This window comes from Ipomoea nil, unplaced genomic scaffold (genome assembly GCF_001879475.1).
Source record: "Ipomoea nil cultivar Tokyo-kokei standard unplaced genomic scaffold, Asagao_1.1 scaffold1509, whole genome shotgun sequence".
Taxonomy (NCBI): domain Eukaryota; kingdom Viridiplantae; phylum Streptophyta; class Magnoliopsida; order Solanales; family Convolvulaceae; genus Ipomoea; species Ipomoea nil.
The window spans coordinates 2857163-3073474 of NW_017617937.1; the positions used below are offsets into that span (position 1 = coordinate 2857163).

The 216312-nt window shown below is 36.6% G+C and overlaps 25 protein-coding genes, 3 long non-coding RNA genes, 1 other non-coding gene and 2 pseudogenes across 45 annotated transcripts in view; 15 read left to right on the forward strand and 16 right to left on the reverse strand.

Annotated features, from left to right (window-relative positions):
- The first annotated feature begins 7314 nt into the window (after window positions 1–7314).
- Window positions 7315–10478, forward strand: LOC109189116 (metal-nicotianamine transporter YSL3-like). Of its 3 annotated transcripts, none has more exons than XM_019339858.1 (8): window positions 7315–7553; window positions 7634–8001; window positions 8095–8267; window positions 8352–8449; window positions 8538–8672; window positions 8759–8948; window positions 9086–9200; window positions 9289–10478. In XM_019339858.1, exons 2-8 carry the CDS (start codon window positions 7641–7643, stop codon window positions 10224–10226), a joined length of 2010 nt encoding a protein of 669 aa, XP_019195403.1. In that variant the 5' UTR covers window positions 7315–7553; window positions 7634–7640; the 3' UTR covers window positions 10227–10478. The 3 variants fall into 3 exon arrangements, with proteins under 3 accessions (XP_019195403.1, XP_019195402.1, XP_019195404.1); XM_019339857.1 differs by having other exon boundaries at window positions 7316–7542; window positions 7636–8001; XM_019339859.1 differs by having other exon boundaries at window positions 7318–7542; window positions 7636–8001; window positions 9292–10478.
- Window positions 10479–12184: 1706 nt separating this feature from the next.
- Window positions 12185–12757, reverse strand: LOC109188842. Its single transcript, XM_019339478.1, has one exon. The coding sequence runs from the start codon at window positions 12755–12757 to the stop codon at window positions 12185–12187; it is 573 nt and encodes a 190-aa protein (XP_019195023.1).
- Window positions 12758–13835: 1078 nt separating this feature from the next.
- LOC109189258 (ubiquitin-60S ribosomal protein L40) lies at window positions 13836–15537 on the forward strand. Its single transcript, XM_019340069.1, has 5 exons — window positions 13836–14083; window positions 14182–14268; window positions 14364–14466; window positions 15157–15223; window positions 15337–15537. The coding sequence occupies exons 1-5, from the start codon at window positions 13981–13983 to the stop codon at window positions 15361–15363; spliced, it is 387 nt and encodes a 128-aa protein (XP_019195614.1). The 5' UTR covers window positions 13836–13980; the 3' UTR covers window positions 15364–15537.
- Window positions 15538–17475: 1938 nt separating this feature from the next.
- On the reverse strand, window positions 17476–18821 carry LOC109189257 (homeobox-leucine zipper protein ATHB-12-like). Its single transcript, XM_019340068.1, has 3 exons — window positions 18685–18821; window positions 18298–18654; window positions 17476–18176 (listed from the first exon to the last, which is right to left on the reverse strand). The coding sequence occupies exons 2-3, from the start codon at window positions 18652–18654 to the stop codon at window positions 17850–17852; spliced, it is 684 nt and encodes a 227-aa protein (XP_019195613.1). The 5' UTR covers window positions 18685–18821; the 3' UTR covers window positions 17476–17849.
- A 15990-nt stretch (window positions 18822–34811) lies between these two features.
- On the forward strand, window positions 34812–38061 carry LOC109188945. Of its 2 annotated transcripts, XR_002055519.1 has the most exons (3): window positions 34812–35565; window positions 36018–36121; window positions 37835–38061. It is a non-coding gene; the product is annotated as an uncharacterized LOC109188945 (long non-coding RNA). The 2 variants fall into 2 exon arrangements; XR_002055518.1 differs by having other exon boundaries at window positions 34828–36121.
- A 1022-nt stretch (window positions 38062–39083) lies between these two features.
- LOC109188935 (LEAF RUST 10 DISEASE-RESISTANCE LOCUS RECEPTOR-LIKE PROTEIN KINASE-like 2.1) lies at window positions 39084–41694 on the reverse strand. The gene is made up of 4 exons (XM_019339593.1): window positions 40854–41694; window positions 40717–40752; window positions 40362–40400; window positions 39084–40260 (listed from the first exon to the last, which is right to left on the reverse strand). Exons 1-4 carry the CDS (start codon window positions 41635–41637, stop codon window positions 39113–39115), a joined length of 2007 nt encoding a protein of 668 aa, XP_019195138.1. The 5' UTR covers window positions 41638–41694; the 3' UTR covers window positions 39084–39112.
- A 473-nt stretch (window positions 41695–42167) lies between these two features.
- On the forward strand, window positions 42168–55154 carry LOC109188938 (rust resistance kinase Lr10-like). The gene is made up of 2 exons (XM_019339596.1): window positions 42168–43056; window positions 53894–55154. The coding sequence occupies exons 1-2, from the start codon at window positions 42342–42344 to the stop codon at window positions 54952–54954; spliced, it is 1776 nt and encodes a 591-aa protein (XP_019195141.1). The 5' UTR covers window positions 42168–42341; the 3' UTR covers window positions 54955–55154.
- Window positions 55155–55240: 86 nt separating this feature from the next.
- Window positions 55241–83493, reverse strand: LOC109188934 (LEAF RUST 10 DISEASE-RESISTANCE LOCUS RECEPTOR-LIKE PROTEIN KINASE-like 2.1). Of its 2 annotated transcripts, XM_019339590.1 has the most exons (6): window positions 83030–83493; window positions 77815–77821; window positions 63493–63935; window positions 63234–63266; window positions 61964–63130; window positions 55241–55265 (listed from the first exon to the last, which is right to left on the reverse strand). In XM_019339590.1, exons 1-5 carry the CDS (start codon window positions 83409–83411, stop codon window positions 61968–61970), a joined length of 2028 nt encoding a protein of 675 aa, XP_019195135.1. In that variant the 5' UTR covers window positions 83412–83493; the 3' UTR covers window positions 55241–55265; window positions 61964–61967. The 2 variants fall into 2 exon arrangements, with proteins under 2 accessions (XP_019195135.1, XP_019195136.1); XM_019339591.1 differs by lacking the exons at window positions 77815–77821; window positions 83030–83493 and adding an exon at window positions 78329–78758 and having other exon boundaries at window positions 55242–55265; window positions 63493–63946.
- LOC109188843 (LEAF RUST 10 DISEASE-RESISTANCE LOCUS RECEPTOR-LIKE PROTEIN KINASE-like 2.4) lies at window positions 55272–57736 on the reverse strand. The gene is made up of 4 exons (XM_019339479.1): window positions 57686–57736; window positions 56802–57651; window positions 56550–56585; window positions 55272–56434 (listed from the first exon to the last, which is right to left on the reverse strand). The coding sequence occupies exons 2-4, from the start codon at window positions 57619–57621 to the stop codon at window positions 55272–55274; spliced, it is 2019 nt and encodes a 672-aa protein (XP_019195024.1). The 5' UTR covers window positions 57622–57651; window positions 57686–57736.
- LOC109188943 (RING-H2 finger protein ATL22-like) lies at window positions 58927–59945 on the forward strand. Its single transcript, XM_019339600.1, has 2 exons — window positions 58927–59783; window positions 59873–59945. Exon 1 carries the CDS (start codon window positions 58944–58946, stop codon window positions 59655–59657), a length of 714 nt encoding a protein of 237 aa, XP_019195145.1. The 5' UTR covers window positions 58927–58943; the 3' UTR covers window positions 59658–59783; window positions 59873–59945.
- On the forward strand, window positions 59867–60936 carry LOC109188844 (rust resistance kinase Lr10-like). Its single transcript, XM_019339480.1, has 2 exons — window positions 59867–59872; window positions 59926–60936. The coding sequence occupies exons 1-2, from the start codon at window positions 59867–59869 to the stop codon at window positions 60934–60936; spliced, it is 1017 nt and encodes a 338-aa protein (XP_019195025.1).
- On the forward strand, window positions 74225–125247 carry LOC109188936 (rust resistance kinase Lr10-like). 2 transcript variants are annotated; one of them, XM_019339594.1, is made up of 6 exons: window positions 74225–74300; window positions 98092–98787; window positions 98914–98946; window positions 99071–100192; window positions 119314–119322; window positions 125110–125247. In XM_019339594.1, the coding sequence occupies exons 1-4, from the start codon at window positions 74279–74281 to the stop codon at window positions 100162–100164; spliced, it is 1845 nt and encodes a 614-aa protein (XP_019195139.1). In that variant the 5' UTR covers window positions 74225–74278; the 3' UTR covers window positions 100165–100192; window positions 119314–119322; window positions 125110–125247. The 2 variants fall into 2 exon arrangements, with proteins under 2 accessions (XP_019195139.1, XP_019195140.1); XM_019339595.1 differs by lacking the exons at window positions 119314–119322; window positions 125110–125247 and having other exon boundaries at window positions 98923–98946; window positions 99071–100243.
- LOC109188939 (rust resistance kinase Lr10-like) lies at window positions 74264–76344 on the forward strand. The gene is made up of 2 exons (XM_019339597.1): window positions 74264–74990; window positions 75149–76344. Exons 1-2 carry the CDS (start codon window positions 74279–74281, stop codon window positions 76201–76203), a joined length of 1767 nt encoding a protein of 588 aa, XP_019195142.1. The 5' UTR covers window positions 74264–74278; the 3' UTR covers window positions 76204–76344.
- Window positions 80888–82419, reverse strand: LOC109188942 (LEAF RUST 10 DISEASE-RESISTANCE LOCUS RECEPTOR-LIKE PROTEIN KINASE-like 2.5). The gene is made up of 2 exons (XM_019339599.1): window positions 82267–82419; window positions 80888–82166 (listed from the first exon to the last, which is right to left on the reverse strand). Exons 1-2 carry the CDS (start codon window positions 82277–82279, stop codon window positions 81004–81006), a joined length of 1176 nt encoding a protein of 391 aa, XP_019195144.1. The 5' UTR covers window positions 82280–82419; the 3' UTR covers window positions 80888–81003.
- On the reverse strand, window positions 103146–105390 carry LOC109188940 (rust resistance kinase Lr10-like). Its single transcript, XM_019339598.1, has 4 exons — window positions 104846–105390; window positions 104687–104725; window positions 104575–104595; window positions 103146–104483 (listed from the first exon to the last, which is right to left on the reverse strand). Exons 1-4 carry the CDS (start codon window positions 105156–105158, stop codon window positions 103339–103341), a joined length of 1518 nt encoding a protein of 505 aa, XP_019195143.1. The 5' UTR covers window positions 105159–105390; the 3' UTR covers window positions 103146–103338.
- Window positions 107755–109082, reverse strand: LOC109188944 (annotated as a pseudogene).
- Window positions 109352–110331, reverse strand: LOC109188845. Its single transcript, XM_019339481.1, has one exon. It carries the CDS (start codon window positions 110279–110281, stop codon window positions 109352–109354), a length of 930 nt encoding a protein of 309 aa, XP_019195026.1. The 5' UTR covers window positions 110282–110331.
- Window positions 112848–115390, reverse strand: LOC109188933 (LEAF RUST 10 DISEASE-RESISTANCE LOCUS RECEPTOR-LIKE PROTEIN KINASE-like 2.1). Its single transcript, XM_019339589.1, has 3 exons — window positions 114468–115390; window positions 114203–114238; window positions 112848–114096 (listed from the first exon to the last, which is right to left on the reverse strand). Exons 1-3 carry the CDS (start codon window positions 115309–115311, stop codon window positions 112928–112930), a joined length of 2049 nt encoding a protein of 682 aa, XP_019195134.1. The 5' UTR covers window positions 115312–115390; the 3' UTR covers window positions 112848–112927.
- Window positions 122902–125184, forward strand: LOC109188937 (annotated as a pseudogene).
- A 13275-nt stretch (window positions 125248–138522) lies between the features above and the next one.
- LOC109188888 lies at window positions 138523–140542 on the forward strand. Of its 3 annotated transcripts, none has more exons than XR_002055509.1 (3): window positions 138523–139504; window positions 139673–139870; window positions 139968–140526. XR_002055509.1 is itself a non-coding variant. In XM_019339535.1 (3 exons), the coding sequence occupies exons 1-3, from the start codon at window positions 138950–138952 to the stop codon at window positions 139739–139741; spliced, it is 516 nt and encodes a 171-aa protein (XP_019195080.1). In that variant the 5' UTR covers window positions 138523–138949; the 3' UTR covers window positions 139742–140542. The 3 variants fall into 3 exon arrangements, 2 of the variants coding, with proteins under 2 accessions (XP_019195080.1, XP_019195079.1); XM_019339535.1 differs by having other exon boundaries at window positions 138523–139191; window positions 139300–139504; window positions 139673–140542; XM_019339534.1 differs by having other exon boundaries at window positions 139673–140542.
- A 5379-nt stretch (window positions 140543–145921) lies between these two features.
- On the reverse strand, window positions 145922–146980 carry LOC109188846 (scarecrow-like protein 11). The gene has a single exon (XM_019339482.1). The coding sequence runs from the start codon at window positions 146978–146980 to the stop codon at window positions 145922–145924; it is 1059 nt and encodes a 352-aa protein (XP_019195027.1).
- A 471-nt stretch (window positions 146981–147451) lies between these two features.
- On the reverse strand, window positions 147452–150520 carry LOC109189186 (CDPK-related kinase 4-like). 4 transcript variants are annotated; one of them, XR_002055558.1, is made up of 4 exons: window positions 149218–150520; window positions 148390–148611; window positions 147962–148204; window positions 147452–147880 (listed from the first exon to the last, which is right to left on the reverse strand). XR_002055558.1 is itself a non-coding variant. In XM_019339972.1 (2 exons), exons 1-2 carry the CDS (start codon window positions 148184–148186, stop codon window positions 147821–147823), a joined length of 285 nt encoding a protein of 94 aa, XP_019195517.1. In that variant the 5' UTR covers window positions 148187–148204; the 3' UTR covers window positions 147478–147820. The 4 variants fall into 4 exon arrangements, 1 of the variants encoding a protein (XP_019195517.1); XR_002055556.1 differs by having other exon boundaries at window positions 148390–148606; window positions 149218–150519; XR_002055557.1 differs by having other exon boundaries at window positions 148321–148606; window positions 149218–150519.
- Window positions 150521–163445: 12925 nt separating this feature from the next.
- LOC109189189 lies at window positions 163446–169491 on the forward strand. 4 transcript variants are annotated; one of them, XR_002055559.1, is made up of 3 exons: window positions 163446–163765; window positions 166575–166819; window positions 167845–169491. It is a non-coding gene; the product is annotated as an uncharacterized LOC109189189 (long non-coding RNA). The 4 variants fall into 4 exon arrangements; XR_002055560.1 differs by having other exon boundaries at window positions 166582–166819; XR_002055562.1 differs by having other exon boundaries at window positions 166681–166819.
- On the reverse strand, window positions 165194–166568 carry LOC109189187. Its single transcript, XM_019339973.1, has 2 exons — window positions 166234–166568; window positions 165194–166161 (listed from the first exon to the last, which is right to left on the reverse strand). The coding sequence occupies exons 1-2, from the start codon at window positions 166432–166434 to the stop codon at window positions 165979–165981; spliced, it is 384 nt and encodes a 127-aa protein (XP_019195518.1). The 5' UTR covers window positions 166435–166568; the 3' UTR covers window positions 165194–165978.
- A 14509-nt stretch (window positions 169492–184000) lies between the features above and the next one.
- On the reverse strand, window positions 184001–188876 carry LOC109188910 (CDPK-related kinase 6-like). The gene is made up of 11 exons (XM_019339561.1): window positions 188159–188876; window positions 187251–187381; window positions 186526–186567; window positions 186328–186436; window positions 186094–186172; window positions 185574–185870; window positions 185369–185478; window positions 185171–185275; window positions 184987–185049; window positions 184486–184653; window positions 184001–184407 (listed from the first exon to the last, which is right to left on the reverse strand). The coding sequence occupies exons 1-11, from the start codon at window positions 188723–188725 to the stop codon at window positions 184270–184272; spliced, it is 1809 nt and encodes a 602-aa protein (XP_019195106.1). The 5' UTR covers window positions 188726–188876; the 3' UTR covers window positions 184001–184269.
- Window positions 188877–190350: 1474 nt separating this feature from the next.
- On the forward strand, window positions 190351–201460 carry LOC109188915. Its single transcript, XR_002055513.1, has 3 exons — window positions 190351–190364; window positions 193106–193109; window positions 201372–201460. It is a non-coding gene; the product is annotated as an uncharacterized LOC109188915 (long non-coding RNA).
- On the forward strand, window positions 194087–194167 carry TRNAL-AAG. The gene has a single exon. It is a non-coding gene; the product is annotated as a tRNA-Leu (tRNA).
- Window positions 194664–197196, reverse strand: LOC109188911 (protein IQ-DOMAIN 14-like). The gene is made up of 5 exons (XM_019339562.1): window positions 196833–197196; window positions 196429–196743; window positions 196115–196351; window positions 195959–196027; window positions 194664–195441 (listed from the first exon to the last, which is right to left on the reverse strand). The coding sequence occupies exons 1-5, from the start codon at window positions 196965–196967 to the stop codon at window positions 194824–194826; spliced, it is 1374 nt and encodes a 457-aa protein (XP_019195107.1). The 5' UTR covers window positions 196968–197196; the 3' UTR covers window positions 194664–194823.
- Window positions 200224–203053, reverse strand: LOC109188912 (phosphatidylcholine transfer protein-like). 3 transcript variants are annotated; one of them, XM_019339564.1, is made up of 6 exons: window positions 202518–203053; window positions 202274–202469; window positions 201663–201825; window positions 201384–201560; window positions 201220–201303; window positions 200224–201129 (listed from the first exon to the last, which is right to left on the reverse strand). In XM_019339564.1, exons 1-6 carry the CDS (start codon window positions 202543–202545, stop codon window positions 200584–200586), a joined length of 1194 nt encoding a protein of 397 aa, XP_019195109.1. In that variant the 5' UTR covers window positions 202546–203053; the 3' UTR covers window positions 200224–200583. The 3 variants fall into 3 exon arrangements, with proteins under 3 accessions (XP_019195109.1, XP_019195110.1, XP_019195108.1); XM_019339565.1 differs by lacking the exon at window positions 202274–202469 and having other exon boundaries at window positions 202712–203053; XM_019339563.1 differs by having other exon boundaries at window positions 202274–203053.
- Window positions 203054–206299: 3246 nt separating this feature from the next.
- LOC109188906 (subtilisin-like protease SBT3.6) lies at window positions 206300–209527 on the forward strand. Of its 2 annotated transcripts, XM_019339557.1 has the most exons (10): window positions 206300–206440; window positions 206535–206626; window positions 206704–206801; window positions 206899–207054; window positions 207145–207815; window positions 207920–207978; window positions 208064–208324; window positions 208423–208537; window positions 208634–208829; window positions 208938–209527. In XM_019339557.1, the coding sequence occupies exons 1-10, from the start codon at window positions 206336–206338 to the stop codon at window positions 209486–209488; spliced, it is 2304 nt and encodes a 767-aa protein (XP_019195102.1). In that variant the 5' UTR covers window positions 206300–206335; the 3' UTR covers window positions 209489–209527. The 2 variants fall into 2 exon arrangements, with proteins under 2 accessions (XP_019195102.1, XP_019195103.1); XM_019339558.1 differs by lacking the exon at window positions 208064–208324.
- A 4424-nt stretch (window positions 209528–213951) lies between these two features.
- The window catches only part of LOC109188905 (subtilisin-like protease SBT3.9), a 3454-nt gene continuing 1093 nt past the window's right edge, over window positions 213952–216312 (forward strand). Inside the window, exons 1-8 of the mRNA XM_019339556.1 lie at window positions 213952–214119; window positions 214211–214302; window positions 214414–214511; window positions 214627–214782; window positions 214869–215539; window positions 215628–215689; window positions 215799–216059; window positions 216149–216263. Coding sequence (XP_019195101.1) covers window positions 214015–214119; window positions 214211–214302; window positions 214414–214511; window positions 214627–214782; window positions 214869–215539; window positions 215628–215689; window positions 215799–216059; window positions 216149–216263 — 1560 coding nt within the window. The 5' untranslated portion in view covers window positions 213952–214014. The remainder of the gene's footprint in view (window positions 214120–214210; window positions 214303–214413; window positions 214512–214626; window positions 214783–214868; window positions 215540–215627; window positions 215690–215798; window positions 216060–216148; window positions 216264–216312) is intronic.

Sequence of the window (216312 nt, forward strand, 5' to 3'; positions counted from 1 at the left end):
TTTAGACTATGGCCCTGTTTGGTAAAATGGTTGTTAACTGATTGTGTTAGTTAGAGGGTATAAATAGTTGATAGCATTAGCTGATTCTAGAAAAGTGTTTGACAATTAGCTGTTAGGTATAATTTCTTTTCTCAAAAAGCTAATTGAAAAAGTTGTTTGGAGTAACTTTTTGAATTTTAGTCTTTTGGAATTGTAAAAAACTAATTAACTAAACATTTATATTAATATTTTAACTAAATCAAACAATTAATAGTGATCAAATAAGCTAAAATTGACCTATAAGCCAATTTTTAACCAAATAGGACTTATAACTAAATTTAGTATCAATATCACAATAGTAAAAGTATAGAATGTCATATAGTTATATTAATTGACAACATAAATTAAAAGTGGAGGTTAGTGAAACTCTACGGAGTAAACTATAAACTCTATGAAGAATACAAGTGTACATATGTTGAATGCCAACCCATCAGCCAAGAGATACAAGTAATGAAGTGCAATCGTTATGCGTTGGACCCGTGTCCAGTATGTTTGATGGACACGGGTAACAGTGCCTATCTTCTTCTTTCTTTCTTCTTTTTTTTTTTTTTTTTTTTTTTTTTTTTTTTTTTTTAAATTTCAGACTGCTTCGTTATATGAGTATATGTTCATAATTTTATTACTATATGTTAATAACTGTACATTCATAACTCCATAATTGTACATTCATAATTTTCGAAGCTCTATGTTCATAATTTTAGAGCTCTATGTTCATAATTTTATCACTATATGTTCATAATTGTAAGTTCATAATGTTAGAGCTCTTTGTTCATAATTCGATCAATAACTGTACATTCATAATTCCATACTGTAGATTCATAATCTCATAACTGTAGATTCATAACTCCACAACTGTACATTCATAACTCCATAACTGTACATTCATAATCTTCGAAGCTCTATATTCACAATTTTAAAGCTCCATGGTCATAATTTTATCACTATATATGTTCATAATTGTAAGTTCATAATGTTAGGGCTCCGTGTTCATAATTTCGTAATTGCATAATTGTATATTCATAACGGCATAACTGTACATTCATAACGGCATAACTGTACATTCATAATCCAAAAAAAATAACGCCGTTAACGGCAAAACGCGCGCAATTTTTTTTTTTTAAACTAAATGACGCGTTTTTTTTTTAAAAAACAACGTCGTTTTGGGCCCGTGTCCACAATTCAATGTGGACACGGGTCCAGAGCATAATTTGCCAATGAAGTGAGTACAAGATTATCATTCCCCAGTAACAGGCCCAAACCAACAACTCATCGCAGCCCACGACCAGGGGTGTAACAATTACAACAATCGAAGTTCACATAGCTTTGAATACATTATTGACATTTCATCTTCACAATCCAAATAAGACTAGGCTTGGGATAGTGATACCATTTCAAACTACAAATGTTTTTAATATTTTTTTAATCATTTTAATATTCAACTCAATATTGTTTTTCTAAACACAAACAAATTTATTAATATAATATAGTTTGAATTTGCGGAGAGTTTGTGGGCAGAAATTGAGAGGTTAAAAATGATTCACAATTTTCTTATCCGTTATTATGTTACATTTGATACTTACCACTGCTCTAAGCAATTCCAAACTCGATCAGCTTTCTCAAACAAATTTCAATCTTATATATACTTCATTTGCGAGCTGAGAGCGGTGACAATATAATTGAGCTAATACACGTGCCAGAAGCAAACATGATAATACGATATATATACACACATCCAAAATTTGTGCTTCTACGTGTTGAGACCACAATACATAAATAATTGATGATATTTAATACTAACTTACCAAGCATGCACTGCACTGCACGTACTTGCAATAATATCTTTCACAGTTAGTGATTAAATGTGAATTTTTATTTTAATGTTTTTATTTCTACAGTCAAGAAGTTAGGTGTGTTTGGTTCATGTTATATCAAATAACTAAGGTTATATTTGTTTGAGATTATTAAGATTTACATGTTTGATTCAAGTTATACAATTTTCTCCATGAATGTAATATAATCTACCTGGACTCTACATAAGGCTTTTAGCTATTACAAAAGAATGTGATCGAGATACTATCTCATTTCTTAGGTATTTTCACATTCCTTGTCTTATTGTTAATTTTGTCATTTTAATCCATTGCCTTAGTTAATTATTGTTTTTTGTAATCTTCTGCACTATTACTTTGTTAATTCTTAAGGGATGTTTGGTTTAAGCACTGTTGCAAAAATTGGTCTAGGCGTCTGCCTAGATCTTGCCTAGGCACTAGATGCTCCTAGATCGTGGCGACTTCTCCTCTAGGCGCCTGCCAAGCGCCTAACTTGACCGACTTGGCCGTCTAGGCAGCCGCCTAGCGTCTAATTAACCGAGTTAACTAGTTTATTTCAATCGAATCATCAACCCGATCAATTTGGCCTTGTTAATTGTTTTTTATTTTATATATATATATATATATATATAATCGAGACGAAGGTCCCTTATTCTCCAGGGAGATTTGCCTGTAGATGAGGGAGGGGAAGGGGGAGGGGGTTAATTTTAAATATTTATTATTATTTTTTAAAAAATATTTTTAAATTTGGGATTAATTACATTTTTTTTATGGTCTAATTACTGTTTGGTATGTAGTTAGATAATCTATTTGACTCTTATTAAAAAAAAATGACAATCTCACATTTTCTTAAATCAAAATATCATTTGATTTACGAAAGCTTCAAATTGTATCCATAAGCGGCAAAGAACTACAAGGAGATAAACCATCATAGATTATCTATAGTTGAGTGGACGGACTCATCTATTCTTAACCAAATGCCAAGGGTTCGATCTCTAGGTTTAGCCATGGAATATCCTAAAAGAAATGCTTATAATTTAACGAGAAAATTAATCATTGTATTCGACGTAAGTGGAAATCTTGGGTACCTCCAAAAAAATTATTAAATTGAAATCTTGAAGGATGATGACGAATTTTTGAGCGGTGCTTGATGTTGCAGAGAAATTTAATATTCTAGTTTGTGTTGGCCTGGGAAAGAAAAACATATCATTTCATGATTGATTCACTTTTAGTTGACAGCATAATTAAAGTCGTCGTCTATCTCATATCCATTGAGGTGAACCAAACATGGTGGATTTCAGCATATGTGCAAAACGTTACTTGCAGAACCAAACATGGTGGTTTCAGCATATGTGCAAAACGTTACTTGCAGAACTGAAACTTATTCCACAAACACTATCTCTGATCTATACCCATCACACGCCACCAAAATCTGACTGCATCTAAAAAGTGTGAACAAAAGTATTCCATTAATTATTATGCAATAATTTGGAAGATACGATATCGCGTAAGCCTTTCTCAATCTCATAAAGATTGCTCAATTCTTTATGCTTAAACTTATATTCTGCTTTACAAAAATGACAACCGTTTTGATAGAACATTATTCTCGTACTGAGTTCGACACCTTCACCCGTCACACACGATCTTGAGAATTACATTTTCTGTAGGTTGTAGACTATTACACAAAAGCGGGTTGCATACCCTTGAATAGTGGTTGAATTACCCAAAAACAGAATATATATTTAATGAAATAGAAAATATCTCTAAAGTCACAACACATAATTATTTATCTAGTATTCTTCAAATAATGACGATGAATTTTACACGTTATTCAAAAAAAATAAAAAATAAAAAATAAAAAATTCTCTAGCTTGATGCTTTGGTGTCAAACATGATTTCAATAATTTATTGATTATATATCTTTTTTTTTAAATAAAATATTGTTAGTATTATTTTTAATAATATCAAATATATCCAAATAAATATATAACTATATCTTATACTTTCTGCAATGATATCAATCAATAACATATATAGAAAATCCTTATTATTTCATACAAACAAATAAGGTAAGATTGATATTTTTTAGGAAATACTATCTAGCTTGTAGTCATCATCATTTTCTTCTCTAGGAAAAGGAGAAAACAGAAAGTACCAAGCAGCCACATCATCGTTAATATTCCCTCAATAACATTTTATGTATTCAGTTAGATTAACTATAATTGATTTCACGAGGACTATGGGGGTCTAATGGTACTCGGATTAGACTTTCATTTGAAAGGTTATGAGTTTGATTCTTTGTGTTTCAGTAGATTGAGAAAGTATATGAACAAATACTACAATGTAATAGGACCAGTAACATTAAAGAAAAAAAAAACTATAATTGATTTAAATTATTTATAATAATTTTTTATATGTATTAATTTAAGGAAAGTTTATGGTGCCCATTTTACACTAAATATAACTCAAAATACATATATAATTGTACCAAGTATTATAAAAATATACATGTGACAATCCCAATTAAATTAGTCGGACAATTAGTTTGATAATTACAAGATTTTAATTTTGCACTTTCAGGTAGCGACTCTATAAATCAAATAAAAAATCAAAACTATTATAACAACACAATTCCCTATGCAAATTAACATATATTATTCCTCATTAAGAGATAAAAATTTTATTAAAAACCCTTTATAAAGATGTTCCCTAATTATATTAGGAGGTTATAAAAATTGTCATTCTCTATAAATATAACATTTATAACTATATTATTTAAAATATTCCTTAAATAAGAATGTGAAACTTTTTTTTTTTTTTACTGCTACTGACTCTATTACAATGCAGTATTTGTTCAAGAATGTGAAACTTATATCTAAAGTATTATAAGAACACATTCTCAATGCAAATTTACATAATATTATTCCTCATTAATAAATAAAATTTTTATTACAACCGCTTTAATTTTGATGGGGCCGTGGGACTCGGGAGCCATTTTATTAGAAAAGTTTTGGTCCGAGTCTAATTTATTGGAAAAGTCTTGGTCCAAGAGGAGTGGTAGAGAAGAATGGTGGCTCAATTAGTTGTAGAGGGGTGTGAAAGGAAGCAAAATATCACTCTGTAATAAATAAAAAGTTTAGTTAATTCCATCTTGGTTATACACTTATAGGTTACAGTCAACTTTTAGTCGTTTTTATTATAATATTTCATTTTAGTCATAGTATTATTGTGGTATGACAATTTTTTGTCATTCGGTCGACAACAAAATCGTTGAAATGCCATCAAATACAAGGGCATTTCAATTATTTTTATTTATACGAAGTGGGTTATCCACTATATTTTTATATTTTTTTTTTTGAAAAAATCTATAGTTGAAGATTGAGATGTCATTGTATTTAACGTCATTTAAACTCTTTTGTTGACAGAGAATAAAAAATAATCATACTACATTAATATTATGACTAAATAGAGATGTTCTAAAAAATAAAGATTACAAGTAGACCTCTGACACGATGACACCTATAAATCTAGAACCAAAACTTCAAAAGTAAAATTAACTATGAAAGTTTTATTAAAAACCCTTTACAAAGATGTCGTCATAATAATTATATTAGGAGATATAAATATTGTCATTGGTTTCCAAAAAAAAAAAAAAACTGTCATTCTCTATAACTGCATTATTTAAATTATTTCTTAAATAAGAATTTGAAACCTAATTCAATATAAAATTGTCTTGTTCTCATAAAATTTACGTTGTTTTTGTTATGAATAAAAAATCACACAATAAAAACAATAACTTTTGTTTGTCTAACAACATTTTTTCTAGGCCAATCAACTAAGATTACACATAAAGGTTAATCATGTATGTGCTTCAGGTATAACCTAAAAGGACTTTGGGTAAAATTCACATTGTAATCTTAGATGGCTTAATTCGATTAGGGTTTTAATTCTGCACGACAACAAAGCTAAGGTAGATGTATTATAAGGTTTAAACCTGAAACCGCGATTTCATCCAATATATTAACAATTCTAAATTTGTGTGTCTCATAATATTTTGAGAGCAAAGCAAGTAACCGTTTGATACACTGTAATTTGGTGGTAGAGGAATTGAAATTTAATGAACATGGTGAATTACATTGTTTGGTTGGAGGGAATTGCAATTCCTTCTAATGGATGTGAGAAAGGAAAAATAGATGAAATGACACTACTATCTTTGGTTATTATTACTATTATTATTATATAAGGGTATTTTAGTCTTTATATTACTTATTTCCTTCTCAATTTCAATAATTTTATTTTTCTCTACCAAACAACGTAATTTGAATTCATACTTTATTCTATCTTATTCTTTTCATATTAAATTACAATTTTTTTTCCTCATAAATCATAATCATTATTTCCCACCAAACGCTCTGTGAAAGTTTTATTAAAAAACCTTTACAAAATGTCGTCATAATAATTATATTAGGAGGTTATAAAAACTGTCATTCTCTATAACTGCATTCTTATTTAAATTATTTCTTAAATAAGAAATTGAAACCTAATTCAATATAAAATTGTCTTGTTCTCATAAAATTCAAAAGGGCTAAGAAAAGTAAGAAAACCTGAAATGGAAATAGTATTTAATAGGGCACTAAATGTTGCAGTAAGTGAGAACAAAAGAAAACAAAAGTGAAGGAAATAAAAATAAAATTTGGGACCACCAAATGGAAATGGCACTTGTAAATTGTAATGTACTCTTTACATTCCATTTTATGTGTCAGGTTCAATTAACGAGACGTAATTAAAATTAGAAGGTTATGAGTTCGAGCTTCAGTGGAGACGTTATTGGTTTTTTTGTGTTTCAGTAGAGGAAGTATATGAACAGATACTACATTGTAATAGAGCTTGTAACGTTCAAAAAAAAGTTTAGAATTAGTATATAAAATTTATATATTTAAAAATTTCATTAAAAATTAAAAATATATTAAACACAAAAAATTAAATTTAAAAATTATAAGAAAAAAAAAAAAAAGCAAAAAACAAAGAAAGGAGTGAAGCAGTGAGTGAATCTGATGATTAATATGTGATCCAGAAAGGAGTAGTAATCTCAAAGGCGCTATGTTGACATCACATGACACCCCCACAACACAAATGCTGCCACTGCAAAAAGGCAGACTGCTTTTTTGAAGCTCGGATTTTGGGGGTGGGGGTAGTACATCGTTATCTGGGAATTTATGTACTGCATTCCATTATTGACTGGCGAGAGGGAGAAATGGGGTCAACGCTGAGGGACATTTATTGATTCATAGCCCACCAGCTGTAACGAAGAGAATTTGTTGCCGTTAATGTTGTGGTTTGGTTCTGGACGTATGTAGTACACATACCTTTTGAGGATGTTCTTTCCTTTTGTACTACCCATGCAGTGTAGTACTAGTACATGGGGTGGGTGGGTTGGTTGAATTCACATTCACACAATCTTAACACCATCTTCTCCTCATCAATGGGTAGGTCATAGGTTAGGAGCAGAGACTTTTCTCCCTTTAAATTTGGATTTTCTGCCCTGGAGTGTTTGGTCCCCAATTCTTTGAAAGTTCCTTTCTGGGCTCTCTGGGATTTATCAGTTTAATAGGTCCCAGAGTTTAATGGTTTGAGTTCACAATAAAAATCTCTGCTTTTCTCCATTTACTTTATCCAAATTCCCCACAGGTAAGATTCTTGATTCTTTTATGATTGTTACTGTTTGAATTCTGTGTATATAATTAAAGGGGGGCTTAATTTGAGTGTAGACTAAAGATGAACGCGGCGGACAGGGAAGATGGGGCAGTGCTGGGAATGGAGATTGAAGGGGAAGAGAGGGGGAAACAAACGGAGGATCTGAAGAGGATTCCTCCATGGAAGAAGCAGATAACAGTTCGAGGGGTGATCGCAAGCGCCTTGATTGGGATGATTTACAGTGTGATAGTGACGAAGCTGAATCTCACAACTGGGCTTGTCCCAAATCTCAATGTCTCGGCTGCACTTCTTGCCTATGTGTTGATACAGTTTTGGTGTAAGCTTCTTCAAAAGGCTAATATTGTTTCAACACCATTCACCAAGCAGGAGAACACTGTTATTCAGACCTGTGCTGTTGCCTGCTATAGCATTGCTGTGGGAGGTTAGCAAATTTTTTAATTTTTTTTTTAAATTTCCCAGGTGTTTTTGGTGGTGTTAATGTTGTCAATTAAGTTCAAATTCTGTGTTAATTAAGGTGGTTTTGGATCTTATCTGCTGGGATTGAACAAGAGAACATATGAGCAGGCTGGGGTGGATACACAGGGAAATGTTCCAGGGAGTCATAAGGAACCAAGGCTTAATTGGATCATTCCGTTCTTATTTGTTTCGACTTTTGTTGGCTTATTAGCCTTGGTTCCACTCAGAAAGGTGAATGTTTTTAATTGAACTGCACAACTCCAAACAGGAAAATAACATAGGATATATCTTAGTAATGTTTCTGTTGTTTTGCAGATAATGATAATAGACTATAAGTTAGCTTATCCTAGTGGAACTGCTACTGCTGTTCTAATCAATGGGTTTCATACGCCTAAGGGGGACAACGAGGCTAAGTATGTATAACCACTATTGAAAAATGAAAATTATTGCCTTGTGGAAATGAGTTTTATGCGAAATCCGAACTTTTGTTGGGATTTTCAGGAAACAGGTTCGTGGGTTCGTGAAATTCTTCTCCTTCAGTTTCTTATGGAGTTTCTTTCAGTGGTTTTATAGTGGTGGAGCTCAATGCGGATTTTCCCACTTCCCCACCCTTGGGTTGCAGGCCTTGAAACACTCGTGTGTACTTCTCCTTATATATGTTATTGGTAAGATTTATGTATTCATCGGATCATTGCTGATTTTGAAGAATCGAAGTTTTGCAGGTTTTATTTCGACTTCAGCATGACGTATGTAGGAGCAGGAATGATTTGTTCTCATCTCGTGAATTTGTCTTTGCTCGTTGGAGCCATTGCTTCTTGGGGAATAATGTGGCCGCTGATTGGTGAACGCAAAGGTTCTTGGTTCCCTGCAACTCTACCACAAGACAGCATGAAGAGTCTGAATGGTTATAAGGTCAGTGGAAAATAATAATCTGACAAAATTCTTTGTTTTAATACCTCCAATGGTCCTTCGAGTATTGTGATGCTTTTTCCAGCAAACGTCATCCTCCGAGAGTATAAAAAAGTGACCACCCGTTTTCTTATATTCAGGTTTTTATTTCTATTGCTCTCATCCTGGGAGATGGCCTCTACAATTTCCTCAGGACATTATTTTACACCAGTAGAAGAATATTTGCTGCAATGAACAAGAAGAATTCTAGAACCTGTAAGTTAATCCTTGAAATCTTGTCACACTTAATCACTGTCTTTTTGGTATTTAAATGAATCTAAATGATAAGACATTTCTGTGGCAGCAGTTCCAGAAACCAAGGATGAGCCACTTGACAATCTTCAACGAAACGAATTCTTCATCAGAGAGAGCATTCCCTTATGGGCAGCTTGCGTAGGGTACCTTTTTTTCGTTGTTATTGCCACAGTCATAATCCCAATCATGTTCCCCGAATTGAAGTGGTATTTTGTTCTCGTGGCCTATGTTCTTGCACCTGCTCTGAGCTTCTGCAATGCTTATGGAGCTGGTCTAACCGACATGAATATGGCATATAATTATGGAAAAGTGGCACTCTTTATATTAGCTGCTTTGTCCGGGGAAGAAAATGGTGTAGTTGCTGGACTAGTTGGATGTGGGCTCATAAAGACCATTGTTTCAATCTCGTCTGATCTGATGCACGATTTCAAGACGGGCCATCTTACGCTAACCTCCCCTCGATCGATGCTCCTTAGCCAAGCGGTTGGAACTGCCATGGGTTGTATAGTGGCTCCTCTCTCGTTCTTCCTCTTCTACAAGACATTTGACGTGGGGAACCCGGATGGGGAGTACAAAGCTCCTTACGCTATTATATATAGAAACATGGCCATCCTAGCCGTTGAAGGCTTCTCTACGCTTCCCCAGCATTGCTTGCAGCTCTGTTATGGGTTCTTCGTCTTTGCCATGGTTGCCAACCTGCTGAAAGACTTATCCCCAAAGAACGTCGGGAAATGGATCCCCCTCCCGATGGCTATGGCTGTTCCTTTTCTCGTTGGGGCTTCTTTCGCAATTGATATGTGTATGGGTAGTCTCGTTGTGTACACATGGCACAGGCTCAACCGCAAGAAGGCGACTCTGATGGTCCCTGCAGTTGCATCGGGTCTGATCTGTGGCGATGGATTGTGGATCCTCCCACAGTCGATACTCGCATTGGCCAAAGTCAAAGCTCCAATCTGCATGACCTTTTTGCCTGCAAAGGCATCCTAAAAGTTTAAAAGGTTGGCATTGCCAGACACTACAATTAGGCTTTTGGAAGAATGTCTAGTTAGAAAAGATAGAGGTGAGCCTAATTAGAGATGTAGACAGAATGCAATAATGATAAAAAGTTTACAAAAGCAGCTATTGAAGATCATTTATAATGTGCAATTGGTCAACTTTTAGTGCATAATAAAGTGGCCAAAGAGTAATGGTTGTAATATGCTTATAGATAATAATCAAGACCATAAATTTCACTTTCTCCTCCCCTCTCTTCTCTTGGAGATGCACTGTTGAAAACAAATGGATTAGCCTCCTTGTTGTACATCATAAGTTCTGCTTAGCATGCCAAACAACACTTTGAGAATTGTTGACAAGAGATACACATGCTAAAATTTAGTCAGCATGAAGCAATCAGACTGTTAACTTGGTAACCCTAAGGTTACAAGTTTGACATCTACCGGGAGCAGCTTATTGACCTTCTTGGTTTGAGCTGGTCAACTATGGACAACCTAGGCTGATTTACCTCAAAGTTGGTCGACTATTAACTTGATAACCCCAAGGTTACAAGTTTGATATCCAGCGGGAGCGGCTTAATTGACCTTCTTGATTTGAGCTGGTCAACTATAGACAACCTAGGCTGGTTTATCCCAAAGTTGGTCAGACTATTAACTTGATAACCCCAAGGTTACAAGTTTGACATCCAGCGGGAGCGGCTTAATTGACATTCTTAGTTTGAGCTGGTCAGCTATAGACAATCTAGGCTGATTTACCTTGTTGTGGTCCGTTGTTAGTTAGGATTACAAGGCGGAATCCTTGTTGCTGCAAGTTTCCTTATCACTCAAAAAATAATTAGTAAGCACACAAAAAAAGCAGCCATCACAGTTGGAACCAGCACCTATGCCCCAGGAATCTATCATACTCACCTTACAAAGTGCACTGCAATCATGATCATTGCTCAATTCTAGTTCCCAAATCTTATTCAGGAACAGGAATGAGTTTGTGGGCACTGACGTTTCAGATTCTCAGAGTTCCAGGAACATGACCCACACTAAATCATGACAACAATGATCTTCTATGCCCTACAAGCTTTGTTTCAAGACATGAGTGCTGCATCCTCCTCATAAATAGATGCTTCCTTCTTCAATCATTTGAACAAAGACTTCAACTCCACCCTCATAATAAGCTTTATGATTCAGAAAGATCCAACTCTGCATTCTACTCAAAAGCAAAGAACAAAGGGAATAACATGCTTTTCACACTACTGGAAATTATAGAATTTTCGACCACATAAAAGTGATCTTAAATCAAGTCGAAAGCAAAAAGTGGTCGAAAATAGCAATAAAGATTTTTCCAGATACCAAAAGTGGTCAGAACAAGGCTTTCGACTTAATTTAATATCACTTTCAGGTGGTCGGAAATTCCATAATTTCCAGCAGTGTCAGAAAGCATTTGATCAAACATTAGCTAATCCATTATCTCTAGAATAGGAATCTTGTGAAATTGCCTGCTCCACGGACAGCTCAATTGGTTCTTGACTGGTAGATTATGAACAAGACACATGATCGAGCCCTGACAGTCACATTGTGAGAGTTACATCTAATGTGGTGGGCACATACATGATCCTCCCACTACCCCTTCCCAGTTCGAGATCCTGTGGAGCTGGGTGAGCGGGTTGGGGCGAGGGAATTTCGCTTTTGTGGGCAAAGAATCTTGTAAAATTGCAGTGCAAAAGAAATGGCACAAGCATTACTCACAAGAATACCAAAAGATACAAAAATACAGACTTCAATTTCATTGATAAAATCATTTGTTTACAAGTCGGAAGGTAATGCGACGACATCAATCACCAGCATGGCAGCAGGAGTGCTAATATGCTAATTCATGAATTTATTCGTTGATGAACTAATAATTACAATTGCAAAAACGATGATAATTGGATTTTTTTTTTTGGTTTTGTTTTTAGGGTGTCAATCAAGAAAACCTGTTTGCTGAAACACAGCATTGCGAACACGACGCAAGTCTCTTCCTTTGAGAGTCCGTCCTACGCCTTCGAAGACGGAGAGTGTCACGTGCGCCCTGGCGACGATCACGTGAGGGGGCACCATCTCGTCCTCGTCGAGCTGGAAATCCGTCTCATCCAGCTCCTCAAACGCATCGAATCCGCCCTTCTTATGCTTGGGCCAGGCGGGCACGTTGACCGGAGCGGATTGGTAGAATTTGGAGACGCCGCCGTTGGGATTCGGTTTGGAGTTGACCTGAGGGATTATCCTGGCGGTAGAGGCGCCGGAGACGGTAGGGTTTAGAGTGGATTTGCGGCGGACGAGGTGGTTGTCGTCGTTGAGGGCGGCGGAGAGGCCGGAAATCGCTGACTTGAAGTGGTTGCGGGAGCGATTTAGGTGCGTCGGAGGGGAAGGAGAGGTGGCGTAGGGGGAAGAGTCCGAAGAAGAGGACCAAAAGAGGTCGCCTTCGTCGATCTCGAGGTGGTCGGAGTCAGGTGGTTTCAGAATTCCGAGGAAGCGGAGGGACGGTTGTGACGCCATGGGAGTTGACATCATGAACCGTGTCATACTAAATTTTCTTTCATTTTATTCTTTTGTTTTGTTTTGTTTTTTTTTTTTTTTTTTTAATTCCATTTTATGAAAATCGTTGAAATATAAATTGAAAATACTGAGACCAAAAAACAAACTCCTTTTTTTTTTTTCCAGTACTTTATATTACGACCATAATTTTTACCATGCATTATACTTTGCGATTAAATTAATTAATTAAAATAAGTTTAACTAACATTTTAGTTCTTTCTCTTAAGTTGATGAGGAGGGCGAGAGGTAATCATAATTATCTCTTTTTGTTGAGATGGCAATAATAGATATTCTAATTTGTTGATATTAGCATTCTTTTGTATTCCGTATGTTATATTGACAAATGAAATAAGTTAATTGTATAATTTTTATTGGATTTGAAAATTCGCGTAAACAAGTTTATCAATAAACACAATAATGTTAAACACAAACACGACTTGTTAAGGTTAATGGATTAGAGTTCAGTTTTTGACTATACAAATTTATTTTACTAGTGGCCCAATTGTAAAAACTTAATAAATTTATCAACATTTTTCCCTTAAAAAAAGAATTTCTTGTTAATGCACAAAGATTTCTCAACCCTTATTCTACCAATCCATATTCCTCTACCCACCAAAGTAATTTGGAAAAATATTTCTATCACTAAGTATAGATCAAAAGATGATAGTGATAATGATAGTGATAGTGATAGTGATAGTGATATATGTGTGAAGAATATATGTATTTACATTTGAAAATACTTTTTAATAATTTTCAAATTTTTTTTTATAGGTTATTGTTTAGAGATATATTTTGTATTCATTGTCTTTTTTTAATCCAACACTATATTCAAAGTAAATTGGATACTACCAATGCCTTAATAGTCTAGTCTTGTAATATAAGTTTGAAATCTTAAAAGCGTTACACAAATTGAAATAAAAATTAAAAATTTTCATAAAAATATTAATTAAAAAAAGTGCAAGAGAACCTAGTGCAGTTTCTTGTACAGAGTAATTGTTTTCCAAAATTTGATTGAAAATAAAATCAGAACTGGGAAACAAAATTTGATTGTGAAGCACGGCGTCGTTTTTCGCTTAGGGACAGACCTTCAAGGCTTCAAGCTACAACTCCTAAACCCTAATCGCAGCTCAAACAGAGTAGACGACGGCAGCTGGCTACGGGCTTGGCGTTGCGAGTTGATAAAGATGCAGATCTTCGTTAAAACCCTTACGGGGAAGACCATAACTCTCGAGGTCGAATCGAGCGACACCATAGACAATGTTAAGGCCAAGATTCAAGACAAAGAAGGTAGGGTTCATATATTGAATTGCTGAAATTTTAAGCTTTTGTTTCTCAATTTTCCATTTTATGATTTCGTTGCCGTTCTCATTTTGTGACCTGTTTAGGTATTCCCCCGGACCAGCAGCGCTTGATCTTTGCCGGGAAGCAGCTCGAAGATGGGCGTACGCTTGCGGATTACAATATCCAAAAGGGTTAGTCACAAAGTTCAATTTGAAAAATCTCTTATTTTTCCCTGGCCTGTATGATCATAGCTTAGGTATATGTGTTCATTTGTTTTGATGGGCAGAGTCGACTTTGCATCTGGTTCTAAGGCTTCGCGGTGGGATCATCGAACCATCTCTTATGGCTTTAGCCCGCAAATATAACCAGGACAAGATGATTTGCCGCAAGTAAGTTCTTTCAGCTGCATTTCAGATTTCACCCTTAATACATTTCAGCTACACATTTACTTTGTAAAGTACATTTTTTAAGCTCTGCTCATAAACAAAAAATCATGAGTTTGTTTGAGTCTTAGATATGACTGTATACAATTTTGCATGAGAGGAAGTAATTCAATTTATTTTAACATGTCTACAAAACTTGGTTCATATTAGTTCTTCAATTTTTAATTTTTAAATAGTATTAATTCCTTACAAATAATTTGTGATGTTTTTAATATCTAACAAGATTATTGATCATAAAAGGGTTGACTACTTCACTGTACTTGGATTTTGTACTGCACCCTTCATTGCCTTGTTTTACTTACATTTCAACTCCCTAAGAACTCAATTTAGGAATCTTTTTCATAGACTGTATTTCTGTAACATTATTGATGCACATTCTGGTAGTAGTGAACGACTTGTCTCTTTCCTTAATAGCTTTGGATGATTAGAAAGTGCAGTTCTAAGTATGAATTTGTTTATAGTTTCTGATCCAAATACTGATAGCCAGTAGATATTGTGGTTCTAATTAGGAATTTTATTTCTAATGTTTGATCCAAATAGTTTTGCACATTAGTCAGGCAGTGCCCTTTGGTCTTTGAGCATATTTAAGAGGTATCGGACTTTGTGTTTCTCGTGCATAACTAGTTCTTTTGGCAGATGCTATGCCCGTTTACACCCCCGTGCAGTCAACTGCAGGAAGAAGAAGTGTGGCCATAGCAATCAGGTAGAGCGATAGTTATTGCTTAATTTGTTTCTCGGTATACATTGCTGGCAGCATTGCGAACCAGGTTCTAATAGGCTTCTCACTGATTCTTGCCATTTTGTTTGTTATTATAGTTGAGGCCAAAGAAGAAGATCAAGTAAAGTGGTGGCTGGCTTGTTTGTCTCAATTGCTTGGTTACAAGACAGTGTTTAAGATATTGATTGTATCATTGTAAGACATTCGTTGCAATTTTGAGTTTGACAATGTTGAGTTTTTTGAAATACAAAATTTGCAAAGATCTTAGCCTTTTTCCTGCTTACTAGTCTCTTTTTTTTAAATATAAATTCTAAGTTTGATGCAAATAATAATTTTATTTCACAATAATATAGCATAGAACACCTATTACATTTAATTTCTAGAATTACTATATTGTTTCCACGAATGTTTAATCAATACATTACGAAGGGCATAATGAGCTTTTTATCTTTTATTTGTCTATGTTGAGCAAGAAATTCTTGTGCATTATGATGCACGATGTCATTTCCCTCCAACTTTGTATGTCTACTACTTGCTTATCACGTTCATTCTCAATGATCATATCGTGCATTATGATGCATGATGTAACTATATCATGCAATACGCATTTATCCCAAAAACATGTCGGTCCCTTGACTGTTGCAAATCGTGATTGTAGAACCCCAAATGCACGTTCTACCTCTTTTCTACATGTTTCTTGCATTGTTGCACATAAATCTTCCTTTTGCCCTCGAGGGTCATGAATAGTTTGTACAAGGGTTGACCATTTCGAATATATACCATCAGCAGGGCCGTATTTTAAATTTTGGTGGCCCTGTTCTAGTAAATAAATGTGGCCCTACCAAAATCACAATTTTTAAAATTAATACATGTAAGTTTCGAACCTTTGACTTTAAAGTTAAAATACAACAAATACACATTTTTACCATCTCTTCATAGAACCTTTTAAATTTAATTGAAAACTTTTAATTTTTATTTATAAACTAGCTAGGTAAAAATTAAGCATTGGACCTCTAAACTTTGGGGCCCCTCTAAAGTTGGGGGCCCTGTGCGGTAGCCCAGCTTGCACAGCCTAAAATCCGGCCCTGACCATCAGCTAAATACTATCCGGTATTGTACTCTTGCCCTTGAATAACATAATGAGCTGGAGGTGCTATTTCTCTTGCCCTTGAATAACATAATGAGCTGGAGGTGCTATACCGTTTGCTAGATTTGCAAACAAATGAGATGACTCCAACACATTAATGTCATTATCTGACCCAGAATAATAGTTGGTTCTTAACTATGCCCAGGATATTGTCTCGCCCAAGCTGTTGGACAATATTTTCAAGTCCAATTCATACAATCTAAACTCCCAAGCATCCCTGGAAAACCATGTCTCTCACCAATTTGAAGCAACCTTGCAACATCATTTGCATCTGGTGCTCTTAGATAACGCTCTCCAAAGACCTCAACAATTGCTCGACAGAATCTTTTCAAACTTTCTTGCAGGTGATTCTCTCATTTGAATGTATTCATCTGTTGCATCTGCTGCTACTCCATAAGCCAATATTTGAAATGCGGCCATTATTTTTTGTAAAAGTAGATAAGCCTAGTTTACCGATTCTATCTCTCCGTTGCACAAAGTAGTTGTCATGACCTTCAACAGCATTTGCAATTCGTAAGAACAAATTTTGACTCATTCCAAAATTTTCTACGAAACATTATTTCATTATATTTTGGATTTTCTGAAAAATAATCCACTCGTAATCTTCGGTCAGCATCTGCACGATCACGGTGAATCACTCTATGCCCAGAAACTGAAGTGGTTAAATTAGATCACAATAATTTAACTTTTCAAGGATTAACTGATTAACATAGCGTTAGATAGAGATGGCCTTCCTCTTATAAAGCATCAATCAATCTTGTTTAAAAGACTTCTCAAATTCATACAGGAATCTGCTTCTGAACACCAAATGTAGAGTTTAATAGCCCAAATCACTCCTGAGAGTTAATAGCACAATTGTGCTGGACGGGCCATTCAAATCAAACCCAACAATAATGTTCTAGACAGACCCTTCAAATCAAGCAAAGGCCAACTTGAAAATGTTAAAAAGGTGAGTTGACGGCTGTGGGATTTGAACCCACGCCCTTTCGACAAGAGTCTAAATCTGGCGCCTTAGACCACTCGGCCAAACCCTCATATGTGTAAAATTTGTTTGTTTAATTTATATGTTCATGAAACAGGAATTTAGAAGTTGCAGGAATTACATTTGATGTTTACTTCTGTCTCAATATGTTTATGAGCTACACACTGCACCTATATCAACTTATCATCCATACCCTATATATTAAAAGGAAAAAAGCAGTAAATATTAAGCTATTGTACATAAATTATTCATGTTGGCTGGAAACTGGCCTGGTAGCCGCCCTTCTTTGCCTCCTTTTTTCAGACCATTTTGACTTTAGAGTGAAAAAAAACAAACAAACAAAGAAACAAACCTGTTGTTCACTGTCAAATTAAACGTATATAAAATGAAGGACTGAGATCCATTTTGATTGTTGGAAGGACTGTTACGTTGTGGGCTTAAAATGTTATCTTTGATGTTGAGAAGAATTGAAGATCAGACATTCAAATATCCCACAATTTTGAAGTCCCACATGAGTGGCAAAAGGCATCGCCTAAGCCGATGCAGCACCAGTTTTCCTGTGAGGATAAAGGACTGTCTCCTCCTAATCCTCCCAGGTTCAAGAACTCTGCCTCTTCTTCTTGCTGTTCAAGGTATTCATTTATTCCCAGCTCGTTTGCATCCTCGCCCCTCTTGATCTCAGGGTTTTCTTTGGTTCCAAAGTTTGCATCTTTACTGTCTGAATCCCTGAACACCTTACTGCCCTTTGAATCTTGGATTTTTCTGTGCCCAGCGGGCTTGTTTTCTACCTCAGAACGTAGCTTTTCCAACTGTTTGGGAATGATAAGAAGATTTTCATAGCTTCTGTTAGTCAGATTTATGGTGACTGATGGTTAAAGAGATGTCAAGAAGAAAAGGGCAACCCAGCTAACAATAACATTATATATATACCTGCATAAGCAGAGACTGGTTTTCATTCTTCAGGTAATCAAACTGCACATTTAGGTTGTCAAATTTGGCTTTAAGCTCTCTGTAATCTTGCTCTATCTGCTTTGCCTTCCATCTGGCCCTTTTGTTCTGGAACCATATTCCTACCTGGCGAGGCTGCAGCCCTAAATCTCTTGCCAGCTGCAGCTTCTTATGTGCCTCGAGCTTCGTTTCTAACGTAAACATGGATTCCAGTAACTTCACTTGTTCATGGCTGAACCTCTTGCAGTTTTCACCCTTCTTTTTGCTTGAGGGCTGCTGGCACCTCACAGGCTCATGATCTTCTGGTCCTGGATATTGATGATGATCTCCGCCCTCCATGGTTTTGTCGAGCCAGTTCTGTACTACTATTGCAGGATTATTTCCCCTTCCAATATGATCTTCCAGTGGGTGGATAAATGACTACTGATGTTATGGGTTGCTCTTGCTTTAGTTGTTGGATTTGTGGGCATCTTCTTATATATGTCGTCACCCATGCAAGAAGCTAAGTATCACTACCTGTCACGGGGTTAGCTCAATTGGTTCGACGAGTCTTGCTCCATTGAAGTGTGAGGATTTTACGGGATTATTGGGAGACCTTGACCGATCAAATGTGAGCGTAAAATGTATATGCAAAGGGTGAGAATCTGTAGACTGACAGGGCGACTCACTATATATTTACCTCCTCCCCAGCGACTTTTGGACATGAATTATGAGAAATTAGGATTAGTTTAACCTAAGTTGGAGAAAATCAATATATCAAAACAAAAGAAGATTTGCACTAGAAAATCATACTTATTCTTACTCTAAATCTTAATGGATGAGTGAATTACAAGATGCATTTGGATGTTAGGTTCCCAGGCAGTTGTGATCTGTAGCTGCCAGCAAATTAAAGTGAAGTGTTATGTGGACCCAGTAGCCATTAATATCGTGTAGGAATGGTATTTTCCACCCTTTCATATTTGGACATCTGACATATCTGAATCTCTGGTATGGTATGGTATTTTCTACCCTTTCATATTTGGACATCTTTATCATTGATAGTTTCCAAGCAGGAATTATCATTTTGGCTGTCTTTTCTATGATGGACACGAATTGAGTGAAAATGGGAGATTATCTCACAAACAGGTCAAAAAGTTGTGGGCGTACATACATACTTTATAGTGCCAAAGCCATCAGAAAGTGAAAGTTATTTCCTTCTCCTTAAAGGTCTTGGACACTTAGGTTGGAATTCAAATCAAATCTAATCACTCCACTGTATGCTTTGCTCTGTTCTTGTAGATTGTAAGGTATAAGTTATAACCTTCCCATTCAAGCACAATCTAGAATAAAATATTTCAACACGTAATATAGAATCGCTTAGTTTAATTGACGAGTAAGTTAATTCCTTTTAAAAAAATAAATCCTTCATTATTAATAGATGAAACTATGCCAATCAGTATGCTCTTTCAAGTAGTAGTCACAGTTCAATTCTGATTTTGATATAGTTGTTCATGGTTTATGAGTAATTGGAACAAAAAATGGAACTTTATAGAGAATGTTCAGTTCTGATTCCGTGAATGGAATACTGATTGTACAGTTCAGATTAAAGTTTGGTTTGCATCTTGTGTGGTTCTGTTCAATGTGATCAATTCGAATAATAGGCCTGTAGTCATGCCTAGTTTTTATAGAAATAGAATGAACGATGCATTTCACCAATAAACAAAGGAGGCTTAAATAGCCAAGAGTACAAACAGAACCACCTAAGTCTATGAGTTGTTAAAAGACTCATTCTATTCCTACAACCTAGGAGGAACTAGTCTATACCACAGACTAATCATATTATGTCTTCTTACGCCCCGCAAGATGGTTGATCCATCAGAGACACCCAACTTAGAGCGAAAGCCTTCATAAGGACGACGTGGTAAAGACTTGGTAAGCACATCAACGATTTGATCTTGTGTGCGGATGTAACGAACACGTAGGGCCCCATTGTCAACAAGGTCACGGACAAAGAAAAAATTCAACGCGAGGTGCTTCATCCGGGAATGATATACGGGGTTTTTGCACACATAAGTCGCCCCCATGTTATCACAATATAACATCGGCATAGTGGAGAGCCGGATACCCAGATCAAGCAGCAAGTTCTGCAACCAAATGACTTCAGCGGCCACATTCGCCAGGGTACGATATTTAGCTTCGGTAGACGACCGCGCAATAGCTTTCTGACGAACCGAACGCCAAGAAATAACGTTAGCACCTAAATATACAGCATACCCTGTCGTTGACAGTTCCCCATCATGGATTCCACCCCAACTTGCATCTGAAAAAGGCAGTGAGAGTCAGACTCGACCCGCGACGCAAAAACAGGCCATGGCACACGGTGCCATTGAGATAGCGGAGCACACGTTTCACCCCTTGCCAGTGGACCGAAGTTGGGGCATTCAAGAACTGTGACAGACGGTTGATAATGAAGCTAACATCCGGTCTAGTGATAGAGAGGTATTGCAAAAGGCCCACAGCATGGCAGTATAGACCGCCATCCGCCAAGCCCGAACCATCATCACTATGTAGCTCAATAGCAAACCCCGGGGTGGAAATTGATTTAGCATCCTGCATGTGAAATTCTTTAAGAATGCCCGTAATATACTGAGCTTGAGAGAGAAAAATATACCCGCAGGAGTGGGAACTAGCTCAACACCAAGAAAATGCCGCAAAGGGCCGAGATCCTTGAGATAAAATCGAGCTGCCAAGGATTCAACAAATTGACTCAAGAACCCGGGAGAATTCCCTGTCAATATTATATCATCCACGTACACCATAAAATATGCCATAATATCATCAGATTGATAAATAAAGAGAGAATAACATGCCCGAGATTTCCTTAATCCAAAAGAAATTAAGAATGACGATAATGCCATATACCAGGGCCGGGGCCTATTTAATGCCGTAAATGGCCTTTTTCAAACGACACACATGATTTGGTCGTAGTGGGCAATTTATATCGTGCACCACGGCGCACATAGCAATGTGCGCCCTGGCACAAAACGCGCGCATTTCATGCTGACGTCATACTGACATCACTCCGTCCATCCGAACAGACCAAACCTCATTATGTGTATTCAGTTAAAATTTTATGTGTATTGTGTTATGAATTTATGTGTATTCAGTTAAGAGTTTATGTGTATTATGTTAACCAAACCCATTATGTGTATCCAGTTAAAAGTTTATGTGTATTGTGTTATGAGTTTATGTGTATTATGTATTATGTTAGATTATGTGTATTCTGTTATGAGTTTATGTATGTGCATTCGAAACATGGGATTTTTTTTAACAACTTAACAAAAAGACGTCGTTTTGGGAGGCAAGGGGCACACAGTGCTATGTGCGCCCTGGTGCACGGTATAACGATTGGTCCTAGTGAATCACAAAACCACCTAAGTCTATGAGTGGTTAACAGACTCATTCTATTCCTACAACCTAGGAGGAACTAGTCTATACCACAGACTAATCATATTATGCCTTCTTAGTTTTAGGATAGGATGAGGATATTTAATTTGTTGACAAATGGATTTTAATTTTTTCCATGGATAATATATAATTTGTGGGTGACGTCCAATTTCCATGATGAACATTAGTTTGAATGAAAGAATAATTTTCTTTTGAAATCAAACATAGCTACATTTGGTATTTGAGCAGAAAGAAAGAAAGAGGTGTGTGGGTGAACTTATTAAGGTGGCATTGCGCCATTGAAGAAGCAGGCGAGGCCACATCAAAACAAGGAAATGTGATTGACAAGTTTAGTACTCAATTAAGCACAGGTCTGAGGTGTCCCTTACGTGCATGGATTGAGCTGCTCTATCCATCTTTTCATAGCCCTCAAAGTCCAAACTGGATGGGCCACTACATGGCTTATTCCTTGTTGGTTACCTGCCTTTGGATAACCCCATCTTTCATCAACTTCCATTTTACTTTCTCTTTTGTTTACCTTAACTTTTTACCTTTTGGTTTGCCTTACGTTTCAGGACAGATGTTCTGGGTTTGGTTTGTTTTGCTTTTTGTGAATTGTGATGACCACTTTAATGGCTTGTGCGTATTGCAAACCTGCTGGCCTGTGCTTTATGATACCTCCTAATATATACGATGTCCCGAGTCTAGGAAACCGGTGCGCCAACCATGCACTACACAACACATGTTTCGTAACGCTTGAGACTTGCATTGCCATCGTGGATTCGTGGGTGGGTAGGAGTCGTGTTTATAAATAAAATGGATTATGATGTATTTGATCTAGTTCAATCAAGGCCAAAAAGTTAATTGGTGACTCTATAACATTATAATTTTTTTTCTCCTTAAGTTTATTTATTTATATATTCATTCTAGTACTACATTATTCCAAAGGCTGTGCTCACTGCGTACAAGAAACCCCCCTCACTTTGAGAGGTTGCTCCCAACAGCCGTTAGTGAGACTCGATCCCTGGTCATTCTTCCAAAATTTCACTTCTGTGACCAGTTGAGCTGTCCATGCGGGTCATTCTAATACTATATTGTTTGCCTGTTTGGGTGTTTGAATCTCACCGGATGAGACTAATTTAACGAGTTTTAAATGTTTAGTTGGACCCCATTTAGGGGTAGTTCTCACAAAGAATATACTATTGTTTGGTTTGTTGAAGGAATAGACTAAAAATATTATTACAATGTTTGGTTTGTTTAAGGAATATAAATAGAATATTTTTAAAAGACATAAATACCCCTATATAATCAAAATGATATTATTCTCTAGCAACTATAGTATTATAACAAAAAAAAAAAAAAATCATGATGTGTAAATTGTGATCGAATAAAATATTCATAAAGTCAAATCGTCCACCCCGCCCGACCAAACTAAGCCAGGACTCTTTGGTCGCCGATGTAGGGCTAAGGCTACCTGATGAGGAGCCAAAAGGGGTATGACAGTGGACCTGGGAGTGGTCTGTTGGCCTACCTCTAGTGCCAAAACGGGTATGACGATTGTATGGACCATATTTCATTATTTTGTATGTTATAAAATAATGTACATTTAGTACAAAAATAATGTACTTTTAGTATATTAAAAATATACTTTGTATTAAGAGAAATTACATTATTTGAATACTAGCATTCAAAAAAAAAAAAAAAAACATTATTTGAATACTAAAAATATATTACTTTTTTACAATGTACTTTTAGTATATTAAAAATGTATTTTCTTTTATGGTCCATACAACACTATATGGACCATGGTCCATACAACACTATATGGACCATGGTCCACACAATAATTTGCCTAAAATCACAAGATGGGCTGAAAAGGTAAAATTAATTATTATTATTCTTGTTATGAAGGGGCAATAGTTATGCTGTGCAACCGAATGTACCATGCGCATGGTGCATACGATGCAAAACGACGTCGTTTTGACTAAAAACGCGCGTTCCACTTTAAAAAAAAAAAAATTCAGGTTCGATTCTCGGCAATAGCATTATTATTTTTTTTTTTGGTAGAGGGAAGGGGCCAAGGCCCCAAGGGAACTAAATAACACGTCTCGTAGCTACGCCATTCGCATCGCGATCCAGGATGTGGGTGAGCCCGTCGGGAGGATGGGGAAGGATAGTCACCCCCCACGGAGAACTTTGTCCCAAGTTAGCTAGAAAATCCGCACACTGGTTGCCTTCTCGGAGAGTGTGAACAATGTCAAAGACTGGGAAGAACCGCATAAGCGTTTTACAATCAGAAATAAGCGTGTCCGCCTCCGGAGAAGAACTAGTATCTCCCTTTAGAACTTGCACCACTGCCAAAGAGTCCACTTCTGCCAACAAAGAGTGTAGACCAAGATCTTTTGCGAGGCAAAGACCTTGCCGGAGACCCCATAACTCCGCAACGAAGCTATCTGTAATACCAATTTTAGTAGTGAAACCCGTGATCCATCTACCCTGGTGATCGCGTAGGACGCCCCCCGCGCTAGCGACGCCAGTGGAGGAACGTTTCGCCCCATCTGTATTCAGTTTCACTATCCCCGGTTGTGGTGGTAGCCAGTGAACCCATGTTTGCTTAGCTACCAACGGGCCATTGAATTTCCTTAGGGCGCATTGGTATCCTTCCGCTTCTGCTTTCGCTGAGTTGAGAATGTCCAAAGCGGACGCCCAAAGGTTGTTGAAGATAGCTGTATTCCTAGCCTTCCAAATATGCCACAAGATGAAGGGGAAGAGATGCCGCCAGGTGTCATTAGCAGCACCTTGGAGACCATCCGTACAGGCCAACCTCATCCAGTTGAAGAGAGGAAGGTGGTTGATGGTGTTGAACCCAGGTGGAGAAGCAGCAAGGCGCCAACAGTCGATCGTCCTTTCACACTGTCTAAAAAGGTGGTCAAGAGACTCTTCACCAGTGCCACAAATCGGGCAGATTCCGTCTACTGCGAGGCCACGCCTTACCCGTTCGCTGTTCACTAGGAGACCATCCTTAGCAATCTTCCACATGAAAATTTTTATCTTCTCCGGACACTTGGTGCGCCATAGCCAATCATAGGAGTCTGACTCGTCCCCTGTACCTGAAATAAAGGAAAAAGCAGAACTAACAGTGACAATGCCAGTACCTGAGTGAGGCCAAAAGATTCTGTCGTAAGAGCCGCTTGAGACGGGGATGGGGATAGCGCGAATGCAGTCCACCATAGAAGCCGGTAGAAGTGGTTCTAATTCAGCCACCTTCCAATCGTTGCTGTCTGAGATGAAGTGACTAACTGTTTTATGATAATCAGCGTCAGGTATGGGGAGGGGAATAAGAGAGGAAAGTTCTTTATCTCCCATCCACCGGTCATGCCAAAAGCTAATAGAGGAACCAGTGCCAATTTTCCAACGCACCCCATCTTTAAGAATTTGTCTGCCTTTCAAGATGCTACGCCAGCCCCAAGAGGGATTGCCAGTGTTGGAGGCAGTCCAGAAGTCCCCATTTTTAATATACTTCTCACGAATGACTTTAACCCAAAGTTTGCTTTGATTGGTCGAGACTTGCCAGGCCAATTTGGTGAGAAACGCCATGTTGAAATCAATAGCTCTACGAATACCAAGGCCCCCAGCGTCCCGGGGTTTACAGATCTCACCCCAGTTGACTGTGTGGATTTTCCTCGTGTCTTCGGCATGTCCCGAGAGAAAATTCCTGCAAAGCTTGTCAATATCCTTAGTAGTACTTACCGGGATGGCCAAAGATTGCATGGTGTACGTTGGGACCGTGGCAAGAGAAGTTTGGACCAACGTTCTCCTACCCGCCATACTTAGCGCACTTGCTTTCCACATTGATAGCTTATTCCTCATTTTATCGATGACGGAAGAGAAAGTGTGTTTAGAGACACGCTTATGAAGCATGGGAATACCCAGATAAGTGCCTAGATGATCTCCCACTGGAATACCCGTCTTTTCGCCGATCCTTCTTTTTATACCTGCAGAAGTGTTTGGAGAGCAGAAGATAAGGGATTTAGAGTAATTTACCTTGAGGCCAGAGACCTCACTAAACCTGTCAAGACAGTTCATAACTGCCTCAACTTGGCTATCCGAAGCTTCTCCAAAGAGCAGCAAGTCATCCGCAAAGAAAAGATGAGAGAGACCAATCCCTCCACGGGTCACATGTAACGGCTTCCAAATTTTTGCAGTTACCATGTCCTGAATATCGTAAGCCAGACGCTCCATGATGAGATTAAATAAGTAGGGGGCAAGCGGATCACCTTGACGGATGCCCCGCCCCGGTGTGAAGGACGGAAGCCGGCCACCGTTCCAAAGAATGGAGATATCACTCTCACGTAAAGCAAAAAGAATTAGGTTGATAAGATTTCTCGGGAATCCAAACTTCTCTAATGTGTCCTCAAGGAAACCCCAATCCACGCTATCATAAGCTTTATGCAGGTCAACTTTGACAATCATGAGACCTTTTTTTCCCTGTTTCTTGTTCATGGAATGAATAACTTCCTGGGTGAGAACCACGTTGTCTAGCGTCGAGCGTCCAGGTAAGAAACTATTCTGATGAGGGCCGATGATCCTGCACATAATAGGTCTCATCCTATTTACCAACGTTTTGGAAATAATTTTGAAAGCCACATTTAGCAGAGTAATCGGTCTAAAATCCGCAGCCGATTCGGGAGCTTCTTTCTTAGGTATAAGAGACACGAATGCCTGCAAAAGAGATTTATGAACTTCTCCGGAAATAAAAGCATGATTGACCATAGTCGTAAGGGCCAGTCCCACGTCTTCCCAGAAGTGTTGATAGAAGGCTGCCGGAATCCCATCGGGCCCCGGACTACCAAACTTTTTTATGCCAAACACCGCTTTCTTAACTTCTTCAGTGGAGGCTCTTCGTGTAAGGCTAAGAAACTCAATTCTGGATAATTTCTTGTCCTCAGCAATTGGTGCTAAATCAAGAGACTTGTCACGCTCACACCTGCAAAAAAGGGACGAAAAGAAACTGGTAATATGGTTAGACAAAATAGACGGGTCATCAGTCCAATCACCTTGGATCTTAAGGAACCGAACACGGTTTTTATTTCTTTTAATCAGGGCCGAGGAGTGATAAAACTTGGTATTCCTATCACCATCCCTAATCCAGTCCACTCTAGCTTTTTGGAACCAAAAGGTCTCCTCCTGATCAAGGACGTCGTTGAGCTCTGTTTTAAGATTTCTCTCCAGAGTTTGCAAATAATTGGAAGTATTGTAGTTGGTAGCAAGTTGAATCCCTTGAATCCTGTTTTGGAGTAATCTTTTTCTATAAAAAATATTCCCGAACACCTCTCTATTCCAACGAATACTGTCCTTAGTGACTACGTCGATAATGGTCTCAATATTATGGTTGTCGTGAGAGGTGGCCTTTTTCCAGATTTCACCATAATCATTTCTTGATAACCAGGCAGCTTCAAAGCGAATCGGACGGACATCACTATCAGGTGGCGATCCGGCTTGTTCAATGAATGATATGGGACTGTGATCTGAGTGAAGTCTCGGAAGGATCCTAACTTTGCCTTCAGGGAAAGCTTGCTGGGCATAAAAGTTCCATAACACTCTGTCTAGTCTCCTCATTTGAATGACTCTGTTCCCCGCGAAACGGTACCAGGTGAAATTAGAACCCGAAAATCCCGGATCTAACAAGCCACACTGACTGTATGCATCCACAAACTTCTGGAGCCCGCAATTGCTAACCGATTCACTACCCCATTGTTCACTGACAGCTGCAATATCATTAAAGTCACCCAGAACGATCCAGGGACACCGTAAAGAGGCGCCAAAGGATTTACAGTCCTCCCAAAACCTGTGCTTAGCCAAAGTATTAGGTCTAACATAACTGAAAGTAATAAAAACCTCCTCCGGCCTTTGCTTAATCTTAGCATGAATGGCCTGGGAGGTAAAACCAACCACCTCAAGGTCAATGTGACCTTGTTTCCAAAACAAAAGCAACCCACCAGCAAACCCAAGGGGGTCGACAATAAAATGTTTATTATAGCCCAACGAGCAAGCTAACTGGATCATTTTATCGGCCTTAGGGGAGCGAATCTCAAGGAGGCAAAGGGCGTCTGCCTTAGACGTGTTCAGCAGCTCTTTGACATGCAACCTAGCCCGTCTATTGGCAATACCCCTACAGTTCCATGAGATGACCTTCATTGGGAAGGCTCAGAGGGTGGGGAAGTTTGGCAACCGCCTTCCCCCGGCGTGATACTCAAAGAAGCGATCTCACCCGCAAGCGGAATGGACCCCATAACTCCCATCACCGTAGTGGTGGAGGAACTGCCAAAGTGGAACGTAGAGAGATGGTCTGTCGAATCCAAGCCAGCTCCTGGATCCCACGCCACCGTATTAGCCACCCAAGCTGCACCATCGCGTCCTCCACCTCGCCCTCTACCACCGACAGCAACCCGTGATCCACCTCTGCTCCGAGGGGGGCCATTTGAGGCTGAACGGGCAGCCGGAAAAATGGGAGCAGGAGGGTTCTGAGATGGCGGATGTGGTGAGAAAGAGTGGGGCTGATGGGGAGGTTGGGAGGAAGGAGAAGAAGACTTACCTTTGGAACTACCACTGTGTTCCTTACCCTGTTTCTGCTGTGGAGGTTTCTGAGGTGTGGTTCTCGGTATAGGTTCGCCATCTGACTCTTCCAAGTTTGCTAATTCTGCAAACTTATTAACATCACGACGTACCGTCCCCTGAGTTTGGTTGTTTTGACGGTTGTACGTCTTTTTCTGTTGAGATTTATTTTTTCTCGTAACAATCATCTCAGGCCCATATTTTGGGTTGGCAATCAAAGGTGTCGCTTGGGGGATATTGCATGGGGTTGACTGCTGAGCATCTCCTTCTTTCTCAGCTACAGGAGTTTCATTCAAATCCATCTCACAACCTGCCACTGGTTTCTCTTTATTAATTGGGCAATTTTTATCACGATGACCGATCATCCCGCAAGTGAAACAAACAACGTGCAGACTTTCATATTCAATGCATTGGACTTGATCTTCTACCCACACTTCTTTAACCAACGGCTTGTCAAGGTCGACTTCCACTGCTGCGCGAGCATAACACCCCTTAACCACCGCCGATGTTGTACGATCCAGTCGAAGAGGTTTGCCAACCCCCTCGAGGACACTTTTGATGATATCGTCTCGGAAATATTCTACTGCCAGACGGGGTAAACGTACCCACACAGCCATCTTCGAGATCTTAGCCGTAGCGGGATCGAATTTCGGTTGCCATCTCTGGGTAACCAGATAATTGTCAAAGATTTTCCAAGGACCATCCAAAAGGACGTGTAAGTAGTCCGTACGATTAGTGAACCTCGCCACAAAGCAGCCATACCCGATATCTATCAGATCAACTCTTTCTTTCACACCCCAAAGTTGAGGGAGTCTGTGGCTCAAAACGTTGAAATTAACCGACTTACCCAAATACTTGATGATGAGAGACATTTTCCATTGTTGACAAAGCTCTTTTCGAACCTGCATGGGAATACGCACTCTCGGCCTTCCATCCAACAGGTCCTGTTCCGTAACTACCACGTCGGGGTCGACGATCGGATCGGTGAACGCCCATTCCGTGGCCTCAGAACCCTGTGTATCGCCTCCTGTGAAAGGGAGTTGGGAAGAAACAGTATCCGCGAACGACCGCTTGGTGGAACGGGATTTCTTGTTCGTATGTTCGAACTCTTCAGCATCCACCATTGCCTCTTCCGACGGAGGCTCGGAAGCCTCAGTCGGCACCGGCATGGCTCACCGGCCGCCGCGAAACGCCGCGCAACGGCTAGAACTGGGAGGGAAAATTTTCCTTAGAAAAGGTGGTCGCCAGAAGGAAAGAATCTGCTTCTATCTCATTTCTACTTTTAGTTTTTGATTCAATAGTATTAGCATTATTATGGATATATAGTTATGAATTTCTGGATATATAGTTATAAATTTGTGGATATATAGTTATGAATTTATGGATATTTAGTTCATTCATTGTAGATATTTGCTTCATTCATTCACTGTGGATATATAATTATGAATTTATGGATATATAGTTATGAATTTCTGGATATATAGTTATGAATTTATGGATATTTAGTTCATTCATTGTGGATATTTAGTTCAATTATTGTGGATATTTAGTTCATTCATTGTGGATTTTTACTTCATTCATTCATTGTGGATTTTTACTTCATTCGTTCATTCATTGTGGATTTTTACTTCATTCATTCACTGTGGATATATAGTTATGAATTTCTGGATATATAGTTATGAATTTCTGGATATATAAAAATGCTATTGCCGGGAATCGAACCTAATTTTTTCTTTAAGTGGGACGCGCGTTTTTTTAACAAAAACGGCGCCGTTTTGCAACCGTATGCACCTTGCAAGGTGCATTTGGTTGCACAGCATAATTTGCGATGAAGGGGTGCATAGATTTAAAAAGAATAAGTTAATAGTCCTTTAAAGACACATGCAAGTTGGGCCAACTGAAAACCTTTGGGTGATTTAAATTAGCGTTCGTTTGATTTAAAATTCGTTAGTCAATCACCTCACGGGTAAATTATTGTGCGGACCATAGTTCAAAATTACGTCGTTGAATTTTATGCGTTAAAATAATGTACTTTATGAGTTATAATAATGTACATTATGTATTAAAATAATAAAACTTTTGATATAAAATAATATATTTTATGAATTAGAATAATTTACATTATAAATTATAAAAATGTATATTGCAACGGGTTGCGTAAAAATAAAAAATAAAAAAATTACACAAAACGATGTCATTTTTGGACCGTGGTCCACACAGTTGTGTGGACCACGATCCATGCAATAACTGTTGCACCTCACGTTCTTGCTATGTTACCTAAATTGGGATGGTAATTTTGATCTAATAGGTGGATTTTTTGTCATCTTACATCCACACGCTTACCTGTCAAGTTTAACTTATTTTACAAAAAATAAAGTCTACTATAATTATGCTGTAGGTGAAGCCACCCACGTTATTGTTAAGTTCAATAGACAACATTGTAATTACTAATCCAATTGTCTAAACAACTAAGCTGGATTAACTTAATTATTTAGAAAGTGCTACTAGCTCTATTACAATATAATATCTATTCATATACTTTTTTTCTCAACTTACTGAAACACAAAGAGCCAATAACGCCTCCATTGAGACTTGAACTCACAACCTTTCAATTAGAAGTCCAACCCGGATACCATTAGACCACATAAGCTTCACTGAGGTTTAAACTCATAACCTTCCACTGAGGCTCGATCAATTTACACAATTATTTGTTTCTCTATAAATGTGCAGATTTTGACACTAAACTAATGATCACTTTAATTTTAAACTTCTCTTACCAACTAATTCGATTGAAATAATTCTCTAATTAATAAATGAAATTAAATAAAAATATCCTTATATTATACCCTCCACACCATTTTCGTTTTAGTCAAAAAGAAGTCTTTAGTCTTCACCTAATTCTAATGTAAGGATCTCCCTCATCATTCCAACGGCATCAGTCAAAGTTTGGAGAGGAATAAATGGAATGCCCGATGTTACGTTTTTCTTTTTAATATATTTTTTAGTAAATCTTGTGTGAGACGGTCATGTGAAATGTATAATATATTTTTTTTTTGGATTAAAATATAATATTTAACTATGGACTCATAAAAAGTATTAAATTTTAACTAACAAATGTTACACATTTCACATGAGACAATTTCACACAAAATTTACTTTTTCTTTTTATACCAAACTATTTAAATTTCTTTGTTTGATTAATAAATAAACTTTTTTAATACGCGACGTGATTGACTATGTTGAGTATATAAAATTTAAAAATAATGTTATTTTCTCTTTTAAAATTTATATCTTTATGAGGCAATAAAATTTTATTTATTTATTTATTGATCTATCGTGAATTAGCCAACTTATCTTGCGTTTAGACAGAAATTTACCTATTAATCAAATATTGTCACTTAAGGAGATGGTTAGTTGGATGTGAAATTATGAAGGAAATACAACATTACTCACATATAAAATATAAATATGTAATTCAATTATTAACTTAAATTTTTAATTGAAACGCGCACTTTCCTCGGATAAAAATAATATGTCGTTTAAGTGTTACTTTTTATTCATTAAAAGGTATATACAGTTCATTCATATGACAAATGCATGCTAAATACAGATGTACAATTTAACTATCAATTTACGCTTTAATTAAATAATACTTTTTAACCTAAAAAAAAAAAACTTTTCTACGAACTAATGCATTGAAGGTGGACGCCACGGGGAAGACGAGTCCGATAGAATCCTAAACAGACAAAAAGCTACGTCCCGTAGGCCATAGAAAGAAAGCTAACTTTTCTTTTCAACAACTCTCACTTTTTTATTTTCTTTTCTTGGCTCAAATCCCAATTCACAAAACCGCGTCGTGCAATTAAAGCTGTGAATCATTCTTCCCAATTCATATTCTCCATATATAAAATGTTTAAAGATAAAAATAAAATAAAATTCTATTATATAAATAAAAAGGGACAGAGAGTATATGTATTCATTTTACATGAATTTTTATATATTCATGTTATTTGTAATTTTTGTTTGAAAAATAAAAATTTTAAAATATGGTTATATGCATATTTGGATTTAAAAAAAAAATAAAGAATTGATCGAAAATGAGAGAAGTAAAAAATTTTAAAAAAGACATAGAATTGAAGCAAACATTGCCTTTGAGTTTTACTAGCTAGTCATATCAAACAAATTTTTTTTAAAGGAATTCCCCAAAAATGCAATAATTTTAAAATTTTATTGTTAAAATAAAGTATTTTTAAACTTGAATAATAATTCATGTGGTAAGTTAATTTGATTATTCTCATTATTAGTTCATGATACAAGCAGACTGCACATAGATATTGCAGTTAATTCACAAAATTTATTTGAGACTACAATTTATTAATTTATCAATATCAAATCTAAGTTTTTTTTTTAATAATTATGTCTGAATAACGTAAAATTTAAAACTCATCGTTAAATCGATCAAGTAATAACGTAACCAACACGCTAACAAGTAACAACTACTATAATCAACTTTTCTCATGTTTTAAGTTTTTATTTTAGATCAATGATGTTAAATTGTTAATATACTATTAATTATTGTGGGTCATGAAAAATATTAAATTAAACAAAAAAAGGGTAGAAATTAGCGATGACTTTTGAAACGTAAAAGAAAAAAAAGATGTTGAATTCCCACGACTTTAATTATTAGTTTATTATAAAGTTTGAACATGAATAGAATGCGTACAAATTGGGGAAATTGAGGTGATATCTTTCTCCATCTCGTTTATATATGTTCACGTGTATTAATATTATTGTTGATTTTTTCCTGAATACTATTGACTCTATTACACTTTTTCAACTTACTAATAGTCAATGTCTTACACTAAAGTTTAAAACTGAAATATCTCATCTGAGGGCCACAGCTATATCGCTCGACCACTCTAAGAAAAGAATAACACTTTTCTTTTAGAGGATGAGTTAATATTATGGACTCATTAAGACTCAACCAACTCAATGATAGATCAAGTGACTTATTAGCCCATACAGATTGCCAAATTGGTCTAAGATGATGGATTCCACTCAAATCTACACTTACACAATAATAGTAATTTTTTTATTTTATCCTTCTAGCCTCTACCTATAAAAGAGAATAAAGACAAACAAATTGGAGAACTTCAATTCACTCCACCATTTAGCCACCTCATCTAAAATATATATTCTCCATAATCTCTCCAAGAAAATAACCCCTTAGCCCTTATTTTTTTGTTCCCTACTTCATCTCCTTCATGGGCATGGGGTTGAGTTAATGACTCCCCATCAAAGGCTAATCATAATTATTGCACAAGCATGTACTATTAACTATTACATCAAATACTAGAATCCTTGGCTCAACTTAGATAAAAAAAAAACATCTAGGCTCTGTTTGGTAAAATAGTTAGCCTATTAGTCAATTTTGACTTATTTGACCATAATTATATATTTGACTTGGTTAAACAATCAATATAAATGTTTGATTAATTAGTTTTTTTGTAACAACTTATTGCTCCAAAATACTAAAATTTAAAAAGATACTCAAAATAACTTTTTCGATAAGCTTTTTGAAAAAGTCATTTTGTATGTAATCAGCTAAGAGCATCATCACTAGGGATTTTTATTGTGACTTTTGAAGAGTTTTTGTAAGTGTGATTAGGAAAGATAATATGGAAAGGAAGAGAAAAAAGGAAAAAATACAATAAAGTAAATTTGATTTCAAAAAAAAAAAAAAAAGAAGAAGAAGAAGCTAAACAATGTCATAAACGCGCCCACTCCATGCGCCCGTTAGGCGCATTTTGTGCCTCTCACATGTGTTTGACGAGATGTCCTTTTTCTGCTTGGGTCCCACTTTTTTGCAAAATCTTGGGTCTTTGACAGAGGAGTTCAAACCCTCTCTCTCTTCCTTCCCTCTTTTTTAAGGTCACAAAAAACTCCTCAAAAACTGTGATAAATTTGTTAATGGGATGCCCTAACAACTAATATATCAAACACTTTTCTGCTATCAGCTATGCTATCAACTAGTCAAATCCACTAACCCAATCAGCTAACCGCCATTACCAAACACCCTCGTAATTTTTTCATTTCCATTTGTTTTCTACGTTAAAATCATGTCTTAATATCAAAAGGCGTTATATTGGTTTAATGGATGATACACCAACTCACTTAAGACTTGCTTCCAATAACAAAATGGGGTTCAATTTCTACATACCGTGAACATTGTAGATTGACTTGATTTATTTTTTCATGGGCTGGGAGATAAGTTCATAAAATCCGAGATATAATCATGGGAAAAGAAAAGAAATCATGTCTTAATTAATTTCTTTACATTATCAATCAATCTTGATGTATATATAACACAAAAAAGAAACAACATAAGGAAAAGGGAGAGGGAGAGTGCATAGAATAAGTAAAGTGGGGCAGGTGTGTAGATAGCATAGGTAGTGTGTGACTCCGTGTCCTACATTTATATATCTTCTACGACTATACAGCTGGTTAGCAGATATATGAAGAAGCAGGCAGCCCCCACCACCTATCTCTCCCCAAAACCTTCCATTCCGTTATATCTTTAATTTCTCACCCGAAAGAATCAAATAATCATTGTGTTCATCATATCATAATGCTCCTGATCCATATATATGATTCCCATTCCACTCAAATTTTTTATCACCTCAATCCGAGGCTGATATTCCGGGAATAAAGACAGTTTCTTTATGATGCCGGCCATGGCCGCCACTCATCTGAGATCGATCGAATTGAACCCATATGGGAAGCTTCATCTTTGAGGGGAATGTTGTCTGGCTCGAAGCCGCCATTAATCGTATCGTATCTCCTTCGATCCATCTTTAATGGTGTCTTCGGACCAGGCTTCATTCCCCTCAATCACTCCTTCCACCGATTTCATCACTGCCTGCTAGCCAGCTTCTTTAATTTACTTTAAATTAAAGGAGATTCTTGAATTGATTTGGGTTATATGATCTGAAGTAAGTCTTGCCCACAGTTTAATTTCATGTGAATTATTGAAGAGTTTGTTTTGTATTTTGCAGGGAGCTGAGGAATATGAATTGGCATAATGATGAAGGGCTTTGACCCTACCTTTCTGTTCTTCTTCTTTGTTGTTGAGGTTGAAGACAATAAATTGATGATTATATTGCTGGGTTCTAGCACGTATAGTACGCACAACCGCAGTAGAAATTAATGGTGAATTTCTAATTTACTTTTGGCCCATGTTCATCATCATGGCTGTGTGATTTCTGTGTCTTTAATTCCTACTACATCAATTGAACTTTTTGAGTCTAGACTGCTTCATCATCATCATCATATCATATGATTGAGTAAATTAGGGCTTCTTTTCCCCTCATCATTGCAGCAACCTTCTTCAATTCTTCTTCTACATGCAACCATATTTCTAGGGTTTTGTCTCTCCATATACACAAACAGTACCAGTAAAATAGTAGGTGTTAATGAGTTCAGACGGACAACTTAATTGATTCTTGAATGGTAGATTGTGAAGTGAAAATCAAGAATTAATGAGCAAAGTTGGATCTTTTTGCTTAATTTCCTTTTCTGGAGTTTTCTTTTTTCCTTGTCTTTTTCCCTAATCCAAGATTCCTTTTTTAGTTTCAATTTCTGCAATAATTCCTTATTTACAGCAATATATACGGAGTATTAAACACGTGATTGGTGGGTGTTGATTAATCCATGGCCGTAAAGATATGATCTTTGGGTAGTCAAATGTATGATATCCTGAGCTAAGGTACGTATTGCTTCTGCTTTATTGTTATTCTTTTCGATCTGTCAGATCACATTTTTTGTCCTTTTTTTGTTGTTCCTTCCAGTCTGATCTACTCCTAAAATATGCCTTTTACATTTATTCTGAATGAATGTTGCAGCACTAATCTATATTCTCCTCAATCTATATTCTTATCATTAATTTTTTTTTATTTTTTTATTTTTGGGTTGACATATATTGAGTGTTTGGTATATATGCGGTGTTTGGTAAATAGCTGTTAGTTGATTAGATTAGTGAGTTTGATTAGTTTATAGCATTATCTGATGGTAGAAAATGTTTTGGTAAATTAGTTGTTAGTTAATAACTGATTATATGTAAAATCATTTTTTTTTCAAAAAGCTGATCGAAAGCAACTTTTTAAATTTTAACCTTTTGAAGTAATAAACTGTTACAAAAAACTAATTAATCAAATACTCATATTGAGTGTTTAACCAAGTCAAACATCTAATAGTGGTTTTTTTTTTTTTTTTTTTTACAACATCTAATAGTGGTTAAACAAGTTAAAATTGATTGATAGGTTAATTATGTTACCAAACCAGGTCATAATATAACTACCGCTAATTTCTCAGTTTGTCCAATATATATTGTCATGATTTTTTTTTTTTTTGAAGGGAAAACACACTAAACTTCTTTAATCAAATGTTCAATACAGTAAGGGACAGTAGACAACCAAATAATAGGACCAGATTGACAAGTAGCGGCTTTAGCCAAAGCCTGAGGCAGCTTACTCGTTGATCTACGGGCGAACTAGACGGACACTATTCAAAGTGTCTTTTAAGAGAACAACATTCACCTAACACACCCCTGCATATGAGAAATTAGGCGATCTTATCATTGAGCAGGGTACAAACCGTTTGACAGTCCAAATAAATTAATATATTCCCCCATCCTCTCTCCGCAGTCCACGAGAGAACTTCCTTAATAGCCATAACTTTCGCCAAGTGAGGGCCATTCATACAACTAACCGAACCAAACCATTCTTTGCTGCCACAAATCTCCCATTTTGTTCTTGCGCCACCACCCCATAGAAGGCACGATTTGTCTCGGGGAAGACTGAGGCATCAACATGGACTACCTTCCCACCTTCCGAAGCCGGAGGAACTGTCACTTGAGCTCCCAGATGATTATCCTGCACAACCAAGGGGGTCGAAATACACTGTCAATCTCGAAATAAATTCTCAGCTATAGCTTTCGTTCCCCTGCCAAGGCTTACATTTTCTCAAAATGTAAAGTTATTATATTTTTCCTTATAAGTAACAAATACTTTATTCTTCTTCCAACAAATACTTTATTCTTGATTAGTATTACATTTGAGAGGAAATTTCAATTTTAGTCCTATGGCTATAGGAGTCTTATTAATTTCAGTCCCTGACTTTTAAAAGTATCAATTTAGTATCTTGACTATGTAATTTTTGTCAATTTTGGCCACTCCAGCCAAATTGTCGGTCAAATTTCACCGAAAATTTTTAATTGGTCAAATAATGATGAGGGTATTTTAGTCATTTTACTCAATTCTTTCCTCTTACATTTGAAAATATAAATATGACATTTGCGCATATAAGTATGGCATTTACATGTTAATCTAATATGATCTGACCTGTTTTATGAATAAAAATTCGAGAAACGATATAACACAAGTGTGACTCATTAATTTTAAATATGATTTGGACTAGACAGGGAGTGTAATAAGATTCTTTACGCAACACTTTGCCTACAAAAAACTAACACACAAAGAATACGTAGACGTCCACTTAGCTTGCCGGTTTCTGCATGACCAAATCAGTCATGGAACGTGTTTGGGAGTTGAGATCATTGGGAACAACGCGGAAGTTACGTACTGCACACAAAAGCTGACTGCCACAAACATATCTGAAGTTGACAACAGCTAAGCCTATCAAACTCCAAAGCCTCCATACCACTTAGTCAGTACACTTCACCCCTATAATAGAAAATAGAAATAAAAATATATAATACATTATTTTTATTTTCTACTCAACTTTTATTTTCAATCTTAAATTCATAATTTAAACATTTTTTTTTGGAGATTTATATGATGAAAATAATATATTATTGATTGTTACATCAAAAGGTAAAAGTGAAAAAGTAAAATTTGAGAGTATGTTGATAGAAGTCTAATAGAAATATTTTTCTTTTGCATGCTCAAAAGAATTTTTTTTTTTTTTTAAATTTTTATTTTTTTGGCCATTAGTTGGTTAGACTGCGCATATATGTCTCAAGTGTCACCCGATGTTGCACATTTAGTCCCACTACTCGGGCTATGGCTCAACCATGAATCATAATTGAAGCAAAGCAAAGTGGTAAAGCTAAAAGCCCGCAACCACATCAGTGATTTTTGGATGAGTTTTTACAGAAGAAAAAAATTAGTGGTGGTTTTTGGACTGATTGGGGGGCCGGGGTTACTGCATAGAGTGCGTGTGGCACATTGCAAGCGCAGCTAGACACGTAAATTTGTTTTTATTTATTTATTTTACTTTAATTTTGTTGTCAGAATTTTTTTTCCCTTTATTTTCTTCCTCTCTCTTACCTCTCTCCCCTACATGTCAATGCAAAAATCACCCCAAAAAAAAAAAAAAACTACTTGTATGGTTGAGATTGCTAGGATGCATGTAGTACGAACCTGGGAAGGGAGGGCATTTGTTTAATTTCAATTTTGCTAAAAAAGGCAAGTGTTAGTTCAAGAAAAGTGACTTTCCAAACTTCAAAAATTGCCATTTTCATGAAACACATTTTCAATTCCGCCAGCTGATTGAACCATACAGAACTGCTCCCACCTCTCATCTGACGTTGTACCTATGTCTGCTAGACTTGTCGTCTCTTGAAATCTGCGGCCTTAAGTTTTAAAGAGAATATTAAAGAAAAGTAAGTACCATTGGCTATTAATATAATCATATCATCAACTGGTTAATACACAGTGCCCCATAGTTACGTTTCAAATTAATCCACAATTATATCTAAGGCTTGGGAACTTGCATAATCTGTCAAAAATGATGTGTATTCATAGGAATCTGATATGGAACTCGAATATTGATCCATTTCTATAATTGGTTCAGAAAGGAAAGTGTTGTCAGGTGGCATTTGCAGCAGCTCAAGATCGCCTTCAAGCATTTCGACCACCCTACTCATTGAGGGCCTTTGAGTTGGGCTGGTTTGGATGCACCAAAGCCCAACTATGGTCATCTTCTTTGTAATTCTCTTCTCATCCTCATCTTCTTCTCCCAGCTCAATTGCCTTGCCCTTGTTGATATCACTGTAAATCCAAGATGGGAAATATTTACTTGACTCGTTTTGTTCGGTAACCGGGTTTTCCTTCAGGCCTAGCATTTCCATCAGTAGCATTCCGAAGCTATACACATCAGCCTTGTGGGAAATGGCTCCAATCCTTCTGGTGATCAATTCGGGCGCCACATACCCAATTGTTCCACGGGCTGCAGTTAGCGTGACTATGCTTTTATCAGTCGGGAAGAGTTTAGCGAGACCAAAATCAGAGATTTTTGGAACGAAATTCTCATCTAAAAGTATATTGTGCGGCTTGATGTCGAAATGCAAAATTTGGATGTCACAGCCTCGGTGCAAGTACTCAATCCCACGGGCTACTCCCACGGCAATCTCAAACTTCCTTTGCCAATTCAACAAACTCGCATTAACTCCTCGATTAATGTACTTGTCAAGGGATCCATTAGGCATGAAGTCATACACCAGAGCACGCTTATAATTCTCCGCACAATACCCGACAAGTTGAACAACATTGACATGATGAATCCTTCCCATGGAACCAACTTCATTGATGAAATCTTGGCCGTTAGAATTGGGCTTGCTTATTACCTTCACTGCAACATCGCGGCCGCTTCGAAGTTTACCTTTGTAAACACAACCGAAGCCCCCTTCTCCCAGCTTCTCCTTGAAGCCTTTGGTCATATTCTTGATGTGTCTGTAGGAGTACCTAATGGGCGATAGATTATTCTCAGCCCTGAGGAAATTCTCGATTGCATCGAACACTGACAGGTGCCTTCTTTGCAGTTTGATAATTAGGAACACAATAACACATGGAATTCCAATTATAATCCTTACAACAATATTGATCCCTGCAATCCAACGCACAGAGATGATATATACATATATATAGTCTGATTTCTGTATAACAGTAAGAGGTTTAATTTGTACGTAACTAGAACAAGAAGCTTACCTCCCAAAACGGCAGCTACACCTATAAGTATACCCACACCTACAAAATATTCCAAAAATTTTTAGTTACAGAACTATACTACACAGTTTAGAAAATAGCTTGTAACTCTTTAAAGGAGATTGAGTTCTTGCTACAAAAGGCAAAATCTCTCCCCCGAAGATTCTACACCCCAGCCTGACAGAATTGTAGATGAGTAAATCAGGGTGACTTAATAACTCATTAGGTGGAGACATTCCCATAAGAGGGTGAAGCTCCCATGCACACTGGGATTGACTCATCATGTGTTTTTACCCACAATCTGTCACATACCCAGAAACTAACTGAACTACAAATGCGGTAAAGATTGAGTACTTACCCTTCAGAAGATGGAATGTCATTCCCGAGGAGCTTTCTACAATAAGATCATTATGGGGATTCAATTAAGTTAGATACAAGAAAGATATGCAGTTGAGGGAGGAATGGAGGATGAGTTACTTTTCATTATATTCTTACCGGCCAAGCAGGTAACCACATTTAAAGCTCCTACTTCACACTTTCCTTTCCCGCATGGCTCACAAAGAACTGCCCGGAACCAGGATAGCTCAAATCCATACATCATAGCATCATGGATATCCAAAAGACTAACATTATTCTGCACCCCATTTTCTTGAATTTGCCACGAAGTCTGGGTTATGAGATCAACCCGGCATGAAACTCTTAAATCTGATGCCATAAGGGGGCCTAGCTTAGCATAAGCGAAGCCTCCAGAGGAGTAGAATGGAGCATTATTCCCACCACTGCTCCTATTAGAACAGTCATTAGCTGTTATTTCTACAAAAGCGGAAGAATTCATTGGGAAAGGACAGCTGAAGAAAACAATTGGCACTGTAATTTCAAGAAAAGTTTTGTTCTGAAAAAGTTCGATGACATATGTATTGCTGCCACCACCAAAACTGTACCGGCCTAAAGCATATTGGGGAAACGAACACATATTGCTTTCTTGTACGCCAGGATCGACCACACGGATAGTGTAGTTGTCGTAATTGATGGATTGGACATAATATTTCTGGGAATTTAAAGTTAACACTGTTCGGTTTTGTTCACTGCAGGTTAACTCGTAATCCGGGTGGCCACAATCTTCTGGATTTGTATTTAGTCGAAAAGGGTAGCTAATATTGTCGATGCTCCCGCAGGAAGAAGGGTTGCATTGGCTGTTGGAGAACCATGAGAATTGGATAACAAGTATGCTTATCAGGCATGCAATGACTAGAGGTTTTGATTTGGCTGCTGCAACCATTTTGTTAGTTGAGCGGTGATTGGTTTGGGAAGATGATGACTTCTTAAAAAGATAAAGATGTTCTTTCAATAAATCCAATTATTATTTCTAGGCGTTGACCAGTCTATTTAGAGGGCTATCTGTAGCGTGTCTAGTTGCCTATCCACGGTTTGGCAAATTGGCACTGTTGTATAGTTGCATTTGTTTACATAAAGTATTTCATCGTTCACATGTGATGATAAGAAAAAGTGATCCTGCACGAGCAATTTAATTATTCCGCACAATAATTGTCTCTAAGTCTTAATTATTTATTAGTTGTTAGGTCAAACTTCTTATCATTGTCAACAAATGTCCAACTTTATTTCTTTATATACCGTCACATTTTGAAGAGACCTGCGCTGGACTTAATCTTTTAGGGCCTCTACCCAACAATCCCTACCAACAATTGTTGGACTTGATTATTCTCCGACTTTTGCCCAACAGTTATGTGCTTCTTGAGGACGCCAAAAACTGATCCTCCACCTAATAGCTAGCTGAGTCAACTTGATTTATCCCAAAACTATCTGTTGGGTCTAGGTGTGGAGCTTGAACATGAGGGAATTGTGGGCAAGAAAAGTCATCATATCCATACGTGTTGACTTTGAACACTTTAGCACTTATGCGTGGCGGCAGCCATTGTAATAATGAAGGATCAGAGCGAGTGATGATGTGAGTATTGCTCAGAGATGGCAAACTTCTTCTTCTTCTTCTTCATCATTGTACTACTACTTCCATTGCTTGTTCTGGGGATTGAGGATTGCGAGGAGAGCAGGTGCAGAAAAGGCGGCCCAAGAATCCGTTTCCCTTTCAAGCTCAAACACGAACATGCCCAGCACTGTGGGTATCCCGGATTCGAGTTATCCTGTGACAACAATGGCAACACTGTGATGGACCTCCCGCATGCAGTGCAATTACACGTTGATCGGATTGACTACGTTTCCCAACAGATATTCCTGTCTGATACTCATGCCTGTGTTTCCGGCAAGATGCTATTAAACCTTAATTTATCACAAACTCCATTCCAGTATTCCAGTCCCGCCCCAATGTTGTTTGAGTACTCCCTGTTCAACTGCTCTGATGATGCATCAAAGTATCCTGAGAATTTCTATGATCAGATCATTTCGTGTCTTGGTGTTCCTGGTCACCAAGTACACGCCTTTTATTCTTTTGAGTCCATCGATTATTTCCCTTCCCCATCTTGCATAAAATTCCATGAAACTACAGTGCCCTTTCAGAGGGAAACTCTTAGTATGAGTACTCTTCAACTTAATTGGTCAAGACCATCCTGTTCACATTGTGAGACACAGGGCTATATTTGTAGCTTAAACAACACCCTAGCAGCAGAAGTTCAATGCCTTAACAGACCCAAGAAAACAGGATCCAAAAACCCAATTATTGCAGGTAATGAATGCTCTAATCTTAATTTATTTATAAGCTTATGATGTGACTCCTCTTACACTTAAGCTGTCAGGTTTGATCATGTGTCCTTACCTACAATTTGCCACCAGGAATCAACTGAGCTACCTGTGCGGGTGGCTACTGATTTCTTGGGACTAGAAGTAATATGCCATTCTGATTTGTTGTCTGAAACATATATGCAGGTTCCATTTTAGGATTCTTTCTGGTGGCAATTGTCACCATTGGCGCCTACCAGTTTTACACCAGAGGCAAAATGCATAAAGAGAACCAGAAGAGAGTTGAGAAATTTTTGGAAGATTACAGAGCTGTGAGGCCGACAAGATATAGCTTTGCAGATATCAAGAAAATCACCAATCAGTTGAGTGAAAGACTGGGAGAAGGAGGTTACGGAATTGTGTACAAAGGGAGGGTTTCCAGTGAAATTCTTGTTGCAGTCAAAGTGCTGAATGATTCCAAGGGGAATGGAGAGGAGTTCATCAATGAAGTCGGGATAATAGGAAAGATCCACCATGTTAACGTGGTTCGTTTGGTAGGGTATTGCGCTGATGGATTTAGACGGGCACTTGTGTACGAGTACTTGCCAAATGAATCCCTGGAGAAATACATATTTTCAACAGAGTCAAAGAATGTAGCCCTGAGTTGGAAGAAGATTCAAGAAATAGCTCTTGGTATAGCTAAAGGGATCGAGTATCTTCATCAAGGTTGTGACCAACAAATCCTTCATTTCGACATTAAACCCAGCAACATCCTACTAGATCACAACATGAATCCCAAGATTTGTGATTTTGGACTCGCAAAACTGTGCTCCAAAGAGAAAAGTGCTGTCACCATGACGGCTGCCAGGGGAACCATGGGATACATTGCACCAGAAGTGGTGTCAAGGAATTTTGGCAAAGTGTCTCACAAGTCCGACGTTTATAGCTTTGGCATGTTGCTTTTGGAAATGGTTGGAGGAAGGAAGAATTTCAATGCTAAAGAGGGAACTGACACTAGCCAGCAGGAGGGTAGTTTTCCAGAATGGGTGTACAACCATTTGAACAGAGGAGGAGAGCTGCAAATCCGTATTGAGGAAGATGATGATGAAGCAATCGCGAAAAAACTAGCGATCAATGAAAGTGGTGGTTCAAATGCTGGAAAGAGAGGGAGATGACTTGGTGCTGCCCTCTAGCCCTTTTGCAGGCTCTCAAATGTGAATCACCACAATAGTGATCTATGTCCTTCTGCCTCTTAGACAGCTTTTTTACAAGAATGAGTTGTAATGCCAAAATCTCAATTTGAATGGATTCCATCTGGTTTAACACAGAATATTACTAACACAGTTACGTCGAATTTGATTTGGACAACACATGTAATTTTATTATATATATCTTACAATATGTAATTGAGGTAGTAGTAAGTTGAACAGAACAGCAAAGTGATAATAATGGGACCATCTAATTGCACACCGCGCTAGAGTGATTACATACCCCTTTAATCCACAATTATACCTATGCTGTTGGAATTAGCAGAATTGGGCAAAAATGCTATGGATTCAGATGATTCTGGCATGGAAGTCTGTTCTTGATCCACTTCCATAATTGGCTCCGAAAGGAAAGTATCATCAGATGGCATTTGCAGCAACTCAACATCTCCTTCAAGCATTTCAACCACCCTACTCATTGAAGGCCTCGGAATTGGACTGGTTTGGATGCACCAAAGCCCAACTATGGTCATCTTCTTTGTAATTCTCTTCTCATCCTCATCTAATTCTCCCATCTCAATTCCCTTGCCCTTGTTGATATCATTGTAAATCCAAGACGGGAAGTATTGACTTGACTCATCTTGCCCGGTAATTGGGACTTTCTTTAGGCCTAGCATTTCCATTAGTAACATTCCAAAGCTGTAAACATCGACTTTGTGTGAAATGGCTCCAATGCTTCTGTTGATCAACTCTGGTGCCACATACCCAATTGTTCCACGGGCGGCAGTAAGGGTGACAATGCTTTTATCGGTGGGAAACAGTTTTGCAAGACCAAAATCAGAGATTTTTGGAATGAAATCCTGGTCTAAAAGGATATTGTGCGGTTTAATGTCAAAATGTAGAATTTGAATGTCGCAACCTCGGTGCAAGTAATCAATCCCACGAGCTACACCCACAGCAATCTCAAACTTTCTTTTCCAATTCAACAAACTTGCATCGGGTCCCTGATTAATGTACTTGTCAAGGGATCCGTTACACATGAAATCGTAAACAAGAGCACGCTTAGAATTCTGTGCACAATATCCAACAAGTCGAACAATGTTGACATGATGAATCCTTCCCATGGAAGCAACCTCATTGATGAAATCTTGGCCGTTAGACTTGGGCTTGCTTATTATCTTCACTGCAACATCGCGGCCGCTTCGAAGTTTGGCTTTGTAAACAGAACCATAGCCCCCTTCTCCCAGCTTCTCCTTGAAGGCCTTGGTCATATTCTTGATGTGTGTGTAAGAGTACCTAATGGGCAACATATTGTTGTCGGTGCTGAGGAAATTCTCGATTGCATCGAACACTGATAGATGCCTTCTGCGGAATTTGATAATTAGAAACGCAATTGCGCATGGAACTCCAATTACAATCTTTGTTCCGAAGATTATTCCCCCAAGTAGGATCACAGCTTCAAAATATTACAATTTTTTATTAAAGTAATTATACTAAAAAGAGTGGTGGATTAGTTATAATTATATTTACAAAGCAGTTCGTAAATTAAACTCGTGAGAAGAGATTGAGTTCTTACCCACAATAAGGTGCCGTATTATGGTATATCGGAATAAACCTTCAATAATATTGTGATGGAAATGGAATGGAGTTAGAGACACATAAATGTAATGCGACGAAACTTCAAACAAAAAACTACTAACATGAAAAATACAATCATAACTGAATATTGTACGTATTATTTATAATATAGAAGTGAGGAAAAGTTACTTCTCAAGTTAGCAATCTAGCTATCAAACATAATCTAGTGGACAAATTAAGATTATATTTCCAGTAAAGACAAGTCACCTCTCATTCTTACCTATCCAGCAGCTATACCCAGTTTTCGTGAGATTAAGTTTACACCATTTACTCAGGATATCCCGGACCCATAATAGCTCAAATCCATACACCAAAGCATCATGGATTTCCAAAAGGCTAACATTCTCAGACACATTTTTTTGAATTCGCAAGGAAGTCGTCATAGTTATGAGCTCAACCCGGCATGAAATTCTTAAATCCGATGCATTGAGAGAGCCTACCTTAACATAAGCGTAGCCCCCAGCCCCAGAAGAGTCACTGCTTTTATTCCAACACTCTTTACTGGTTTCTACCAAAGCTGAAGACTTCATTGGGAACGGACACCTCAAGAAAATAATTGGCACATATGTTGTGTATGCGATTTCATATGGATAACTATGGTATCCAGACAAACTGTACTTAGGCAAAGCTTGTTGGGGAAAGGAGCAGATGTTGTTTTGTTGTACACCAGGATCAACCACACGGATAGTGTGGTTGTTGTAATTGATGGCTCGAACAAAGTATTTCTGGGAATGTATAGTTACCACTGTTTGGTTTTGTTCACAGGTTAACTGGTAATGAGGATTGCCACAATGTTGTGGATCAGTATTTAGTCGAAAAGGGTAGCTAATATTGTGGATGCTCCCGCAAGAAGAAGGGTTGCACTGGCTACTGGAATGCCATGGAAGTTGGATACAAAGTATGCATATCATCACGCATGAGATGACAAGTTTTTTTGATCTGAACGGAAGCATTTTGTTGGGGTGGTCTGGTTTAGGAAGACGAAGACTTGTTTAGGTATTTACCAGATAAGATCATATCCTCTTTAAACCCAATTCTATATTTTAATTCACTGAATTTCGTCATTTGCAGTGGTTGATGTTTACTAATTCTACATATATACATGCCCATTAATTCTCATATTGATCGAGGAATAAAATAATAACAAGAGTTTACTTTTGCACAGTTGATGTTACTAATTTGATTTATTAATTCTTACATTGTGAACTAAACTAATAAGAAGCATGGATTTACATACTTTCCGTTGGCTGTTGCAGCAAGTAATTCAAACTAGTTGCCTATCCACGTTTTGGAAAATTGGCACTACCATTTCTTTCATAAAGTATTTCATCTTTCACATCGATAAGAAAACTCACCATATTGCCCACTACGAATATCCTTCATCTCACTAGTTGTCTCACTTAAATTTTCATGGGTAATTCTGGAATCATCTGTTGGGAATTGACAAATTTGAACTTACACATTTGACATTTTGCTAATTTAAATACCGAAAACCTAGGTGACGATTAGATTGTGTGTATTAATATATTTGATACCGTTTCTAAACCATGTAATACTTGACAATGCTATACTTATCGTTATTGAGTATGAATTTCTTAATGTATATATTTTGCAATCAACCAACATGGTTGGCGTGGTGGTTCAACACCTTGTTCCTTAAGCATGAGGTTGGGGGTTTGATCGTCACCCATGTGAATGGAGCAAATCATTTGGCTAGTCTCTTACCACTTAGTGTGTTGACCGTTAGGACGGAGGATTACAATCTTTTGACTAGGAGAAAATAATCACTGGGCTGGAGGGATACCTTTGGGCAACAAAAAAATATATATTTTGCAATTATATTATTGAAGTACTATATTATAGGTTTAATACATGTATGAGAAAATAATTACTAGGCATATTTTAAAAAAAAAAAAATTTAAAAATTTAGCGACGGATAAAAATCGTAACAAATTCGTAACTAAATACCATCTAACAATAAAGAATGACAATGAAATAGCGACGAAAATATCCATCACTAAATTTAGCGACAGATATTTCCATATCTAAGCGGTAGCAAAATGGCATCCACGGCAAACAACATATACAAACTAGCGATGAAATATTCCGTCGCTAAATTTAGCGACAAAAATTTATGTTGCTATTCCGTTGTAAATTTTGTCATTTAAATCGTTGTGGGAGGAAAATAGCGATGGTTTTTTTTTTTAGTTTAGCGACAAAAAAATTCATTGCCAAATTTAGCGACGGACCGAAGCCGTCGCTATTTACTTTAGCATCGGATTTTTCTCTTTCTACAGACGGAAAATTTCGACACTATTTCTGGGTTTTTTTTTTAAATATATTTTTTATTTTTATTTTTTGTTGCTGTAGTGGGGATCATGTGATGAATTAATATGGATCATGGAAGGAAGATGCTACTCAATGCCATGCTGGTAATCAGTGGCGGACCCAGGAATTTTTGTCAGCGGGGGCAAAATATTAAAGTAAAATAGATAATTAGAAAAAAAAAAATGAAACACTTAAAAAGTATACCATAAATAATATTGGATGTAAGAATATTATAAAATACATAAAAACATTATATTTTTATTCATAACAAAATATGAACATAATCAATTTGATAAAATAATTTGAGTAAAAGATCCATTATAAATTACACATCTCATCTCATTATTAATATATAAATAAAGATTATATTATTGTGTTGAAGCAATATGCACTTTTAATAATAGTGAAAATGTGAAATAATGAGAAAAGATAGTGTTAATAGTGAAAGAATAAGAAAAGGAAATGTTGAAAATAGATGAAGGAGATTTGAACCCTGGCCTGCGTCCAAGCCACCAACTGGGCTAAGCCACATTCTATTAACATTTCTCTATTTTTTAATACTTATACTTAAACGTCTACTATATATACACATATACATACAAGGGTTATATAAGGGGTGGGGGTGGGGTGAGTGGGGACAGCTGACCCCACTGCCCCCACTGTAGGTCCGCCCCTGCTGGTAACAGGGTTGTTACACCATGGCGTGCTGTTTTTTTTTTTTTTTTTTTTCATAAAATTATGCGTTTTGGTATGTGCGTTTCGTGATACAGGCATTTTGGTTTGTGTGTTACTAGTTTCGTGCGTGTGCGAAACATATCCAAAAGAAAATAAAAATATAGAAATATAATTTGAGTATCGGCGTTTGAATTTCGAGTAGATAATCAGTGCGTAGTAGATATAGTATTGGGCTTTTTTTTTTTAATTGTGGGGAATTTTACAGTGGTGTGTGCGCGGATGTGGAATGGCATGTGCGATTTTCTGTAACAAGAGGTGTACACCATGGCCCACACCATTCCACACCCACGCACACACCACCGTAACATTCTCCATAATTTAAAATTTTAGATGTACAAAATAGAATTAATTATTATTATTGATAGGGTCCCTAATAATTTAAAAGAGTTAATTCCAGCAATGGTCCTCCGACTATATTGATTTTCCACAATCAGTCCTCGACTTTTAATTTGGACAATTTAAGTCCCTTGACTTTCGAATTCTTTCCAATATTGGTCCTTCCGTTAGATGAATGTTAAGTTGACGTTAAATGAAGGGGTAATGTAGTCATTTCACCTGTTTAGTGTATAATTACTCCTATTTCTCTCTTCCTTCCTACCAGTTCCTTTCACCAATGCTGTTACCTGCACATCTTCAAACATTTTTGGTCAGATTATTAAGATTCCTCGCAACAGTAAAAATAGACATGGTAGTTACAATGCTTCCCAAAAAGACACAAGCAAAAGTGTGATGATATTACATACAAGAGCTTTTTGTTTAGGTGTAGAGCGGCAACATATAACAGATGCACATTGCAATGCAAGCTCCAAAATGATCTCTTCAGATCGTCTCTGAGAGTAAACGAGATCGCATTCCCATCGATAATCAAACCAAATGATTATGAAATTCCTGATTTAATTTGATCTAATCCCTTAGTTACTTGTGCTATTACGCTTGTTGAACCCTATGAAGGTTAAGCATCGTAAAGATAAATGTTTAGGATTTAATTTGATATGAAAACAAATCCAAGATGTGTACCTCTTTATCCTTTTGGTCTTGAGTTTCCATGCACTTGCATGTACGTAGAAAATCCAGAGTAATTTTAATCAGCTTCATACCTGGCCTCAGTAAATCTAAGCATACCTACAAGACCAGTTAAGACCCATATCTTAATCCCAGCATCCGCAAGCTTGTCAATGCATTCAGGGACCTACACTAGAAGAACAACCAATCAGTCCATCATTGAAGGATAGAAAAATATCAACACAATAAGACATGATGATCACCATAATTACTGCATGTATATGTGCAACGCAAAACATAAGACAGAACTCTAACTCTCCCTGATGAATTTATGAATTACTCTGTAATTAAGGATAACAAGAAGGAAGTTTGATTATAACCCCTTTTTGAAGTTTATCCTCAATAGCTGTGGCTCCAAGGAGAATTAAGTCCCTTTCAATTTTATCAGCAGCAGCATCCATTAAAGAATCTCTATCAATTTCAGAGTCCTGAGCCTTCAATAACTCTTCTTCCCATGATTTGAATTCTTCTTCACCAAGCTCACGGTATGCAATAACTAAAGTTCGTAGTCCTGCTTCAGCGAATTGTTTAATATGTTCCTTTGTTTTATCTTCAAATTTCTGTCCATTTCCAGCGTATACAAGGAAGGGAAGCAAGTGAATGGACCACTTTACCCCTTCATTTAACGTCAACTTAACATCCATCCGATGGAAGGACCAACATTGGAAAGAATTCAAAAGTCAAGGGACTTAAATTGTCCAAATTAAAAGTCGAGGACTAATTATGAAAAATTAATATAGTTAGAGGACCATTGCTGGAATTAACTCTAATTTAAAATATCAATTTCCATTCATAATCTCCCTAATATAATGCTTAAGATTCCAATTGAATTATATCCATAATTAAACATATATCTACAATTACTATTTAATCCTTTTGATTTCAATATATCCTTAATTACTTTCACAATCTCTTATAATCTCAACCATTCATGGAAAATGAATCAATGGATATCATGAGATCTCATGATCTCATCTAGTATAGGGGTTGCACTAGATTCGAAGCCTATATATATATATATATATATATAGGTTTAAGTTCCGGTGCGGGTGAAGGTTTCCCGTGCGATTGTGTGAGTGATTAATGTGTGAGTTTTGTACTTAGTGTGCTTGAGTATTGTGCTTAAGGTGCATGAGGTTTGTGCTTAATGTGCGTGAGTGTGTACTTAATGTGAGTTGTGGGAGTTGTTGAAACTTTAAAGTGCATGAGTTTTGTGCTTAATGTGCGAGAGTTTTGTGCTTAAGGTGCGTGAGTCTTATGCTTAAAATGCGTGAGTCTTGTGCTTAAAATGCGTGAGTTTTGTACTTAATGTGAGTTGTTGTTAAAACTTAAGGTGCGTGTGTTTTGGGGCATAATGTGCGTGAGTTTTGTGCTTAAGATGCGTGAGGGTTGTGCTTAACGTGCCTGACTTTTGTACTTAACGTGCGTGGAGTTGTATTCTGAATGTGTTTTGTTTGTGTGCTTAATGTGCGTGTGTTGTGTGCTTAATGTGCGTCAGTTTAATGCTTAATGTGCTTCTAACCGCACAATCGCATGAGAAGCCCCAAATGCATCTAATCCCTTCCCTATATATATATATATATATATATATATATATATATATATATATATATATATATATATATATATATATATGATCTACCATCTCATAATAAAATAGTAATACTGTTACGAATATACTTCATCTCACTAGTTGTCTCACTTAAATTTTTAGGGGTAATTTTCGAATCATCTGTTGGGAGTTGACAAATTTGAACTTACAAATTTGACATTCTGCTAGTTCAAATGCTGAAAACCTAGGTGACGATTAGATTGTGTGTATTAATATATTTGGTATTGTTTCTAACAATGTAATACTTGACAATTGACAATGCTATACTTTTGTTATTGTTATGGAATATGAATTTCTTAATGTAATATATTTTGCAATTATATTATTGAACTACTATATTATAGGTTTAATACATGTGTGAGATAATAATTACTAGGCATATATATATATATATATATATATATATATATATATATATATATATATATATATATATATATATATATATATATATATTTTTTTTTTTTTTAATTTTAAAAAAATTTAGCAACGTACAAAAATCGTAACAAATTCGTAACTAAATACCTTCTAACAATAAAGAATGACAACGAAATAGCGACGAAAATATTCATTGCTAAATTTAGCGACGGATATTTCCATCCCTAAGCGGTAGCAAAATGGCATCCATTATAAATTGCATCGTTATTCCGTTTTTATAAATTTTGTCTTTCAAATCGTCGCGGAGAAAAAAATAGCGATGAATTTTTTAATTTAGTGACAAAAAATATCCGTTGCTAATATTAGCGACGGAATTAGAATTCGTCGCAACACTTTAACAACGGACCGAATCCGTTGCTATTTACTTTAGCATCTGATTTTTCCCTTTATAGCAAGGGAAAATTCAGTCATTATTTCCGGGTTTTTAAAAACCCTATTTTAAAGTAGTAAGGTGCTAATCTTTTAACCCAATTGTATATTTCAATTCACTGAATTTCGTCATTTGCAGCGGTTAAAGTTTACTAATTCTACATACATACCCATTAATTCTCATATTGAAGACTAAAATAATAACAAGAGTTTACTTTTGCACAGTTGATGTTACTAATTTGATTTATTAATTCTTACATTGTGAACTAAACTTATAAGAAGCATGCATTTACATACTTTCCATTGGCTGTTGCAGCAAGTAATTCAAACTAGTTGCCTATCCACGGTTTGGAAAATTGAATTGGCACTACCATTTCTTTCACATGATGATAAGAAAACTCATCATATTGCCCACACAACTCAATTGATTCTTGTGTGATAAATTATTGGCAAGGACATAGATTTGAGCCCCGCAGTGTGAGATGGTCAACTTCTTCTTCTTCTTCTCATTTCGTCTCTTTATCACACTATTACTTCCATTGCTTGTCGTGGGGTTTGACGATTGTGAGGAGACCCGGTGCAGGAGTAGCGGTCCAGGAATCCATTTCCCTTTCAAGCTTAAACATGAGCAGGCGGCACAGCACTGTGGGTATCCGGGATTCGAGTTATCCTGTGATAACAATGGCAACACTATGATGGAGCTGCCGCAATCGATGCAATTACAGGTTGATCAGATTGACTACGCATCCCAGCAGATCTTCCTATCTGACCCTGATGGTTGTCTTTCCGGCAAGATGCTATTACACCTTAATTTATCTCTATCTCCATTCCAATTTTCCAGCTCCTCACCCAGGGACGACTACTCCCTATTCAACTGTTCTTCATCCAATGATTCTGGTGACACAATTGATGATGGCTCGATTTCCTGTCTTGGTGTTCCTGCTCACCAAATATATGCCATTCCCTCCTCACACTCGATTGATGACTTCCTGTCATCATCTTGTGTAAAGTTTCGTGAAACTACGTTCCAGTATCCTTTCCATGGTACTCTTCAACTTATTTGGTTAAGTCCATTTTGCGCGAAATGTGAGGTACAAGGCAAAAATTGTAGGTTAAAGAACCATAAAAACATCACACCGGAAGTTCAATGCCTTAGCAGACCAAAGAAGACAGGTAGATGCTGTGTTACGTTATTGTTGATTTCTTTTATATCATCATTTGAAGTCACGGTAGCAATGAAGCATATATTGGCAACCTCTAAATTTATTCCCCCAAATTTATAACAGATGCACCAGGATCCAAAAGCCCAATTATTATTGCAGGTGATGATGATACTATACTCTTCCAAATATATTAATTTATTATTCACTCTGATTATATTATATTGCCTGGGGCTGGGAATTGACATAATATTATATATGCCATTTTGATTTGTTTTCTGCATCATATATATGCAGGTGCCATTTTGGGCTTCTTTCTGTTGGCATTTGTCAGCTTTGGCGCCTACCAGTTTTACACCACCGGTAAAACACAAAAACGGAACCAGAAAAGAGTTGAGAAATTTTTAGAAGATTACAGAGCTGTGAGGCCAACAAGATATAGCTTTGCTGATATCAAGAAAATCACCAATCAGTTGAGTGAAAGACTGGGGGAAGGAGGTTACGGAACTGTGTACAAAGGGAAGGTTTCCAGTGAAATTCTTGTTGCAGTCAAAGTGCTGAATGATTCCAATGGGAATGGAGAAGAGTTCATCAATGAAGTCGGGATAATAGGAAAGATCCACCATGTTAACGTGGTTCGTTTGGTAGGGTATTGCGCTGATGGATTTAGACGGGCACTTGTGTACGAGTACTTGCCAAATGAATCCTTGGAGAAATACATATTTTCAACAGAGTCAAAGAATGTAGCCCTGAGTTGGAAGAAGATTCAAGAAATAGCTCTTGGTATAGCTAAAGGGATCGAGTATCTTCATCAAGGTTGTGACCAGCAAATCCTTCATTTCGACATTAAACCCAGCAACATCCTGCTAGATCACAACATGAATCCCAAAATTTGCGATTTTGGATTGGCAAAACTGTGCTCCAAAGAGAAAAGTGCTGTCACCATGACGGCTGCCAGGGGAACCATGGGTTACATTGCACCAGAAGTGGTGTCAAGGAATTTTGGCAAAGTGTCTCACAAGTCCGACGTTTATAGCTTTGGCATGTTGCTTCTGGAAATGGTTGGAGGAAGGAAGAATTTCAATGCTAAAGAGGGAAGTGACACCAGCCAGCAGGAGCAGGAGGGTAGTTTTCCAGAATGGGTGTACAATCACTTGAACAGAGGAGGAGAGCTGCAAATCCGTATCGAGGAGGATGATGATGAAGCAATCGCGAAAAAACTAGCAATCATAGCTCTATGGTGCATCCAGTGGCAACCTGTGGACCGGCCATCAATGAAAGTGGTGGTTCAAATGCTGGAAAGAGAGGGAGATGACTTGGTGCTGCCCTTTAGCCCTTTTGCAGGCTCTCAAATGTGAATCACCACCACAATAATGATCTATGTCCTTCTGCCTCTTTTTTACAAGAATGAGTTGAAAGACAAAAATCCCAATTTGAATGGATTCCATCTGGTTTAACACAGAATATTACTAACACAGTTACGTCGAATTTTATTTGGACAACACATGTAATAACATATGATTACCATATTTTTGAAAATTTATTATATCTATCTTACCATAAGGTCAACATAATATGTAAGGTAGTAGTAAGTTGAACAGAGCAGCAAAGTGATAATAATGGGGCCATCTAATTGGCTAATTGCACACCGCGCTTAAGTGATTACATACTCCCTTTAATCGACAATTATACCTATGCTGTTGGAACTAGCAGAATTGGGCAAAAATGATATGGATCCAGATGATTCTGGCATGGAACTCTGTTCTTGATCCACTTCCATAATTGGCTCCGAAAGAAAAGTATCAGTTGGCATTTGCAGCAGCTCAACATCTCCTTCAAGCATTTCAACTACCCTACTCATTGAAGGCCTCGGAATTGGATTGGTTTGGATGCACCAAAGTCCGACAATGGTCATCTTCTTTGTAATTCTCTTCTCGTCCTCATCCAATTCTCCCATGTCAATTGCCTTGCCCTTGTTGATATCATTGTAAATCCAAGACGGGAAGTATTGACTCGACTCATCTTGCCCATTAACTGGGATTTTCTTTAGACCTAATATTTCCATCAGTAGCATTCCGAAGCTATAAACATCGGCCTTGTGTGAAATGGCTCCAATGCTTCTATTGATCAACTCTGGCGCCACATACCCAATTGTCCCACGGGCTGCAGTAAGCGTTACAATGCTTTTATCGGTAGGAAATAGTTTTGCGAGGCCAAAATCAGAGATTTTTGGAATGAAATTCTCATCTAAAAGTATATTATGCGGTTTGATGTCAAAATGTAGAATTTGGATGTCACAGCCTCGATGCAAGTAATCAATCCCACGAGCTACTCCCACTGCAATTTCAAACTTCCTTTGCCAATTCAACAAACTTGCATCAGGTCCTTGATTAATGTATTTGTCAAGGGATCCACTAGACATAAAGTCGTAGACAAGAGCACGTTTAGAATTCTGTGCACAATATCCAACAAGTCGAACAATGTTAACATGATGAATCCTTCCCATAGAAGCAACTTCATTGATGAAATCTTGGCCGTTCGACTTGGGCTTGCTTATTATCTTCACTGCAACGTCGCGGCCACTTCGAAGTTGTCCTTTGTAAACAGAACCAAAGCCCCCTTCTCCCAGCTTCTCCTTGAAGGCTTTGGTCATATTCTTGATGTGCCTGTAGGAGTAGCTTATGGGCAACAGATTGTTGTCGGCGCTGAGGAAATTTTCGATTGGTTGGAACACTGATAGATGCCTTCTGCGGAATTTGATAATTAGAAACACAAGGGCGCATGGAACTCCAATTATAATCTTTGGTGAAGAGATTATAGCCGCAAGCATGAGGAAATCTGCCAAATATTAGAAATGGCATTAACGAAATTATAGTAAAAAGAGTGTTAGTGTAGTGTTATATTTACAGAGCAGAGCAGTTGGTAAACTGGTGACAAGAGATTGAGTTCTTACTCATAAAATAAAACCATATTTTCGCCCCTAATGTACCTGCATACAACAATATTGTGATGGGAAAGAAGTTAGAGACATGATCTGCAAAAACTACTACAATGGATCTAATTAATTAATGACTCATTAACATGAAACATAATGAAATAATAATCAGGACAGAATTGAACAACATAATAATAAATTAAATTATATATTGAACTGATGTTTCCTGCAGCTAGCTAGCATCCAAGATAAGTAACTTTTCATTCTTACCATAGATGTATGGGTAGCAACTAATCTCATTTTTGAAGTCAAGGTAACACCCTCTACTCCCGCAATTCTGTTGACAAATAGCCGGGAACCAGGATACCTCAAATCCATACATCAAAGCATCATGGGTTTCCAAAAGACTACTACTTACATTCTTCTCTTGAATTCGCAAGGAAGAAGTCATAGTTATGAGCTCAACCCGGCATGAAATTCTTAAATCCGATGCATCAAGGGGGCCTATCTTAGCATAAGCATAGCTCCCAAAAGAGTCGTCACTGCTTTTATTATTCCAACACTCTTTAGTGATTTCTACAAAAGCAGAAGACTTCATTGGGAACTGACACCTCAAGAAAATAACTGGCGTGGTAATTAAGGAAAACTCCATTCTTGAATCCGGTGTCATCTTGGCACGTTTGATGCTATATGGATATGGGTATCCAACAAAACTGTACTGAGCTAATGCATATCGGGGAAAGGAGCACAAATTGTTTTGTTGTATACCAGGATCAACCGCACGGATGGTGTAGTTATTGTAATTGATGGATTGGACATAGTATTTCTGGGACTTTAAAGTTAACACTGTTCGGTTTTGTTCACAGGTTAACTCGTATTCGGGATTGCCACAATTTTCAGGATCGGTATTTAGCCGAAAAGGGGAGCTAATATTGTTGATGCTCCCGCAGGAAGAAGGGTTGCAGTGGGTGGTATTGGAATGCCTTGAGAAATGGATAACAAGTATGCATACGACGGAGGAGACGACAAGTATACATATGAGGAATGGTATGAGAGTTATTAGGTATTTTGATCTCAAGGCAATAAGCATTTTTATTTGTTGAGGGGATGGGATCGGAGGTTCGATCGATTTAGGAAAGGAAGACGAACGATTGAACGAAGGCCGGCTTAGTTGTTTTTCCCCGGCCAGATAATTAATTATTAAGATATATGCATGCTTAGCCGTTTTCAGTAATCAATTCATTTTAACTAGTAGACATGCATGTGGAGTCAAATATGTAGTCCGTAACAGGTATAGTCAATGACGCTTGTTGCCCAATCGTTATATCGTGCACATGTGCGCCATGTCCAAAATGACGTTATTTTTATATTAAGATTTTATGTGTATAATATTAAGAGTTTATGTGTATTATGTTAAGAGTTTACATGTATTTTGTTAAGAATTTATGTGTATTATGTATTATGTTATGAGTTTATGTATATTTTGTTATGAGTTTATGTACATTCAAAACAGGATTTTTTTAAAAGTTAACGATAGAAACGGAAAATGAAATTTCAAAAAAAAAAAAAAAAACATATACAAAACGACATCATTTTGATCAGGGCGCAAAATGCACGATATAATTTGCCGTCACATCCATGCCTCCTTATTGAGGAAACTTCACAGAAATTTCCACAATCCTTGTAACACCCTCCTTTGACTAGAATAATTTTCCATCATCTCATTGTTATTCACTAAATTTAAGTGGCAAAAAAAAAAAAAGAGTAAATACCCAAAATGGTCCCCCGACTATAACTAAATTTATAAACTGGGACTCGACTTTCAATTTCAATCAATTAAGTCCTTATCTTTACAATTTTGACACGATTTGGTCCTCCATCTATTTGACCGTTTGTTGACCGTGATCGACGATCTCCAGAAGAACCTTCAGCTCTAGTCGGAGCAAGTGGAGGCCTCCAAGATAGCGTTGCACCGGTTCGGAAACACGTCGTCTTCTTCGCTCTGGTACAAACTCATCAACTACATTGAATCTAAAGGGAGGATGAAGAAAGGCGACCGGATTTGGTAGATTGCTTTCGGCAGTGTATTCGAATGTAACAGTGCGGTCTGGAAATGCAACCGGAACCTTAAAAAATCGATGATGGACCATGAAATTACATATATATCCTCAAAAATCACAGTCAACAAACGGTCAAATAGACAGAGGACTAAATTGTGTTAAAATTACAAAGTTAAGGACTTAATTGGTTGAAATTGAAAGTCAAGAACTAATTTGTGAATTTAGCTATAGTTGAAGGACCATTTTGGGTATTTACTAAAAAAAAAAAGAAAAAAGAAAAGAAGTTAATAGGACCTGTTCTTAGACGGCAAATTATAATGCAAGGTGGACCCTTACCAATGAATCCTTAGAGATGCAGAAGCTCATCATCTTCTTCACAGTGTTACTTCCATTGCTTGCTGCGGGATTTGATGACTGCCCGGAGACCAGGTGCAGAAAACACGGCCCCCCTATCCGTTTCCCTTTCAAGCTCAAACATATTCATGCCCAACACTGTGGCTATCCCGGATTTGAGTTATTCTGTGATGATAGTGGCAACACCGTGATGGAGTTGCCCCATGCACTCAAATTACACGTTCAAATGATTCACTATGAGTCCCAGCACATCTTGCTATTTGATCCTCATGGTTGTCTTTTCGGCAAGACACTATTATACCTTAATTTATCTCAATCTCCATTCCAATATTCCAGCGCAACACTCACCAATTACTCCCTCTTCAACTGTTCTGCATCCAATAATCCTGAAAATTTTGATGTTGATCAAGGGTTAATTTCCTGTATTGGTGTTCCTGGTCACTCAATATTTGCCATTCCTTCCTATCAGTCCATCGATGAATTCCCTTCCCCATCTTGCCTAAAGTTTCGTGAAACTACAATCCATTATCGGATATATCCTTCTGAGGATACTCTTCAACTTAGTTGGTTAAGTCCATTTTGTTCGACATGTGAGGTACAAGGAAAAAATTGTGGGTTGAAGAACCATAATAACATCACACTGGGAGTTCAATGCCTTGGCACAACAAAGAGAGCTGGTAGGTACTCTGTTACGTTCGTTATTGATTGTTGATTTCTTTCATTTGAAATAACAGATCGATTGAGATACAGTATGTAACAATGTAGCAGAGCACCCTCTAACTTTATTTTCCCAAATTTATAACAGATCCACCAGGATCCAAAAACCCAATTATTGCAGGTCATCATACTATACTCTTCCAATTATTTTATTGTTATGTTTATTCAGTCTCATTATATATATTCCCCAACATATATACATATATGCAGGTGCCATTTTGGGCTTCTTTCTGTTGGCATTTGTCAGCTTTGGCGCCTACCAGTTTTACACCACCGGTAAAACGCAAAAACAGAACCAGAAAAGAGTTGAAAAGTTTTTGGAGGATTACAGAGCTATCAGGCCAACAAGATATGGCTTTGCTGATATCAAGAAAATCACTAATCACTTTAGTGAGAGACTGGGAGAAGGAGGTTATGGAATTGTGTACAAAGGGAAGCTTTCCAGTGAAATTCACGTCGCAGTCAAAGTGCTGAATGATTCAAAGGGGAACGGAGAGGAGTTCATCAATGAAGTCGGGATAATAGGAAAGATTCACCATGTTAACGTGGTTCGTTTGGTTGGCTTCTGCGCCGATGGATTTAGACGAGCACTGGTGTACGAGTACTTGCCAAATGAATCCTTGGAGAAATACATATTTTCAACAGGTGGCTCTAAGAATGTTGCCCTGGGTTGGAAGAAGATTCAAGAAATAGCTCTTGGTATAGCTAAAGGGATCGAGTATCTTCATCAAGGTTGTGACCAGCAAATCCTTCATTTCGACATTAAACCCAGCAACATCCTGCTAGATCACAACATGAATCCCAAGATTTGTGATTTTGGACTCGCAAAACTGTGCTCCAAAGAGAAAAGTGCTGTCACCATGACGGCTGCCAGGGGAACCATGGGTTACATTGCACCAGAAGTGGTGTCAAGGAATTTTGGCAAAGTGTCTCACAAGTCCGACGTTTATAGCTTTGGCATGTTGCTTCTGGAAATGGTTGGGAGAAGGAAGAATTTCAATGCTAAAGAGGGAACTGACACTAGCCAGCAGGAGCAGGAGGGTAGTTTTCCAGAATGGGTGTACAACCACTTGAACAGAGGAGGAGAGCTGCAAATCCGTATCGAGGAGGATGATGATGAAGCAATCGCGAAAAAACTAGCGATCATAGCTCTATGGTGCATCCAGTGGCAACCTGTGGATCGACCATCAATGAAAGCGGTGGTTCAAATGCTGGAAAGAGAGGGAGATGACTTGGTGCTGCCCTCTAGCCCTTTTGCAGGCTCTCAAATGTGAATCACCACAATCAGTGGCAGACTCAGAAAAATAGTTGAGTGGAGGCGAAGTTCAAATAATAAAAATAGTTTATAAGTCTGTAACAAAATGTCAAGCATCAAGATCTTCTAAATTAGGGACAGATTCATAAACTTTTTTCAGTGGGGTGGCGAAACATTAAAACAAAAGAGATGACTTAAAAAAAATGAAGCACTTAAGAAGTTAACCATAAATATTATTAGATATGAACGAAAAATAAAACACATCAAAACTTTATAAAATATTTATAACAAAATAGGAAACATAATTAATTTGATAAAATAATTCTAATACAAAACACATTATAAATTACACATTTCATTATTAATATAAAAGTATATATAACCATTATTTTGTATTTTGAAAGCCTCACCAAGTGCATTTCATTAATAATTAATATAAAAGTATATATAACCATTATTTTGTTTTTTGAAAGCCTCACCAAGTCATCATTATTATTCAAATAGCCACAAAAATTGCATTCACGTCACTATGCCATAACACAAATTCAAACCCTTGACATTCCAGGACCAAATACAGGCGCTCAACCATCTGATCTAACCTATTTGTTGTTAACATTTGCTGTTTTCTTTTACTTATACTATACCTTGAACTATATATACATATATACATACAAGGTTATATATGGGGTGGGGGTGGGGGTGGGGTGAGTGGGGGCAGCTGCCCCCACTGTAGGTCCGCCACGGACCACAATGATGATCTATATCCTTCTGGCTCTTGGACAGCTTTTTTACGAGAATGAGTCGTAAGATCAAAATCACAATTTGATTGAATTCATCTGGTTTAACACTGAATATTGAACACAGTAGAATTTGAATTGGACAACACATGTAGTAACATATGCTTACCATATTTTTAAAAATTTATTATGTATATCTTACAATAAGGTCAACATAATATGTAATTAAGGTAGTAGTAAGTTGAACTGAGCAGCAAAGTGGTAATAATGGCGCATGTAATTGCACACCGTGCTAAAGTGATTAGATACCCCTTTAATCCACAATTATACCTATGTTGTTGGAACTAGCAGAATTGGGCAAAAATGCTATGGATTCAGATGATTCTGGCATGGAACTGTGTTCTTGATCCACTTCCATAATTGGCTCCGAAAAGAATGTATCAGTTGGCATTTGCAGCAGCTCAACATCTCCTTCAAGCATTTCAACCACACTTCTCATCGAAGGCCTCGGAATTGGACTGGTTTGGATGCACCAAAGCCCAACTATGGTCATCTTCTTTGTAATTCTCTTCTCATCCTCATCTTCTTCTCCCATCTCAATTGCCTTGCCCTTGTTGATATCATTGTAAATCCAAGATGGGAAGTATTTACTTGACTCGTCTTGTTCAGTAACCGGTGTTTTCTTTAAGCCTAGCATTTCCATGAGTAGCATTCCGAAGCTATATACATCAGCCTTATGAGAAATAGCTCCAATGCTTCTATTGATCAGCTCTGGCGCCACATATCCAATTGTTCCACGAGCAGCAGTAAGCGTTACAACGGTTTTATCGGTAGGAAATAGTTTCGCGAGACCAAAATCAGAAATTTTTGGAATGATATTCTCATCTAGAAGTATATTGTGCGGTTTGATGTCAAAATGTAGAATTTGGATGTCACAGCCTCGGTGCAAGTAATCAATCCCACGAGCTACTCCCACTGCAATTTCAAACTTCCTTTGCCAATTCAACAAACTTGCATCAGCTCCCTCGTTAATGTATTTGTCAAGGGATCCATTAGACATGAAGTCATATACAAGAGCACGCTTAGAATTCTGTGCACAATATCCAACAAGTCTAACAATGTTGACATGATGAATCCTTCCCATGGAAGCAACTTCATTGATGAAATCTTGGCCGTTAGAGTTGGGCTTGCTTATTATCTTCACTGCAACATCACGGCCACTTCGAAGTTTGCCTTTGTAAACAGAACCGAAGCCCCCTTCTCCGAGCTTCTCCTTTAAGGCTTTGGTCATATTCTTGATGTGTTTGTAGGAGTAGCTGATGGGCAACAGATTGTTGTCGGCGCTGAGGAAACTTTCAATTGGTTCGAACACTGATAGATGCCTTCTGCGGAATTTGATAATTAGAAACACAAGTGCGCATGGAACTCCAATTATAATCTTTGGTGCAGAGATTATAGCCTCATATATGCCCACAGCTGCAAAATATTACAAATGCCATTAACAAAATATATAAAGAGAGTGGTGGTGTTATATTTACAGAGCAGTTGGTAAATTTGTGACAAGAGGTTGAGTTCTTACCCTGAAGACAAAACCATATGTTCTGTAATATACCTACATACAACAATATTGTGATGGGAAAGAATTATAAGTTAGAGACATGATCTGCAAAAACTACTAAAATGAAACTAATTAATGACCCATCAACATTAAACATAATGAAATAATAATCAGGACAGAACAACATATTAATAAATTAAATTATATGATGATCGATTGGATCTCTGTTTCCTGCTGCGGGCATGCAATGAATTCAAGATAAGTCACTTTTCATTCTTACCATAGAAGTATCCGTAGCAGCTAATCTCATTTGTGAAGTCAAGGTAACACCCTGTACTCCCGCAATGCTGTTGACAAATAGCCGGGAACCAGGATAGCTCAAATCCATACATCAAAGCATCATAGATTTCCAATAGACTTCTACTTACATTCTTATTCTCTTGAATTCGCAAAGATGAAGTCATAGTTATGAGCTCAACCCGGCATGAAATTCTTAAATCCGATGCATTGAGAGAGCCTAGCTTAGCATAAGCATAAGCATAGCCCCCAGCCCCGGAAGAGTCTTTAGTACTGCTTTTATTCCAACACTCTCTACTGGTTTCTACAAAAGCAGAAGACTTCACTGGGAACGGACACCTCAAGAAAATAATTGGTACAGTAATTAAAGTTGAGTCTTGCCAGCCATATGGTGTCTTGTCAGGTGTGGCGATGCCATATGGATAACTGTGACTATATCTTAAAAAAGTGTAGTGAGCTGAAGCATATCGTGGAAAGGAGCAGATGTTGTTTTGTTGTACACCAGGATCAACCACACGGACAGTGTAGTTTCCGTAATTGATGGATTGGACATAGTGTTAGATATATTAAATATAATATATTTAATGTAATGTATATTAAATATAATATAATATATCTATAATATATATTAAATATAATATATCAATATATTATATTTATATATTGAGAGAGAAGAGAGAGGAATGAATAATGTTATTTGAAGGGATGATTGACAAATGAATACAAACCACATATTTATACTAAATGAAAGCTACTAATCAGGAAGCTAATGCTCCATGTACTAATGCTATAATTTAGGCCACTCTTCACATACAATGCATGACCCACACCCATTACTTTCATTATTTTCAACAAATTAACTAATTATTAATTACTTGCTTGGTTTAATAATTATAATAATAATATTATTATAACATTGCCTCCTTTAAACCAAGTTGGATATATTGGTCATTCCAATTTCCTTCTTCAATTTGAGAAATGTCTCTATCTTCAGCGGCTTCGTAAAGATATCTGCAACTTGACATTCACTTGAACAATACTCAATGTTGATTTGCTTTTCAGCAACCAACTCTCTGATTTTGTGATACTTGATATCAATGTGTTTGCTGCGACCATGAAAGACTGGATTTTTGGACAACGATATTGCTGATTTGTTGTCACAAAAAATAGTTGTAGGCGCTTCTTGGTTGTGTTGTAGAAATTCCAAAATTCTCCTCAGCCAAACTGCTTGAGTAGCACAGTTTGCTGCTGCAATATATTCTGCTTCTGCGGTTGAAAGTGCTACAATCTGTTGCTTCTTTGAAGACCAAGAAAATATGGCCGAACCAAGATAGAAGGCATACCCTGACGTGCTTCTTCTAGTCTCAACATCTCCAGCCCAATCACTGTCTGTGTACCCAACAAGTTCCACAGTTTCATTAGTAGAGTAAAAAATTCTATCATTACTTGTACCTTTGACATATCTCAGAATTCGCTTTGCTGCAGCCCAATGTGATTCTTTTGGTTCCTCCATGAATCTGCTAAGAATTCCAACTCCAAAAGAAATATCTGGCCTTGTTGCCACCAGATACCTCAAACTCCCAATTAAGCTTTTATAAGATGTAACGTTCACATTCTTACCACACTCATCTTTGGACACCTTTAACTTTTCAGCTAACGGAGTCGAAACTGGTTTGGAGTTTTCCATTTTGAACTTTTTCAAAATATCAGCAGCATACTTCTTCTGTGAAATAAAGATTCCACCATCCATCTGAATAACCTCAAGGCCAAGAAAGTAAGACATAAGGCCCATATCGGTCATTTCAAACCTCTTAATGAGTGCCTCCCTGAATTCTGAGATTAGCTTCAAGTTGTTTTCAGTAAAAACCAGATCATCAACATACAGACAGATTAAAACAATATCACCAGAATCCATGCATTTGACATACAAAGTGTGTTCATGAGGACATCTCACAAAACCACTTTCAACAAAATATGAGTCAATGCAACCATACCACGCCCTAGGCGCTTGCTTTAAGCCATACAAGGCTTTTCTCAACCTGTACACTTTATTTTCCTTAACCATTCGAACTGTATCAAGTCTACTTACAGGAGCAAAAACCTCAAAATAATCAATACCTGGTTTCTGCTTGTAACCCTTTGCTACTAACCGTGCCTTAAAACGGTCAATTTCTCCATTTGACTTGTACTTCGTTATGTAAACCCACTTCACTCCAATTGGCTTCTTTCCAGGAGGTAAATCTGTTAACTCCCAGGTACCATTCTTTTCAATGGCACGGATCTCCTCATCCATCGCCTTAAGCCAATGAGTTTCTGTAGCAGCCTCCTCAAAAGTTAAAGGATCACAATCTGCAAAGAGAGCAAATTGAACAATTTCTTCATCAGACAGGTCATTATCATGACCCAAAACATAATCTTGCAAGCGAGCTGGTAAGTGGCGCTCGCGCTGAGATCGTCGAACTGACGACTCTGGCTGTGAAGGAGACTGGATATTATCTGGAATCGGTTGCTCTTCAACAATATTTTCAACAGCAGGAATAACAATTGAACTTTCATCTTTAGCTAACCAATCCCAGGCACCATATTCATCAAAAGTGACATCACGACTTATAACAACCTTTTTAGTTTCAGGATTGTACAGTTTATAAGCCTTTGAAGCGTCACTATAACCAATGAATATGCACTTCTCACCTTTATCATCCAACTTCTTTCTCAATGGATCCGGCACGTGGGCATATGCCAAACATCCAAAAACCTTGAGATACTTGATAGAGGGTTTTCTCCCACTCCAAGCTTCTTCGGGCGTCTTATCACGGACACTCTTAGTTGGACACCTATTCAACACATAGACAGCACAAGCAACAGCTTCTGCCCAAAAAGGTTTAGGCAGATCCTTGGATTTCAACATGCACCTTACCATATCCATGATAGACCTATTCTTCCTCTCAGCCACTCCATTTTGTTGTGGAGTGTATCTAGCTGTCATTTGGTGCTGAATACCCTTTTCTTTCAGAAAATTATCACAAGCAATATATTCTGTACCTCTATCAGTTCTCAAGATTTTAACTTCATAACCACTTTGCTTTTCAACAAAAGCCTTAAATTGTTTGAAAACATCACATGCTTCAGACTTTTGCTTCAGAAAGTAAACCCATGTTTTCCTACTGAAATCATCAATGAAAGTAATAAAGTACTTACAACCTCCATATGAGGGAACCTCCAACGAACACAGGTCTGAGTGAACAATCTCCAACTGTTTTGTGGCTCTCCTTGACTTGCCCACGGGAAAGGGATCTCTATGCTTCTTCCCAATCACACAAATCTCACAGATACGATTAGGGACATTCACAACAGGTAAATCAGAAACAAGTTCCTTTCTCGCAAGATAGTTTAACCCAGAAAAATGAAAATGCCCAAACCGCATATGCCATAACCAATTATCATCACAAACTTCAGAATTAAAGCAAGCAAGGAGAGTATGCTTAATTTTCAAAGGAAATAGTCGATTTTGGGACATATTTACCTTTGCAATCAAAACTCCTTTAGCATCTGCAATGGTACAACACCCCTGAGCAATATGTATCTTATATCATTTTTCTGACAACTGACCCATACTCAACAAATTTTGGTGTAGTTCAGGAACATAGAACACATCGGATATAAAATTGTGAGTACCATCCTTCAACTGAATAGAGATTTTACCTTTTCCCAAAATTGGCACCTTTGACTTATTGCCAAACGTTACTTCAGACCGGACTGATTCATCTAGTTCGGAAAACAATTCTTTCTTCCCACACATATGGTTACTACACCCAGTATCCAAGAACCATATGTTCTTATCTGTAGAAAAACTATCGCTGGCCAAAAGTAAAGTTTCAGAACTCTCACCAGACTTTTCAGCAATGTTTGCTTGATTTCCACGATTGTTGTCCTCATTATACCAACAATCTGCAATCTTGTGCCCATACTTGCCACAATTGTAGCAATGAAATGGAAATTTACCTTGTTTGGTATTACCTCTACCTCTTCCTTGGTTGGAGTTACCACGTCCTCCTCCTTGGTTGAAGTTACCACGACCTCTTCCACTAGAACCTCCTCTTCCTCTTCCACGACCTCTACCAGATCCTCCACCTCTTTGATTAGTGCCAGTCACATTAAGGGTGACTTGACTCTTCAAAGCTTCTTCTGCTAGTGGTTCCGATTTTGACGCAATCCTGTCAATATGACTTTCTACCATACCTTTCAGCTCTGCAATTGATAAGAGCTCGGTTTTGTGTGACTCTGTTATTGAAGCCACCACATGGTCATACTTCATCGGCATAGTTCGAAGAACTTTTTCAACCACTGCACCATCTTCAATCGTATCTCCATATAGTCTCATCTTATTCACCATATCAATAAGACGAGTGAAATACGCATCTACTGTTTCTGTAGAGGTCATCTCACAATTATCGTACAACCTTCTCAACGACTGCAACTTAGACTTCTGCGCCCGATCGACTCCTTTGTGTGACACCTTTAAGATGTCCCAAGCTTGTTTTGCTGTTTGAGCACGAGCTAATTGCCCAAAAATGGAATAATGAACACCTTGGTGAATCTGACCCAAGGCCAATTTATCTCGCCGTATAGCGCCTGCATTAGCTCCTTCGGGTAGACCGGGATCAACAAAGCTCCAAAGATTTTGAGCTTGCAAATGTGTGGACATCATAATTTGCCAATAATTGTAATCGAGGTTCCCGTCCAATTTGGGACCCGACCATACAATATTGAAATTTGTTGCCATATTTCACTACGGAAAATATTTCGGGGTTGAAAGGTTGACTGGCTTTGATACCAAATGTTAGATATATTAAATATAATATATTTAATATAATGTATATTAAATATAATATAATATATCTATAATATATATTAAATATAATATATCAATATATTATATTTATATATTGAGAGAGAAGAGAGAGGAATGAATAATGTTATTTGAAGGGATGATTGACAAATGAATACAAACCACATATTTATACTAAATGAAAGCTACTAATCAGGAAGCTAATGCTCCATGTACTAATGCTATAATTTAGGCCACTCTTCACATACAATGCATGACCCACACCCATTACTTTCATTATTTTCAACAAATTAACTAATTATTAATTACTTGCTTGGTTTAATAATTATAATAATAATATTATTATAACACATAGTATTTCTGGGACTTTAAAGTTAACAATGTTCGGTTTTCTTCACAGGTTAACTGGTAATCGGGATTGCCACAATGTTGTGGATCAGTATTTAGTCGAAAAGGGAAGCTAATATTGTGTATGGTCCCGCAGGAAGAAGGGTTGCAGTACTGCTGGCTGTTGGAAAGCAATGAGAAATAATGGAGTATGCATATGAGAATTAGGTATTTTGATCTGATGAAGGCAAGCATTTTGTTGAGGCGAGGGGTGGTTTGGTTTAGGAAGAAGAACTGATCTGAAGAAGGAGGCTTACTACTTGGTTATTTTCCCAGAAAAGATAATAAGATGCTCTTTTAATCAATCCTATTATTGTCAGTTGACTGAAATCGATAAGAAAAGTCCAGTTTTTGCCTCGGAAAACTTTGCCACTTCCTACTTCAATTCATACGTAATAATTAATGAATTTCATCGTTTACTTTGCACTACATTGATGACTAAAAGAATACTCCGTAAGAAAAGTCTACTTTTTTTTTTTTTTTGGGTAGAAAAAAAGTCTACTTTCACATGCAATTGATGTTACTAATTGGACCAATTAATTCTAATTTAATTTAATTTCAACAACAAAAATACTACTTGACTCCAAAAATCTCTCTCCCAATTTTTACTCCACTAATAAGGCGTTTGGTTGGAGAGGGGGACTTACATGAGAAAGGAATTGCAATTTCATAGGAGATGAATTACTGGAAATAAAGTGAAAATTTAAATTCGAGTGTTTGGTTTACAGGAATAGAATTACTGGAAATTTCAATTCCAATGTTTGGTATACATGAGAATTGAAAGGGAATAAATAGTATAAAGTCAAAAATGTCCATTGTTGTTGTTAGGCATTAATTTTTGGTTAAAAAGGAAGGGGTAATTTTGACCCATCGCTAATGATCTTGTGGTCTTGTCTAGTGGCCTGATGTGACTCTCTCAAATGGGATTAATTGAACTATTTTTGCAGGTAAGCGCGGAGCATTTGGGAGAGGGAATATTTGTAATTGATTTTGATAATATAGAAGGAGATGTATAGACACTTTAATCCACAATTATACGAATGTTGTGGGCATTAGTAGAGGTAGCCAAAATTTTCATGCTTAATACGTAACGTTGCATTTAACCTCATGTTTCACGTCATCAAGGTAACACAAATTGAAAAAGCACGTGAGTCTTGAATGCAAGATTTTGAATGCAAGACTGCCCATACCGTCCGCCACCACGATTCTGGCCACGACCCGGAGAAGTATACAAGGCCGTGTGCGACGCCGTTCCATCCGCCGTCGGGTAATCATCCACGAGGATGAACTCGTGGGCCTGCAAAAAATCCGAGAGGTGAGAAAGAGTCACAGGATTTCCGGACGCGGTGAGAGATGCTGCTAGCGACTTGAGCTCCATCTCAACTAAAAGCCTAAGCTAACGTGTGCGGTGGGTTCCAAGCAAGACGTGGACCGTAGTCGCTTATGGGTGGCGCTGAGATTCGGCTATATGCTCAACACGCCCCCTCACGTGTGCGGTGGGTTCCAAGCAACAAGTGGACCGTAGTCTCTTATGGGTGGCGCTGAGATTCGGCTATATGTTCAACCATGACCTTTGGTCTGGCTCTGATACCCTCACGTGTGCGGTGGGTTCCAAGCAACACGTGGACCGTAGTCGCTTATAGGTGGCGCTGAGATTCGGCTATATGCTCAACAATGACCTTTGGTCTGGCTCTGATACCAAATTGAAGCATGTTACACATTAATGGCTATATGCTCAACACGCCCCCTCACGTGTGCTGTGGCGCTGAGATTCGGCTATATGCTCAACCATGACCTTTGGTCTGGCTCTGATACCAAATTGAAGCATGTTGCACGTTAATGGTTATATGCTCAACACGCCCCCTCACGTGTGCGGTGGGTTCCAAGAAACACGTGGACCGTAGTCGCTTATGGGTGGCGCTGGGATTTGAACCCATGACCTTTGGTCTGGCTCTGATACCAGATTAGAGAAGGTAAATTGATCATTAACTGAATAATAGGAAATACAGAGTTATATCCTATAACAAAGACTATCCTATGCCTGAGTAATAGCATCTAACTATAACTACTGTAGACTATTCTATTACCACATAAATACAACCATAGACTATACAAATAATAATATGGAAATAATAGCTATACTAATAGTACAAAACATAATGGTCTTCGAAAAACAATATTCTTCAAATCACATCACCTTTCTAATATCAGATCATCCTATTGAAAAAAAATGATTAAAAAAATAATTAAGAAAAAGGAAAAAAAATCACAAACCAGTAATCATACCACTCAACGCTGCCCAATTGCTTCTTCAATACTAATAGACTGAAGTCTATTCTTAAATTGCTGCCACTCAAACAAAAAATCCAACCATTTTAGTTCAATTTGATCAGCATCGAAAAAATTGGCAAGAAATATTTTATCTCCTCCTATCTCTATATAAACATCATGTGGAGTATCTGTAGCACTTGTTATCACATCTGGATCGGTCTCATTATAGGCGTGCATCGCAAATTCCATTAGGTGATAGAATTGGGAATCAATGGTAACATATCAAAATCAATGGTAACATCGCAAATTCCATTAGCTGCTATTACTGCTTTCAATTTGTTCACTTTCTGTATCTGCAGCAAACGTGATAGCTAGCAATATGTAGATAAATTCTGCAGAATAACATTGGATAGCATTAACATTTGAAAACAATTAGGTAAACAAATAAGATAAAAAATGTTAATTACTAAGTATTTCCATCTCAAACACTTTGTGGTGTGTGTATCATGCGTGCGTCGTCCATGCGTGGTTCGTGCATTATGTGATATCAGAGAAAAGAAATTTATGGTATCAGAGCGATATATATATATCAGAGAAAAAATGTTCATGAAAAAAAATTCATGGTATCATCAACTTGTGCAGTGTAGTCTTTGTTAGAATTTACTTGGAGGAAGAGTTTGGATCACGTAATCATTTCAATCTTATTTGTTTTCAATGCATTCGAAAAGTGAGAGGCAACATAATTGTTTCCAATATGTTATGTTAATTTTTATCATGTTATTCTGCAGGATTTATCTACATACTATTAGTTGCCATGTTGGCGGCAGAAAATGGAAAGATAAGCGATAATGACGGCGATGATGACAGTGCCAACGACGGTAACAATGATAGTGCAGCGATGCCAACAATGACAGTGGCAGTGATGGTAACAATGACAATAGTGGCGCCAGCACTGCCAGCACCAATGTTAGAGATATATTCCGTTGGTCATAAGACCATCGGATGGAGGTGAAGATCGACTAATAAATAATATCTATGTTGGAACTAATACGGGGTATACTTCCCTGGCAGACGACCTTTGGCACATGGCACCAGTGCCTCAGAAGTCAGAACTACTGCCCCAACATATTATAGCCCTAGAACAACTACCCCAACATATTATGGCCTTGGAATGATTACAGGGTCAACTATATGGGAGTGGTTAATATTCAAGAGGTAGCCATGAACCCATGTATGCATGGAAGTGTCGGAACTCTATGGGATTAACTTATGGAGGACTTAGAGATAGCAGTTTCCAAAGAACCACGACTGGAGATTAACAGATTTCCGACCACCCAAAAGTGGTCGGAAATAGCCTAAATCCGGTCGAAAACACTGTTTCTAATTCCGACCACTCGATAAACCCTCGTCGCTAATTCCGACCACTCGATAAAGTGGTCGGAAATAGCGACCACGTTTATAAAATGGTCGGGAAAAAACGACCCGCACAACAATTGGCCAAATTCTACATTTCCGACCACCCGTGGTCGGAAACATTCACCCATTAATTATTATTATAGTGTGGCACTTTCCTACCACCGGAAATTATTTAAGTAAAAAGAAAAAAAAACATTTCGTTGCTGTAAAATTTAATACAAATTATCCTCAAATAAGCAACTACAAATTTAATACAATAGTTTAATGACATATTTACTCCAGTTTATTCAACTTATTGTCAATTATATAATAAAAAGAAAGAGCTCAAAGCTTCAAAAACATCTTACAAGTTCTAGGCAGGTTGGTTCTGACTATTTCTAATGCCTAGAGTCGACTTCAAACTCGATTTCATCCTCAGCATCGGATACATTACACACCAACATCAAATCCTTATAGCCAATTGCCTGACAAACATAGAGTTGTCTTTATTACAATTTGCTACTGTACAAACAGTTAAATCAAAATCTCTTTCAATCATAGGATTCAACTACTATTGTAGCAAGCAAGAATTAAATCAATGGTTTCTTAAATTTCAAAAGATAATCATGAGAAATATAACATAACAATACTAAATTGCAACCACATCAACACGGGGATGTGAAGCTGAAGTTATACTGCATGATTAAGAGACTTGCAATCTCCAATTCATTGATTGAGATGTCTTAGTACTTACGATGTGAAGTACTATATCATTAAATATATGGTGTACCATTAAATGGAGCTTCACAATGATAAATTAATCTTTTAATTTTATTTTGCATTTGGAAATATACGTCATTTTTTATCCGCGACTACAAATTAGTAAAATCCCATTCCTACCTCCACATAAATTTCTTCTCAGAAAACCTGCAAATTTTACTCCATCTTGTACTTCCCTTATAAAATGACTTCCATCTTGTCCATCTCCAGGCAAGGAAGAAGTTTGCTAACTGAATCATCAAGGAGAGCAATGCAGCACTGAGTCTCACTACAAAATCACAGAAAGTCAAAGTAATCAGGGGCAAAGAAACTGTTATAATTAGGGTGAGGGGGAGGAAAAGAGGCATAAATATTGAGTAGGAAAAAAAAATCTTTTACATGATTAAAACTTCTTGCTTTTGACATAAAGAAAAGTCAGATTTCATTACATTACATACTAATAATTGAATCAATTGTAGCTTGTATGTAACAGGACTACTAACCCAAGCAAACATATCAAATAAAAATAAAGAACAAAGGAAGAGGAAATGGAGGGAGGGATTGAAGGAAAGAGTTCTTACACTTATCTTCTTTTAACATTTATATTAACAATAAGGAATCAATTTAGGATGACAACATGGAAATATAAATGCCAACATTTGGAAAACCAGTATAATTTATTCCAATATTCTGCTTTCTCAAGGACTACAATTAGTATAGAAACATTGAGATGTAACAGTTTCTATCTTGTTGTGGCAAGAAATGCAAGCCTCATATCTAACAACATGAACACTCATGATTATTAAAAACAAACAAAAAAAAAAAAACACACACAAACACACACAAAACCTTTCATTTTAGCTAAGCCCAGAATCAGCAGACATCTGAAATCAATAATTTATTGAAAATTGCTTATGATATTCATTCTTGGATCCCAATAGATGAAGCAGTGAAAGAGTTAGAAGACAACCGTTACCTGTTCTGGCTTGGATATACTTAAAATTTGATGTCCATACGCGTTGACTTTGAACACTTTGGCACTTATGCGCGGGCGGCAGCCATTGTAATAATGAAGGACCATAGCGAGTGATGTGAGTATTGCTCAGAGATGGCAAACTTCTTCTTCATCTTCATCATTGTACTACTACTTCCATTCCTTGTTCTGGGGATTGAGGATTGCGAGGAGAGCAGGTGCAGAAAAGGCGGCCCGAGAATCCGTTTCCCTTTCAAGCTCAAACACGAGCATGCGCAGCACTGTGGGTATCCCGGATTCGAGTTATCATGTGACAACAATGGCAACACTGTGATGGAGCTCCCGCATGCAGTGCAATTACACGTTGATCGGATTGACTACGTTTCCCAACACATCTTCCTGTCTGATCCTCATGCCTGTGTTTCCGGCAAGATGCTATTAAACCTTAATTTATCTCAAACTCCATTCCAGTATTCCAACCCCGCCCCAATGTTTTTTGAGTACTCCCTGTTCAACTGTTCTGATGATGCATCAAAGTATCCTGAGAATTTCTATGATCAGATCATTTCGTGTCTTGGTGTTCCTGGTCACCAAGTACACGCCTTTTATTCTTTTGAGTCCATCGATTATTTCCCTTCCCCATCTTGCATAAAATTCCATGAAACTACAGTGCCCTTTCAGAGGGAAACTCTTAGTATGAGTACTCTTCAACTTAATTGGTCAAGACCATCCTGTTCACATTGTGAGACACTGGGCTATATTTGTAGCTTAAACAACACCCTAGCAGCAGAAGTTCAATGCCTTAACAGACCCAATAAGACAGGATTCAAAAACCCAATTATTGCAGGTAATGCTCTAATCATAATTTATTTATAAGATCATGTGTCCTTACCTACAATTTGCCACCAGGAATCAACTGAGCTATCTGTACGGGTGGCTTCTGATTTCTTGGGACTAGAAGTAATATGCCATTCTGATTTTGTTGTCTGAAACCTATATATGCAGGTTCCATTTTAGGATTCTTTCTGGTGGCAATTGTCACCTTTGGCGCCTACCAGTTTTACACCAGAGGCAAAATGCATAAAGAGAACCAGAAAAGAGTTGAGAAATTTTTGGAAGATTACAAAGCTGTGAGGCCAACAAGATATAGCTTTGCTGATATCAAGAAAATCACCAATCAGTTGAGTGAAAGACTGGGAGAAGGAGGTTACGGAACTGTGTACAAAGGGAAGGTTTCCAGTGAAATTCTTGTTGCAGTCAAAGTGCTGAATGATTCCAAGGGGAATGGAGAGGAGTTCATCAATGAAGTTGGGATAATAGGGAAGATCTACCATGTTAACGTGGTTCGTTTTGTAGGGTATTGCGCTGATGGATTTAGACGGGCACTTGTGTACGAGTACTTGCCAAATGAATCCCTGGAGAAATACATATTTTCAACAGAGTCAAAGAATGTAGCCATGAGTTGGAAGAAGATTCAAGAAATAGCTCTTGGTATAGCTAAAGGGATCGAGTATCTTCATCAAGGTTGTGACCAGCAAATCCTTCATTTCGACATTAAACCCAGCAACATCCTGCTAGATCACAACATGAATCCCAAGATTTGTGATTTTGGACTCGCAAAACTGTGCTCCAAAGAGAAAAGTGCTGTCACCATGACGGCTGCCAGGGGAACCATGGGTTACATTGCACCAGAAGTGGTGTCAAGGAATTTTGGCAAAGTGTCTCACAAGTCCGACGTTTATAGCTTTGGCATGTTGCTTCTGGAAATGGTTAGAGGAACGAAGAATTTCAATGCTAAAGAGGGAACTGACACTAGCCAGCAGGAGGGTAGTTTTCCAGAATGGGTGTACAATCACTTGAACAGAGGAGGAGAGCTGCAAATCCGTATCGAGGAGGATGATGATGAAGCAATCGCGAAAAAACTAGCGATCATAGCTCTATGGTGCATCCAGTGGCAACCTGTGGATCGGCCATCAATGAAAGTGGTGGTTCAAATGCTGGAAAGAGAGGGAGATGACTTGGTGCTGCCCTCTAGCCCTTTTGCAGGCTCTCAAATGTGAATCACCACCACAATAATGATCTTTGTCCTTCTGCCTCTTTTTTACAAGAATGAGTTGTAAGACCAAAATCTCAATTTGAATGGATTCCATCTGGTTTAACACAGAATATTACTAACACAGTTACGTCGAATTTGATTTGGAAACACATGTAATTTTATTATATATATTTTACAATATGTAATTGAGGTAGTAGTAAGTTGAACAGAACAGCAAAGTGATAATAATGGGACCATCTAATTACACACCGCGCCAGAGTGATTACATACGCCTTAATCCACAATTATACCTATGCTGTTGGAACTAGCAGAATTGGGCAAAAATGCTATGGATTCAGATGATTCTGACATGGAACTCTGTTCTTGATGCACTTCCATAATTGGCTCCGAAAGGAAAGTATCAGTTGGCATTTGCAGCAGCTCAACATCTCCTTCAAGCATTTCAACCACTCTACTCATTGAAGGCCTCGGAATTGGACTCATTTGGATGCACCAAAGCCCAACTATGGTCATCTTCTTTGTAATTCTCTTCTCATCCTCATCTTCTTCTCCCATCTCAATTGCCTTGCCCTTGTTGATATCATTGTAAATCCAAGATGGAAAGTATTTACTCGACTCATCTTGTTCAGTAACCGGTGTTCTATTTAAGCCTAGCATTTCCATGAGTAGCATTCCAAAGCTATATACATCAGCCTTATGAGAAATAGCTCCAATTCTTCTATTGACCAACTCTGGCGCCACATACCCAATTGTTCCACGAGCAGCAGTCAATGTGACAATGCTTTTATCGGTAGGAAACAATTTTGCAAGGCCAAAATCAGAGATTTTTGGAATGAAGTTCTCATCCAAGAGGATATTATGTGGTTTAATATCAAAATGCAGGATTTGGATGTCACAGCCTCGGTGTAAGTATTCAATCCCACGAGCTACTCCCACTACAATCTCAAACTTTCTTTGCCAATTCAATAAACTTGCATAAGCTCCTTGGTTAATATACTTGTCAAGGGATCCATTAGGCATGAAATCATACACAAGAGCATGCTTGGAATTTTCTGCACAATATCCGACAAGTCGAACAATATTGACATGATGAATCCTTCCCATGGAACCAACTTCATTGATGAAATCTTGACCGTTGGACTTGGGCTTGCTCATTATCTTCACTGCAACATCGCTGCCACTTCGAAGTTTGCCTTTGTAAACAGTACCATAGCCCCCTTCTCCCAACTTCTCCTTGAAGCCCTTTGTCATATTCTTAATGTGTCTGTAAGAATACCTAATGGGCGAGAGATTACTATCGGTGCTGAGGAAATTCTCGATTGCATCAAACACCGATAAGTGCCTTGTTCGTACTTTGATAATTAGAATAACGATTACACTTGGAATTCCGATTACAATCTTTGGTCCAAAGTACATCCCCAAAAGTATGACCAGGCCTGCAAAATACCACAATTTTTATTGACATAATTATACTAAAAGCATGCAGTTGGTAAACTCGCGAGAAGAGATTGAGTTCTTACCCCAAACAATGATCGCTATTTTCATAACTACACCCATACCTACAATAATATTGCCATGGGAATGAAATTAGAGATGTGATCAGAAGATAAGTTACCTTTCATATATATAAGTGATGCCCTCCCCAGTCCCCATTGACATGAAAAATAATAGAGTAATTACAATTAATTCTTACCAGAGTAGTAGTTGCTCCAGCAGCGAATCTCATTTGTCTCGTCAAGGCCACACAGCGGTACAAACAAGCAGTGATCACAAAGAGCCTGGAACCAGTATAGCTCAAATCCATACATCAAAGCATCATGGATTTCCAAAAGACTTGTTACATTTTCTTGAATTCGCCACGAAGTCATTGTTATCAGCTCAACCTGGCATGAAATTCTTAAATCCGATGCATTAAGAGGTCCCACCTTAGCATAAGCGTAGCCTCCAGATGAGTGGTACAATCCACTGCTTTTATTGTTAGAACAGTCTTTTGTTGTTTCTACAAAAGTAGCAGAAGGAGAAGACTTCACTGGGAAAGGACAGCTGAAGAAAATAATTGGCACAGTAATTAAAGGCACGTCTTCCCATCTATACAATGTCCGGGCGATGGCATATGGCTTCAAGTATCCAGAAAAATTGTACCGAGCTAAAGCATATCTTGGAAAGGAGCAGATGTTGTTATGTTGTACACCAGGATCAACCACACGGATAGTGAAGTTGTTGTAATTGATGGATTGGACATAGTATTTCTGGGACTCTAAAGTTAACACTGCTCGGTTTTGTTCACAGGTTAACTCGTAATCGGGATTGCCACAATTTTGAGGATCGGTATTTAGGCGAAAAGGGTAGCTAATATTGTGGATGCTCCCGCAGGAAGACGGGTTGCAGGACTGGCGGCTATATGGGAATTGGATAACAAGTAGGCATATCAGGAATGCTATGACAAGCTGTTTTGATCTGATGATGGCCAACATTTTGTTGAGGAAGATGAAGGCTTATTATTCTCGATCTTCTAATCCAAATGCTTTCAGTAGAACAGGCTCATATCATATAGATAAGTCCACTTGTGGACTCAAACTACCTTGTATTAATTAATAACTAAAATAATATTAAAAGAGGTAATTTTTTATTTTTTATTTTTTATTTTATCATAGATTTACTTTTAGGTTTTTTTCGTAACATCTCCAAATGGTTATATTATTATTATTATTATTATTATTATTGTGGTATAATTAATTTTTTTTTTTGTCTTCCGTTAACAAATCTGTTTAAATGACAGTTAAATATCGAAACATTCCAGTCTTTTTAATACAAAATGAGTTAACTCGCTATATTTTATTTATTTATTATTATTTAAAAAAAAAATTCTTACTCTCAGCTAGAGTCCCCTGTCTTATTCAATTGCAATTTGTGCCTTGACAAAGCCTCCACAATCTAAGCATAAGAGTAGTGGAATGACACATAAATTTATGATCAAAAAAAGAAATTAACATTTAAAAATGAATAAACTAAAATGCCATCAAATTTAATGTCATTTAAATAGATTTGTTGACCAAGGACAAAAATGATCACGCCACAATAATACTAACTAAGACTAATAGGGAATGTTTTGAAAAAAAAAAAAAAGAAAAAAGACTAAAAGTAGAATATAATTTACAAATCTAGGACCGAAAATAGAATTAACTCTATTAAAAATTTGCAAGTTTGGTGTGTTACTAATTGAATCCATAAAATCTTACATTGTGTACTAAATAAGAGTAGGTCTTCTCACGTGAGAGTGTAATACTTTTTAGTTAAAATGTAATACTTTTTTATGAGTTCATAAAAAATTATTACAATTTAACTAAAAAAATATTCTGCATTTAATATGAGACGATTCTATACAAAATTTAATCCTAAAAGAATTGTTTCACAATCAGTTAATGTTACTAATTTGTTTCTTTCCATACTTTCAAATTTTCAATATAGTTTTGCACAATCAAAATTAGAGATCAACTTTTTTTTTTTTTTTTTTTTTTTTTTGGGAACGAAACTCTAGGTTAGCTGTGATTAAAAAAAAAAAAAAAAAATCTAAGTTAGCTTATGGACCTAGATCGATAAGAAAAGTCCACTCGTTGCCTTTGAAAACTTTGGCAATTCACACTTCATATTTCATATTTAGGGTGTCTTTGGTTGAGAGGTTTAACTCTAAGGAATGTGTATTAAAGTGATTGATATTGTTTGGTTGATAAGTTTTTAGAATAATATTGTGGATTTCATATACCCCTTAATTAAAAAATTCATACCCAAATAAAATAAGGGTATCATCCCTTTCATTCCATTATTCCTTCTCATCTCCTTTGATTAGTGTTTTTAGATTGTTGTTGTTTTTTTATTTTGTTTTGTTTTTGTTTATATTGGTGTTTTGGATGTCTTTATATTAGTATCAATTGTCTTGATTTTGTGTTCTTGTATTTTTAAAATCTTTATTCTCATTATTGAATCATACCTAACCAAACAGCATTATTGATAATCATTCACATTCCACCCTACTACTAAACAGGCAAAATACGTTCACTACAACCCATTACCATTACCAAGTATTTGATACTAATTCTGATTTCGATTCCCATGTGTGACCCAAAAGACACCCTTAATGAATTTCATCGTTTGGACATGTATGGTAGTTGATGTTACTAATTTAATCAATCAATTTTTTTTTTTTTTCATATCCTAACAACTAAACTTAGTGGTGGAGCTAAAAATAATAATGATGAGTAGGGACAAAGAATTCAAACACTTTTAAACATGATAAAAAAAAATGTGGTAGGAGTGGGAGTTTGATGTTACTAATTTGTTTCCTTCCATACTTCCAAAATTTCCATACAAAAACCTCATTAGGCACACAATTCCTTCAATATCATTCAGATGATAAGAAAAGCCCACATGTGGACTGAAATAGTCAATAAGTGATATCTTCAATTCAGATATATCGTTCTTTAGGAGGATGCGTGAAGGGAAGTCAAATAAAATACAAGTTGTTCATCAAAAAAAAAAAAAGGAATACAAGTTAAACCCAAAATATTTCAAATAATTACGATTTAGTTCTCATAATTTGGCAAATAGATACCATATTTTTGAATTTGAATTGGACAACACATGTAGTAATATATGATTACCATATTTTTGAAAATTTATTATATCTTACAATAAGGTCAACATAATATGTAATTAAGGTAGTAGTAAGTAAGTTGAACAGAGCAGCAAAGTGATAATAATGGGACCATCTAATTACACACCGCGCTAAAGTCATTACATACCCCCTTTAATCCACAATTATACCTATGCTGTTGGAATTAGAAGAATTGGGCAAAAATGCTATGGATTCTGATGATTCTGGCATGGAAGTCTGTTCTTGATCCACTTCCATAATTGGCTCCGAAAGGAAGGTATCAGTTGGCATTTGCAGCAGCTCAACATCTCCTTCAAGCATTTCAACCACTCTACTCATTGAAGGCCTCGGAATTGGACTGGTTTGGATGCACCAAAGCCCAACTATGGTCATCTTCTTTGTAATTCTCTTCTCATCCTCATCTAATTCTCCCATCTCAATTGCCTTGCCCTTGTTGATATCATTGTAAATCCAAGACGGGAAGTATTGACTCGACTCATCTTGTCCGGTAATTGGGATTTTCCTTAGGCCTAGCATTTCCATCAAAAGCATTCCGAAGCTATAAACATCGGCCTTGTGTGAAATGGCTCCAATGCTTCTGTTGATCAACTCTGGCGCCACATACCCAATTGTTCCACGGGCAGCCGTAAGCATTACAATGGTTTTATTGGTAGGAAATAGTTTCGCGAGACCAAAATCAGAGATTTTTGGAATGAAATTCTCATCTAGAAGTATATTGTGGGGTTTGATGTCAAAATGTAGAATTTGAATGTCACAGCCTCGGTGCAAGTAATCAATCCCACGAGCTACACCCACAGCAATCTCAAACTTTCTTTTCCAATTCAACAAACTTGCATCAGGTCCCTGATTAATGTACTTGTCAAGGGATCCATTACACATGAAATCGTAAACAAGAGCACGCTTAGAATTCTGTGCACAATATCCAATGAGTCGAACAATGTTGACATGATGAATCCTTCCCATGGAAGCAACTTCATTGATGAAATCTTGGCCGTTAGACTTGGGCTTGCTTATTATCTTCACTGCAACATCGCGGCCGCTTCGAAGTTTGGCTTTGTAAACAGAACCATAGCCCCCTTCTCCCAGCTTCTCCTTGAAGGCCTTGGTCATATTCTTGATGTGTGTGTAAGAGTAGCTGATGGGCAACAGATTATTCTCAGCGCTGAGGAAATTCTCGATTGCATGGAACACTGATAAATGCCTTCTGCGGAATTTGATAATTAGAAACACAATTGCGTATGGAACTCCAATTATAATCTTTAATACAGTGATTATCCCCGCAAGTCCGGCCACAACTGCAAAATATTACAAATTTTATTAAAGTAATTATACTAAAAAGAGTGGTGCTGTAGTTATATTTACAGAGCAGTTTGTGAGAAGAGATTGAGTTCTTACTCCCAAGAGCCATCCGTAAAAAACCTACAATAATATTGTGATGGGAATGGAGTTAGAGATGGAGATCGAAGATGTAGAAGTGAGGAAAATTTACTTCTCAAGTTAGCAATCATACATGATCGATCTAGTAGAAAATGGAAACTAAAGACAAATAATTAAGATGATTATATTCCAATAAATTATATATATATATATATATATGCATGTGATCTAGTCAAGACTCAAGACAAGTCATCTATCATATCATTCTTACCGTAGTTGTTCCAGCAGGTAATCTCATTTGTTGCGTCATCAAGATCACATTCTCTACTCCAGCACTGCTGATCACAAACAGCCTGGAACCAGGATAGCTCAAACCCATGAGTCAAAGCATCATGGATTTCCAATAGACTAATATTAATCTGAGTAGACACATTATTTTCTTGAATTCGCCAGGAAGTCATAGTTATGAGCTCAACCCTGCATGAAATTCTTAAATCCGATGCATTAAGAGTGCCTAACTTAGCATAAGCGTGGCCTGCAGAAGGATAGAATGGAGCAGTATTATTCCTACCACTACTGCTTTTATTATTCCAACACTCTTTAGTCATTTCTACAAAAGTGGAAGACTTCATTGGGAAGGGACACCTCAAGAAAATAATTGGCACAGTAATAAAAGGAATTGGAGGCAACTTTTCCCAGGAATCTTCTGTCCTCTTGGCACGTGATATGCTATATGGATTACCACTCTGGTATCTGAAAAACCTGTACTTTTTCGGAGTTGCAAAACTGTACCGAGCTATAGCATATCGGGGAAAGGAGCACATATTATTGGTTTCTTGTACATCAGGATCAACCACACGGATAGTGTAGTTGTGGTAATTGATGGACTGAACATAGTATTTCTGGGAATAATGTAAAGTTAACACTGTTCGGTTTTGTTCACAGGTTAACTCGTAATCGGGATTGCCACAATGTTTTGGATGGGTATTTAGTCGAAAAGGGGAGCTAATATTGTGGATGCTCCCGCAGGAAGAAGGATTGCAGTGGGTGGTATTGGAATGGCTTGAGAAATGGATAACAAATATGCATATGACAAGGCCTGAGATGACAAGTAGTGATATGAGGAACGGTATGAGAAGGTATTTTGATCTGAAGGCCACCATTTTGTTGAGGCTAGTATAGGGGTGGGGTGGTTTGGTTTAGGAAGAAGCTAGCTCAAGCTTATTTAGTTATTTGCCAATTATATAAGATATAAGATGTTCTTTTAATCCGGTCAATTGTTTTGAGTGGCCGGACTAGTGGGTAAGAAAAGTCCACTTTCACAAATGTATTATCTTTGAAAAACTTCACATAATAAATTTCAACCAAATAACTTTAGGACTCCTAAGGCACGTTAGAATTCATTCTCCATCTCTCTATATTATTAAGAATATTATCAAATATACATCATTTGGATTCTTTGTATTCTTAAATACCCTACTAGTCATCCATCACTTTATCCTTATTAAACATACTTCTTCAAACTATCTGTTATGGAAGACTCAACTTGTTCCTTTTTCTGTGGTTAAAATGGATACGTTGAAGGCACATTTCTATGTCTGACTTCATTTATTATGACACCGCATGAGTGTCATATTATAACCACGCTCTGAATGAGTGATCCATTGTAACTGCGCTCTGAATGGGTGTTCCGTTGTAGCTGTTCTGGATGAGTGTTCCGTTGTAGCTACGCTTTGGATGGTGTTCCGTTGTATCTGCGCTCTGAATGAGTGTTCCATTGTAGATGTGCTTCGAATAAGTTTTCTGTTGTAGCTACAATCTAGATGAGTGTTCCGTTGTAGTTGCACTTTAGATGAGTGCTTCGTTGTAGCAGGCGATCCTGCGATACAAAATTTGGTCCATCAAGATTTTTTATTTATTCGTGACAAAGTAACATATAAAAGGAATACATCTCTTTATCATGTTATTCCAAAACTAATATCATCATCATCTTTACGTACGTTCACGCGGTTGATGTTACGAATTGAACCCATTGTTACGGTGTGGACGGAATAGAAGTCCATTTGCATGTGGAATGTGGACTGAAATAATGTGCGTGTTATGTGTAGAAAGTGATCCAAACTCTAAGCGTCGTTACCGACTTATACGTAGACGACATTAACAATTGAATGACCAAAGCAACTACATACTGTCATGTGCTGTAAGATCATCACTAACGTAACGTACGAGTCCGTCCTTGGAGATGCAGGTCATCTTCGATCTTCTTCTATTACTTACATTGCTTGCTGCAGAACAGACGGCCCGTTTCCCTATCATGCTCAAACATGTACCCGCACACAGGGGCGGAGCTAGAAAATTTTGTGCGTGAGGCGAAGTTTAAATAACAAAATATCAAACAGTAAGGTTAAAATACAAAATACATTATAAATTACAATAGAATATTTTTGATATATTACACGATAATTAGAGTCGAAGCCAAAAATATATATACTTAAGTGGGGTGACAATGTGAAAATATTTATGACAACATATGAAACATAATAAATTAGATAAAATAATTTGGATAATACTATATTCATAAATACGTTTTAAATTAATTTTTTAGTTAGATCAACTTTAAGTTTTTCTAAATTAATTCGAATACAATGAAATCCACTGTTACAAAAATCGCGCCTAGGCGCCGATTAATCGGCGTCCGGTCAGGCGCTCTAGGCGCCCGCCTAGGCGTTCTAGGCGCCCGCCTAGGCGTTCTAGGCGCCCTAGGGCGGTCCCCAGACGCCTAGAGGGCGCCTAGCGATTTTTTCAACATTATTGAAGTCTAATATAAACTTGTATATTACATTAATTGAATGATTCATCAAAAGTAACTAAAAGAATATTGAATTTGTTAATTAAATGATTTATAAAAGTAGACTAAAAAAATATTTATCTTGGGAAGGAATGAAAGAGATAAATTAAACATCTTAACTTGGTGATATCCAGCCCTTAGATCTAGTTTGGTGAAAATCCTGGCATTGGCCAACTCAGAGAACAAATCCTCAACTAAGGGGATTGGGGTTATGCAATTTATTTAGAATATATGAGTTTAATGTTTAATTTTATGCACATTGTATTGATTGTAAGCATTAAGATGTTGGTTTTGCTCCTTGAGGTCCTTGATTTTAATATGAGCAATCTACATGGATGAGCTTCTTGTCTTTGACTAGTAGTATAAATGTATAATTGCATCAGGCTCTGATATAGGCATCTTTTGCAACCTTTTCTCTTCTTACATATCTTTCAACTTTACAAATATCTTCGGGTTTCTGTAATTGTCATCTCACTTCTTCAAATGCGGTTAGTTAAGCCTGTGCATCTAGATAGAAGTTCTAGATGTGGCATAGCACCCCTTGACTTTGTTAGTTTCCGCTGAAATTTTGTATGTTAATGGATAGTTGTTACCTTAATTTCTTTTTTGCATGTACATCTCTAATTTTTATTAATTAAATTAATAAACTTATATGAATATAAATTTTTTTATTAAACAAAATTTTATAATAGTATTACTAATATTTTTAAAACGAATTAACCATCTATATTTAGTACTGTATTAGGAACAGAATAAATAAAAAAACAGTGCAGGAAAAGTAAATTATATTGAACCAGAATATATTCACGCACCTTCAGAGAATCACTCCTACGTCTGCGGGGCCACACACAGGTGAAATCCAAATCCATTAGATCAAGTGATTTTGATTAGTAAGTTGTGTGGCAAGATTTGGGGTACGATCATCAACTCAGGGATTGTTTGTTGAAGATAAAAGAAAAATGTTTTTAATGAGATTTGAACCTATGACTATATGCTTTCTTAACATAAAAAAATAAAAATAAAAATTCAACTAACTAAGCTACTTAACATAAATAAATAAATATATATATATATATATATATATATATATATATATATATATATATATATATATATATATATATATATATATATATATATTAAAAGGTTCCCGTGCAGATGTGCGGTGGATTAATGTGCGTGAGATTTGTACTCAATGTGCGTGAGTGTTGTGCTTAGTGTGCTTGAGATTTGTACTTAATGTGCGTGGATGTGTAAAATGCAGCAGAAAATATTGATGTCAGCTTCTTCCCATCCCAGTAGCCATTGCCCCCTGATGATGATGATGCGGAGGCGAGCTATGGTGGTTAAGAATTATGGGAATAATACAACATAAATCCACATTTAGCTGCTGTGCAAATTTTATTGTGCGTGCGTCATCTATATAAACATTCAACTGCACTGAAGGTACCTTATAATCCAGAATCTATGGCCAAATTGAAGGAAGAAGTAACAAGAAGCTTGGGCGTTAATGTGCGTGAGTTTCTGTTCTACTTCCTTCTGAGCTCGTAATTCTGAAATACTCACGCATATTAAGCACAAATCTCACGCACATTAAACACAATACTCAGGCACATTAAGTACAAAACTCACGCATATTAACATGACGCACATTAAGTACAAATCTCAAGCCCATTAAGTATTAACCTCACGCATATTAATCCACCGCACATCCACACCGGAAGCCACAAATGCACCTGATCCCTTATATATATATATATATATATATATATATATATATATATATATATATATATATATATATATATATATATATATAGATTAACAATCGTATAGGAACTCATTGTTAGATAAGAACATGAGAACTAATCTAAGCCGTTCATTTAAACCAATCTAAGGTGTATGTTTTTTTTGTTTTTAAAGTTTTGTTTTTACGGTAGAATGGGGTTGATTTGGGCGGCTAGGGGTAGTATGGTCAATGTACGTGGGCGCGTGTAGGTCTTCTCCTATATTTGTGCTTTTTTTTTTTCGCTTTCTCGCTGAAGCTCCCCGCGTAGTAGGCTGTTGCTTATTTTCGAAATTCGAACGAGTTGTCTTGGTCGATCGAAGTCCCCGACGTCTTCCTTTCCGATCGCAGCTTCCTCTGAGATGGCCGACACCGGTGGTCGGAACCCTAAGCGCCCACGGCAGTCGACGAGGTTAACCTCTACTCCAGGTCGGTTTTCTCCTTTTTTTTTTTTTTTTTTTTTTTTTTTAATATACGATTGTTAATCTATATATATATGTATGTATATATATATATATATATATATATATATATATATATATATATATATATATATATATATATATATGAGTTGTGTAGTTGTTTGATGCTAGTGTGGGTTTTTTCTAGTTTGATTTTGGTGGTTTTTCGAAGCCGGGGGTAATAGTTGTCTGGGGGTTTCAGGGCTGCCGTTTATTTATTTGCGTGCTGTCTGATTTGCTGCTTTGCGTATTTCGGATTAATAGGGCCTTTTTATTTGTGCCTGCAAGAGCTTAGAGAGGTTTTAGGTCTGAGTTCGTATAATTAATGAGTTTGAATTCCAGTTGTTGAGTTCAAATGATGGTTCTGTGTAAATTTTTTATGGTAGTATTTGGATAGTGAACACTAGGATTAGTTTATGTGGCGTAATAGGTTAACAGTAATACAAGCTAAAGACATTAGTGAATGGTTGTCAGTATTTGGTATATGGTGGGTGCACATTTGGTCGTTTGTTTGTGCCATATTGGTTTAGTGGGATTAGTTGATTAGTTTCTGGGTGCTGCATTTTTTATTTCCTTATAATTTTTTTGATATGGACTTCGCGTTTCTAATTGCGTGATTTTTTGTTCTTGTTTGGTGTAATGCATTGTGTAGGTGCTCAACCTCAGGGTGAGGGTGGATTGCCGCAAGGGGGTCGTGGTACAAATGCCCGAGGTGGTGGTGCTATGGGGGCACGGGCATTCCTTCGAAGGCTGGAGGCTGAACCTGATTATGAGTTGACTCCAGAGGAGGAGGCCCGCTTTCCAAGCATGACAACTAGGTGTTCTGCTAGGGTCCTTGTCGAGGGCTGTCAGAAGCTAGGGAGACGGCAACGCCGGGCTGTTTGTGAGTTGGGATTTGGGAAGTTGTTGGACTTGCAGATTATGGAGACGCCCGGTAGGTTGGGACGGTGGTTGTTGCAGAATTTTGATCCAACAACGATGACGTTAGGATTGGGCAATGGGGTTTCAGTGAAAATCTATGAAGAGGATGTGGAGGCTATACTTGGGCTACCTAGGGGTGAGGTGGAGATCACGAAGCGAGGCAATAATGATGTTAGTGACTTCTTGCTTGCTTGGAGGGGTCAGTTTTCTGCATCGTCGTATGCTATTACACCCACGCGGATATCTGATGCGATGAGATTGTTAGGCGCGGGGTGTGAGTGGTTCCAGTGGAATTTCACGACGTTGATGGTTAGCACGTTGATACGGGGTATGCACAATGGGTATGCCTACCAGATGATCTTGGATGATTGTGAGGAGGTTGGTAGGATTAAGAATCTGAATTGGTGTAAGTTTCTGTTGGATAGTTTGGTAGAGACGCGTGAACAGTGGTTGGTAAATACGAAGCAGCGTTTCATTGGGCCTATCTTGTTCTTGACGGTAATAATAACTTTGTTTCCATTTGCTTATTGTTTGGTTTTTGCGCTAGCGTGTTTGTTTTGATGTGTGTTCCTTTTTGTTGTGCAGATGTTTTATGTGGATCGTGTTGTGTGGATACATAGGGCTGTACCTAGAGCTTCTCCAGCCTTTATTGGTTGGGCGAGCAAGATGCTCCGTGAGCGGGAGTTTGCTGAGATACGTGGTGGTGGGTTTGGGTTGGGGACTTTGGTGTCACGGTTCTGTGCGGTTCCACTACCTGGCGAGCCTGGTGATGATGTTAGGAGGGAGGGTGATGGCGTTGAAGTTGGTGCGTCTGTTGGTTCTGTAGAGGATGATCAGGGCAAGGTATCTTATCTCTCTAGCTATTGCATTTTTTCCTGGTTTCTTTGTTTGGGCTGTTTATTGGTATGTGCACATGGTGGGGTAAGATGGCACACCCTGGTATGTGCGATGGTACTGGGGTTGGCACTGGGGTGCACAACCCGCCTTCTGATTGGCTCATGTTTCATTTTGTGGTTTGGGTATGGGGAGGGGGGTGTTGTGTGTTTGTGCTGGGGTTTGTTTGATAATGATATTCTCTTATGTGTTGTAACCTTTGACTGATCGGGTTATTGAGAAGGCAAGGGGTGCGGCATGCGCTCTATTAGAGTTGATTCGGGTGATTCAGGAGGCTGGTGGATCTGATTCTAGTGTACGGACGGATAGCCTCATCCAGGTCATGAGCGCGTCGCTTTTGATGTTAGGGAGGGGCTTACAAATGTCTGGTCCAGGTGGGGATTCTCAGGAGTCTACACAGTCGTTGTTCACGCTGACTCAGGATGCTTTTTGGGCTAACCCGGATAATGTGCGTGCACTTGGAGAGATTGAGCGTGTCATTCAGGAGCGTAATGCTATGTTGGACATGCCATCTTTTAGCCTCGGGTTGTCTCAGGATTGGCCTTCGCAGCGGTGGGATGATGTTGTGGATGTGGCGCGCGAGTATGATGATGCTGCCACAGTTGTTGATGTCACTCGAGTTGATCCGCCGGTTGTCCTTGAGAGTGATGTTGATCCACCTGTTGTCCGTGATCGGGATGTAAGTATGCTTGTCTACAAGCGTAAAAAATTTAGGAAGGCTGTAGTCTAGGCTAGCACTCTTGGACTCTTGGGTGTTTTTGGGTTTTGTGCGATGCTGTCGTTGTGGTTGTAGTACAGACATTGTGTATTGACGGCAGCTTGTTTTTTTTTTTTTTGTTATGGGACTGCGTTGTATTAGGTGGTTTGGTAAGTATGATGATGTCTTAGGTTGCGTTGTTATTTATTCCTTTAGGGTGTCACATTATGTAAACTCTAGAAAGATATGCACGTCAGTTGTACGGTTTTGGTTGGTTAATTTGCCTTTTCGGTATTGCTGTATAGTGGCACACGCAGTTAAACCTATGTGCACATCTGTATCTTTCATATTCTCCGCGTAACCATCTCTGTTTCTTTAGTCGTATGGGTTGTGGGTGCGGTTGTTTGTTTGTTTGTTTGTTTTTTTTTTTTTTTTTTTCCATTTTTGGTTGCACGTACAGATTTTTGGGGAGGTCTTACTATCACGCATGCACAGTCTTTGCTACGCAGGTGCACACTGCGTTTTGGTGAATTTTGCGTTTAATTGTTGAATTGGTTTTTTTTTTCTTTTTTTTTTTTTTGCAGTCTTTGTTGAACATGCCAGTGCAAACCCCCACTGTGCCCACACATTTTGGTGGGCAGGTATCTGAACCTCTAGATGGCAATGCAATTGTTGAGGATGGATGCCGAATTGGTTGTGGGCTGCAGTGTGTGACCCCTCTCCAGGTATTGGTCCTTCTTTAATTGTCAGTGTATTGTTTATGTTATGTTGGTTTTTTGTTGATAAATTTGTGTTCGTAGCCGGGTATGCTGCGAAGTGGGTTGGTGTTGGGTGCGCCTGTAAAGGTGAAGCGTCCTCGTGGAGTTGGGGTTGTAGTTCGAGATGGTGGTACGAGTTTGATGTCTAGGTATTTGCCAACTCCCCTCGGGGACCATGTGTTTTACAATTGGGTCCTGGGCCACCCACATGCTAATATGTAAGCCTCTCGTTTCTCCGATTTTTAGGTAGTTGATGGTGTTTGTTGTGTTTAAATTAATGTTGTGTTTCTGTTTCAATTTAGTCATGAGGAACTATTCAACTTCAATGGGTGGGCTGCGACACGTGAGGATATGTTGTCATTGGCAGTTGGGTCTCAGTTGCGGGTGGCTGTAATTGATGTCTGGTGTTGCATTCTGAACGTTAGAGAGATTTATAGGCCCGAGGGTTCTCCTCGGAGGCTTTTTGCTGGGATTCAAACCACAGTATCTTCCCTTTTGTCCCTTTTGCCTTTTGTGTTAAATATAATGTAGTTAGCTATGTGTTTTAGAATTTTACTGTGTTCTTGTCCATTTCTGTAGCTCAATACAGTGGTGGAATGAACTCAGTCGCGTGCACGCCGGTTAGATTGGTTCTCCGAGAGGATGGAGATGGGACTGAAGATGTCTCCTCATGAGTCGTGGCAAGGGGTTGACATGGTATTCAAAACTGTTGGTTTAAGTTTTTGTATTTGATGCTCATTTGGCGTTTTATAAGCGGTCTTTGGTTGTTATGGTTGTTTGTTTCGTATGTTTCATGTGTGCAGTTTATTTTCCCGATTTTACAAAGTGGGCACTACTATGTTATTAGTGTGGACATGGTGCGGAAACGAATTGACATAATTGACAATTCCTCGGTTAGCATGACTAATGTGGACAAGTATGGTGGGGCTCCTGAGGTGTTGGTATGTGGTTTTTAATCATTTGTTTTTTTTCACCCACGGTTGTCTGTATGTTTATTATGTTGGGTGGTTATCCTGCTGTTCTGTCCAATACGGGTCACTCATATTTTCGTAAGTGCACACCTGTATCGTATGATTGCTGCTCGGACAGTATGGCACGCCCGTGTCTACCTGGGTGCACACTTGTATTGACCATATTGGTGGTTTATTCATATTATTAATTTAACCTCGTTTCGTTGTGGTCTTTTTGTTGTTGCAGCAAGATTTGTTGTCTGTGTTCCTTGATGATGAGGTTGATTTGCGATATGGTGCTGCTGTAAGGAGGATTACCCCGAGAAGGATGCAGATGCGGTGGCGTGATGCTCGTAACAAAGTGGATTGTGGGGTATTTGCAATGCGACATATGGAGTCTTTTTTGGGCAAATCGGTGAATGCATGGGATTGTGGTCTACAGAAGGGTGATACTCGGGGTCTTGAGTTGTTGAGGATGTCTTATATGCGGCAAATTTTGGCGAATGAGATTAATGTTCACCATTCGAAGAACATTCGTAGTGTAGTCCAATACCATGATGCAATCGAACAAAGATAGTTTATGCTTTATGTTTCTTAGCAATGAGTTGGTTAGTAGTTTAGTTTAGTTCCCTTGGTTATGTTCGGTGAATATGTTTTTTGTTACCGTGGCCTATTTTAATATATATTGGTTTTCTGCGTCTATTTTTCTGTTACGAGTGTTGGTTGATTTTGCCGATACATGATGGCACACAAATTGGTAACCCAGTGCACATGAGCTTGAGTGCACCATCCGTGCTATGACACTAGTCAGAACACTTCATGCTTGTGCAAAACATACTGGCACATTCGGTTGAATGTGCGGGCACATAGGGTGTGGCTACAAGTATATAGCACGGTATGGCACACTAGTTTGGTATCCGGTGCACACAAGACGGAATTAACAATCCTTGGTGGTTGCATTTGGCAGGGTGGCACACACACGTATTCCCGTGTGCACACTATTATCTCTGTTCCTTGATAAGCGTATCAGCATCAGGCATGTGGATATGAGTGGTAGTTGTTTGGGCCAGTCCGACCGATCGCTCTGGCACACGTAGTTTTGTTCAAGAGCACCACAACTTTAGGTTTGGCCTTAACTGCCGTTTTGGAAAGGTGTGACCAGAATGGCACGTACTGTTGAATGTGCGGGCACATAGGGTGTGGCTACAAGTATACAGCACGTTATGGCACACTAGTTTGGTATCCAGTGCACACAAGACACTATTAACAATCCTTGGTGGTTGCATTTGGCAGGGTGGCACACACACGTATTCCCGTGTGCACACTATTATCTCTGTTCCTTGATAAGCGTATCTGCATCAGGCATGTGGATATGAGTGGTAGTTGTTTTGGCCAGTTCGACCGATCACTCTGGCACACGTAGTTTTGTTCAAGAGCACCACAACTTTAGGTTTGGCCTTAACTGCCGTTTTGGAACGGTGTGACCAGAATGGCACGTACTGTTGAATGTGCGGGCACATAGGCTGTGGCTACAAGTATATAGCACGTTATGGCACACTAGTTTGGTATCCAGTGCAAACAAGACAGTATTAACAATCCTTGGTGGTTGCATTTGGCAGGGTGGCACACACACGTATTCCCGTGTGCACACTATTATCTCTGTTCCTTGATAAGCGTATCAGCATCAGGCATGTGGATATGAGTGGTAGTTGTTTGGGCCAGTCCGACCGATCACTCTGGCACACGTAGTTTTGTTCAAGAGCACCACAACTTTAGGGTTGGCCTTAACTGCCGTTTTGGAAAGGTGTGACCAGAATGGCACGTACTGTTGAATGTGCGGGCACATAGGGTGTGGCTACAAGTATACAGCACGTTATGGCACACTAGTTTGGTATCCAGTGCACACAAGACAGTATTGGCAGTCCTTGGTGGTTGCATTTGGCAGGGTGGCACACACACGTATTCCTGTGTGCACACTATTATCTCTGTTCCTTGATAAGCGTATCAGCATCAGGCATGTGGATATGAGTGGTAGTTGTTTTGGCCAGTCCGACCGATCACTCTGGCACACGTAGTTTTGTTCAAGAGCACCACATCTTTAGGTTTGGCCTTAACTGCCGTTTTGGATCGGTGTGACCAGAATGGCACGTACTGTTGAATGTGCGGGCACATAGGGTGTGGCTACAATAATACCGCACGTTATGGCACACAATTTTGGTAGCCAGTGCACACAAGACAGTATTAACAATGCTTGGTGGTTGCATTTGGCAGGGTGGCACACACACGTATTCTCGTGTGCACACTATTATCTCTGTTTACCCAGTGCACACGAGCTTGAGTGCATATTCTGTTTAATCGTTTTACTTGGTCCGCACTAGCTAGTTTAAGACAGAATGAATTAATCGATTCACGTGAACACATATTGCTATGATAAATGGAGTCGGTAGCTAGTTATCTGTACACAAATACATCATTAAAGAATGTGAAGAAAATAATTGGCAGTACATCAGTCAGGCACACGATCCTAGTCTCAAGTGCACAGTTCGGTTTTCCTATTTGTGACCTGTGGTCTTCGTCCGTAACTCGCAGTTGCGACTATCATGGTGTCCGTATGTGTTGCATGTCCGACACTTCCTTACCCCCTTGGCTGCTAGTGTTGATGCAATCTCCTTTGTTGACTTGAAACGCTTACCGGAACCCTTGTTTTTAGCGATTGCAGGGGGTGGACCTTGATGTTTGGTGATGAGGTGGACCCACAGATGCTCCGTATGATATCGCTTTTTGATGCTCTAGGTTCGTCCTGGGGTATGCTTTCTGCTGATTTCTCTCTGTGTGCTTTTAGTAGGTGTGCCAGCTCAGATATTTTGTCGTTATTACCGTATGCATACCCAACACACTTGAAGAACTCGTCAAATACGGTTCCCATTCCTGCAGCCCCGTCCACGTGTTCGGTCGAACCATTCTGGTTGGTGTTTGCGTAGATCTGCGTGTGATTCCAGCATGTGTTGCGTGACCATCGTGGTAAGATATACTGGCTCGGTATTCGGTCCAGATTTGCAGCCTTGAATGCCAAGAACACATGTTTGCACTGTATCCCAATCCTATGGAACATCTTGCATGTGCACTGTACTGTTGTGTTTGTAGAATTGTACTCCGCTGAATATGTCGACTTGTTTATGTCCTCTATATCAAATTTGATGGTGCATCCTTCATTTGTTTTCTTAACAACTTGGGATGAGAAGCATGCGTCGACTATTTCTTTTTGGACATCGTAAAACACTTCGACGGTGTACGTTGTGGCGGCTTGACGCTCTAGTAATAATGGTGTTTTCAGCTCTGGGAATTTTCCGTCACATTCTGCGTTTAGTTGCAATTGGTAGTGGCGCTGTTTGTATATTGCTTTCTCAAACTTTGTGAAGAACTCTGTTAAACTTAGATGGGGGGAAGTGCATTTGCTGAATACGCTATTCTCCGACTCTGACCTCGATGTTGTTCTGAGTAAGCCTCCCATGAACACGTCTTTGAAGAATACTGGTATACATTGTGTACGTATCTCGTACAAGTGGTTAAACCATTTGTGCTCAACTAGATTATAATCCTTCATGACTCTTTGCCAGGCTGTTTCAAATTCTTCAATTGTTTGCAACTCATTCCAAACCACGTTGTTTAAGCTTGTTAGGAATCCATCACTCTTAGCTAATGTTGGCCCTACCTTCTCGCAAACCTTTGTCATGATGTGCCACATGCAGTATCTGTGGCGAGTTGTATCAAATACTCTGGCTATTGCAGCTTTCATTGCAGGGTCTTGGTCGGTAACTGTGCATGTTGGAACTTTACCCATTGCGTTTTTGAAGTGTTCGAGCAGCCAGGTGTAGGAGTCCACATCTTCTCGAGCGATTAGTCCTGCTGCAAATGTCACGCTCTTCTTGTGGTGGTCAACCCCGGTGAATGGCACAAACACCAACTTGTACCTACAGCCAACAAATCAAGGGGTGGGAGAATTTTAGTAGTTAGTTATTTGTATTTGTAGGATTAAACCACAAAGCAGAAAATTCTAGGGATGTGCACACATTGTCCTACACAAAGGCATATCATGTTAATCTGTTTTTTGTTACATGGGAGGCACACACTGAGTGCCTGCTGGGCACACACGTGCCCGGTAGCCTTCTGTTGCTGTGGTGTTTTCAAGTAGGGTATTCGGCAATCCTGTGCCCATTAGGCACTTGCAGGGTGCATCTAAGCACACTGGTTTAGTGTATGCACCAATATCTACAATGGTGCACACAGAAACCACCACGGTGGCACATACATACACATTCTTTTTTGCGTATCAGCATAAATTAGAGCATTCAGGTGGCGAAGATAGTGGGGGTTACCTGTTTGTACCGTATGTGGCGTCGAATGACATAGTATCACCGAATAGGTTGAAATTGTGGCGTGCCTGAGGATCCGCCCAAAATATTCGGCACAGTTGGTCTAGCTCGTCAACATCGTGGGCGAAATAGAAGTCAGGTGGCGCGTTTTTCTTCTCCGTATACTTATCAATCACTAGTTGGGCATCTGTGTCTTCTATATATGCCATTATATCTCGTTTGAAATTACCAAAATCTGTTATTGTAGCTCCAACATTCTCAAAACCTCCTACCATCTCTTCGTATAGTGTAAAGCTCTTGCACGACCCGATGTTTGCGTTTGAGCAGTTGATGATGAAATTTTGGTGGCCAAGGTCAAGTTTTCGATTTGCCTTCATGAATGGTCTAGAAATGGGTGTGCATAATGAATGGGTGTGGCGTTCCTCGATTGAGTTTACCTCAAAACTATCACCATCTAATCGCTTGAATACTATTTTTGCATTGCACCCCACTCTGTTTGTGACACGGCGCCTTTTAGTTGTGTTCTTGTGATCAGTTGTCAGTATGCCTACGCCATCCCCATCGCCCGTAGGAAGTTTGAAGCCTGCACGTGAGCACAACACATACTTCCATGTGATGTTTCCATGCGGGTCCCTTTTCTCGGATGCACGACGCACGTCAAATCCAGTACTTTTTGCGTAAGTATGGTAAAACTGAAATGCAGCTTCCAAACTACTAAACACTTGACCCGCGAAAGGCTTCTTTGTGGCTTCACACTCTGGAGTCCAGTACTTCGTTGTGCCAGGAGAGATGTTGATAACACAGCCTGTTGAGCAGTGTTCATTTGTAGAGCAATGAAAAGTTATTAATACAGAATGTTGGAAACCGATATCTTTGGTTTGTGCCATTATGCACCCCTATTGTGGGGTATTGACCAGTTTGGCACATTCGCTAACACGTAGAGGCACACACGCCGCATCTGTAGCAGATATTTGGGTTTCATCCCTAATTGGCACGTATATGATCACATATGTGCACACATGCTATTCTGTAATTACGAGCGTAGGGTACATACAATGCCCCGGAATTGTACAGTAAAATTAGTCGGCACACAGCAGGGGGTGGTGTTTCCGTCTGTGCACTTTAGTGCCGCAGGGTGTGCCGTTCCACTCATCTGCCGGCTTGCATAACAGAATTCAGCAGTTCAAGTTCTATTTAATTCAACAATCGGATGACAAACACCGTAATGGGGTTTCAGGGGACTTACTTTCGTTGTTGTTTGTTGCCGCCATTGTTTCCGGTGTGTTTCTTGGTCGTTTCACGTTGTTTGCCGGGCTTGGATGCAGTCGCCGTAATTCGCAGGGTTGCGTTGGAATGGGTGTGGACAGCGTGTAATTGGAGGCCGGATGTATTGCTGTATTAGAGTCCCAGTATATTCCTTCTTGTTGGCCTAAATTCTAGGGATCTAATCGGCGTGATTATTTAATTCAAAATTATTAGGGTGCTAAAATTACTCTTAAAACCTTTTCTATTCTTTATATTAATAATTAATTGACTTAGATCCAAAGGCTGGGATGGGTTCTTATGTTCTCACCTATTAAGTGGTTCCTACATGAAGGCCACCCATATATATATATATATATATATATATATATATATATATATATATATATATATATATATATATATATATATATGCACCTACATACGTGCACTGTTTTTCTTTTTTTTTAGTTAGTCGCCTAGGCCGTCTAGGCGCTACTCTACCGCCCGACTAGCGCCTAGCGCCTATTACAACCATGTGAAAAATATATTACTTTTACATTAAAATGTAAAAGTATTACATTTTCCTACAAAATTATTATATTTTCCCTAAGTAATAAACATTTTATTTCTGTAATAATATTACATTTTTTAGTATAAATATTACATTTTATTTTGACCCGTCTTTACTTCTTTGAGACGTGTCACCCAATTGATGTTACTAATTTGTTTTCCATCCATAATCAAAATTTCCGTGAGATGATAAGAAAAGTCCAGTTGCGGACTGAAATACAGAAATAGTCATCCATCCAAACGCGTTGCCTTTGAACACTTAAGCAATTATAAACAATTGAATGAGCAAAGCAATCAGTCATCACTAACGATTACTCCATAGAGATGCGGCTCATCATCATCTTCTTCTCATTTCGTCTCTTTATTATTATCACACTATTATTTCCATTGGTTGTTGTGGGGTTTGATGACTGCGGGGAGAGCAGGTGCAGAAAAGGCGGTCCAAAAATCCATTTCCCTTTCAAGCTAATTAAAGATGGCGATGAGGATGCGGAGCACTGTGGGTATCCTGGATTCGAGTTATCCTGTGATAACAATGGCAACACTGTGATGGAGCTGCCGCATGAGGTGCAATTACAGGTTGATGAGATTGACTACGCGTCCCAGCAGATCTTCCTATCTGACCCTGCTGGTTGTCTTTCCGGCAAGATGCTATTATACCTTAATTTATCTCTATCTCCATTCCAATATTCTAGCACATCATCCTCCGATTATTACTCCCTATTCAACTGTTCTGCATCCATTGATTCTGATGAAGCTATTTATGGTTGGTTAATTTCCTGTGTTGGTGTTCCTGGTCACCAAGTATATGCCTTAGATTCCTCAGTTTCACTCGATGAATTCCCGTCCCCATCTTGCGTAAAGTTTCGTGAAACTACATTCCATTATCCGAGATATCCTTTTGAGAATACTCTTCAACTTAATTGGCTAAGTCCATTTTGTTCCACATGTGAGATACAAGGCAAAAATTGTGGGTTAAAGAACCATAATAACATCACACTGGGAGTTCAATGCCTTGGCACACCAAAGAAAGCTGGTAGGTACTCTGTTCTGTTATGTTCGTTATTGATTGTTGATTTCTTTCATATCATCATTTGAAATAATAGTATGTAACAATGAAGCAGAGCGCCCTCTAACTTTATTTCCCCCAAATTTATAACAGATCCACCAGGATCCAAAAACCCAATTGTTGCAGGTCATCATACTATACTCTTCCAATTATTTTATTGTTATGTTTATTCAGTCTCATTATATATATTCCCCAGGAATAGATATAATATGTCATTCTGATTTGTTTTCTCCAACATATATATATGCAGGTGCCATTTTGGGCTTCTTTCTGTTGGCATTTGTCAGCTTTGGCGTCTACCAGTTTTACACCACCGGTAAAACACAAAAACAGAACCAGAAAAGAGTTGAGAAATTTTTGGAAGATTACAGAGCTATCAGGCCAACAAGATATAGCTTTGCTGATATCAAGAAAATCACTAATCACTTTAGTGAGAGACTGGGAGAAGGAGGTTATGGAATTGTGTACAAAGGGAAGCTTTCCAGTGAAATTCATGTTGCAGTCAAAGTGCTGAATGATTCCAAGGGGAATGGAGAGGAGTTCATCAATGAAGTTGGGATAATAGGAAAGATCCACCATGTTAACGTCGTTCGTTTGGTTGGCTTCTGCGCAGATGGATTTAGACGAGCACTGGTGTACGAGTACTTACCAAATGAATCCTTGGAGAAATACATATTTTCAACAGGTGGCTCAAAGAATGTTGCCCTGGGTTGGAAAAAGATTCAAGAAATAGCCCTGGGTATAGCCAAAGGAATTGAATATCTCCATCAAGGTTGCGACCAACAAATTCTTCATTTTGATATCAAACCCCACAACATCATCCTAGACCACAACATGAACCCCAAGATATGCGATTTTGGACTTGCAAAACTGTGCTCCAAAGAGAAAAGTGCTGTCACCATGACCGCTGCCAGGGGAACCATGGGTTACATTGCACCCGAAGTTGTGTCTAGGAACTTTGGCAAAGTTTCTCACAAGTCAGATGTCTATAGCTTCGGCATGTTGCTTCTGGAAATGGTGGGTGGAAGGAAGAACTTCAATGGTAACAAAGGGACTAATGACAGCCAAGATAGTTTTCCAGATTGGGTGTACAATCACTTAAACAAAGGAGGAGAGTTGCAAATCAGAATCGAGGAGGAGGATGATGAAATGATAGTGAAAAAACTGGCGATAATAGCTTTATGGTGCATCCAATGGCAACCGGTAGACCGGCCTCCAATGAAACAGGTCGTTCAAATGCTAGAAAAAGATGGACACGACTTGGTGTTACCCTCCAGCCCTTTTGTTGCAACAAATGTGACTGATGTCCCTCCTGTTCTAGCCGAGACTTTTTACATAAATTAGTTTTAAGTCCAAAATTAATTAATAATTTGTAAAAAAATTTGTAATAAAATAACTAAGTGTATTACACCTTACATGACATTTGTTATTTCATGAATTGTTAAGTAGCTAATTAAGTAGTTAAGATTTAACTGTTAAGGAGATCATGACTTCTATAAATAATGGAGGGTGTAGCAATGCTTTTATTATTATTATTATTATTATTATTATTATTATTATTATTATTATTTTGGACAAGGAGAGGGAATAACCCGGCTTAACAACTACTGAGCAATGGTGTTGCCAGTTTTCCTAAACGGCGCTCCACGGTAGGATCTGGCGCCCATCCTATCTTCCCACATCACCTCCTCGACCACCGGAGGCTTGTCGTCCAGAAACTGAGCCCCCATATCGTGAGAGAGGGCAATCGCAACAAGACGGTCAGCTACCCTATTTTGCTCGCGAACCACATGATTGAAGACCACACCGTGAAATTGACGGCTTTCACGAGCACACCGCCAGGCCGCCCTCCACAGTCTACAACAAGCTAACAGCCATAGCGCCAGTCCGCACTTCAAGTTGCCGTCCCCGGCTCCCTGTCGCTCGTCGTAGATTCATAGGCTTCGCTTTGTAGCTTGCAGTCTTACACTCTTGCATCTCGCATATCTTGCAGGTATGTATATGCTATTTTGTTGTATTACTTGTATAGTTGTATACAGAGTAGTCAGATTATGGAGTACATATATGACAATATGAGCATGACTAAATGAGTTAATGCTTAATGATAGTATGAGAGTATGAGCATGGCTTAATGTAACTTGTATAGTTAGTGACAGTATCCTGATTAGTCAGATTAATTCAATATTAGTGCTTGTTTGGATTGGATCATTTGGATTTCGGACTTTGTAATTTCTATTCAAGTATTCTACTACTAATAATTAATGCTTGTTTAAATTGGATTATTTGGATAATTTGATGTGTTTAGTCTCATTAAACTACAACTTTAGCTTATTATTATTGTTGTTGTTGTTATTTTTAATTTAGCAGAAGTTTTACTGGTCTATAGGCTACTTTGAGAGTTTTGCATAAAATGTCTTATTGCATAAGCAAATTGAAACAATAAGTCCAAATCTGAAAAGCTAAGAAAAGTAGAGCTTTTGATTAACTAATTGACCTTAATTATGAAATGATCATTTTATCCTTACCATTCCTAACATTTATATCTCTCTTGTTGTTGTTCAACTACCTTGCCCCTTTTTCTTTTTGTTTTCCTAACGACAATATTAATATTTTTACTCCGTATTTCTTTTTTATTTCACTTACCCTTTTGGTAGTAGTAGTACCTTTATAGGTCATTTTATATTTTGATATACAAAATCAACTAAAATAAACAACTAATTTACCAAATATTTTTTTTACAACTAACTAAAATACTATAGTCAAACCAACTAACACAATCAACTATTAGCTAACTTAATCATCTATTGAACTATCAATCATTTCTCAAACACCCCTTAAGTAATCCAAAGGCATAGCCTTAGCTAGACATCAACTTTTGAATGACCAAAACAATTCGACTGCTATGCGATGGACCCAAGTCCACCTTGCAAGGTGGATCTGAATCAAAATACACAATTTATAAATTGAATGTTCACAATTTACATACTTAATATTCAAAATTCAAATTGTGAAGATTCAATATGTAAATTGTGAATATTTAGTATATAAAAATTGTGAACATTCAATATCTAAATTATTTATTTTTAGATTCGTGAACCCGAGTTCGCAGAATAATTTGACAAAGGCACTGCTGTGGGCCGGAGGCATCCTCAATGTACTTGTCTCTGGTATCCCAATCGTTATATCGTAGACCAGGTCCACGGTAAAAATTGCCCTGGTATCCACGGCTGACGGCTCGAAGAATTGTGGAATTTTGTGTATACAATACAAATTTCCTCAAGGAGACTTGGCGCATTAATTAATGATATAGACAGGTCCATAGTATTTATCTTCATTGCATCTTATTTTTTCTCTCTTCAATATTATTTGTATTTAGGATTAGTTTGGAAATTTCGCTGAAAGTGATTTTCTCAAATTTTTAACATTTGGCTATCAATTAAAAAGTAATCGGAATTCTCTCTTCAATATTATTTGTATTTAGGATTAGTTTGGAAATTTCTCTGAAAGTGATTTTCTCAAATTTTTAACATTTGGCTATCAATTAAAAAGTACTCATTCCAATTAGCTATTTTAATTAAAAAAAATATTTTCTAAGATCTTATTTAGAAAATATTTTTTAAATTCTTACCTCACGTTCAATTTTCTCTCTCCCTCTCCCCCTTTGAGTGATGTCAAATAAACGGGTTTCCTTGTCATATGTTTAGTTATTATTTAAATAGAAATAGAATTGGGGTGCGCTAAGCAATAAAAATCTTGACCGTATCATAGCTTAAAGCCTCAAAACATTAAAAAAAAAAAAAAATCTTCAATTTCTTTAGTTTATGCTTATTACATTTATAGATGACTCATTAAAATATGAATTAAGTTAAACAAGACCAAACAATAAAAATCTTAGCTTGACCCAAACCAAACAATTAAATTACAAAAAATATTTATGTTAATAGAAGTTGTTTTAAGGCAGTAGAGTGAGATTGTAAGAAAAGTTGACTCGTGGACTTGAGTCATCCAAACGCGTTGCCTTTGACACCAACATTTGAATTATCAAAGCGACTGTTGTGGTCCGGGAGGCATCAGGATAAGTAATTGAACCCATTCTTAAGTTATGGACTAAATAAGGAAAAAAAATTGTATTTGCAAATAATCCTTTGAGTCCTGCTTTGTTTGTCACATTGGTAGGTTAAATTTCTGTCATGCTCATGTTTTGGTTAAGGCGGTAGGTGCTGATTCGATTTGTACCTATTGAGACTTTATTTTTTCGGTCTTTTTGATCACTTTGCTGAGTTAATTTATTTCAACTTTTTCCTATAAAAAAAATAGAATGACAATGAATCAGGAGTGACATATGTATTGCTTACCCAATTAATATAGTGAAACATTGTCACATTGCCACATTGCCACATAGTGCAATATGATCGATCAACATAAGACGTGGGGGCCGGGTACGGTACGTAATTGAAGACAATGCCACAGCGTATATATAAATATAAAAGATAGCATCTAATTACATACACAATTACTTTAATCCACAATTATACGAATGTTGTGGGCATTAGCAGAGTTGGCCAAAAATTGTATGGATTCAGATGATTCTGGCATGGAACTCTGTTCATTATCTACTTCCATAACTCCCTCCGTAATGAAAGCGTCCGTTGGCATTTGCAGCAGCTCAACGTCTCCTTCAAGCATTTCAACCACTCTACTCATTGAAGGCCGCGCAATTGGGCTTGTTTGGATGCACCAAAGCCCAACTATGGTCATCTTCTCTGTAATTCTCTTCTCATTCTCATCTTCTTCTCCCATCTCAATTATCTTGCCCTTGTTGATGTCATTGTAAATCCAAGACGGGAAATATTGACTCGACTCGTCTTGCTTACTAATTGGTGTTCTCTTTAGGCCTAGCATTTCCATTAATAGCATTCCAAAGCTATATACATCAGCCTTGTGAGAAATGGCCCCGATGCTTCTGTTGACCAACTCTGGTGCTACATACCCAATTGTTCCACGGGCTGCTGTAAGCGTGACACTACTTTTATCAACAGGAAAATGTTTTGCAAGACCAAAATCAGAGATTTTTGGAACGAAATTATCATCCAAAAGAATATTGTGAGGCTTGATGTCAAAGTGCAAAATTTGAATGTTGCAGCCCCGGTGTAAGTACTCAATCCCACGGGCTACTCCCACTGCAATCTCAAACTTTTTTTGCCAATTCAACAAACAGGCATTAGCTCCTTGGTTAACATACCTGTCAAGAGATCCATTAGACATGAAATCATACACAAGAGCACACTTGGAGTTTTGTGCACAATATCCGACAAGTCGAACAATGTTAACATGATGAATCCTTCCCATGGATCCAACTTCATTGATAAAATCTTGGCCATTAGACTTTGACTTGCTTATTATCTTCACCGCAACATAGCTGCCGCTTCGAAGTTTACCTTTGTAAACAGAACCATAGCCCCCTTCACCTAACTTCTCCTTGAAGCCCTTTGTCATATTCTTAATATGTCTGTAAGAGTATCTTATGGGCAAGAGATTAAAATCGGCGCTGAGGAAATTCTCTATTGCATCAAACACCGACAGGTGCCTTTTTCGCAATTTGATGATTAGAATTACAATTACACTTGGAATTCCGATTACAATCTTTGGTCCAAAGATTATCACTGCAATCCAACGTGTAGAGATTGATGATAGTATGTCTATAATATAAGTTTAATTTGTATAGGAAAATAGAACTAGAGGCTAGAGACTTACATCCCAGATGTTTGGCCACACCTGCAAAATATATAGTATTATAAATTTTCATTAACGATTATACAAAAAAGACTGGTACTGGCATATTTAAAGATCAAGATTGAATTCTTACCCCCAAGACCATCCATGATTTCGTGTAATGTACGAGCACCTATAATAATAATAATGATAATGTAATGGAAATCAAGTAAATTCGAGACAATTAAGCTGATTGGGTGTTCTGAATCTTCAATTAGTAATTTTACTAAAATAAATTTTCATGCTTACGTACCGTTGCATTTAACCTCATGTTTCACGTCATCAAGGTAACACAAATGTCTAAACAGACAAGAGTCGTAACAAACAGCGTTGAACCAGAATAGCTCAAATCCATACATCAAAGCATCATGGATTTCCAATAGACTGCTACTTACATTCTTCTCTTGAATTCGCAAGGAAGTCATAGTCATGAGCTCAACCCGGCATGAAATTCTTAAATCTGATGCATTAAGACGGCCTACCTTAGCATAAGTGTAGACCCCGGAACCACTGCTTTTATTATTCCAACACTCTTTAGTGGTTTCCACTAAAGCAGAAGACTTCATTGGGAACTGACACCTCAAGAAAATAATCGGCACATATGTTGCGGTTGCGATGTCATATGGAGAACGGTATCCAAAAAAACTGTACTGAGCTAAATCGAATTTGGGGAAGGAGCATATGTTGTTTTCTTGTACATTGGGATCAACCACACGGATAGTGTAGTTGCTGTAATTGATGGATTGAACATAGTATTTCTGGGAATTTAAAGTTAACACTGTTCGGTTGTGTTCACAGGTTAACTGGTAATCCAGATATCCACAAATTATTGGATCGCCATTTAGTCGAAAAGGGAAGGTAATATTGTTGATGTTCCCACAAGAACGGGTGCACTCGTTATTGGTAAACCAATGGGATTGGATAACAAGTATGCTTAGGACGCATGAGATGACAAGTATGCATACGAGGAATAGTGTGATAAGGTATTTTGATCTGAAGCCAAACATTTTGTTAAGGGGTGCTTTGATTTAGCAATGGATCGGATTGGATTGGAAGATGAAGGCTTATTTAATTAGTTTACAAGATATATAAGAATAGGAATATAGGATGCTCTTTTAGTTCAATTATTTTCAGTTGACTGAGATTGATATATAAGAAAACTCCACTTGTGGACTCAAATGTGCTATCCATTGATTTATTGGAAAGCATACTCAATTGTTACTTGAAAGTGTAAATCCTTGTGTGAAGAACATAAATCAACATAACAAGCTGATTACGGCCTCAAATTAAGAAGACCAATACACAATTATTATCTAAAATTAAACTTAAAATTTTGTGACTAACCAATCAACCATGGATGAGTGTACATTAATTTGAATCAAACTTTGTATTTTGATATGAATATTCATCGGTAAATATGTGCGACACATCATCACATCTTTTCCGTGATATTTATTTGACTCAATCAACTCCCCACTTGATTTTATGTATGTTGTTAAGAAAACTTATTTGGCACATAAAGACAAAATTTCCAAATGCATGGAAAGGTCAGTAAGCTCACGTCCACACCTCGCAGAGGAAATACAGACAAGTTTTCACAATCCTTGTGCTCCATCTTTATAAGCATGCTTCTTTGACTAGAATATAATGGAAAAGGTCTTTCTTTCTTTATGATATATGTATAATTTCCATCATTTTGCATTGAGTATATATATATATTCTCATTCTAACATATATCTATCTCACAAGTTTTCTTCTAACTAAAACAATAATCATAATAAGTAATATACTAATTTAATATTTCACAAATTTAATTATAACAGGTAAGAGAGAAGGATATATGTATTTCAGTATTTGTAAAGAGGAAAAATCAGCTCACCTCACTTTTTTTTTTTTTATTACAGGGAAGGGATACCCAAATATACTATTACATCCCACATAAGGGGCATATCGGATACCAGTGGACCACAAGCCACTTGATCAGCTCACCTCACTTTGAGCACAAAGATTCCTTTTTATAGTTAGCAAATTGACCGTCTCACGGCCGATTTTCATCTATGAAATGTGTTGGTCGGTTTTCTCATAATAAGTCTTACACATTTCCTCATAAATATTATAATTTTTCTCATAAATAACTTTTCAATCCCTAATATATTACTTTTTAATTTAAAAGTATTATATTTTTTAATAAAAATGTCACAGTTTTCTTCATAAGTGTTATATTTTCTCTCATAAGTAACAATTAATCAATTTATCCATTTTTTTTTTAAAAAAAAAAACAAATATCATGGCAGTTACTAGTTGGCAACCACCCTGACGCGTAAGTTAACTTACTTGACCCTCTTCGTTTTCTTTCTTTCTTTTTAAAAATTAGAGCCCAAAAATTTACCAGATGAACATGTTTTTTTTCTCTCCTCAACATATGTAAAAATTCCTCAAAAACATAACAAAAACTCACAATGGGTTGCTCAAAAGGAGTATATTTTATATTTCAAATGAATATAACTATAAAAAGGAAAAATGGTCAAATATGCCCTTCAACTATAGGTCAAAATGCAATTAGCCTCTTAAACTAAAAAAAAAATTCTATATTAGACACTTTTAACTTTTTATTTTTATACAATTAAGTTAATTAACCGGTTACTTCAAAGTAATCAGTAAATTTTTTTAATTAAAAAATTAATTAAAATAAAAAACATATTTTTAATTCAGATAAATTAATTAAATTAAAAAAATGCATCTGGACGAACTTGGTCACGAATAATGTATTTAGAAAAATGATTATTTCTCTCCAATTTTTTACACCTTATTTCTCAATGATATTACTAATTTAAAATTGGTCCACTAGATTAAAAAGGTTGAATAGTCAAAACATTTTGGAATAAAAGCCAAATTAAATAGACCACACCAATGTAATGAGAGGGAGAAGACTTGCTGCTGCCCTTTTGCAGACTCTCAAATGTGAATGACCTCAATGATCTATGTCCTTCTGGCTCTTAGACAGCTTGTTTTACAAGAATGAGTTGTAAGACCAAAATCTCATTTTGATTGAATTCATCTGGTTTAACGCTGAATATTGAACACACTTTTTGAAACTTTCTTAATTAACATTGAATTTGAATTCGACAACACATGTAGTAACATATGATTACCAAGCATATATTTGAAAATTTATTATATCTATCTTACAATAAGGTCCACATAATATGTAATTAAGGTAGTAGTAAGTCGAACAAAACAACAAAATGATAATAATGGGGCCATCTAATTGCACACCGCGCTAAAGTCATTACATAAGTCATACCCCCTTTAATCCACAATTATACCTATGCTGTTGGAATTAGCAGAATTGGGCAAAAATGCTATGGATTCTGATGATTCTGGCATGGAAGTCTGTTCTTGATCCACTTCCATAATTGGCTCCGAAAGGAAGGTATCAGTTGGAATTTGCAGCAGCTCAACATCTCCTTCAAGCATTTCAACCACCTTACTCATTGAAGGTCTCGGAATTGGACTGGTTTGGATGCACCAAAGCCCAACTATGGTCATCTTCTTTGTAATTCTCTTCTCATCCTCATCTAATTCTCCCATCTCAATTGCCTTGCCCTTATTGATATCATTGTAAATCCAAGACGGGAAGTATTGACTCGACTCATCTTGCTCGGTAACTGGGATGTTCTTTAGGCCTAACATTTCCATCAGTAACATTCCGAAGCTATAAACATCAGCCTTGTGTGAAATGGCTCCAATGCTTCTGTTGATCAACTCTGGCGCCACATACCCAATTGTTCCACGGGCAGCCATAAGCGTTACAATGGTTTTATCGGTAGGAAATAGTTTCGCGAGACCAAAATCAGAGATTTTTGGAATGAAATTCTCATCTAGAAGTATATTGTGAGGTTTGATGTCAAAATGTAGAATTTGAATGTCACAGCCTCGTTGCAAGTAATCAATCCCATGAGCTACTCCTAGTGCAATTTCAAACTTCCTTTGCCAATTCAACAAACTTGCATCAGCTTCCTGATTAATGTATTTGTTAAGAGATCCATTTGACATAAAATCGTAGACAAGAGCACGCTTTGAATTCTGTGCACAATATCCAACAAGTCGAACAATGTTGACATGATGAATTCTTCCCATGGAAGCAACTTCATTGATGAAATCTTGGCCATTAGAGTTGGGCTTGCTTATTATCTTCACTGCAACATCGCGGCCACTTCGAAGTTTACCTTTGTAAACAGAACCGAAGCCCCCTTCTGGCCTTCTCCCAGCTTCTCTCTAAGGCCCTTGGTCATACTCTTGATGTGTTTGTAAGAGTAGCTGATGGGCAACAGATTATTCTCAGCGCTGAGGAAATTCTCAATTGCATCGAACACTGATAAATGCCTTTTGCGGAATTTGATAATTAGAAACAGAATTGCGCATGGAACTCCAATAATAATCTTTAATACAGAGATTAGCCACGCAAGTTTGGCCACAACTGCAAAATATTACAAATTTTATTAAAGTAATTATACTAAAAAGAGTGGTGCAGTTATATTTACAGAGCAGAGTTCGTGAGAAGAGATTGAGTTCTTACTCTCAAGAGCCATCCGTAACAAACCTACAATAATATTGTGATGGGAATGGAGTTAGAGATCGAGAAGATGTAGAAGCTAAGTGAGGAAAATTTACTTCTCAATCTAGTAGAAAATGGAAACTAAAGACAAATAATTAAGATTATATTCCAATAAATTATATATGTATGCATGTGATCTAGCTAGTACAAGTCACCTATCATATAATTCTTACCGTAGTTGTGCCAGCAGGTAATCTCATTTGTGGTGTCATCAAGTCCACATGCATTACTCCACCAGCAATTTTGATCACAAAGAGCCTGGAACCAGGATAGCTCAAACCCATACGTCAAAGCATCATGGATTTCCAATAGACTAATATTAATCTGAGACGACACATAATTATTTTCTTGAATTCGCCAGGAAGTCATAGTTATGAGCTCAACCCGGCATGAAATTCTTAAATCCGATGCATTAAGAGTGCCTAACTTAGCATAAGCGTGGCCTGCAGAAGAGTAAAATGGAACATTATTATTCCTACCACTACTGCTTTTATTATTCCAACACTCTTTAGTGGTTTCCACAAAAGTGGAAGACTTCAATGGAAACGGACACCTCAGGAAAATAATTGGCACAGTAATTAAAGGAATTGGATGCAACTTTTCCCAGGAATCTTGTGTCCTCTTGGCACGTAATATGCTATATGGATTACCACCGTGGTATCTAAAAAAACTGTACTTTTTTACAGCTGCAAAACTGTACCGAGCTACAGCATATCGGGGAAAGGAGCACATATTATTGTTTTCTTGTACATCAGGATCAACCACACGGATAGTGTAGTTGTCGTAATTGATGGACTGAACATAGTATTTCTGGGAATAATGTAAAGTTAACACTGTTCGGTTTTGTTCACAGGTTAACTGGTAATGAGGATTGCCACAATGTTTTGGATCAGTATTTAGTCGAAAAGGGAAGCTGATATTGTGGATGCTCCCGCAGGAAGAAGGATTGCAGTGGGTGGTATTGGAATGGCTTGAGAAATGGATAACAAGTTTGTATATGACGAGGCCTGAGATGACAAGTAGTGATATGAGGAACGGTATGAGAAGGTATTTTGATCTGAAGGCCACCATTTTGTTCTGGCTAGCTAGGGGTGGGATGATTTGGTTTAGGAATGGAAGAAGCTAGCTCAAGCTTATTTAGTTATTTGTCAATTATATAAGATAAGATGTTCTTTTAATCCGGCCAATTATTTTGAGTGGCCGGACTTGTGAATAAGAAAAGTCCACTTGTCAAATCAAATGTATTATCTTTGAAAAACTTCACCCTTAATGAATTTCAACCAAGTAATTTTAGAATTCTATATTCTAAGACACACTAGAATTCATTCTCAATCTCCCTATATTATTAAGAATATTACCATCTATCATTTAGACTCCTATGTATTCTTATAAATAATCTTTTCATCATGTAATTTACATATCATGGATTGATCTATAATAATATTATTCCGAAAATTATTGTTCTCATATGGTATAAAGAGATCAAACGATCCATGGCTAGAAACCTTATACACACATAAAAGAAAAATACATCTTTGGTATTGTTTCTCCCACCACAACCTGATAAATATCCTACAAACTGCCCATCACTTTATCTCCATTACACATACTTCCTTAAACTATCTGTTATGCAAAACTCAACTTATTCACTTTCTCTGTAGTTAAAATGTATACGTTGACTTGTCATATGTTTAGTTATTATTTAAATAGTATAGTATTGAGTTGTGCTAAGCAATAAAAAATCTTGACAGTTGCTCGAAAATTTAAAAAAATAGATTAATTTTTTCTTCAATTTCTTTAGTTTTATTACATTTATTGATGACTCATTGAAACATGAATTGGGTTAGACAAGACCAACCAATAAAAATCTTAGCTCGACCCAACCTAACAATAAAAATTTTAATCTAATTTGGCCTATATCCAAAAAAAAAAAAAAAAAAAAAAAAATTACAAAAAATATTATGATAATAGAAGTTGTTTTAAGGCTGTAGAGTGAGATGATAAGAAAAGTTGACTCGTGGACTTGAGTCATCCAAACGCGTTGCCTTGGACACCAACATTTGAATGACCAAAGCGACTTCTGTGGTCCGGGGGGCATCAGAATAAGTAGGTTCTTTGTAGCTTTTGAAAACTTGACACATAATGAATAGATTGATCTTACTAATTGAACCCATTCTTAAGTTATGAACTAAATAAGAAAAAAAAAATTGTATTTGCAAATAATCCTTCGAGTCCTGCTTTGTTTGTCACATTGGTAGGTTAAATTTCTGTCATGCCCATGTTTTGATTAAGGCGGTAAGTGTTGATTCGATTTGTACCTATTGAGACTTTGTCTCTCTCATTTTTTTTAATCACTTTACTGAGTTAATTTATTTCAGTTTTACCTTTTCAAAAAAAATGGGATAACAATGGATCGAGAAAGTAGCATATGTATTGCTTACACAATTAATATAGTGAAACATAGTCACATTGCCACATAGTGCAAGATGATCAACATAAGACGTGGGGGTCGGGTATGGTACGTTGAACACAATGCCACATAGTATATAAAAATTAAAGATAGCATCTAATTACATACACAATTAATACCCGGCCCTTTAATCCACAATTATACGAATGTTGTGGGCATTAGCAAAGTTGGCCAAAAATTGTATGGATTGAGAAGATTGTGGCGTGAAACTCTGTTCATTATCTACTTCCATAACTGGCTCCAAAAGGAAAGCGTCCGTTGGCATTTGCAGCAGCTCAACGTCTCCTTCAAGCATTTCAACCACCCTACTCATTGAAGGCCGCGGAATTGGGCTTGTTTGGATGCATCAAAGCCCAACTATGGTCATCTTCTTTGTAATTCTCTTCTCATCCTCATCTTCTTCTCCCATCTCAATTGCCTTGCCCTTGTTGATGTCATTATAAATCCAAGACGGGAAATATTAGCTTAACTCGTCTTGCTTACTAATCGGTGTTCTCTTTAGACCTAGTATTTCCATCAATAGCATTCCAAAACTATATACATCAACCTTGTGAGAAATGACTCCGATGCTTCTGTGGACCCACTGGTGCTACATACCCAACTGTAGGCACTCTGTTACGTTCGTTATTGATTGTTGATTTCATTCATATCATCATTTGAAATAACAATGAAGCAGAGCACCCTCTAACTTTATTTCCACAAATTTATAACAGATCCACCAGGATCCAAAAACCCAATTATTGCAGGAACGAAGCCATAATTCTAGAAAGATCAGATTAAAACAAAACTAATGTAAATCCGATAAATGTACCAGCAATTTCATTATTTCTAATAAAATAAATTTATTGAATTTGCCAAGCACCTTGTGCTCAAATGGCATGTAATTATCTCTCCCATGTGGGAGGTCATGAGATCAAGCCCCAGTGGAGGTGTTGTTGACTCTTTGTGCTTCATTAGGTTGAGAAAGTATGTTTGAACATGTACAACAATTTTATAGTTCAGTATAAAAATTAGATATATATTTTTGAGTACTACTGACTCTATTCTATATAATTTTAAAAATTATATAGAATCACAATTAATTTTAAATTAGACTCAGGTTACAATGTTACATATATATAAACATGGTCACAATGCCATATAGTTCCTTATCATCAACATAACATGTGGGGTATGGTACGTTGAACGCAATAATGCCACATAGAATCTAATTAATTACACACTGCGCCAAAGTAATAAATTACACTTTAATCTAGAATTATAGCAATGCTGTCGGAATTAACAGAATTGGGCAAAAATGCTATGGATTCCGATGAATGTGGCATGGAAGTCTGTTCTTGATCCACTTCTATAACTGGCTCCCAAAGGAAAGTATCATCAGTTGGCATTTGCAACAGCTCAACATCTCCTTCAAGCATTTCAACCACCCTACTCATTGAAGGCCTCGGAATTGGACTGGTTTGGATGCACCAAAGCCCAACTATGGTCATCTTCTTTGTAATTCTCTTCTCATCCTCATCTTCTTCTCCCATCTCAATTGCCTTGCCCTTGTTGATATCATTGTAAATCCAAAACGGGAAGTATTGACTCGACTCATCTTGCCTGGTAACTGGGACCTTCTTTAGGCCTAACATTTCCATCAGTAGCATTCCGAAGCTATAAACATCCGCCTTGTGTGAAACGGCTCCAATGCTTCTGTTGATCAACTCTGGCGCCACATACCCAATTGTTCCACGGGCTGTAGTAAGCGTTACAATGCTTTTATATGTAGGAAATAGTTTTGCGAGACCAAAATCAGAGATTTTTGGAATGAAATTCTCATCTAGAAGTATATTGTGTGGTTTGATGTCAAAATGTAGAATTTGGATGTCACATCCTCGGTGCAAGTAATCAATCCCACGAGCTACTCCCACTGCAATTTCAAACTTCCTTTGCCAATTCAACAAACTTGCATCAGCTCCCTCGTTAATGTATTTGTCAAGGGATCCGTTAGACATGAAGTCATATACAAGAGCACGCTTAGCATTCTGTGCACAATATCCAACAAGTCTAACAATGTTGACATGATGAATCCTTCCCATGGAAGCAACTTCATTAATGAAATCTTGGCCGTTAGAGTTGGGCTTGCTTATTATCTTCACTGCAACATCGCGGCCACTTCGAAGTTTGCCTTTGTAAACAGAACCGAAACCCCCTTCTCCCAACTTCTCCTTGAAGGCTTTGGTCATATTCTTGATGTGTTTGTAGGAGTACCTGATGGGGAACAGATTGTTGTCGGCGTTAAGGAAATTTTCGATTGGTTCGAACACTGATAGATGCCTTCTGCGGTATTTGATAATTAGAAACACAATTGCGCATGGAAATCCAATTATAATCTTTGTTCCGAAGATTATTATAGCCGCAAGTATGGCGGCATCTGCAAAATATTAGAAATGGCATTAACGAAATTATAGTAAAAAGAGGGTGTACTGTTATATTTACAGAGCAGTTGGTAAACTTGTGACAAGAGATTGAGTTCTTACACGTAAGAACAAGCTGTATTTTCCACATTAATATATCTGCATACAACAATATTGTGATGGGAAAGAAGTTAGAGACATGATCTGCAAAAACTACTAAAATGGAACTAATTAATGACTCATTAACATGAAACATAATGAAATATTAATCAGGCCGGACAGAATTGAACAACATAATAATAAATTAAATTATATGATGATCGATTGGATCTCTGTTTCCTGCTGCGGGCATCCAATGAATTCAAGATAAGTCACTTTTCATTCTTACCATAGAAGTATCCGTAGCAGCTAATCTCATTTTTGAAGTCAAGGTAACACCCGCCTCTACTCCCGCAATGCTGTTTACAAATAGCCAGGAACCAGGATAGCTCAAATCCATACATCAAAGCATCATGGATTTCCAATAGACTTCTACTTACATTCTTATTCTCTTGAATTCGCAAAGATGAAGTCATAGTTATGAGCTCAACCCGGCATGAAATTCTTAAATCCGATGCAATGAGAGAGCCTAGCTTAGCATAAGCATAGCCCCCAGGCCCAGATGAATCTTTAGTACTGCTTTCATTCCAACACTCTTTACTGGTTTCTACAAAAGCAGAAGACTTCATTGGGAACGGACACCTCCAGAAAATAATTGGTACAGTAATTAAAGTTGAGTCTAGCCAGCCGCCATCTGGTGTCATCTTGTCAGGTGTGGCGATGCCATATGGATAACTGTCATAGTATCTTAAAAAAGTGTAGTGAGCTAAAGCATATCGTGGAAAGGAGCAGATGTTGTTTTGTTGTACACCAGGATCAACCACACGGACAGTGTAGTTTCCGTAATTGATGGATTGGACATAGTATTTCTGGGACTTTAAAGTTAACACTGTTCGGTTTTGCTCATCACAGGTTAACTGGTAATCGGGATTGCCACAATTTTGAGGATCGGTATTTAGGCGAAAAGGGGAGCTAATATTGCGGATGCTCCCGCAGGAAGAAGGGTTGCAGCGGGTACTGGAATGCCTTGTGAAATGGAAAACAAGTATGCATACGATGGACGAGACCACAAGTATAGATATGAGGAATGGTATGAGAATTAGGTATTTTGATCTCAAGGCAATTCCAAGCATTTTGTTGAGGGGATCGGATTGGAGGTTCGGTTTAGGAAAGGAACGAAGGCCGGCTTAGTTGTTTTCCCCGGCCACATAATTATTAAGATATATATGCTACCTGTTTTCCGTAATTATCTTAGGTCTTCAATTTCTTAATCTGGCTTACATCCAAAGAAAAAAAAAATACAAAAAATATTAAGTTAATAGAAGGTGTTTTAAGGGTGCAGAGTGAGATGATAAGAAATGTGGGGTTGCAGAGCTATGTCATCCAAACGCGTTGCCTTAGACATCAACATCCGAGTGACCAAATTCCAAAGCAACTGCGGTCGATCGGGAGAAATCATCCAATGCATTAGTGTAGATTGATGTTAAACATTTGATTGGGAATGATATATGTATTATTGACATCAAAATAAATCAATTAACCCTATTAACTATCAACTCGTTAAACCAAACACAATCAACTATCAGTTAACTTAATCAGCTATTAACTATCAGTCATTTGTCAAATACCCCATAAGTCATCAAAAGCCGTAGCCTTAGCTATACATCAACATTTGAATGACCAAATTAAAGCAACTGCTGTGGGCCGGGAGGCATCATCAATCCAGTGCTTTGGTTTAGCAATGGATCGGATCGGGTCGGATTGAAAGACGAAGGCTTATTTAATTAGTTTACAAGATAAGAACGTACGGGATACTCTTTTAATTCAATTATTTTCAGTTGATATAAGAAAACTTCACTTGTGGATTCAAATGTGTTATCCTTTGATTTATTGAAAAGTCATCTCAATTCAATCGCTATTTGAAGGTGTACATCCTCGTGTGAAGTCTATCTTATGATTCTAATTGATAAAAAATCACAAAAACCTTAATTAACTTAGGTTGTTCATAGTTGATTGTCAACTCAAATCAAGAAAGTCAATAGACAATTCTCACATGAAATTTCAATCAAACTTTATATTTTGATATGTATATTCATCTGTATGTAACCATGTGCGACACATCATCACATCTTTTCTGTGATATTTGACTCAATCAACTCCCTTGAATTTATGTTCTTAAGAAAATTTATTCTGCACATAAAGACAAAATTCCCAAATGCATGGAAAGGTCAGTAAGCTCACGTCCACATTGTAAGCTATACACATGATTTGATCGATGTAGAAAATTCTAACTTAAGCTTGTGGACCTAAAACTAGCGTGTAGGCTTGGAAAGCTTTGGCACTTCACAATCATACTTAATGATATTTTGGGATGACATTTGATTGGGAATGATATATGTATTATTGACATCAAAATTAATCAATTAACCCTATTAACTATCAACCGGTTAAACCACTCAACACAATCAACTATTTTTTTTTTTTTTTGGGTGACATTGAGGCTCTCAAGGGAGAGCATTATCTAATCCTTAAGTAAGGAGTACAATCAACTATTGATGAATGTCTAAAACTAATACTTATTCCTTGCATGTTTTGGTACTTTTTGCTTGTTACTTATTCTATTATGGAGTCATTTGGTCACTTATGGAATTATTGCGTGTGTTAGATGATTTGACAAATAAACAATGTTTTGAGGCATTTAATGAAGTATTTGATCAAGTTTTTGGAACCACCTTAGCACGAAAGCACAATTGGATGACCAAAGTAATAATTTTTGAAATTTTGGGATGGACCATGGCGAGACCTGCGGCCGAGGAGGGCATCGAAGCATTCCCAAAGACCTTAGAGGCCTCCCCAACTAGCCAAGGGTGTGCCCACACCCGTGGCTAGCAGACAGTGTGCACTGTCTTGTGGCCACGGGTCTGGGCACACCCTTGCTTGCACTTGTGGCCACTGTACAGTGTGCATTGTTTTGTGGGCACACCCTTATCCGCACCTGTGCTCAGCCTCTGCAACTTTTTAAAGACACTTTCTCCCTTGTTTTAAAAAGAACTCTTTCCACCCCAAAAACTCATCTTTCAAGGCTGCAATAGAGAAGTTTTTTATTTATCTCTTCCCTTTACTTTTCATTTATGCTTTCAATTACTCCTTTAATATTGTGTATCTATTGTTATATTATGAGCAGCTAAGGTTTTAGGACTTGGATTTTGTTTGATTTCTTAATATTGATGCCTATTTGAGTTGTATTGCATAAAGGGGATTATTTGGGTGATCTAGGGTTGTTGTGTGAAATGGGTTTGTTGAGAAATTTGTGTATGATTGTTGGATCACAATTATATGCTTGATTTGGAGTGTGTTTGTTGCTACGAGAGTAGAGCTTCTACACTAGCCACACATTCACACACTTAATACCCAATACGAGAGTATTTTGGGTGTTAAGAGGAATCTTTGCCTTGTGTTCTTGTTTGGGCATCCTTGGGTTGAATTGTCACGAGAGTGGAGTTCAATGTGAGGTTGCAAGTCCAAATAGCTACGAGAGTGGTATTTGGACACTTTTGTGCATCTCACTTACCCTATGCTTTGATTTAATTCCCTAATCCTTAGTATAATATTTGGCATCTTTGCTTGAATCAACCAAGTCTCGGTCCTTTGTGTTGATTGTCTATTTTGTTATTTGTTAAATCATATCAAACCAATTCTTTTACAATATGCCTAGCTTCTATAAGGATAGTTTTAGCTTGTGCTTAACTCCACTTTGCATCAATTCCTAACATTACAAGAGTCATCTCCAGTGGAACGATATCTAAACTCTATACTATGATTTGATACTTGATGAATGCTTGAAAAACGTCCTCATCAACTATCTGCTAACTTAATCAGCTATTAACTATCAGTCATTTGTCAAATACCCATAAGTCAAAGTCATCCAAAGCCGTAGCCTTAGCTATACATCAACATTTGACAATCATTATTGTGTGGACCATGGTCCATACAAGTTGTGTGGACCATATTTTGTATACAGTAAAATAATGTATATTCAGTACAAAAATAATGTACATTCAGTACAAAAATAATGTACATTAGATTCAGGGGATGTACATTATTTTTGTACTGAGTGTACATTATATTGTATAATGTACATTCAGTACAAAAATAATGTACATTTAATATATTAAACATGTATTTTTTATTATGGTCCACATAACACTGTATGGACCATGGTTCACACAATAACTTGCCAACATTTGAATGACCAAATCAAACTTCTGTGGGCCGGGAGGCATCATCAATGCACTTGTCTCTAGTATCCACAGATCCAAGAATTGTGGAATTTTGTGTATGTAATACAAATTTCCTCAAGGAGACTTGGCGCACTGATTAATGATATAGAAAGCTCCATAGTATTTATCTTCATTGCATCTTCTTTTTTCTCTTTTCAATATTAGTTGTATTTAGGATTAGTTTGGAAATTTCTCTGAAAGTGATTTGCTGAATTTTTTAATATTTGGTATCAATTAAAAAGTACTCATTTCAATTAGCTATTTTAATTAAAAATGTTTTATGAAATTTTATTCGGAAAACATTTTCTAAATTCTTACCTTACATTCAATTCTCTCGTCATCTCCCTTTGAGTGATGTTAAATGAGTGGGTTGACTTATCACTACTGGAAATTCTGAAATTTCCGACCACCTGAAAGTGATCTTAAATCAAGTTGAAAGTCTTGTTCCGACCACTTTTGGTATCTGGAAAAACCTTAGTTGCTATTTCAGATCACTTTTTGGACTTTTTGATATCAACTTAATTTAAGATCATTTTCAGGTGGTCGGAAATTTCAGAATTTCCAGTAATGTACCATATATTTAGTTATTATTTAAATAGATAGATATGGGTTGCGCTAAACAATACAAATCTTGATCGTAGCTCAAAACATTAAAAAAATATTTATTTTTTCTTCAATTTCTTTACTTTTACTTATTACATTTATTGATAACTCATTAAAATATGAATTGGGTTAAACAGGACCAAACAATAAAAATCTTAGCTCGACCCAAACAAAACAATAAAAGTTCTAATCCAATCTGGCCTATATCCAAAAAAAAAAAAAAAAAAAAATTAAATTACAAAAAATATTAAGTTAATAGAAGTTGTTTTAAGGCGGCAGAGTGAGATGATAAGAAAAGTTGAGTCCTGGACTTGAGTCATCCAAACGCGTTGCCTTAGGCACCAACATTTGAATGACCAAAGCGACTGCTGTGGTCCGGGACCGGGAGGCATTATCAGTGCACTTGTCTCTAGTCTAGTATAAGTCATCCAATGCATCAGAATAACTAGGTTTGGTTGTGTTCACAGGTTAATTGGTAATCCAAATATCCACAAATTATTGGATCGCCATTTAGTCGAAAAGGGAAGGTAACATTGTTGATGTTCCCACAAGAACGGGTGCACTCGTTATTGGTAAACCAATGGGATTGGGTAACAAGTATGCCTAGGACGCATGAGATCAGATGACAAGTATGCATACCAGGAATAGTGTGATAAGGTGTTTTGATCTGAAGCCAAACATTTTAATTTGTTGAGAGGTGCTTTGGTTTAGCACTGGATCGGATCGGATCGGATTGGAAGATGAAGGCTTATTTAGGGTGTGTTTGGTTGGTGGGTTTTGCCCATAGGAATGAGTATGAAAGTGATTGTTGTTGTTTGGTTGATAGGTTTTTAGAACACTATTATGGGTTTCGAATACCCCATCAATTGAAAAACTCATACCCAAATACAATAAGAGTTCCATTCCCTTATTTATTCTCAAGCACTACTATTAGTAACCATTCTCATTCCACCTTACTACCAAACATGTTAAATATTTTCACCAAAATCCATTACCATTACCAAGTATTTGATACCCATACCGATTCCGATTCCTATGTGCGAACCAAACACACCCTTAATTAGTTTACAAGATAAGAACGTGCTGGATACTCTTTTAATTCAATTATTTTCAGTTGATATAAGAAACTTCACTTGTGGATTCAAATGTGTTATCCTTTGATTTATTGAAAAGTCATCTCAAGTCAATTGCTATTTGAAGGTGTACATCCTCGTGTGAAGTCTATCTTGTGATTTTAATTGACAAAAAATCACAATAACCTTGTTGGAAATAATGAACCAAATCGATTTAGTATCCCAAAATAATATTTATATATATACACACGAAAATATATAAAATATTATATCCGAAATATATATATACACATCAATATATATATATATATAAAACGGACCCAAAGGTCATATATATATATATATATATATATATATATATATATATATATATATATATATATATATATATATATATATATATATATATATATATATACACGAAAAAGATATACCAATATATATAAACCAAAAATTAGAACTAATAATCCTCATATTATATATAAATTTAATTTTAACGACAAAACAAATAGAGAGGAGGATTTTTGCTTAGAAGCATAATCCAAACCGAAAGAAGAAGGAAAGATGACTCGTGTTTGGGTATAGGGTTTTTAGCGCGAGTCAAGAGATCACTCTTTCCTTAAAACCTTATTTTTCACCTCCCAAAAGTGCTAGGAGCGTTGTGGCCTAGGTTTCCCATGATAAAACGTGCTACGGTTCGACGTTTGAGCACCAAACAAACGAACCCGGCGAACTAAGCAAAGCCTTGAACAAAGTTAGGCAAAGAAAGGAGTAGGAGTTGAGTATTTTGGAACTAAAACCGTGCAAGTGTGTATGCTTTCTTCTTGTTCTCTCTTGTGTTAAAATTCTGCTGCTCCATGCCTTCTTATATAGGGATGAAGGACCTTAATAGCATTAAACAAGGCCATTAATCTTGACTTTGTAACAAGGTCATTAAACTTAAAATCTTGTGACTACCAACCAACCAAGTCAAATGAGTACGTGTAAATTTCAATCAAACTTTATATTTTGATATGTATATTCATTTGTATGTAACCATGTGCGACACATCATCACATCTTTTCTGTGATATTTGACTCAATCAACTCCCTTGATTTTATGTTCTTAAGAAAATTTATTCTGCACATAAAGACAAAATTCCCAAATGCATGGAAAGGTCAATAAGCTCACGTCCACATTGTAAGCTATACACATGATTTGATCGATGTAGAAAATTCTAACTAAGCTTGCGGACCTAAAACTAGCGAGTAGGCTTGGAAAACTTTGGCACTTCACAATCATACTTAATGAATTTCATTGTTTAATTTTCACATGTACGGTGGAGTAAAAAATAACAGCAAATACCAATTTTGGTTCCATGAGTATTAGTAAAATGACGATTTTGGTGCACATGTTTAATTCCTACCAATTTTCATCCACGATTATTGTTTTAGTACCAAAATTCATCATGTCGGTCACTCATTTGTTTTAAGACGTGCCGAAATCTAAAATTTTAAGTGTATTTTCGTCCTTTTCAACTTAAGATCTCAATTTGAGCATGAATAGTGAGATTTAAGCTCAAAGTTCAATCCCAATTCGCAGTTCTCCTCCTCATCTTACCTTAATTTGAGGAGTAGAACCGTGAAATGAGATCGATTTTAAGGTTTAAATTCATTTATTCATGCTCAAATTAGGATCTTAATTTGAAAAAGACAAAAATAACATTAATAATTTCATATTTCGGCATATCTTAAACAAAGGGGTGACCGGTGTGATGAATTTTGGTACTAAAACAATAGTCGTGGATGAAAATTGGTAGTAAAACAATAGTCGTGGATGAAAATTGGTAGGAATTAAACATGTGGACCAAAACTGTCATTTTGCTAATACTCGTGGGACCAAAATTGGTATTTGCTCAAAAAATAATACCCAGTAGGAACGAAAAATTGAAACATTTTTGTTTTGGTAAATATGATGATTCGATCTTACAAATACGTATGTGTTACGGCCAGGATTGTACCAGGTTTAGGTCCTTCACTTATCTATTCGTTGGTTTAAGAGCAAACTCTTCTTCCCTCCCTCCACACACACATTTAATACAGTATTTATAGGAGGCGCAAGGGGACACATGTCGGTCTCTCGGTATGTGCGACACGTGGAATGCATGCATGGGACAGTCAGAGACCTTGCTGGTCCATCAACACGTCTTAAGATTTATAGCCCTTCCGCACCCACCGTTATTGTATTCGGCTGGAGGAACTAAACATAATGCTTTGAGTATCGTGGGTCGAATGGTCAATCCCGACCAAAAATGGTCGAGGTGAAAATATGAGAGTCAAGCCCTACTGGGAAGTAAAACTATGTTTGGCTTGCAATCGACGTTGGGTCAATCACGCAAGGAGGTCGGACATGCTCAGTTACGGCTCTACTCGGTGAACAGCCTTGATACCGATCATGAATACAATACGATATATATGATTGGGAATAATTCCCATCAACTTTGAAACATGAGAAAAAATGTTCTTAACAAAATATGAAATATTATTAATGTGATAAAACAATTAAAATAAAAAAATATATTTACCAAACCGGGCCTAAATATAAATTTTTAGGTAGTATATATATTAAAAATTATTTTTTATTCCACTAAAAATAAAGCTCCAAAAGAATAGATGTTAGACTTGCTCTTTAAATCCTTTGTCGTCCTCCGCCCAACAGATAAGAAAAGTCCAATAGCGGAGTAAAATAGTCATCCAAACGCGTTGCCTTTTGAGCACTTTGGAAACTATACGTAGACATAAGCAATTGATGAGCAAAGCAAATTGTGTGGGGACTGGGGAAAGATAATCATTCATCACTAACGAGTCCTTACAGATGCAGCTCACCATCTTCTTCTTCTTCTTCTTCTCATTTCGTCTCTTTATCACACTATTACTTCCATTGCTTGTTGTGGGGTTTGAGGATTGTGAGGAGAGCCGGTGCAGGAGCGGCGGCCCGGGAATCCATTTCCCTTTCAAGCTTAAACATGAGCAGCACTGTGGGTATCCCGGATTCGAGTTATCCTGTGATAACAATGGCAACACTTTGGTGGAGCTGCCGCATGCAGTGCAATTGCAGGTTGATGAGATTGACTACGCGTCCCAGCAGATCTTCCTATCTGACCCTGATGGTTGTCTTTCCGGCAAGATGCTACTACACCTTAACTTATCTCTATCTCCATTCCAATATTCCGGCTCATTTTCCTGGGACGATTACTCCCTATTCAACTGTTCTGCATCCAAAGGTTCTGGTGGCACAAGTTATTATGGGTTAATTTCCTGTGTTGGTGTTCCTGGTCACCAAGTATATGCCGTAGCTTCTTCAGTTTCACTCGATGAATTCCAGTCCCCATCTTGCGTAAAGTTTCGTGAAACTACATTCCTTTATCAGCTTTATGATTTAAAGGATACTCTTCAGCTTAAGTGGATAAATCCATCATGTTTAAATTGTGAAGCACAAGGCAAAGATTGTAGGTTAAAGAACCATAATAACATCACACTGGAAGTTCAATGCCTTGGCACACCAAAGACACCTGGTAGGTACTCTGTTACTTTCGTATTTGATTGTTGATTTCTTTCATATCATCATTTGAAATAACAGTATGTAACAATGAAGCAGAGCACCCTCTAACTTTATTTCCCCAAATTTATAACAGATCCACCAGGACCCAAAAACCCAATTATTGCAGGTCATCATACTATACTCTTCCAATTATTTTATTGTTATGTTTATTCAGTCTCATTATATTCCCCAGGAATAGATATAATATGTCATTCTGATTTGTTTTCCCCAACATATATACATATATGCAGGTGCCATTTTGGGATTCTTTCTGTTGGCATTTGTCAGCTTTGGCGTCTACCAGTTTTACACCACCGGTAAAACACAAAAACAGAACCAGAAAAGAGTTGAACAGTTTTTGGAAGATTACAGAGCTATCAGGCCAACAAGATATAGCTTTGCTGATATCAAGAAAATCACTAATCACTTTAGTGAGAGACTGGGAGAAGGAGGTTATGGAATTGTGTACAAAGGGAAGCTTTCCAGTGAAATTCACGTTGCAGTCAAAGTGCTGAATGATTCCAAGGGGAATGGAGAGGAGTTCATCAATGAAGTCGGGATAATAGGAAAGATCCACCATGTTAACGTCTGTTCGTTTGGTTGGCTTCTGCGCAGATGGATTTAGACGAGCACTGGTGTACGAGTACTTGCTAAATGAATCCTTGGAGAAATACATATTTTCAACAGGTGGCTCAAAGAATGTTGCCCTGGGTTGGAAAAAGATTCAAGAAATAGCCCTGGGTATAGCCAAAGGAATTGAATATCTCCATCAAGGTTGCGACCAGCAAATTCTTCATTTTGATATCAAACCCCACAACATCATCGTAGACCACAACATGAATCCCAAGATATGCGATTTTGGACTTGCGAAACTGTGCTCCAAAGAGAAAAGTGCTGTCACCATGACCGCTGCCAGGGGAACCATGGGTTACATCGCACCCGAAGTTGTGTCTAGAAACTTTGGCAAAGTCTCTCACAAGTCAGATGTGTATAGCTTTGGCATGTTGCTTTTGGAAATGGTGGGAGGAAGGAAAAACTTCGATGGTAACACGGGGACTAATGCCAGCCAGGATAGTTTTCCAGAATGGGTGTACAATCACCTGAACAATGGAGGAGAGTTGCGAATCAGAATCGAGGAGGATGATGATGAAGTGATAGTGAAAAAGCTAGCAATAATAGCTTTGTGGTGCATTCAGTGGCAACCCGTAGATCGGCCTCCCATGAAAGTGGTGGTTCAAATGCTAGAAAGGGAGGGACACGACTTGGCGTTGCCCACTAGTCCTTTCGTGACAACAAATGTGAATGATGTCCCTCCTGTTCTAACAGAGACTTTTTACATAAATCAGTTTTAAGTTTGAAATTAATTAATAATTTGTAAAATAATTTTTTAATAAAGTAACTTAATGTAATACACCTTACATGGCATATGTTATTTCACGAACAATTAAGTAGCTAGTTAAGTAGTTAAGATTTAATTGTTTAGGAGATCATGACTTGTAGCATCCATACTATATTGTTGTAGTGTTTCCCTAAATAAGCTTGCAATTTTGAGCCAATGAAGGTCAGTCCATCGATTCCTATAAATAATGGAGGGTGTAGCAATGCTTCATTTAACCAGAGAAAATGATGTGAAAGTGCGACAAGGGTAAGGATTAGGAACGTGGTTCCCCCTGAGTTTCTTACTAATTCTGAGTTTGTATCTCGCATATCTCGCAGGTATGTATATGCTATTTTGTTGTATTACTTGTATAGTTGTATACAGAGCAGTCAGATTATGGAGTACATATATGACAATATGAACATGACTAAATGAGTTAATGCTTAATGATATTATGACAGTATGAGCATGGCTTAATGTAATTTGTATAGTTAATGACAGTATCCTGATTACTCAATTAATTCAATATTAGTGCTTGTTTGGATTGGATCATTTGGATTTCGGACTTTGTAATTTCTATTCAAGTATTCAACTAGTAATGCTTGTTTAAATTGGATTATTTGGATAATTTGATGTGTTTAGTCCCATTAAACTACAACTTTAGCTTATTATTGTTGTTGTTATTTTTAATTTAGCAATATGTATGGCTTCAACAAATGATAATATGGATTGAGAGAATTTTAAGTGGATCAACGAATACATAGTGCTTTTTTTGTGAGATTTGTATCAAATATATTCGAAAACATGGGTGTCGGATAATGAAATGGAAATAGATTGAAGAAGAGGAGCTACCGCCAAATGAAAAATTGCACATAAAAGTTTAAAGAATAAGTGAGATGCTATGAAAAAAGAATGAAGAACTTGGAATCAACTGAAATGTGAAGAAACTGGTTTAGGGTGGGATCCTGGTACAAATAAGATTAGTGACTCCGATAAATGGCGGGAGAAAAAAAAAATAAAGGTTTGTATTATCGATTTTTAATATTAAAACATAATTATATTTTGGTGTTGATTGTAAACTTATTATTTTCATTTCTTTTGTAAGAAAACTCAGACTATAAAAAATTTCATAATAAATCCATCGATCATGCAATACAATAAATCCGTAGGTACTTTGACTGGCTCTAGAGTAAGATGATAAGAAATGTGGACTCGCAGAGCTATGTGACTATCCGAGTGACCAAACTCCAAAGCGACTGCTGTGGTCTGGGAGAAATCATCCAAGTCATTAGTGTAGATTAATGTTACTAATTTAACCCAATGTGTAGATTAATGTTACTAATTGAATCCATTCTTAAGTTATACACTAAATAAGAAAACTGTATTTGCAAATTGAAATAGTTTGTTGTAAGTTATTGAAGCGTGTTGGTATGACACTTGGTTGGGAATGATATATGTATTACTGACATCAAAATTGTAAAATAATAAATTTAATTTTTTTATAAGATGATGTGATAACAATTTCTAAACCATCTTCAAACCAATTCTATGGAATTCTTTTTTCCTTTTCTAAGGACTAATTTTTGGGGAGGAACCTAAGCAGATAAGACAATGGATTTTCAGCTAAGAGAACGAAGAAACCATAATTATATTCTTGAAAGATTAAAACCAAACTAATGTACAGTACAATGTGAGACGATAATAAAAATGGAGTTGTAAGTTTATAACATAGCTGTGTTAGTATTACTATTATTATTATTTTATAATATGATTGTAATTATATGATGTTAGTTATGTTTGACTTAGTATAGCCTAGTTGTCAGGAGTAGTTTTAGATTGATTACAGATATACTTTGTAATCTCAATTCAATCGCAACTGAATTATTTTGAATTCTCTAATCTGGTATCAGTCAGGATACGATTCTCTCTCCTCCGCAAACGCAATTTTTCCCCCTCCTTCCCGTAAAACCTCACCGGCCAAAATTCTCTCCCCCTCTCACCGCTAGCCATGTCGTCAAGTTCCTCCAATCGAACTGCTTCCGCCTCCGGCAATCCAACTCCGGCAGGTGCGAACGGTCTTTCCGGCGCTCATCACTTCGTGAGCATGAAACTGACGAACAGAAATTTTCTGTTCTGGCGCACCCAAATCATCCCATTCCTTCGCGGCCAAGAACTGCTTGGGTATGTGGACGGGAGTTATCCATGTCCTCCGGCCACGATTGCCGCTCCTTCGACCGGGACCTCCGACGACGCGACTGCCTCCATCATCCCCAATCCGGCGTTCAAAGCCTGGGAGAAGCAGGATCAGTCCATATTATCGTTGTTGGTGTCCTCCATGGCGGATGAAGTTCTCCATCTCGCCATCGGAAAAGAAACGTCTGCTGCGGTGTGGTCTTCTATTACATCCGCTCTCGGATCGTCGAGCCAAGCCAGATGCCTCAGTCTGTTGGGGCAGTTCCAGGTTCTCCGGCAAGGCCACTCCACCACCGCCGAGTACCTCGGGCGTGCGCAATTGCTCGTGGAAGCCTTAGCTCAGGCCGACCGGCCGTTATCCCTCATGGAGCAAAATCTCTATGTCTTTCGGGGATTACGTCCGGAACTGAAGGCCATGGCGACTTCCTTGACGGCAACGGGATCTCCGGTCACCTTAGCGCATCTCTCTGATCATCTCCAGGCCCACGAGTTTATACTCGTGGACGATTATCCGGTGGCCGGCGACTCACCTGGCAGCCTCACGGCCATGTACGCCAGCTCGGGCCGTGGCAGTACGCAGCAAGGTGGCGGCAGGCAGTCAGGTAATCCGCAAGGGCGTGGTGGCCAGAACAGCCGTGGTGGCGGCCAGAATAGGGGTGGACGAGGTGGCCGTGGAACTCCGAGGTGTCAGATATGCAGGTCCCACGGTCACACGGCGGTGTACTGCTACAAACGGTACAATACACAACCGCCGCAAGCCAACGTCGCGATCTCAAATGATGCACCGTCCATGCCGTCTACAGCTGCACCATCCGAAGCCTGGTATCCGGATACGGGAGCGACTGCCCATGCGACTCCGGATGCGGGCATGATGAGCCATTCGGATGAGTATACCGGCGCTGATGTCTTGCGTGTCGGTAATGGCGCAGGTCTGGCGATCTCACGCGTTGGACATGCATCTCTCCCATCTAATTCTAAACCGTTGTCTTTATCTAATATATTACACGTACCATCTTTGTCAGTTCCGTTATTGTCTGTGCAGAAATTCACATCTGAAAATAATGTCTTTGTTGAATTTCATGCTAATTGTTTTTTTGTGAAGGATTCAACCACCAAGGCAATTCTTCTTAGGGGTCCCACCACTGGCGGATTATATAAACTCCCGGTGTCCCGGTGTCATCTAGCGTTCGTCAGTTCCCGGGCTACTCCCACGGTGTGGCATCGTCGCCTCGGTCACCCGCATAAACAACTGCTCAATAAAGTGTTGTCAAATTGCCCGGTCATTCCAAATAAAAGTGAATCCGTGGAGTCATGTGTAGCGTGTCACCTTGGCAAGTCCACACGTTTTAAATTAGATAAAGTTCCCAATATTAGTGAAAATGTATTAGATTTGGTCTATACAGATATATGGGGACCGTCACCTGTAATGTCTACAAATGGTTTTCGCTACTTTGTACTATTTGTAGACGATTTTTCGCGTTTCTGTTAGTTTTATCCTTTAAGGATGAAATCTGACATATATAAAATTTTCGAGTTGTTTCGTGTGTTGGTAGAGCGACAATTCTCGCGCTCTATCAAGTCCATTCAGTCCGATCTAGGGGGTGAGTACCGAAAGTTACACACTACGTTCTAAAATCTGGGAATAAATCACCGTCAATCTTGTGCCTATACACATGAACAAAACGGGAGGGTAGAACGTAAAAACAGACACGTTGTTGAAATAGGTCTTGCACTGTTAGCTGAAGGCAAAGTTCCCCAACATTACTGGGACTACGCTTTCGAAACAGCAACCTGTTTAATTAACTACTTACCCTCAGCAGCTATAAACTTTGAAATTCCCTACACCCGTCTCTTTAAAACACCACCACTATATACCTTTCTTAGAGTCTTTGGATGTCGGTGTTTTCCCTATCTACGCCCCTATAACAGGCATAAGATAGAATACCGGTCCACTCCGTGTGTCTTCCTAGGTTACCCACCAACCTATAGGGGATACAGATGCATTGATCTAACAAGTGGGAAAACCTACATCTGTCGTCACGTCCGATTCGATGAGACTATTTTTCCTTTTTCTACAGGGCATACACCTGCTGAGACATCAACGCCCGCTTTACCATGGGCTGCGGCACCAATAGTCTCATCCCTTGCTCCACAACCAGTGGCACCCAATAACACACCGTGTTATGCCGAGCCGGAGCCCGTACCACTTGCACAGGAGCCACCTGCACTGGCTATCTCCCACACAGCACCGGTTAAAACCCGCAGAAAAAGGGTTGCACCACAGAGTAGGGATCATGTCATGCGCCTGCGTCATATGACTAAGGGCACAGATGAGACATTCCAGGCCTTAACTGTCAGCACCGACCCAACGTGCTATTCTCAAGCCGTAGGTCATTCACATTGGCGGGAGGCAATGGATCAAGAGTTTAATGCTCTACTCCATAACCAGACGTGGCGACTTGTTGCTCCCGAGTCCCATATGAATATCATTGGGTGCAAGTGGGTGTTTCGCACCAAACGCAAGTCCGATGGCACGGTGGAACGCTACAAGGCGCGCCTCGTGGCAAAAGGGTTTAATCAAGTGGCAGGAGAGGATTTCTTCGACACCTTCAGCCCAGTGGTTAAACCCACCACTGTCCGAATGCTGTTCTCTCTTGCAGTATCGAATCAGTGGACGCTACGTCAACTTGACGTTCACAATGCTTTCTTGAACGGTCACCTAGCAGAAACCGTATACATGAAGCAACCTCCGGGATATGAGGATCCCACCAATCCCGGGCATGTGTGCCTCTTACAGCGGTCGCTTTATGGCTTGAAACAGGCCCCACGCGCCTGGTTTAAGCGCCTTCATGATTTTCTATTATCTGCAGGTTTTAAATCCTCCAAAACCGATGTCTCCTTGTTCTACTACACGGCCGGCGATTCCCGGGTTTTCTTACTTGTCTATGTCGACGACATAATCATGATGGGAAATGATGCTGCCCTGGTTGCCTCATTACTCCAACGGCTTGCTTCTGCTTTCAAAATTCGGGATCTTGGTACTCCTCATTTCTTCTTGGGCATAGAAACTATTTCCGATGGTGATTGTATTATCCTCTCTCAGCGTCGATACATGACTGATCTCCTAAGTCGAGCTGGAATGGTAGACTGCAAGCCACTTGCCACACCAGCAGCCGTTACAAAGTCAGTCACACCATCTGAAGAACCGTTTGACAATCCGACTCAATATCGGCGTGTGGTTGGTGCTCTACAATACCTAACCATCACACGGCCCGACCTTGCATACTCAGTCAACCGGCTATGTCAGTTCATGCACTCACCTACAACTGAACACTGGGGGCTCGTCAAACGTGTCCTGCGTTACATAAAGGGGACCATCTCGCTAGGGCTACGGTTTTCGCCCTCATCTACTACTCACATACAGGCCTACTCGGACTCCGATTGGGCAGGGTGTCCTATTGATCGCAAGAGTACAAGTGGTTTCGCGGTCTATCTAGGCTCTAATCTCATCTCCTGGTTATCCAAGAAACAACGCACCGTGGCCCGGTCCTCCACAGAGGCTGAATATAAAGCCCTAGCCGATGTATCCGCTGAAGTTACTTGGGTTATTTCCTTACTCCGAGAATTAGGGCTACACTCCGGCGAACCTGCTTCTTTATGGTGCGACAATCTAGGTGCAACGTACCTTTGTGCCAACCCGGTCTTTCATGCACGCACCAAGCACGTCGAAATTGACTATCATTTTGTTCGAGACAAGGTGGCGTCCGGGGAATTCGTGGTTAACTACATCTCAACTACTGATCAACTAGCTGACATTTTCACCAAACCTCTTCCAGCTCCACGCTTTGCTACTCTACGGGACAAGCTCAACATTGTGCTTCACCAACCTTGAGCTTGAGGGGGTGTGTTAGTATTACTATTATTATTATTTTATAATATGATTGTAATTATATGATGTTAGTTATGTTTGACTTAGTATAGCCTAGTTGTCAGGAGTAGTTTTAGATTGATTACAGATATACTTTGTAATCTCAATTCAATCGCAACTGAATTATTTTGAATTCTCTAATCAGCTGATATGTTAATTTTGGATGGTTTGACTAAGTTTTACTGGTCTATAGGCTACTTTGAGAGTTTTGCATAAAATGTCTTATTGCATAATCAAATTGAAACAATAAGTCCAAATCTGAAAAGCGAAGAAAAGTAGAGTTTTTGATTAGCTAATTGACCTTAATTATGAAATGATCATTTTATCTTTACCATTCCTAATATTTATATCTCTCTTATTGTTGTTCAACTACCTTGTCCCTTTTTCTTTTTGTTTCCCTAACCACAATACTAATGTTTTTACTCCGTATTTCTTTTTGATTTCACTCACCCTTTTAGTAGTAGTAGTACCTTTATAGCTAGGTCATTTTATATTTTTATATACAAAATCAACTAAAATAAACAACTAACTTACCAAATTTTTTTTTTACAACTAACCAAAATACTATAGTCAAACCAACTAACACAATCAACTATTAAATAACTTAATCATTTCTCAAACACCCCTTAAGTAATTAATCCAAAGGCATAGCCTTAGCTAGACATCAACTTTTGAATGACCAAAACAATTCGACAGCTATGCGATGGACCCAAGTCCATCTTGTAAGGTGGACCTGGATCAATATATACACAATTTACATACTTAATGTTCAAATTTCAAATTGTGAAGATTCAATATGTAAATTGTGAATATTTAGTATATAAAAATTATGAAATTCAATATCTAAATTGTGTATTTTTAGACTCGTAAACTCGAGTCCACAAAATAATTTGACAAAGGCACTGCTGTAGGCCGGAGGCATCCTCAATGCACTTGTCTCCGGTATCCCAATCGTTATATCGTAGACTAGGGTTACGATAAAAATTGCCCTGGTATCCACGGCTCCAAAGAATTGTGGAATTTTGTGTATACAATACAAATTTCCTCAAGGAGACTTGGCGCATTAATTAATGATATAGAAAGGTCCATAGTATTTATCTTCATTGCACCTTACTTTTTCTCTTTTCAATATTATTTGTATTTAGGATTAGTTTGAAAATTTCTCTGAAAGTGATTTTCTCAAATTTTTAACATTTGACTATCAATTAAAAAGTACTCATTCCGATTAGCTATTTTAATTTTTTTAAAAAATATTTTCTAAGATCTTATTTAGAAAATATTTTTTAAATTCTTACCTCATGTTTAATTCTCTCTCTCTCTCACTCTCTCCCGTTGAGTGATGTCAAATAAACGGGTTTCCTTGTTATATGTTTAGTTATTATTTAAATAGAAATAGAATTGAGTTGCGCTAAGCAATAAAAATCTTGATCATAGCTCAAAACATTAAGGCTGTCCTTAACCCTGAAAGTCACTCACTTGCAAGATGATGTGTAGAGTGACATGGAATTGCTAAAGTTATTTTTCATTTTTTTTGTTGCCACTTGGCTAGCAAGCTTGCTATTCCTGCTGCTTGACAGCTTTTTCTGCGATGGGCAGTAAAAGCTACGCCAATGAGGCAACTTTTGCTTTTTTTATTTATTATTTATATCTTTTATCATTATTTATTATTATATTTATAATATAATATGAAAGTGGGACCATTTTAGAAAGTGAGAGAAAATTGCAGGAATGTAGAACAAATAGTAGATAATTTATAAATTTGATGATTTGGAAGTGGGACCCATTTTAGAAAGTGAGAGAAAATTGTTGGGATAAGGATAGCTTTTTTTCTTCAATTTCTTTAGTTTATACTTATTACATTTATTGATGGCTCATTAAAATATGAATTAAGTTAAACAAGACCAAACAATAAAAATCTTAGCTTGACCCAAACCAAACAATAAAAAAAAAAAAAAATTACAAAAAATATTTATGTTAATAGAAGTTGTTTTAAGGCTGTAGAGTGAGATTGTAAGAAAAGTTGACTCGTGGACTTGAGTCATCCAAACGCGTTGCCTTTGACACCAACATTTGAATGATCAAAGCGACTGCTGTGGTCCGGGAGGCATCAGGATAAGTAATTGAACCCATTCTTAAGTTATGGACTAAAAAAGTGTATTTGCAAATAATCCTTTGAGTCCTGCTTTGTTTGTCACACAATCGTTATGCCATGGAACCGTGTTCACCATCCATGGTGAACACGGTCCCAATGGTGTTAATGCATCGTTATCTTTTTTTTTTTTCTTAATTAATTGCGTAACTTTTCTTCTTCATTTTCACATTTCGCGATTTCACTTTAATTTGAGGTGAGCAATGATTTCGGACATTCATAAATTATGAATCCATGCCTGCACATTCACTTTGGAACCATGCCTACACATTCCCGTCTGAAACCATGGCTGCTCCTCTGTAGCGCAAGCTTCTTCAACATTCATAAATTATGAATTTTCTGTTATGAGATTATAAATTTTCTGTTATAAGATTATGAATTTTCTGTTATGAGATTATGAATTTAACGTAAATTCATAATCTAATAACAGAAAATTCATAATTAAATAAATGTTTTTCTTTTATGTGATTATGAATTTTCTGTTATGAGATTATGAATTTTTCGTACATTCATAATCTCATAACAGAAAATTCATAATCTGACCAAACTCGCGCCGTTAACACCACATTAGCGATTTTTTTTTTTAACATAAAAACGACGCCGTTTGGACCCGTGTTCACCATGGGATTTCAACCAAACAAAAGAATTTTGTGGCTTTTGGAATTAGGTGGGAATTAAGTGGGAAGAGAATTTAAATTCCCTTCAACCAAACATCCTGTAAGTATTCAAATTTTATGGGAGGAAAAAAAATGAATGGATAAAAGTCATGACCGCTCCTATTAAGCAATTAAAGCATGTCAGAGTAAAAAATAGGAGTATATAACTCTTTGAAGAATATTCTGTGCTAGTTTCATTGTTAAAATTTTTATTAATATTTCCTTTTACCTTACTGACCATAGTAAATTAATTTTCGCGTGCGAGGTGAGTTGTGTGGTGCATGGGATTTTTCTTTAGCAATATTATATACTATAAATAAATTTTTTTGAAGACTGCTATAAATAAATTTTAAACTTTAGAAATGTTTATGTATTTTAAATTTTTGTTCACAAATTAAATTTCAAATGTTACTTTATGCAAAAATAATATAATAATACTATTAAAAGTTAATATCATATGATATTGAGTTATTGACAAAGACAACTCAATACCAACTTTATGGCAAAGAGTTGGTGAGAGCTTGGAAAATTGGTTTTTAAAGTTCCTAAGCATAAATGACAACTAATCGAGTAATTAATTCATGCCAAGTTTAAATATAGCTAATGATCTTGTGGCCTTGTCTAGTGGCCCGAAGTGACTCTCGCAAATGGGATTAATTAAACTATTTGTGCAGGTAAGCCCGGAGCATTTGGGAGAGGGAATATTTGTAATTGATTTTGATAATATAGAAGGAGATGTATAGGCACTTTAATCCACAATTATACGAATGTTGTGGGCATTAGCAGAGGTGGCCAAAATTTTCATGCTTAATACGTAACGTTGCATTTAACCTCATGTTTCACGTCATCAAGGTAACACAAATTGAAAAAGTACATGAATCTTGAATGCAAGATTTAGAATGCAAGACTGCCCATGCCGTCCGCCACCACGATTCTAGCCACGACCCGGAGCAGTATACAAGGACGTGTGCGACGCCGTTCCATCCGCCTTCGGGTAATCATCCACGAGGATGAACTCGTGGGCCTGCAAAAAATCCGAGAGGTGAGAAAGAGTCACCGGATTCCAGCGACGCGGTGGGTTCCAAGCAACACGTGGACTGTAGTCGCTTATGGGTGGCGCTGAGATTGGGCTATATGCTCAACCATGACCTTTGGTCTGGCTCTGATACCCCCACGTGTGCGGTGGGTTCCAAAGGTCTGGCTCTGATACCAAATCAACACGCCCCCTCACGTGTGCGGTGGCACTGAGATTCGGCTATATGCTCAACCATACCAAATCAACACGCTCCCTCACGTGTGCGGCGGTGGCGCTGAGATTCCATGACCTTTGGTCTGGCTCTGATACCAAATTGAAGCATGTTGCACGTTAATAGCTATATGCTCAACACGCCCCCTCACGTGTGCGGTGGGTTCCAAGCAACACGTGGACCGTAGTCGCTTATGGGTGGCGATGAGATTCGAACTCATGACCTTTGGTCTGGCTCTGATACCAAATTGAAGCATGTGTTTCATCTCACCTAAAAGCCTAAGCTAATAGTTAGATTGCACGTTAATGGCTATATGCTCAACACGCCCCCTCACGTGTGCGGTGGGTTCCAAGCAACACGTGGACCGTAGTCGCTTATGGGTGGCGCTGAGATTCGAACCCATGACCTTTGGTCTGGCTCTGATACCAGATTAGAGAAGGTGAATCGATCATTAACTGAAGAATAGGAAATACAGAGTTATATCCTATAACAAAGACTATCCTATGCCTGAGTAATAGCATCTAACTATAACTACTGTAGACTATTCTATTACCACATAAATACAATCATAGACTATACAAATAATAATATGGAAATAATAGCTATAATAGTACAAAACATAATGGTCTTCGAAAAACAACATTCTTCAAATCACATCACCTATCCAATATCAGATCATCCTGTTAAAAAAATGATTAAAAAAATAATTAAGAAAAAGGAAAAAAAAATCACAAACCAGTAATCATACCACTCAACGCTGCCCAATTGCTTCTTCAATACTAATAGACTGAAGTCTATTCTTAAATTGCTGCCACTCAAACAAAAAATTCAACCATTTTAGTTCAATTTGATCAGCATCGAAAAAATTGGCAAGAAATATTTTATCTCCTCCTATCTCTATATAAACATCATGTGGAGTATCTGTAGCACTTGTTATCACATCTGGATCGGTCTCATTATAGGCGTGCATCGCAAATTCCATTAGGTGATAGAGTTGGGAATCAATGGTAACATCGCAAATTCCATTTGCTGCTATTACTGCTTTCAATTTGTTCACTTTCTGTATCTGCAGCAAACGTGGCAGCTAACAATATGTAGATAAATTCTGCAGAATAACATTGGATAACATTAACATTTGAAAACAATTAGGTAAACAAATAAGATAAAAAATGCTAATTACTAAGTATTTCCATCTCAAACACTTTGTGGTGTGTGTATCATGCGTGCGTCGTCCATGCGTGATTCGTGCGTTATGTGATATCAAAGAAAAAAATTCATGATATCAGAGCGATATATATATATATATATATATATATATATATATATATATATATATATATATATATATATATATATATATATATATATATATATATATATATATATATATCAGAGAAAAAAAATTCATGAAAAAAAATTCATGGTATCATCAACTTGTGCAGTGTAGTTTTTGTTGGAATTTACTTGGAGGAAGAGTTTGGATCACGTAATTCATTTCAATCTTATTGTTTTCAATGCATTAGAAAAGTGAGAGGCAACATAATTGTTTCCAATATGTTATGTTAATTTTTATCATGTTATTCTGCAGGATTTATCTACATACTATTAGCTGCCATGTTGGCGGCAGAAAATGGAAAGATAAGCGATAATGGCGGCGATGATGACAGTGCCAACGACGGTAACAATGATAGTGCAGCGATGCCAACAATGACAGTGGCAGTGATGGTAACAATGACAATAGTGGCGCCAGCACTGCCAGCACCAATGTCAGAGATATTCCGTTGGTCATAAGATCACCGAATGGAGGTGAAGATCGACTAATAAATAATATCTATGTTGGAACTAATACGGGGTATACTTCCCTGGCATACGACCTTTGGCACATGGCACGAGTGCCTCAGAAGTTAGAACTACTACCCCAACATATTATAGCCCTAGAACAACTACCCCAACATATTATGGCCCTGGAATGATTACAGGGTCAACTATATGAAAGTGGTTAATATTCAAGAGGTAGCCATGAACCCATGTATGCATGGAAGTGTCGGAACACCATGGGATTAACTTATGGAGGACTTAGAGATAGCGATTTTCGAAGAACTGAATAGGCCTTTGATCCTCATATTACCGAGTGCTGGAATTAACTTCGAAATAGAGTTCTTTGCTTTAAGAAAGTTTCTTACATGCGGTTTAGAGCGATTTTATCACATCATGAAATTTTGTATGTATGCGTACAATACGACTGATCCAATGCAGATAACATATCCGTTAAATGTTCCAAATGATGTTTATATACACATTAATGGTGTTACATTACTTGCCACTTTTTTTATGCTAAATTCCTATGGAACGATATTTGAGAATATACTTGGTTTTATTTGTATTCAACATGTATGGGGTATGAGTGGTATGGTTACAGATAAAAACTATTTTGATTTTTTTATTTTCTTTTTCTTAATCATTTTTTATTTCAACAAGATCTTAGGTGATTCAAAGGCGGTGTGCACGCAAGATTGCAAGGTCTAGGGAAGTTCATTTCAACCACGTCTTCAGAGAAGGAAATAAGGCAGCAGATTGGCTGGCTACGGCGGCGCTCGCCCATCAGATTGGCTACCGTGCGGTCCATGTTGCGCCTCCGGCTCTGAGTGACATTATTAGACATGACAAGCTGGGAGCTTTGTTTCCCAGATGTCCTTGATTTCTTGGGTACCCCCTCCGTTTTGATGTAAAAAAAAAAAAAAAAAAAAAAAAAAAAAAAAAAAAAAAAAAAAAAAAGGCTTGATATTGTTCTTTTAAGACCTTGGGTCTTTTTTGTTATGTTTTTTTTTTTTTTTAAATAGGCTTTGGACCTTGTGATTTGTGGTGACTTTTGGTTTCAATCGAACTGTTAAGCGATTTTTATAATTTTTTTTACCAAACTAGTGATTATTCTATGGACCCGGATCCACATTGCGAGGTGCACTCTGGTCCAAAATACATAATTTACATACTGAAGGTTTACAATTTTGTAAAAAGTAAATTGTTGTGAATATTTAATTTATAAATTGTTTATGTAAATTATAAAACATGTAAGATTGTAATATTCTTAGAATATACTAATAATAATTGTAAACATTCTGCATGAACAAAGGCAGCTAAGGCCCATTGGGCCAGGACGGGTCTAAGACAAGCAGACCCGCTATCGCCATACCTGTTTTTGATGGTCGTTGAGGGTTTAAGCGCCCTAATTGATAACCGTATGAGGCGAGGAATGCTGCACGGGGTCCAAGTAGCGAGGGGAGCACCGCCAATCTCCCATATCCTGTTCGCGGATGATTGCTTCCTCTTTTTGCGTGCCAACACGGAGGAAAGTGCAAACATGAAAGGGATTCTGGATTTGTACACAGGTGCTTCAGGCCAACTGGTGAACTATGATAAGTCACTAAGTGTGTTTTAGTACCAATACCGATCAGGCTAGCAGAACTGCAGTGATTAACGTTCTCAGCGTCAAGCAGGGGGATCAGGGGATACGACGGGGAAGTATTTGGGGTTGCCTTCTTTAGTTGGGAAGAACAAGAAGGCAATTTTGGGTTTTGTAAAAGACCGCATTCTGTCTTGGGTTCGAGGGTGGAATACCTGATTTTTATCTAGGGCTGGCCATGAAGTGTTACTAAAAAATGTACTGCAAGCTTTGCCTAGTTATGCTATGATGATTTTTTCTTTGTCTATAACCTTGTGCAGGGAGATTGAGGTTATTCTAAATCACTTTTGGTGGACTGGCAAAGTGGCGAGGAGATTGGGGATTCGGTGGAAAGCGTGGAAAGCACTGTGTACCAAAATCAAAAGGTGGCTTGGGGTTTATGACCTTAAGGGAGATGAACCTGGCACGCAGACTTGGCGGCTGCTAACAAGGCCGGACTCGCTGGTTGAACGGGTGTTCAAGAGCAGGTATTATCCGAATTCTGATCTTATGAACGCTGTCGGGCATAACCCTTTGTTTATTTGGCGAAGTATAGTTGAGGTAAATAATGCAGTAAAACAATGGTATCGGGGTAGCATTGGTGACGAAAGATCCACTACAATTGGGAAGGATATGTGGCTTGTGATGGCAGAGGACCCATATGTGAGTACACACCTGCATGAATCCGTAAGGGAGGCTCCGGTGAGCTCATTGATGAATGGGGTTGGGACTTCATGGGACCGAGACTGTATCATTGATGTTTTCAATGCCAGGGATGCAAACTGCATTCTTAATATTCCGGTAAGTTCACAGACGCCCTAAGGATGCATGGGAAGTTCACGACGCCCTAAGGATGCATGGGTTTGGAAAGGGGATTCTAAGGGGACCTATACTGTGAAGTTATGTTATAAGATGCTAGTAGGGGAGGTGCAATCTGATCCATCTTGGAACCGGATTTGGCATCTACAGGTACCACCCAAGGTTCGGGTCTTCGCTTGGAAACTAGCAATGTCGTACTCCCTTGTGCTTTGTCCATGAAGACATGTATGGTACACTGCAATATGTGTGGAGGTGTGGATGAAATGAATGCACACTTGTTCCGAGACTGCCTACATGCTCGTGCAATCTGGACTACGTTACAACTGACAACTTTGATGCATGATCAAGGTAATACCACCGACTGGTTTTTTGAGCTTTTAATGTGCCTGAAAGATGATTTCCAGTGCAAGTTTGTAATGGTGTGTTGGGCACTGTGGGCAAGCAGAAACGCAACTGTATGACGAGGGGAGCAATTCGATAGGGACAGAGTTCTGCGTGACGCTACTGGGAGAACTAGAAATCGGTGCAGTTGGAGGCGGTGCAGTTGGAGGGTAATGGCGTGCAACATGTACAGAATGATCCGGCTAGATGCTCACCACCGGAGGCTGGAAGGATGATGCTGAACACCAACGCCGCTCACGCGATGGGATTGGGGTGGGTGTTGCATGAAGACGGTGGGCACTGCTTGGCTGCGAAGAGTGTGCAGATTCAAGGGCAGTAGACATTGAAGCCGAGGTGCTATGTATGCACTGAGGCGCTATCTTGGTTACTCATATGGGTATGGGTGCTATCTTGGTTACTCATATGGGTATGGGTGAAGTTGATGTATAAACAGATTCCCAGTTGTGTTTTAATGCGCTGAGGTCTGAGTCTTTCTTTTTTGCATTTGGTTTTTTAACGGGGTTAACTTTGCACTGCAATCTGCGAATCGTGCAGCCCATGCATTACCGCTCCATTAGCTAGGGGAGTCTGTGCCACGTACAGGGAGTGGTTAGATGGACCACCCTACTTTTTGGTTCCAATTCTTGACTATGATTTAATGAATTGAGTTCTGTTTTCCACAAAAAAAAAAAAAAAAAGTAAAATGATAATATTGACAATAAATATGTATTTGATGATAAACATTTACCTGATAACTAGTCCGTGAAGGATGGATATAAAAGTCTAGGCTTAATAACGTCTAACGACCCCTCCTAGTACTGTATGGAATAATGTATGGAAGCTGCAGGTACCCTCAAATGGAAATCCTTCCTTTGGAGAGCCCTCTCCTCCATTCTACCCACAGCCACAAATTTGATTAGAAGAAAGGTAGAGGTCTCACATATTTATGCCCATCTGATCTTGTGGTCTAGGTGTGGAGGATACCATGCATGTCTTGTGCTCTGATCTTGTTCATATGCAAAGCGTGTGTGGGATGTCTCTAATTTGCCAATTCAATTCCTCATATTAATGGTGATGATTTTATGCAGTGGGTGGCTTCATGATTGGACAACTCAGCAGGTGGATCGTGTGACACAAGTGAGAAAATATGTGGTCTTTTACATGAATTGTGGAAGGCAAGAATTGAAATCATGTTGTTTGGGCTGGATATTTGCCGTCTCAGCAGCTGAGGTCTCATGCTATGTAGACGCCGGTTTTCACAATCCACATAATGCTATGTAGACGCCGGCTTGGCTTCATATATTTTGATCCTGGCAATTAGGCAATGGTGATTTTATTTTTTATTTTGTTGTGTAATGAGGGAAATCCACCGTAACCCTACTAATTGAGTATATATTGGATAAGCTCTGCGCTTTTATGTAATAACTTTCAAATTATACTGGAGATATAAATCACCCAATAAAACATTCTAATACTGTGATTTTAATATTTTATTAGTAGGAATGTACCATTTTCTTTCAGTTAGACTTTACTACCAAATGTCAACTACCACTATTTGTACGCCATTTTCTTGTCATTATTTATTTAAAAAATTACAACTCGAACAAAATTATTATATTTGAGGAGCTTCAGGCTTTGGTTTGACAAGCTAACTGTTGATGTTTGTTAATTAATAACTATAGTTTATATAGAAAATAAAATAGCATTTTTCATCATTATATTTATATGAAATAATAATTTTAATTTAGCCACTTAATAATTAATCGACTATCTAATTTTTCACAATGTGACAATGTTGGTTCCTCACCAACATAAAAAAATCTATCACATTTGCATTACACATGTGAGAGATGTTAGTCAACATAGAGACAAATAAATTTGTAATTTTCAATTCTAGACACTATTATAGTCTCAATTAATAGATTGAGAATCAAAATCAGAAAATTGTGCCAATGATCTTGTGGTCTAGTGGCACGAAGTGACTCTCTCATTATCAAATGAGATATCATGGGTTCGATCTGAGTCAGTAGTACAAAAAAAAAAATGGTAATGCTCCCATCAATAATTGAAGAACAGAAATTACTATTTTGAATAAATATAATAACAAAGAGTACATATATTATTGGTTGAATTATTGAAGCAAAGCTTAATTTATTGGAATTAGCAAAAAGTTTTGCTGTATAGTGCTATTGAGTCAACCCCAAGTGCAACGTCAAAACTCAAAATGAAGGTGGTAATCATGATTAGGATTAAATAATGATTTGAGTAGGTGGTCACTTGACAGTCAATATCAGCAATTGTTTGACTTGTGGAATGGCAGTATAGTCCACCTTTGTTTGGTAGAAATGATAATCATAGTAAATTGAATTAATGTAGTTTTAAGAAAAGGTATTTATTTTACCAGAAATATGTGGTCTAATGGTACCCGGATTGGACTTTCATTTGAAAGGTTATGAGTTTGAGCCTCAGTGAAGATAAACAGATACTACAACGTAATAGCGTCAGTAACATTCAAAAACGAAAAGGTATTTATTTGACTTTCATTTTCTTATTCGGGCGTTTTTGTCTTTTCATTAAGTTGACCACATAAACCATTCGACAATTCAAAAAAATACAATTATGTTATTCAACTTTTTTAAAAAAATTAAAATATGCCATTAAATTCCACACACACACACAAAAAAAAAAAAAAAAATGCAATTAAGCCACTTTGACATATTTTTATAGATAAACAAAGGTTGCTATGACAACCAAGTTTTTTTTTTTTTTTTTAATAAGAATAATTATAAGTTTTTATTTGTAATAATAATATTAATATGCTAGCTAGTAGGCATATATCAATTATAGAACAAGTTTACAATGCCCTAAATTAAAATGTGATGTATTTTCTAAAGTTGTACTTTCACCCCTTCTTATATACATTTGACAAAACACAATATACAACTTTATAAATATAGTAAGTTTTAACATGCTAGAAGAATCAAGTAGTGACCCTCCACTTGTTCTCTTTGATTCTTTTTGTAGGGTTCAAAGTGTAACTTTAATTTGATTATAAATTGCAACTCCTTTGATATAGTAATTCTACAATTTAATTTTATCTTCCCATCTCCATAATTAAATTAAAAAAAAAAAAAAAAAAAAAAAAAAACAAGAGCCTCAAAAAGAATGATCGAATAGGTTAGGGATGTCAATGAGGACCGCCTCACCGCGGACTTTTTTATTCATGTGCCTTTACGGGCTGTCCCGCAAACTAGGATTATGCAACCCTAGCCCACCTCATGTGGGCTCGTAGGCCTCGTGGGTCAGCTCAAGGGCTAACTTCTAAACTTAAAAAAAAAAAAATTATGATACTATAATTCTATATTCTAATAATTTAAACTAAATAATATTAGATTTTTCCGTGTTTAAAAATTAAAATATTCTAATAATTTAAACTATATATGTGTGTGTGTGTGCGCGCGCGTGGGGGGGGGGGGGGGTTGGCCCTTGGCCCGTATTTTTGCAGGCCAAAATTTCTAGGCCCTAACCTGCCCCACTGTAGGTGGTTTAGAGTTGGCCCCCAAGCTTTGTCCTACCTTTACACCTCTGGCAAATTATATCGTGCACCGCGGTGCATAATCGATTATGCACCGAGCTTCAAAATGACGTCGTTTTGTTTAATGAAAAGAAACAACACCCGTTTCGTGTCGTTCTGCAAAAAGTAACTCTGTTATTCAGTTTCATTTTGTATACACTGCAGTTTCAGTTCAACACAACTACAGTTTCATTTCAATATAACTACAGTTTCATTCGACATTTATACACTCAAATATGTGAAAATGTTATTTAATTTTATTTTACATACACTATAGTTTCATTAAAACACAATTACATGAGTGAATCCAAGTAGTGCTAAGTGGCGACAGCACTACCAACACCAATGTTAGAGATATTACGGGTGATAATAAATCATATTTAGGTTGAAATTAGTACCAGGTATACTTCCCTGGCATATGACCTTTGGCACATGGCACCCGAGCCTCAAAATCATTGCCCCAACATATTGTTGCCTGGATTGATTATAGGGTCAGCTATATGGAAGTGGTTATTGGTCAAGAGGTAGCCATAGACCCATTTATGCATGGAAGTGTCGAAACTTAATGGGATAACTTTATGGAGATAGTGGTTTTTAGAGAAGAACCGAATGGCCCTATCATCCCCATATTACCGGGTGCTGGAATTAACCTTGAAAGAGAGTTTTTTATTTTAAGAAAATCTCTTACACCGTTCAAAGGCGATTTTATTTCCTATCTTTATCCTTATTTTTTAAAAATAAATGACATCATTTACCCCTCCCAATTAAAACTCTTTTGATTTTTTCTTTCTCCTATTTAATTTTGGGAAAAAAAATATTTTATCGTTCAATTATAAGCTTTACTGTGACCACTTGAATTGTTACCAAATGAGCCTCATGAGGTTATTTATATTTATTCTACCTCCATAACGGACAGTGAAGATCTAATTGGTGGTATGACTATGATTATATCTCTAAAATCCACCATAAAATTCTATATAATCATATGAGAGTTTTATAATGTTTTATAAGATTCTATAAATCTTTTCAATCCAAAATGTTAAATTTTAATATGTAAACAATCATATTTAAATTTTATGAAGATGTACTTTTTAGTCTTTTTATATTTATAACTTATCAAAAAATTAATTTTACCAAACACTTTTAATATAATCAGCTAGTTTATTTAACAACTCTTCATTTTTCAGCTTCTAGCTTATAGCTTTTCAACTTTCAACTACTTTTCAGCTATGTTTGCCAAACATAGCCATTATTTTTTCAAGACCTTGGGTTTTTTTGTTATGTTATGCTATGTTTTGTTTTTTTTTTATTATTTTAAAAAAATGGACCTTATTATGATTTGTAGTGACTTTTGGTTATCAATCAAACTGTTAGCAATTTTCAGAATTTTTCTTTGACCAAATTAGTGATTATTATGTGAACTCGGATCCATCTTGCGAGGTGGACTCAGGTCCGAAATACACAATTTACATACTGAATGTTCACAATTTTGCAAAAGGTATATTGGCCCTGTTTGGTAAAAAAATTGGTCCATAGGCCAATTTTGACTTATTTTGACCACTATTAATTGTTTGATTTAGTTAAACTATCAATATAAATGTTTGGTTAATTAGCTTTTTGCAACTCCAAAAGGCTAAAATTCAAAAAGTTATTCCAAACAACTTTTTCAATTAGCTTTTTGAGAAAGGAAATTATACCAAAGAGCTATCAGCTAATAGCTAATTTACCAAACATTTTTCTACAATCAGCTAATGTTATCAACTATTTATACCCTCTAATTAACACAATCAGCTAACAGCTAACAGCCATTTTACCAAACAAGGCCATTGTGAACATTTAATTTATAATTTTTTTTATGTAAATTATAAAACATTTAAGATTGTAATATTCTTAGAATATACTAATAATAATAATTATAATAAGTATAATGATAATATTGACAATAAATATGTATTTGACAATAAGCATTTACGTTATAACATATAGTTATGCTATTTTGATGATAAATATTTTCGAACAAGCCAAGACAAATACAGATTAAGAGGGGAATATAGCAAATTAGCAGCAGCAATGAAAACAAATGAAAAGTATAGTGGCAGAAATGATAATCATAGTAAATTGAATTAATACTTTCAGCTAATGGTTGGCAAAGAGTAAGATTGCAGTTTTAAGAAAAGGTATTTATTTGACTTTCATTTTCTTATTAAGATGTTTTTGTCTCTTTTCATTAGGGTAGAGTGACAAAATTATTCAATTGTACCTTCATTATATAATTTAGGGAAAATCGCACTTTTGGTCCCTCAATTGTTTCCCAATCTGCAATGTGGTCCCTCACTGTTAATTTCATTCAATTGGGTCCTTCAAACCTTTAAATCGTAGTCGATTTAGTCCTCCGATCAAATTTCTCTCAAATCAGGGTTAAATCCATGGATAATTTGGTAATTTCACAACCCACTAAGATTTACTCTCAACAACACCCGGACGGCCTCGAACATGTCGAACAAGGTGGAGAAGTGGAAGATGGCCTCCCGGAACCGCGTCGTGAAGAATGGGGAGTTGTACGCGCCGTTGCCGACGCCGTGGATGAAGATGTCCGGGCGGATTTGTTTGATTAAACCTAGGACGATGTCGCGCGGGCTGTCGGAGACCACTGTCTCGTCTGGCACGTTCTCCAGATGGTACATGCAGTTCACGGCGAGAACTTCGTCCCTCTCGATCTCGAGATCTTCGAGTTTTATGGTTTCCCATCTCTTGGCTATGGCTTTGAACTCAAACGGGACGTTAAATTGCTCGCAGTATTTCTTTAACCTAGCTACGGTGGCCTCCACTCTCTCCGCCGGCTTGAACCCCGGCTGGGGGAGATTGATTCCGGTAATCCGGAGCTTGGGGGGGCCGCCAGGGCGGTTGGAGAGGCCTTGAATCATACACGGCCATTGGTAACCGTAGAGAACTCCGAAATCGATCACGTGCAGGGCGTGTTTTCCGGCCGCCATTTTCATGATGTAATGATTCACGTAAATATTTGAGATTTTCTTGAACTGGCTGGCTTTAATGTACATGTGGTAAGCTTTGAGGATATTCGCCGCCGAGATGTTGTTGGAGAATTGGAGGGTGAAGATCGCTGTGCCGGCACCGTTGAGCCGCGCCTCGAGCGCGTTGGCCAGGTAAAACGCCAGCTTCTCCTTTCCGTTGCCACGCGGAGAAGAGTGGTGTCTGATCTTCGCCAGAAGCTCCGTCATCGCCCGGCCGTCGTAGTTCTCCATAGCCTGCGCGCATTGAGTTAATAGGCCTCTCAGGTCCACCACTTCCTTCTGCGGTTCTCGTTTCTTGCGGGGGCGAGGAGGAGGAGGAGCCGCCGCGCCCTTGGATTCCTCGGGTTTCTTCCTGGGTTCTTGCGAGTTGCAGAGTAGAACTTCGTTGAGCTTCTCTAATGGCGGCTCTGTTTCGTCGTTGTAAGTTGCCAACTGCTTATTCCCCTGCTTCTCTGCAGATTCATCTTCCATGTTCGAGTAGTGATTTCTCCTCCCCTTTGGCGGTGAACGATCTGTCGGAGAATAAATGGATAAAATCAATTAAAATTAAAATAACTAGGAAATTGAGGGTAAATGGTTATGAAATTACCAAATTATCTATGAATTTAACCCTGGTTTGAGAGAAATTTGACCGGAGAACTAAATCGACTACGATTTAAAGGTTTGAATGACCCAATTGAATGAAATTGTCAATGAGGGACCACATTGCAGATTGAGGAACAATTGAGGGACCAAAAGTGTGATTTTCTCTATAATTTATATGGCACTGTTTGGTAAAATAGTTACCTTTTCAGTCAATTTTGGCTTATTTGATTAGTATTACTTGTTTGACTTAGTTAAAAAAAAAAAAAAAAAAAAAAAAAAAAAAAAAAAGAAAAAAGAAAGAAGAAAGAAGAAAGAAGGATCAAATATGCCCCTAATCTAGGAACTGGTTTACAATGATTATTTTCAACATTCAAGTATTACAAACAAACAAGAATAAAATGATGATTTTCAACATTCAAAAGAATTTGTAGAAGAAGATACACGCATGCATGCATGCATGCATTTGACCTCTCTCTCAGCTAACATTTTTCATCAAAAATAACTTTAAGATCATCCATCCATTCATTCCTGCACATAATATTGAAAGAAAAATAAAGAAGATAGAAAGAATTACAGCTATACTACTACTCAGTCGTCTCCTTTGTATCCTCCATCCATCCATGCCTTCTTCCTCTTGTTATCTATGAAACCTTGCATTTGCACTGCGAATTGTCACGCCGTGCAAGAATTTTGTGTACCCCACGAAGTTTAATTTCCCGTCCGCTCTTATCCAGTCCTCAGCCAGTCCTTGAGGAGAGCATAAGCCGTCGGCCCCAAGTTCTGTTCCTGCATAACCCAAATATATCAGTATCAGTCTCAGTGTTGAATCCAAGTGGTGCTAAGCTAGCTCCTAGGAATACCACTTACATGTGCCAATTCTTCTACAGAAATTACGCGGTTTCCTTCTCTGTCAAAGTTCTCGAAAGCTGCACTCGCTATCTCTCCCCAATTTTCAAGAGCTTCGAGGTGATATACACTGATTGCAGCAGCACAGAATTCTTCAAAGTCAATCTGTTTATAAACCATGGTTTCCAACAAATCAGCCGTCTCGTTATCACCTCCATTGCGGAAGTGTGAGATGGTTGTTGGCATAACATCCAATCCCCTAGCCTGTACAGTTCAGAATAATTGAGTTCTTGTATGCTATGTGCAACCAAAGATTGTTTAAAATAGAGCAAGATGGTATGATTGAACATTGTTAAACATAGCAAATATTCCAAACTCACAATCAATATGCTTCAAAAAGGTGAAAACCAAAATTTTATCAAACTATAAGGCAAGAGGAGATCTTGTACGTCATCTATGGAACATCAATGATGCCCATGGCTTTGCTGGAGATCCCGATGTCAGGATGGACTTGCTTCAGCATGCGCCTTGAAGATGTAGATCTTGTACGTCTACTTCTTCACCCTCTTCTTCTTATCTCCGGCCGCTGCGACTCCACCCTCCTTGGGGAGCTTCTTCTCGGCCTTGGGCTTCTTCTCCGCCCGACCTTTCTCTGCCGGATGCCATCTGCACTAGAGAGAATACAAAAATACAAAATTATTGAACACTATGCCAATCTAATCGGAATGCATCACAATGCACATTTATTTGATATAGTTTAAGTCATTAATCTTATGCAATCTTCACATGTGACTGACGGACTGAGTATGCGACATAGATACCACTTCAACCCATTAGACATATTGGTTGCACGACCGATACCTACCATAAACAATTAATGAAAAAAAAAAACCTCCAAAATTGTTTTTTTTTTTTCCCAAATAGATGATGGGAACAAGGATGTGAAAAAAACTCTATTTCTACCATTCACCGTTTTTCAATGAATTTCCGAGAGTATTTTCATTATCCGCAATTATAACATGTAAACATATTAGGATCCAAAGAAAAAGATTATCCAAATTCAACAAACATTTTGGATACAATAACTATAATCCAAAGAAAATATGCTAGCCGCCACTAAGCAAGCTATACAAATTATATGCCTGCCATATAATTTAATAAGAAGCTAGCTAATTAAGGGGAGGGGAGCAATCACAAGTTAAGGAATGGGAAAAACAGCCATAGAAATCCCTAGCTAGAAAGAAAGATATTGAAACTACTTTTTAACTACTACTTACTTTGACTTGTGCCGGCGGTTAGTTAGTGGTGGCACGGGTGTTGGCCACCGCTGATCAGTAATCCAATGGACAATCCCATTAGCACTTCCCTGCCCAGAAGGGACCCCCTCCCCAGAAGGATCAGTCCAATATATAGTACTCCCATCTATGTAGGAAAATCCTGTCTCTCTAATTTTAGAATCAAGATGAGGATGATCCAGGAGGGCCGGGTGAGGCAGACTTGTTTGGCAAAGCTTTTGCACCAAACTCCACTTCCCCATGTTGTAGTCCTCCAGCAACCATATATAATAGAAGGAACCATCAATATTCGACGAATGCTCTGTTACACAGAGACGATCCTGAAATAGTCCAAGGACTTGGGTGCGTCGCTCCTCCTCACTTGGGGTATCAATTACACGGCAAAATCTTTTAGGACAATTATAGGGATCATACACCAAAATAAATCCAGAAACCAGCCAATGTAGCATCCCTTTATAGGGGATAAGAGTTTGAGAAGAACGGTGTCGAATCCACTTCCTTATGGTCTGCGGTGATGAAATCACAAGACTTTTCCATTTACCTTCCTCAGACAAGAAAAGTTTAGCTTCGAAGTTGAACTGGGAATCGATGGTAGTAGGAATAGAAGAAATTCGAACCACCATAAAATTATAATTATTATTGTTATTGTCACCTACAATACATTGGGTGCTGCAAAGGGAACAGGGCGCAGGAACGCAAAGGAAGCCAGTGGAAACATTGAAAATTCTTCCATTTAATTGGAATTGGGGGACACGAGGAAGAGCAACCCAGTGCTTGGTTAGTGGATTACATACATAATGGATTTTGGGTTCGAAGTGGCTGGGGGAGGTGGAGCATAGAATTAAATCAGCCCACAAAGCAACCAAATTAATGCTGTTTTTGGGACAGGGAAGGAAACTAAAATCGGACCTGTGGAAGCCGCCGCCTGCAGCATCATCCCAGCAAACCATACTCAAATACCCAAAACAATTATAACGGAATATCAAGCAGCCAGACGATGAGGGATGAATTGGCGGAAGGGATAGGTGATGGCGGCGGTGATTGAAAAAAGTAATAAAATAGTGAGAAGAGATAAGAGAACACCAGCTCTTGCATACCAATTTCAATCGGATAGCTGCCCTGCTGCTGGGGAGCCTCGCCAGGATTTCAACTATCAAATCGATGGAGAGAGGATCTGAGAATTTCATCAACTTGGGGCGATCCATGTGCAGTTATGCCTATTCTCCCAAATCCAAACGCACTTTTTGGTGAGAGTTTGAGAGGGGCGGTTGTGATTCTGCTGTGTATTTATTATATACTTAGTCTGCAAAAACATACGCCAAATATTTATATATTTTTTAAAATAACTAACAAATCCTTATTAATTAAAATCTATGTCAAATCAAATTTATTTATTATAATAATTCAATATATAATGTCTACAAATATTATTATCATTAAAAAATATAATAAAATATATGACGGATGCATATGCATTGTAACAATAGATAACGGAAGTTATAATGATAATGGTGTTTTATTCTAAAAATTTACATAGTACAACTCTAAAAACACAATGTACAAAATGATTAGCATTAAAAACATAGACATGAATGGGGAATATAACTCTGATTGAGACTTATTATGTTTTTAGATTTTAGATTAGATTTATACTAGTTTTTTGCGCGATTGGAATAATGTCCAATATTTATTTTCAAATAAATATTTAAAGTATATCAAGACAATATTATATTGGAGTTTTTATAATTGAATGTTTAATTTGCTTAATACAATAGGTAATTCTAAATTTACAAGATAATATAGTCAATATTAATTATAATTGTCAATAAAATAATTGTATGAGTATAGTTGAAACCAAATATGGAAAATAAGAAAAATCAAATAAAGATTAAGGCATAAGATATTAAATATATACTAATATAATTTGAGGGGATTCTGACAGAAGGTTGAGTTTGATGGGGTGCTGGCAATATGGCATAGCGACAATTTGTTTATACAAATAATATTATAGAAATATGATAGGAGATGTACAAACATACTTGCAGAACTCTCATGTCTGATTAAAATAAGTCTTAACACAAAATTCTCCGTTGATGTTGTGTTGCATATATAATAATTTATGCTCGTACTTCTAATCAGTGGGCAATGACTTAGTGCCTTAATATATAGACTAATGGTGTAGTTATAATTTTATAAGGATTTGTGAGTTAGAGTTCTATTAAGACTTTAATATTCAAATTATATTAGTGATTCATGGTGTTGGATGAAGGAAAGTCTTTGTCTTCATAGCTGGAGACGAAGAAACCTGCCGGAGACCTTCTTCGTCTCAGTTCAGATTCTGTTTGTTTGTTTTTTTGTTTTTTTTTAAATAATTAATTTTTAAATTTTATTTTTTAAAAAATAATTAATTTGGGAGGGTAACCTGTTTACCTGTTGGAAACCTTCAAATTGAATAAATTATTTAAAATTGATTAATTTAGGGGTTCAACTATTGAATTTTTAGGTTCAGTGACCTAATTACATTATCGTATGAATTTGGATGACCTATTTTAACCTTATTCCATAACAATAATATAAAATTTATTCATGTTCATAAAATATGGAAATTTATTTGAAGAATTTTCTTATTGGGCTAAGAAGAGGCCCGTAATGCAGGCCCAACAGTCAGAGGGAGAGAGGGTAACGTCGCCGTTGGTGATCATATACCGGCTATCGGAGCTAAGCCTTTGGGCAAAAAGGTAAAATTTGCTCTTTCTCTGGGTTATATTTCTAAAAGTTCTAACCATGATTGGTTGTGAGCTGCAGTTGTGGGGAATAGTATTGAAGGAGTTTTTATGGTCTGTGAAGTATCAAAAAGTTTCATTCTTTTGTTTCAAACTATGAATTATGGTTTTACCAGTGGGTTCTGCTTAGGAATTATGCTACATTGCTTCTAAGATATCTTGTTGTATATCTCATTAATCATTTCCTGATCTCTTTGCTTTTGATTGTAATTTATGTAGTTACTTTTGGTGGGTATAACTTGGATTTTGAAAATATTTTTCAGAGTTTATATTCCATTAGGAATCTTAATGAAGGCAGAAATTGAAGTGAAACTGAACTAGGAACATATGATATGCTTCATTTATTACTATGAGCGAAATGGTTTTGCCACAGTGCTCATTTTCTTGCTCCTCAAAAGGGGAAATCCCTTCCATGAGGCCCCCAAGCCCTGGTTGTACAGGATTGTGATGGGTAAATCACGATAACTCAACATCCTTTAGATAAGAAGACAGAGTTCACCATATTGGGTATAACTCCTACACTGTGGCTGCCAGGCTCAAACCTGAGTCCTTGCCCCTCAATCTTGGTACGACATGAGGGGCAAGTGAACTACTCTTGCGGGCTAGTGCTCATTTTCTTCACTAGCTTGTTGCACTAAAAATAAAAATGTCTGGACTGCACTTCTGCATTCCCACTGTCCATATTTGATCCTTGGCATCCCCCAAGGGTTGACCTTTTATTCCTTGGGCAGCTTAATTGACAAAGAGGGCTTTTTTTTTTCTTTTTCTTTTTTTGGTTCTAACTCACTAGTGCCTTTAGTTTTCAGCGTGAACTTCTTGTAGTGTGGTGTTTCAGTGAAACCTGGTCCTGAAATTTTTATGCACAAGATTTTATAGCTACAATAAGATGATGCATTGTTGGTGGCAAGAGGGATGAGGATAAAAAATCTACCTTTTGATGTGAAGCTTGTGTACTGTTTACTGTCTTTTATTTACAGATGCTAGTGATTGGCACTCTATGGGTTGTCTGCTTTTAATGGCTGTTTTCAAAACAACTTGTCAGACCACATTTACCAAGCTATTTTATTTTTGAATCCAAAGCAAAGACATACCCACATAAACTCTGAAAATTATTTTCAAAATCCAAGTTATACCCACCAAAAGTAACTACATAAATTTCCCAAGTTATACCCACCAAAAGTAACTACATAAATTTCAATCCAAAGCAAAGAGATCAGGAAATGATTAATGAGATATACAACAAGGTATCTTAGAAGCAATGTAGCATAATTCCTAGCAGAAAACACTGGTAAAACCATAATTCATAGTTTGAAACAAAAGAATGAAACTTTTTGATACTTCAGACCATAAAAACTAAAAAGCATACTAATAAAATTCCTTCAACACTATTCCCCATAACTGCAGCTCACAACCAAAGGCTTAGCTCCGATAGCCGGTATATGATCACCAACGGCGACGTTATCCTCTCTCCCTCTCACTTTCTTCTTCCTCTTCTTTTCCCCCAATGTGAATAGTCAATAAAGTTGGGCCTGCATTACAGGCCTCTTCTTAGCCCAATAAGAAAATTTCTTCAAAATAAATTCCATATTTTATGAACATGAATAAATTTTATATTATTGTTATTGACTTTATATTTTTTGTAATGATGTACTTTTGTATTGGAGTATGTGATGGTTATCAGGTTATGTAATTTGTTTTTATTATTTGTATTATTCCATAAAATAAGTTTTATTTTTCTTTTTAAAGCCCTATAACAGTTTTCCAAACTTTTTTTAACAGCTTACATATTAAGTAGGATTTAAAAATGGTTTTAAGTCAAATTAGGCTTATTGTAAGCAAAAAATTGAACATACAAATGTGACCATGGTTCTGGTTCTAGATCGGTGGTTCATGGTTGTAGAAAATGACAAATCAGAATCGGAACCAGAACCTTTTAGAAAGGTTTTCGTTTCAGTTTGAGCTGTCCATTCGAAGTGAATTTTTATTTTTATTTTGTAAATTCTATTCTCAATTTTTAAAATAATTCAAACGCTGAATTAACTTTTTTTTTGAAATTTTTTCATTCCGAAATCTGTAAACAATGATTATATCAAATATTTAAATTTTAAAGTTAAAAGAAAAAAAAATCACCAAAAAAAAAACTTACTTGGAATTGTGCAAGCAGTTAGTGGTGGTACTGGTGTTGGCCACGATTGATGAGTAATCCAATGGACAATCCCATTAGCAACCCGCCACCCAGAAGAAGAAGAAGAATTGGTCCAATAAAAAACACTCCCATCTTTGCAGGAAAATCCTGTCTCTCTAATTTTAGGATCAAGATTAACTATAGGATCAAAATGAGGAAGATGATGAGGATCATTCGGGAAGGCCCGAAGATGGAGACTTGCTCTATTGGAAATCTTGTGCACCAGACTCCACTTCCCCATGTTGTAGTCCTCCAGCTCCCATATATAATATTCGGAAGGCCAAGCATGTGTTAAACGAAGACGATCCTGAAACACTCCAATGGTTTGGAACTTTCGCCACTGGTCCCGGGCTATAGCTGGGGTATCAATTACACGGCAAAATCTTTCAAGACAATTATAGGGATCATACACAAGAACAAACCCAGAAATCAGCCAATGTAGCATCCCTTTATAGGAGACAAGAGTTCGAGTAGAACGGACTTCAAACCTTACGACCCGCGGTGATGAAACCACAACAGTTTTCCATTCACCTTCCTCAGACGAAAAGAGTTGAACGAGGAATTTGAACGGTGAAAAGAATAAAGAAGTTGTTGGAACACAAATTCGAACCACCATAAAATTATTATTATTTTGACCTACAACACATTGGCTGCTGCTGCTGCAAAGGGAACAGGGCGCGTGAACGCAAAGGAAGCCAGTGGGAAACATGACATATCTTTCGGGTTCTAATTGGACTCGGGGGGCAGGAGGAAGAGCAGCCCATTGCTTGGTTAGCAGATTACAGACATAATAGAATATGGGTTGGAACAATCGGGAGTTAGAGGTCGAGGTGTAGCATAGAATTAAATCAGCACATGAAGCCGTGACTCTAATGCTGCTTTGGGGACAGGGAAGGAAACTGAAATCGGGCCTGTGGAAGTCGCCGCACAAATCATGGTATCCCCAGCGAACCATCGATAAACAGAGGCCAAATGCAGATTCGAATATAAAGCAGCCAGACGATGAGGGATGAATTGGGTCATGGCGGCGGTGATTGAAAACAGTAATAAAATAGTGAGAAGAGATAAGAGAAGACCATCTCTTGCATACCAATTTCAATTGGATAGCTGCTTTGCTGCTGGGGAGCCTCGCCAGGATTTCAACTAACAAATCGGAGGGAGGATCTGAAAATTTCATCAACTTGGCATCCTCACGGCCGGCAGGGACGGATCCAGAATTTATCTTCAGTGGGGTTGAAGAAACAAAGGGAAAATACATTCAAAAATGTTCAACCAATATATGCATAGTCTCATATTTAATTCTCATATTTAATTCCTAATTTCCTCATAAGCATAAATCACAGAATTACAGATTATGTATAGTCTCATCATATTCAATAGCTAAATCACATAATTCCTCATTTCCTCAACACAGCAACACCATAGCTAAATGCCTAACAGCCTAAATCACATAATTCCAGGCAGTACATAAATTAAACCAACAAAAAAAGCAAACAAACAAAATTAAGGCAAAATCATAATTAGAAAAATTAAGAAAATTAGGGTAAAAACAAAGAAGCATAAATTAAACCAGTAGCAATTCGCCTATTCATCAAAGAAAATTAGGGCAAATTAGGATTTATGGCCAAACTAAATTAAGGCAAAATTAGGTGACCCTGAGACGAGAATTAAGCAAATTAAACAAACAAATTGAACAAAGGGAAAAACTGAGAAGATGAGAAGTTGAACCTGGCCGTTGGCTAGGCAGAGGCGTTTTGGCATGAGGTAGAAGACGGCAGCGACTGGCGAGGAAGAGGCGCCGTCTGGTCTCTGGTGGACAGGTGGTGGCGAGCAGGCGCAAAATCGACAGAGACGAGAAGCGAGAACAGAAGTCGCAGACGGCAAACGAGAGAAGAAGGTCGCGTCTTCTCGCTTAGTATAGGAAATGAAATTAAAATACAAAGTTAATTTCACTGGAGGTCCCTTGTCTAATGACAATTTCAAATTTAATCTTAAATTATTATTTTTTTTACCTTTTATAATATTATTTTTTAGACATTTTTAACTTTTTTATAACTATTTTTTTTTATGTTTAGTACAGGTATTTTTGACTCTTTATATTTCTTATTATTATTATTTTTTATTTCAATCGATTTAAATATGATTACTAAAAATCAAATCTCAATGCCATCACAAGATTAGAATGAAACCCACAATTTTTAAGTGGCAGCTTTTTTTGCTCTAAATTGAAATCTGTAAAGATATTTCAGTGGGTAAGATGAGAATTGTAGGAAACTGTATATTATAAACTGTAGTTACAATGTACATGTAAAGGGAATATATATATAAGAGGAAGACTAGAATAAGGAGTCATACTATGACTCAAATACAAGAATCCTAATACTAGTCCTAATACTCTCCCTCAAGCACATGGTATACTTGTAACTTGGAGCTTGTCTTTCAGAAAAGAAAATTTAAGACCAGGCAATGCTTTAGTAAATATGTCTTTATTATATTATAATAAACTAGTATTGCACCCGTGCGATGCACGGCCATGATATTATAATGTAATATATAAAAGCTTGGTATATTGTATATATATATATATATAGTACGAATAAAGTTGTAGACATAATAAAAAGACAAAATATATTATATTGGCGTTCCATAAGCATAAAAAAATTACACATTATTAAAGATTTCTTTGTAAACTACATTTTGAGTTTTGTTTAAAAGGCCTCTAGATTCCCCACAAATTAACACCTTAAGACCGTCAGGATTACTCACCCTAGAAACTGCTACATATAACTGGCCATGGTTGAAAACTGGTTTTTTGAGTAACAAACCAACCTGTGAAAGCGTTTGACCTTGACTTTTGTTGATTGTCATTGCATATGACAACATAATTGGAAACTGCTTTCTTTGAAACTTAAATGGAAGTCTTGGGTCTGAAGGAGTCAAAGATAGCCTTGGTATCAACACATTTGTACCTGCGTTGTTGCCACATAGGATTTGTGCCTCAATAACATGATTTCCCAGTTGTGTGACTACTAACCTTGTACCATTGCAAAGTCCCAGTGAGTGATCTATATTTCTCAGCAGCATAATTGGAGTACCAACTTTCAAAGTTAAACAATGGTTGGGGACTCCTGAGCATCTCAAACTATTTAAAAATTCTGTTGTGTGTACCTCAGATTGCATATCAACATTTGCCTCTGACTTGCAAAGAGAATCACAACTCAAATATGTTATTGATGAGGCTTGATTCAGACCGTTCATGTATTCATTCACTTCGTCTACAACATCTAATGTTGGAGCCAGAATAGCTCTACTCTCGAGTTGTCTTGCATCCATGTTTCCAGAACGGTAATCTGGAAATGTGCTGTTAACAATTTGTCTAATGGGATCGCCCTCATTTTCCAATACAAAGGATGAAGGAATCATTATATTGCAATCAACACCATTGTCTTCCCCAACATTTCCATCACCTACATCTGCAATCCACTTGGCAAAACAACCTAACTTCTCAACCTCCTCTTCATCACTAATACTTCGCAATCTTAAATTCTTCGTTAAACGAAGAACTTCACAATTATTCCACAAGTAAGAAGAATTAATACTGGCTTGTACTATATCTTGTCTAGTACCTTTTGGAATAACTGGAAGAATTTGTCTAAAGTCTCCCCCCAAAACAACTGTTTTACCTCCAAAGGTCATCGTTGAGCTCCTAGGATTTGTGAAACGCATTAAATCTCTCATTGTCCTGTCTAATGCTTCAAAACAATGTTTGTGCATCATCGGTGCTTCATCCCAAATAATAAGTTTGGCTTTGATGATCAATTCAGCCAGTGCACTTCCCTGCTTAATGTTGCAAGTGGAATCTTCATTAACAGAAATTGGTATAGCAAATCTAGAGTGTGCAGTCCGTCCACCAGGCAGAAGTAATGAAGCTATACCGCTTGACGCAACATTTAATACAACTTCACCTTTGGACCTTAGAGCTGCTGAAAGTGTCTTCCACAAAAAGGTTTTGCCTGTACCACCATAACCATACACAAAGTACATGCCACCCATCTCTGACTGGACGTCTGCAACTACCTTATTATAGATGAGTAACTGTTCCTCAGTTAGTTTCTGAACCAAAGAATCATGTTCATGCCTTAGAGCTTCCCGATCATATGACATTTCCTCGAACAACAACCTATTTCCCTGAAACAAATCACCGTTTTGATCTGGCATTGGCATCGGTGGATAGTCTGCTAGAGATTTGTTCCAAGCATTCAACAACTTCTCCATTTCAAACAATGCATAATTCTTTTTTTGAGAATCATTGAGAATTAGATCTAAAAATAAAAACAAAATTGTAAGATATTATAGACAAAAAATGGATACGTACATATGAGATAATAATTAGTTATTACCTGAAGTTGAGATGTTTCTTCTACACGTAAATTCAGCATCATCTGATAAGTAATGCCAGATCACCTCCCACACATCTTCTGGCTTTGACATTACATTCGATGTCAATAGTGTAACAAACAATTTTCTTAAGGAATGTGCCGAAGACCAAACTGCTGCCTCACTGATTGCATCGACATACTCTTTATCATCTTCAATTAAACCACGTGCATAACATGCATCTCTAAATGAATTATATTGTACGCCATCCACTTTTTTAATATCATCAAATGACGTTGGTCCTCGAACAATGTTAAGTAAACATCTCAAATAAAAGATTTCACCACTATTTGGGGGCACATAAAAGATTCGACCAATTGCCCAATTCCTCTGCCTTGGATGCCATTCCCTTTTATCTTTTTTCCAAACAAATTTAGTGGGCATCTGTGAATATGTCAACTGCCGCGCCTCTGCATAACTTTTATTCGCCTCTAGCCATGCAGTGAACATGCTTTGTGCTACCGTTGGCCGATTTACAACATCATCCACCAAATCATCATCGTGAAATATTACTGAATGCTCATTTGGAAGATGGAAACTCAAACGCTCAACAGATGGATTCCTAAATTGTATGTCAAATGCAAATATCCTCCAAGCAGCCTCACAGGGCGAAATATATCTACAGTCATAGTACATCTTGATTTCATCTATAACCTTTCCCGTAGATTCTTCCACCGCACTATTGTAAAATTCAGCTGTGACCCTGTCATTACCCTTGTTGACGTACTTGAATAAGTACTTTATTGATCTAGATTGGTTGCACCACTCGACATTAATATGAGCTTTGTACTTCATCAGCAAATGTCTATTGTGTGGAACTACATATCTACTATCAAGGGCAATTCCATTTTTCCTTATTGTACGACCATTATCTCTACGGCGATATATCGGATATCCATCAAAATCCACTGTAGAGCTTTCAACAAATTTTTTGGGGTAGAATTTAGAGCACTTACCATTGACCATGCAAGGTGAATTCTTCCTCGCTGCACCACATGGACCATGCATCATAAATTCTTCCACAGCTTTGTAATATTCTGGATCGCACAATTCACTTGGGATCTCAGCAGATATTATCATATCAATGTCTTTTGCAGTAGGATAAGAGTTGCTCTTTGCCAAGAATATCAAAATGTGAGCATGTGGCAATCCCCTTTTTTGAAATTCAATTGTGTAAATTACTGCAGATTGAAACATAGAAAACTTATAATTCAAATATGCTTAATATGGTTAACAAACAAAATTTTGTAATTAAATAGAACAAAGTACCTGCATCAACAACTCCAAAAATGTTTTCTTTCTGGATCTCTTTTATCAGTGCGTTTAATTTCATTTTAAACACACGGCAAATAATATCTGGTCTATCTTCAGATTTGAGATTCCTTGGTTGTAAAAACCTTTCAATCTCAGGCCACTTGGGATTACATGTGAATGTAATAAATAGACTTGGATAACCAATCCATCTACAAATTGCCATTGCATCTTGATAATTCTGCACCATATATCTTGCTCCTCCTGTAAAACTCGATGGCAAAATGATACGCTTTCCTTGGGCTGTAGGATCTACTTCACCACGTGTTAACGCATCTGTCAAACATTTATATGATTCACATCGCAGTGACGTTTGATGAGTCCTAATATAAACCAAGCGTCCGGATTCTATCATGGTATAAGCATCTACCAAATATTGCTGAAACAACCTTCTAGAATAAAGCAATGTTGACATTTCGTTGAACCTATCTTGCAAACGGAATGAAAAATACTCCCTGGGACTAAGTTTACTTCTTGCATTCGAACTCTGACCTGCAACATTGTTAAACTGTATGTCTTCTCTGTAACCGTCTTCACCATAAGGAAAGAGTAATGGGTATTGCAATGGTAGATAAGATGGATGTAATTCAGTTATTCTCTGAAAATGACCAGCTTTAGATTCCACCAAAATATCTCTTTCCCCCATTGTTGGATCTAAATCACCAACAATCAGAGCAGCCACTTCTCCAACCTGTGGCAAGTTATATGTCCTTGCATCTTTGTTCCTCCTTCCGATGAGTTTTATTTTAATATCTCTTCTAGGATTACTTTCCATCTCCATTTTGGCCATGCGAAAACTCTTGACCAAAACATTATTCTCATCTAATGCATCCTTAATGTCTTTAACAATTTCACAATGCAATGTAGTCGTAGAATCATCATCCCTGTTTAAAAAAAACAAAATCAATAAATTTAGTTGAATTGCTGCAAATACATGCTCATGATCATTTAAAGTAATGTATGTCTGATCGTAACTTACCCAAGTGCACTTAGACGATTGTTGATCTCATTCTCAGTATCATAAATATACAATTGAGCAAACTTTGGACGATCTCCAGGTACTGGTAGCAAGCTGCCCATTAAGTGAAAATTTTGACCATGTAGTCTAAAGACTGGTGGTGCACTACCATTGTTAATTGCTCTGTCAATTTTGCCACCCATGGAAGTAAAGCAAAACATATTGTTAAAGGACCGAATATTTTTCAAGAAATGTGAACTCTTTTGATCTTGGTTAAAGAACAATTGCACTATTGCAGGAGGTGGACAATATGTAGGTGCCAACTTGATCTTTCCATGACTGCAACATAGTGAATATTTTGGATTCCGAACACCGGATGATTTATTAACGCGCTCCTCTAACCAAAACATAGCTCCACAGTGCTGACAGGAATACATTTGATCACCAACATCACCGTAATAATCTATAGACCAAAAGTAAGTGTTAGTATGAAACTCAAATATTTTATCTAATTAATAGTATATTACCCACCAGTACGAATTGTCAACTTTGAGGTAGTATCATGGACCGCGTTATCAAAATCTGCAATCAATCGACGTTGCATTTCCATATTTTGCGACAACCCGCATTGATCCACAACGCATGACTGTGGTGTACTAACTAAAAGATGCAAATAAATACGAATATTCAATTATTCAATTATCAAAATGTAACTGATTGTATTCCAATTATAATAAAGAATTGAATTGTTTTATATAATTTACCATTTGTCAAATTTGCTAAAGGCCTTCGAATTTCTTTGTCTTCCAGCCGTGTAACTTCCACGACGGTTGATCGCGATGTACTTGGTTCAATATAATTTTGGCAAACTATTATGAAAAATAAAAACAACAAAGCTATTAGAATAACTTATATTAGAGAGATATAATATAAAATATTTAATATACTATACACAGTTAACCAAGACCATGAATGCATTTTAAAAGTGTATAACTTTGACTTGAAAAGAAATGATTGTTGGTAAGAATTACTAACGGAAAGTCAACCAAAAATAAAAAGTTAAAAAAGTACAAAAAAGATTATATCGTTTTAGAATTAGAATTGCTCATACCATTGCTAGAGTTGAGATTTTGCGGTGGAAGCCCATTACGATGTCCCTGAGTTACACGCTTCTTATTTTGAGTTGCTGAATTAATGCATGTAAGTTGAGATCTAAAGCTTGTAGACTGTACTGGGATTGAATAGTCTACAAAAAGATTGTAATAATTTAAAGAACCAATAAGTTGAATCTAAAAAAAAAAATACAACCTACCATAAAAACGATATAAATTTGGTCGATGTTAATAAAAATTGATATATGTGAAAACAATTACACAAACACAAAAATTCGAGAGAAATCATTTTACCAGGCAACACGGGCGTTGTGGGTGTGTTCAATGTTACATTTTCCGGCGAATCATTTTCTGTAAAAAAAAAAAAATACAGAAATTGTAACCAATTAAACAATTTATAATAATATAATTATTTATACGCCACTTATTGAAACAAAAGTATATGAATGTATGTATTACTTTAAACAAATATAACAAAAATATAAACCATATTTATAATTATAAAACAATTTAAATATTAATATAAAAAATTAAATACATGTTCAATTTTACATACTATTAATGTCACTAAGTTATACTTTTAATTTACATTTTTTCAAGATCATTCATTTATTTAAAAAGAGAATCTATACTGACAGTAATAAATAATATTAATAGAGTATATAATAAATAATATTAAATAAAATAAACCGAGTATATAATAAATCCTACTAACACTAATAATAACAAATCCTACTATATAATATAATCCTACTATATAATAATAACAATATAACAATAGTCTAAATAATAATAATAATAATAATAATAATAATAGTCTTAAAATAATTACACTAAAATCCTACTATATACCCATTTACTAAACCCTCTACCCAGCCCATAACTCCCTACGGCCCACCCATCAAAACCCACCCCAGCCGACCGACTCCCCAAACATACTCTCCCTCATCCCCTCTCATCCTCGCTCTGTGGTCTCCGATCCAACATCCGTCTTCTTCGCGTTTTGGTTTCGATTGCCTAATCGCGACGACCGGATATGGAAATCGAAGCCATGAGGGACCTTAACTCACTAAATCCCCATTTTCAAAGCTCTATACACGAAAAGCTTTGATCGTGTAAGTTTTATCGGACTAATCGAAACCCTAAACCGAGATATTGTTCGCCAAATTAGTTCCGATATCCTTGCTAGTTTTGTTGATTACTTCTAGCTTGTTATTCGAAACCCAGAAAACATATGAAAAAAGCCAAAAATTGAAACCCTAAAGCGGTAGAAATTCCGTCGAAGGAGTTCTTATGTTTATGGAAATCTAAGCCTAAACTGGGTTTAATTCTGTCAGAAGCAACGGCGTCCTCACATGCCAAAGATAAGGAAAAAACAGCCTTTCTTAAGATAAGTACATTTTGCCGATTTTTTTTTTTTTGTTCTTAATATATTATTTGTCTATATGAGTATAAATATCACGTTATCATTTGCATAAACATTATGATAGTTCTTAGTTTATAATCAAATACTGTTACAACGTTTCTTAACTGCAAGATTTCGAAATCATTCTATTAATTTCATTATTATTATTATGCTAATACTAATTTTTACCATTGAACTAAATAAACTGTTCTCTAATTGTGATTAAACAGGTTGTACTTATAGATCTAATTATATAAGCAAGATGGAGTAGCATGCAGATTCTAAATCTCCCACCAAAAGCAATGATGTAATACAAATAAGAGTATGAAAGTAATACAGGTTTGAAATTTTATTTAAAGTACCTTGGTTAGATAGTGTGTTCTTCCTTTTTGCGCCGATGATTATTGATGAAGTTAATTTCCGCATTGTTTTAGACTGAGTATGTTTGGATAGTGTGTTTGTGTAAGTGGTGATTTTAGGTGAATGTTAAATTTGTCCAGTGATCTCATCAATTTGAATCTGAGAATGTCTAATTTCAAAGTATAATTACAAAGCATTGGGATTTGGTTAAAACTAATGATTACTGTAATTGGGAAGTATAAAAGCCATAGTCCATCAGTTATTCAATTTTACATTTGTATATGTCTATTTTGTGGATTTCAAAATTGATTACAACTGCCATCTAATTGACTACATTTGTAAATCTGTTTGTTTTTATTTATATGTTAGGATTTTGGCTTTAGCAAATGAACTATGTTATTCAATTTTTTTTTTTATTGTAGTTCAATTCTAACATGATTTTTTGAGAAACTGGCAAATGATGATATTACTTTCTGATGCCACTTATGAAATTACTTAAGATGTTGTAGAATTTGTAGTTTAATATTAGTGATTTGGAATGAGGACTGAATCAGAAGAGATGAAAGAAAGATTGAAGAAGACCAGGGAAGTCATGATTGTACCTGTTTTTGTAATACTGTCCGATTGCCGTTTACTGGAAATTTCCATTTTCAAATGTAATATTATATATTTTGAAACATATGTGAATGAATTTGAAAATACTTGAGATTGAAGAGTGTGTTCTATTATTTTCTTTAATCTTTTCTTTAAAAGCCAAACATTCTAGGTTATAGTTTTTGTAAGCATCTAAGGAGTGAGTACAGAATGATATATTAACAGCATATCTTTCAAATTATCTAGCTTTAAAGTACAGGAAAAGGACCGAAATAAATAGTGAGTATAGTGAATTGATTCAAAAAAAACTCATTAGTTGGTGTGTAAAGCTGTAAAAGACAGATTTGTAATGGTAAAGTGAATAACATTACAAAAAAATTTAAAAGAAATGTCTACAACTTTTTTTGTTTAATACCACAGCCTTAGCCTTCTTCAACATACTACTGGGTGATAATTGATCAAAAATACATCACATTGTAGAACCGGATTCAATTTGTTGATGTGTCTAATCAGTTGTAAACTTTTTAAATGTTTCCAGACATGGACTGCTGGAATCTTAAACAGATTCAGTATCCTATGCTGAAAAAAAAGCCATTACAAAATAAAGGTGTTGAAAATAAAGACTTTGTCCTTTTCAAAAAGAGGTGGCTGCTTAAATTTTTTTCAGTTGGAATTATTGTGGGAGAAGTAAAGAAATCTGTGATTCTTGGAAGAAATTCCAGGAAGCCTAGCCTTAGGAGCAGCCAGCTAGCTAGTAGAGTTATAGCTTTCTCTCTAGGAAATGGGGCATTGGGGAAAAATTAATCTGTACTTTCAAAATTGTTGTTTTTGTTTCTTTGTAAACTTGTTATATACAGTTACAATCTTGATTTGACTACAAATGTAAAGGACTTCATTTAGTTGCCAGCTCCAAACACAAAAAAATGATTTACTTCTTCTTGTAGCAAAGTATTTTATAGTTTAATAATTAATATGTATTAAAATACATATATGCAATTGTTTTATTTGTGAGTACATTTGATTAGTGTCTAAGTTTCAAAAAATATAAAGATCAAAATGACCAAATGTAGTGGCAAACTGTTTATAATTTGTAGCATTATTCACAACCGAAAGCCTTTGAATAATTATAAGATATAATATGTTATTTCTACTAACAGTCTGTGATGTACAAAGTGATAGTTGAGGTAATACAATTGTCAACAAAGTACATTACTGTATGGATCTAGCATATTTAATTACTATATCTAAATCTCATGCTAATCTGATGGATAGACAACTGAAAGATGATTTGTGGACTGCTTGATCTTGTACTTTTGCATGAAATCTGCTTGACATCTGTGTTTTCTTACCTGCAAAATGTTAGGCAATACACAAATAACAATAACAAAGAGCAGCTAAACTATTTTTAAAACATAAAATTTAAAGCAAATGATTAGGTTCTAAAATGATCCAAAACATATAATATGTACTTCACAGTACATATTATCAAAATAGGTTTAGAAAATACATCAAATCCATACAACTAAACCACTATGCAGTGAAAATTGTCCATCATTAAACCCTTAAAACAGAGAGTTAGCAATTAAGGTCTTTCACTTTCAATTCTTCTCCAGTTTGACGACAACAGGCTTTGATTTCTTAACATCTTTAGTTGAGGAGAATTGATCAATCAGGTTTCTTTTAGTTTCTGCTACTTCCAGTGCTTGATTATTTTCAGCAGTCCTTTGCTTCTTAGTTTGAGTCACATTTGGGCTACTGGCCTCATCTCCAGATTCAGATTCCTGTTTAAGAAATAAGTATACTTAAGTCAATGTTGTTTTGGTTCAATGTAAGACCATTAGTTTAGTGCTTACTTCAGACTGTCCATCTTGGTCATCTTCATCAAGCATGATGGATAGGTGGTCCTGATCATCAACCAAAGATGGACAGTAATGGTGAACTAATTCGGCATCATAGGTTATCCCGACAACTGGTATAGGCATGGCTCGGTTCTTGAAATGATCGGCTTTAGCAGAAACCTTAAAAACCATTGCTTTGTTACGAACCTCTTCCATACCAGTTGGTAGTGGAGAGCCATCCTGGAAAAATGTTTTTAAATAACCAAGAGTTAAGTAGCAAATATATGTATAGATTATATATATATAAATTTCAATTTGATTGCAAATTTATTTACCATTGAGTATTTGGTCCGGAGATCGTAGGCAGTCTTCCCAGCTATTTCACAGCCCTCCTTGTCCCATAAGAGGAATGGAGCATCAGTTGTCTTGTCACCTACCCTAACAACCAGCTTGTATCTTAAGGTACCCTCTTGCCACTTTGCACGACATGTTTGACATTGCAGACTTCCATCCTCCATGTTCAGCTTCTTAAAGCAGCCATCCGATCTACAGGAATGGTAATACCAATTCCTGGTACTCTCAACGGACACAATCCTTGCAGGTACCCAATAGTATCCTTCCTGTTAGATTAAAAATTTTAGTTAATGGTTAAGTTATGATTTAAACTAAAGAGTAGATCTAAAATTAGGTAAAATAGTACCCCTGCTCTTTCATAAAGATCCTTGATAGTGGTAACTACCATTGGAGACTTAGAATTTTCTGCACTATTGACATAAGACATCACAGACAAACTCTGTATGCTTCTTGGTGGGCTGTGAGCAACCTTCAAACTGAATAAAAGTAGAGATTTACAATTTAGTAAGAATTTATTTAAGATAGGTGATTAGTGAAAGAAATGAAGTTGCATTACCTATCTTTGAACTCCTTAAATTCCTTGCAATCATGATTGAACCATATTTGTGTAGCATTGTAGGAACTGGAAAGTCTGACTTCATCTACAAAATGGGAAAAGGGTAACTTAAAATCAGAACAAAGAATAAAAGTATATATGAAAAAAAAAATATACTGCACTTACTGTCCAATTGTTTTGCTCGACAAAGTTGCAGCAAAATAATCAAAGGACCTTCAACATGGTTCTTGAAATAATCGATGACAGTATCCACATGGTGATCCCACACTGTACACTTAATACGACATCCCCTAAAATTGAGATAAATTAAGCTGTAATCAGATACAATTATTACTCAAAATCAGAAAACCTTACTCTTATGTGTATTATTTGTTTTATTATGCATTTTATAGAGTATGTGTTTGAATTGAGTAATGAAAAATGTTTTTTAAGCTAAGATGTTTTTTTAATTTTTTTTTTTTTTACTTTGATAAATAAGTGAAGTATGATTAGTAATTGTTTTTGTACAGAAATCACAGTTGGGCCAAAAAAATAAAAAGGTTGAATTGCTAATATGGAAAACAGCAGATTGGATTATCAAGAACATATTTTGACCTGTGAAAAATCAAGAAAATCAGATAAGTTTTTTATATACTAAAGTCTATTAATTTTTTTTTTTTGTTCAGTAATTATGAATGTTTTAATTAAATACTATGTGTTTTACTTGATTAATACAGTGAAACAAAGCTAAAAGAGCACTGTAACTAAGCCAAACATTCAAAGATGGGCTTGTAATGAAGAACCGAAGATTGGAGCATAGCAGAATCAAGCTAAGTTTTATACTGTATGTCTATTATTGAAATCTTTTTAAGTATTTATTATTGGTTTAATTAAATCCTAATTTTTTTTAGTTGATTACTACAGTGGAGAAAATCTAAAAGAGGACTGGAACTAAGCCTAAAATTCAAAGATGGCTTATCATGAAGAACAGAAGATTGAAACATTAGAGTTAAAGATAAGTTGTATACTCTATGTCTACTTTTTTTTTTTCCAGTATTTATGAATGTTCTCCTTAAGGCCTATTAAATTAAAATAGAGCATGTTAAATCCTACTATATATAACAGAAAAGCAGTACTGTAACTATTGAAATATTATTAGGATTATTAGAATCTCAGTATGTTTAAATAGGGAATTAAGGATTGACTACTATACTTCCAACTGAAAAAGTAGGTAATAAGTAGAAAGGAAACTTACTGGCCATCTTCAATAAGAAAATCGAGAAGTTTGGAAGGAAAACCAGCTATGGTGAGTTGTTTAGGACTGTAGAACTCCACAACTATTCCAATGACATCTATAATGAAAATAAGGCCATTAAAAAAGAATAAATTAGAAAAATAAAACATAGTAAATATAAGATAGAGAAAAGAAATAATAGAAAATATATAAATCATACCAATCAAATGCTTGTCAGACACACTACCAGACATTAAGTCTGAAAAAGACTTAATCCGAAACATGAGGTTGGGAAATCCCTTTCGCCTATGTCTCTCCACATGAGTTTCATGAGTGAATCTAATCATGTATGTGTGATCAGTGGTTTTGTACTGATAGTAGTGTGAGATTACTGCAAAATCCTTTATAGCATAAACCTTGCCTTCTTTCAACAGTTTAGAAAACTGATCGACACAATCTTTTGGAATATTCCCATGAACATATGTGCCCTAAAAAGACAGAAATAATTGTTTGGTTTAACATTTTTGTAATTAAGATTTTCAGTTGTACTGGAAAAAAATAGATTACCTCACTGTCATGAAACAAACATTCTTGGCTTTTGATTGCTTCTGAATTTCTCCCTTCTGGTACATTATAGGTTCGAACCAGTCTTAATCTTATTGCCTTTTTGTATGTAGATATCCTCAGGTCTTTACCTAGAATGTAGAGTGGAGCCATTGGCAGATTTTCAGAAACAGCAAATTTGAAAGAAAAGTGAATCAAACGTAGCTTCAAAATGAGAATGGTGGTAGAGAATGAAGATGTCGTACCAAGTTTTTATAGAGCCAAGTTTTGAAGGCTGAGATCAAACCACCTTTACGCACGTTTGCAGATGCATTATGATGATATCTGGGAAGAAGAAACAACACATATGGAAAGCTGCAAAAAATTTGAATTCATATATATATTTATGGATAGCCGTAGCTTATATATGTAATATATCTCTAATATGTATGTATTCGATGAAGATTTTTACATATAACCATATGCTTTGTTAGTAGCATTTAAGTCATCGACGGCTGAACAGATTCCAAGTGAATTGGGACTCCAAAAGGGGTTCTAAATATAGCTTTAGTTTTCAATTCCAATACAAACACAATTATTTGTTGCAGTTAGTATTTATTATTTATATGTATAATAAAATTGATTCGAAAAAATAGGCAACAAATTAGCCATAAAGAAAACGGCAGCGTTTTCACTGGGCGGGAATTTGCAGCAATTTGATTGGCCAAGATCTTATGGCTTTATTATATAGTAGGATTGTCTTGATTTTTTATTTTTGTATTTTTAAAATATTTATTCCCATTATAAAATCATAAATAACCAAACAACAATATTAGTAATCATTCTAATTCCACCCTACTACCAAACATGCAAAATACTTTTATCAAAACACATTACAATTACAAGTATTTGATTCCGATTCCGATTCCGATTCTCATGTTGGAACCAAACATACCATAATTCTTGTTATTATCAACTCCCTTGATAGATGATGATGTAAATTCATTGTAAACCAGTTCCTAGTTTTGCTATATATTTTGATCCTGGCAATTAGGCAATGGTGATTTTATTTTTTATTTTGTTGTGTAATGAGGGAAATCCACCGTACCCCTACTAATTGAAGGTATATATTGTGTAAGTTCCATGCTTTTATGTAATAGCTTACAAATTATACTGGAGATGGTGATTTTAATATTTTATTAGTAGAAATGTACCATTTTCTTTCAGTAGACTTTACTACCAAATGTTATAAATAGATACTATATTGTAAAAGAATCAGTAGTACAAAAAAAATAAAAATAAAAAAGAATTGTTAATGCTCCCATCAATAATTGACGAAGAGAAAATACTATTTTGAATAAATATAATAACAAAGAGTACATATATTATTGGTTGAATTATTGAAGCAAAGCTTAATTTATTGGAATTAGCAAAAAGTTTTGCTGTATAGTGCTATTGAGTCAACCCCAAATGCAACGTCAAAATGAAGGTGCTAATCATGATTTAGGATTAAATAATGATTTGAGTAGGTGGTCACTTGACAGTCAATATCAGCAATTGTTTGACTTGTGGAATGGCAGTATAGTCCACCTTTGTTTGGTAGAAATGATAATCATAGTAAATTGAATTAATGCAGTTTTAAGAAAAGGTATTTATTTGACTTTCATTTTCTTATTCAGGTGTTTTTGTCTTTTCATTAGGTTAGAGTGACAAAAGTATTCAATTAAACTCATACATTATAAATAGCTATAAGACCACATAAACCATTTGACAAATCAAAAAAGTACAATTATGTTATTCAACCTTTTAAAAAAATTCAAATATGCCATTAAATTCTACAAAAAATATATATATATATATATAATTGAGCCACTTTGACATATTTTTATAAATAAACAAAGGTTGCTATGACAACCAAGGTTTTTTTTTTTTTTTTTTTTTTTCTAATAAGAATAATTATAAGTTTTTATTTGTAATAATAATATTAATATGCTAGGTAGGCATATATCAATTATAGAACAAGTTTACAATGCCGTAAATTAAAATGTGATGTATTTTCTAAAGTTGTACGAACTTGTATTTTAGAGTTATACTTCCACCCCTTCTTATATACATTTGACAAAACACAATATACAACTTTATAAATATATATATAGTAAGTTTTAACATGCTAGAAGAATCAAGTACTGACCCTCCACTTGTTCTCTTTGATTCTTTTTGTAGGGTTCAAAGTGTAACTTTAATTTGATTATAAATTGCAACTCCTTTGATATAGTAATTCTACAATTTAATTTTATCTTCCCATCTCCAATTAAAGTTAAAAAAAAAAAAAAAAAAAAAAAAAAAAAACAAGAGCCTCAAAAAGAATGATCGAATAGGATAGGGATGTCAATGAAGACCGCCTCACCGCGGACATTTTTATTCACGTGCCTTTGCGGGCTGGCCCGCAAACTAGGATCATGCAACCCTAGTCCACCTCATATGGGCTCGTAGGCTTCGTAGGTCAACTCGCAGACCAACTTCTAAATTTAAAAAAAAATTATTATACTATAATTCTATATTCTAATAATTTAAACATATATATATATATATATATATATATATATATATATGTGTGTGTGTGTGTGTGTGTGTGTGTGTGTGTGTTAGTGTGTGTGTGAAGCCCGCGAGTTGGCCCTTGGCCCGCATTTTTGCAGGCCAAAATTTCTAGGCCCTAACCTGCCCCACTGCAGGTGGTTTAGAGTTGGCCCGCAAGCTTCGGCCTTCCTTTACACCTCTGGCAAATTATATCGTGCACCGTCGTGCATAATCGATTATGCACCGAGCTTCAAAACGACGTCGTTTTGTTTAATGAAAAGAAACGAACCCGTTTTGCGCCGTTCTGCAAAAAGTAACTCTGTTATTCAGTTTCATTTTGTATACACTACAGTTTCAGTTCAACACAACTACAATTTCATTTCGATATAACTACAGTTTAATTCGACATTTATACACTCAAATATGTGAAAATGTTATTTAATTTTATTTTATATACACTATAGTTTTATTAAAACACAACTACATAACTGAATTCAAGTAGTGCTAAGTGGCGAAAGCAGGCAAAAGCACTGCCAACACCAATGTTAGAGATATTACGGGTGGTAATAAATTATATATAGGTTGGAGGGTATACTTCCCTGGCATATGACCTATGGACCCATTTATGCATTGAAGTGCAGGAACTTAATAGGATAACTTAATGGAAGACTTAGGGATAGTGGTTTTTGGAGAAGAATCGAATGGGCCTATCATCCCCATATTAGCGGGTGCTGGAATTAATCTTAAAAGAGAGTTTTTTAGTTTAAGAAAATGTTCTTACACTGTTGTTCAAGTCGATTCTATCATATTATGGAATTTTGCATGCATGCGTACAATAAGACATCCTTTATTTCCTAACTAGTAGCTTCCTAATTTTATTTTCATTTATTATTTTAAATAAATGATATCTATTACTCCTCCCAATTAAAACTCTTTTGGCTTTTTATTTTCATCCTATTTATTTTTGAAAAAATATATATATTTTATTGTTCAATTATAAGTTTTACTATGACTACTCGAATTGTTACAAAATGAGTCTGAGGTTATTTATATTTATTCTACCTCCTAACGAACAATGGAGATCTAATTGATGGTATGGTTATGATTATATCTCTAAAATCCACCCTAAAATTCTATACAATCATATGAGTTTTATAATGTTTTATAAGATTCTATGAATCTTTTCAATCCAAAGTGTTAAATTTGAAAAGAAATTTCAATTTTGGTCCTATAAGTCTATAACTATGGGGGTCTTATTAATTTAGTACCTTGGCTATGTAATTTTTGTCAATTTTGGTCACTCCAATCAAATTGCCTGTCAAATTTCACCAAAAAATTTTTATTGGTCAAATAATAAGGGTATTTTAGTCATTTCTTTTCTCTTACATTTGAACATATAAATATGACATTTACGCATATAAATATAACATTTACATGTTAATCTAACATGATCTGACTTGTTTCACAAATAAAAATTCGTAAAATAATCTCACACAAGTGTGACTCATTAATCATAAATATGATTTGGACAAGACAGGGAGTGTAATAAGATTCTTTACGCAACACTTTGCCTACAAAAAACTAACACACAAAGAATACGTAGACGTCCACTTAGCTTGCCGGTTTCTGCATGACCAAATCAGTCATGGAACGTGTTTGGGAATTGGGAGTTGAGATCATTGGGAACAACGCGGAAGTTACGTACTACACACAAAACCTGACTGCCACAAACATATCTGAAGTTGACAACAGCTAAGCCTAAAACTCCAAAGCCTCCATACCTCTTAGTCAGTACACTTCACCCCTATAATAGAAATAAAAATATTACATGTATTTTCATTTTTTACTCAACTTTTATTTTTAATCTCAAATTCTTAATTTAAACACTTTTCTGGAGATTTACATGATGAAAATAACATATTATTGATTGTTACATCAGAGGGTAAAAGTAATAAAGTAAAATTTGAGAGTGTATATGATAGAATTCTATTAGAAATATTTTCTTTTGCATGCTCGGGTTTGTCAAAAAAAAAAAAGAAGAAGAGAAAGTATTTGAATTTTGGCCATTAATTGGTTAGACTACGCATATATGTCTCAAGTGTCACCCGATGTTGCACATTTAGTTCCACTACTCTGGCTATGGCTCAGCCATGAATCGTAATTGAAGCAAAGCAAAGTGGTAAAGCTAAAAGCCCACAACCACATCGGTGATTTTTGGGTGAGTTTTTGCAGAGTACGTGTGGCACATTGCAAGCGCCAACTAGGCACGTAAATCTACTTTTATTTATTTATTTTACTTTAATTTTGTTGTCAATTTTTTTTCCTTTATTTTCTTCCTCTCTCTTCCTTACATGTCACTTCAAAAATCACCAAAAAAAAAAAAAAAAAAAAAAAAAAAAAAAAAAAAAACTTGTGTGGTTGAGATTGCTAGGATGCATGGAGTACGAACCTGGGAAGAGAGGGCGTTTGTTTAATTTCAATTTTGCTAAAAAAAGGCAAGTGTTAGTTCAAGAAAAGTGACTTTCCAAACTTCAAAATTTGCCATTTTCATGAAACACATTTTCAATGTCTAGCTTAGCTAGCTCTTGTAGACATTTGCACCCAACTTCAATTCCGTCAGCTGATTGAACCATTCAAAAACTACAGTACTGCTCCCACCTCTCATCTGACGTTGTACCTATGTCTGCTAGACTTGTCGTCTCTTGAAATCTGCGGGCTTAAGTTTTAAAGAGAATAATATTAAAGAAAAGTAAGTACCATTGGCTATTAATATAATCATATCATCAACTGGTTAATACAAAGTGCCGCATAGTTACGCTTCAAATTAATCCACAATTATATCTAAGGCTTGGGAACTAGCATAATCTGTCAAGAATGATGTGTATTCATAGGAATCTGATATGGAACTCGAATATTGATCCATTTCTATAATTGGTTCAGAAAGGAAAGTGTTGTCAGGTGGCATTTGCAGCAGCTCAAGATCGCCTTCAAGCATTTCGACCACCCTACTCATTGAGGGTCTTTGAGTTGGGCTGGTTTGGATGCACCAAAGCCCAACTATAGTCATCTTCTTTGTAATTCTCTTCTCATCCTCATCTTCTTCTCCCAGCTCAATTGCCTTGCCCTTGTTGATATCACTGTAAATCCAAGATGGGAAATATTTACTTGACTCGTTTTGTTCGGTAACCGGGTTTTCCTTCAGGCCTAGCATTTCCATCAGTAGCATTCCGAAGCTATACACATCAGCCTTGTGAGAAATGGCTCCAATCCTTCTGGTAATCAACTCGGGCGCTATAAAAATATTATTATATTAAACAATTTAAAATATTTTAGTTTTTCTATTTTTTATTTATTTATATTTATAATAACATAATTTTTTCCCTCTCGCGGGTGAATTACTAGTTATAATTTAACACACCAATTTTTTCTCTTTAAAAATTAATTCCCAAAGGGATCGTTATTATTAGTGATGTTATATTTTGTCACATTATATTCTTGTATAGTTGTTATATTTTATTTAGTCTTAACTACTAGCCTATTGCACAGGAGAGGTTAGATTAGTTAGGGAAGTCTTTTATTCCTTTTGTAACTCTGTGTTTCTCAATATTATGAATACGAGAATTATTCATTCATCGTTAATTCGTTATGCCGTGCATACGGATGCAAAAACGGCGTCATTTTGACGTATGACTTAAAAAAATCAGAATTATATAACTATACATCCATAAATTCATAACTATATATCCATAACTTCATAACTATAAATCCATAATTGCATAACTACACGTCCATAACTTAATAACTATAAATCCATAATTGCATAACTACACGTCCATAACTTCATAACTATACATCCAGAATTGCATAACTACACATCCAGAATTGCATAACTATAAATCCAGAATTGCATAACTACACATCCATAACTTCATAACTACACATCCAGAATTGCATAACTATACATCCATAATTTCATATCTATAAATCCATAATTGCATAACTACACCATGCATAATTACACATCCATAACTTCATAATTATAAATCCAGAATTGCATAACTACACATCCATAATTTCATAACTAAAAATCCAGAATGAATCAACTAAAAATCTAGAAAGAATGGACAACATAATGTTGTTGTTGGGATTTGAAACTGATTTTTTTTTAAAAAAAAAAAAGTGGGACACGCGTTTTTAGTCAAAACGACTTCGTTTTTGCATCTGTATGCACCATGCATGGTGCACACGGATGCACAGCATAATTTGCCTTCCCAAATATAATGCGCTGGATGTATTAGGGATTTACTAATTACTACGGAGTATAATTATAATTGTGTTTTCTTTTTAATTAATTGCTATTTGTCGACGGTAATATGTTACCGGGTATGTATGTTTGTAATAAGTAAACAGAATTGTATTGCTCAAGAGTCTCAGTACGTACAAGTTTTAGAGCGTGTCTCCCTGCCCCAAGGGCTCATGTTTATAATGGATCGGACAATGACTAACGGTTACAAGGCACAATGGTCTCATTATAATTACAATGGCTCCTCAGTAATTGAGGAGCTCTCCTCCATAAGTGCGCTGACCTTCTATAACTGCTTCTTCTTTATGGGTTGGTGCTCCAATAAGTGCGCGCTAGGCTTAGCCTTAATTAAGTGCACCGTTTCACATGCTCTCTTCTTGACCATTAATTTTTGACATGTCAAACCAATAGTGCATTAGGTTGAGTCTAGTACCTTGCCCAATTATTTTGTTATTATTGTTGTTTGGATGTGAATATGCAATAGATAGTTGAATGGATTATTTTGATCATTTAGTATTTGAAAAACAAAATGAGAGAGAAGGAAAACAATTCATGTTAGCGTTAGCGAGTTGAATCGTGTTGTGTCAACCGGTATAACTTGAAACCCATTGGCTTATTATGTCATGTTGTGTCACTCTGTTACAAATTTGTGTTGCGTGATCGATGGATTTTCTCATGACGTAGTCTTCTTTTATTTATACATACATACATATATATATATCATGGCCCAGAGTAAAATTTGCATTGCCATTAATCCATCGCTACATATGGTTTAAGTAAATTAGATCAGATGATCCCAAGGCCATAATGTATACAGTATAGCTCGTATAATTTACTGTTGATAATTTCGTCTGTATAGTATACGGTGAATTTCAAAGTAACAATTCAGGCGATAGATCTATCTTAATTCATTTGCATTAATAATTTTTATATTGCTATTTAGGCCATGTTTGACAAATAGATGTTAGCTGATTGAGTAGAGGGTATGACTAGTTGATAACATTAGGTGATTGTAGAAATGTATTTCATAAATTAGCTGTTAGCTAATTAGTTGTTTGAATTGGTATAATTTCTTTTATCAAAAAAGCTAATTGAAAAAGTTGTTTTGAGCAACTTTTTAAATTTTATCATTTTAGAGTTACAAAAAGCAGATTAATTAAATACTTATATCACTACATATGGTTTAAGTAAATTAGATCAGGTCATCCCATAATATATACTACCTCCGTCCTATTTTATGTGTCTTGGTTCGGTTAACGAGGTTTGACTGAAGTTATTTTTAATCTAATTTTTCATAATATTAAATTTAGTATTAGTATACAAAACTTATATATTTAAAAACTACACTAAAAGTACTATTAAACACAAAAAATCAAATTTAAAAATAAGTAAAAAATACTAATAAAAATAAACAAAGAAAAAAAAGTTAATTTAATCCAATAAATAGTAAGTATAATAGATAAAAAATGAGATTTGCTGTTGGTAATTTCGTCAGCATACAGTGAATTTCAAAGTAACAAGCCTATATATATATACTATACCCGTAAATTAATGTTAAGATATTTAAAAAATTTTAAAGTTGAAACAGCAGCAGCTAGCCTTGATGTTGACGCAGCAGGTGGAATGGTTTTGATGGTCTTGATGAATCAATCTCCGGACATGGCGAAACTCCTCCACGTGGCAGGGTATGTTGATCGGACCGCGGTGGTGGAAGACGTACACTTCTTCAGCTTCAATTCTTTGAGCAGCTGAAGGAATAGAGGATGGTTGGTGTAGATGAGAGGGATGACGAACCTTTGCTGCCTCTCTCCTTTCCCACCCACCATCACTGCTACACTCCCTTTCGCCACTCCGCCGCCCTTCATTTTAATTTCCACGACGGCGGCGATATATATATGAAACTTAAATGGATATGCATGGAATGAACTTCGTATCCTAATACTTTTATATATATATATATATACACACGTGTGTGTGTGTGATCATGTTGCAGTGACAGGAGAGTCAGAGAAAGACATACATATTTACTATATGCCATTTTGAATTGAAGGAAAGAATTAGAATAGATGGGGGCAGCTGCTACATACACAACGAAAAAGTGTTATCTTGGGTTGGTTATTAGACCGGTTAGAGGATATATGGGTAGTTGACTTTGTTTTTTCCACGTCAAATTATACAATCAGCGTTTATCTTAGATTATAAATCTTGATCTAAAATATATTCAGATTGTTCGTACAATGTCTACAATTAACTCTGATTATGTGTCTGTAAATTAATTGAAGAAACATATATAATATGTTAATAACTAACATATACTATACATACTTATGATAAACATATTTACACACACATTATTTATTAATTTAAACTACATAATAATATGTTAATTAAAAATACATATATAATTTTAAAATTGGAATCTACAATATAAACTAGACCCTGATCCATGGACCATGCTATAACAATTGTTATCCACTTGCCGAACCCCACTTCAATTTGAAAAAGTTGAGTGCATGTACTAAGAATTTCTACTATGATTAATTACGAATATTGGTATACAAATTGTCCTAATACAATTTGCAACATTTTCTTTTAGCAATAATGATGCAGTACGTTCAACCACTGGGGTCAAGATTTTAGACGTGGAACTTGTAAGTAATTCATATATGACATTTATTGGAATTTATTGCTCCCATCAAATTAGACACTCTCATTCTTTCTTATGATGACCAATTGGCCATTTTGAAAATAATTATATCTTAGCTTTCAATTGGAAGGGTGATTCATAGAGAGATCGATAAACTCTTACGATGACAATAAATATAACTTGTTTGGATATTTGTAGATCTGTCAAAATTTAATAGGTTTTAGTATATTTGGTTATTTTGTGGATCTGCTACTAAAATAATTATTTAGTAAACATTGAATTCAATTGATGTTTGAGTCGAAAAGGCTAAGATAAAATAAAAAGACCCTACAAATAGCCGTGCACTGCACGCATCAGGCGTCTGACTTCTTTATTTTTTTTTATTTTAATTTTTTTTGTTTTATTTTTTCTTTTTTTTTTTTTTCTCCCCTCCCAAATTCTCTTTCCTAATCACTCTTACATTATCTCTCCATTCTCCCCAACAAATGTGGATGCTCTTAGCCCTTACTTTTTTGTTCCCTACTTCATCTCCTTCATGTGTATGGAGTTGAGATAATGACTTCCCATCAAAGGCTAATCATAATTGCACAAGCATGTACTATTAACTATTACATCAAATACTAGCATCCTTGGCTCAACTTAGATAAAAAAAAAAAAAAACATGTAGGCTCTGTTTGCTAAAATAGTTAGCCTATCAGTCAATTTAGATTTATTTGACCACAATTAGCTGTTTAATTTAGTTAAATAATTAATATGAGTGTTTCATTAATTAGTTTTTTTGTAACAACTTATTGCTCCAAAATGCTAAAATTCAAAAAGCTACCCAAAGTAGCCTTTTTAATTAGATTTTTGAGAAAGTCACCATTTGGTGTGTAAGACTGTAATCAGCAAACAACTAATTTACCAAACACTTTTCTACAATCAGCTAATGCTATTAACTAGTCAAACCCACTAACCCAATCAGCTAACCGCCATTTACCAAACACCCTCGTAATTTTTTCATTTCCATTTGATTTCTACATTAAAATCATGTCTTAATATCAAAATTAAAGGCATTATATTGGTTTAATGGATGATACACCAACTCATTTAATACTTGCGGGCTGCAGTTAGTGTGACTATGCTTTTATCAGTGGGGAAGAGTTTAGCGAGACCAAAATTAGAGATTATTTTAACATATATAAAGTATATTATTTTAACACATAAAATACATTATTCTAACTCATAAAATACATTATCTTATCCCAAAATATTCATTATTCGAATACATAAGCAGAGTATAAATTTAGACTTATTTAGTATATATTTATTTTTCTTTCTTTCATTATGTTACAATTAAACTAGTTTTGGAAGAATTAATTTTAAGCTTAATGTCTGAGTTTCCATTAATAAACCACTCAGTTAATATTCTCTTCTCCAAAGTCCCAATGTTCAATTAATTTTTAGATAAAGGTAAATTAATTATATTAAACTCAAGCAATAAATATACAAGATTCATCGAAGGAAATCTCGACAATTGAGAGCCAATGAGGGGGACTGGGGACATGAGGAATGCCGAATGCAGCCCCATATAGCAAATAAATAAAAACATTACACATTTTAAACAAAACTAAGGCACTAAGCCAAACTCATAAGGATTTGTGTCCAGAAAAAGCCACATGTCCATTTATTTTCTTTTCCCATAAGTCTAGTGAATTAATCATTATTATACGAATCATGGTTGACATAATAACTTTGTAGATTACACTATCAAATAATGTATATTCAAAAGATAAACGATGTACTTTTAATACATTAAAAATGTACATGGTATGGAGCTCAAAACCGTGACACTCACCGACTGTCAAAATGGAGGCTTTAATTTGCACTTGGCTTCTGATTGGCAGGTAATTTCGGATGTGGCTAATACAAGTCTGAATACTCACACCTCATTGGTTACTCTTCCTAATGTTACTGAAGGGGTGGTAAGATTGTTTGTGGATGCAGCTGTTTTTCCAAATTCTGACCATGGTTATTTTGGTATGGTTTTTCTAGATGGGGATGGTGGTTTCTTGTCCGCAAATTATGCCGTGCAACCGTGTGCATCATGTATGGTGCACACGGTGACATCGTTTTGACTAAAAATCCATAATATAGCTTAACTACACAAAAGACTGTCTCACCTGAATGGCTGAATTGTCTTTCCAAGTCCCATCTTGTCAGCTAAAAGAACCCATGCACCATGTTGCAAGGCGAATCTGAGAGGGTCAACATTATTAGTCCTAAAATGCAATTGAAAATTGAATTCCTAAATTGGGAAGCAACAATTCATAAACCAATGCATCATATATGAAAATCTCAAGGACTAAAATGGCCACATGCCCTCCCATCTTACCTTACTCCATCACGCTGAAAAGGCATTAGCTTTATTTTAATGTTGTCAGGAATGGATTCATAGCAATCTATGGAAACCCAAAAAAGGCAGTCGCATGTGTAGAACTGTAAATAAAATAGGTATTGCTTCCCTCTACTGAATTGAACTAAGCCCAAGCCCCAAAGTATAAAATTTACAGAAGTGCCCCCCGTTTCAAATTTAAGACAAATAGACTGTTAGGAGTTTGTTAGAAGATTACTCCAGCTACTCATTTGAAATTTAAATGAGTGGCTGGATCTTCCTATTAGACTGTATATATGTGTAAGCTTCTATGTACAACATTCGTTCATTCACTGAGTATTCAATACATACATTTCTCCACGTACGTTCTACATAGACAATACAAGAAATGAAGATTGCTAAGCGACACTGTTTAAAAAGAAAAGCTGGCAGTTATAGCAAAACAGAGGGAATAGGATGCAGTAACCTCCAACCCCTCCTTGACTGGGAAAGTTTTAAGCTAGCAGAAATGGAGTAACAACATAAACTCTTGGTCAAAAAATGTACGATATTGATTTATTTGTTCTATTGGCCTCTATAGGCATAACAACAACCAATCCACAGTACCACCACACAATACAAGTTTTTCTTGAATACAAGTTTTTGAAAACAAAAACAAAAAGCATAAGAATAGAGCCACCTCTCAAAGTCTTTGAATCTTCAAAAATCCTGTTGAAAAAATAAAAAATGATAAGAAAAAGAAAATCATTAAGAAAAGAAAGAAAAAATCAAAATTAGTTTTTTACCTGGAACACTGCCCCTCATACCCCATGTGGCCAAAACCCCAATGCAGGACTTATCCGAATGGAGTCAAGTTCAGCCTCAAACCCCACCTCATAGTTATTCCAATGATCTATCCATCGCAGTTCATTACCATTAACATCAAAAAACTGAGCAATTAATGTAACCTGATTAATATGTATGTATACATCCATTGGAAAGTCCAATGCATCAGTTATCTCGAGTGGATCCGTGCCATTGTACATATGCAGGCACAGCTCCATAATATGGTAGAACTGAGCTGAATTGTTTGTAAGATATTTCCTAAGCACAAAAAATTCCCTGTCCAGTTGAATTCCAACACCCCCACTTATGGGGATCATATTCCCATTCAACTCTTCCTCGAAAACAACAATGCCTAACTCTCCCATAAATGTTTCCCAGGGAGCTCCAGCCATCCCAGTAAATGGATCAATTGATGTCTCTACACCATCATCATCAACTCGCATATAACTCACCTTATAATTGTTCCAAGGCCAATAAATGTGGGGGTAGTGATTTTGAGGGGTGGGGGCCATTTCATGAAGGTTGTTTGCTAGGGTAGTATACCCTATATTGTCCCCAACCTCGACAGTACCCATTACCATATCCACACCTCCATCCTGTGGTCATAAGACCACAGGAATATCCCGAACAACATCCGTTCTGACACTGCTGCTGGTGGTGCCATTGTTATCATCATCATCCTCGTTATTGTCTTCTTCGTCATTATTCTCTTCTTCGCTGCCACTGTCATTGCCGCCATTATCGTGTATGTATCCATTAGCGGTTTTTGGAGAAGAATCGAATGGGCCTATCATCCCCATATTAGCGGGTGCTGGAATTAATCTTAAAAGAGAGTTTTTTAGTTTAAGAAAATGTTCTTACACTGTTGTTCAAGTCGATTCTATCATATTGTGGAATTTTGCATGCATGCGTACAATAAGACATCCTTTATTTCCTAACTAGTAGCTTCCTAACTTTATTTTCATTTATTATTTTAAATAAATGATATCTATTACTCCTCCCAATTAAAACTCTTTTGGCTTTTTATTTTCATCCTATTTATTTTTGAAAAAATATATATATTTTATTGTTCAATTATAAGTTTTACTGTGACTACTCGAATTGTTACAAAATGAGTCTGAGGTTATTTATATTTATTCTACCTCCTAACGGACAATGGAGATCTAATTGATGGTATGGTTATGATTATATCTCTAAAATCCACCCTAAAATTCTATACAATCATATGAGTTTTATAATGTTTTATAAGATTCTATGAATCTTTTCAATCCAAAGTGTTAAATTTTAATATGTAAATAATCATATTTAAAATTTAAAACTATTTAAATTTTATGAACATATACTTTTTAGTCTTTTTATATTTATCAACTTATCAAAAAAGCTAATTTTACCAACCACTTTTAAATATAATCAGCTAGTTTAACAGCTCTTCATTTTTCAACTTCTAGCTTATAACTTTTCAACTTTCAACTACTTTTCAGTTAAATTTGTCAAACATAGCCATTGTTTTTTCAAGACCATGAGTCTTTTTTTGTTATGTTATGCTATGTTTTGTTTTGTTTGTTTGTTTGTTTTTTTTTTTTTTAATTAAAAAAAAAAAACTTTGGACCTTATTATGATTTGTGGTGACTTTTGGTTATCAATCAAACTGTTAGCAATTTTCAGAATTTTTCTTTGACCAAATTAGTGATTATTATGTGAACTCGGATCCATCTTGCGAGGTGGACTCGGGTCCGAAATACACAATTTACATACTGAATGTGTAAAAGGTAAATTGTGAATATTTAATTTATAAATTGTTTATGTAAATTATAAAATATGTAAGATTGTAATATTCTTAGAATATACTACTAATAATAATAATAAGTATAATGATAATATTGACAATAAATATGTATTAGACGATAAACATTTACGTTATATGGCACCTTCATTGGGGGTTGGCATCAGGCCAGACTGAGTTCCGCAGACAAAAAGTTGCCTTCAGATTTGATGCTGCCTGTGCATTCTTCCAGCTTGTCAGTAGCCTGCAAAATGAAAAGTATAGTGGTAGAAATGATAATCATAGTAAATTGAATTAATGCTTTCAGCTAATGGTTGGCAAAGAGTAAGATTGCAGTTTTAAGAGAAGGTATTTATTTGACTTTCATTTTCTTATTCAGATGTTTTTGTCTCTTTTCATTAGGTTAGAGTGACAAAATTATTCAATTGTACCTTCCATTATATGATTTATATTGACACTGTTTGATAAAATAGTTAGCTTATCAGTCAATTTTGGCTTATTTAATTACTATTACTTGTTTGACTTAGTTAAAAAATCAAGGGAAAATGATCAAATATGCCCCTAAACTAGGAACTGGTTTACAATGATGATTTTCAACATTCAAGTATTACAAACAAACAAGATTAAAATGATGATTTTCAACATTCAAAAGAATTTGCAGAAGAAGATACACGCATGCATGCATGCATGCATGCATTTGACCTCTCTCTCAGCTAACATTTTTCATCAAAAATAACTTTTAGATCATCCATCCATTCATTCCTGCACATAATATTGAAAGAAAAATAAAGAAGATAGAAAGAATTACAGCTATACTACTACTCAGTAGTCTCCTTTGTATCCATCCATCCTTGCCTTCTTCGGTTCTTCCTCTTGTTATCTATGAAACCTTGCATTTGCACTGCGAATTGTCACGCCGTGCAAGAATTTTGTGTACCCCACAAAGTTTAATTTCCCGTCTGCTCTTATCCAGTCCTTGAGGAGAGCGTAAGCCGTCGGCCCCAAGTTCTGTTCCTGCAGAACCCAAATATATACGTATTAGCTCAGTTGTGAATCCAACTAGTTTAGCTCGCTCCTAGGAATACCACTTACATGTGCCAATTCTTCTACAGAAATTACGCGGTTTCCTTCTCTGTCAAAGTTCTCGAAAGCTGCACTCGCTATCTCTTCCCAATTTTCAAGAGCTTCGAGGTGATATACACTGATTGCAGCAGCACAGAATTCTTCAAAGTCCATCTGTTTATAGGATAGCGGCTCCATCTGCAAGTTTTTAAATCAAAGAGGTCAGCTAAAGAAAAGATCATGTTTGTGACAATTATAAAGACAGCTTCACATCCAATCAGTGTTTATGTTTATGTTTGCAGAACTAATTAACCGCAATACACGTTTCCGCAGATCGACAACATCATATCCGTTTTTCAAACACATAAAAACTACCCAAAGTTGAGAGGGCACGCTACTCATTTGAATAGTACCCCATTTAACAATACCGAGTTCACAGAATCGAGCTGGATATGATTAGTCGAGGAAAGACCATTTCAGGAATGTAATGTTAAATAAATACAACATTGAGAAGAACGTGAGATGTCTAACCAGGCTTAAGATTTCAAAAACCCTTGATTCCCTCATGGCATCAGTCATATTTTTCATGAGGGCCTGTATCAATTTCACAACAAAGAAGTTAAGAGCAAGGAAAAAAACACTGAAAACCAGTTAATCATTACCAATGCAATTAATAATTGTGAAAGTAAACAACAGAGAAACAGCAGAATCTAACCGTTCTGAAGTTTTCAAGTGAGATAAAACCGTCTCTTGGTTCCAAAAGCTCGAATTGAGCCCTGAGGTAGAACAAATCTTGTTCGGTCAAAGCTTTCGAAAGAGCCTGAAATATTAAAAAGCACAAATATAGTACATCATGTCACTAAAACATGTCGGAGAGCTATCTCATGACTGCATAAAATCAGTTATCAAATACCTTCAGTGCTGCACGTTTCAACGGTGAGGATCGAATATATGACTTGACCAATTTATAGATTAATATATCCAAAGGCACAACAGAGTTTTCGAGTCTCAGCCATGGATGAGCTGCAAATATATAAGCAAGCATTTAGGTAAATATTATCCAGTCTATCTTTAGATAATTGCTCACACCAAACATAATCTAAGATCAGCTAACTCACTCAGTGCTTGTGCTGCACTCATTCTTTTTCTATGGTCTTTATTCAAAAGCCGTCTCACAAAATCTCTGGCTTCTGCAGATACACCTGGCCAAGGTGCATCCTCAAAATTAGGATCTGCTCGTAGTACAGAACGGAAGATTCCTGACTCGGTACGTGCCCAAAAAGGTCTGCTTCCACATAATAAGATATAGGTTATCACACCAATACTCCACATGTCTGCTTCAACATTGTATGATCTATGAAGTACTTCAGGTGCAACATAGTATGCACTGCCAACAATATCATTGAGACGTTGATCTGCAAAGTTTAAGAACTTATGGTTTTGAATTTTCTTAGAAAACTTTGAAAACAAAATCAATTCATGTTTGGACCCAGGTAAAGGGGAGGGCCGGAAGACATCTAAAATAATAATTTCCTGGTTTTGCAAGAGGCAAAAGCATTCAAGGAAGGAGATCATGGAGGAGAAAGATCAACTTCCTAGCAAAAACAAACATGAAGGAGCTAGAATAGTGAATATTACCTGGTTTGATAAAATCAGAGAGACCAAAGTCAATAACCTTCATGGGAGCATCTTCTTCTTTTTTGGTAAAAAGAAAGTTCTGCAAAGAAACCGACATTCACAGGCATTAGAAGTTGCAACTACACCAATATGCAAATGAACCACTTAGTAAAAGACCAAACAGAAATGAACTGAAAGTTGCATATGGATGAGTTTAGTGGTGATTATTGATAATGGAATGAATGTTTGTATTACCTCTGGCTTCAGATCACGATGCACAACACCTTGAAGATGACAAAAGGCTACAACATTTAATATTTGCACAATAACTCTCTTAGCATCCTCCTCCGTGTATCTTCCACCTCTGAAAGATTAATGAAAAAAAGGTACACATTTAAGCTGAAGTCTCTTACACAACTTTTCATGTTAGTTGTCACAAATAAGAAACATTACCTTGATAGTATTCTATCTAATAGTTCCCCTCCTTCACACAATCTGTTAAAAACCACAGTTTAAATAAATGAGAGGATATTACTTTGTTTTCATACACACACACACTAGAAGAACTTCATGAACTAAAAGCAGGTAGTCTGCATGAATTTAATGAATCATATGCATTTTCTTCAGACCTTTTGGAAAATTTTCAGCTTTTTAAATGGACTGTTCTAAAGGACTTTAAACCTATATAGCAAGAAACCCCTTTTCCTAAATATTTCAGTTTTTCAAGTTTTCCTTTCATTAGCTTGAATGCAATTGTAGCTTTTAGTAGATATATTTCATATGCTAAAAGTTAAAATTACTGGTTATCCAGTTATTCATCAGTTGATAATGATGAGTCAATCCATCAGTTGATAATGATGAGTCAATTCATCAATTGTTAACAACTAAATAGGTTATTTAGACTCCATTCTGAATATAACGATTCGATTCTTAGTTTAGTTTACAATTTAGAGAACTGGGCTATAACTTCATCAATAGAATTCCAGCTTGGTAACAATAAGTAGGAGATAAATCCAAAACTAGGAGCAATGGAGCATGGTGCTAAATTTTGTTGAAAATATGAAATGCATGACAAAAGGCAACTGAGGAAATAGAAAGTAATTGCTAAGCTGTCAGCTGCGGTATCAGGAGCAAATAATGAAGTGAAGTAAGATAAGAGTTAACAAAGAAAACCATACTCCATCACAATGTAGACATTTTGAGCATCCTCAAATGCATCATAAAATTTGATCAGATTATGATGTCCAGATAATGCTTTCAAAATTTTCACTTCCCTACGAACATCTTCAATCGATATGGCCGTAGTCATCTGCCAAAGCCAAGACCAAACATTCCTGAAGTTAGTGATGTATAATTAGAAATCAAAATTGGCACCCAAAAATTGTGTGAAAGGATGCATTCACTGCCAGATAAAAAAGGAATAACACTTTGAAGCGGTTTTTTTTTTTAAATTAAAATTCTGTTCTGGCAGGGGGAGGCTGATGTGGTGATCCACGTTTCATGACAAGCATCGTACTGCATTCTAAAACAAACCCTCCAATAACAGCAGCACAGACTTGGGAATCAACCAAACCGTGATCTAGAAAAGATAATCCACTAGCATATAAATTACTCCCTCCGTTTACAAAAACTTGTAGTCAACAAAAACACATGGATTTGGGAATGGGAATTGAATTGAACCTAAGAGTCCTAGGTGACTACAAGGTTCTTGACCTTTTCAAGATAATTTTAATTGGAATTTAAATTAGAAGGGCATTCTAGTAAGCATGATCAATGTTTCTAGCTAGCGACCACTTGTAGCTCCTACACAATAAAACGGCTACTCTATTTTAATGCTCTTAGATGCAAAAGTTAGGAACTTTGCAGAATCAGAGACTTCTTACCAGGAAAAAACAAAAAAAAATCGAATCTTTATTAATAAAAAGAAATTGGTTAGTGATTCTTAACAATAATCAATAGTTTGCAGTGCACACTATATCTCATCCAAGAAGATTCAATTTGAATCAGCTTTACAGCAGTAAAATCAAAGATCGAATTAACCAAATTGAATTTTTTTTAAGGAAAATATAATGCACATACCACTCACCTTTGCTTTGGAAATGATCTTCACAGCTACAGATTGATTCTTGAGCTCTCCCTTTTTACCTTTAGCAAGGCAAGTATGACCAAAATGCCCGCGACCCACCTCTTTTCCCAGTTCATATTTGGACGCGAAATTCTTCGGATACCCGAAACTCTTATCAAGCGGTCTATCTCCGGCTTCGCCGCCACCGCCACCGCCGCCATTTTCCTCCGGAATCGGCCCCTCCCTTGGCTTGGCCGACGCGGGTCCCTGCCGCTTCAGTAGAGCTGACATTATAGGCTTTGCCGGCGAGGGCGGAGGGAACGGCCACTTGAATTTCCTCCTGGGAGTGCCGGCCGGAGACGGCGAGGGAGCGATGCCCGCCGGATAGGGGCTCTGCCATGGACTAGCGGTGAAGGAATAAGCCGGAGTGTTCTTACTGGAATGAGCCTCCGCGATCCCATTCGCGGCGGCCTGCTGATGAGGAACCGGAGAAGGAGGTGGCTTGGGACGATGGTTGTTCCCGACGGCACCGCCCCCGGCGGTGCCGTCGTCGTTGTCCGTAACGACCTTGCTGCAACAATGCCCCATAAACGGCGAACGTTTCTCCGATCACGATCAGTCAAAGTCTACTCATCTCACGGTCAAGAAGAAAAATGGAAAAACTCTCTCAGACCTAACGCCGGCCAAACAACTTTATTAGCTTAATTGCTATATTTCCGCGTCTCAGTCAGCAGTCAGCGAATTATGTATATTCTTCTTTCTTTCTTTTTTTTTTTTTAATCAAATCAACCCAAAAAAACTTTGAAAAACAAATGTTTAATAATAAAGATATTTTTGTTCACAACCTATTAACATGAGCAGCTGCTATTCTATATCATATCTGGAGGGCGCGGAACGGAGCAGTTTGAGATGCGTGTCTATTATTGCCCAGAAAAATACTTGTCACGGCGACAGCCACCTTGCAGACATGGAGGAAAGTTCACGATGTAATGCCCAACGCACCGCTGACCGCTACCTCGGTCGAAGGGCTGTCGGCTGCCTCCACGTCTGGACTGCCGCCTTTCGCCGCTCCAGATCACGCTGTCGCACTACATCATCGGAGATGCTACGTCGACGCCGGTTATCGCCATGCCACAAACTCGGCCACGGTTGGAGTAATATTACTCGATGCGAATGGTGGATATATCTCGGCATACAACGCCTCCCTTCCAAACTGTTTCTCACCACTTATGGCCGAAGCATTTGCGGCAAATGAGGCACTATCTTAGCTACATACTCGTGGAGAGCAGTCTGTTCGTCTATACACAGATTGTCATACACTGCAGTGCTATCTATCTTCGTCAGATGACCCGCCCTGAACTTTTACTGGTTATGCTATTTTTTTTGAACGGTTATGCTATTGATAGTTGCAAAACTTACATCTCGGCATTTCATGCCTGCTCAGTTCTTTTTATTCCTAGATCGCTGAATTATTTAGCACATAGTTTAGCTTTTACTGCTTTTGAGCAGGCTACGGCTATGTATTGGGACTCCGTCCCTCCTGACTCTATTTCAGCTTATATCTAAAATAACCACACTGGTTACCTTAAAAAAAAAAAAAAAAAAAAAAAAAAAAAAAAAAGTCTACTAAGGTTACATCATGTTTCATGCTTAAGGGTTAATAGTGTATAACTTCGAAGAACACAAAATACTTATCATATGCAGGAATTATAAAATATTCAAGATTTTTCTTAAATTTACTATACAGGTCGAAGGTATGTATTGGGTAAACCATGCTCATCAAACTTGTGATCTTCATATACAAAAAAAATCATACTCCACATTTGGCTACCTCTTTCGGGGTGATGGTCATCCTGTGACTGTTGTAAGTCATACATGCTTAACCACTAAGTTTTTTTAATATCAGGTTGTCATATCCTATTTAAAATCAATTGATAACAAGTAGGTGGACATTAACCATTTAACCGCATCCCTCCATGGTAAGTCACAACGTCACGCCTCAAATCGAGTTGGGACTGAACTTGACAAATCCGACCGATGGCCAACACGGATACTTGACCAGTTGACATGACATAATTAATTTGTGAGAAAAAAGGACAAATAAGAGAGTAAATGTAAAAGCTTATAAAAGTCAAATAATAAGCAAATTTCCATTTGAATTGGAAAAGTAGAAGCCAGGATAATAAGGACAAAGCAGGTATTAAGTGTTAGCCTAGACATAGAGATGGTCACAAAGGAAAATGCGGCATGTTTTTCCTTGATTACACCGGTATAGAGCCCCTATTTTTGTTGTGATTATAATTTGGAAGACACTATGTCAAAAAAAAGGGGTAGAAAAGTCAATAAATGTAACATCACACACCATGTTCAATAGTTAAAGGCAATGAAAACCAAATTCCTACCCACTTTATTTTGACTACTTGTATTTGTTGGGAGCTTTAATGAGTTTGTAAATTTTGTCATTTTCTTTATTACAACTTATCATGTTGGTATAGCAGGGTGTCCTTTGTAATATTTGATACGAATAGAAATGGCAAATAAGATACATACTTCCAATTTTGAAGTTTATGAACAACAAAAAAAAAAAAAGTTGTAGATTTTATATTCAGACAGTTAATTCGAATTTATGGTTTCAAATTAAATAAATGGGTTGAATATTAACTTGATTGTATTTCAAGTTTTACACCTTAATACTTTTAGATTCAATGAATCTGATTATGATTGGTATCCCATACTAATTTATTTATTTTTTAAAAGGAGAAAGAACAATAATAAAAAAAAAATGAAAAAGGAAAGATGGAGGATTGAGTCATTGTGATTTGTTTACCAAACAACCAATCATTGTTGTTGTTCTCAAACAACCAATCTTTATTATGTTAATCATGGTTCACACAGGTGTGTGGATCATACTATCAAATAATGTACATTTAATATACGAATAATGTATTTTTACTATATTAAAAATGTACTTTTTGTTATGGTCCACACAACAGTGTGTGAACCACGGTCTACACAAATAATTTGCCCCAAACAACACAAGTCAGCAAACTAGCCTGTTAATTTTTACGTGGATGGTCCACACAATGATGTGTGAACCATAAAAAAATACGGAGTACGTTTTTAATATGCTAAAAGTACATTATTTGTTTTTCAAAAAAAAAAGTACATTATTTGTGTATTGAATATACATTATACAAAATTATGTACTTTCAGTACTCAAATAATAAATGTTTCCTAAATACAAGGTACACTTTTAATATACTACTTGATGTAGTAAATATGGGCGTCTACTATGTAATACGGTGCTAGGGTCAGTTCTGGTTACAGTCCCTCTACCTAGTCTGCTTGTTGATTTAAGTCTTAAAGCTCGGAAGACTTGACAGTGGGTCAGATGTTTCCGAGCTAACAATTAGTGTGTAAAAATTGACAAAGCCCCCATCCCCCGCAATTAATGCAGTATTTATAAGGGGAGAGAGGGGGACAACTGCCGGTCTCTCAGCATGCATAGCACGTGGATTACATGCATCAGGTGTCGACCTCAAATACTTGGGTGGGCGGTGGATGCTGGTATTCGCCCTTCCAGCAAGATCGCACTAGATCTTTATTAAGGTCGGGAAGGCGAGCAATCCAGGTCGGTGAAGGTTGGATTGGACTCTTTTCAAATACAATACCCGATACCAACCAAGTGTGGACTACGATTCGGTAGGAAATATCTCTATCAATACTAAAAGTACATTATTTATATACTAAATGTATATTATTTGATAGTATATAAAAGAGTTAATATCCAAAATAGTCCCTCGACTATGTCGTAATTACCAATTTAGTCCTCGACTATCATTCTTACCCAATTAAGTCCTCAACTATACAATTTTTACCCAATTTAGTCCTTTGTCAATTTGACTGTTTGTTGACCGCCAAAAGTAGAAATAAAGTTGTAATTTTACAAGTTTTCTCCTTCCTCCTCATTTAGCAGCGCCAAACCATGTAGCAATAAGTTCCGGTTGGATTCTAAACCTGTCAGTATCGAAGTAGTGGTTATGCATCGGATAGTCTATGAATTTGATTTCCAACGATTTTTTGATGATCGAAATCTGATCGGAGTGTATTGCTGCATGGTTTGGCGCTGCTAAATGGAGAGGAAGGAGAAATCTTGTAAAATTATAATTTTATCCCGACTTTTGACAGTCAAATTAATACATAGGACTAAATTGGGTAAGAATTGTATAGTTGAGGACTAAATTGGGTAAGAATTGTATAGTTGAGGACTTAATTGAGTAAAAGTTACATAGTTGAGGACTTAATTGGGTAAGAATGGTAGTTGAGGACCAAATTGGTAATTATGACATAGTTGAGGGACCATTTTGGTATTAACTCTATATAAAATAATATATTTTTTTACTCAAATAATAAATTTTATATATACAAATAATATACCTTTTTATTTTTGATTCACAGAGCATCATGGTCCATACAATAACGACTCCTAAGGTGCCTAAGTTGGCTTACAAAATTATCTCCAAAAAAAAAAAAAAACTTGGGTTACAAAATACAAAGGGCTATCAATTAGGCCCAATAACCGTGTGAATTGTTTTTCAACTAATAATGGGCTAGAGGCCCATAACTACAAATGGCCTTATCCATTTTTTAATATTCAAGAATACTTTGGAGCGTTATGCTATGCAACCGTGTGCACCATGCAAGGTGCACACAGAATTAGATTCATAATTTTTATACTATAGATTTATAATTTTAAATTGTAGATTCATAATTTTTAAATTGTAGATTCATAATTTCTATACTGCAGATTCATAATATCTATACTGTAGATTCATAATTTCTGTACTGTAAATTCATAATTTCTAAACTGTATAGTTATCAAATTATGAACATATAATTCTGCGATTTGTGAATACAGAATTCAACAATTGGGAATATGAACATTGAAAATTATGAACATAGCTAGAGTTTTGTAATTGTGAATATAGAGCTCAATAATTATGAATCTATAGTATAAAAATTAAAAATTCAATTATGTGTGCACCATGCCTGGTGCACACGGTTGCACAACATAATTTGACTAATTAATATATATTGAAATATCTTAATTAGAACATTCATACTAATTGGATTTTTGCACAATTTTAAAAAAGACCATGTAGGAGAGAGACAAAAAGGGAGAGAAAAAGAAAAGGGGAAAAAAGTATTCTGGCAATTAAATAAAACAAAAAATAAAAAAACTTAGTTTCAGTCAAAGTGGCTGTCAGCTGAAACTACACACAACCACAGCAAAAAACGAGAAGAACGATGTGTATAAAGACAAGTACACGAACAAAACAACAGCAAACACAAGGGCAAAAACCCTAAAAAACTAGGGAGAAAAGCTCTCTACGGACAAACCCTAGAGAGAGATCCGTGAAAAAAATCTTCTCTTTAGTTGTTTTGTTTCTATGATGGACAATTTCTTCAAGTTTTGGCTTTTAAAGTATTACCATTTTAATGGTACGCAATACGACCCAACCTTTTTATAGATAAGTCTTTCTTGTTACACATTGACTTCTCAATAAGAACATCAATGACATAACGTCCTAACGCACTAAGTCTGCTACAAAATTAAAGTTAATTATAGAGTGAACTTTTTACTCTAACTTAAATACCACTCTAAAATTTCGTTTAAATGTGAAGTAGGGTAGGATCAATATTAAAAATATTTTATTTTTTAATCTGTAAAAGAGTTTTGAGTTAATAAATATATTTCTTAAAAATATGTATGAACGAATGAAGCTTAAAATTAAAATTTCAAATTTGGAATTTAAAAGCGTGGGAGATGGGTCGTCATGCAAAGAAGTGAAAGAACCCTCCAATCATGTTTTAAAATTAAAGAATATATAAGACACAATTTCTGTCTTTAACATATAATTAACATTTATGTAAAATCATTGCCACTGAGTTGAGATGGCCGAGTTGGTCTAAGGCGCCAGATTAAGGTTCTGGTCCGAAAGGGCGTGGGTTCAAATCCCACTCTCAACAATTGAGTAATTTTAAGCCCTCATTTTTCCCTTCTCTCTATTTCTGCCCTTATCTTTTTCTTCTTTTATTTCAGCCCTCTGCTAAGTGCTAATAAAGATAAAGAACTGTTCTTTAGACTAAAAAAGCAAACAGCAGCAGTAGTCCTTTTTCTTCTTCTTCTTTTTTTTTTTTTTTTTTTTTTTGGGTTTCATTCTTTGCTATTCAGCAGTAACTGCATGTTCTTCGTTAAAGAAGCGCATAAAACAATACTGTGGAGTTTGATAAAGAATTCATCTTCATATTCTTTTAACGTGCGAGATGGAGTAGAAAACGGTGCTCGAGGTACATGCAGCCATGTAGGCATTATATTATATTGATAAAGAAAACAAACTCCTTTCTGCCATTCACCTTTCTTTTTGTCCCTTCTTCCTAGCTACTTTTTCTTTTCAAAATTCCCAATTGCTTGTCCAATGAGATCTCAATTATTCTCACTACATACCCGGAATTCAAATCTAACTTTAACTAAATCTTTATGGTCAGTTATATGGATTTGAACATGATCATCTAGTAACAGTACAAATACATTATGCAGAAATGGAATTTTACTAACATTCAACTCTTTTGCCTACTTTACAATCTCCCCTGAGTTAATGCCAAGTCTGAAGTTCTTGATGTGTTTATGCATTGAAGTTCTGGGTAGAGCTGGTGAAGGTATGATCAGAGGAGTAACCGTTGCAGGTGTAGTCTGGGACAGGGAAGGAGAGGCGTTTCTTTGCAGAAGGGTTCTTTTCTCTGTCTGGTGTCAAAGGCCTCTGCCTTGGGGCACTTTGTGACCGAGCCTTTGCTGATGCAGTGGATGCCATGTAATTTGGCTGACTTGTTGTTGGAGTCCTGTGGAAGTAGCTTGAGAATGAATTAGGCGTTTTGGGTGTCGGGTACTTCCTCTCTTCTCTTGTGCATTGAGGGCTGATTGAGTGAACCAAGATAGGCTTAATCTTGCAGGGAGGGGTGCAGGGTGATGAGTGGATGGTGTGGTTTTGGTGCAGCATTCTGTGGAGAGGTGAGGGGACTGGTGCAACATAGGAACACAGTTTTTGTTGCTGATTTTGCAGTCTCCTAAAACTAGGAGCAGAGTTGGAGTAAGACTGGGCTGTGTCAACTTCAACTGTCCTAATGGGATCTCTTGGTTGATCAAAAGAAGCTCTCCTCAGAATTGTCCTGTCATAAGACCTCTCATATTCCTCAACCTCTTCATTGCTAATTGTATCCTCTTCCTCCTTACTTGAGCTCCACATCTATAGCAATTTGGTATTCATCAATACAAGAAATAAGGATAATCGGGGCAACCACAGTCAATTTGGTCAGGCTACAAGTTCAACTTTCAACCAGAACAGCCTATAGGCCTTTTTGGTTGAGCCGATCAGGGCAACCACAGTCAATTTGGTCAGGTTACAAGTTCGACTTTCAACCAGAACAGCCTATAGGCCTTTTTGGTTTGAGCCGGTCAAGGCAATTTAAGTTGGTTTACCGTCACAAGGTGAAACTTACCCGGTGGGCATCTGTCACAATTGAGACAACACCAGCCAAGTTAGTCAGGCTTTAGACTGGATAACCATAAATTTACAAATTTGACTTGCAACGGGAGCAGTCTATAAGCCTTTTTGGTTTGAACCCGTCAGCTATGAGCAACTTAATTAGGCTCGTTTACCTTTTGCCGGCTAGAGTCACAAGCAAGAATTTACCCAGTGCACACTACTGGGTAGTAGCTGCGGGTTTCCTTAGTCACCAAACAACAAGAAAAAAGGTTGGTACCTGTTGAGAGAAGGCATAAGCAAGAACCCTTTCGCGCTGTAATGCAGTTTCTCTGAGATCAGTTCTAGACTGCATTATTGACACAATTGAAGATGTTAAAAATCCAAGTGAAATATGAAGCTAAGCACAATGAATTCTTGGGGAATTAGTACTCACAGTGGATCTTCTATGTGAGAAATGAGGCTCAGTTGTGCTATTTGGGCCGCCATTAAACATGGAATTCAAGCTCCCTTCACAGGATAACCTTCTGCGGCGATCACACACCTGAGTTTGCACTCTTACCAGTGACTGCATACACTGCAGAGTCATCTTCGCCCTCTTCCGAACATTATGTCCTCTTACTATGGCCTGCAGCTTCACAACTCCCTTCAGTGCTCGAAGCGCTTTTCTTGCCTGTCAAACACATTGTTAATTAGACAGTTCAAAAACAATTAGATGTTTGCAGAAATTAAAGACACAATTTTTTTTACCAAGTATCCTCTAAATGCTGTCTGAATGGCAATAGCAGCCTGCTGTTCTTTGACCAAAAGGGAAGGTCTTGTTAGCCGAATGATCTCGACAGCCGCTTGTGCAGTTGCAGCTGCAGCCATGGCCACTGCAATTGTCTGTCTTTGGTTAGCCTCTGCAGCATCCTCGGACGACAGGCAACTGATGTTTAGTGAGTTCTTTATGCCCGAAATTGTCTGTCTAGTGGTAGCAGCAGTGCTTTCTACTTCAATGTGGTGGACTGTTGTTTCATGGACTGCAGGGAGCTTCCGGAAAATCCATCGTCGTTTTCCTCGCTTCTGCAAAGACACATGAAATGGCATTTAGATTATGTTCTGCATGCATACAATATTTCTCCAGTTGGAGACTGAAATCTGATATATAATACCTTTTCTTCTTCTTTTTCTTGCTCAGATTCTTCTTCTCTTCTTCTGCTGCTGCTTCTCTTCTCAGTGTCCTTGGAAGGTGATCTGAAAGCCTTTTTAACTAAACCTAACCAGGAACCCCCTCCAGTCTTCCCCATTGAATGCTTACTAACTAGCTAGGAACTAGGAAATTCTAAAACTCTGCTATTCTCTAAGCTTGAATGAAATTAAAGCTGAATATGTACTTGTTAGGAAGAAGATGATAATGGCATCTACATACAGGATATAATGCAAGGTTGATAAAGGAGCTTATATTATATTGTGTCTATGTTTGCATATGGTAAACACATAAGGGTAGATGTGTCAGGGATGCATCAAGATTGTGCCTTCTCGAGATAGTCAAAAGCTGCAGAAAGAAGAATTATATGAAGATGTAAGCTTTTTCTTTTTCCGGCCACTTTTCTTTTAATACTTACTCTGATGAACCCTCTTTAATTTTCTTGTTCTGGGAAAATTAAAGCACAGCTGACTAGCTACATTCTTTTGGTTTTCTTGTCTACATTATATTGGCACCAGAATTAGTAACATCAATCCATTCAAAATTACCATTTTTTTTTAAACTTTGGGTTTAACTAATCTTCACGAGTGTATATCTGCAAGTCCGATCCATGCGTGCTTATGAACAACCAAACCCCAGAGATGAAACAGTGCTCCTTTATGGGCTTTGCATTTGTGGAGAATCTGGGAACAGTATAGTGATTGGTGTTTTCTTAAAAAGAAGAGGAAAGTATCAAAGGTTAAGGTGTGGGATAGTTCAGTCTCTATCTGGTAATGAAAGCCAATCCATCAATACATGAATAAAGCTAGTTTTGTTCACTGTATAGTAAGTACCGGAACCATTTTGAAGAGGTGAAGGTACACCAATTGAGAATGGGCAAATGGATGCATGTGCCTGGATTCTCTAGTCTTGGTGCTTTTAAACTTCTTTTGAACAAGTATATGTTTAGGTTGAATTCTAGATGATTAGAATTGGTCAATATAAATACTCTATTGGAAATTATGAACACTATATATATAAATATTTTGTAAGAAACTGGTCAAGAAGTTACTCAAAAATTATTAAGAAAATATATGACTGATGATGCATTGCAAGTTGGAAAATATGGCGTTATTTAATTAATAGTGGACAATATGCTCAAAGAGTTATGATGACATATGTTAGTAAGAGCATCCTCATTAGTTTGGATTTTAGTATTGGTTTTTGCATGCCATGTAGGAAAGAAAAGGGAAAGAGATAAGAAAAAAAGAGGGGGGAGAAAGGAAAAAGCAAATCTGACGCAGAAAGAGAAAAACAAAAAACAAAGCAGGACGACTTAACGCGTCAGATAGCACGTGCACTTCACGCATCCTGATGGGCACTGTATGTGGGCAGTATTGCGCCTCTCCCCTAGTCTGTTGTTTCTCTCTCCTCCAGGATCCACAAATCCAAACATTCTCTCTCCACTCTTCTCTCTCTTACACATAGTAAAAGAGCTGCAAAGATCATTGAAAATCCTCTTATTGGGAATGCTCTAGCACTATAGACATAAATTGGTTAGTTCAACTATTGCATGTCTAAATAGGTTACTCAACAAATTTCTCAAATGGCTGAATTTAGTTTTTTCTGTTAAAAAGGTAATCCTACCTTGGTTTACTATTCATACTATTGGGTAATTGAGCTACCTTATAGAGTTATAGTTCTATCATATAAATTTTACTAAAATACCACAACTTCACAAGGCCACAACTTTATTTATAGAGTACAATATTAAAGAAATTTGTGTATGATTTTGTTTGTATACATGTTATTTATATTATTTATGCACAACATATTAATATATCAATCATATCATGATATTAACCTAGTTAATTATTACTTTACAAAAAAACAACATTTATATTATAATGCATTGAGATCAGAATAAATAAGTAATAATTTGGGAATAACAAAACATTTTCATTTTTAATCAGCGGGGTTATTTTTTAAGACTCATTTGTCGTTTTATTAGTTGCATACTAAACATAATCGTCATCAAGAACGAGGCAAAGACTGAACAATCTGCCAATATGGGGATCATCAATGTAGTATTTTATGTAGTATTTATCTTTCCCAAAAATAATTAAATTAAAAAAATTTACTTGGCAATTCATGAATTCTGCTGGTTCTGGACACAAATATATTGTATTGGTAGGATATTAATATTTTAGTAGTACGAGAGAAACTCATTACTATTTAAAAATTTATACAGGATAAATAATGTTTTGTAACACTAGCCGACAAATGACCACAATAAGATAAATCAACTTATGTTGTTTATAGTTGACCAATTTAAATCAAGAAGGTCATTAGAGCACTCTTACATTGCTAGACCCATTTTTGCTCGAATCTTAGCTTAATGGTGTATAATGTGTAGTCTTTTTTTAATAGTTTTGTATTGATCATCTTTATAAGAAAACACCAACTTATTATAAAAATGATTATTAAGAATGTTGTGGTGTCGAAGTTTTGTGGTGTGTAATCCTTTGCATATGGTAAAGCAACTGTGCAATTGTTATAAAGAGAGTGCAATTCGAACCACATTTAATTTAATCATGTTGTTTCTTCCTCCACGGGAAGTTTGCTAACCAAACACGTTGCTATTTTCTGTTTGGATCTTGACATCAACTTTAAAAAACCGTGACACGTCGCTACTCTCATTTAACGGACGGCTTCGTCAACTCTAACAGGCGTCCGTTAATTCCAGTCGTCTCTAGAAATACATTGAACGTCGTAAACTGTGACGCGTTTGGGATGGACCCGCGTTTCCACTTGGACTCAGGTTTTACGCATTCTTTTCCCCTTTCATAATCAAGATATTTCTAGACCCGCAAGGATTAGGAAATTCCCTTAATCCCATCCTATAAATACTCCATTCCTCTTTCTTCTTTTCTTCGTCAACAAGCAGTTCTAAGATCTTCCTTTCAAGATTCCCAGTATTTCGCCCACAGAGAAGATGATGATGATGTCGATTTTCAGTTCCTTTGATGCTCTTTCTGCAGAGCTCTTCGGCCAAAAACTGGGCCTTTCTGGGGTACCCTTTTCCGCCAAGGAACAGCAGCAACAGAAAGAGCTCCCGGCTCCGGCACCGGCAAGCGGTGGTTCGAACAAGGCCGCCGCCTCTCCGGCGCCGTCGTATGATAAGAAGCCCCGGCAAGAACAGAGGTTCGCCCTGGAGTTGGATGGAATCCACTGTTTCGAGACAATCATTCCCAACTGATTGAATTGGTCGCAGAAAATTCTTAATTCTTTGAATTAACGATGATGACAATATTGTTTCGTGTATGTGAAATCCCATGGTTGGTATATATAAACAAGAAACTTTATATGCATCATTCTTGAAAATTTTGTTTTTTTTTGTTTTTTTTTTTTTTTTTTGGATTCTTGTAATCGTAACCATTCAGGATCGATGTATAAGATGAGGCATGAGTATAAAGAAATTTTGTTTGGTGAAAAGATTTTACAACTGTATGATTGGTCATGGTGTTTTCAAACTCTAGTACACTAATTACAAACGGGCGAAACCGTAGAGTAACTATGCAACTTTACAACATCTACCGGAATTTTCTCTGGTAAAACTGTACTTGTTGTTTTGTCACATGTTTTTTATGTGGTGAAGAAGACTAATTTCTCAAGACAACTAAGACTAATTTGTCAAGACAAAACTACTACCTAGTATTCTAGGAAAGAATTGAGGGTCATGTTCCTGGTCGTTTTCTCCGTCCAAGATTTGCAAGTTTTCTGGAAATGTGGAATAAGAGTGCTTTGGGTAATAGCCCTCCATCAAGAGTGCAAGCAACGGCTACAGCCCCGCTAAGAACAAGGATCTTTGGGATGTTTACAGGGCTGGGTTTCTTGAATGGTGAATCCAGCAATTGAGTGTTTAAGGATGATGAATGTTCATGTTCATCGTCGCCCTCCAGGTGGACTGGGGGGTCGATTTTTGTGTTGGTTTGAGCCATGAATGCACAATGGGAGATTGGTTCCCCAGAAGCTCTGGCTTGCTGGTATGCCCGTAAGCCACGCTCAATCTTCTTCACCGCTCCCCACATGCCCTGCCTCGCCCCGAATTTTATGAGTTCTCGAGGGATACCCATGTCTTCGTGATGGAAAAGAATCACCTCACAAGCTGTGAATTCACCGTTTCCTCTCCTTAATTCCACTGCTTGAATGAACCAACTTGAATAGTACAAATCAACACGCCTTGGTTTGTCTTTCCTCGGGAGAGAAGGGCATTGCACACCCTGGACAACAAGTAAGCATGCCACTTTTCAAAACCAATTCAATTATATCCACATACTAGAGACTATAGAGAGATGCTCTAAAAATTGAACCTTTGTAATGCAATAATATGATCTTCCTGATTCCCATATTCGACGCCCAATAATGTATTCTCTGTCACTGCAGAAAAATGGAAACTGCACAAACACCACATTCAAAACATTATTCACCATGTCAAACTTTCGATGTTGTCACAGAAGAGTAGGTCTCTTCTCACCTTTCTTACCCAATGCAATACCATTGCTCCCGTGGCAGGGCACTCGTCTAGAATCGATGCATGCACCATCATATCATCCCACTTCAGGCGAAACTCATCGTCCCAGAAGAAGTCCCTCAACAATTCTGGCGTGGCGTCTTCATAAACCGTTCTGCTACAATACTGAGGAGGACCAGTCTAGCCAAACAGCCAACACAAATGAATCAGCATTCCATCTGTTTAAACAAGAATTTCATATACACGAAAGGAAACCTTAGCTTGACCAAAGGTATGGATTACCTTTGGATCCCTCTGCCATGCCTCATAACTCAAACTGGGGGTAGAACGATCCATCATATGCTTCCAACATGGCCCTCCATCTCTTCTCTCCACAAGATGGCAAAAATGTTCTAAATCCTCATCCGTAATAACATTAATATCTGCTCTTTCATCTTGCGATTGGCTGCCCAAATTACACAAATGCAGTAAGTCTTCATAGAACTACATACCACTGTTGGTTTACTATAACTTCATGTCTTCAAGTATTCCATATGCAACATTCAGCCTAAGTTATATTAACCTATTAACAATAAAACCTAATCAATATTCATCCTAAACCAAGCTTCAAAGAATAACCAAAAACACTTGCTTGAAAAGAAAAAGGTACTCAATATCTAGGCAACCCAACTAGACTGATGATTCAGTAACCACAAAGTTACAAGTTCGACTGAACTGATCACTTATGAACAACTTAAACTAGTTTATCTCATTGTGTCATTTTACAGGCTAGGATCAAAAGACGAAATTTATATGTGTATATCCCTAGATAATAATGACTAAAGGATTTTCTCCTGAACCAAAGAAAAAGGTAGTCCATATTAATTCTGGGATCCAAGTAGCTCAAAAGTTACCTGCTACTATCACAACCAATATGATCAACGAAACCTTCCGTTGAGTCCAAAGCCTTTGCCGGGGAAGGAACAAAAGGCGTGGGCGAAGAAGGAGCTGAAAAGTCGAACTTACAATTGCCCAATCTCGCCCATTTGGGTTTCCATGCCCATCCTATAATAACACCCAGAAAGAACGCAACCCATACAGGTCCTAAAAACATCATCATCTCTACAACTACGGCATCTATGGTGGGTCTTTCCAAAATCTCCCAAAACGCCTCTACCAACACCATAATTATAGTCTGATATATAAAAACTCACAACGGGAAACTGTTAACAGAAAGAAAGAAAGAAAGGAAGGAAGAAACCCTCTGGTAATATTAGCAGACACTTGGGGGAGTGGGCAAGAAGATCAGAGTACAATAACAAAGAAGATAAAAGACAAAGAGACAAGGCTGCCTCGATATTTTGTGATAAGAAAGAAAGGGATACGCAAGGGGAAAATATAATGGGTCTCTGGGAATGTTGGGTTCCATTTTGAAGAGTCTGCAAATGTGTGAAAAGTCATCCCCCAAATGGCGGCAAAAATGGAGGTTTTTGTTGGGAGATTTTGGTTTTTGGATAAGAAGAAAACTCTGAGCTAGGAAAAAACTGATTTATTTGACGGGTTCCAGAGGTGGTGCGAACTGTGCGGAGTTTAGCGAAAACAAACACCATTCTTTTAGGTCTGCAGATTTGGATTTTGCCATTTTGGATAAGACAAAGCGACGAGCTTTCCTACACGGCTACACTGATGTCCGTTCTGTGATTCTGTCGCTTCTAAATTCTTGTTAAGAACGGCTCTGAGTTTCATTTTTCTGGTCGCCGCCACGTCGGCAGATGCGGATTCCTTGTTTCGCCGCCAGCTGGACGGTCGTAATCCCAGCTGGCCTATCCTTCACCGCAATCATATCCTCCATGCAAACAGATCTCAAATCGGATAATGATACATATACTTACATAGTTCCATTGAGTACAATTTCCGTAATGTGTCATAATTTAATTGATAGAAGAGAAAGAAAATAATAAAAAATACAGCCCATTAATTTTTTTAGATAAATTAAAATACGTCACATGAGCAGAGAGTAAGAAATGAAGTAAAAAAATAGGAGTACATTTAGTATTACTCATTCAAATTAGACCTTGTTCAATAGATAAATAAATCAATGGTGTCTTTGGTTCGCACATGGAAATCGGAATCGGAAATGTGAATCTAATATTTAGTAATAATAATTTTTTGGAGAAAATAGTGCATGTGATGATCGAAATGGTCACTTGACTATAGCAAAATTATCAATTTGGTCCCGAGTTAACGGATGTCTAACGACAAAATAAACGAAGGACCAAATTAGTTAAGATTTTTAAAGTTAAGTGACTTATTAATTAGTCAAAAAAATAGTCAATGACCAAATGATAATTTCGTTATAGTAAATGGACCATTTCGATAATTAACTCTTTATAATTTATTGGTTTAGCAAAACTATTTATTATTATACTTTTAAGTATAAATTAATAAATTTATCATTTTATATTAACAATAATTTAGTTTGTATTTACGAATTATGTGAGAATAACAAAATTATACCAGGCAAAGCTTTTGTCTCTCTTAGCACACTTCTCCTGCTGGCATGTCACATTATATTCTACAAAATTTAAAATGTTAAGCTGTATAGTATGTGCGCTTGTTATTATTAAATTTGCATGCATGTAGAGATGTTAATTATATATATATTTTCCCAATCCCGATCTCGCTCCAACTAACAAAAGACAGGGACAAAAAAAATTTGACGAACGAGACATAATACACTAGGAATGACAATTCAACCAGTCCCTGATAGAAAAATCGATCCTCATTCTGATGGAAACGAGTTTGAGGAATTTTGTTGAGGAATAAATACACTCCACATCCCCTCTCCAATTTTTAATATAATAATAATAAGAAGAAGAAGATTATTTTTTAAGGTTGTATATTATTTATATTGTATTTGGATGTTGGATGGCTATCCTTTGAATGGCTATCCTCCTTGCCAGAAGAATAACTCATTCCCAAAAACACAATGCATTAACAAACAATTGAATATATATGTTTACGAGAATGTCATTTTATTTCAAGTCTATTACGTGAACCAAATATGTTGTTAGGGAGAATAACTGAAATGACCATTATCCTTAAAAATCAGTTTAGATATAAAGATAGAGTTGTTAAAGTAGGCTAGCAGGGTGGGGTGGGTTAAAAAGCTGGCCAATTTGACGGGTTTAACAAAGGTCACCTCACCCTACCATGCATTCATATAAAGAAATGAGGGACAAAATAGCAACTCTAGGCTATTCATCATCATATAAATATCTTGTAAAGGCTAAAGAGTTTGAACTTGAAAGAGATGTAAATTTTAGATTTAATATAATTGAGGGATAAAATAAAAAATAGCAACTCTAGGCTATTTTTGAGAACTCAAGAATAGCCTAGCTAATACCTAGGGGACATGAATCTCTATTCCCCTCTGCAAGAAGAATAGGTTATCCCAGGAATATTTTTCATGGAAATAGAAATTTTTACCAAACAAAAAAATATGTCTATATATTACTAGGAATGCTATTTCATCCAGGCCGCCAATCAAACGTGCCATTAAAAGAAAAGTTGACTAATGGGATTATAGCACTGCTATGCATTTATTAACATGTTTAATTCAATTTGGAATTTTTGCAAATGTAGATTAAATATTAATGTAAGGGTACGGTAATCCTATGAAATCGAATTCCACTCTTAATAATTAGAATTAATAATTAGGCCTCTAGTGGGGCACTGGGCCTAATAATTTTTTAAAAAAGGAAAATGCTAGTTTCTCTTAATTTTGTCATTCACAAATCAATTATTTTATGATGATGTGGCAAAATCATAGACATTAGTTCTTAATTTTAATTTTAATTTTAATTCTATTAATGTCTAGGAGACTAGGATTGTGCCACATCGTGGAGTTGTGGTTTCTGAGTGGCATGATTTTTTAAAATAGTTAAATTCTTTGGGTTTAGAATTTTTGAAATTATTTTTTAAAGTTACATGTTTTTGTTTAAAGCAATATTCCAACCTTTAACCTTAAAATTAATAACTAATATTATATTATATCCAATGAAATTAATTTAATCTTTTTTTTTTTTTAAAAAAAATTATCATTAATTTGAGCCTTTGATCTAGATTTAAAAACTACTCAGATCTCATCATATATTTCACGTGGGACTTCTTCGCACTAGATCTTTCACACACACAGAGAGAGATTCAATTTGTATATATATTTATTTATTCAAGTTTATGCATGTAATCAATTTTAAGATATTAAAAGGTATAAAATATGTCTAATTTATTTATTAAAATAATAATTATTAATGTCCAAAGTTGGAGCACACGCAAGTTTTAAACTTTTGACCTCAAAGTTGAAACTAAAATACAATAAACACGTTCCTACCGTTTCTTCATGAGCTTTTTTAGTTCAATTAAAAGCTTTTAGTTTTTATCTATAAATTAGCTAGATAAAAATTAAATATTAGGCCTCTAAAATTTGGGACTCTTTGCTGTAGCCTAGCTTGCACAGTCCAAAATCCGGCCCCGGAATTAATATATTAAAAAATATATATCAATATAGATGTTAATTAAAATATCTCCAAGAGAGAATTTTTAACAATATATTCTTATAAATAGATTTTATTTGAAAAAAATAGAGAATAATATATTTAAGTGGTGATTGATCAATGCGAATCATAGTAAAAATTAAATTAATAGTATTGTTATAATGAATTGAACACGTAATTATATTTTTGCATCAAATATTTTTATGAAACTACAGTATATATATGGAGTATGGACCATAGTCTATGTACAACTTGCCCAAGAAATCAGTTATTTATTTATTAAAGCAACGAATTTTTATGCAGAGGCAATAAATATATATGCCTCTCACTCCTTCAACGAAACATGCTATAAATATAGGCCGGTTTCTGGGAGGAGAAGAGATCAAGCTTAAACAATTTCTTAATTGTGTCATCCAAAATATGGATAAGAATAAAAACATATTCATTCTGTTCAGTTTCTTCTTCGTCTCCCTCCTTCTCTTCCAAAATGCCAATGTTTATACCTCAGCACTGTCTGAGTCCAAAGTCTGTAATTTGCACTTAGTTTTGTATTGGTGAATTTTGACAAACGCTTCACTGATATGATGTTTGTTTCTCGATCATTTTTCACTAAAAACAGGTTTACATTGTGTATATGGGAGCGAGGCAGCATGATGATGTAGATCGAATCACTTCTACTCACCATGATATGTTAACTTCTGTCCTTGGAAGGTAGTTGCATTATATATATACCATTTTTCTTGCCAGTTTTCTGTTCTTTTAGCAATAATTTTGCCTAATTAATGCAGCCGAGAAGGAGCTGTGGGTTCAATGATTTACAGCTACAGGCATGGCTTCTCTGGTTTTGCTGCCATGATGACCAAATCCCAAGCTCAAACCATTACAAGTAATACATATATACCATTATCTGGGGAGCTAGCTTATTAGCTTGTTGAATCTGTTATCTTCAAGAACTTAACTTTTATTTATTGCAACTTTTTTAGACTTACCTGGCGTTGTTAAAGTCATGCCTAATTCGGTCTACAAGTTGCAAACAACCCGGACTTGGGATTATCTCGGCCTACCCTTCAACTCTGCCAATAATCTCCTGAATGATACTAATATGGGTGATGATATCATCGTTGCTGTTCTTGATTCAGGTGCACCCCTTGTTAGCTTGTGAATACATATATATAATAGCTTAATTAGTCTTAGAATTGAAGTTAGCTAGGTTAAATATATACGTGCAGGAGTGACACCAGAAAATGAAGCCTACAATGATAAAGGAGTAGGTCCAATCCCTTCAAAATGGAAGGGCTACTGTCAGTCTGGAGAGCTGTTCGATCCCAAGAAGAATTGCAATAGAAAACTAATTGGAGCCCGGTACTTCATTGATGGCTACTTGGCTTATAAAGGACAACCTGGAAGCACTATAGGAATTAGAGACTACATCTCTCCAAGGGACTCAAATGGGCATGGCACTCACACTTCTAGCACAGCAGCTGGCTCACCTGTGTCCAATGTGAGCTACAAAGGACTGTCATTAGGAACATTAAGGGGCGGTGCACCGCGGGCTAGGCTTGCTATTTACAAGATAGGTTGGGAAGATGGCATATTTACGGATGCCGATATTCTCAAGGCCTTTGACACTGCCATTCATGATGGAGTTGATGTGATATCTGCATCATTTGGGGCTGATGTGCCTTTATATTCTGAACTATACCCTCAAGCTGGTGCAATTAGCTTTGGTTCTTTTCACGCTGTTGCACAAGGGATCACTGTGGTTGCTGCAGGAGGGAACGCAGGGCCTGCTGCTCAAACTGTGTCTAATGGGGAGCCATGGATCATAACCGTTGCTGCTAATACACCTGATAGAGCATTCCCTACCCCAATCACACTTGGAAATGGTCAAACCCTCATGGTAAATATAATTATCTTCATATATATATATACACAACTCTATGAGACCGTCTTACAGATCCTCGTTAATGAGACTGATAGGATTAATGAGATTGCTTTATGTAGGGTCAATCATTGTTCACTGGGAAAGACACAGGCGTTGTCAACTTGGTTGCTGCCCGAGGGTATGATACTTTAGTATTGCTAGCCTGCTTGAGTGTTATGTCAATTCTTTTTTTTTTTTTTTTTTTTTTTTTTGGTATTGTGTAGGTCTTGTGAAACCCTATCTACAATGGATACATACATAACTGGAAACGTGGTGTTGTGTTTTACTGGAAGTCGTGGCTCAGACCTTGAAGTACTAAGGTTTGTAATAAGAGCTCGGGCTGTTGTGAGAGGAGTTGGTGGTTTGGGAATTATTGTGTCACAGAAGCCATTTACATTACTAGATGCATATGCTGATTCTTTTCCTAGTGCTCAAGTTGATTACGAGATTGGAACTAAAATACTCTCTTATATCGCATCTATAAGGTATATATGCACATTTAATAGTTAAAATCCTTTTATACATAATTACAAGAAAACTATAGCTTGCATATTTAAAGTGACTAATGAAACCATAAGTTCAGATACCCAAAGGTGCGGCTAAGTCCATCCAAAACTCAAATTGGGAAGCCAATCTCAAGCGTCATAGCAAAATACTCATCTCGTGGCCCTTATACTATAGCCCCGGCTATACTTAAGGTATCATTTCAATATGTAATATTTCAAGGAAGGTCAAGTTTTCAGGACGTGCTTAATATTGGTATAATAACCTTTTGATATTACAACAATTTGCAGCCAGATATTGCGGCACCAGGAACAAATATATTAGCAGCATATGTTCCTGAAAATCCTAATATACGAATAAGTACATATAAGATTATCAGTGGAACATCTATGGCAACACCACATGTGGCAGGAATAGTTGCACTACTCAAAGCTGCTAACCCAAATTGGTCTCCGGCAGCTATAAAATCCGCAATTGTCACAACAGGTTTGTTTTGTACAATTCTTACATTTTCATAGGTAAATGGTAATCTTATTTAATTCCCATTTTTTAAAATTCTTTGAAATATAAATGTATAATGTGTTTAATTTGCAGCATGGACAAGTGACCCATCATCTGGACAACCTATATTCAATGAAGGAGAGACAATCAGTAAATTGGCAGATGCATTTGACCATGGGGGAGGGATCATAAACCCCAACAAAGCAAGATCTCCCGGCCTCATCTACGACATGAGCACAACAGATTATCTTCAGTGCCTATGTGCCATGGGATATGACAGTAGGGTCATTAGTGGACTTGCAGGGCAAGCCACATCTTGCAATAATGGGCTTTCCATTTTTGATGTGAATTTTCCTTCGATAACCATGCCAAATCTAAACGGAACAGTCACTCTCACTAGAACTGTGACAAATGTTGGACCTGTAAACTCGGTATACAAAGTTATGGTTGAACCTCCAAAGGGAATAACAGTATCTGTAACACCAAGTACACTAAACTTTAATCCCAGCGTCAAGAAGATCTCCTTCAGTGTAAAAATTTCCACGAGCTATCTCTTCAACACGGGATACTATTTTGGGAGCTTAACTTGGAATGATGGGGTGAATAATGTCAGAATTCCTATATCTGTCAAGACAATGTATTAAGTAAGAATCAAGATACTATTATGGGAGCTTGACTTAGAATGATATGGTGTATAGTGTGAGAATTCCTATATATCTGATAACACTATGTATTAATAATCTTGAATTGATGCTTATTTCATGAAAAAATAAAAATTAAGTTATTGACTATGGTATGTACTCATAACATTTGACTTTTTAAAACATTGAACTTTTGTAAATAACATTAGACTTTTTAAAACATTGAACTTTTGTAAATTAAATTTGCTAGTTTTACTGTGGAACTCTTTGACTTGTCAAGTTCGTTTTTAGCTTGGTTTGGTTTGTTCGAATGTGTGAAGTGTGTGTGAATATAGATTTATAGTGGTTTGAGAATTTTCTTACTCTATTTTTCTTGTTATTAACCCAAAGGGGTTTTAATATATGTATTTTGATTACACAAATACAAGTGATACAAAGCCTTTTTGCAACACAATGCTAGTTGCTTTAATTCCTCTTGACAATCCTTTGATCAAAGTCATGATCTCCTTGTCAATTTAATCTTCAATGCCGGAAATTTTTTTGTCAAAGATGTGGTTAGCCATTAAGTCGCCTTACTCAGATGATCTTCCGATTCAACGCTTTCCTTAGAAAGAGATGATTGATGTTTGAAGGTTAGATTATATAATTTGGATGATTCTTTTTAATTAATTTAGAACATTAGAACGATTGATGCTTTAAATACCTTTCGGTTGTAAAATGTTAACTTCATAACTTCCAAACACTGGGTGACGAAGGATACTCTCGCCACTATTCGAAGACATGTACGAAGTAAACCTTGTACTGTGACCATAGCCAGTAAAGAACTACAAAAAAAAAAAGATAAACTAATTTAACCAACTTGATTAAGGTTGCTCTAAATTCATAGTTTGTATTACAGTAGCAATTTAAATTTAGCCGGATCAGCTGCATCGCTGAGAGAAGGTGATTGGGTGTATTCTTGAACCAGAAACATGCGCAGGCAATATTCCCACCATCATGAATTCGACATCTGTTACTTTAAGATAATCCACAACAGAAGAATATAATAATATAATGTACCCTACTTCAATATAATTCTCCTTAAACTTGTCTGCTTCAAATTTTCAATCACCTTTTTAACGTGGGAACTTTTGTGGATACACAGCAAAGCTCCTTTTTCTTTCATCATTTTTTTCATAATTGTTGGTCTGTAGAGTTAAATCAGTGACTATAATCCGCAACATAACTGTATATATGAATTAATTTCCTTTGTTCCTTTGAGTCCCCAAGTCATGTCATGATACTTTCAACTCGTTCTTTTTTTCACTTTTTTGATCTCTCATAATTTTCAGAACACGTCTTTGTGCCAAGATGACTTCAAAACACATCTAATTGAACTCCAATTTACATGATGTTACAATCAATACCTAGCTCCAAATCACCTGAATGACACAAAGGAATCAAATAAACACATACTTATAAAAATACTAAGAATTAGCACTTATCATGTCATCAGAATGTTGAACTACTCAAATTGAGGCAATCAATTCAAGAACTGTTTTTTTTTTTTTTTTTTTTTTTTTTTTGGATCAAAAGGAGGGTAGACCCAACACTAAGCTAATGCGTACGTCGTCCTTCTTTGTCACTTTGCAATAATGGTGGAGTTGTGGTTATTCATTGAAACCAGCTGCCCCTTTGGATGGTAGTAAAGTAAAGATTTCATTTCATTCCTGACTTATTAGCTAGTAGGTAGAGGTAAAAACTAAAAAATAGTATGCGTATGAACACAATAATATAATGTTGCTAATATATATCCAAACACTGTCATTGAAGAGACACAATAGTGAGCTAAACATGAGTCTTAATTACTCGATCTTTAAATGAACAATATTAAATTCCTATATGATCTTTTCATAAATTAAAAGAGATATATCGTTGAATGTATATTATCAACGTTATTTTTTATATCGTTCCGAGTGAGACAATTCACATATCATTTAGCAAAACCAACTATATATATACTTTTTTTAAAACATTATGTAGCTTCTAGCTATTATGAATTACAAAAGGATAAAGACACATGTCTTAAGGATTTGCCTTGCATTAATGGAGATTATATTAGAGTGAATCTAGAAAAGTTATAATGAAATACATGCGTCCTCTTGATTAAACAGTTTATCCTAGAGTAAAAACAAATCGGTCAGCCCGATCTTCCTTGGACTTGCACAAAATAACTCAAGTCTCTTACACTTCATGGTACTTAGGCTCATGCTATTGTGTTATTACTAAGTCTTGAGAGTCGGTGATATTAAGGTACAAAACTACAAACAATATCCGAATCCAATGCTTGGTGAGAGCTAACTTTGGCGGATATAGAGGACAATACTACAACTCAATATTTCAACTCAATACTTTCTTGGCTTTTTCAATTAGTTCATTTTTGGGGAATCAAATCAAGGGAAATTGAATGAAATGGGCAATTTTTAAAACTTCGAACAAAAGAAGAAAATTTTTATAAAGGACTTGAATTTTTGGTAAAAAAAACATAAGTCCTACTTGAGTTTGCCAATTTTCCTGAATCATTTTTTTCTCTGAAATACGGTTTGTAAAAATAAATAAATAAATAAATAAAATCTAACTCGCAAGTCGTACTTATATTTTTTGTTGGTAAAAATATGAACGAAAAACACAAATACAACATGTTGTGTTTCTCATATGCAATGTTGCAGAAGGCGCTAGACGCTAATCGATTAATGGTTCATTATTGACACATCATATTTCGCGTCGTTACAAAATAATAAATTTTTCATTATTGTCATATCATTTTTTTTTTTACAATATCATAAATATTTAAAATGTTTGTAGAAAAAATTGAGCTCACACAATTTATTTTATGATATAGGAGTTTAAGAGAATAACATTATTGTCTTTACAATCGTAATGCAACTATATAATATTACTGATGAACCTTAGGTTCATCAAGAGAATACTGGAGGTTCATATTCACACTGTAGAAGGTTCATTTTATCAATATTACAAGTCCATCAATAAATAAATTAAGATTAAAAAATTATTAATATAAGTATAATTCAAAAAATCTCAATGAAATATTATTAATAATATATATTTTAACATTGATTTTATTTATACAAAAGATAAAGAATAATACTAAGTATGTGTAAATGAGAATATGCAAATTGATGTCATCGTAATGAACTTAAGGTATTGTTATAATAAATCTATCAATATTGATGTTTGGTTATATATAACCCTATAATGGGAATAAAGATTTTAAAAATACAAAAATAAAAAATTAAGGCAATTGATCTTAAATCTTAATCTAATGACATCCAAAGCACAATATGAACAAAAAAAAAAAAAATCAAAAAGTACTAATCCAAACATAAAAATCATATTACCAATAAGATTTGGAATGATACCCATTTTTAATTAAGAAATAGGATTTTTAATTGAAGCGGTAATCAAATTCCATAATTATGTTTTAAAATGTTATCAACCAAACACTAACTACGATTTTAATTCTCATTCCTGATATGTAAACCCATTAATCAAATACACCCTTAATTCATAATTTCAAAAAACATAAAATTTCAATATGAATTGAGGCAATCATGCAATGTATTATTGGAAGTTGCCAACATTAATTTTCTTTGATAGTATACCGTAGGATGATTAAGTGGGTAGAACATGAATTTTGTATCTAAAAATTATGAGTTTCATTCTTGTTAATACTTTTTTGATTAATCCAATATGTCACACAAAGTCTTCCTAATACGATTAAATTTACATATTATTACATATGACTATATGAGCGATATTTATCCAGTATGGTAAGTAGTATCCTTCTTTGACGCTTTGCCATAATGGTGGAACTGTGGTTAATTATCCATGGAAATCAGCCACTTCAATAATGTAAGATATTTAATTTCAATACTATTATTAACAATAATGTTGCTTTTATCATGATGTGTCGCCCATAGTTGAAAATCATCGTTTTTTCGACCATTCAGAAGTGGTCGAATATAGCCAAAATTTGGTCGAAAATCCTTGTTCCAATCAGTTTTTTAATCACTTGGGGATCTGAATAAATCCTTTTAGCGCACAAATAATACAACGTCAAAGTGGAAGGTATACATATAGGACCATAATACAGCTCCTTCTTTTATCATCTTTTGTTTTTCTTAATCGTTAATTATTTAATTGATGGCCTGGGGAATTAAATCAGTGAATATATGACATCACTCTGCCAACATAACAAGACGTCAATAATTCACTATCTTCAATTCTTCATCTTGCATTCTCTAACAGGAACAAAAAATCTTTTGAGACTAGTAGCACTAATATTTTGTAAACCAATGAATTTAATTTTATGCAGAGGCAATCATGAATCTTTGAAGAGAGGGAATATGCCTTGTCACTCCTTCCTATGAAATATCTCACACATATATGCTATAAATACTGGTGCCTTGGAAGGAGAAGAGATATATCAAGCATAAACACTTTCTTGAATTTCTTGTGTTATCCAAACTATGGCTAAGAATCAAAATGAATTGATTCTGTTCAGTTTCTTCTTCGTCTGTTTACTTGTCTTCCAAAATGCTCTTGTTTATACCTCGGCACTGTCTGAATCCAAAGTCTGTAATTTACACTCAGTTTTGAATTCGTCAATTTTGAAAAACGTTTCAGCTTTACTGATGTTTCTTTCTCATTTTTCACTAAAAACAGGTTTACATTGTGTATATGGGAGCAAGGCAGCATGATGATGTAGATCGCATCACTTCTACTCACCATGATATGCTAGCTACAGTCCTCGGAAGGTGCTTCAGTTTTCTTGCATTATATTCTACAAAGTTATATATATATATCCTCTGTTCGTTCTTGCTAATTTTAGAAACCTATTTGGCAATGCTTTTCTACCCCTGATGCAGCAAAGAAGCAGCAGCAGATTCAATGATTTACAGCTACAGGCATGGATTTTCTGGTTTTGCAGCCATGATGACCAAGTCCCATGCTCAAACCTTTGAAGGTAATATATGTATGGTTTTCAAGATCTGAGAAATGGGATTGAAGAGGTTGTGGAATCGGCTGAATTAAGTACTTGAGTTTTTGTTTCTTCTCCTAAAAATTACAATTTTTTGTAGACTTACCTGGCGTTGTTAAAGTCATTCCTAATTCTTTTTACAAGTTGCGAAATACCAGGAGTTGGGATTATCTTGGTCTATCCTTGAACTCTGCCACCAATCTCCTGCACGATACTAAGATGGGTGACGGTACCATTGTTGCTGTTTTAGATACAGGTACTCTCCTTGTAGTCATATTTTCTTTTTTTACAGTCTTAAGTCAAACTAGTCTAGCTAGTTAATCTTGGAATGTATACCTGCAGGAGTGACACCAGAGAATGAAGCCTATAATGATAGAGGACTAGGCCCAATTCCTTCAAAGTGGAAGGGCTACTGTGAGTCTGGAGAGCAATTCGATCCCAAGAAGCATTGCAACAGAAAACTAATTGGAGCTCGCTACTTCATTAAAGGCTACCTGGCTGTGATAGGACAGCCTGGAAATGTTACAGGAATTGCTGACTACATCTCACCCAGGGACATTAAAGGGCATGGCACACACACTTCTAGTACTGCAGTTGGTTCACTCGTGTCAAATGTGAGCTACAAAGGACTGGCATTAGGAACATTTAGGGGTGGTGCACCTCGTGCAAGGCTTGCTTTTTACAAGGTCGGGTGGGAAGATGGCAGCATCACTGCTGCCGATGCTCTTAAGGGCTTTGATGAAGCCATTCATGATGGAGTTGATGTTATATCTGCTTCCTTTGGGCCAGTTGTGCCTTTAAGTGCTGAAGTAGACCCTAACGGGGATACACTCCACTTTGGTTCTTTTCATGCTGTTGCACATGGTATCACTGTTGTTACTGCAGCAGGGAACGAAGGGCCTGCTGCTCAAACTGTGTCTGGTGGGGATCCATGGATTTTAACAGTTGCTGCTAATACACCTGATAGAGACTTCCCTACCCCAATCACACTAGGAAATGGTCAAACCTTCATGGTAATTATATAAATTATCTGATCTGCATATATTATTATTATTATTATAAATCGTGTAGTAATAATTCAGACAAGATTGTTTTATGTAGGGTCAATCGTTGTTCACAGGGAAAGACACAGGCGTTGTCGACTTGGTTTTTCTCCCAGACAAGTATGACACTTCAATTCCTAGTACTGCACTGTATGTATGTATTGCAAATTAACCTAGCTTGATCGAGGTTATGTCAATATTTCTCTTCTTTTTGCATTATATTGTGTAGGTTTTGTGAAACTTTAACAACAACTGATACATGGATAGCTGGAAAAGTGGTGTTGTGTTTTACTGGAAAGCATGGCTTAGATATTGATGTAGAAGGCATTGTAGCGCAATCTCGGGCTATTGTAAGTGAAGTTGGTGGTGTGGGAATTATTGTGTCACAGAAGCCAGTTACATTTCTAGATGTATATCTTGGTGATTTTCCAAGTGTACAAGTTGATTACGAGGTTGGAACTAAAATACTCCTCTATACTGGCACCACAAGGTATATGCATATTTAGTATTATAATTATCATAAAATTTTTCCATGAATATTTAAAGCATGACTAACGAAACCATATATAATAAGTTCAGTATTCCAAAGGTGCGGCTAAGTCCATCCAAAACTCATATTGGTAAGCCAATCTCTAGCGTCATAGCAAAATACTCATCACGCGGTCCTTATACTATATCTCCATATATACTAAAGGTATCGTTTACATATTTACTATTGCACTGCACTCACATACACACGAAAC

Bases quoted from the DNA above. Each gene is read 5' to 3' on its own strand.
- LOC109188910 (XM_019339561.1), bottom strand. From the start codon at position 188,725: ATGGGGCATTGTTGCAGCAAGGTCGTTACGGACAACGACGACGGCACC. The intron at 186,173-186,327 runs GTAATACAAACA...GTTTCTTTGCAG, and splicing joins ATCGTGATCTGAAGCCAGAG to AACTTTCTTTTTACCAAAAA. The intron at 185,871-186,093 runs GTAATATTCACT...TAAACTTTGCAG, and splicing joins CTCTGATTTTATCAAACCAG to ATCAACGTCTCAATGATATT.
- LOC109188842 (XM_019339478.1), bottom strand. From the start codon at position 12,757: ATGGCGTCACAACCGTCCCTCCGCTTCCTCGGAATTCTGAAACCACCT.
- LOC109189186 (XM_019339972.1), bottom strand. From the start codon at position 148,186: ATGCCAACAACCATCTCACACTTCCGCAATGGAGGTGATAACGAGACG. The intron at 147,881-147,961 runs GTAAGTGGTATT...TGGGTTATGCAG, and splicing joins CTGTAGAAGAATTGGCACAT to GAACAGAACTTGGGGCCGAC.
- LOC109188846 (XM_019339482.1), bottom strand. From the start codon at position 146,980: ATGGAAGATGAATCTGCAGAGAAGCAGGGGAATAAGCAGTTGGCAACT.
- LOC109188911 (XM_019339562.1), bottom strand. From the start codon at position 196,967: ATGGGGAAGACTGGAGGGGGTTCCTGGTTAGGTTTAGTTAAAAAGGCT. The intron at 196,028-196,114 runs GTGAGTACTAAT...TCAATAATGCAG, and splicing joins TCTCACATAGAAGATCCACT to TCTAGAACTGATCTCAGAGA. The intron at 195,442-195,958 runs GTACCAACCTTT...AAATTGCTATAG, and splicing joins CTTATGCCTTCTCTCAACAG to ATGTGGAGCTCAAGTAAGGA.
- LOC109188912 (XM_019339563.1), bottom strand. From the start codon at position 202,545: ATGGTGTTGGTAGAGGCGTTTTGGGAGATTTTGGAAAGACCCACCATA. The intron at 201,561-201,662 runs GTAATCCATACC...CTGTTTGGCTAG, and splicing joins CATGGCAGAGGGATCCAAAG to ACTGGTCCTCCTCAGTATTG. The intron at 201,304-201,383 runs GTGAGAAGAGAC...GTGTTTGTGCAG, and splicing joins TATTGCATTGGGTAAGAAAG to TTTCCATTTTTCTGCAGTGA.
- LOC109189257 (XM_019340068.1), bottom strand. From the start codon at position 18,654: ATGGAGGGCGGAGATCATCATCAATATCCAGGACCAGAAGATCATGAG. The intron at 18,177-18,297 runs GTATATATATAA...ATTCCCAAACAG, and splicing joins ACCAGTCTCTGCTTATGCAG to TTGGAAAAGCTACGTTCTGA.
- LOC109188938 (XM_019339596.1), top strand. From the start codon at position 42,342: ATGGCAAACTTCTTCTTCTTCTTCTTCATCATTGTACTACTACTTCCA. The intron at 43,057-53,893 runs GTAATGAATGCT...ATATATATGCAG, and splicing joins CAAAAACCCAATTATTGCAG to GTGCCATTTTGGGCTTCTTT.
- LOC109188934 (XM_019339590.1), bottom strand. From the start codon at position 83,411: ATGGTGGCCTTCAGATCAAAATACCTTCTCATACCGTTCCTCATATCA. The intron at 63,267-63,492 runs GTAAGAATGAAA...TGTTGTATGTAG, and splicing joins CTGCTACGGATACTTCTATG to GTATATTACAGAACATATGG. The intron at 63,131-63,233 runs GTAAGAACTCAA...AATATTTTGCAG, and splicing joins CATATGGTTTTGTCTTCAGG to CTGTGGGCATATATGAGGCT.
- LOC109189187 (XM_019339973.1), bottom strand. From the start codon at position 166,434: ATGGAAGAGGTTCGTAACAAAGCAATGGTTTTTAAGGTTTCTGCTAAA. The intron at 166,162-166,233 runs GTAAGCACTAAA...TTTCTTAAACAG, and splicing joins ACCAAGATGGACAGTCTGAA to GAATCTGAATCTGGAGATGA.
- LOC109189258 (XM_019340069.1), top strand. From the start codon at position 13,981: ATGCAGATCTTCGTTAAAACCCTTACGGGGAAGACCATAACTCTCGAG. The intron at 14,084-14,181 runs GTAGGGTTCATA...TGACCTGTTTAG, and splicing joins CAAGATTCAAGACAAAGAAG to GTATTCCCCCGGACCAGCAG. The intron at 14,467-15,156 runs GTAAGTTCTTTC...TTCTTTTGGCAG, and splicing joins GACAAGATGATTTGCCGCAA to ATGCTATGCCCGTTTACACC.
- LOC109188933 (XM_019339589.1), bottom strand. From the start codon at position 115,311: ATGCTTGGAATTGCCTTGAGATCAAAATACCTAATTCTCATACCATTC. The intron at 114,239-114,467 runs GTAAGAATGAAA...TGTTGTATGCAG, and splicing joins CTGCTACGGATACTTCTATG to ATATATTAATGTGGAAAATA. The intron at 114,097-114,202 runs GTAAGAACTCAA...AATATTTTGCAG, and splicing joins AATACAGCTTGTTCTTACGT to ATGCCGCCATACTTGCGGCT.
- LOC109188940 (XM_019339598.1), bottom strand. From the start codon at position 105,158: ATGAAGTCTTCTGCTTTAGTGGAAACCACTAAAGAGTGTTGGAATAAT. The intron at 104,596-104,686 runs GTAAGAATTCAA...TATATTTTGCAG, and splicing joins AATCATGGATGGTCTTGGGG to GTGTGGCCAAACATCTGGGA. The intron at 104,484-104,574 runs GTAAGTCTCTAG...GTTGGATTGCAG, and splicing joins TGTGGCCAAACATCTGGGAT to TGATAATCTTTGGACCAAAG.
- LOC109188843 (XM_019339479.1), bottom strand. From the start codon at position 57,621: ATGCTTATTGCCTTGAGATCAAAATACCTAATAACTCTCATACCATTC. The intron at 56,586-56,801 runs GTAAGAATGAAA...TGTTGTATGCAG, and splicing joins TTGCTACCCATACATCTATG to GTACATTAGGGGCGAAAATA. The intron at 56,435-56,549 runs GTAAGAACTCAA...AATATTTGGCAG, and splicing joins AATATGGTTTTATTTTATGA to ATTTCCTCATGCTTGCGGCT.
- LOC109188906 (XM_019339557.1), top strand. From the start codon at position 206,336: ATGGATAAGAATAAAAACATATTCATTCTGTTCAGTTTCTTCTTCGTC. The intron at 207,055-207,144 runs GTGCACCCCTTG...ATATACGTGCAG, and splicing joins CGTTGCTGTTCTTGATTCAG to GAGTGACACCAGAAAATGAA. The intron at 208,830-208,937 runs GTTTGTTTTGTA...TTTAATTTGCAG, and splicing joins ATCCGCAATTGTCACAACAG to CATGGACAAGTGACCCATCA.
- LOC109188888 (XM_019339534.1), top strand. From the start codon at position 138,950: ATGATGATTTTTTCTTTGTCTATAACCTTGTGCAGGGAGATTGAGGTT. The intron at 139,505-139,672 runs GTAAGTTCACAG...TGGCATCTACAG, and splicing joins ACTGCATTCTTAATATTCCG to GTACCACCCAAGGTTCGGGT.
- LOC109188943 (XM_019339600.1), top strand. From the start codon at position 58,944: ATGCAGAAGCTCATCATCTTCTTCACAGTGTTACTTCCATTGCTTGCT.
- LOC109188939 (XM_019339597.1), top strand. From the start codon at position 74,279: ATGGCAAACTTCTTCTTCATCTTCATCATTGTACTACTACTTCCATTC. The intron at 74,991-75,148 runs GTAATGCTCTAA...CTATATATGCAG, and splicing joins CAAAAACCCAATTATTGCAG to GTTCCATTTTAGGATTCTTT.
- LOC109188936 (XM_019339594.1), top strand. From the start codon at position 74,279: ATGGCAAACTTCTTCTTCATCT. The intron at 74,301-98,091 runs TCATCATTGTAC...GGCTCATCATCA, and splicing joins GGCAAACTTCTTCTTCATCT to TCTTCTTCTCATTTCGTCTC. The intron at 98,947-99,070 runs GTCATCATACTA...ATATATATGCAG, and splicing joins CAAAAACCCAATTGTTGCAG to GTGCCATTTTGGGCTTCTTT.
- LOC109188845 (XM_019339481.1), bottom strand. From the start codon at position 110,281: ATGGTGGCCTTCAGATCAAAATACCTTCTCATACCGTTCCTCATATCA.
- LOC109188935 (XM_019339593.1), bottom strand. From the start codon at position 41,637: ATGGTTGCAGCAGCCAAATCAAAACCTCTAGTCATTGCATGCCTGATA. The intron at 40,753-40,853 runs GTAAGAATATAA...ATCTTATTGTAG, and splicing joins TGTGGTTACCTGCTTGGCCG to AAAGCTCCTCGGGAATGACA. The intron at 40,401-40,716 runs GTAAGTACTCAA...AATATTTTGTAG, and splicing joins GACATTCCATCTTCTGAAGG to GTGTGGGTATACTTATAGGT.
- LOC109189116 (XM_019339858.1), top strand. From the start codon at position 7,641: ATGAACGCGGCGGACAGGGAAGATGGGGCAGTGCTGGGAATGGAGATT. The intron at 8,949-9,085 runs GTCAGTGGAAAA...TCTTATATTCAG, and splicing joins AGAGTCTGAATGGTTATAAG to GTTTTTATTTCTATTGCTCT. The intron at 9,201-9,288 runs GTAAGTTAATCC...TTTCTGTGGCAG, and splicing joins CAAGAAGAATTCTAGAACCT to CAGTTCCAGAAACCAAGGAT.